Source organism: Hirundo rustica, chromosome 12 (assembly GCF_015227805.2).
Source record: "Hirundo rustica isolate bHirRus1 chromosome 12, bHirRus1.pri.v3, whole genome shotgun sequence".
Taxonomy (NCBI): domain Eukaryota; kingdom Metazoa; phylum Chordata; class Aves; order Passeriformes; family Hirundinidae; genus Hirundo; species Hirundo rustica.
This window is the reverse complement of record NC_053461.1, coordinates 3,084,797-3,351,709: the sequence shown is the minus strand read 5'-3', so window position 1 is coordinate 3,351,709 and position 266,913 is coordinate 3,084,797. Positions and strand designations below refer to the sequence as shown.

Here is a 266,913-nt window from a genome sequence, read left to right as displayed (position 1 = left end):
TGCTTGCTTTGGTGTGTTTTCAAAGGAAAAAAGAAATAACTAATAAATTGTGTGTTGAAACCACCCCTTGCATTCAGACAAGAATTTTTCCCAGTGGTGCATCACAATAAAATTACTTTTGCATGTGGAATTAGTGCATGGAAATGCTGAATATAAAGAGCTTGTGAAAGGGTGATATATTTTGTCAGGTAAGGGTTGGCAAGCTGATGAACAGCTCTCCAATAGATTGTAATAATCTCAAATAATTATTTCAAGACCTCTTGAGTACCAGTTTTCATGACAGGCTCTAAGAGGTTCTTTCAAGACTCTCACGGTCAGCACAACTAGTTCTCATTTTCAGAATTACTACCTCATCTAAAGTTTGCACTTGGTACAAACCATGCGATTTTTCAAAACAATTAAATGTAACAGGCTTTGAGAGCTGCAGTGTAAACAATGCACATATGCACCAACAGCTGAAGGACCACATCTCCTCTTGCTTTTTCCTTCTGGTGTGACGCCTTCCAGAGCTGGCAGGTTGAGCTGGGCTCTGCATTCCCAGAGTGACACAGTGCCTGCCTGCCTGCCCAGCTCCTCTTCTGCCCCTGAGTGCAATCTGTGGCTGCTGACAGCTGGCACAGAGATCAAGGATGGGGAAGTGAAGCTTGCCATGCTGGCCTTTCCCTGTCCCTGTGCGCACCTGGCATTGCTCAGGCAGAGATGGGGCATTTTTAGGAAGCTTGACACTCCCACGACAAAAAAGACTTGTCAGCCAGGAGAACTGAATTCCAGAAGAGCTGAGCCCTCCCACAGGGCAGGTGTGGCCAGAATCCACCATTTACCCTAACAGAAAAAGAGTCAAAACCAGCCGCCATAACATTGCCTCTGTAAAGTGTTTTCACTCTGAGATAGAACTGGCATCTTTTACTGGATTAAGAAAGACTCCGATCAACTCTGTTTTCATGATGGATTGGTTATTTGAATAATCAGGGGGTGGTTACATCTAGGAGGTGACCTGGGTACAGAGGAGAGCGGTGGTGCTCCTGCAGTGCACGGAAAGGGAGCTGAGGCAAAGGCTCTTCCTCCTGCCCTTGGTAGCAAGAGTGTCCACACAGGAGCAGCAAGGGAGTTTAGGCTGAGGGAAGGTCTAGGAGACAAAAGCAGGCATGTCTTTGTGATGTGTTTGTTTGGGAAGCGGACTGTTTGACTGGTAATAACATGGGGATATGTTTGGGCAAGATTCTCCCTTTATATTCTGTTTTGGTGTTTGGTATTTTTTGGACTTGGCCTTAAATTCCAGCTGTATTGGGGAGCTGGCCAAGTAGGCTGTGTAAACTTCTAAGATTTAGCACTTCAGGGCCACTGGGTGATTCATGAGCCTCTGTGACATGAGAGCCAGGCAATGCTGTTGGCTTACAAACAGCTGTTGGGAACGCTTAAGTTAAAATGGTTATTCTTGATCCTTTAGAAAATCCCCCTAATATTGCGTAATATCAGGATTTTTACATTTATCCAGCCTTAGATATTCCCTTTATAGGCTCTTGCCTACTTCATGGTGCTTTAGTGGTCACACTTCTGCAAAGTGCTGTCTGTGGCTTGGTGGCACCAAGCCAACTGCTGAGAGGTTTGAAGGGTAGTAACTATTTGCTTGAGTTTAAACAATTAGAGGTTCACTAAGTGAAATCCACTGTAAGTGGAAGCTACTAACTGAAACACTGACTCTACCAGGAAAACATGACTGCCAGAATAAGAGCACTTTATCAAACACTTTCAGAAAGAAAAAAATAAACGTGTAACAATGAAGATAATTGTACAATTGTAGTTTATTACCATCATGTTAGAAGAACAGAGAGATTTATTAAACTTCCTTCAATCTCCATCTGTCCTTTATAACCTCGGAAAAAAAAAAATCAGAGGAAGATAAAGAAATTGTCTATATTCTGTCTCTTTAAATTGATTTTTCATTTGCATCTCTAGTAAGAATTTAATTATGTTTGCAAAAACATAGTCTGGTATATGGGCTATTTGCAAACTGTTCACTGAGATTATTATTTAAGATTTCTCTTAATTGTAGTTTTAAGCAGCATTGTGCTGGTTTTTGAAATGCTCCCAAAACCATCAAGTGCTCTCCAGAGGATGTGCTAATGAGGCATATAATAGGACATTAGGATGAATTTATTATTTTAATTTATACATTAGAAGGTTATTTTTGATACTTTCGTTACCTGTTTCTCATTATAAATAAGCTAACACTAGAAAATGTTCTCCTTGTAAAATTATCAGAGGCGAATATCTTGCTTATCTGAATAAGGGAATAATAGGCAAAGGGATACAGTAGCAACAGGACTTCTGTTATAATCAGCAAAAAGGTGATAGAGCAAAAAGGCAACTGAAATGTAGATCAGAACAGGGATTTTTGAGGCTTGTGTAGTCTCTTTGGGGCCCATGTTTTTTCTCATATTTCATCTGGAACTGCCTTTGTTTGCATTTCCACTGAGCTTACGCAAGAGAGGAACTTTGCAAATCTATAGAACTTAATTTTTCCAATGGGAAACTGCAGATAAGTTGTGGCTGTCATGGGCTTCACTCATCTGTGTAATGCAGGGGAGCTGTTCCCAGCTTTAGCCTGAATCTGGCTGACTCAGAGTGACCTCGGTGGTGCCTGGTAAGGACTGGTGGCTGGGCTGACCCTTTCAGCAAGTCTTTTGAAGTCAGTCTGGGAATGCTCCCAGTGCTAACACCAGGGGTGTTTAAGGGAGCATCTAAACCTGTTCACTGACTGCTCAGGGGTTGAGGTGTGTGGCTATTTGAAAATGCTCATTTTGTGACCTGTGGCTTGCATCCAGGACCTATTTCAGTCCTAACCTTTGATTTGTATCTTGGTTGCTGGCTTGGGCTCTTGACCTTTGATATTTAGCCTGACTGCTGGCCTTTGGGTGCCAGATCACTTCTTGTCCAAGGCTTGGATTCCAGTTTTGGATATTAGCTCCAACAGCTTCTTGCAGCTTGGCACTTAAATCTTATATGTGCTTTTGAAATTTTCCCTTTAGGACACTAATTGTACTTCTTACATTTCTTTCTCAGCCTTTATGTAAAACTCTTGTAATCAGAACAGCTCGATCCTAAACACATCCCTTCCCTCGTGGGTCATTAAATGGAGGATGCAGAGCTGTTTGGACACTTTTCCAGGAATCCCTGATTCCTGCTCACCGTGGAGAGACTCTTGGTTGCCTTTGTGCTCACGCTCTGTGATGTGCAGCTGGGTGGGTGCCCACCAGCACAGCCTCAGCCCCAGGTGGCCATAGCAAGTCTGCCTTATGGCTGGACATCCAAAAAGCCAAAAGGAGTGCAAGCCTGATAAATCCCAGCATCCCGTTTGCCACAAATCTCTTGCTGAGATACCAACCTGAAAATCTGACCAAATGTTAAAAATTAAAAACTCTCCATAAATTTATATTACGTCAGTTAACTTCCTCCTAACACATGATACATGAAATGACAGCAAAATGATGTCCAAGGAAAACAAACACAACCCCAAGGTCCCTATGGTATTTTCAGTAAAAACATCACAAGGTTCTGTTGCTTTTGGAGGTCAGATGGCAAGCTCCATGTTCACAGTTGTGACTACATGCTCCTGTGAGTTTGTTTCCCTGGCTTTGCAGGGACTGTTCGCGTGAATAACCACTCCTGCAGAGTGAATAAAGGCATTTGCAATCTGGTCCCAGCTGGAAACTTATTTCTGAAGCCAGTTCATTCTCTTCATAAAGCACAGATTCTTTATTTTATCTTGTTTTGTGTTTAGCTCACATCATTTGAAATCTTTAGGTTGATTGCTATGCCATTCCAAATCGCTCCCTACTGGAAGAGATGTGTATTTTATAGCTCTTGATTCTTTCCCAACACATATTTGGAATAGAGATATTCCTGTCTGGGAGGAGAAGGGTAATTGCTGCCTGCCTGGATATCAGTTAATTAGCAGTCTCCTCACCAGTGGACGCCTGGCTTAATTCACTCTTTTGCCGAGTAATTTATTAAATAACTCCAAGATGATTCAGGCAGCTTCTACAGTATTTTATAACAAAGCACTAATTACTTGGTATATTTAATGGCAAAAGAGATGTAAGGAAATACAGGGCATATATTCTCAATTGCTTACCAACCTTTCTCTCGCACCTTTCCCCTGGAACACAGAGCTCAGTGAATTAGATCCAGTCATTCCTCAAGCCAGGATGTGGGCATAATCTTACAGGAGTTATTGACTACCCTTTTCTTCCTCGTTGCGATCTCGGCCTGGTTTGGAACGCAAAATAACATTCCGAGCAGGAATCTGTCATAGCCTTAGCAAGGCTGCTTGGATAGGGAGAATCAGCTCCGCTAAGTGCTGACACTTGTGCAGCGGCTCGGGGAGCGGATGGAGGAAACGCAGGACAAACCCTGTGCTCGGCTGCCCTGTCGCATCTGGCGTGGTGCTGCTGTCCATTAACGTGCCACTGGCTCGGGGACAGCGCTGGCCTCGGCCCGCGTCACTCGGCAGCTGTCGAGTGGATAAGACAAGCTTGCTGGGGAATGCGCTAAGATAATCACAGGAAGGTGAAGTTGAATCTCATATGTGCGCTGCGCTGAGCGCTCCGAGCGACGGAGGTTTTATTCTGCAGCACGGAGACCAGATGGACTCTGTGTCTGTTCTTTGGGTTTCTGGGGGAGAATTCAATGCATACGGTCTGGAATCACCACCTCATTTGTCAGTTCAAGTCACACCATTACACCCTTCCCACCCCCCCTAATCTGTGCGGTTGTTTTACAAACAGAACATCTCCTGGTAGCAGATATGTGTTAAGGCAGCGTTCTGAAATCTGCCAGCTCTTTATCCCTTTCGCCGAACCCCTGCTGGAACCCAAAAGCCCAATCTCTTTTCTTCTCTTTCCTGCAGGGTACAAGCAGCTGTTATTTTGCAAAGAGAGGCTCCGTACCACAGTCATTCTCCTCAGCAATTTGTACAAAAAGCACAGGCTTTTTGTTACTTTTAATGTCTTATCAGATGATTTCTGTTTTGACCTACAAAACATACTACTGTATAAATTGTGAGAATGGAAGGTCGGTAGATCTGATGGTTGACTCTAACTCTGTTTTAAGACCAGTTCTGGCAGCACATCTAAAACACCTTAGTACATAAAAAGTATGCACTGGTATTTCCCAGGTATTACTGAGAGTCAGGTTTAATGCTGAGATTTTCTGAATGGGGAGGAAGCATGCTCCTTTTTTTTGGGTACTCCTTTCCACTATGTGCTTCCTTCAAAACTCAGCACCTTAAAAAATGTTAAAGAGTGTTAAAGCATTATTCTACACAGCATCATAGCTCATCTGTTGTAGCCTTTTTCTTTTTTTTTTTTTTTTCCTTCAGGGAAATCAAGTTTTAACTCCATGTTTTAGTGTACTGAATAGTTTAATGTGCTGCATATCAATTTGATGAGACTTCCATTACAAGCAATTGTAATAAAAATGGGGACCTGGCTTGGTAATTCTAGTTTAAATGTATATAACTGTATTTCAAATTATGGTCATGGAAAAAAATTAAAACCCCTCTATTTTTTATTTTTAAAAATAATTTACATTTTAGTTCCTTATAGAGCTTTTCTGATATATTTTGCATTTTTGTTAAATCGTGAAGCTTTGTTTTCTATGAAATGTGTATGGTACAAAGAAAGAATTTATCATTTTAGATATTCATATTTAATAGGCAGAGACCTAAATGATGTCTGTTTTGATGTCTGTTAGTTCTTCCTCGAATAAACACTTGCCCCTTCTTTAGAGGTGTTTGTGGTAGGGAAGTTTTGCTGTTGTTTCATCCAACAATATGAGAATATTAAAGCAGTAAACAGCACAGAAAAGGAATTTTTCATAATGAAGGCAACTAACTCACACCAGGACCAAAATGTGTTAAGGAACAGGATTGTAGCTGTCATATCAACTGTTGTGGCACTGTCCTCTTGCTACAGACCAGAAGTCTGGGTCTGTAAAAGGGTGTGGGCAGCACAGACCAGATCATCTTTGGGCTTTAGTGAGATGGACCTGGAGTCAGTTCAGAACATTCTTCATACAAACAGCGGAACTGAACTGGTCCTAATGGTAAAGGAGAAGCAGGACCCCATGGTCCCATAAACACATTTTTTAAAATTTATTTAAAGGACTAGTCAGTTTTTGAGGCAGAAGGGGTTAGTAATGGGACTTTAAAATTATAATGATGATTTCTTTCTTACTTTATAAAAATCCCCTTACTAAAATGTTATTAAATGTTGTTTAGAATGCTTTCATTAAAATTAAATGGTTGAACGGAATTAAATAAAGAATTACACTGAATTCAGCAGCCTTTCAAATGGAAGGTCCAGTTTGTTCTTTGGGAAAGTCTGGAGGATTTTTTGTCACTGTTGCAGCTCCTGTACCTCACTGACCGCTGGAGTTGCTATATTTTGGTTTTGCAAAAGAAGCTGAAGTTTTACTTCATCCTGAGTTATTCACGATGACTGGATGCACACTTTCAGGCGTATCAGCAGCATATATAAACATCGTTAGTTTGAGAGAAGCAAGTTTTATGGATTCCTTACGTTTGATATTACACAGGACTTGTACCGTGCATAGTAGATTTTGTAACTCAGTTTTAATTCTGATATTTTAGAAAGCACACCTATAACTTGAGAGATAGAAAAGTCATCGAAGCTTTCTTTGTCCTTTGCTCTCAGGCTTTGACTTCTCCCTTGTATTTCTCATTATTCATTAATACTTACATGCTGAGTGATACATTTTATGATGCACAGACACTCCATATGTATGAGAAAGACCTGTCAAAGCCTAGGAGGCTTTTTTTTCCTCCACTGAATTGATTATCTTCAAAGTCCTGACCCATATCTATTTTTAATTTTTTTTTTTTTAAACAAGATCTTTTTATTTGTCAGGGGATCAAAGATGCCTTTAAACCAGCCTGTTTCCACAGCTGAGGGATCAGCCTTAAGATGGTGTGGGTTTAGGATGTGCTACAGGGTTGGACGTGAGAGGTTTTACAACTGCACTACCTCCACACCGATGGCAGAGGTTAAATTGCCTTTAATCTCCACATATACACTAGTGAATACCCAATTTTTTTCACTTTAGTTCCTATCTACTTCATAGGTCATACACTTAGAACTAATGCAACAACCTTCAGGGAGAAATTAATATAATTTTTCAACCGGGCAAACAATTGCAAAGCTATTGTGAAAAATTCCATTTTGCCTCATCCATTTGTGGACAGGTATCTGTGTTTCAGCCTGACCCAGGAGCACTGGCTCTGCTCTGCCAGTCTCTGTGCACAAGCAGGTGGGATGGCTCCATCCCTGCATTCTGCATGAAACTGCCTCCTTTCCCTCTTGCCGCAGGTGGACTTGGACAGGAACAAAACAGTGGATGCAGCATCCACATCCTGCTGCTGTCACATATCCCTGGATGTGCCAGGCTTTCCCTGCTATGAGTTTGGATGCACTGCAGGAAAAGCCTTTCACCAGAGGACTGGCACCTTGCAGAGCTGAGGATGAGTGTTCTCCGTGACCTTGCTTCCCTCAAATCCCTTTTGCACTGTTTTGAAACTGCACCGAGACCAACCAAGTGGAAGTTCCCACATCATTTCCAGCTCAGGCAGAGAGCATGCTGACCTTGCCCAGACTTCATGCTTGAATGTCTTCTGTTCGCTCAGAATTCCAATCAAAAATCTGGGCTTGGGAGAACAGCGCAGCAATAGGTACTGCATAATTTGACACATGTTTCTGACTGGCTGGAGGTCATTTAAGGCTTTGAAATTAAGGGGAAAAAAAAAAAAAAGGTGATGTGGAAGCTGTCTTTGGAATAAAAGCAACTTTTAGGTGTCTCTAGCAGTTCACAAGAATGACTCTTGTACACAAAAGTATTTGTTTATATCCTTTCAAGAGTGTTACTGTAATGACCTTTTCTGTTAATATCAAATATTGAGTCTAGAAAATGCCCACTGCATTGGCTTTTTAACACCTTTAAACTTCATATTCTATGAATTTGGTATAGGCATTAAAATAGTAGCAACTGTTTCTATTCTCTTTTTTCCTCTCTCCCTGAATATGGATCACAGACACAGGTTGCATGATTTATAAAATATGTGCCTGTGCTGACACATTCCTGAAAGTCAGGACAGCTTCAGTGATTCTATCTTATTTTACTGCTTCTTTGAAAGCTGATAAAATTTAAAATTTCCAGCAAGCTGTGGAAAAAAAGATTTTTTTACTTTTGAAAAATACCTAATTCAAAATCTGTCAAGAAGAATTTGATATGGAAACCATTCAGAATGTTTTAAAAAGGAAGCTGAACACCATAGTTATATTTTTCATTTGGATATTTTTTTCTTGTGCAAACCTTTAGCTTTATGGGCTATAATATTTCAATATTACCGTAAAAATATTTCAACAGCACCTGGCTGATATTCCCAAATGAATCTACAATCTACATTTCACTGAACATTTTGTGGTTTTGATATTTTTTATCCACTAAGAATGGAATTAAACTTCAAAATGCCTGAATTTCCCGGAGGATAGACAATTTATTTCTCTAACTATGTGTGTTTTGCCACACTTCTCCCAGTCTTTATTACACAGCGGGCTTCCTCTTGCAGTCTTGATGATCAAAGCATGAGAGCTGTCAGATGAGAAGAAATGTGTAGCATGTAAGAGCTGTGTATCAGTAACACACTGGTGAAAATCAAAGGAAATCAAGACCAAAAAAATTCATGTTTCTTTTCACCTTAAAACTAAACCAAGCCAGTGTTAATTAATCTTCAGAGACAGTAGTAGCTTCAGAAAACAATGGCTTTTCCAGGATTTTTATCAGCAGAAAACCCTTGGTCTCCAAATACATAGCACAGAACTGTTTTTACAGTTCCAAGGGATTATTTAAAGAAAAAAAGAAGTTGCATCAAGATTTTTAGTCTCACTGAAGTCCATGAGCATTGGATTAGGTCCTCAGATCTGGTTATGTAAACATTTCTGTAACATTTTTAGACTGTAATATTTGGCCTGTTACTATAGAGTGCTGTAGTGCTTTTCATAGCTTCATGCTTTAATACTTACACTTGAAGAGTTTATAATTTATTTTCTACCTGATACATCCACTTCCCATGCTAACATACACACTGGTATTTAAGAGTATCACACTTTCCTTTCTCTACTCACTGAAGTAAGGGAAGCAGCTGCCTGAGGTCTGACAAAAGGTTGCTGGATATCAATGATTTCTCGCAGAAGAGGAGAGGTCATCCCTTGCAATATTTCATATTGCAGCTATTTCCAATTTACCTGTGGGTAAGAACAGGTTTTTACAGTCCACCGTCTTTGCTCCTTGTGCCTAGTGAGGTGATAAATCTAATAAACAAATAAACAAACCAGCCGTGTGAATGCTACTTTGAAGATTTTCAACCTTTTCTCTCCTTTTCTTACTTTTTAAAAGTTTTATCCTTGTATTGCTTTATCTTTGTATAAATCACAAAGTCTATATTAAGCCCCAAAATGCATAACCTTCTGTAAAACCTGGCTTCAGGTGTTGGCTGGTGCTTCAGCGATGTATCTCGCTATTAACTGGGTAGTGTTAGCCAAAGGGAGCAGATTGATTTAAAAAGAGTTAATAATAGATGGCTTGTATCAGGGCTGCTGAAAGATTGCACACTGAACAAAGTGAAACATGGTCATTGTTCCCTCATTCTGCTCTCCTGTGCCATCTGTTATGCCAGTGCAGTGACATGCTAAATCATTGAATCTCAAAAGCATCAGCGTTTTGCACAAAGGCAAAAGACTGAGAATGCTTTTGAATGTGTGACCTGTATCTTATGCAAGCAGTGTGCACTTCCCTGAGAGCACAGGCCAGCAGGAGAGTGGAGCTCCACCTCTTCTCTGTGATAAATGACAATAAATTTTATATTATAACATGAATGCATGAGCTGATATACTTCTGACAGAACCGTGGTTCTTAGGCACCAGCACTGTAAATTACTACAGTGCCTTTTCTACCAAATTAAATTGATGTTGTGTGGGCAGATGTTTGTTTTAACATTGCTTTTAATGCTCAGTTTCTTACAGCCATAAGAGCTCTCCTAAGATAAGCAGAGTGTAGTTTTTATATGCTCAGCAGTAGCACTGCTCTAAGAATGATGCACTAGACTTTTTCAAACACCTGAATATTTATTATGAAGGATGCACAGCTTTCCTCCTTCAAAAGCTGTAGGGAGAACATCACAGTCCAAACCTTCATTTAGGAAGTCAAGGAAGATGTGACCCTAACAAAGTCCGTGGGATTAGGTGACCTATATAGTTATTATCTTACAGTCTTTATTATAACTAATTCTGAACAGGGGAAAGAAGCACGCTCTTTTTTGCCTTATTGGAATTCTTCAAATCCTCATAAAATTTTACTGAGATAATAATAGCAATCATATGTTGTATAGATAGTGCAGTTCATCTCTAAGTGCTTTTTTAAGATAAGATGCATCTTCATTGATGCTGAAACAAAATTTAAAAAGTCTTGTGCTAAGTCCCACAGCAGCAGCTGACAAAGATGGGGGATGATTAAACCATCCAATGCACTAAGCTTGTGCAACTGTAACTTTATCTTTGTTGTTCTTTTAATCAGCCCTGTTAAAAATAATTTTTAAAAAAAGTAACTAATACTGTAATCAGTTTACACAACATTAGCTATCTCTATTACTGCAAGAAGTGGTCCTGAGCCTCTCTGACTCTTAGTTCTGGTCTCAGTTCTTTACTCTGGGTTGTTCTGTATCCACATGTCCACCTGTACCAGGTAGACAAAGGAGATGAGGGGGTGGAATTGAGGGGCAAGTAATTCATGCCAATAATGTAAGGGTTACTACAGGAGTGTAAAAGATCTATTTGGGCCCATGCTTAGTCCTCTTTGTTTCTTGTATTTTTGGCATTTGGACTGTTGGAGCAACAATCTCAGTGCTTAAAGAAGGGAGGGAGGGAGGTACTCCACAGTGCTTGAGAGAATTGCTCATGTTAGTGGCATTTGGTGCCCCAAATGAGTCCAAACAGACATTTTCCTGCAGTCCCAAAGTGAAGTCTGATCTCTTCTGTTCAGATGTAACATTTGTGTATGGTCTGCCTTTTCTTTCTAACTTATTTCCCTTGTACTGCAGCATAAATTTAACTGAAATTACTGTACTAATACTTACCTTCTGAATTCACAGCAGTTTCATAACAATATATGTCACTGAGCCTCCAGTTCAATCCCCTCTCTATGACACCATCTTAATGAGAGAAGAGATGGTTTTCCTAGCTTAATTTTTTGCATCATGCTTTGTAAGATCCTGTTTGTTCCCGCCACGTAAAGGTATTTTAGGATGCTGTCCTTGAAACCTTTGCTTTCCTTTTTGCTGTGTTCTTATTGTGTCTGTCTGGGCTTTAAGTTTTATGCTCTGTCAAATTTTAGCCTAGAGTGACAGCGGAGGAATGAGCATTATAATGAAAGTGCTGACAAACCCTTAGCTGTAATGACGTGAATGGTGCAGCTATCATTTGAGTTTGCTGTGTTCTTTACTTTAAATCTTTAATGCTATTTTCTCCTTTTATCCCGTGTTGAGCAGTGGGATTACTCAAGTGGTTTATGTCTTAGAAGTTGTGCAGTTAAGTGAGTTGTTCAGTGGGGTGGAAGGACTCCTCTCTGGGGGCTACCTTCTTTTTAGAGGTGTGGAAAAGTTTAAGGTCGATACTGCAGCGCCATTCCTGCTCTGCCATCAACTTTGACTGCTGCGATCACTCCCTCTAACTGCACCTTATTTTATACACACTGGCTGAGGTAAGGCCAGGGTCCTCCCAGTTGGGAGAATCAGTGCATTTTGTATTGTAAATGGGACAAGAGTGAAGCCTCAAAGAGAGAAAATTTAGCTCATAGTAAAGAAGTGTTTGTTGACGTTGTACGCATTAATATTTTAGCCTGTAAGTCATTTGGAGCTGTCTGTCTGCATTCCCGTGTGAACAGATGTTGTCCAAAACATTTCTGACATTACACAGAACAAATAATGAATGGACAAGGTACGAATCTGTATGGAAGTGCCCATCCCCTGTCTGCATGTACGTGATGTTGCAGTGGGGGAAATAACAACCCTGTGGAGTTTTCCTTTGATTTCAGTGAAAGCAGAAACAAATTTTTAAGATGCCTTTTTGATTACATCTCTAGCTTTTCTAAAATGGCAGAAGCTGTTTCATCTCGAATAGGCCCTGCTATTTTACACTAGACAAGGACTGGGCTCAGGGAATCGCCTCTGCCTGATTCCAGTCAGCTGCAATTAGCATGAGGAGGATGTGTGGCTCTCTTCTGCCATGTGACCAGCTAATGCTAAAGGAGAGGGAACTCTAATCCCTTTAGCTCCGCCATACATCTTCCCACACTGCCTGAGATTAACTGAGTGGTCATTTGAGCAAAGTAAAAGCAGTATGCATGTATTTAAAAAGGTAAAACAAGATGTACGTGCAGAGGGATTTTAACATCCCACAGACATCCACTGATATGAGCCTCATGAATTCCAGCCCCATTTCCCCGTTGGGGAAATGAAATCTGCATCCTTGGGCATGGGAAAGACTTGGCTGTGCAAGGCCATGAGCATCCTGTCCCAAAATGGTTCCATTCTGAGCAGGGGATCCGACCAGGTGACTTCAGAGGTCCTTTGCAGCTGATATTGTTCTACCAATCTTGTCTATTGAAAGAAAGATCAGCGGTGAAATCATCGTCCTTTCTTTTGTGACTCTGATTCAAATATTGAAGCAGTGTTTGTTTCGATCTGCCTGCAGGGAATGGATAGCTCTGGTAGGATCACTGAGGAAGACCCTTCAAGTGTGTTATACCAGCAACAAATTAACTCATTGCTGTCAGCAAAGTTAGGGTACGAGCTGTCCTTTGATCTCCTGTGTGTCCCTGTCCCTGTGAGATCTGGGTTTCTCTCATCCTTTATTACGATCTTTGAATCAAAATGCTTATGTCTCAAAAATTTCTGCTTTTCACACACAACAACGTTATATCAGGGCCCTTGCACCTACTTCTCAGGCTCCTTGGAGTATTTATGACTCGTGGGGTTCCTGGAACTGTGTTAATAGAAGTGCAGCCCTGGGGAACACCGCTGCAAGCTGCTTTCTTTAAGAAACAGCACAAACTCTTCAGGTCATTTTCTAACTCCCCTTGGTCTTTCAAGATTTCACTACATAAAGAAGGCCCACAGACACATTGTCCCTACAACTGTGTGTAACACTTGATTTCTTGAGCTGACAGCTACCCCCAGTTATTCATTAACAGTCTTTTGAGGGACGATGCTAATAAGAGCGAGAACAGCAGCAGTGGGGGTGATACCATTATTCTCTGAGTCAGGTTTGATTAAAGAAAGTAAAAAATCATCAGGAGACGCTTCTGAGAATCAGAATTGCAAACTAGATGATAACAACCTTCTCTGGGTTATGCCTCACTCTTCAGTTAAAACAGGTTTCTGAGTTCTTCAATGACAACAATTCTGCTGGTCATAAAGCATATGGACAAAAGAAAATTTATGGAAAACTCCCAAGTAATCTCCTTGCTTTATTAGGCTTTATCATCATTGTACTCTGGGGCAGAACACAGCAGATAAAGGAAAGTCAGAAATTTGGGAAGTTTATTCTTGCCCCAGACCTGTGACAACAACGAAACTTGTTTAATCTCTCAATGCCTCATGTTATCTCCATGTAAAATGCAGTGGGTTTGATTCATATTAAAAAGGAGGATTAGAAACCTAATCCATTCTTCTTTGTACATAATTTTGAAACATTTAGAAGAAGACATGGAAGTCCAAAGGTTTGGTGGTTAGCAATGGTAATAAAATCCGAGTGTGGGGTTTTTTAAATGATTTTCTGGACTCTTGTTTTGCAGTGTGACATGAAGAATTCATAAAGAGCCCTTGGCAAAAGTGTATGATTGCAGTTATACAGCACCTCCAGAGCAGATACATGATCTCAGTAACTCTTGAGTTGAGAATACATGCAGGAGACAGATACACTTATTTTCTTGAGTGTACAACCAAAGTTATGCGATGAATAGTATGATTTGAGTGTTAAACATCATTCTGATTTCATTCTGATTGCTCTTTGAGATACAGAAATGAGCTGATATGTAAAATATACTCATTTGTTGAGTGTCTAGTAAATGTTAAGAAAACTTCCAAAAATACCAGCATAGCTATAAGTGTAATAAATTCTAGACATTTTGGCCCTTGTACCACTTTTCCAAATAGCTTATGGGAAGTCCAAAGTGTTAAGTCAAGCAGAAAAGCAAATGTATATATATTTTATTTCCAAGAAGTAATGTAATTTTTCATCCCTGCATACAGAAGCAACATTTTGCAGTAGGAAATTCAGATATTTATGGCAATGTGTAAATCTGTGTTGGTTATACAGACACCAAAATTGTGGCTTAGCCAGACAGCCATGGAAAGAATTGCTCTGCAAGGAGACAGCCAGGTACGTGTCTTTACTCTCAGCCACCTCTGCCCAATGACCTTTTTCTGGCAGCCTCCTTTTCACTGGATGCTGAATCAGAACTACAAATTCATTTTCAGAAGGACTATGGCAAAGACCTGTGTGAGACAACAGTCCCTTCCTCTGCCTCCTCTTCTCAGGGCTCACTTACCAACTTTGATTAACTGCTGCCGAAACTTGTCCCAACTACTTTAGCTCATTTCCCCTTCCCCTCACTTAAATGTATTTGTGAAATCATCAGCAAGTCTGAATTCTATTCTAAGAACTACTTTCCTGCAGGTTTCATGGAGAGCTCTCATGTATCTTGCGGGGAGGAGAGTGTTGATGTCTGACACATTGCATTTTCTTCTATATTTGCTCTTCATTCGTGCACAGCAAGAGGCTAAAAATTGTTGAGAATATTTGTTTCTTGTCACTCTTATTTGTGCATGAACATGCACATACAGCCTTATGCAGGGACATGGAAACTTTGAATTTTAGAACAGCGAGAAAAGATTTTATATCCTTGTTTATCCTCTAGGCACTGTGCTCTCACTTCTCTTTTGATACTGATGGAAAAGAGCTTATTAATGGGCTGCTTCAATAGACTTGTTAAAAGATTTTCTTTATAATAAAAGAAAAAAAACCCAATCTTTTTGAAATTCCATCACTGAATGAAATGACATCACTGATTTAGTCTTTATTTTCTGTATGACTAAGCATTTCATTTTTATGCAGAATAAAAACTCTTGTCAAGAAAAAATTGGTCAGAGTTCAGATGTTTTCTAACAAGACATCAGCTGCATCATTAGTGTGGTTTTCCTCTAAGCTGAGCATCAGCTTATACGAGAAATAAAGGATTTGCTGAGCTCCACATTCTTTCTCCCTCTCCGATCTGCATATTGTGCTCCATTGCTGTGGTACATTAATTCTCTTGTGACCCAGCCATTCATAAATTAGCTCTCTCATCATCACTGCAGAGAGCGCAGGATTGCTAACTTCAGTGAGGGAAAGATCTTGTAGGTCAGCCCACACCATTTCCTCCCCAGCATGAGACTGAGATGTGCTTGTGAAGGAATGAGGGCAACCAGTGGCACTCAAGTTCCAGATTATTCTCGTGGCAGAGGTGGAAACCTGGACAACCACCACGGAGAGAGTTATTTCCCAATCCCTGAAGAGTTTGAGTCTCTTCTGTCTTCCCAGGGAAGACCTAGTATCCATCTGTTTAGAGATTTTTCAGTACAGAACCACAGCAGAAGGATCCTTATTGTTCAGAACATTTAATTCTGAGAAGTATATATCTGACGTGTGAGAAACAAGTTAAATATTTGTTCTGTATAGTTTGAAATTAAATACGTGAGGATTATCTCAAACGTTCTGAAGTTAAATGGAGTTTTGTGGCAAGCGTTGTCTTCAGGATCTCTTTCTGGTCTAAGAATCAGTCTCATAAAAATTCCATTTGTTTAATTTTCGAACCCAGCCCTGCTTACACTTTTTTCCCTGCATAAGGCACTGTGACACAGTGACAGCTCCTGTATTTACAGACACTCACCCTTCTCAGATGATGCAGGCAGATGAAGGTAATTTTGTGATTTTTTAGAGGTAAATCTTCACACAACTATTTGTCTTCTACAATATAATCCCTCTGGTTTTTATGTTTAGAAGGTCGTTTAATAAATTATTTCTTAATCTTTTCTGCTCCTATTAGATCCACTATTAGATCCACTGTTGTACTGTGCACCATATGTGGTGTGCAAGAGTTTGGAATGTTGTGTTGTGTTCACACATGCAATGTGGAAATTTTAGCCCAATTTTGGGGGAATAAACCCACATAATTTTCTTAATGGTGTCATAATTTAATATAAAATTCTTAGTGCTTTATGTTTGAGAAAATGCAGAAGCTTCAGTTCTGGTTATATTAATTACACCTATTTGATAATATTCTGACTGAAAACCCTGCAGAATGTAATGGTTCAGCCTTCAAGTCACTCTTGTGCTCCTGGGCCATAAAAGTGAAAATGTATTTTGACAGTGCCATTCAAGCACTGACTCACAAATGCCAGTTGGCAAACATCTGTTTCATTTTCTCTGTGGAACTGTGCTTTGCTATTGTGTGTTAATGGGTGGCCATGCAAATATATTCTGTGAGAAGCCAAAACCAAAAAAAAATACTATTTTATACTTTTATTTCTTACATGCAGTGAACTTCTCAGTGCCAATGTTCATAATGATGGATTGTGGTCACTCTGCTGCTGAAGTGAGAGTCCGTGTCCTGGCAAATACAATTCCTTAAGAGTTTTGCATTTTCCTGGTTATAAACAACAGCTTTATTCAGGTCAGGCTTTATTTCATCAGCTGAGCTCAACAAGACATCTCAGGGAACATTTTGAGACATCCCTCCAAGGTAGTTAAGAAAAGTTTAATCCAAGCTGCACAGCTTTGCACTTTGTATTTCCATCCCAGAATAATGTGCAGGGTGAGCTCCAAGTCAAATGTCCTTTGGAATTTTAAGTCTAGTTCTCAACCCAGTTCAGGAAGAGGATAAATGGAAATGGCCAGTTCTGAAACCGGCTTCTCTGGTGTCAGAGCTAATCCTAAATTCCTGCATGAAGTCCTAGTCCAGATAAAACCCAGCAGGAACTATACTAAGCAACAACATTTAATTTCTTCAGTAAAGGCTTCTCTTTATGGGCATGAAGCAAACTTCAGAGAACCAAATGGAAGAAATCATTTTCTCGTGGTAACTGAACACCAAAATCACACAAACACACATGCTGAGCTGCCAATTGTAGCTGCTGCTCTGGATGCAGTTTGAGGAGTGACCTAACAAAGAGCAACCATGACTAGAGGGGACTTGAGGGGCAGGAAAAAGGAATAGTTATTCAACTTCTCTGAAATCATTTAATAGCTAAATAAAGTTAATTAATCTATGTGCCTTTATATGAGAGACATTTTTTGGTCGAGATCTGGCTGTATGATAATATGGGTTATTATCTCCCGCACACTCATATCGTCAAATGCACATAAATTGAATGAGAGTCTTGTTTAGTGTGAGAAAGAACAGAAAAAGAGGATGGAAAACACATAGACAACACCTTCTTTAAAAAATGCTCTAAAATTATTAGCTACTCACAATTGATACTAATTAACAGCTGATGGAGAATCCAAAGCCTGCAATTTTGTGTTAATTCCCAGATTTACATAAGCACTGCCGATGGGAAACAACTGATGGTGTATCCAGATGACAGAGATTGCTTGGTGGGATATTCCTGCGTTTGAAAAACATGAAAAACACAACCACAATTCTGAAATTAAAAGCATAGTAGACTGAGCAGCTTCCACTTTGTTAACCCTCTTCATACTGATGGACCCCTTATCATCTGTGAAACTATTTTTTTTTTGAAGAAATGAGTGTTTATGGTGTGAAAAATCACCAGAAAGAAAAAAAAAAAAAGTAGGGAATATTTTAATCATATTTTATTACTCCTGCACGTATTTAACTACTTTCTGTCTAGGTCTGCTTTTAAAGTTTTATTACTTCAGCTTTTCAGTACTTAATAACATTTATGGGAAATGACATGAAGTTCAATAGCCGCTTCTTTTTTTCACAGATTTTTATTGAATTTGTGCAGCAAAAAGCTTTTTCTAAAGGATGCCTTCAGGAAAATGTCTTTTACTTCCTCTGCAAAAGCATATTGCTTTGACCACTAAAATATGAGTTTAGAAATGAGAGTAGGTAGTAGCAGATGAAGTAGCTTTGCTGCTGTTTTGGGAATAGGAAAAAAGCGTGATCACAAAGCAACAATTTGCCACTTTGTGGAAATCAATTCACTATATTCCCTGGCTGTTTCAGGAGTAAAGGGAATTAAACACGTTACACATGGAGAAGCTATTTCTAGTTAGTTTTGCTCTCAGTGTGTGCTCACAATTTTTGTGAAAATTGTATTTGGATATTATTTTAAGAACAGTATAATATGTATAATAAATACATAGTGTGTGATCTTTTAAAAATCAATTTAACCTAGCTCAGCATTAATGTGCGCAGATGTATCAGTTTGTGTCTTCAGCACTGTGATTTAAGTGGCCAATTTAAGCAGATAGAATGTGCCAGCTCGCTGTCATATGACACCTTTCTCTCTCTTTCAGCACTTTTTTCAGCTGTAAATCCCAAATCACAGATGCAGGCAGTCTCCAGCAAAGCCATAATCCACACCTTTAGCTGCAGGCACCTGCAAAATCCAGTTTTTAGTCTGACTTCCAGAACTGGGAACAAATTCTGAGACACCTGCCCCAGGTGAATTAGGCAATCACAATAAACTGAGAAGAGCCTTAAAGAGAGTAGTTTTTTAAAAAAGGAGACAGGGTAAATAAAGCAGCGCAGAGTAGATGCTTTATAAATAAACTGTGCACAAATAAAGTCCAAAACCTGCAAACCTACAAAGGATTTTGTAACAGGCAGCTATTAGGAAGGAAAACTCTCCCAGCTGAGGGATCTGTGCCTTCTAGATGGAAACCTCTCCAACAAAGAGAGAAATACCTTTTCCCAGCAAAGCTCTTATTATCTCCTGACAAATGTAAATGTGCTTTAACCCAACAGAGCACACAGGCACAGGTACTTTGTCGCTTGCAGTCGGGTTTACTCGTGCTAGCGCTCATAATTCTCTGCTTTTTGCCTCTGATGCTTTGTAGCTCTTCTGCTTCCTCCTGGCTTAGGTGAGTCAAACGCTGGCTGGGACCTGGAGTCATGCTGAGAGCTTCCACACACGTGGAAATCACTTCAGGTGGTTTCTTACATTCTTGTGTGCTTGGCTTTTGTAGTGGGTATCTGTTGTTAGAGCAGAGTTCCACGGGCTGAGGGAAATATTTGATTGCTTTGCTGAAATGATTTAATGTAGACATTAAAGAGAAGAACTGACCTCCTTTTTCTCTTGATGTTTTTGAATGTTTTCCATACAATCTCACAAGATCTAGGATTTGTGCTTTATAAGAAGATAAATAGGTCTACTTATAATGAAATATAAGGTTTCTCTTGAGATACTGATGCATTAATATAGATCTATCTGTCACATCTACATCTGTCAGACTTACTGTATTACCTGTACTGGTTTATTTTTTTTTTTTCTCATTTTCCTTCTTAATTTATAAAGTTACTGAGGTTATTTAATTTCTGAAACTCAGAATAAAAACCAATACTTGTTTACTTTAGTGAAGAAACTTGGGTGTTTTTTAGAAAACAACACAATCCTTCCTGCCCACAGATAGCCTTCAATAATAGCATCTGAATGTGTGATACTTGATACATGAACCATTAATTTGTGCCTTGGAGAGGTGGATGAAAGTTGGAAGAATGATCTTCACTTAACAGTGATTCTACATGAGTTTATATAAAATATAGATTTTGAACTTGTGAGAGACTATTGTGACTGTCGATTTTGAACTATGTAATTTTATGAATGAGTCACTGTAGTATGTCTAATGGCTATGACTGAGAGAGAGCTGAGTTTTTAGGAAAACAGTGATGCAAAGTCCTTTGCAGGCCCACAGTTTGCACTTCCTTCACAAGGGACATCAGACAATGTTTAATCCATGGTGGGCTGCACTGATATCATCCTGCCTTAGTTACCAGAAGGACATCTCAAATAGCAGAGAGAAATCGAAATATAATTTTACCAAGACACCTCTTAGTCTCTAAGGGAAAAAGCTGGCAAAGTGGTCTGAAAGATTTATTTCCCATTGCCCTTTGCCAGCTTGTATAAATCATGTTACCTCCTTAGTGTTACTTAAAAACTCCAGTGCTGCCTTTTTTTATTATTTTGCCCAGGATCGCTGTCAGGCTGACAGACATAAAATTACCTCGGTCCTTCCATTCACATTGTTTGGCACGACTTAGCTGTTTTTTTCACTAAAGCTGAATTTTAATACTGAATTCTCCTTCCAAGCTGGGAGACTGCCCTTGGAAAATTTAAAAATAATATCTGATACTGTATTGTTCACATCATGAAACCACAAACATATGTAATTGAGACATTAAAGGCTTTTCTATATAATTAGGCTTTACATCTAAAAGGAAAAACCTGCAGCAGTAAAGAATTACTTAAAATATGATTTTCTTTTGGTAAGGATTAACTTGTGTGTTGTTGGAATTTGAATACTTATTCTCTTGAACTGCTTAATCCAGCACTCAGTGAGCACAGGACGATTTTGCAACACTGGAATTCCTGCACACAGGAGTGCAAGTTGGAGTGATAGCTTGTAATGTTGCATAAAGGTTTACAGTGGTTTATTTAGAGGTCAAATGATGACAAGTTAAAACATCTTGCTAGTTATTAAGTAATTTGCAGAAGCAGATTAGTGCTCATGAGAACTCAAAACCATCACGGGTTGATTATGAATTCAGAAGGTCCTTCAAAAGAGCATTCTGGATTATCAATGTATGCATTGCATTTTTAAATATAAAAGAAGTAAAATACTATTGAGGACTTTTCTGAAGTGGCCACACTCATTCTTTGTTGCAGATGGAAAAAAAAATAAAATTCAAATGTTAATTTTAGTAGTGCTTTGATTAAATATATTGGTGTAGCAAGAGCATCTTTATAGTGAATAGAGACTTTATATGCTATTAAAAAAGAAGAAGGAAAAGCATTACTTAGGAAACTTTAAAAAATGAATATAATGTCCCTTAGAGTTCTCTGTGGAGTTCCAGAGTTACTATTTTAATACTTTACATCACATGCTAAATAGTAGGTGATGATTAAAACTAAGCTCTGATGTATCTCATAGCTTCAACTTCATTGCAGAAGTATCATGATTAGAAGACTGTTTCTCCAATAAAAAGTATTACTTTATTCAACAAAATGTGTTTTCCTGAAGATTGGTGCTTTATCTTTACAAATTTGATGCTACTTCCATGTCCAATTTAATGTCTTTAAATTACTATAAATTACTTCAGTAGATAATTTTTCACTTTTAATCTATCACAGAGGTATTTAACTTTTTCTTTTTCCTTCTCCATGAAAAAATGACTTAATATTAAAATGTGCCATTTTAGTCTCATTAAATAATAAATTTTGACATGATTTATTGTATTTACAATTACTCGTGGTAGTGATTCTATCGAAAATAGCATCAAGGTGTATTTTATAGTGTGTAGAATCTATTATGAGAAATCTTATGGAACATATTCTTTTAATATAAATAAGACTGTTAAAAATACGAAGCTGAATTCCACCTGCGTGTTCACAGCACCGTGACTGAGTTGCTACCTAACATCAGTGAGTTGTCTTTCATTTAATCTTCATTGCGCTGCTGGAATGGCTCCTGCAGCAGAAAATCCTAACACTACTGAAATTAGCAGCATAACTCCCTCTGGTTTCCTTGATTTTTTTTCCTTGATTTTCCTGGCAATTCCATGATTTTATCCGAAATGCATAACCTTTCCCGATGCTGACAAAATCGATGCAAAGCAATGAAAGCTACTGTGGAGGGATGCCCACCAATAATCAGGTTGATTGTAACTTAAATCAGACAATTGCTGCTGTGCTTACGTGGGATGCAAACCTACAGAAACCGTGGTCCTTGGTTCCATAAGCGCATCCAGAAACCTCTGGGCTGCCTGTCATTGCAGGGGGGATTTTGGCCCAGGGAATAGGTGCCTTCAATGGCATTTTTGCCTGCTTGTCCCAGCAAAACACTTGGCTCCAAGCTCTGCACTGCCCGTGATTGCTCTGTGGAGCAATTAGCTAACTAGCCTTGTTCTTCCAGCTACGCTGACATCAGCAGCGGTGCTGGTGGCCAAGGAGCTTTGGCATGGATCTCTTTGTTGTAATGTCATCAAATAGAGCATCTGTAGTAGCTTCAGCACAGCCTGAAACCCAGGAGAGTGGAGGCTCTTAGGGGAAGGTCAGGCAGGAGGTAAGAAGGGTGTCCAGACATTTATATTAGGCAGCAGTCAATGACACAGAGGTGAAAAACTACAAGGTGGTTTGAATGTGCACTCAGAAAACGGGGAATGTGTAGAGAAAAAGAAATGCAGGTTGCATAGTGGTGAGTTTTATTTAGCGTGAAGAACCTGGGCAAAATATTCTGAATCTGATTAAGGGAATGGTTGGATAAAATGCATTTTGCAGCCTTTTTTTTGGCAGTTTGTAGGCTTCAGACGTTACTTCAACAACCTCTTCACAGCAGAAAATGTGTCAATTAGTAAAAGAAGCTATGCAGCGTTACTGCATGCTCAGGTGTGGAGAAGCCAGGAAGGCACTAGCTTCTCTTTTTCTCTGGTTGACTAAGCTACTTACTCGATACTAAGGGTTTAATTAAAGTAACTTCAAGTTAAAAAAAAAAAAAAATTAGTTCTTCTATTTTGTCTGATATCTCATGAATCTAAGGGGGTCAGTGAATTCCTTCCTTCATGCTGCTGAATCTAAGGCCAGTGATCTGATGCAGAATGGGCCAGCTGACCTTTTATACAAAAAGCAAGTAGAATATAAGATAAATACCCTGTTGTGAAGAATTTTCAGCTTCGGGGTTATTTTATGGTGCCAAAATAGGGCTCATGACCCATCCTGAAGTACCCATTTTTTCAGATCTGCCGTCAGATTTTAGTAAGGTTCCCACTGAAAATACAGGTACTGCTGCTCTGCTTTGGTTCTGCCAGCGTAGTGAGCCACCGGTTTCTGTGGAAAAATGACAGAAATCAGTGGAGGATAGCAAACTCTTGCCTCAGTTTGACTTCACTTCAAAGTAAAGTTGGAAAATGAAATTTGAAACGTGCTATATTTGCAAAGGATTGTGAATTGCTATGGAACGCTTTTTATGTCTCCTAATGCCATACCTGTTTAGTGATCCTCTGCTTTAATATCAGTAGGATCAATGGCCACTCAGGTCATAATGAGTCATCTCTGCTTTTCCAGCTCTTTCAAGTCCTGTTTCTGAAGGCTGGAGTAACATTCACTCACTTTTTGTGTTCACCCTGAGTTCTTTCTGCAAAATCACTCTTAAAGGGTCACTGTTGTTTGACATTTTAAGTGTATTTGTTGCAAATAATCTATCATCACAGCTTCCTTTTGTTACTGGTTATTCTAGATGGCACAATATTTTATTGTTCTTAAAATCCTATTTATTCAGTGTCCTCCTCTGCAAGCTGTGTTCTCTTTTCTGCATTTCACTTCTTGTTACTGCAGAGATATTAAATAGAAGAGGGCATTTGCATTTCTTGCTTTATCTTATTGTCTTGTTAACTCCTGCCGTGCACAGGTTCTGTTATAAGCTCAGGAGATGTTTCCCTGTTGATCTTCACATCACTTAAGTATTTTGAGATCCTTTATTGTTTTTCTTTGCAGTCATCTCACTTTGTCAATTCTGCCAGCCTTACACAGTGCTCTTGTTGGGTTTGGGGTGTTTTTTTGCATCCTTTCAGTTCCAGTTCATAATTCTCTTAATCCTCTTCGGATTTCGTGTTCTTATATATGTCATATACCCTCTATTTTTCCTCAAGAGCTCTTTTGACATTCTTAGTCATCCACATCACTCTCATCCCTCTTTTATGTTTAGAATAGCAGATCTTTCTCATGCTCTCGCAATCCCTTGCCCTCCCTTCCTTGCCCCAACTCCTGGTTTATCCATTATTTAGGACTGGATATGGCTGGAATGAAAGAAATACCAGATCTCATGGAAGTCAATGATATTGAGTGTCTGCCTATTTCGGGGAAGCATCGATGTTTGGCTTCAGCGGTTCTGAGTCAGCCTTTGCCCCCAGGCCACTGCTGCACCGCTGGCTCACTCGCGCAGCAGAGGAGGTGGTGCTTGGTGATGCAACAGGCACGGACTGAAAAGATACAGATTCTGCTTGCCAAAAGGTAAATCTGTGTGTAAGCAGGACGCTTGGGCAGAGGTAAAAAAATAAACCGCTGCGTTTTTCAGATGATGTGCTGCATTTCTAGGAAGCCAAACCCCGTCCTTCTGCCGGGTGTGTCAGCTAATGCACTATTGAAAGGTGGCACCTGGTTTTATAGTGGGCACCTCTCCGTCAGAGGCAAGATCAAATCCATTTTCTGTGCACACACTCCAACCCCGAACGTTCGTATTTGAATAGAATTTGATGAAATTGTAACATTGCAATATTTTTTCTGAGAACAAGAGATTTGAAGGATGGAGAAAAAGGATGTCTCACATGGGTTTAAATGCAACCTCATGAAGAGGCTTTCCTTTCTGTTTTTGTATAGCTTTGCTCCTCACGTTTCCTGTGTAGCCAAACAGCTTATTTTTCTAAAAAATATGATCACAACCACCGTTTTTGGAGGTCCCTGTTCCATTTGCTCTCTCCAGAGTTCTGAAGCTCTCCCTCCCAGGCAACACCACGCCTCGCTGCCACAAATGAGGAGCAGCTTAATGCCTCCTTTTAATCAGCTTCTCCCCAACTGGAGCGAGTGTCCATGTGTGGGTGCATGCGAGCCGGGTGTTCCTCAGTCCCTCCTGCAGACCATTCCCAGGTGAAATCCACAGCTCAGGAATAAGGGCAGGGCAGGGGGGAAGGCAGCATTAGCCACCTTTTCTTGTGCCAGGCACTGAAAGCAGTACAAGATCTGCAGTACTCTCCCTTTCTTATATTTTTTAACTTGTTGTCGTCAAAACTGCCTGAAATATTTTTGAGCTCCTTTTTCTCCTTTTCACTCTGAAAGAAAACTTTCAACTACAATATATTCTTCAATTAGGGCTGCTCAGTGGAGACATGGCACAGATGGAGAGAGGCACTTTGTGGATGTCTTCACATTTTGGCAATCCAGGACTACGTCTGGGGGTTGGGCTAATATCTGACATGCTTTAATTTACCTTGGAGTGCATGCCTGACTGCAAGACACTAAGAAATTGCATTGTTAGCCAGGGATCTCCTTGACAAAGGTCACAATCATTTGAATTTCCATGGAGAACACGGTGTACTGAGGGCTAAAGCAGTTCTGAGGTTTCTCCGAGACAGAAAAACTTTCAAAAATAGTGATGCTTGAGACAGTCTTTCCTAGCATTTTTAAAAGAAATGTGTTTTTCTCTTTCACCTTTGTTTATGCTTTGAATTCTTAAATATATTTGTGCTGGAATTCATGAAAGACTGTGTAAGACACAAAGTACAGCTGTAACCTGCCCACCCTGCGTGACTCCAGAATGGGATTCTGTGTGCAAAGGGCACACACATGTGGTTTATATTGCTAAGTACTATATTAGCTATATTAGCTCTCAGGGAGCTAAAAATGCTAAAAATTATTTCACTGTCATCAGGCGTTATTTAACCCACTGTACTGTACACAAACTAGGTCAAAATGTGCTGCAGCTGTGCAGAGCCCTTAAACCTAAATCAACTTATCTAAATTGAACCTTAAAGGGAAATTCACCATTTGGTTTGTTTACAATTTTCTAAATTCTGTATGAGGCAAGAGGAAGCAGTCTGTATCTTTAAAGAATTAAATATGACCATAAATAAGCTCAATCACTTGCCTTTGTAGAGAACAAAACAAAACCCCCTCACCTACTAAATCAGCTAGAAGCTGAAAATAAATTTTGAGACTTTACTCTATTTTTTTTTAACTGTGTATTTATATGGAACAGCAAACACAGATTATGCCTTAGTGATTTTTATGGATTCGTCATCTGTCCCTTGGCTTTTATTCACATATTTTCATAGCCATAATCTCTAGTTTCTTATTTGATGATGCAAGCCTTTCAGATGTAGAAATGGATAAAAATTTTACTGAATCCAGCGAGAGTCATTTTCAGGAAATAATCCCTTTATTAGACCTCTGGAGGGGGGGAAAAAAAAAAAAAAGCAACATGCATATTAACTGACTGAAGATATTAGTGTCCAACATTTCCCTAGCTAGGTTCCTGCACAGAGAAATGCTTGGAGAATTCTCTACAATAACAAACCGGAAAAGCCCCAAGACGTAATCCACCTGATCCTATGTTTTATTTTGCATAAGAGAGCCCTGTTTGAAATTGCAGTGTGCTGACAGGTCTGTCAGCTGTCTCAAGCTGATATCCATGGTGGGACACAACCCCTTCCCTGGGAAGTGGTACCTGCTTTGAGACACCAGCTCCACAGTCATTGAAAGGGGCATTACACGTAAGTTCAAAGCTGTAAGTGAGCTGCATCAACAAGCCAACTGTGTGAGGCAGGTGATTATAAAATATTGAGATTTGGCTGCACTCGCTGATTTTCAATTAGCTTCAAGGGCATGCAGAAGAAAGCAAAAGTGTGACAGAATTTGTTAGTTGTTTTAGAAATATTAATACGATGCAAAGCTGGAATATTTCCATGGAATTAAACACATCACAGCACATCCTCATTTGATGTGCTTGGGCAGTGATGTCTCTGATGACAGAAAAATCCCCAAACCCTCTAAGTGACAAAGAGTATCTCACGAGCCCCTTTTGGTAAATGCACCTGCTAGCTGAAACACATAAAGGGTCTGTAGTGTGCTGAAGGAATTTTGTTATTTGCATCTCCTCTATTACTGATTGAAAGCTCCTCTGTTGCCTTGTCTACTACTAACGTGATCCCTCAGTGCTTTTCTATAGGGATTTGTTTCCCTAGTCTATTAAGCTGGTCTTTGTGCTGTTGAGAGCTCCACAGTACAGTCTTATGATATGAAAGGATATTTACTTTGCTTCCTTATTTTTGCTTTTGTCCTTTCAAGCTCTTTGAACTCCAGTGAAAGCACCGTTGTCAGAGGTTTGACCTAACATGGTCCTGTGTTGAATGTCACCATAAAGCCAGAAGAAAATTTCTTGGTAGGGTAGAAATCTGGACATCCTACAGCATTTGAAGAGACAGGGAAAGGAATTTTTGAATAATACATAACTCATGCATGTGTTTAGCTACTCATAAAAACAAAGATTGATCATTTATTCAAGGTGTTAATGTTAAAGCCAAAGATGGGAACTTTACATGTCAGTCTCTGTTTTACCTGGTGAGGCACTTGAAAAAATATTGTCATATCATTTAGTATTGAGATTATACCACACTTCCTAAATTATTTACGTGCAATCTTTTACTCCTGTGAGTAATGCAGCTCATTGGATCTATTTGTAAGACTGGCGGATTTTAAAGAAAAATTACCTTAAACGCTCACTCTAGATCTGATCTAGACTTATGTTTGTCTTCAGCAGCATTGTATATTTGCCTCCCCCATTCTCTAATGCAGTTACTGTGTTTGTCCTCTCGTTCTATAGGCCTGTGATCTTATCATCATCCTGTTCCTGTTTCAGCGTGCGGTGTCAATGCCAATAAAAACGACTGCATTTTCCCTAGTAGGTACCAGTTAGCACAGAGAGAAAGCTTTCTTCTTACAGTTGTTAATTCCTGCTTTAAAACCAGTTTGTGCCTATTTCTTGACCCGCTCATTGTGAAAGAGGTATGGGCAAATCCCACGTGCTTTTGCAGAAGTAAGAAATTGCCTTCCAACAGAATAAGTTTGAAATACGTTTTGTGTCATGTCCATTGCTGAATACATACATTAATTATCGGTTTGAAAAGATAAATATGAATATTTACCTTTAATTTCTGGCTGCAAGTCTGGCTGTACATGGTGTAGTGCATATTCCTGCAAAAGGCAGGATGGATCATGTGAAACTGTGTCATGACACAGCCCCAGAATGAAGTAGGACATTTCTTGACCTTGGTGTGCTCAACCGTGCAGCTGTAGTCTTCTTATGACAAGGAATGTCTCTCAGAGTAATGTTTAAAATCTGTTTGGGAAAGGTTCTACAGAGAAATTTGCTAAATTTAAGTTTCCTCTATCTACCAAGAGAGAAACATTTTTTTGAAGCCCAGGCAACGCGTGATGTTTAGTAACTGAAGAATTCGGGTAATAACCTGAGAATTTGACTTCACTCTGTGTTCTGCTAAGTGTTAAAGCACGTGATTTTTTTTTTACATATTCCCTAATATCCGTGTCAAGTTCTTTGCCGGAACGAACAAAATAAATTTTACTCCTACCGGCAAAACGGCTTCCAGATAGCACAGCAGAGAGAGAGCTGCTTTAAAAGCGCAAAGCAAGTTTCCATTTGAAAGGCTTCATTTGGGCTTTGCAGGAGAAATCGAAAGGCTTCTTTAGGAAGCGCAGGGGCTCTGCCACGAAGCGTGTGCTCCGCCGGGCAGCAGCGCTCGGGCAGCTCCCACGGGGAGCGCCGGGAGAGGCTCCGGGGCTGGAATTCCCACGGGAGACGGTGGCGCAGCAGCCCGGCTCCTGTCTCCTGCAGGCGCCGGGGGAGAGCCCCCGCACCGATGTGTTTGCTTGTCGAAAGTCTGAGCGGTTTTTAGCAGTCTTCCAGCCTCCGGTGCGGGGTTTTGAAACTCCATCACAAGCCGCCAGCAGAAGGGTCTGAAAAAAACCCTGGAGCGTGGCTCGTATTTATAAAAGTTATTTGTTTGCGTGAGGCACGTGTGCCGAAGCTGTGAGTCACCCATCCATTTTGCTGTGACATTTTCGAGCACAATTATGTGTAGTGGAATTTTTTCTTTTTTTTTTTTTTTTTTTTGGTAGCTGGCTATGTTGCCCATCTGTGAAATCATCATTCTACCGAGCACTAAAAATAGAGATGAAACTCTTGAGAGAAAATTTTGAATCTGCTTAAATGACAGCTTGAAATGTGTTCCTGCAGTCAACAGTCTAAATATTTTCTATCCTAAATATGGATACTCTAAATTTAAGGTGATGTAGTCCTGCTGTCACCACTTCAATTTACCTTGCTAGCACAGTAATAGAGCTGGAAGTAATTTCTGGCTGGAAACCCGGTCTGGTGCCCACCAAAGCCAAATCACTTGGGCCCCAAAGAAGCATGACTGGGATAGGCACGAGAGAGCTCTGGAAGGTGGATAACCCACAGAGTGGAAATATTTATTCATAATAGGGGATCCCTGGAGAAAAAGATGAAGACAGTCCATGGTTGTAGATCAGAGGGGAACAAGGAGAAGATGATTTCTTGATTTTTGTCTACTAGGAAACGAAGCTTTGAGATAAAGAGCAACAGAGTATCCAGCAACTTTTAATTAACTGCATTTTCAGTCGAAGCAAGTTAGTGAAAAGATATACTAAACTGAAAATAGTGGAGAACTGCAAGTAGAAGAGGGAACTGCTGGAAGAATATAAGCTGTGTTGCTGAGTAATAGCATCCTAATTGAAGCCACACAAAGCCAAAGAATCTAATTAGTCAGGAAAACATATTTCATTACTTTCTTAGTAATTTGTTTTGAAAAACTCCAACTGGATTTTACGTTTGACAGGTTTTCATCGTGTTCAGAGCAGATTACACTGTTTATACTTGCATATAGAAACAATGAAAAATATCATTTCAGATATATAAAAGAAAGTGTTTGTTTCAAAGTCATGTTTGCTTGTTGTTCCTTGCTATCTGGGTACCATTCTGAAAAGTTCTGCAGAGAGGATGGAAAAAATAAATTGGACTTTTGTTGTGTTGGTAAGCAGTACTGGAGAGCATCATCCTTTTTTTAATCCACAGCAATCTGAGACACACTTGAAGCTTCAGCTCAGCCAAAAAAATGGAAAGAGCATTGTTCGTGCATCCTGCTGCTTTCCCTCCTTTTTTCCCTTCTTCACCTCTCACTCTCCCTGTCTTTGTACAGGGTTTCACAATGAGATGTTTTTCACAAAATATAGAGCTAAATCTCCAGCTAGACTGAAGTAATGTTACTCACCTCATTTATATTAAGCTTCCAAAATTTTGTATTTTTGGTGAGTTTATATCCAAATGATTACATGGTAAGACCTCAGTGCAGTAGGTTTCTTGCATCTGGAAATTTTTTTTCAGGTGCTAAATAGTAGAGAAGAAAATCAAAATTATGTTTAGTATCAGGATATTTTGCTCATGCAAATTAATACAAAAAATCAATGATGCAAAAACATAAAAGTATTCTTGCAGAGGACATATAAAAATTCAGTGCTATATCCTCTTGAAAGTTCTTTTACCTATTAAATCTCAAGTGTGGATAAGGTCAATAGCATGGACAATTAAGCCTCCCCCTCATAATTTTTATCCTATAGTGGATTAATGTATTTTAAATTCTATTTATGTACCTTTTTATCTGCTTTTGAGATCCAAGTTAATGGGTTTTCAGAAGTCTGTACTTTTTGTACTTGTCTATATAAACTACATCCACAATAACAATGTGCTATTTTGAGTTCTTTAAAGAGTCACCCTTACTCATAGTGACATCAGAAAAGTGATATTCACCGATCTGACATAAAAAAACATATGGACATATTTAAATTTCATCATGGTCTTTTTTAGATAAAAATTCTAACTAGATTTTCAAATTCAAACTGTAGCTCCATCATACTTTAGATGAGTAGAACGAAAGTACAAGTCTTTAGACAAGAAGAGAGCATGCACCTGAAAATACATACAAAATTCAAAGGAAATGCAAAACATGGACAAGAATTAATCCTTCAAATCCTTGTTTGCAACGTAGCCATGTTTCCTTAAAATATTCCTTCCATGAATAAAGATAGTAATAGTTTAGTATATATTAGCATAGTAATAACTTCAGCTGGACTATTAGAATTAATAATGGATTAACCCACATGAGTGAGAATCCCTCCCTTGTTAATGATGAGGCTACTTCTGTAGCTTCCCATTTTTTATAAAATTACGTATTTGTTACGTAAGTTCCTCCCACATGCATTGCAACTGGATTTGTTTTCATTTCCTGCAGAGATCTGCTGCACAGGGTTGCTGTGCTCCATTCCATGAGTTCACAGTGGCTGAAGTTTTGGTTAAGCAGGTTTGTCCTTCTGCACAACCCCCCGAAATTCTTAATGGGCTCTGCTCCTACGATGTTTCCTAAGAGGCAATTTCTCCATCTGCCTCTTTTCCTTACACAGAATAAATCCCTGAGAAGCAGTAAATGTTATCAAGAGGGGAATGATGGCATTTTAGTTGGAAATATGCAATAAATGTATTATAATATTGAATGTATCTACTCCCTGCTCTACCAGTCTATAATATATAAATGGAGCACACTGAGTATGGTGTGGCACAGAGGTATGACAGATGGGAACATCCGTGTCTCTTTCTTCTCTGGACAATGGTTATTTCCATTCAAAATGTCATCACTTGCTATAGTAGCTGGGACTTATTCTATAGCATCCACAGAATGCTGACCATTTCATTCAGGAGTGAGTAACCAATATCAAAGTGACACAAAAGTGAAGCAATTTCAGGGGAAACAAATGGACACCAGCTTCTGGAAGAAGAGAAAACAGCTGTTCAGAGAAGAATTGCTGGCTTCATTAATTAGCGATTTTGTACCTATAGACTATCAGTGTTCCTTGATACTTCCTCAAAAGTTTCTAAACAGACTTTATTTCCTTTTTAACTCTAATTTTGATTTGAAAATATGGGAGGTAATTTGATCTAGTGATAAAGGGACTGTTAGCTTTTGAAATATGCACAACTGTATGCTTCCAAATTTGGACCAACAGTGAATTTTTTTTTCTCTCGGTTGTATGGTTTTATTGGTTTTGAGGAGTATTTGGTAGCTTCCAGTACACATTGCTGTGGTCATTATAAGGACTGTGGGTTAGAAAATAGACATTGGTGAGGCCCAAATCAGGAAATTTACGAAAACATTTGCAAGGGAAACAGCAATTTTTTGGGGAAGGTTTTGGGTTGTCTTATATCCAGGCCTTATCACCTTATCAGATATGACTTTCTCAGTAGTACCTCAGTGCTTTAATGAATAAGCTTAATTAAAAAAAAATAATTAAAAATTTGGATGCTGGAGTCTGGCTTTGCCAAGGGCCTTCTTAGATATTTGGGTTAGGCACAAACTCCTGCTAAGCACATTAGGTGCCTTCTTCAGTTTCTGTAGTGGTTGTTAGGCAACTAATGTTTTTAAGGTACTTTTGAGAATGTACCAAGCATTTTTGACACCTAAATATCTGACTGTTGAGAAGTCCTAGTTAATTTCTGGACATGTAAGGCAAGTATCTAACTACATTCAGTCTCTTTAAACTGGAAACACCTGCACTTTAATGACACCTGTGAAGAGGGAGCGGTGCCTTCCCAAATCAACCAAACCTGCAACAGCTGAGCCAGTCAGGGCAGAAAATTACAAAAGAGGAAGCTCTGAACTCAAGGTCGAGAAGTGTCTGTGGAAAGTTGCTCTCTAAATCAGCCTTGCTGTTGATTTTTTTAAAAATTGTTTATTTTTTTTTAATTATTAATTCTTTAATTAACAAAGGTAAAGCCCAAAAGGATAGGCTCTACCTAATGGAGAGCTTCTTATGCGGCTGCTGGCTGGGCCTTCTTCACTGGATCCCTGGAGAATATCAGCGGTATTAAGGTTTTATTGCTCTTCTTCTAATTACTGTCTGTAGATGTTATTTATTATTAATTAGATGGAGATACTTGTGGATGAAGAATGGATGAAAGAGCGCGTAGGCACGTGAATAGGAAAGTGGCAGAGGAAAGGTGTAGTAGAAATAGTTTAATGGAGAAGTTTTCTTAACAAAATACCACTTTTTGTCAAAGATGAGGGTTCCTGCCCACCGAGTTTGACTGTGGCTTGTTCAAAGGAAATAATGAAATACTCTTTAAAAATATGGGGAAACGTTCATCGCAGAGAAAGCAAACTGTAATTTTGAAGCATCAGTTCCGTTTCAAACTGAAATTTAGGTCTATAATTCTCACCGGACTCCATTAATCGCTTTTTGTAGTGATTGAAACACTGCTTTGCCGTGAGGGACGGTGGCTGTCCCGAGTTTTCTCCGTTGTGGTAACAGCCGATCGTCCCTCCAGCCGCCTGTATCAGTACACGGCATTTCTGTGGTAGCCTCGCCACCGATGAGACAAAACCTAAATGAATGTTTGAGGGTTCTGTAGTGGGAGATAACGCTAAAATTATATATATTTTTTTCAATCAATTCATTTATTTGGATAAACTTTGAACATCCCAGTGTTAGCTTGAAGTCAGAATGACGGCGTTTCAACAGCTCAGCGGAGAGCGCGGGGTTGGGATAACTCGGGAGTTTTCCTGGAGGCGCGGGCAGGGATGGAGCGGCCGGAGAGCCTCGAGCCGCCGAGAGCGGGGACGCGGTGGTGGAGCCGGGGAGAGGGAGACGCTAAAGCCGCTGCCGCCGAGGTCGATGCCGCGGGCGTTGCCGCCGTCCCTGCCCGGGGCAGGGGGCTCGGGCGGGGCCAGGTGCGGCGGTGCCGGGGTTCAGGCGGCGGCGGGCGCGGCTCTGTTCGCGGCGCCGGAGCTCCGGGCGGTGGGAGCGGCTCTGTTCGCGGCGCCGGAGCTCCGGGCGGTGGCAGCGGCTCTGTTCGCGGTGCCGGAGCTCCGGGCGGTGGGAGCGGCTCTGTTCGCGGTGCCGGAGCTCCCGGCGGTGGGAGCGGCCCCGCACGGCCGCAGCAGCAGGTGGCGGTGACGGCGGCGGCAGCAGCAGCAGCAGCGAGGGAGTTAAAGCCCGCGGCGGCGGGAGGAGGGGGACTGAGAGCGGGCGGCGGAGGGAGGAGGAGGGGGCCGAGGCGGAGCAGGCGGCGGAGGGAGGAGGGGGACCGCGGAGCAGGCAGCGGCGCAGGAGGGGACCGAGGAGCCGGCGGCGGCGGCAGCAGCCGGGTTGCTAGGGATGGAGAGATCCCGTGTCACCCGGATGTGAGTGTCATGTTGGCCCAAACTCTGAGGGATTTGGCAGCGGCGAAGCAGCAGCGGCAGGAGGAGGAGGAGCAGCAGCAGCAGCCCCTCGCACGTCTCTAGTCGCTACGATGGGGGTCGGGTAGCGGGTAGCGCAGGGGCAGCGCGCACCTGGCTCGGGGTGGGGTTGGGGGGCGTCTCTGCCCTCTTCTGTTTTTTTTTCATTTTCCTCTGACACGCTGGAGAAAGTGAGAAAAATGCACCAGCAGCAGCAGCCCGAGCAGCACCCTGAAGGTAAGAGCCGGTGCGCCCACCAAGGGCAGCGGCGTGCTTGGGGCTTGAGGGGAGGGAGGGCGCGGGGGAGGATTTAGGAGGGATTTGGGAGTCGGGGATTGGGGGGATTAGGGAAGGGGTCGAGGATGGGCTCGGTTTGGGATGGGAAAAGAATGAGCGGCTGTGTTCGAGGAGGGACCGGGAAGGGCAGGGGATGAGACGAAGGCGGGACAAGGTGCTGCCCTCGGCGTGTGACCAGCGTGCGAGTGGATTTATGCGCGTCTGTCCCTTGTCCTGGGGCCATTAATATCAGCAGCGGGAGGACGCGGCCGGGGCTGCTTTTGCCACATCCGTTGTAACCGGGGCTGAACCTGCCCGGAGCTGCGGCTCCCGGGGGCTGCCCCGCTCCGGGCGCGATGCGCTCGGCCCCTGCCCGGCGGGGCGCACGGGGGCGAGACGCGGGGCTCCGGCGCTGCCACGGCCCCCGCTGTTGTTTATAAATGATTCCTCCCCCCTCTATCAGCAGCAAGTTAGCCATGCCCCCGAGGAACGCAGTCACCCGGGCTTTGTTTCCCTTTCAAGCGTCCATTTAAAAAGACGCTGGCTATATAGATAGATGGGTAGGTGGGTGGTTTATTTGCGCCGAGCCACGTTTCATGGCATCCCGAAGGGCAGGCGGAAGGCGGGGGAGAGATGGCTGTGCCATTGCTTTTATATCTGGGGGAGAAGGGGGAAAAAAAAAAAAAAGAGAGGGGGCGGGAGGGGAAGCAGGCATGCTTTGGGAAAACGTCGGCGGTAGATGTGCCACCTTTGTCCCCGCGGCGGCTCTGCCCCCCGTGTCACCCAGCTGTTGATGCGCCGCCGCTGGCCAGCGCTCGCCGCGCCGGTGCCGCTCCCCGCGGCGGCTCCGTGGGGGCCCCGCCGGGACCCCCCCACTCCCCGCCGCCATCCCGGGGAGCCATCTTAGGGCTCCCGCACCCCCCGAGCGTGCCTTCGGGAGCTCCTGTGCCCCCCGCCTGGAGCGGCAGGGATTGCGCCTTCCCTGCCTCTCCGCTGCTTGACGGGGAGCGGTTTTCCCTCCCCTGCCTTGGGCAGATCCGTTTCACAGTCATCACTCTTGCCAGCCCGGATTCCCAGCACGTATATTGTGCCTTTCCTCCATGTTTTTCCCCCACCCAGGCGTCAAGTTTTGAGTCGCACTCAGGAGCCTCTCCTTCCCACAGGTGCATGTAGGAGTAGACTGTTGCGCCAGTCAAAGAGCTGGCGAGGAAGGATCCTTGCGAGGAGGTGGTGTTTTGCCTCTTTGCTGTCATCTGCATGAAGAGCCCTCGATTGTTATTTGGAAGACGCAGTTTATTTTTTAAATTCTCGTGAAGAAGCAAAACCAAATGCCATCCTTTTAGAGATCCAAAGCTTGTCCTTTTACGATGGATTCCTGGGGCGAAAGATAGCAGAGATTCGTGAACGTGTTTATCGCAGACGGTATTGGATCTTTGCTTGTGGGAGGCATCCACGCATTTTTCTTTGAGAATGCAAAGCAAGGCAAGATTTAACTTGCTTACAGGACTTCCCCCTCTACCTTGCTGCTTATTCTTAATTGAACAATGTGTAAGAATTTTAAACAACTGGTCTTTTGACCAAAATAAATTGGGAGTAGTAAATGGTGCTACAGCAAACTTGATCTTAAAGGGTAGGTATGTTTTACTGAATAAACATGAGGACAGGAAGGCTTCCATCCAGTTAGAAAAAGGCATTGTAAGGGAAAGAATCAAAATGAGAAGGGTTTGTCTCAATACTTACATCAATCCTGAAGTTGTTAAACTGATTCCTGAGCATATTTTCTACTGTCCAATTGCATATACCACAGCACAAGTGTATGCATATATATCTGTGCATGTAATGGAAACATCACTCTGCAATGAAGTCTTAAAACGGTCTTTTTGGATTAGACCCCTTTCTGTGTAAAACAATTATAACCAAGTACTCTTTTCTTTTGTCCCACAGAGGTGAACTATGCAAGTAGCACCAGGATTCCTCTCCCTGGTGACGGACCAGCTATTCAGTCAAACAGTTCAGCACCATCCAAGCAAACTGTTCTATCTTGGCAAGCTGCAATCGATGCTGCTAGACAAGCAAAGGCTGCCCAAAACATGAGTACCACCACAGCCCAGCCTGTAGGATCTCTGTCCCAAAGAAAACGCCAGCAATATGCCAAGAGCAAAAAACAGGGTAATACGTCCAATAGTCGGCCACCCCGTGCCCTCTTCTGTTTATCCCTCAACAATCCAATACGAAGAGCCTGCATTAGTCTAGTAGAATGGAAGTATCCTTTGTTGCAGTTTGCTTTTTTAGTGGTTTTTTTTTTTGCATTTTTGGATCATATAAAGGGGATTGTTTTACAGGATCTCTTGGAGTATCACAACTTACATGTTACATCGCTTGCACGTGTGGGTAACTGTCATTGATGCTAATGGGAGTTAATTAAAGATAGTCTCTTGTGTCATATTGACACAGAATGTCATTTACTGAAGTAGGTAACTCAAAGTCAGAGGAGAGCTCATAGCTGTTTCTTTTTTTCTGGGAGAAGTTGAGGGATCATTTTCAAGCTAACATTATATTCCAACATTGCATTTTTTTTTTTTGCCTTTCCAAATAAGGAAGAATGGATGAGAATGCATTTAACCATCCAGTGTTAGGGAGATGGACAAATGTGTCAAACCTGTATCTTCTATATTGCAGTTTGGGGTATTGCCATTAGGGCAAATGAGTCAGATGAAGAAATCTTTTTAAAGAGATTGTTTTTCCTGGTACTAAAAGTAGGGAAGATTTTTACTTAAGCCAAGGACATATTCTAAGTCCGCACATGTGTCTGAAATGTAGTAATCTTCTGAGCTTGTACAACTTATGGCTACCACCAAACATATTTGGAAGCACATATATCTAGATGGGTGATCAGAGATGCTGCCTTGTGTTCATGATGACCTGTGTGATGGGAAGGGTGGCTTTTCCTTTAGTTCTCTGGCTATGATGTGGAAATATCTCCGTTTCTTTGGCTGAATGGATAGCATGTTGGTTTGGTGTATTATTTAATTACCAAGAAAAGGTTTGAAACAGAAAATAGTTTTGCTGAGGTACAAGGAAAAAAAATGTTAGGCTATTAGCCATGGCAACATCCCTGTAATGGGAAACAGCTGTTCGAGACAGTAGATTACTGAAGTAAAACTCAATTTGTTACTATAAACAGAGCAGCCAACCTGGCAATAAGATCTGTTACTCATTTATAGGGTTGGTGTTTCTCAGTTCTTTGTACAAAATTCAATTGCAAATTAAAGATAGTGAAATGGCTCCTTCTTTCATTTAAACTGGTAGAAGTCCAACTAATTTCAGTAAATTGGCCTCTCCTTGGCTAAGGTCAGGTAAATGAAATTACTATGGATCTGGAGTGGAATAACTCAGCGAGAATTTGTCCCGGCAGCGCCACATCATAAAACAAGGTTGTCAGTCTTGTGATGGTATCAATTGCTCTCTCCAGCTTGGAAAATGCTATTCTAACTTTATTTTGTACACAATGTAGCAGCTGTTGATGTTGATCTGCTTTGTAGACATAAACGTAGCCCTCAAGGTGACAAACTTTTAATAGCTCAGCAAACAAAATTTAACACATTTTATATAGCCTTATATGGGCTTTGTAGGACATTTTCTGTGGTTTGTTTGTTTTTTCCCCCAGAAACTTTTTAAACTGGCAAATATATGCTTTTGAATATATTTAGCACTCTTACCCCAGTATTTTATGGGAGTTACACAGAAACATATCCAGAAGCTGTGCATCAAACGCAGGAAAGGATGCCAAAAATCGTAGCTGAGGTCCAAAGTACTTTTCCAAACTTCCACCGATAGGTACCACCTTCATCTCGGTACCTCCATGTTTCTGGTCACTGAGAATAGTAAAATACCACGTGAAAAAGGAAAAATCAATGATGAATTGAAGGATGAACTTTATATGCATGAATTTTAAGAGAAGGAAGACTTTTTTTTTTTTTTTTTTCTGGAATACAGAAGGTATCTCCAGGTTCCCACTGCTGTTGTCAGTGTAGAAGTCTCTCTTTGTGTGGCTGCCAAGCCAGCCACAATATTCTATTTTGTGGTCAACTCACCTAAACTTTCATGTGTCCTGGCCAAAGCCAGGATCCAGGACTACAGCTGCCAGAGTCACAGAGTAGCTCAGAATTTTCCTGTGTCAATTGTGCAGCTTTCTAGATCTCCTAGAAGAGAATAGTTGTGCTTTTCTGGGAATCTTTCTCATATCTTACTATGAACTGTATTTCCAATGATTTTCCTCCTTTGGACAAATATATATTAATTAATGAGACCTACATATGAACAGCTCCATGATTATTCCTTGCCCGTTATGATGACCCACGTGTTGATTTAAGGGTGAATAATTATATTCATCTTTGGAATTTGATATAAAGTGCTCTGTGACAGCATGAGTAAGAGTTTTCACCCTTTTCAAAAGGAAGAGGATGTTGAAGGATCATTGTGATGGAAAATAATACGGGAGATATATATATATATATATAGTGCTATAACTAAAGGTGATGGAGTGCTTGTCAGAGTTATCAGTCAAAAGATTGCCTTAAAGCAAAGGCTTGTTTTGCCATTGTTGATGCTGAAAGGAGAACTAGACTTAAAAGTTTGTAGCTACTCATAAGTCATGGGTTCCTTAACAAGATTTCCAGACCATTTGACATATTTATACTACTGTCTATTTTTGCCAATTGTGTGGCCTTAGCTGTTTACATCCCATTCCCAGAAGATGATTCTAATTCAACTAATCATAATTTGGTAAGTACTCTGGAATTTTTATTTTATGTTTGTTTACTATGTTTTTAACTTGGTTAACCAGTATTTGAGACTGCATTAAATACAGGTAATTTCAGTGAAAGAAATTGGTATATAGTGATATACAAAATGTGTATGGACTTGCTTTGTGGTTTCCCCCCCGTATTGTGTGTTCAAAATGAGGTTTTTTTAATCAGTAAAATTCTTTGGAGAGAAATTTGCATTGATATTATGCTGTGTGTGTCCATTTATTTGTGTGGCATAAAAACTTTAGTTTGTGTTTCTATTGCTTATATTGATTACATACATTTACTAGCTGTTAATGTTTCTGACACTTGTTTCAGACTTGAAGTTTTACTGCCTTTCCTAGTGTACTTGTCTACTCTGCAGTTTTTAATGGTGTTATCTGGCTGTTTGTTTTACTGGGTATTTTAATTTTTAATGAGAGGTTGGTGGGAAATTTTGCATTAATCCATTTTAAAGTGATAGGAACATCAATGTGAATTTTCAAAGCGGTCACTGCTGGTGTAAATGACCTTTCAAAAAAGGGATGGTATTGCAGTAAATGGTGTGTAGAGATGGATTTCTTTGGTGGAAAATAGTATACTATGGTTGTGCTTGAAAAGGTGAAATGGAAATGAATTTTTTTTTAATTCTCTAAAACTTACAAAGGCTGTCACTCAAGGGTGGTATTGAATTCTATTGCAATGATTTTGCTTATATTAACTCCATCTTGAAATAGTGGAGTTGAGTGGTCTTGTGCATTCATAATCTGCATGTGAGTCTTTGCATGGGAAAGGAAGTTCATGGAATAAAGAACTGGATACCAAGAAGTAGGTAATTTTGGATTCATTTACCTGGAAAATTAGGGTTGATATGAGGTCGTCTGTTTTACAAACGTTTGCATAATTTGTGGTGTGTACATGCTTATTTCTCTAAAAGTAATTATTTTGTGCAGATGACTAATTTTTTTATTTTTTTTAAATTGCAATTAAGTAAATATGGACAATAAAGATTGCTGATTAAAGGCAGAATAATTCAGGTCAGTGTAAAGAAAGCTATGCAGCTGTGTATCCAGCCAACCAACAGATTTTCTTTTTTTCCCCTGAGTAATTCAGGGGAAATTCACCTTGCCATAGCTGTCAATCCACCCTGAGATCTGCTAATAACTAATTTCAGAAAGCATTACATGAAAAGGGTGAAGTTGTTACTTGTGTCAGACAGAGGCTAATCATTTTGAAAAATGTTTCTACCATTAGTTTTGTTAGGTTGTTGTCTGGTGTTTCTTACTCAATTTCAATTTTACAATACGCTAGTATTTAGAAAGACAATGGACATTTTAATTCCTGGTGATTTTTTTTAATCTAATGTGGCCAGGCTAGTCTAAGGAATAATAATTTGTGTATTTTTTTTCTTTTGTAAGATATTCTTAATCCTTATCTATTTTAAGTAGAAGGGTTCTTGAACTCCTCCAATTATATGTATGCGAAGTTTACTTGGCCATTTAAATGATCTCCAATTCTCATTTAAATTTGCATCCTGTTTATCCCAAAGTTGATTAATTTCACTAAGTTTGCTCAAAGAACAGAATTTATAGCGGCAATGTACTTTGAGCTGCTGGGAGAAATTTAAACTCAATAAGGGAGCGCACAGACACATCCTGTGTGTTCAGTCTAATAAAATAAATAGTTCTGGAGTGAGCAGCATTAGCTTTTCTTATGACTGAGGTTCTCCAGCATGAAATGCGTTAACTGGTGGTCTGGGTTCGTGTCTCTCCTCTGGGATTTCGCTGCCAATTTTCTTTGGTTGGTGTGGATTCAACTACACTATGAGGGAATATAGCAGAAGAGCTGAGTTAGAAACCTTCAGGCTTGCTTGGAAACCTGCTGGATTCTGTATTTCCTGCTGCTTGAGGTGCTTGTGTTGGAGAGGGGAGTGTCTTACAGTGGGAGTAGGGATTATTCTGTTAATAATGCTCAGATCTTTCATCTGGTTTGTGAACAGCCCAAATCTTAATCATCACTGAACCTTGCAGGTTTGGCAGGGTTTTGGCTCCTGACGTGCATGACAGGGATGCCTGACCTGAGCCCTGCACTCTGGTCTTGCTAGGAGACTCCCCACTCTGGCTTTAAGTCAAGTTCTGCTTCATAAATTTTAGTTTGCATCTGGATATTATATCGAGCTTGGTTCTCTCAATGTTGCTATATTGAATTGAATAGATGAATTGCTTTCCATCAGCTAGCTGAACTGGCTCATTTCTTTTGGATTTGTAAACAGAAAAATGAAGTATTTATACATGTGGGGTTTTTCTATGAATACAAAATAGACATAATTTGTAATCAGCCTCAGAATGAGGAAGCAATGGTATGAGATCAAAAATTAGTGGAGCACTGGTAAATGGGAACTAGAAATGTAAACTTTTCCATTTTTGGTTGGGCTCATGAGAAGGTACATATGTGAGAATTTGAGCAGTCCAAGTGGTCATCCTTTATGACTTGGAAAGTTTGCATTGGCAACCTCAGTGCAAGGATGTATATGCATGGGCTGCAGTACAGAGTGATGAACTTAAGCCTGAATTCTGCTTCATTAATAATTAATCATTGCATGTACTGACACAAGTGGGCCCTGTTCTTCTCCAGGTCAATGGGGAAACTTACTGAACTGAAAAATTCTCTGTTACAACAGAGCAGGGGCGATATACTTCGGGATGAAATCCTGCTTCATATTTTAAGATAGTTTCTTTCATCTGCCTTCAGAAGTCTCAGGTGATCTGAACTTTCCATGCTTGATTGAGCTCTTCTTTTTGGAAGCCTTTCTTGTCTGAGCTAGATAAGAAGCAGTCTCTAGCAGAAAGGGCTTCCTGTGTATCTATCTTATTTCTGTTTCTGCCCTCATCTGTGGGATATTATTTCCCTTCAAGTCTTTTGTCTTTGACTTCCCACTCATTTTTTTCTTGTTATCTTTTGCCTCTACCCTATGGCTTCCCTCTGTGTTTTCTCTTCTGTGTGTCCTCTTGTGCAGCATGCTTTTCTCTGTCTCCTTCTCCCACCTCAATTTGTCTTCCTGGTGTCATTCTGCTGTCCCATGTTCTGTTCTGTGCTTGCCTCCTGCTGCCTTTCCTATTGCCCTGACTTGCACTGGGCTTCTTTCTTTATCGTGTGCAGGCAGACCAGCACAATGCAAGTCTGGATTTTGGCTGTCAAGACATTGTTGGCTATTCTTTTTCTTTCCTTTTTTTTTTTTCTTTTAATTTAAATAAGTAAACATGAACAATAAGAAGGCATACAATTCATCCAGACTCGCTGAAAATGACACCCCTGAAGTCTGAGTTCGATCTTTGGTTGCACTGCATCTCTTGTGATTAAACCCCCGCGGTTTGTGTGGTGACTCTGTGCTACTTGAGATTGACAGCGGAGTCAGGGGGTAGGAGACCTGGCAGCAATCTGGCAAAGTCCCACCAGTAAAGAGTTTGCCTCTAGCGCACAAAGGGCCCCTACTGTGGAGTAGAATCTCTGTTCCCCTGATAAGAAGGTTCTTCAGGGAACCCTCTGTGCTAAAGGTTCTCCCCAGCCCGGGCAGGGCAGGTGCTGATGCTGCTGCACCTTCTCCATCCCCGGGACTGGGGAACGCTGCTACGGAAAGGTGACGTTTGTGTCCTACTTTCGGGCAAAGATTTCCTCTGTAAGGAGCTTTCCGTGGCTCTTTGAGTCCCTCCAGCAGGAGGAAAGCCAGGGTTGTGCCTCCAATGTAGGGCACAGCAGGAGAGGGCTCTGAGAGGAACCGGCTGAACTCTTGACTTGGAGGTGTCGGGCTTCCTGTCCTTATCTCATTAGCAACTCGATGACTCATTCAGTTCTGGGGCCACGGGACTAATTAATCCAGCCATTGAAAAGGTTGTTGGTTTTCACCTTGCACCCAGCCGTCCTCTATACAGGGATTTTTCTGAAAATATTGTTGTAGAAATCTATGAATTTTCATCTCATTTAGTAAATAATTCTAAAGATTTTTGTTTGACTGCTAAGTGTCCGATGTTGTAGCTTAGAAGGACTTCTGTGTTTTTCTACTGTCTTTGCCATGTTTACTTTTTCGTTTCAAGGGTCTTTAAGGCCTGGCTCTCTTTCCACTCACTAGAAAATATTCCAAACTAAATAACTTTTTGATACTGTGTTTCTGGTATTTTTTTCTATCTTTGGATTCTTAGCTAATGTGCTCTCCTAATGTCTCTGCTAGCTGGCATAAAAGTCACCCAAGTAAACTTTTCAGGAAAGATGCAAGATAATTTGGACTCCACTGAAAATACTTCATTTTGCTTGGGAAAACATGGTGGAGACCTTATCATGACTTGTGTATACTCAGCCAAGCTATCCATACTAAAGATACCAGATTAATTTGTTATAAAAGAAAATATCATTAAGTTTAATTGAAGAAGATTCAAAAATACAGGATCTAATTTTAACTGATATACCATAGGGATTTTACATTGTGTAGTGATTCAAGTCAGTGAAATGTATTTCCATGTTTATATATGAATAGGAGGGGCTTGTGAGAGAGTCATTAGCTCAATTTTGGGGAAAAAATAAATCCCCACACATTAAAATGAGGAGACTTGGGTTAGTGTTTTGTCTATATGCAAACGCTCTGAAGGATAGTTTTGACAATTTTTTTGCTATTTTTCATGCATATTGATACCCTGAAATGTATTTTCTTGTTCAAAAACCCATGAAAGGATTATTTAACTACAAGAACACCATGCTTTGTCTACACCATGCCTTATCTTTCTGAAAATTTTTAATAAAAATGTTTGATGGTTATTAGGTGAGCTGGAATGCATCAGTAAGTAACCTTTGCACACTTGCAAGAATTCCTTAATAGATGACATTTCTGCAAGGGGATTATTAAAAAATATTTTAACTTTGTACTCATTCCTGCCTTCCTATTGCAATTTTTTTTGTTTAATATTACTGTCAGCCCAAAATTTCAGTGACATGCATTAGCTGATCGTTATAGATTACTTTGATTTTTCAATGTAGATTTTGAATTTAGAGAAGTTTTTTTTTTCTGTTGTGTTGTAATGCGCACCTGTGCAAAACAGATGAAAATTCTGGGTTAGTGTTTTAGTCCTGCTTTACCCTGCAGTAAGTTCCTGGGCCTGTACTGTCTGTTCTGCACTACAGTAATATACAACTCTTGAATTTTTCTGGTGAATGTAATTGCATGTGTCAAGTCCATCTCTAGCTGTGAATGAAATAAATTTTATTTCGCTCTCTGGTTTAGGAAGAGAGACATTCCCAAAGGAAAGACATGACCAGGAAAACTGTCAGTTTCCATCTGGTAGAAAGGTTGTTTGCATTTGTAAAGGTTTGGGAATAAAACATTTCCAAAGTCCTTATTCCTCTTTAGTTTGTGCTTCCCAGTATAACTTAATCCATGCTGAAGTAGCTGGATCCTAAAATATCTGTTTGAAGTATAAGGGTATGTGAAGATCTGCAGTTTGGTGTTAGAGGTTTCAGTTAATGACACTATAAAGCCTTTTTTTTTTTTTTTTTAATGCAAGGGAGCTTCTCAGTTGTCCAGACCAGAAAGCCTTGCAAAAAAAGATGTACTTAATAATTCCCATTTGAAAGGAAATGTTTTTTCCATGTTCAAAGTTGCAAGCCTGTTTCTGTGGGGAATTCCTACTAAGGGCTTGTCTCTCCTTAAAGAGATTTGCTGGTAGTGCACTACTGGCAAATTGCCTGGGGAGAGAGAGCACACACCAGAAAGAGTTTTTTCTATTAGAGTCTGAAGTCAGTCTCTCAAACAACACTGGTAGAGAAGAATGTTTTTGTGGATTGGTTTTGGTTTTTTTTCCTGGTTTCTTTATGCTGTGGAGAGCAGTAGTTCCCCACTCACTTTTTCCCTTACTCCCCTGCTTGATGAAGATATGCCTGTGAGACATTTAAGTACAGACTGGTTGCAATAAAAGTAAACCTGTTCATTTAAAGACATAGACAATCCTATTAGTTACTGTATCAGTTTAGTGGTCAGTGGGGAAAGTCGTTACATCTGGCATTAAAGTAGCTGTAGTTGAAATATAAATCGAGTATTTAAGGTGAGTAGGCTAAGTTTGTACTTCATATGCAAGCTGTTGGAACCGAGTGAAAGTAGATCTTGAAATACTCTGAAAAAACCCATGAAAAACCCTGTTGATGAAACCAGTTTACTGACTTTATGTAAATCATGTGAATTGCTTGTTTACTCCAATATTGAGTCTGTAAATCTAACAAAATACTAGTTACGGTTTCATCCCTTGACAATAGCTGCTATACTAAAGGAAGCAAAGAAAGTTGTTTCTGGAAGTTTTACTCAAAAAATGAACGTCATAGACTTGAGAAGCTTTCCATGCTGCCGTGTATCAATGCCACCCCAAATGCAGACTGCCATAAATATTACTTGGATTTTTTTCTCTAAACCTTGTTTTAAAACTCTAGGTTATGCAGAGTATGGGCGTTTACTTTCTTTTAAAAAGATGTTCACCTCAGACGTATATTAGGTTTTGAAAACTGTTGGTTTTTACCATGGTTTGTGTGTGAGTGCTGTGTCTTGAAATGCCACAGGGTTGGGATCTGTGGTTTTTGAAAGTGCTGGTGAAGTCTAGCTTGCTTAATAAGAGCAGAACTGGAATAATTCTTTCTTTTAGAAAGCTGGTCCCTGAGTACTTCAAAAGAGTCATGTAGCTGTTAAATCAACTGAAATCAGTTTCTAATCTGGTGAGCTTTAATGACAAAATGTTTGTGGTCATTGTTAATTGAATGAGTGATTTGGTTTACCATTCATTTTGCAAGAACTCAGATTTGTTTATCCTTCTGTCATGAACCAAACCCTTTCTTTTGCAGGGAAGAATAGGGCCATGAAGAAAGGTTAAATGAATATATAGTGATAGTGGGAGAATATTAATTAGGATGGAAGTGATTTTTTTGGGGTAACTATGTAATGATTTGTGATAACATTTTCATTTAATGAATTGCAAATTGAGTATCACTGTATTTCCCCCCCACTGCCTGCTTCAGAAGAGATTGAGAGTGAGTGTTGTTTCTGATTGTATAAAATTCACTTGGTAAAAACCAATTAGCCACTTGAAATTTGTGATTTTTATTCACGGGTATTTTTATGAAGAAAAGGGCTTTTAGAGTGGTTTTTTTTAAGAATGCCCTGATTAAACAGTGTGGTTTTTCTCAGAAATGTAGGTGCTTGACTTCAGCATTTGAAACAAATTTTAAATAAAGATTTGAAATATATGCTCATAATTCAGTGATTTTCAATGAAGCCAGCAGAGCTGACCATGATACATAATTTGACTTTTCAATGTTTTTAGGGATTGATTGAACATTGAAATGATAGGCAGATTGTTTTGCATGGATTTGTTTAGTTATGAATAAAGACTTTTCCCCTCCTTCCTTAATATTAAAAGTACACTTCTGGTTTAGATGCAAGGCTAGAAGTTTGAGTGGTGTCTAAGTCTGTTTCTGTTACAATTTTTTTTCACACTGGTCATTATTCAAAGGGGTAGAGATCTGTTACCCGTTTGCAATCTTGTAGAATTCTACCTTTGGGTGATGTTATTACTCAGGATTTAAATCTTGCTCTTTGTTAGTGTGGTAAATCACATAACACAAGCTGTGGTCTGTGTTGGCTGGTAAAGGTGAAGGGATCCCAGTAGACAAAGTACCTGCAGAAGCTCAGAATTTAGTCTTCAAATTTATTTTTTTGCAATTTTTCCAGTAATTAAGGTACATCAGATACTGGTTTGAGGGAAATAGTTCAGCCCAGAGATTCATTTGCCCAGTCATTTTAGTCGTCCTTTTCTTCTGTGATACAAACCAGGTGGTATGTTGAATTTAATCCCACCTGACAGCTTCTGTATGTTGTGCTGTACCACCAGAACAGGATTTCAGTAAAATGTGGGAGATCCAGGGGCACAAAGGAGCCCTCAGAGCTGCTTACATTTGTTCAGCACAAAGGAAATCTCTTTACAGTGTAAGAATATGAGCATGAGAAGTGTTTGTTAAGAGGGTTCATTAGTTTGATAATTACACGTTTCTGGGTTGCTGACGGTGGCTGCAGAGTGCAGCAGCCTCCAGCAAGACAACATCTTCTGCAGCTCAGCTAATCAGACAAATGCAGTCCTTCCAAGGAACCGAGTAGCAAATACCCCAAAGCTGTATTATGTTTATCAGACATTTTGTTAGTGCACTTTTCACTCTGTTGGATTTATTATGATGCCATTACTTATTTTTTTCATGTATTCACCCAGAATCCTTTTAGACACATACCAATGATGTGTGGCATAAGTGTTATTCATCGTGAAATGATATTTAAGTGATTATATGCTTATCTTCCTTACAAGAATATTTAGTAGTCTTGAGTTCAAGTAATTTATCTCATAACGTATTTCTTGCTATAGCTAAGAAAAAAGAAAGCGACCTACAAAATTGCGTACCCTTGTATTTTTATTAAAACAAGGTCTCAAAAATCTCTTGGCATGACTGACTTCAGAAAAACAAAATGAGTAAGTCATAAAAAGGACCAATGTTTAACTGAACTACCTACAAGTCTCATAGTATTAAATGATGCTTCCTAATTTGAAAGCTAGAGATGAGCAGTTCCAGGTCCAAAGTCTGTGACTGTCTCTGGTCCTGTTGAGGTCCCTCAGCTGCTCTAATTCTCAAGGCACAGTGGAGACCAGAAAGCTTTTCTCCATTCTAGTACCAAGTTAAACGGTACTTAAAATGTTTTACATTTTTTCTTAGGTATAATTGAGCAGTCTTATTTAAGTGAACGTCAGTAAAACATGTTTTTGGCAAAGGCCAGTGCTGCAGTTGTGTGTTTGTGGGGTCACGGGGTGTTGGTGCAAGCCCACCTTAAGCCGGACATGTGTGCCATCTGTATAATTAATGCCATAAGAAGACCTTAGCCTGAGCTCGGAAACTTGCTGGAGGCTTTGCAATCTTAACACCCCCAGTTAATGCAGATTGAGCCCAGGTAGACTGAGCGTGCACAGACCTGGCCTCTCAGCATGGGTTAGACTTGGGACTTCTGTTAAGGACTTTGTCTCTTGTAGTAAAGACTATTGACTGCTTCCCACGTCTCTGTTTTCCCTAAGCACAGCGTGGCTGAGAGTGTGTATCCATGTGGATGAAAAATGCATGGGCTGCTGATTTAGCTTCAGCTTCTCAGAGCATCTGATTTCAACCAAATAAAGCAGAAACAAACATTTCCAAGTTATTTTGACAATAATTTTCACATTTCTCCATGTTTTTTTGACAACAGGGAGAGGAACTTTGTGTTCCCTCTTTCCCCCACATGCAAGGCCATTTCTCTTCCCAACACTCAAACAATGGCAGGCTGAAGGGGTCAGGCTTTATTGATTTTCATGCTTACAGAACTGGTTGTTTCCTTTAAAAGGAGCACTGAACTATATGGGCTGAGAAAATCAAATAGTTTGGTGCCATAAGGGAAAGGGTAAGAGAACATAAGTAAGACTTTAGCCAAGAACTTCAGGGATGAGCATTGCATAGCTCAGTTTGCCCTGAACTTCTTGGTATTCATGGACAGGTTATTTGTCTTTTTAGAGTTATAGTATCCTGCCTATAAAATAGCTTTCTGCTTTAAAAGGTTGTCAAAAGGAAAAGCAAGTTTGAGGCTCTGAAGGACCCAGATATGGTAAATAGGGTTTGTATAGACAGTGGAATGATGTCAGGGAGTTCTCTTAAAACTGTTACTTTGTCTTTATCTGGAAATGGTTTGGCTGACGTTCTGCTGAATGCTTTCTGGAGAATTGTGTTTTTAGAGGCTGTATTTTAAATTTGAGTATGTAGAGTGTTTTGGCAGCAAATTTTGGCGAAGAAAAAGCAATTGGTAGTGGCAGTATGGGAACAGAAGGAACAGCCACCGTTCCCATAGTGATACAGCAAAGGCAGTGACATTTAGGTAAACAGCAGTAGGACAGGAAATTTGGGGGAGTTAATGTTAGATGTCTCAGAAGATACAGTAATCTTCCATACGGTGTTTCATGTGTATCTGGAAATGCTAATGTTAAGCCTCTGTTATACTGGTGGCAAAAGCATGCTCAATATTTAGTTGGGAAGTTCAGTGATTCCTTGGACAGGTGATCTGTCAATGAAACAAGGAGGCCACACCCCTTTCAGCAGGAATTGCATGTGGCAAAAGAAAGGGTGATATTTTGAGTGTTCACAAATAATGGGAGCTGTCCAGCTGGTGGGAATGGTACCACTGAATTGTAAGATTCTGTTTTCAGAAATGTATTTTAAATTCTGCACTTACCAATAAAAAGATAGAATCACAATCTTAGGTTGGTCTTAAATATTGGCTTAGAAATGGTCTAATCCCAATGCCCCTTGCAGCAGATCAGGTTGCTTAGAGCCCCACCCAGCCTCTCCTTAAACACTTCCAGGAATAAATATTAATGTTATATTCTTTGATATATGACTTGGTAAAATACTACTAAAACTGTGAAATACTTCATTGTTGTATTTCACGTCCATGAAATACTGAAATGGCACTGAATTTGCTTTTACAGAAGTACAAAACTTCTGATGTTCTTAGTCAAAAACTTCAGTTCTAGTAAAGAGCAAAGTTTACCTTCTGGGTAATTCAGTCTTTGGATATGGCATCTTTGGAGTTCAGATTTTTTTTTTTTTTGTGATATGGATATTGTCATGTGAAGAGGATTTATTCTCTAGAAGAGATTATGAAATTTTTCAACCTGCTGCATAAACAACATTTTTGCAGAATGTGGAGGAAAAAGTGTAAACCCACAGAAATCTTACTTAACTCTTCAAACTGTTAAAATGCAAGTGAATGTGTCTATTTTATCCCACAAAATACAAAAGTATTATGTATCAGACTCTTGTTTCCCATATGAAATTTTGAAGAGTTTCTATCTGAGATATATGACCTGTCCTATTATTAGCCAGTAATCTCAGAGTAAGTTCCTGGCAAGTGTGAAGGACAAATTAAGGTGCCGGAGGTGCAGGTACTCAAGCTGTTTTCCACTGAGTTTATTAATTTCCTTCTTCCACTTTTTCTCATTTTTCACAGGAGGAAAGCAGGTAGTGGAAGCCGTAAGTTGATGTTTTTGCATAATAATGTGCTTTTAAACCTTGATAAATAGTGGGAAGCTTATCTGTTCTTCTGAAAACTTGATCTTGAGTGATCTGAACTGAGAGGTCACCTCATCAGCTGTCAAGGAACTTAAAGGATTTGGGTGTCTCTTCATTGTCACTGTGTGCACACTTATCTGTGTAATTACAGAGTAGAATGCTGATGCCTGCTCCTCCCTAAACTATTAGAGAGGTCACTAATAATAGAGATACTCTGGTTTCTTGGGCAAGGGTGGATATGTGGGCTCACATTCGACTGGAGGAGGCATTTCCTCAGCTGACAGGGTCAGCGCTGAGCAGGGACCCTGGGACATGGGCTACTCCTGCGCTGCACAATTTGGAGGAGAGAGAAATCTTAGGGTGTAACAGCACATCCTGTCCTTTCTCCTCGAAGACTTTGGAGGAGTAACCATGAGTAATAAAATCTGAGTTTCAAGTCCATGGTTTACTGTTCACAGAGACAGTTTGGGATGTTCCCTCTCAAACTCTGACTGTGTATTTTAGAAAAGAGTTGCAAAACTGCAAATGCTGCCTTGTTTTTACTTGCTGTGACTTCAGTCATCAATAGTGCATATTAAAGTCCTACTGGAATGAAAGAAAATCCTTGAAGTTGAATCCTTGGATTTGAATGTTACTCTACAAATTTAAGTTTGTGGTGGGATATTTCTTTCTCTGAAAATTAAAAAGGGCTAATTAGAGGCCTTTATCTTGACTTAGAAAGGGAATTTAGAAGGGCTTATCATTATAATTCTATCTAGAAGACAAAACTGATTTTTTTTATCCTAAAATTGTGTGTCCTTATGCAAAGACCAATTTATATTTATTTCTCTTTCTGTATGGACTTGATTAGAAATGACTAGGTGGTGCTCTGAGACAACCCCAACTACAGGGTGAGTCATCTTAATACCACTTTTTCATGGCTGCTCATATTTTAAGCAAATGCATTTTACTTGCAGATAAGAGGTGATAACCATGAACACTGAAAATATAATGACTTAGTTAATGAGTGATAAACATGAAAATACTTGACTCCCATGGAGCAGAGAAGTTTTCAGCTTTCAGATTGTAATTAATTAAATGTTAGAATTGTTATAACTGAGTAGGATGTAGAGTCTCAGGGGATTGTAGGTATTTTTAAGCCAAGCCTAGAGTGTAGATACCATACGTAGGTACTTAGAAAGGCAGGTTCTGCTTTGTAATTTAACTACTGTGCCTGTTTTCTAATAGAAGCAGCTTATCTAATTTATTATGTTGCCATATGTAGTATTAACTCCATTATGGATACTTTTTCTCGCATCTAGTGACCCCTCTCCTAAGGCTAAATGCTGAAGACAAAAGGCTGTGGTTTCCAGAAATTGATTGATTTAAGAATTCACTCGTCTTTGGAAGCGCATAAATGGTACAGCACATTTGTCAAAAAATCAGAGGCAAATATCAGAGTGGATTAATTTTTCATAAATGTCATGACTTCATCATGGAATTTACTCTGTCAGTAGCTGTTAGGTTGCCAAACGTTTATGAGAATTGATTCCCTCATTTGTAAGCTAGCCACGTGTTGCGTGTATCTTCATTCTACCAAAATATTTGGATTCTGGCACATTTTATTCTAAAGCTTTTCCCAATACAGTTTTTCTTCCCATACCAGAAGATTTTTATAAGCAGTGATATTTTGATGACGAAAATAATAACACTTTGAAAGACGTTAAAATTGGTGAATGGTTTCCCACAACCTCAGTAATAGTTGGATGCTGCTCTATTTTCCACTGACACAGGCGATGATTACTTGATAATTTGGTGCTATATCTAGGCAAGCATGCTCTGCGTGAGTTAAGAAAAATAGCACATATTTTAGCTTAGGGTTGCTAGCTGTGGTTTTGTATAAGCTGTAACAAGCAGTAAGATGCGTGCTCTGTGGTTTGCAGTGACCTTTGTTGTTGGATAGATTGCAGAAAAAAAACATAAAAATCAAAGGCATGCTTAGAAGTTGTTTGTTTGGAGGGCTAAATCTGGCCTGTATTCTGCTGTCCTAGTTGTGCATGGTGATTGGAGACCTTTTCAGCTTGGGCAGACACAGACCTTCAAAGGGGACAAGCAAAGCACTCAGGCTTTTTTTCTATTTTACAATATTCTGTGTGTATATATGCCTAAAACAGAGCAACGTGCTCATTCTGAGCTGTAGATTTCTAGTCGGCATATATGGGTTTTATGTAAATTCGAAAAGCGTTCACGCTTCTGAAAATATCTAGAAGGTTATTTTTATCAATAACTTAAGCACTGTAATTATTTGGAAGCTAAATGTCAAGAATTATCTGTGCCCCAAAATTAACTTGGGCGTGCTAGAAGCAACTCTTGTTGTATCAAGATTTTCTTTAGTGTAGGAACAGCAAATTGTGGCAGCTGTACTGATCCTGTAGGATTAACCCCTCACTCCTGGCTCTAATACTGGCCAGTAGAGGATGTCTAGAGAGCAAAGTAAATGCCCAGTGCTCGATCCAGTAATCCTCAGCTCAAGAAGTTTGAGCCAGAGGTAGAGCCTTTGTGGTCAGTGGTTTTAGAAGAGACAGTTCACATTGCACTTATTAATTCACACCATACTTTATTTAAATGTTTTGAGAGAACATAATCTGGTCATTGTGCTTAATTGTTATAATTTTGATTCTAAAGGGGCTTCAGCAGGGACAAGTATTCTAACATCTTGCCTATAAAAAAACCTTCTGATGTGTAGCAGTCTCCGACTCACCCACAATTTTTTCGTTACTCTTTCCGTTTCTTCTTTAACAAGCTATTTTATCCTTTTATATCACCGTAGTAGATACTTTTCTTTTCTCACAGGAAGTAAAACTTAAGGATGCAGTGATTGCTGCAAAACTATTGTTCAGAAATCATGTTTTGAATCAGAGCACATCACAATTCCATGACTTTTTGATTCCTTGGCAAGATGGTCTGAGGTGCTGTCATGTACACTGTGTCACATTGGAGTATTACATCAGATTGAGTCTCACCCAGTATTTACTAAGTAGTGATCTAGGTTACCAGAATGTTGTTGAGCTTTTTTTCCTGCCTGTGAAGCATTTCTAGTCTCGTTTAATGTGTACAGGATTGATACTATTTATTCAAGAACAGATACTGTTTTGATGGAATATTTTCTGTTAGCAGATGCCTTTTAAAAACTGTATTCAATAGTGTTTTGTCTGTGTATTGTAGTGCTTATTTTGGCAAATAAACTTTGAAGTTCAAAGTAGTTGAAGTTTTCTTTGTCAGATGTTAAACAGAAGCCAACAACAAATTTGATCCCTGTACGAATCTCATTTTCCCTCCTCAGCTGTGCCTCCAATTTAAGAGTTATTTTTTGGAGATTACAACTAGCCCCCAACATTTCGTATTTTGTGCTGCTGAGATATTGAATTGTAGTGGTATTTCTTGTGTAATGGAAGGGTTGGTAAGAAAGGTGCACTTCGAGAAAGTGTAGCAGCTGTGATAATTATATATGTGCTTTTGTACCACAAGTAAACCTAATATGCACATGGAACTCGCAGCATCATTTAAGTCTGTGCCAGCTGTGCCTTTCAGATGTTGCACTTCCACAAGTTTCTAATTTTGATTCAAACATTTCATTGTAGAACTTTTGAGTAATTTCTTTGGTAGAAGTTAAAGCCAGCAGGTCTCAGACAGATTCTAGTAATGACTTTAGGTAAATCAGCTTATCTCCAGATATTTAAATATAATTTCTGTTCATTATTGGCAATGATAACACATTACATGTTGCCTACACATAATGCTGGCTCAGAACACTGTTGCTAAGTATACTGTTGCATGCAGTACTGCTCATTAAAGTGTATCACAGTATTATAAATATCTTCCTAGTTTATGTGTTGGTAAATAGAAACGTATTCTGTATCATGCCACCATAAACTTATTCACATTCTCTGGTGTTTTTTGTGAAGAATGTAGCCAGTAGTGATAAAGTGAACTATAGAATATCCACTTTCCTCAAATCAAAATGTGTGGTGGGCACAACAACTATCTCTCGCTTTATTTTCTTATCCCAAGATTTTAGTCTAATTTTGTATCTTAATTGACTGATTTATAGTTTTCTTGAAAACAAATTTCTATTACCAGATTACTGAGTTACCACGTATATACAAAAAATCGATAACATTCTTAGTGGTGAAAGATGGCCAAAGAAGCTGCTGGTTCTAGCTGAAATAGGAGGAAAACAGGGTTGGACTGAAATTGGTCAACCTTAGGCAGCAGCAACATAATCAACTCTTTGCACTGTCTTCATTATTTGATCAATGGTGAATTAGCCAATCAAGTAAGCATGGAAGTATCTAGGAGAAAATAAGACATTGTACTTAAACAGCAGAAAACAAGTTCAATTGAAATTACATAGTGCCAAAATGTGTTTGTTTGTTTTGTTTGGAAAGCTCCCCTTGGTCTTCACTTCTGAAAAATAAAAATCTTTGTAGCGGCCTTAAAGGTAGGAAAGGGACAGTATTTCAATCCTGATTCATGACGCTGTTTTTTTCCCCCTGTCCCGTAAAAGATGATGATGACAACAATAACATCGTGCTTCTGTTTTCCAGTGGGCTTGACTAAAATCTCTTTATGAGGTGCACATTGATGGAGTCTTTATAACTATTCATCAGAAGAGGGTTGGGACCATGTTCACTTATGTTTTTCGTCATTATGATGCTACACTTGCTAGTAGGAGCACGTCAGTAAGGAGGAATGGAAATTCTTCTGAGGAGTAACCTTCATTATCAGGGTCTTCTTTTGGCCTTTGGGCCAAATGTTATCTGTCTGCAGTGTTGCACTGGTTTTAATAAATATCCAAATTCATATCATAAGGTATGAAAAGAGGCATTGTCCTCTAAGTGAATACTGGTGATTCCATTCAAACTCTTCTCCTGGCTTGTCCAGCAGTTGTGCTAGCCTTCAGGCCTCCTAGATGCTGAGAAGGGGTGGAATGTATATTTATTTCTTCTGAGATTTCTCTGTTATGCAGAACCTTTCAGTTAACTGATTGAGAAAGGCAGTTGCAATAAAGCAGGGAAGCTGGATAGCAAGCAAAGGATGCAGTCATCTGAGAGCATGCCTCTGTGAAATTGTTACCTTCAAAGTCTCCCAAACTCTAGGAGCTTAAACCGTGGAATTTTTTTGTTGGTGGTGGTGGTGCACACCTCTATGCATTCTTTCCCTTGCCTTAATTGTTCAGTGTAACTCAAATTTTCAGTGGGAGATTATTTTACTCTCGTGAAAAGGAGCTCTCTTTAGCTGCTGCTGCTGAAGTATGTAGTAATCAGTACAGTAAAGATGAAACTATGTTACAGGAATTTCTTTTTCCATTTAGATGCTTTTGGATCACTGATAAGAACTTCTAAGAGTTCCCAAAGGAGACTCTGTCTCCAAGTGGTGCAGATTCCTAAGTAAGGAGCCGTCTCATGAGCGGCTGCGTTGTTGTCTGAGGTTATCAGGCTCAGTGAGGAGTATCTGTCACAGATTCTGTCAGCTGAGCTTTGTGGCTTTTTCTGTAAATTTACTTGTTTCTAAATGCACACCTCTTGGGAGGCTCGACAGGAGTCAGGGAGCTCATTGGGTCTGTTTGTTGTGCCCACACTGTGAGTGTGCAGGATTTTGGCAAAATAGTATTGGCATGACACAGTTTAAAAGGAGGTTTCTGTGCAGGATGCTGACACATTTCAGTTGCTCCCTTGGGGGTGTCTCTGGGGAAGCCCCCAAAATGAGCTCCCCGTGGGCAGGCTGGGAGCAGCTGGTCGTGGTTTTCCTGCCCTACACAGGTCACAGGCTGATAGTGTGGTGTTCTCCTTCAGCACCCTCTCCCTGATGTAGGGATAAGAAGATTGGGCTCAGCTGTTAAATGGGGTCTAAGGGGACTCTAGACACGTGCTGCATCTGTGCTGGCAGCGATGATGGTGCTTGCTGAGATAAACATTTTGCAAAACAGCTATCAATAACCTTTACAGCAGGATGGACTGTTAGTGATGGGATCTCATTTTCACCAGAAACGGTGAAACTATGGCAGGCAAATTGAACTAGATGGTGTTCAAGGCCCCTTCCAACCCAGCTCATTCTATGATTCTGTGGAGGCACAGGAAAATGAGGCAATACATCCTGGAAGTCATCCACCATTTTTTTGTGGTATAAATTCGTGTGTTTGATAGCACTTCTATATTTCTATTCTGGGTTTTTATGTTTTCTGTCAGCCTCCAAAATGCAGGTTAGTTCAACTTTTGAAGTTTATACTGTAATTTTTGTGTAGTGCAACTTGTTCTCTTTGTTTTGAAATAGAAAGTTATTCTGTGCTGAAGGCCGATGTCTGTAATAGTTTGTGTACTTCTGAGAGGAGCCTTTTTATTTAGCTCATCAGTCAGCTGTACCTCTCTTTTTTATCTTCAGATGGAGACAACATCTGGGAGAGGCATGCTCTGGGTTGCTTTCATTGCTGATAAATGCTTCAAAAATCATTAAAGAGAGGGCTCTTTCATGCTGAGGAAAAGTCCTGCTTTGTTGCCAGTCCTTCCATAAAAGTGTAGAAGGTTTAGTGTGTCTCATTAGCATTAGTTATCTGTTGCAAGTCTGCTGACTACCTCTGGAGGAATAAGGCAGCAGTTGTTAGTGTTATTCTCAGGTACCATAATGTCAATTTATTCCTCGTTCTGCATAGTGAGCTTGGACTCAAACTCTGTGCACGAATCCAGCTCTGTCTGGGGTGTAGAGGGGGAAGGAAATAGCCAAGTCCTTAGTGGATACTTTGCATAGAATTAATATTGAGGTAATATGCACTAAAACCCATGGTGAATATAGAATTCATTTATCTGAAATTGTAGTCTCAAAGTTTTTTTTTCTTTGGACCAGAACACTTTCAAAATTTTAGTTTGGGTCAGAACTTTGGCCCATATGAAGATTTTTCTGGATAGCTTGTAAAGAAATGTCAGGTTTCTGTAGCCAGATATCTGTTTTGTGGTATAACCTGGATTATGGATTTTAAAATCCATTAGAGGCCAGGTTATATGAAGTCAATATGCTTATATGTGTCCTGTGATTCTTTCTTTAGGTCTTTTTCTAAAATTAGATTCTTAATACCACCTTTAATCAACACTAGTGTCACACAGCTTGCTTGCTGCTTCAGTGGCTTTATGGAGTGTTCTTAGGCAAAAATGTCTTGTCATATAATTTTTTTTTTCATATTTTGAACAATGACTACATACAGCAAATTAGGGCAATAATATGCTGACTTCAACACGAGGTTTAGTAATTTGCAAAGGGGAGTGCATGGCTGGAACGTCATAAAGCAAGTGCTTTTATGTTGTAGTCTATTCTAAAATTATTTCAGGATTAAAAATATCACTAGTAAATGAATATTTGAAATACTAGCTTCTGTCTTAGTGGTATAGTCTTCAATTTGCAAGCTGATTTCAGTTACCCAGCTGTGATAAGGATGTGGTTCATCACCCTTCAACAGCTGGAGTGTCAATGACATGCAAGTTTTCACTGGGTTTCGGTACCTGAACCTGCAGCGAGGGTAAGGGGGGATAGAAAGATACCGAAATGGGGATCGTTGACTGACAGTGGAGACAGTGCACGAGAATGGTGGTGTATCATTTTATCTGTCTTTTATTAAGAATGTTGCCAGACTCAAGGTGTAAGTGCTTTCTGATTGCAGTGTTGAATTAGCTAATTGGACTTTTAGGATTTCAGGATCAGGTGTTGAGCTGTGCCACATAAGGCGGATTTGTGTGCATGTGAATTGGGGTCCCAGTTTTTGTTTTACTCACTGGCATTTCTTAACTATTGTTTGAGATTCCATTTCTTCCTGATTGGTGAGATTTATAGAAATTATGGTACTCCTCTCCTAGAATCTGAAACTAGTAATGATTGTTTGGCTGAGAAGCAGTTCACTAGCTGATGCAACAAAGATGTTTTTTGTGTCTTTGGACACTTCTGGCAAAGTGGAGGCTGGGGCTAAGAAGGACCAGCAGGAGAACTCTACTGCCTGCACAGCCAGGGAATCTGATGTGCAGGGCCTCAAGGGCATTAAAAATGATTAAAAATTATTCACATTACGTTTCCTCGCAGAGCAGAAGACAGAGCCTATAAATGGATGATAAGGAATTTAGGGGCGATAGAGGAGAGGCTGACACAAATATTTGTGAATGAATTCAGAGCAAACTGAATGTATTGCTTCCAACCTAACATTCTTACTTGTAGAAATATGCCTCTTCCTGCTGCTGAGGACTCCAGGACGGTGTAGATTAATGTAGACGAGAGATCTCTGAAGTTGGGTTTTGGAAGAAGGGGTTTATTGTATAAGATGGGAGGCCTTGCTCAGAGCCGCCAGGCGCAGCTGAAGCATGGCCTTGGAAGGTGGGGGTAGTGAGAGATAAGGAAATTCCAAGAGCAAGATGCAAGAGGTAAACAAAGAGATAAGAGGAGAGAAGGGACAGAAGAAACAGAGAAGAGGCAGAAGAAGAGAAGAGAAGAAACAGAGAAAACAGAGAGCGGCCCACTCTCGCAGCCCCCTGATAAGGGGTCTCGAGGTGGGCTGTAACAGGGTTGTGCCAATGGGGTTACAGATACTTGATACTTCAGGGGGGTGTTACAAGTGTGGGATAAATCATACATTGGGGGTTGTTTTCCTAGGCATCCAGCAGCTATGACATCTCAAACATCAAAACTTACTTTCAATTCTATCTCAGTTACAGGTTTCACATTCTCAGAATAGAGGCAATCATATTTATAGGGTTTTTTGGCTTCTTCCTTCCCAACATCTCCCCCGTTCTTATTAACAACTAAAACACTAGATACTGTCTTACTCATTAATTTTTGCACACACTGAAGTATGCAGGGAACCGCTACTAAAACTACAATTACTACTATTAAAACAATCAAACCTATCTTACAAAGTTCCTTTAGCCAAGGTGCAAAGCTCATACCATCAAACAAATTGTCTAGCCAAGATGGGTCATCTATTGTAATTTGGCCAGCTAAATCTCTCAATTCTTGCAATTGTTTGTGAATGGAAACAGAGTGATCGGATAAATTCATGCAGCACAAACCTTCAAAATCTTTTGGAAAAGGTACTCAAACTAAACAGGTTTGTCAGGGCTTGTGTCAGATAGACAGATGGTATCAGAGCCTACAGACTTGGCTAAAACAACTCAGACATTCATCTTTGGTTGACTTAGGTAAAGCTTCACTACAAAAACTAAAACAAAAGAACAAAAGTAACATGCAAATAATAAAACTTCAGTCTTTTCTTGGGCTGCTTTTGGCGGATCATCTTCTCTTGATGATTCTGCGCAGCTCAGGTCTGGGTGCTTGCTTCTTGGTTTGCAGCAGTACTGGCTGATGTGGGGGTCTCAGCGGGCTTCGATGCGTGGTACTGCTTCACGTTCTTCACTGGAACCCACTTGAGTCCTCTTTCTGTGGAGGCAAATGCAAACCTCTTTCCCCATGTTACAGGATTATATGGTCTTTCTAACTGTCTTGATTTTAAATTTTTAATTGAAACTGGGGGGTGTACTTTCAGTTTTACCTTTTTAGTGTTCAAGAAATGTCTGTAAATGTGAGGGTGAGGCTCTTTTGCAGAGCTGTTCAGAAAATTATAAACATACTGAGCTTTCTTCAATCTCTTTTGAGGTGTAGCTTGGGCTTTCCCCCTTTTCACTTGACTTAAAATGCGTTTTAGGGTTTGGTGTGTTCTTTCTAGGGTATTTTTCAGCAGTTCTTTAAAATATGGAGAGCAGATGCCACTGTCCTTTATCACTTTTTGCAATTCTTTCATGTCCTGAGATGGGATAGGTGTCCATGTTCTGGGACCTCTGGCTTGCTGGCTGAATATCACAGGCATGGCTAAAGGATTTAGATTTTCTTCTTTGCAAATTTCTCGTGTGACTTCATGCCAGTCTGTCAGTTGAAGGTCATCTGAACATTTCTGGGGACCTTCCAAAATCAGGATTGGTGTTGGTGGATCCTCAGATTTGAGAGAGTTGGCAGCTGCAAGGGCAAAACAGTTCTCTGTCTGTCCTGTATTTGTTAAAGTGGCTGCCACATTCCATCCTCCCCCTTCTCGTTGCATGGTTTGTGCGTCAAGCTGTGGTCTTGTCATGCTTGGGCACGATGCAAGATGCGGCGGCAGAGGCAGGGATGCAGGAGGTAGAGGGCCTGTCAGTGGAGGCATGTGAGAAGAGCTTGAAGCCGCGGAAGGATTCGTCAGGCATGAAGCTGTTACTGCAGCATGTAGGTCCCGTGGTGGAACAGACGGGGAAGGATACATATAAGTCGCTGTAGAATCATGTTGTTGTTGTGGTGTGTGCAGGGTCGTGGACGGCGGAAGGGCTGCTGATGGCTGTAGCATCGGCGGCTGTGCAGGACACTCGGCAGTGTGGACTATTTGCGATGGCACTGTAACAAGTTCCGGCTGAGCGTAGGTTTCAGCATGGGGCGTGCAGGGACTGGCAGGCTGTATCACAGGCGGTGACGCGGCCGGGCGCGTTGGCGCGAAATGCGAATGCGCTGCGTGCACAGGGTCGGCGTAGGAAGTTATCACGGCGGCGGGCTGCATGGGGCGCGCGGGACGCGGCGGAGGCGCAGGGATCGCAGCAGGAACCGTGGGAGGGATCTCTAAGAAGCCTGTGGGCACAGGACACGCCGGAGCCGCGGCTGGGGGCTTCGGAGAGTCATTGTGCGATGGTGACACGTCGGCAGGGGGTCGTGCTGCGAACTCGGCCACAGCCCCGGCCTCCGGTGCAGCCGTCGCTCTGGCAGGGACGGGGGGGCGGGGTGGAACACGCCGCGGAGCGGGGACTGGAACGGGCCGGAGCATCCGCCGCGGTGCGGGGGTGGGGCACTGTGGCAGAACACGCGGGGGGGGTGGTGGGCATCTCCGCGTTAGTGTGCGCAAGGGGAACTGCAGGGACAGCCGGCACCGGCGCCGGTGGCACCGCGGGCACCGACACCGCTGCAGCCGGCACCGCCGGCTCATAGAAGGGCAGCGGCGGCGAGGCAGCGGCTGGCACGGGCGAGAGCGGTGGCACCGCCAGCGCCGCGTCGGCTGCTGCGAGGGGGGCTTGTGCCGCTTGCAGGAGGGTCGCTGCCTGTGTGTGAAGGACGCCGGCAACGGCCGCGGCTACAGCTGCAAAAGCCGTGGCCGGCGGAGCGGCGGGACCCGCGGGGGGGAGGGGGAGTACAGCCCGAGCCGCGGGGTGAGGAGGGTGCGGGGCTGCCGCCGGAACGCTGTCAGTGGGCGGGCTCACAGGGGCAGAAGCAGGGACGGGGCCCGGCACACTGGAGCGAGGGGAGGGGGCCCCGATAAGAGGAATTCCATCCGTGAACGGGACCGAGGGCGCGGTGGGAGGGGCCGCAGGGTCCGGTGGGGGCGTAGGGGCCGAGGGGACGGGTGCCGCGGCCACGAGGGTGGGGGATGGGTCCGCGGCGCTCGGCGGGACCGCGGGTGCCGAAACCGCGTGGCACGGAGGGGGGGAGGGGGGCGGTTTCTGCTGCAGAGCCGCGGCCATGCGGACGGGATCTCCGGGAGCGGGGTGACCAGGTGTCGCGTCTGCAGCGGCATTTTTTGTAGCAAAGAGCTCTACGAGGGCCCTACAAGCTGGAACGAGCTCAGCAACAGCAAAATTCTTTCGTGAAATATCATTAAAGAGTCTGTTTCCAACTGAGTCCCAAAAGTCTCTGGTAAAGACGGCTGAACGGTCAGCATTGGGAAAGTTAACTAGAGTCCATTCTAAAAGGTCTTTCAGCTCTTGCTTATGTAAAGTACTGTTGTTGCAGCGTAAAACATGCTTAAGTTTCTTATAGAGATCTCTATCAAGGGTAGAATGGCAGTGCCCCATTTTTACACCAGTGTAGCTCACCTCGATGTCGCAGAAGCAGGTCCTCACTCAAGATCCGACGTGGGGGTTGGCCAGACACTCCAGTCGGCTCTCAGGACGCTGCGCGGGGTCCCGTTCAAAGCCACGGCTCCAGGCGCTGCTCAGGAACAGCTCCTCCGTGCTCGGGACCCCAACCTCCCCTCGGCGCTTCAGTGCGGGCAGCGCAAAGCAGTGCCCACACGCGCTCAACGCACGTGGCAACGTACCACGGCAAAACTCCCTCCGTGAGCCCCAGTGGCCGCCGCTCAGCAGCAGCCGTCTGTGCTCGAGGGACGCCAGACAAAACCTCCTCAGAGCTCCGAGTGTTTGCTACTTAGTAACGATCCTCGTGCTCAAGGTTTTGTCTTCGGCAACTTTAAAGAGCTCCAGCCTCACGCTGCCCTGCAGCGATATACTGTGCTCACGACACCGATTAGCATACAACTGGTAATTTACCGTCCATGGGGAAGTCTCTCACAGCTTGAAAGGCTGGGTCCGGCGTTTTCCACATTGGGCGCCAATTTGTAGAAATATGCCTCTTCCTGCTGCTGAGGACTCCAGGACGGTGTAGATTAATGTAGACGAGAGATCTCTGAAGTTGGGTTTTGGAAGAAGGGGTTTATTGTATAAGATGGGAGGCCTTGCTCAGAGCCGCCAGGCGCAGCTGAAGCATGGCCTTGGAAGGTGGGGGTAGTGAGAGATAAGGAAATTCCAAGAGCAAGATGCAAGAGGTAAACAAAGAGATAAGAGGAGAGAAGGGACAGAAGAAACAGAGAAGAGGCAGAAGAAGAGAAGAGAAGAAACAGAGAAAACAGAGAGCGGCCCACTCTCGCAGCCCCCTGATAAGGGGTCTCGAGGTGGGCTGTAACAGGGTTGTGCCAATGGGGTTACAGATACTTGATACTTCAGGGGGGTGTTACAAGTGTGGGATAAATCATACATTGGGGGTTGTTTTCCTAGGCATCCAGCAGCTATGACATCTCAAACATCAAAACTTACTTTCAATTCTATCTCAGTTACAGGTTTCACATTCTCAGAATAGAGGCAATCATATTTATAGGGTTTTTTGGCTTCTTCCTTCCCAACACTTACTAAAGCTAAATTTGTGCCTGGATACTTGGTGAGAATTTTGTCTAATATACTTGGGCTTGAAAGTCAAGCATTTAATAAACTTGGATGTTTTGTTTAGTTCCTGGGCAATGTCCCAGTTCATGATGCTGTTGAAATGAAAAGGTTTTTAATGAGTAGTGTTGAAAGGCACAGCAGAGATCTCAATATTGATGGTATTTAAGTATTAATCAGGAACATGGTGTGTAGTGGGAAGTTACTATGTTTTTATATAAACTTTGTTGCTCTAATATGACAAGAGGTTGTTTCTTTTGAAGTTAAGACCTGGATTGATTCCATTTGTAATCATATCATATAAACTAGGAATTTCTTCATGAGATGTCTATATACAAAAATATTTTTCTCTTGTCTGAACTAAGTCATTGTTGGTGTTGGCTTTATTAACCATTGTAATTAAAAGGCCCAGATGTGAGAGCATAAATTTGGGTTATTTTGTGTAAATATCACATTTGTGCTATTAAGCATTTATTTGTGGCAGTGAAGTGACCCTTCTGACTTTCACTGGTTGATGTGAAGTTACTTTAACAGCAAGGAAGTGAAGAGTAAATGAATATTATACCAATAGAGTTTCCATACCTGGATGATTCAGGAATGCAATCTGAAGAGTTTCATAGCTGAGAAACCAGGGATGTGGAAGGATTTTGATTAGCAGTGAGGACTACTTATTAAGTTCCTGGCTTCTGGTTTTGATTTTGGCTAAATGACTATATCTTGGCACACCAATCGGTTTTCTGGGGCTGAGGAGGAAAACACAGAAAGAAAAAAAAACCCTATTAATTTTTGGAAAACTCTAAGCATTTCCAAAACATGTCGAAAAGGTTAGGACTCATTTGCATCATGAATATTATAAATACATATGTTACATAAACCATTTATGACTGCATATTCAGAAGGCCTGTCTTATGGAAGACCTTGCTTTTTTTTCTTAAATCCAAACACTTCTAAAGTTTAATATGAGCTTTAGCTGGAAAAGTAGAATACGTCATCAAAGGTGGGGTAAAGGTCTTTTGTATAAACTCATGGAGAGGTTTTTAGAAACCTGTAAAGACTGATGTTCAGATTTGAAGTCAAGTTTAATTGTACATATGAAATGTTATAAGTAATTTCAAATATATATCGAAATGTATTAAAAACCAGATTCATCATTAGGCTTTGTCTCCTCTTCCCTGCTGGAGGGAACTTGTTCTCATATCTGCCAGGCAAACTGTCACTGTGGTTCTTCCCTACCCTCACATTTCAGTGACTTTAATTGAAATAATTTTAGTAATAAGCCTTATCTTTTTTTCTAAACTAAGCAGTGATGTACAGCTAAGAATAGACTGAATGGGGGGTCTCCTTTCTACTCTGCAGCTGGATTCAGATGTTTGCCCACAGTTTTGTTTCCACATTTGACACAATATTAATGACTGTTCCCCTCTGTGAGGGATTCTGCAACCAGGATCTTCCTCCTTTTGTTGGAATCACAGGAGGAGACTGAGGCTGAGAGCTTTATGATCACACAGAAGCAGCAGGGATTGGAGCAAAGCAGGCAGAAGTACTTGAGCAAGGGACTTGCATGAAATTTCCCATGATGGATTGCAATCTATAATTTTCTAATAAATTTACATTGGCATTTGAATGCTGATCCTTCAGCTGTGGAGTGATGCAATTTCAGAATGAGTGAAGAAAAAGAACTAAAATTCTGGGAATGGAAACGCAGGTTTTCATGTTTGTTTTTGGTTTGCCCTCTGTGGTTTGTTTGTTTTGTGGATAAATGGTACTTACATTAGCACATGGCCAAAATGTTAATTGTACTAGTTCAGGTAATTCAGAATTAATGTCACTTTTTATGCTTCAATGCATTTGCAGAGTAGAAGCCTTAATACATACATGAGCATGCAACATTTGGTAACGAGACATTATTATAAATTTGTTAAATGCACAGATGGTACCTTTAATGCCATACAAGGCATGAAGAGACATGTTGCCAAGTTCTTATTTTAGTTATACTGATTGTGACTATAATTCTGCAGTTCTAGAATTATATCTGGATTTAGTCCTGGCTTTGGAAGAAGAAAACTGAACAGAGCAGCTGAAAAATGTCTTTTTTTCCTTTTTTTTTTTTTTTTCCTAGACCCAATGCACATAGATGATTTAATTATTGAATTTAACTTATCCTGTAGTGAAAAATTTTTGATGCATACATGCAATGAAAGGAGTTAAGTCTGTTCTTTGGGGTTTAATTTTATTTCTGCATTATAAAACATGAGGTTTTCAGTTAGGAGCAGCTTCTTTATCTTGGTATTTTTAAAGGTAAGCTGACAAATGCCGATAACAATCTGCATGCTTCCATGTGACAAGTGGATGTCATTTAAAGCGTGTTGTGTCAAGCTGCTGTTACCTCAAAGAGCAGAGTGCTCTGCCGGTAATTGAGCATCTGCTCTCTGTTGACATTGTCAGAGGTCGAGGTCAGTAATGGTATTATGAACTCCTGTATACTTAGCAAAGAGCAGGGGAAAGCTTTTCTGTCTCTAACGTGCTCTGTGAGCTGTGTTTGCCACCGCTGTCACTGATGTGTCTGATTATAAAAAATTGCTGTTTGTAGTTTCCTCAGGTGAATTTGCACATTGGTTTTACTGCGCTCTCGGAGATCAGAGAGCTCCCAGTATTCCAGTCTGATCATAGAATGTAAAAGGTGTTGTCAGGCACGCTTCTGGTGAGTTTGGGTGTCTTTGATCATCAGGATAACTTTCTCATTTTTGCAGAGTATCTTCTGAAGCTTGGGCCTTAGGAATAGAGATCTGTGCTCACGAAGATTATATCCCAAAGGTGACAGTGTTGGGTATTGCAGAGGAGCAGCTGGAGGAGGGCTTAGATGGTGGCAGAGGGCTACTAAGGGCAGCAGGAAGCTGAGGTACAATTTGGGCAGTCTGAGCACAGCCTCGTGTGCAGCAGAAAGGGGATGTGATGGACACTTGCTGTTCTTGTATTGTTTTAGTAACATTTTGCTGATCCAGCAAAGCTGGGGCCAAAGCAAATCATGGAGCAAAGATGTGCTTTGCTGGTCTTGTTTTGCTGATGCTCCTGGAGGAAAGGAAATGTAAAAGACGTTTCTGTACCAGTGAAAGCATTGCCAGGGATACTGTACCAGAAATTAATGTGTTTTGTATCTTCTATGAAAATCATGAAAAACTAAATTGTCCTTCCTAATGAGAAATTGTCACTAGTCTCTGCTTTGGTCTAACAAAATTCTAAGTGATTTAATAGTAAACCAGAAGAGCTTTTTCAGTCACGGTGTATTTAATTAAACAGGTTTAGGGGAAAATAGGACACAAGTTTTGAGTTTAATTAAAATGTTAATTTGTAATTACAGGAGGCACATATGACCTTAAGTTGTTGGGTAATAATCTGTTTCTTGTCAGATCTTGCTTCTAAATGGTGTAGTAGCAGTAACATTTCTTGTTAGAGTGGGTTTGGTAATCAAAAGCAGCTCCGGTTTGGTACTCTCTGATCAGTAACGCATCTTAAGCATAGTTTCTTTTTAAACTGAATATGAGTGCTCTTCATTAGGCAGCAAGGCACAGCCTCTCTGAAACACCAAAATTTAATTTGTGGTCTTGCAAGCTGATCTGGCCACAGAAACCTCTCCCCTGCCCCCATGGGGAGCTGTAGGTTTTGCTGGTGTGCCCAGAGAGTGGAGGTGTGTGCCCACACAGCATGGGGCACTCGTGGACAGGTAAGCAAGGTGTGCAGGGCTGGAATGTGTTACCAGGGATCTTTTAAATACGTCGTATAATTGGATCTTATTGATTGCTCTTCATGTCCCTCTGTGCTAGGCAAATATTTTGTTATATTTGAAACGTGGATACTGAGGTACTGGGGACGTCAGGCTTTGAGCACTTTGCTGTGTGTTTATGATACTGAAACTTTTGCTGACTGACAAGGCAGGGGCAGTTCTCCCCTGGCACTGTAGAGCTCAGGCTTACGTGGTGTTGCATGTGTGAGCCAGGGGCTGTTTGATGGCTTCTTTTCATTCTAGGATCTGCTTGGGGCCAATTTTACAAGTTTGATTGTGCTTTTAGATCTTGCTCTTTCTTCCCTGGTCTGCAAGCAGTGTAAAACACACCACATATACACTGTATTTTGACGTAAGTTATGTTCCTTGCCCTCCATTACCTTCAAATGGATTTGTCCCACTCCAAACCAGGCATGGCTACCTGCTGTTAGAAACAATTGTTAGAGTTAAACCAAGCAAAAGGAAAGCATCCGGTGGTAGAGACAAGCTTTGGTCCAGACCCAGCACACTGTGTGCAGAGTCTGTGCCCTGTCGTTGGCAATACTGTGTTTAAAGGTCTGTAATTGTCATTGTGACGTGACAGAAAAGTCAAAGTAATCCTGGAAAGTTGGTATATCAGAATAGATTGCAATCATAAGAGTAATTTAAAATTTTTTTTGGTGGTCGCAAACCTGTACAGCTTCTAAAATGTTTCCTCCAAAGAGGTGGTTGTGAGGAGCTGTGTAAGTTGCTTTGGGAGCAGATGCTTTTCCAAAACTCTCATTTATCAGAAACCGTTTGGGACTAACGAGGGGTGTGATGCTCTGAGGAGCACAAGCTTACACACACTTGCAGTAGTTACTGAGTTTACAAATGTACAACGTTCTACCGTGTTTGTTACGTGAATTCTTTTTCTACGAAGAGTTATACTTTAGATGTGCAGTGCCTGTATGTGAACTGCAAAGCAAAGTTTGGAACCAGCTCAGTGAGGTCGTAGCTGTTGCTCCAAGAAGTGCTGTGGGACTTGGCAGGTGATAACACTGGATGCGTTTTTGGGCCAGCGCCTTTGGGGACAGCTATCTTCATGGAGGAAAAAAGGAACTGTGCTTTAAATTGACATGCCGATGCTGTGATAATGCAGGAATGTCTACATGTGGAGGTTGATTAGGGAATGACCCTCATCAAGTGTAGCTTGCGGAAGATAATCTTATTTCTTGCTTTTTGTCTTTGTCCTATTTCCACAGATATTTGGAGGCATATCTTCATGGTCTAATGAATGCTGTTAGGGCTCTCTGAGGAAATATTTTCTACCACAGCAGTGCAAATGCAATGACTAAAACTTTCTAGTTAACTATTTAAATATTAGCTGGGAACAGACTTCTAATATTGTGAAATCTGACAGGTTCAGCCTAGCTGTTCTCACTTTCAGTATGGATTTTAGAGTACCCAGGAGATCCTTGCATAGTCGATGGCTAATATGTGGTGCGGGTACCTGCCCTGATAGTTTTAAGGCAATGACCTTGATTTTCTTCAGAAAAGTCTGATATATAGTTGAATCTTAGGTGATCTCTGATTCCTTACTTGAATATAAAGTTAATTTCAAAGCAGCAGTGTTGAATAATTATAGCTTCCCAAGTGTTGCTGCAATTGTTTTCTAAATTAAAATTGCAAACACAATTTTTAATGTGATAATCAGATTCTTCACCTTATAAAGAAACTAAAATGCTCATAAAATGACAGAAAACAGCAATTTTGGAGTTTACTGCTCAAACAGGATTAATTTTCAGTTCTCTAATGAAAGTCAGAGTACAAGAAATGAAGATGAGAAATAAAACAGGGTTCTTATGTGCAGTTGTGTTTCATTTATCAGGTTCTGTTTACTTATTTCTTAATGTAGTCAGAGGCTTGGATGTCCACATGGAGCAGAACTACACTGAAGACAAAACAAATGTCCTCTCATCTGTTGACTGCCCTTATGATTATTTGCAGGATCAAATACTGTGGTTTTGTCCTTATGAAATATGTTGTACCCACACAGTGTAAGGGCTGCCCCACATGAAAATTCTCACAAAAGAAATGGTTACAGGATTTCTCTCTTCAAGCAAGTCAATTATTTAGCCCTGTTCCTTATCCAGCTGTTCCCTGGCTGGGAGTGGTTCTTGTCTGAACTCAGCCTTGTTCCAGTGTCACAGACAGTAAAAGAATCCAGGCTTGGGAAGAGGCTGCAAAGTCCATTCTCAAAAGTGGTGTCTTTTCTTTAGCAAGAATACTGGCAAAATTGGTTATTTAGATGGACTAATAAAAGTCCATCTTACTGCGCCAGATTAATCAAGAGCACAGAAATGTGGAAACTCTGAAAGTTTGCAGCAAGAAAGAGGAAATCTGTGTGTGTGTGGTGTGCATGACTGCAGACTGAATGAGTACTGAAAAAACTAAAACTGTGAAAATTTTCACAGTTTGAATAAAAATCTCGTGCCCAGTGTTTATAAACGCAGTTCCCTAATTTGTCTTCTATAACCTTACCGGGACTGTAGTTCCCCTCCACAGATGATTTCCATGCTAGTACAGTAACAGGGGGTGAAAATACTGAAATGTTTTAAGATTGGTGGAAAATTTGTCAGTACACTCGTTGCACCTGCTTTATATTGCTGAAGAATTGAGATTCCATTAGATTAGATACCAAATAGATTAATATTTCATATTTTTCAAGAATGCCATAAATTAGCAGCATTATCCTTTAGGATTTTTTTTAAATGCCTATTTACATTTTTAATGAAAAACAAACCAAGTAATTGTTTTGTTCAACTGGGATAAAGTACAGATCAATAAACATGGGTTATAACTAATTATTGCTAAATAGATATGCTAGGCCTGTTTATGCCAGTAGCTCGAGTTCAATTTTAAGTGTAATCCAAAATGACTTGGAAACTAGTGGGTTCCTATCTTTAGAAGCCTGCTGTTGGAATTTCTGTATGAGAAGAAGTAATGAATCATCTTGAACAACTTGTGTTCAAGTAATGTGATCTATACAATTTTTGCTGACTGTGGACAAAGATATTAATATTAAAATGGTTATGCTTTATGAATTTTCACATGCTGTATCTTCTCAGGAGCTGGGAAGTGGTGGCTTTGAGCACTTGGTACACACTCTAACTATAAAGTTCTGTACAATTACAGAAATCACATTAAAAGTAAAGTTGATTAGAGTAGAAAGAGCATCATAGCTGCCTGGCATGGTGATTCACTGCTAGAACACTTTTTTTTTTTAAATTTTAATTTTTTTCTGCTTTAACCTTTTGGTCAGGTTATCTTTTTAAGGATGTGATTTGCACCTCATGTAAGATCACAAACCACTGCAAAAGAGGAGTTCTCTTCTGTGAGACACTAAACTTGTACATGAAAGTGTTACAACTTTATATTTTCGCAAATCTTCTGACATTATTTTCTTACACAAAGCTATGAATTATAAAAACCCAAATAACTTATCACTTCAACTAGAAAAGTAAGTGATCCCTTTCTATTTTCTATTTTGGCCAGGTCTATCAACTCAGTTAATGCTGTGTTTGATATAGGGGTCCAAAGAAGGAATTAGGAAGAACTTAAAAGAAAGCTGAAATTGAATGAAAAAAAATAAATAGCAGTAAGGAAATGATTGTGTTTCTACACAGCATATAAGCATTTCTCAGGGAAGTTTGAGCAGTTCAAAGACAGCAGCTGTTGCCGCAGTTTAGATTGCTCTCAATGGAATGTACTCTTTTAACTGGGTTTTTTGTTTGTTGTGTTGCTGTTGTTGTTTGGGGTTTTGCTTATTTATGGTTTTGCAAATCAGTCACCAGGAATGCAATTATGTAATCCTGGTTTAATTGCGGACTGCGGTAAAATTGAAAGAATATTTTTCATGTGAATCCGAATTGATCTGGCTCATTGGCAAAGACTGGATCCCAGGAAGACTTACAGGTTTTGGTCCATGGAAATATATGGTAGCACAGGTCCCAAAAATGTATAAAACTGTCGTTCCTGCTGCAATAACTTTTCATTATGTAGTCCTTTGGAATGAACTGTTTTCAAGTGTGCTGGGAGAATAAGAAGCATGAATCTCTTGGTTGTGTTCATGCCTGAAAATAAGAATCTCCAAATTTTGGCCCCAAAATGTGTTTATGGGAGAAAACTTATATCTTAAACAGAAATATAATTCCATGTAGGTCCTTATAGGCTTTATGGCATTACTAAGCTTCTGATTAGGAAACTGTGATACAAGTGGCAACTATTAATAATAGTTAATCTAAGAGAAAGAGGATATGTTGCTAACCTAGGAAAAAGGTTATACATGGCACGTGCGTATTTCTTGTTGTGGGACAGAATCCTTTCCTGATTTCTAAATGCACTTGAAAAGCCACATTTTGGGATGCTTTGAGCTTTGTGTTTCTGTGTATATGAAAATGAATAGCTAAGAAATTGCAGGAGCATCACCTAGGTATTTTTTTTAAAGACTCACAGGGATTTATGATTAAAATTGCTTTATCTAGTGACATGGTAAAACAAGGATAGTTTAAATGTATTCTGGTCTGAGTTACTTTGCATTTCTCCTTCAGTAGGTACTGTGCAGAAGTTTGCCTTGTGGAGGATTAGGAGATGAAGACAATGAGTGCCAAAGTCACATGCGCTGGGAACTCGTTAGCTTTCCTGCAATCTTGTAATCAGAGCTCCATATAAAGAAAACTTCCCTTGTGCATGTGCTAATCTAGGAAGCAGGCCCATATTAATTATGTAAGGGGAATTGCTTTAGATTAAGTTTTCAAATGTTATTTTGTTACAGATGACTCTTTGCTCTTGAAGGGTTATTACAGTTACTAATTGCTTAAGAACTCTACGTTCTTCTTAACAAAAATAGGTCACCTGTTTTGTTTTCTTGAAGCAATATATTTTGAAATCTTATTGTACGTTTTTGGTCTAGCCCAGATTAGGGGAAATCTTTGAATTGATCTGCTTACTATCCCTTAGATTTTCAAAGCTACTTTTGTGCTTCCATGTGTATAAAATGTCTGGATTGTAGTCAAATGAATAGGACATATGACCAAATCAGGAATGTGGTAGAAAAAGTACATTTATATTGAATTGTGAAGTAGACATGTATTTTGATAAATACATTACTGATTTAGGAATAATATGTTCTCTATTCAATTGCAAGTTTACTTTTTATTCACCATTTATTGATTCAGAATATTTTGTTAAGTCACAGTTAAAGATACCTGGTTTTATTTACTATACAGTGTTAATTTAAATTTAGGGAAGAGATGGTCAGGGAAAGGTGCTACCCATCTAAGAATTCTCTTCAGCATTGTGTTAACCCATCTTGCAAATAAGCCCCCAAATTTGTAATGTTTGTGCTCAAGTACGCACACTTAACTTTCCTTAACTGCTCTACACTTTATTTTGTAGGCAGCAGCACAGATATCGTAGCAAGAGTTGCACCAAGAAAATTCTGCACCTGGGCTGGCCATTTTTAGTACCTTACCTTGGGCTTTTCTCCATGCTCGAAAACAGTTAAAGCAAGAGTATGGCTATTCCTGCTGGAGAAGAGGTTTAAATATTAACTCATGTGTACGGTATCTATCAAGTTGAGCTGGTAGAGGAACATTATCCTGGCTTTTATCATGATTTGTTTTATGACCCCTACTGTAAATTGCATCTCTGTAGAATAACAAATGCTCCTAATTAGGATTGCTAGAACTGCTTTTATTGAATAAGACAGCTTCTATAGGACTTTGCTTAGTCATCAGATCAAGTGTTCGAATATAAATGGATCCAGAAGAACACAGTGGTGTGCAAATGGATTTCAGCCAGTTTTATTCCAAATACTCAGTTATTGCGGTGCTCATTTAAATTGAGATGTCTGAAAAGCTTTCTGACGTGAATAATGACAGAATATTGATCTAAAGAAACAACAAGAACAGTTTGTCATATAGAGTTCACAACGGTGTAATTGGATCTTGGAACTGGACAGTCTTTTTCATTGACATTTTAAAAAGCCTTTTATAGTAGGGATAGTATAGAGAAAGGGTTTTTCAACTTGTTTACAACTCTTCCAAAAAAATAAAAAGTGCAATACAGTCAAAAATCTTGACTTGTTTTTCAGTTGTACCCAAGATATTTTTTTGCTATTTTTTGTTTGAAGCATTGTGTGTATCAGAATAAGTCAAATAAAACATTTATATATCTGTTGAACCACATGTAAATATTCCATGTCCCTTCCAAATAAGAAAATGCTGATCAGTTTGAAGAAATGAATTTTAAAAAAAAGGATTTATTATAGATATTGTGGGATGCTTTTGGAAATTCAGGGAAGACTTTAATAATGAAATTTTTTACTCATCTTGGCTGTTGTGATAGAGGAGCTTGTTGAAAGCATCCTGGCCTGTTGGACCCTCTCAGCTGCAGCTAGGCTTGTTAAGAGGTCTTAATGCAGAATCCTTAAACTAGATTTTTGTCTAGGAATGTACTCCTAAGGTAGCAGGGATTTGTTCATTAAATATTATGACCAGTGTTTCTGCAAAGGAGAAAAAAAAAATTTAAAGGTGATTGCTGATTTTAAGTATCTGAAATTGAGGCACTACTAATTACATATTAGTCTTCTGAAAATTCAGTTGGAAATCAAAGTGTTACTCATTAAATGTCAGAATTTTTTTTTCCCACTGAGTTATTAAAAGAGAGAGAAAAACATTTTCCTTCTGGTCTTGGGCAGAAGTAAAAGGCAGAGTGACTGCTTAACACGATTCTGTATCTGCCTCAGGTTCCCAGAAAATACTGTTTGGTCTTGTTCTGGTCAATCTGAGGGTTAAAGTTGATCCTTTAAGGGAAGTGTCCAGTTTCTGTCACTGCCTCCAATGGACACGTTCTAACCATATTTTGGGGGCATTTGGTATTACCTGGAGAGGTTTATGGTTTGGAATATTTCTGCTGGCGTTTTTATTCACCAGCCTTGTGCATGAGATACCAGGCTCACAGTCCTATGGACTTGTGAGAGCCAAGGTCAAAAAAAATTTCTCTCCAACCTGCCTTTGCTTGGTTTCCTTCCAAAAGGGAGCAGTACTTGCTCCTGCCAACTTTTCTCAGTCATGATATGCAGCAAATTAGTGGGGATATGTGGGTCCTTTAGCAAAATTTAATTAAGTTCCTGTTGCACACACATTCCAACTTCCTTCCAAAAGTGAGAACCAGTATTTAAAGCCTTGTTGTGATGTGTAGCCCGTGGTAAGTAATGAAATTCTTTCTGCACCCAATGCAACCTTTTAAAACTTTGTGTATGATTCAGCTGTTCGAGCATTAAATAGTACTTACTCAGGGTGGGTGTAATTCTATTTGTTTTGATTATTTGATGGTTATTGTAACACTTGATCAGAATGACTCCACTTTTAATTGGTCTCCAAGAACATGATGACGTGACTCATCTTCATGCTGAACTATTTTTAGTAAATATTTATGTTCTTACGTAGTATTTATGTTCTTCCTTTTCTTACCGAAAGGAAATGGACCCCAGTATGTGACAGAGAAAGGAGTGCTTACTCCTCCTAAAGGTATTCTAAACTTTAGATTAAATAGCATCTTTTTTTTTTTGACGTGACTATCAGGAGATGAGAATTTTCTAGACAGTTCTATTACTGAATGTGATCAGGGATGTGAGAGTTGGACATAAATGTAATCAAACAAATTTCATATCCCTGTTTGGTTTCAGGTACATACTTTTTTTTTTTTTTTTTAATTAATATGGCCACTGCTGATGTCCTTGAGCTTGTTGGTGGTTTTCAGGAATATTTTTATGTATATATATATACATATTTATGTATATTTGCAGAAATATGAGAGGTAACTTCTTAGGATCAGGTTAGGAGATGAAAAAGGTAACAATGCTGAGATAGAGTTACTTTTCTTGAATATGCAGTTTTGGGGTTTTTGTGAACATTGATATCATTCAGTGAAGACTGGCCTCGCATAGCTATTGGCAGGAGTGTATTTCTCTGCACTGCCATTATGCTGATAAAGCACAGGTTTTTGAGGGCTTTTTTCCCACTTTAGTGTTGCAGTAACTTCTATTGGTGTTCTTCAGCCTGCTGAAGCTTTCACTTCTGTCATCAGGCTGTAAATTAAAATTCATATAACAGGTAATGAAAGAATTTTCAGCATTTACCTGCATTCCATTCTGTACAGTTTCTCGTGTAAGATCTTGATCTTAGTATTCCCAAATAAGGTAGTAATATTTCAAAATTGGAAGGAAGTCATGCTGTAAAACATACTCACAGAAATAGTAAAGTTGTCAGCAGCAGCTTCTAAAATACATCCTTGTTAAATATTTTAGGATTTCATCATGTTCTCAATCATTTCCTTAGAAGGGACTGTGATCACAGTGGAGAATGTGTTACTTTTCTTTCAGCAACATGTCTGTAGTCAACAAGAAACAGTTTGAGGCTCATGACCTTGTAAAGTCCTGCCAGAATTCTTGTTAGGGAGTTATTTCATGGCTGTAAGGAGGGATTAAGGACCCTGCTGTATGAGAAGGGAAGCCTCTGGAAGTAGAAGGTGATTTACATGTACCATGATTTTCCTGAAAGGGCTTTGTTAACCTGCTGTATTTTAAGCAACAAGCTTTAAAAAATGTTACAAATAATTTCTGGGGATGGATGATTTCCATATTTTTTGCGGAATTCACTGTTGAGCAAAACCTCCAGAGAATTTCTTTCATATCTATTGGACCAAGCTGTCAGGAAAGTGTTTTGATCACATTTGTGAGCAGATCTTTCTGGTTATTTGTACTCCTATAATGTGTTCATTATAGGAAGAAGAATGAGTATTAGACACTTAGAATTTTACTTGTGCAGAGATGTGAGAGAAATTAATTCTGATCAATTTTGAACTTTATATTTGTGTGTTCACACACAGAGAAAATATCTGCATTAAAAGAATTTTTTAAAAATAATATTGCTAGAAGAACTTCATTAAATTGTACTAAAGAGGAGTGAAATTTAATCTAGTAAACAAAGCACCTGTTTAAATAATATTGAACAAACAAAGCTATATTTTTTCAGCTATTTGACATAAATATTGATGTATTAGTGTAAGCTGTTGAAAGTAAAATGGCTTTGCATTTTTGAACTCTCCCTTTCCAGTCTCCTTAGCATGAATCTAATGAATTTTCAACAGTTTTTGCTAGTTTTAAAAAAATAAGATCAGTACTGTATAACCAAGCTGCAAATGATTTCTCAGGGTTCTAGAAACATAGTTATTTCACCATGCATTTGAAGAAGCTTGTTACAGCAAAATACTCTAGTGCAAAATTTGTTTATAAATAAAATATGCAGCATATGCCACTAGCTGGCTCTTTTGGTGTTCTGTGGTGCAGTTTGGAGTATAGTGAGTATGAAGCAAAGAACTCTGAGCTTGAGTAAAGTGAACTTCTGCTGAGCTCTTCGTGATGAGATTAGAAGGTTGAACAAGGTTACCTCTAGGAATACCTGTAGTAGCAAAGAGAGCCTGAAGGGCTTCTGGGGAAAAGTTGGTCAAAGTCTTGTCTTATTTAACTTTTACTTTCCAGCTGAGCTGTCAAAATTTTTCTTGCCATGTTTTCTAAAAAATACATTTAAAAGTCTTCTTAAAAATGTTCGCTTTCCCCTGTTAAAACCAGGGTTTTTTTAACAAGACTTCCCCTGCAGCTACTGAAACAAGCTGGGTCAATCTCTGCAGTCCCAAAGAAAATCATGAGCTATGAAAGCAATTTGCATGTCTCTTTCCTCTTTGAGCACTCCAGCATTTAATTTCCTTGCAACTGGTGCTAATCCAATTTGTTCCCATTATACTTTAGATCTCGTGATGTTGTCTAGAGCAAATTACTGCCTGCAGAATTATGGTAGGCTCACTCAGTTCTTCCAAACTTACTTCTGTGTGGGCTGACTTAGTTGTGACTACTGTTAACTGTGTTCATTCATTGCATTTTGTTTTGCTAATCAGACTTTTTTTTTTCCTCCCTAGTCTAGTTAGAGATATGTTTGTATCCTCACTAATGTTAGCTGCGTTACCTCTCACTTTATCATGCAGCTCTCTGCTAATCTTGTAATTCCTTCCACTTTTGCTTTTAGGTAGGTTATTGTGTATTCTGTTTTAAAGTTCTGAAGGTCGTGTTAGGATCTGTCAATGCCTGCATATAATAGAACTGAAAGAGCCCTGGTTAGGCCATGAAATGCTTGGGCTGTATTGTCACACTGTTTTTGTCCAAGTCCTAAACCTTTTGGATATAGTGATACTAATATCTTAGTGGAGGATGGTGAAGGTGAAGGAAGTTTGAGGTGTGAGGTGAAAACTTTGAGCAGTAGCACCACCACAGCATGGGAATGGTTACAGGAGATGCTCCGTGTGCATCTGACCAGGCTGCACGTCTGCATGGGATGGTCTTCGCTGCTGAAAGACGGCAGAAGAAAATCCTGCATTATTGGAAACGAAGAAAAGTTTTGTTTAGGGACCAGTCAGAGCTTTTGGCCCAGCTCTTTAGTGAATGACATGAGTCTTTGGTATTCACTCTTAACACTTAAGCACAGTTTCATGTGTTGTTCTTTTCTTCTGACAAGTTTATGTGGGATCTCAGCCAAGAAAGAGCAGATTTGGTCAGAGGCAAGTTTGGAGGGCAAAATGGAGTTACTAAACTTATTAAGGAACATTTATTTATTCATAGATTAATTTCTTTCCTCTAGGTTGCTTGAAGGGTACTGCTTTTTGGCCCTGAGGAAGGGAAAAGATTTTATTGAGTTTAATTGTTCTTGTTTTTATTGCTATAAAGTTAAGTCTGATTATAAAACGTTTTCCTGGGTTGCTTTGGCAGTCATTATTTCAGCCTAGCAGAACCACTCTAGGCTTTTGCTGTGTGCAGTCAGATAATGATGATTTCTGCTTGAGCTTTTAGCCATGTTGCTGTTATTGGTAACTTCCATGATCCCTTCTTCAAATTCCTGGAAGATGAAGTCTGGTATCAAGCTGACTTTGTTTTCTTCTTTTTTCTTTCTGCTGAAGTTACTTAGAGGATCCAGCTCTTGATACTTCTTCAGCAATTTCCCTGATAGATGTGTTAAATATATCTTCTGTTATACTTTCTTAATGTCACTTTATATTTTACACGGACTCTTCTGAAATTCCTTATCTTTGTTTTTATTTTCTTTTTTTCCCCCGAAGGTGGAATATATAAGATTGTACCTTGATGAACAGTTTTCAGTCTCATTGCTTAGTTTGAGCATTACCTTCATCCTCCAGTGCATATTTTTCTGCTTGGACTGTGCTGAAGTAACTGTACACGATGAGGGGAGAGAGATCAATGAACAAATCTGTGTGAAAATGACCCCTCCCCACTGTTCTTAATAAACTTTTTTACTTAACTGCATCCACATACACCCAGTATGTTCTCATACTGTTGAAATGGTTTTGCTTTTCAGAAAAAATGAAAAGGTGGAAGTAAGGAAAAATACTGTGTTTAATCCGGTACCACTGCTGGGAAAAGTGTGTTAGTGTCCTTCCCCACTTTTTTTATCCTGTCATAGGCTGTATGTAAAGTATTGTAAAATGAGGACTTCTGGAAAACTTGGCCTCCAAGTCAAAGTCCAGCAAACAGAATTTGGTTTAGGGGCTGGAAGTGCTAAACCAGAAATGCCATGTGCACATGGTGCAGCATTCCCAACTTGTGCAGACTCATGCAGCTCTTTCAAGTTTGGTAAATGTTTTTTTTTTTTTTCAGTTGATAAACTCCTCAGTGCCACTTCATCCATGGCAGGTATTGCCTCTTTGGCCTGCTAGGGATCTGACATGCTCCAGACATCTAACTTTTTAATAATCTCCATGTTGAATAATTGAAGATACGCATGATCATGTCCATGTCTGATGTGAATTGAATTTTTAGTGCTGTCTGAACTGGCATGGACAGACTGTAAATGGGCAGCCTCAGCCCCCAGATTTTTCTTGGGTTTGGATTCTCTGAGCAGAATTTTACGAGAAGAACATAGGGCCTTATGGCCCACAGCTGATCCACAGATCTCCCAGCTATGGATTTATGGAGCTTGAATAAATGCATGTGAAAATGTTACCAAAATATTCCCCAAACTACAGTAAGAATAATGCTTTTGAGGCATAACTTTTTAATGAATATTTTTGAATCCTTTTTTTCTCCTCTCCCCTGTCTTCAGGTTTTGTAGGCTAATGGCTTTTAATTTGGAACTGATTTTTGGTGTTGGCAGTTTGGTTACAAGTACATTATCATGGCTGCTTCTGTCACTGGAAGCAGAAATATTGTGTGCAGTTGTCAAGTGACTCAAAGTATTGAAATGACTACACGAGTGCTGCAGAGCATTCGGTGTTTAGGCATTGCAATATTTTCGTGTGGGGTAGTTATGAAAATATCGAGGGGAGAGGATTCCAGCTTAACACTTTGGAGGTTTTTTGCTGTGTGATTTTAGAATCAATGCAAGAACATCCGTTCTACAGAAAGTTACAGATGTAGTCTCAGTATACATAGTACTACTGAGGGATGGAATGTCTTAAATGACTTTTTAAAATGTTATCATGGCTTTATGAATATTTTTAAATGCACTTTTTGGTAAGTTGAGGTAAGGTAGCACACAAAAAAGATAGCACAGTTTTTTACAGTGAAACAGTGAAGTAAGTTGTATTTAGGTGTAAGCCCATAATAAATACTCTCTTGCAAATTAAATGCTAAAAAAAAATTAGATTTCTTGCATAGCTGATGAATGAGTAACTGCTTGCTTAAATCTTTCATGTAAGGCCAGTACAGCATTCATCCTGTTGGTATCTAACAATCTGCATTCTTTACAGAAAGTGAATTTATTGTGTGAAGCAGATTGGACTTCCTTATCTACAAAATGATACTATCCAGGCAGTTTTCATGTGAGTCGTCAGATGCTTCATTGTGAGCCTCAAGTACTGTAGTTACTGTTATCTACTAAGAACTTGGTCTGGTTGGGCAAGTGATTGAAGACAGATATAAGGATGGGCTCTGAAGAACTTGACCTAAACTTTATTAAATTGACATTTTCCAAGTAGACACAGTGTGAGGATTACATGATTGCTGCCACGTAATCCAGAATTTAGGGCAGATCTCACTCAGCAAACCAAAAGTATTCAGCTCTTTCCTTGAATTCCTCAGTTATTGTGCTTCATAGAAGAGCACAAAATGGACAGTTAAGATTTACAAAGCTATTTCCTTTTCTAAGTGTAGGTATGATCCTTTATTTCCACTTCAGTTCAAGTTTACTATTTAGTCCTTTAGCTGTGCTGAATCTGGATCTTTGCACACCTACTTGCAGTATCTAAACTGCAGTTTAGATATATTTAGATATATCAGTTTATATATTGGTATTTTAATTTTAGTTCATTTTAATATTTGCTAAGTCGAAAATAACTTCACCCATAACTTCAGTCAGTAGATTGAGGTTGTTGGCTTTTTCACAGTTTCTGCCAAACAGATTGCCCAGCTGTTTGTTTTGCAGACACTCTTGGTAGGATTTGCTGTGAGTGTGGTGGTCGGTTATGCTGGGGCTGCAGAACATCCAAAAAATCCAATTTCAACCCTAATGCACCTAAACTGAGTTTAAACAAATGATTGAAACGTGATAGGATCTATATCCTGTTTTAACCTTCTCTTCACCTATATTTTAAAGTTATAATCCTCGACTAATCTTTTCTTACATAAACTTCCCGTATTTGTGTTCATCCTAAACTGAATACACACAGGATTTTCAGACTTTTTGGCCATTTTTGTGCTGAAAACCAGACTTCATCCAAATCTCTAAGAATAGTGTTAGTGATGCAATTTTAATATTAACAGCATCTGGGGTGGGGAAGACTTATTTTTGCTTTTTAGAGCAAAGATAATATAGTAGAAAGCAAAAATTAAGGAAAAAGATTTTTTTTTTTTAAAGAAATATTGATCAGCATTATGTTGGCCTGGCAAGGCAATGTTCTCTAGATTAATATCAGGGCAGGGATAATTTAGATATAAATAAATATAGTTCTGTATTTTCAATTTCAGTTTCTCACCTCTGCCTGCTTCCTCTGGCTCTGTATGTTAGGGTACAGCAAACATATGCACAAGTTTCTGATGGATGTGTATTTGAAATGTCTTCCTTGCAGTCTGCAGTAGTTGGCCAGCATAAACATGCCAGATAACACAGCCATTGTAGGTCATATTGACCTACTTCATTTTTGAAGGGTTGGGAGAATGCTCTCCTCTTGTACTGTGCTTTAGATGGATTTGGGAACAAGCCCAGCTGAGGGGCTTGGCTTGAAATCTCCCTTTCTCCCCACTTTTCTGCACAGGCTGCTGTGAGGAGTCACTGCTGTTTACAACTGGGAAGTGTTGGGCTTTCCGTCCCGTACCAGTAGTTTGTGCATTGCCTGTATGCAGACTATATTATGTATAAGCAGACTGCGGGCTGTGTGTATGTGTATTCCATAATATACAGGCTATATATTATGGTATTTTTGAATATAAAATATTCAAAATATTAAATATGTTTAATATAAAATATTAACGCAAACGAGATGCATGTAGAATTGGCACAGATTGCCTTTTAGCTGGCCCAGCTCCAGAAAGTGGTGTTGGGCTGGATTCCTGCTCTCGTTTACCGTGGCTGATCCCATCCTTGCCATGTATGCAGTGGTGGAGTTTGTGTTTCTGCATACAATCCTTGGGTGCTGGAATAGAGACCCGGGGCAGCCAGAACGCTGCCATGGATCGGACTGCTTGGTTTGACAGCCAATACCAGCTTTTATGGAGCTGTCAAACTGCTGGGTCCAGCTGGTTCTCTGCAACTAGAGGTTTAATTGCAGAATACACCGGGTGGACTAAAAGTGCTCTGGCTTGGGCATGAAGATCAGTGCAGCTGCAGAGTCAGTGACTTCCCTCTCAGGTTGGAGAGGGTTATCAGCCCATGCTGGTGTCTTGCTCCTACCATTTTAAGGCTATTTCTCAGCTAGATCCATTTGATACTACTCAACCTTTTTATCTTACGGTCACTTTGCTATTAATAAGATAAATACATCTGCATGCATCTGTCCCTGATGCATTTTATATTCTACATTTGTATTAATTACTTTTGACTCCGTTGAACCAATTAACAAACGTGATCAAAACTTAATGGGAGTTTAGCTCCCATTACCTGTTGTCATAGACAGCCTGAAGTAATGTCACACCAAGTGAGCACAAAGTATTATTCCCTACCTTAGAGCAGGCACACTCAAGAATGTGTATAAGCAATTATGGTGTGTTTTTTTTTTTTTTCCTTTTTGCAAGCATGCTTTGCATTGATGCTTTGTGGAGTTTGGTGAAACTTGTAGGTGAAGGGAAACAAAAGCTTAGTATAAGTTTGTCTTCAGTTTTCTGTCCTGAGCATGGCAAGTGAATTTCCTTGTGCCATTACTGTACTTATATTTGCTGCCTGAGTTCAGACTTGGCTTGTGGTGCCTCAGGTCCTCCAAGGCAGGAGAGTACTTCTTGGCCAGGGGTGGGGGCTTTGGTCTGAAAAATACCCTGGGTCACTCAGAAGCTAAACTAACCTGTATTGGCCTTGAGATATTTTATGCTTTTCCAGAATGGAAGAATAAGTGGTGTCTGAACATGTAAATCTTCAGAATTAAAATATGCCCTGTAATTTAATTTTATTTGATAACACCATGTGTACTGCACTTTCTTATGTAATGAACCAAAACCTAATTGAGGCATGAAATGTCATTAGTACTCCAGTATTCCTGTTTAGCAGATGGAATAATAGTTGTAATAATTGATGGTCTTACTTTCAAAATACGTACCTTCACCTGGGCTAAGTATTATCAGAATGATTCTGTCTGAAGCAGGCTTATTATTTTTGGGAAAGAATTAAGGTGAAAGGGTACACATTCAAGAGACAGGGAAAGAACAAGTGACAGCATTTTAACTGACCTGTGCCCATACATGCAGTAAAACCCAGAAAAATAAACAGCAACAGAGCATAGCCCCAGATTAATCATACTTTTAGAAGACTGCAAGTAAAGGTTAAGAAAATTATTGTTTCTTTCAATGTAAAGTGTTTTTTACAGAAATGTCAAGTCTTTAATAATCACAGGAACTGATTGCCTGGCTAACTTCTCTCTGCTCCTCTCACTGTTTGTTGCTGTCACAGAATCTAAATGACAAAGTGTGTAGCCCGAAGACCTAATCCAACCATATTTTGTAACACTAGTAAAAAGGCTTTATGTTTGTCCAGCATATTTCATCTGAAGAAAACATTACTACAACTGGATGCTCTCCAGATTCTGGGTTCAGGCCTGCTCGTTTTGACTTAAAAGACAGTGCTGTTTAACTCTGGACACAATAAATACTTGACAGCACAGACATGAAGTCTCATGTAACAAGGGAAAAGACAACTTGACGCAAACCTACTGAAATAATCTTTTTCTGCACAATAAATGTGATGTCTTTTAAGCGTTCCTATGGAAAGGGCTCCCCACATTTGAAATGTTAAGAAGCTCAATGTGCTTTTATAGAAATAATAACTAATTAAGGTGTTCTACTGAAATAGGAGTCTGGGGAGCTTCAAAAACAAGTGTAATAGATTCCAGTCAGATGTGATTGTAGAAACTAGTGTTGATTCTTTGATGGAGTTCAAGTGGTGACAATTTTGACCCCAAAGTCAAAATTTGAAGTTATGGAGGTTAAAGAGATTCACAGAAACAGACTTAAAGTTGCAGAACAGGTTTATGCGCATTCTTTGTCACAGTGTGGAAATTGCCTCCTGACAGAGGGTAAATTAATCATCCTCTTGTGGATCAATTCAAATAAATAGGTGCAGAGGAAGGATAATAGGATGACTGTGTAAAATAGACCTATTTCATAAGAGGGAACTAACAACATGACATTTTTCGGCTTGGAAGAATGAGAGAGAATTTCAGTGGGGGAACATGAGGGGGAGAGGAAAGCTGCTCTAGCTAAAGGGTAGTGTTGGCACAAGAACAGCTGGGTATCAACTAGCTGTGGGTAAAGTTACATGAGTGATTAGAAGAGGCTTTCTAAATGCCAGAGGGGTGAGATATGGCAACAGACTTCCAGTAGGAGTGAACAGGACATTCATTCTGGCAGGATTTGGCCCCACAACTTCACATCTCAGTTCTGTCAAATCTTCTGGAGTGCAGCAAAGAACAAAGAAATAAAGTAGGAAAAAGGGGCAAATTTGAATTCCCTGGCATATTGTCTTGATTTACCCCAATCCTAATAAAGTATTAGACTGCATACTCCTTGTGAAACTGTTGTACAAAAATGAGCTTTAGAATATCTGCAAAACCACGTTCACAGTTTGGGCAGACTGGTTAATTAGTGTTGCTGCTTTGTTTCACCAAAACCTTTGAAATTAGTGATTGATAACTTATTGAAGTACATAAAGAGTCTTAAGCAAATAATAGACCTGCTTTGAGTAGCTGTATGTCATAGGACTCAATAGGAGTGCGTGTTTTAGTATCTAAATGTATTTTTACTTTTGGACTTACTCTTCATAGAATAGGAAAGAGTAATTTCTAAAGCACAAGCCATTTCCCTAGTTAGAAAAGCCCATAGTTATTTAATTATGTATGCTTTTTGTGGTGCTGAGGTATTAATGGCAATGGTGATTTATTGAAATATATTTTCACTATGACTTTTGAGCTGCTACTTTCTTAAGTGATAATATATTGGAAAAATATAGATTAATGATTACCTTTGAAATTAGGACTAAGTGAGATACTTAAGTAGAATTGCTGAAATGCCTTTCTACAAAGAAACTGATGAATTATAATGGAGTTAAGGTGGAGATGGGGAAATACTTTAAATGCAAGTCATATTTTTATCCTTAGTGATGATGCATTTGGTACAACGAGCACCATCAAGGCTGTTGTAGATACTGGTGCAGGACAGACATTATGCCAGTGTGGTAATAATGAAACATGAAGTGCTTACCTGTGTGGAAGCAAAACCTGGATTTATTTCGGAGCAGTGTTGAGTGATGTTGCTGAAAATGTCACAGTTAACATTAATTACAGTTAAGAAGAATAAATCTAATATGACTTTTATTGCAGTGATGTCACGCATTTGTTGTTTTGGTGTTTCAAGTCATTCAGCAAACTTTTACTGCAGGGCTCACAGCAATGTTTTGTGTATCTCTACACCAAATGCTACTGTAGGAAATTGCACAGTTGCTGGATGCCTCACTAAAATTACAGGACATTGTCAGACAACAGAAAAATTGGTCTCTGAAAGAATCAATTTTATTTATGTCTGAAGAGTTGTGTTCTGTGATAGCGAATGTGGAGTCTTTCAACATTGATTCTTCAGAAGTTCATGCCTGCATCTAATTTAATTGGTTTCAGTAGCCTTATTTTTGAGTTATGCCAGAGGAAATCAAACAACTGATTTTCTTGTGGAGTTATGATCAATTTCAAATAATTGTAACTTTAAGGCTAATCTGCCTTTCAAAAAATAACATTATTCCAAGCTATTATAGAAGTGAATCTGTGCTCCTATTTTTATATTGTTCACTTCTTTAATACAAAATTCTTAGAGTCATCAGTGAAACTTTTTATCATTATCATCAGTTGTTGTTGTGAGTAAATGAAAATTTATATTTTGTGTTGCCTGTGATCTGTTAGAAAACCCCCAAACCCTAAGCTTTTAATTTTGAGTTAAGATACCACTTAATTTTTCAAGAAGAAAACACAGATTCTTGATTGACCCAACCAAAACAAAACTAAGAAACTTAGATCATTGTTTGGCCAACAAGCACATTTTACTCTTGGCAGTGTGTTTTTACATTACACTTCTGCTTCAGCATCTTTTGTTTTTAACTATAATTCAGGATGAACTAAGCAGGCAGATTAAAAGCTTTCCACTCTCTGTACACTGTGTTAATTATGGAGTGCACATGCATTCAGAGCTTTGAAGGGCCTTCTTTGGGTGTGTAGCTTTGTTAAATAGGGATCAAAAGATTTAGACTTACATGCTATAACCCCCAAATAACTGGTTAATATTTAAAAAGGAAATGGTGTCCTAGTTGAATTACCAGGTTTGAAATATACACTCATGTTGAGAATGGAGGTTCGTTCCCTGGCATGTCAGTATGGAATTTAAATGTTCCAAAGTAAGTACATGGTTTCTGTGCGGCTTTATGATTCCTCAATCATAATATATGTAATTATTAGGAAGAAATTAATGCATGTAGTCCAGGGGGTCATTATGGAGTGTGTTGTGTTTTACTTGCTGTTTTAGAATATGGCCTGTATCTATTCGTAATTAAGAACTATTTTTGTTTCCAGAATAGACAGATTTTAGGTCACAATTTTTAGTAATCTGTAAGATTTTTTGGAGATCAGGGCAATTATAATTATTGTTACATACTTTTCTGTGAGTTGACTTTATCACCATGCACAAGGCAGAATTTGTTGCTGGTATTTTTGCCCGTTTTTTAGCTTAAAAAACCGATAAACCCAAACCACAAAACCAGCCAAACATAAAAAAGTTCAGATCCTTAAAAAGGATGTGAACTAAGCCATGTGATATGGCTGAATTTCCCTGGAGGAGGAGGAAGGTGTCAGTTACGATTAATGTGAACAACATTTATGGCCCTGGAGATGTGACCTCTCGTTACAGTAAATGTGACAGCATGAATTACTTTCAATTACAGTGAGCTACATTCAGCTACATTAGTTCTGACACACCTCACTAGGAGAATGCTGCTGTGGTAGCTTTAACCAAAGGAAAAAAAAGGCAAAAACTTCTGAGTGCAAATGTGTGCGTCACTTGGGCAGAGCCATTGGGTTCAGCCTGTGACGTATTATTGCTTCAGGTTTTACACACTTCTGTTGCATAATTTTTTATTTCCACTGGCACTTTCAGGTTTATGCCTTGGGTGCTGAAAAATATGAAAACCACCTTTTAATTATGCTGTGTATAATAAATGCAAATGCAGATTTTTTTTTTTAAAATTAGATGTATTAGCCTTTTTTACTTTCATCAGATAATAACCTGCACCACTACTTGGAATGGTAAATGGGGTCTATTATCTGTCAGCATGTCCAACATGTCCCATTTTGTATGGCATAACTACCTTTTAATCTTTAACACTATGGATTTATTAGTACAAATTAGATATATCGTATCACAGGATATTTATCACTTGACAGAAGTAGTTCTTATAATGTCACTACTATTTCCTTCAAGCTTCTGTTACCACGCTTCAGTTTCTACCTCTAAGCTTTCACAAAAAATGAAAGATGCCCAGGGCAGAAGTCAACCTTTCACTTTTGCTACAGAGGAGATGCCATCTATTTCACGCTGTGCTAAGTATTCCATCGAAACACGAGTAAAACAGTGCCTTTGGCAAGTCATAAATTAGAAATAGCACTAAGCAAAGGAAAGAGCTTTAATTAAAGCCTTTTGTTGCACTTTGAGGACTTGATTTGTAGAATATTGGGCTTTTTTTTCCTGCAGAGATGAAGACCCTCTTTTCAAATTCGAGGGATTGGTGTCAGAGTAGAAAACTTGACGTCAAATTGTCACTTCACAAAAGGAAGCAAAAAATGGTGGTTGCTGACTTCAAAGTGATTCTGAATTAAGCCTGGGGAGTGTAAGTTCCTGCTAGTCTTCCTCCAGTGTTAGAGACTAATTTTCAACCTTCATTTTTCCAATATTTTTACTGGCTGTTCAATGTGTAGTATTGAATTGTGAAAATATTTGTAAGTTTATTTCAGTGCTCATTTTAAAAACCAATATACACTATAAACTGAATTTCATATGTCATCAACTCCCAGGCCATTAGGTGCAAAGATTTGTATTTTAGTTACACTCACTGAAATAGAATCAAATAATTTTTAGAGCTGTCTTCAAATCACTAAAACAGTGGGAGACTAATGGAATTTTCAGTTCAACTCTTCTGGCTGTGAAATATCTTTACTTAGACAATCAAATTACCTTGAATCCTGTGTCTGGTTTTGGGGCCCTCATTTCAAAAGGAGATTGAGGTGTCCAAGTGTGTCCAAAGAAAGGCAGTGAAGATGTGGAAGGGTCCAGAAAGTTCTACAAGGAGCAGCTGAATTTGTTTAGTCTGGAGAAAAGGAGGTTTGGGGGTCCTTATCAGTCTGTACAACTCCCTTAGAAGAGATTGTTGTCCTCTACTGAATCTCGAGAGAAAGGACAAGATGAAATGGCCATTTAATTGTGTCAGGAAAGGTTCAGATTAGATATTAGGGGAAAAAAAAAACCCAAACAAAACATTGAAAGAGTGGTTAGGCTTTGGAACAGGCCGCTCAGGGAGGTGGTGGAGTCACCATCTCTCAAACTGTTCAAGAGGCATCTGGAAGTGGCACTTGGGGATCTTGGGGATATGGTTCAGGGGTGATTATGGTGGTGGTGGGTTGATATTTGAACCAGGTGAACTCGAACCAACCTTGATGATTCTGTGACCTTCAGTAAATGCATGGCTTTTAAATTCTGTACATATAGCTGAAAGAGAAAAAAAAAAGTGGTTTTAGCCCTTGGTCTCTGGGATTGAAATAATATTTTTTTTTCTTGCCAGCTTGAGGATGGTAGTGACTTTGGTTCTTTAGGGGCGAAATCCCAGTTTTTCCAGAAGGGAGCTAATGGCTTTTGTTTCATGTAATTACTTTGAAGAACACTGTTTCTAAATGTGCTTTAGGGGCTATTCCACTGAATAGATGGGAGAAAAAATTGCAGGGACTATGGCATTCTGTATCAGCTGGAAAGCAGTTTTATAGGTGAAAGAAAAGCAGGTGTTGGTGTACTCAAACTGTCTTATAGTCACAACAGAAGTGAACTTGAAACAATGACAGAGCACTTAGGAATATATTATTGTGGACAGTGAGTTCTCTGGAAATCAAAACTGATATTCCAGAAAGGGGAATAAATTAAATAAATTAAAACAGGCTTAGATGCAGTTCAGATGGGAATAATAACAGAATAATCTTGATCAAGTGTTCTGTGTGAAGGAGTGGAAAATGAAATAAGACATTCAAAACCTAACTATGTCTCCTGGGATGCCAAATGGTATGGGAATGAAAGGAAGAAAGTGATTTTGCATTGTAACTTAGAGATTACAGAGATGCACTTCGAAGCATTTGCAGAATCTGGAGTTGTAATGGTAGCAGGCACTGGAGGGACCCTAAATTATGTTAGCAACATTCCACAAGATAGAGGGAAAACTGATTCATCCATAAAGAAGCAAAAAATGTGGCTTTAGGGCAGACAGACTCATATTTTCCTTTCTGTCAGGAGCTGAAGATTTTTATCACTAAGGTTTGATCTGCAGATCAGAGGAAATGGATGAAAATGTTTTCAGCTTTATTCAGGTTCAGTTGTTTCTACTGTGGCAAGTTTTCCTGATAGCTTAGCAGTGGATATCAGTAGTGTTCCACAGCTTTCTTTATTTCAATATTGGTACATTTGGGGTTACTTTGAGCACTTTTCTACCATGGTTAGAATGAAGAAAACAGGAAAGCTTCATAGTGACCATGCTAAATGTTCGCATTTTTAATGAATTTTCATAACAGTGGTTCACTGTACCTGAGCACTGCTGAAATTAAAGCAGGTATATCATGGGCTTTCTTTGTGGACTGGATTATAAATTGTTGGTTTAGCTGTGCTATTTTTACATTTTTTTTCTTGCAACCCCTCTCTATTTATGGAGAGCCATTCCACCTTTCTCCTCCATGAGCTCTATGTTTTGCAGTGGAGCAAAGGGCTGATGTGGAACACTGTCAGGGCAAAGGAGCACGTTTCCCTTGTATTTTCTCTACAGATCCTCATTTTCTTTGTTATGGAACAGCCAGAGCAATCTAGCCCTCAGACGTGCAATGAAAATGTTTCTATGTTTATTTAGCCTCGTGTTTGAGCTGAAAGAACATGGAGGGCTCTTCTTTCATAATTATCCAAATACTTAGTGGATACACAAAATGGGACTCTTCCTGCATTTTGTTGTTTCAGGGAAATACCGTTTTACAGCCGCATTATATTTCACATATCTGGAATTTACTATGAGATATTCTTTCAAAATAAAGTCTTTTATTAGGGCACTATTTGATTTTTTACTATTAAATAAAATTTTTATTAAATAGATACCTCAAGCATTTGGCTCAAAAACTACCACAGGAGAAGAAAACTGCAAACTTGTTAAGCAAACTGAGACAATCAAGGATAAAGTTGTGCTTTAACATTTTCATGGCTACTGCAGACCATTCTCCTGTCATTTTGGATAAATGCATTTTTTTGCTTCCTTACATTGTTTTTCTGGGCAGCACCTACCAGGAATATTCTGTCCTGCCTTCTCTTTTAGGGGAAAATGTATTTCATCAGCAACATTGCTGTTGACATATCCGTAGTTTATAACTTTTAGTGCTCTGGCAGCTTGTGTGCTCATAAATAATAGAGTCTTTCTAGAATTGTTGGAGTGGTTTTTAGTGCAGTACTTTGTTTTACCTGTTAGCAAATACATAGATTAAATTAAAGTGCATCTAAGGAGTCAGGAATCAAGTCATTCTCTAAAAGAAAAGAATTGTAAAAAGGTAATAGAGTGTGTAGCACGTAGTTCTCAGAAGGGCATTAGATATTTCACACTGGAACTTATTTAGCAATCATACCTTCCTCTCAGTATGGAACCATCATATCCACGTCATGTATTGCATTCAGGGTCTTCTGTATGACATTCTAGTGCTGAGCTGATGTTAGGATGTATTAAAAAAAATACATCTTTTTATACAAGAAATAGAGATTTCTCTGAAGAAATTTCTTAACGTTGTTATACCAATGTAAGGGATTCACATTCTCTAGTACTTTTTAAAGCCCTTGAAATAATATTTTTAAAATATTTTAATTCTGTAGCCAGTCCTGATACAGATACCCAATCCTGGTCCTGGAAGTTGACTGCTCTCCAAAAGCAGAGGGTTGAAGAAATTATCCTTGATGCTGCTGGTTTGCAAGGGGCAATAGTAGAGCACAAGACCATATAGCTCCCAGATTGACAACTGGTCTGGGGCTCTTCCATTTGAAATTGGAGCAGGATAGTTCGAAAAATTCCGATGAAGTAACAGGCCTAACCACGTCCTCCCTTTGTATTCACCTCAAAGTCAAACCATTTCCACTGTTACCAAAACCAATCAACAAAGAAACCCCCCAAAGCAAACAAATGAAACAAACTCAAACCAAACCCCACCAAACTAAATTATTAAGCCTTACATAATACAAATTTCTACTAATAATTCTGTAGATTTAAACTGACAAAGAGCTAATGGAGTCATATATCTGACAGATTAATGAGTACAGCATCGTGATGAAACCGATTTATCAGTTTTGTCCAGTTCTTTTGTAATGAAAGTGAAAATTAGATTTGCAATCAGATGAATAAATCAAGGAAAAAAACACCTACTCAAGGATGTCATTGTTCTGTTTCTTGGCTGACACTATCAGTGCAAAACAGAACTACACACCCCATCTGTTCTCCATATTGTTTTAATTTATTTATTTTTTTTTAATAGAAAGTCCTTGACATTCTTAAAACACATCACTGGGTTGTTGCAGAGCTGTGAATGAATAGTTAACACAGAGAAACCCTTATGTGTTTGGTCTTCTCCCTTTCTCTTCATTTGGGATGCCATATTCCTTCAAAGCCAGTCGTGGAATTGTCGGTCTGTTGGGACGGACTTTTGCTTTGGCGAGCTCACCTACAGGAAAGCTGAGTGCAGAACTGGTGTGAGAGCCACTCCTGTGCATTTCAGGGTTGTGTTGGTCAAAGAGGGAAGTACATGGTTTGGAAACCAGGGAAAAAATGGATGTTGTTAGCGGGTGGGTTTAAATTCAGGCTATTGCAACATCACCAGAGTGATTAAGTTTTTATGACAGCATTTTAAGAAACATATGAGTGATCTCAGTGTATGTTTTTGAAGTATGATTAGTAAAAAAATAGAGCAAGAGCTCACACAAGAGTATTTTAAAAGCAGATTTTCCCATCTGTTTCATTGTGAAATGCCAAAATAATTACATTTTGGCGAGATTTTTGGTCTGTAGTTTCTCTCTTTTAAGGAAAAACAACTTCTTTTAGCTTTTGTAGTTTTTTGGGTTTTTCTGTTTGCTTTGTTTTTTTAACCTACCTTTATTTAAATACGATAGTTAATACTGTCAGTTCTCCTGTCTGTTTTCTACTTGTGGGTTTCTGCGCAGTCAGAATGAATTTATAAGTATTACAAAATGTTCTTGATTTTTAAATCTTCAGAATTTGAATACGTTCACTAAGTTATCGGAGACCTACTAATATTCTAATAGCCTGGTTTCTGGCCAAAGCCTGATCTTTGTTTATTTCTTATAAAGAAATAAATAAAATTGATAGTAGGTATCAAAATATATTTAACCTTAATGTTGTTTTATGACTAGATGTAGCCTTAATTCATCTCTTGTCACTGATTCTGTTCAACTATGTAAGGAAAATTATTAGATCATGTGCCCATATACACAAATATTCTCTTCCACTTACTGTGCTGGCCTTGTTTTCCTGAATATCATCAGTTAGATGGGGCAGAACGACACCCAAGTAAATTGGATTTTATTCCAGGTATATTCTTTGTTGCTTAGTTGGCCTGCTTTCATTTGTGCAATTCTTTGGAATACTGTGCTGAATCTTCAAGTGGATTTAGGACTGAAGCTCACGTGTCACTGTCTGCTGGCATTTCTACAACCTGCCTTTCACACCTTGCAAGGATGCAGTCATTGCCAAGTGATTGCTTTGTGGGCCCTTTCTTGGTCATTTTTTTAGTAGGTGGTCAATTTGCAGGAGTTCACTTTTGCTTTTAGCTATTTATGATCAAATTTTCAAGATCACACCGTTCACCTCGTTTCTTCAGAACAAGGTGAAGCAGAAGGGTTCTCTGTGCCCCTATGAGGGTGTGCAAGGCAGAGCCAATAGTGAATTTAATAATGTACACACAGAGTGGATGTCTGTTGTTTTTCCCAGCTGTTGCTCAGCAAAGCTCTGCATTATCTGTCCCAGAGCGGAGCTCTGCCTAAATATAACAGAGGAAAAAGCAGATAAAGAGGTTGGGGTTTTTTCTATTTATGAACAGAAAATACTTACTTAATGTGTACTAAATAGAACTTTTACATGGATAAAACCAGTCTGGCTCCACACAGGTGCCTGTCATCTGTATGAAGAATTGCAATTTGGATGCAATGTTTTTCTCTGAGTGAAAATTCTTATTTACAGAACAGAGGTGTTTACATCTCCATTATTGTGTTACAACGTAAAGTGCAAAATACACAATTAAGGAATGAGAAGCAGTCACATTCAAAGATGAAATACAGGTCTACAGTGCATTTAGAGGAAGTGATTGCAGGAAATAATGAAAAAGGTAATAAGTGCTAAATATGCTCTGCTTATTCATCTACCTCTGGCTGCCAGAACCTGTCAGATGAAAGTAAAGCTAAAGCTGTCTTTGAACTTGAGGTGTTATTTCAGTGATGTAAGTTATTTAAATGCTCCTTCAGGCTACATTGATACAAAGGAACTTTAAGAAACTTAATTGCAGTTAATTTTAATCACACCTCAGCGTATATCTTGTGCACCTATTTTGTTCCTTTGCTGTGCTGAGTATTTGAGATGTTCCTACTGCACATTCTGTTCCTGCAAACACAAATGCCTGCTTGAGATATGGAGGGTGCAACTGTTGTCAGTTGTGACCAGACCACGGATCGTGAATCCTCAGTTCAAAAAAGATGAAAGGATTTTGTGTTCTCTTTGCAAACAGCAAAAAACGTTGCGAGTGAGATTTGTTGCTTGGCAGTGGTACTGGGAGTGTGAAATCTCGTTCATTTGATGTTGAACTGGTGTGAGAATGCTCACACTGTGTAACACCTACTTACTTCTGTTCCTAAGAATGGAGTTTGTACTCGGGGCTGACTTTCAGCTATCAGCTTTGCCATCAGATGTTCCAGCCCGAAAGGCCAGAGCATCTGGATCTGCAGTAGTGTGATGGTGTCCTGCAAAGCCCCTCAAATGACTGGAGATGTTTCTGGGCCCAATGCCAAATTCCTGCCCAGTCTTGCCCTGGATTTTGCATGTATTCAATGTATTCAAACATAAAAGGTCTCATGTACGTGAGATGTACACTTCAAGTATGGAAATGATGTCTGTTGCCCGGGTCTGTATTAAAGGAGTATAATTTTGTGTACGTAATTATATTTTTCTAAAGTTGCTGCAGAGCACTGTCTAAAGCAAAGCTGCACTTACAAGGACAGTAATGCAGACATCTGACAAAGTAGAGAGCAGTGGTGGTATTCCCTCCAGTGGGTCAGGGATGATGAGGATGGTGAAACGTGATTTAATTGGATTAATCAGAACGTGAATCCTTAAAATGTTTTTCAGACTTGCTCTCCTTGTTTGCTGTTATGTATCTAAAGCCACAGTTAAAAACAGTTTTCAGCAAATTGTTGAATGATAAATAATTCCAGTTCTTCTAATAAACAGAGAGCAATTTTCATGCTAATCTTGGTAGTATGTTGCTTTGTTGCTGCTTTTAAAGTGGATGAAATAAAGGCAAATATATAGATTTATTTTTGCCAGGTGTATGGATTCCATTGGTGTTTCATTTTTTGTATTGGGGAACTGCTCTAACATTTTTTCACTTGTAGGAATAAATAAGTTTACTTTCCAATTTTTTAACTGTTACTGTGCTGCATGTCACTGATGATTTTCAGGGGAATACAGGTATACAAAGTGAAAAATTGTATCATTATATTTTAAAATTCAAAACTCAAGTTACTTTTTTATCTTATAAATGGAGATTTTTTCCCAGTGCCAGAACTTGAAAAAAGATTGTCAAAAAGAGAAATGTCAAATCATCAGTCACACAACTTATTAAACAGCACGTGATTTTTTTTTTTTTGTTCTGTTTTTGATCTCTAAATCAATAATGTTTAAAGTATCTTGCGTCTAAACTACAGAAAGTTGATCAGTCTGCTTAACTTGCTTAAATTGAGTCACTTTATCTGCTAAGTAATTTTTTACTCTGGTGCATGTTTGTTAGTCTGGATGCAAAAATGCATTTCTTCAGTTAAGAAATAATTCCCATCTCTGATGCTAAAATAGAAATTTTAATGTAGTAAGACTAAATTACCTAGCATTATAGGTTAAGGTTTTGCAAATTAATGACTTACTATTTTGAAACAGTTATCTAGTGAAACATCTTAACGTATATGCAGAATTTTGGTGTGTCACCTTCTGACATGTAAGAGTAACTTTGCATATTTCTTTGAGAGATTTTGAAAATATGAAGATAATAAATGATGACTAATGTATACCATCTGGCTAGAGTGGGGGGAAAAAAGATTTCCTGAGCAACAGGGTTTCTGCTAAGCTGATTTACTTAAAGTAAGAAAGCAAATGCTTGCTTTTCTTTTTTTCTTTTTTTTTCTTTCTTTTTTTTTTTTTTTTTTTTTGAGAAAATGAAATTCTTATGATTCCACCTGAACTCATAGGGTAAAGGTAGCCTTTGTTTTGTGTTCCATGGTCAATATCAAACGCAAACTTCACGGATTCCATGAGAAAAGCAGTTTATCTTGTCAGTCCTGTTGCATTATATATTCAGGAAAAGATTGCTGAGACTTGAAGATTTCGAGGAGCATTAATGAATGTGTCAGACAGCCTTGCTGGAATCAGCTGCCTGTAAGGAGAGATGACCTAGCTTTATCAAATCAGTGAACAAACAAGCATTAATCTATACAGCCTCAGGATTAGATCCTTCAGAACGCAGACATATTGTTGTGCTTCGTAGCTTCTTTACGTTCACAGCTGTCGCTTTTTTCTGCTAGTTTTATGATGCAATGTAGAACAAAATGCAATAATAGATGTTGTAAATTATGTGCAAATTCTGCTTTAATCTCTGCAGTTTCTTAGAACCAAAACTGCCTTGTTTTGTTTTAATAGAGATTTTCTTTTGCAAGCACTCAATACGTACTCTTAGGTATTTCCTTGTTATTTTGTTTACTTGTCTTCTTTTTTTTTAGTGTTTTCCTACTTCCATTTTGAATGAAATTAAGTGTTCGTTTAAAGGAATCAACTAATTTGAACAAAATATGATTTCTCCACTGTGGAGAAAAGAGAGCAGATAAATCTATGCATCATATCCTGCTAAAACTGCAGTTTTGAGTCTGTATTTTGAATTTATCTCTTTTTTAGTTTTATTTTCCCAAATGAACCCTGCCTCTACAACTCTTCCATTAATACTGAAAATTAAATGTTTACTCTTGAGTGTTGGTTGCTTAAGCTCTGGACATACAAAGTGATGTATCAGAGTTGCAGGGTCAAAAATTTATGTCCATAGTGACCAGGAAGGAATTGCCCAAGTATGAGGAGAGACCTCCAGATCCCTCCTGAGGGTTAGCAGGTTGTTAACTCTGCAGTTTGTGTGAAAACATCTGTTGGCTACCTAGTTGTTAAAGAGCTAAACAGTCTGTAAAGAAAGCACAGCCTGTACTTTGAATATTGTCGGCTATGGGGCCAAGTCATTCATCTGGCCTCCGTGGAAGACACAGGTTGTGATTTAAAAATAAATAAATATGTTGAGTGTGTGAGAGCATGAAAGGGGAGGAAAAATGAAACAGTGAAGATATGGAATTTGATTTAAATGAGCACATATTTAACTTAGGGCCCACTGTGACTTCCAGGTCCTTTCTTGGCCCATATAGGTGTGGGATTATTTAACCCAAGGTGCAACACTTCACATTTTTCCTTGCTGAGATTCACGTGGCTTCTGTTGGTGCAGCTGTCAAGGTTTCTTATGGTCCATCTGCAAAGAGACACACACTGACCTTAAGCCCACTGGTGGGTTTAAAAATGAGATTACTCTCATTTTTCCATATGAGGAACCATTATTCCATATGGCTCTAATGGAATGTTTGCAAAACTGTTTAGGAAATAAGAAACACTCCTGCTTCCATAAGCGAAATGGGATAAGCAGGAATGAGACCAATATTTTTCAAAGATGGATGGTAAACCATAAGGTGGAGTTGACCAGATTTCAATTGTTTGTTCAAATTTGAACAATCCCATTAAAATGAGCTGCAGGGGTATGTGACCATTAACAAAGTTGTGTACCTTTGGCACTGGTGCTGGTGTTTAGGCCAGAGAGCATTGGAATATTTTTTGAGGGGGAGCAGTGAAGGACAAAGGTGGGTTTTAGGATGGAACTGGTATGTTAATGGATGGAGGTCAATAACATGGTTGCCTATAAAACTGGAGGGTGGACATAGGGACCCGTGAGCTTATTTCAGCTCAGAAGGTCACACCCAGTCCTGGATTCTGTGTTCCTTTTAAGTAAGGAAGCTGTTGAAATTTGGCATATATGAAATGTACATATCTAGTCTCACTATTTCTTTCACTAAGATGATTTTGATATATGTTTTGCTGATGGCAAATGACAACCATAATATTTTTGTCTTCCTTATGTTTTCCTACATCATTTATCTTCCTATAACCAAGCTGCAAATTTAGTTGTATGCAGGGTGACAGAAATAGCTGTTATTGTGGAATGCGTGTGTGGTAGGATTTCCTCTATTTAAGCATTTCTGAGTGTGTTTCTCAGGAATGCTGATAATTCATATTATTGTAAATTCTGTGGTGCTCTCTGGCTGAAGAGATCTGATGTATTTTGGTGCATAAGACATTCACATTTCTTGCGTGAGGCCACTTCACTCTTGTTGTCTAGCAGCTGTCCCCGTTGATGGGTGATAAATTGATTGGTAAGTGAAAGGGACAATCTTGAAAGAAGTCTTAGTAAGTTCGAGGAGAAGGAGGATGTCCATTGGTTTCACTGGGCTGGAAGATCTCACCCAAAATGGAAAGTAGTTGAGGATGAAGCTCCACAGGGTTTATGAAGTGTACTCAAAAGAAGGGGAAAAAAGCAGGGGTATAGGACGGAGATGAGATCCAGGAATCCTTGCTTTGCAGAAGAGAACCTTACCTGCCACTGTGATCCCGGGGTGGTGCTTGTTGCAGGTTAAGTCCTGGAGAGGAGTTTATTGATAAGCCTTTGCCTCTATTAAATCGCCAGTGTCAGATTTGTAACTGGATATACCCTGTCATATACATTACCATCCTAAATGGCCTTTTTGGCAGGAAAAGAAGTCTAGCTGCTCAGATTCACGCATAAGAATATCGAGATCTTCATTTAAGTTGCAAATGATTAACATTTGGTTTTTCCTTTGGTTGTGTCTGAAAGTGCCAAGCTGTGTGACTGTCGGAGTCCAGGGCATTCCTTTGGTTGCCCTGGAGGGTCTGAGACCTGGACAGGGCGGGTCTGGGACCCTGGCACAGAGCCCAGGGAGACACTGACTTTGATCCCAGTCCATGGGAGAGGCTTCCTGCACTGCAAGATGAATTACAGGCCACAAGAGTGTGAAAGACAGTAGTTTAGCTCGTCACAGGGTGAAAAATCGTAGTTTGGGGTTTTTAGTATGGAAGTAAATGGGAGCAAGATGAAAGATTTTGGGCGTTGTCTCTTCTTCTGTCTTCTTCCCTCACTCCATTTTCTGCAGTGACGGTGGCACAAAGTAGTTTAAGGAGATTGGGTCAGAGCAGAGATGACCTGTTTAGTATAGGTGATAGGCATTGGCAAATAATGATAAATAAAGAACACGTAACAATTAGTGTAAGTGGCAGTGAGAGTCATCAGATGCCCGAGCAGCTGCACAGACCTTTGTTGGGCACTGAGAAAATTGTAAGATAAGAAACAATAAACAAAGCGCGCAACCTTGAAAATCAGAACCTGAAGACTCCGTCTCTTTCTTGCATCCGGCTCAGGGCTTTGCAGAAGGCAAAAAAGACTCTAAAACCACCTGAATCTTGGAAGAAAACCCAAGAAGTGACAAATAAGGAATGCGTATTTTTGTGTGTAACAAGTACAGATAATGTATTTCTGTGTGTGATGTGTATAATGTTGGTGTTCTATTTGAGTAACGATAGTAGAAGATTGTGATCCTGACTGAGCAGTTACAGTCATGTAATTAACCTTGTGTGTGACAAATGAGCAGCATCACGTGTTCCTGAACAAGTTAAAAAAAATGAATCATAGTCTTTGTGCCTTTTATTCTTGGCTGTATTATTTGAGTAGCAACAGATAAGTAAACAAAATGTTATAGAAAATAATGAAGTGATCTTGTCTGAAGGTAAAATAACAGAGATGTAAACTGTTCTGTTTTCATAGTGGTAAATTCTACAATTTACCAAATCAAGCATGCTAATAATATTCTTGGGGGTTTCTCCCTGAAGTACCTAGTTAGCTAGGAAAAGATATTCAGTATATAGCTCTGAAAAAAGAATTTTGGTGAAATGCAGAAACTAATAACATTTAAAAAAAAGACTTAAATCTGATGTTGGAGCTTCAATGATATGAGGTGGTGGAACAGTACCTTAAAATGGCTTCAAACATAGTAGGGTATTTTACAGAAATTCTGGTGATGTGGGAGGGAGAATAAGTCAATGCAAATTTCCATACCAAGATTAAAAATTTGCAAGGTAGTGTAAAACTAAATATTACACAATTGAAACTTCTTGAATAGTGAAAGGAAGTATACCACTGCTTACCTTCCAAGGATATTTCCAGGGCTCTGTTCTACAGCATTTTCTGCTTATAATGAATGCATAGAATCCCGTTGACTTGGATGGGACTTTTACTTAAGCAAAGGTATAATATGCTTCCATGTTTGCAGAAACAGCTTTTTTTTTTCCTCTCACAGAATGTGAAAACAAGAAAACCTGGTGCAATTATGCAGTTATAACCTTTTCAGTACATTTATCATTATGTGTTATGCAAGTAAAGCCTGTGAAATAAACTGCCATGAAGGTATTTCCTTAGCCCTGAGCAGTACCCACTTGTTGCAAATTGTCAATAATAAAAAGAGCTGGTACATTTGTTGTCTTTCATTGTCCTTTTTTTTTTTTTGTCTTCCACAGGAAAAAGTAGAATATGCCTTCCTGATAATTTTTACAGTTGAAACATTTTTGAAGATTATAGCATATGGATTATTATTACACCCCAATGCATATGTTAGAAATGGATGGAATTTATTGGATTTTGTAATAGTAATAGTAGGGTAAGTAGCTTATCTTCCATTATACAAATATTTAAAATTTTCTTTACAGTGAGATAGGCATAGGTCTGTGTGGCTGTGCGTAGCAGCCTATGCTGGATTTCTGCTTCTTTGGAGTAAAAGAATGAACAGAGTGAAAAAAAATTAAAAAGTCCTAAAATATCCATTGCTATCTGTGGCTGTAGACTGTATTGCATTTATAGTAGAAGTTCCCAGGGAATTCTGAGTCCTGCTGGAGATTTCCAGAGTTATTTTTCAGAAACTTTTCCGTCTGACTTTTTCAAGGTAAACTCCTGGTGTCTTTCCTTGTGTTGATCCCTTAAGGGCCACACATTATTATTTATTTGTTTAACCTTTCACTGAAGTTATGTGGACTTAATTTGTTTCACAAAGATCTCTTTGAAACGTGTTTCAAAGTGGAGAAGAGCAGTTGGGGGGACAGAATTAACAGCGATACCTTGGTATTCCCAAAATATTAATAAAATTGGGTGTTGCATATCAGGCCCCAGACACAGATATGATTTTAATTTGCCTGGGGTAGAATGTACTTTAAAAATGCCTTTTTTTCTTTACGCTGTGCTGTACCAGGAAACCTTGGGGAGTTTGTTCTTTGACCCAGAGAAGGGACTGCTTGGGCCTTATGCAGGTTCAGAAGAGTGGAACTTACATGATGCTCCTACTTATTGATAAACTATTTTTGTGTCAGCAGCTCTGTCAGAGGTTGTGCTACTTCATTAGATCCTACCTTTAACTATCTAGGGAATTAATCTTGAGGTGTATATTCACCGATTTCCTAAATGCTGTGGAGATTATGCTAAAAAACTGTTTAACCAGTAATGTAAAATTTGTTTGCTGAAAGTATGTATTATCTAGAACACGGAGAGCATTATCCATGTATAACTTTGTATGTTGTAGCAAACTTGTCTTGCAGTGTGCAATTCTAATTTCATTTTCAAATTCAAACCATATCAAGGGTTGCCTGTGATTAAAAAGGCTCAGAAATTAGGGTGTGTGCTGCTTTTAAGTTGTCACTGCATTAAGGGAAAGAAAGGGATGCTAAGTAAAGGGATTTGTGGTAAAGCATTGTTGAATTTTGGGAAGTACTGCGAATATAAGAATGCCTGATTTGTAATTATTCGATTATGAGATACTAAATGTTACCGAAAAGGTTGTATTTGGGCCAATCCTTTGGCATGCAGGCATTTGTTGGTCCAGGTCTAAAATTTTTGTATAAATAGATCCTTCATCAGGTCAGGTCATTCTCAACAGATTGGTCTCTGTGCCTGAAGGGGAAGCTTGGTGGGCAGGTTGGAGACTGTCACACACGAGCTCTGTTCCCTTGCCAAGCAGTCACTTGAATAGACGTCTTCCCTTTTGTCAAGTGACCACGGAGTTACAGTAACCCTGGAGCAGTCTAATTAACATGACCTCTATCTTTGGCTGTGTCCTAAATACATGATAACTAAAAAATTTTCCACTAATTCCTAAAACGCTCATTATTGGAGGCTAAATGTAGTTAGGTCAAATGCTCACACTGAATTTGTTGAAAATACCAATAAAAAAGGACTATATCTTATCAAATGCCTAAAATACCACACTGGGATTAAGTTGTAATTCAAATCCAGAATTTTGGAATATAAACTCCTGTGCAGGTTGTCACCAGCCTACCTGTAAGACAAGGTGAACTTTTCCTAATGTGTCACACACTGACAAAACTGAGAGCAACGTTTTTGTTCTGTCAGTAAGAACACAACCTGCATGATTAAGCAAGCATGAGTCCCATTTATTTAATTAATACATAAAAGCCCAGTGAAAAATTGATTTTCATATATAATCCAAGGTGGATATGGAATCCCTTCTGGACCTGATTCTATGTGACTAACTTCAGTGGGAAATTTCATTAGCTTTTCATTTCAATAGCTTTGAAAGAGCTGCCATAACATCCTATATTGAAGGTATTGAAATTTGCTTTCTCAGCAGAAACTGTAGCAGTCCAATTGCATTAATCTTAATTATACCTAAAGAAGTCTCTGCAAGCAAAAGGGAAACACATACAGAGATGCTTGTAAAATCAAATCTTAATTAAACTTGTAAACTTTGATAAACTGTATGTGAATATGAATGTAAACTTCAATAAAAAAGATCAATAATTTTATACCTTAATGGCTTTTTAGGAATGGCATGTGTCCTGGTTTCAGCTGGAAAATACAAAATGACAGAGCTGTGAATGTGATGCTTTTTACTCTTTGTCACGTCTCTCTGTAACCCATCAGAGTAGGGATTACTTCAAGTAGACTGCTTACCTGCATGGTCTCTCACGTAATTTCCATTCATTACTCTGAAAGAATAAGGTCCTGGTAGAGAAAACTTTCATAGCACCTGCCTATGGCCTTTAATTTTCTGAATGTTGTATGAACTGACAGGCTGAAAGGTTCTCTGAATTCAGGACTTGATTCAGAAGCCTTTTTAATAATGTCTGTCTTTATATAATTTCAAGAGTAACAAATATTCACTCATGCAATCGTTGAAGTGCTGGTTTTCCTGCAGTTGTGCTTCTATTAAATTCTAGGGCTGAATCAGGACCTGATATTCAATGTCTGGATTTGGTCTGACAGTGTGTGGGCTCCTGTTGTTCCTTGTCACATCTGTAGGGTCTTAGGGGCTGAGTTTTTCTCTGGAGCAGAACGAAGCAGTCTAGGGATGGGTATTGACTGATGTGGGTCAAATGCTTACTGGGGGAGGGTAAAGCCTTCAATAATCTAATTTAGGCAACCTATTAAATAATATATGATTTCAGCAACTATCCAGTGTGACAGAGTTCTTAACCAGAGTTGTGAAAACTTTTCAAGACCAAACTAAAACCCTGCACATTTCAGGCATCCTTTACAAGTGTGAAACATTTTTCATGATTGCAAAACTCTAACTTGATAATCCTTTCAGAAGTACAGCACTGCAACTATTGAACTGCAGACTCTGTGCAAAGGATAACACAGTTTGTGTGGTCTAGTGACAGTCTAGAAACCCGTGCATATGAGGTGGAGCTCCAAACGAAAATAAACTCAAGGTTAACTTGGATTTTGAGAACATGCATCACTTTAAATTGCTGCCAAAAGTGGGAAAGCAAAATAAATGTCTTGCCTTGCAAACTGTTCTAATGAGTGACTAATTCATTTCTGCAGGGGAAAAAAATACAATATAATAAATGAGCCATCTGGGAATATATTTTTCCTCAGAGATATTATGTGTAAGAAACAAATCTTTTTGGTGTTATTAAATGGTGAACTCTAATTATTTTTAAAATATTCAGTTTCTACTGACTGTGTATAGAATATTGTACTGTTGTGCCACTTGGAGTTCATATATTACAGCAAAATTAAGCCAGATGGTTTATTAGTTATATATTTTGTTATTATCTGTTTCTTCTTCTAAAGGGAAGATTAATTCTTTGAATGTTAAAGCTAAAATATTTGAACAAAAGTGGCAAAGTAGCTTCATTTATTTAAAAATAGCAAACTGTAACTAAGCTGAATGCTAAATTATTGGAAACAGTGGGATCCTCATTCTCTAGAGGGATTATAAAGTCTTGCACTTCGTAGCTCTGTCTGTCATGATTTAATGTGTAAATATGCCTCTCAATTTGACATCTGAACAGCTTTGCGGAATGATCTGCAGTTCAACTAATTTCCAAAGTAATATCTCTCACTGCGTGGTAAATGGATAGTGGTGACCTTACCTTTCATCTCGTTTTCTAGATTATTTAGTGTAATATTGGAACAATTAACCAAAGAAACAGATGGTGGCGGCCACTCAGGTGGCAAACCTGGTGGCTTTGATGTCAAAGCCCTAAGAGCCTTTCGTGTATTGCGACCTCTCCGACTTGTATCAGGAGTGCCCAGTAAGCTCTGCTCTCTTTATCTCCATTGCAATCAGGAATGTGACTGCTCTGATTATTGAACTGTCTTCCTCCAGACACCACACAAATGAGATGGGATAAAGCGGAGTTTTTGTTATCTGGCTATGTATGTAAAGAGAATTTCAAGAAGAATGATACCCTGTCTCAAGTTGAACAGTGGATTGTGAATTCAGTCAGTGTATGATCTCCTTACACAGTTCAATAAGCAGACAGGGGAATACACTTCCTTTTTTAGCAGCTTTATGTAAAAATAAATTACTTGTAAAAATGCAAATACACCAGATTTTTTTATTATTATTATTTTATTCTAAAAAATAAAGTAATGCATCTGAAAGTGTAGGTGGTCCTAAAACAGTTTATATGTTGGTAAGTGTATGCCAGGGCACATTACACGTTTAGTGTTTCCTGCCCCCCTCCAATGCACATGAATGGTTTCTGTTTATCTCAGCAGACCTAACACATAAATTAGGAAACTTAAAAAGTAGAACAATATTGTTTAAGAAAGCAATTGAATTTTCTGATATTTCCTGTTTTCTTTTAATGCTTTAATAATTATTGGAGCTATTTGGGCTACATAAGGTTCATGGTTTCCAGTTCAGCTCTTTGCAAGGCATTCAAAGGAAAAAGATAATTCTGTGTTTATACTATTGCAGGCTGTTACATGGAAGTTATTGATTTTTGGCAAAAGGGCTTCAGTGAGGAGAGAAGCAGTCCTATGAAATGTCAGAGAGGAAGTCCATCAAGTTAAAAAAGAGGCATATTCTCATTGGTACTGTGGCAGCTTCTTCAGTCTGGGATTAGCTCATTGTGATAAAGCCAAAAGTTGGAGAAATATTTAATTGAAAAAAAGAAAATACAATATTTTTGAAAGGGATAAATGATGAAAGAATAAGTTTGTTCAGATTAAAAATGTTTTCCTTATTTTTCTTCCCAGAGTAAGAAGACAGCTCTGCAATTGGCTGAGTGCACATTTTCTCAGAACTTGCCACAAAGTTTTTGTTTTAGCACAGAACATCTTAAAGGTCATGTAAAATGACCTTCAGGCACACACCCGTTATGTGCCCTTTCTTTATAAAAGCACCCACAGATTCTTGTGACACATTTCATGCACTGACTTCTATGATATGAACTTTATTAACAAAGGAACGAATTAGACAGAGTTTTAGATTCTTACAAGGATTTTTATGTTACAAGAACATTTTGTGGTTCTGGGTAGTAGATTTTTTTTTTTTTTTTTTTTAAATCTGGTTATCTCTGCATGTCTGTATCAAGTCCTAATAATGTGTAATTATATAAAATTTGTTAGAGCACGACATAGGAATGTGGTTCATATCTTGTATGCTCTCTTTTTTTTTTTAGGTTTACAAGTTGTCCTGAACTCCATTATAAAAGCCATGGTCCCCCTCCTCCATATTGCCCTTTTGGTATTGTTTGTAATCATAATCTATGCTATTATAGGATTGGAACTTTTTATTGGAAAAATGCACAAATCTTGTTTTCTTATTGATTCAGGTAAGTCATTAAACTTGTTGATTAAGATAAGGGTTTGATGATGTTTCCTTTCAAATCTGTGGGACTTCAGTTTGAAATAGAACTAGGGGCAAAGCACTAAAGCTTTTAGGTACAGTGCGTTAAATGGAAAAATCCCCAATACTAAAGTCACATAAAAAATCAAACCAATTAGAGACTAGACCATGCTCTGAATAGGTTTTAGTTTCTGATATGTGTAGCTGAAATATCAGTAATGAAATAAATAAGGATGACTACCTGTAAGGGACAAATCCAAATCCAGATGGTGGCTCTGTGGTGAGGAATGCAGTTCTGAAATGAGTGAGGAAGGAAAACAGTGTTCTGTCCAGTTGAAATAATGCAATGGAAGTGTGTATTGTGGGATAACTTTGAAAGAGTGAAACTGTCTTACCTGGTGGCTAAAGATGCTTTTCTTTTAGCTAAGTAATGAAGATGACTCTGTATAGGAATTAGATCCATTTTTCCTTGGTGGTCCATGTGTTGGTGTGAGGTGCCGTGAAGTGAAGTAGCAGCAGTAAAGAAAAAAATCAGCATGAGGCGCTTCTAAGAAATAATGTGTAATTACATTGTGCTTCTTTCCACTGCTTTATTATTTTTATTAACCTATTCTTGAGGTTGTAAGGCCCAGATCTGAGAGAGAATAAAAGCACCAAAGCTCTGGTGTGTTGCCTTTCTCAGCTTGAAATCTGGATTTATCTCACAACAACGTTGATATTTCCTCACATGAAGGGGTAACTCATGAAAATTGAGGACTCAGAGTTCTGATTTTTTTTGGTCCCTTTGCAGATATACTAGTCGAAGACGATCCAGCACCTTGTGCATTCTCAGGGAACGGCCGTCAGTGCGTCATGAACGGCACCGAATGTAAGGGTGGATGGGTTGGACCGAACGGAGGCATAACCAACTTTGATAACTTTGCATTTGCAATGCTGACTGTGTTCCAGTGCATAACCATGGAAGGATGGACTGATGTGTTGTACTGGGTAAGTTCATCAGTCACTCACCTTTGCTCGAGCGGGGATTGAGCTGTGTTTCACGGTACCATCAACAGGAAATCTTGGCGAGTTTTGCAGGACACAAGCTCTCGGCTGCATACTTGTTTCAGTCACAGCCTGTTACTGGATTCCTCAGGCTAAAAGGACATTTTAGAAACAAATTTATTCATTGCTTATTTTAGGCTTTTTTTTGCCTGTTCCATTTGGATAAATGTAAAACTATATTTATGTCCTTTGGACTAGCATTTGTTTTGTGTGAGCCTACAGATATTAAGTGTGTCTTCACTGATTAGGCTTAAAAGCTCTCTTTTTGCAGTATTTGTGCAGAATTTTTCACAATGTTAACATAAATTAGAACAAAGCAAACCCTCAACTGACATTGCTTGCCATGGGGACTGAAAATCATGCTAACCATTTGGAAACTACAAATTTACAGGAGCTGTGGCCCTGACATCATTTCCATGGAAGCAACAAGAGGTTTTAAAAAACCTAATTATGTAAAACCTCACCTTTAAATGCTCCTTTGGTGTAAGGTATGGTGCTTCAGAGTCTTGCAACATCAACAGTCAGCTGGACACAGACTGGGAAACTGAAGAACGGAGGAAAATGAGCACACAGATTTTTAAAGGGATAGAGTAACCTAAACCCACAGATAGACGTTTCTACGCTTAACCCCATTCCACTCGAAGTGCCATGACATTGTTTTGTCAGTCTTGGAGTATCCCAATATCTGATGTGAGTGATTTGTCCAAGGTCATTCAAGAAGTCTGTGACAGAGCCTCCCACAGGTGCTGAACATCAGTAAGAATATTCTGTACTCCTTGGTACTCAGCAGTAAGTCTTTGCGGCAATTAGAACCCTATTAAAGAACACAATCCTAACAGTCCAAACGTTAGAAAATGTGTATGGAAGAGGAAAAGTGATCACTGGTAAGGATCACTGTTAGCAAGCTGTTAAACAGGGATGAGTTCTCTCAAGGGGTATCTTAGTGGAACTTCAGGTTTTGTTGCTGAGAGCAGCTCACTGTGAGTTTTTTCAAGTTTGTCTGGCCAAGTGGGATTATTTACTAATGCTACATCTGTTGTGGGGTACTGGATACATTTAGGAATTTGGTATTACCCAGTGAATGACCACATGATTTTATGTGGTCGTTTGCTGCGAATCACGGTGAAATAAGCTGCTGCTAAAACATAAACACAGAGTGTTAGCACAGGGTCTCAGATAAAATCTGAGATACTGAAGTATAGAATATGGACATGTTTTTAAAAGGATATCACTGTTAAAGATAATTAAGATGGTAAAGTGGCACTCTTTTAGGATTGAAAGACAAGGAAAAAAGACAACTATGAATATCTTCTTCCACTGTCTGTCAGTTGCAAAAGTGGCTAGAAACACACAAACCATCAACACTAATGAGTAACAATCATGTATGGCCACATATAGGCTATTGCATGATTTCCCATTGTAAAGGTTTTTCATTTCCTTGGAGTTTGCACTCTAATTCTCCCTAATTTTCTAGGAGACTGTGTGAATGTAGAATTAGTATGTGCTTTATGGTTTATGTTCATGGTGATGGCAATTATTTTAATTCTTCTTGGAAAAGGACGGTGTGCCGTGGTTATCTAGAAAAAAAATTACACCCTTGGTATCTTTTGAGGTAAAAGTATACCCACACTTCAGGAGCTGATAATTCTCCCAACTTTTTTCAAAGAAAATTAATATAAAAGCTTTAGAGATTTGCTGTATTTAGAATACAGCTGTTACAAAACATATAGAAACTATTTGAGTGTCCCAGAATTAAACATTTTTTCCCCTGGGATTTGATGCCCTAGTTAATCTGCTGGCCTTTAGAAACCTTTGCAGAGCCTCCAATGACAGCAGAAAAAACTGGAATAATTAAAATAGGATGTTGAATGTTTTCATGCTCTGGCAAAATGCAAATTATAAGAAAATTATAAACAATTGAAAACTACATGAGTTGTTTTTACTTCTTTCTCTATAAGGAGTTTCTAATGTAGAATTTACAGGTATACAGGTGTCATTTTTCTTTTTAATACAAATTATACTGGGATTATTAGACAATGAAGCAAATATTTATTGACCTAGTGAAATATAATCAAAATCAGATATTCAGGTGGCTTTGGAATTTATCTTAACTGTTGCTTATATAATTAAATTACAGATTCAGATTCTTTCTGTCTTGTAGACCAACAAGTATAATCAAACTGAAATTACCTGCTGAGAACAAGAAGAATGACAATTTATGTGTTTTAATTTTCTCACTGGATCAAGTTGAGGTAGATTTAGCTAAAAATTGGAAAAGATTTCATTTCATTTGAAAATTGCAAAAGCATCAGGCGATACCAGATTGTAATAAAAGAATCTGAGGAAGCCATTTTAGCTCGATGTGCATGGGGTTTTTGCGCTGCTTTTTACCTAAAACTCTGTTATTAGTGCACAGACTGGGTGAGTTTTATACAAAAAAAACCCCAAATCCACAAATATCAGAAACTGCACAAAATTCTCATTTTTCATTTGGTCACTGTGTAAACAGTGAAATAAATTTATGTAGGCTTCTCTTGCTTAGCAGGTGTAATGTGAGTGGGTGAAATCTGTGCAATATTTTGCACGGTGATAAGTGGGGTTCTGTCAGCAAGGATGACAGCTGAAAAGGACAGCTTCCAACAGCACTCACTGGCACAGCTCGTTATCACCTGGTTAATGACAGCAAACTTGCTTTGAAATAACGACTGCGCCAATAATGGTTTTTCTCTCGTGTATCTATTGTGAGTCGAGGCCTTGATTCTGCTGCTGCTGGGCACCCTTCAGACTCCCATGGGCGTCTTTCTGCTCACCAGTTTGTATCCCAATCCCGTATGTCCTGCTGGGTTTTAGTGTCTTCATCTGGCCTCTTTCTCTCTAACTTACCTGTAACTCAAGCAGAGAGCAGGCATAACGTGGTTTATCCACAAAAAGTGTGATCCCTTAGTGCCAAAGGTTTGAATTGAGAGGTTAAGGGGTGTTGTTCTTGTTCTTAGCAGCCAGTGCAGCACATGTGCTCCCACACTGGGTTTGTGGCTGCATCTCTGTGTGTGCTCCATTTATATTGGGACTGTTTATTCCCAGTCATGGTCCTTTCTGCTTGCTCTGGAGCCCTCACTGGAGGCTCATGCTTTTAGTTTTGGATTCTGGCGCAGTCCTTGTTATCAGCCAAGTAGCAGCCTCTCTGTGCCCAAGTTTTTAAAGCTCTGGCTCACACTCTAAAGCTGAGAGCATAGTACTCCCTGCCTCATTTCCAATTTATGCTAGCAAGCTCTCAGGAATGGCAGAACTTGAGTCTGTATTTGCATATCTGGCTCCAGATTTTTTCCCAGGCCTTTGAAACATCTCGATGTATAATCTATTAATGGCAAACACGTATTTTGTAAATTGCTTTTTATTTTTAGCTGCTTCGCTTGACACATGGGAACAGAGATAACAAGCAGTGATACTTGCCAGCAAAACCCCCAATTTTCCCATGAGCACCATAATGATCACATTAAATTCTTCTTGTTTTCACCATAGTAAGTTATCTTGACTTGCTACACTTGAATAATCCAACTGTAGCTTGAAGGACAGGTGGTCAGGGCCTCTGAGAAACAAAGTACTTCATGGGATGGGTTGCCAGCACAGTTGCTTAAGAGATGGGACAAATTTATTAGTGGCTACTGAATTTTACTAGGTCAGTTTTATGGTCAGATGCTGCATTACTAACTCTAATTTTAAAAGCTCCCCAGTTCTCTAATACCTGTCTAGCGTGGCCAGATTGATCTGGAGATTTCTGAGATTGAAGCACTCGAGCTAAAATTGCTGAATGATGATACACTGATGTCTTACATGGTTTTGCTTATTAATAGACCTGCTGATATGCTAACAAGATATTCTCTAAATGATTCTTGTTTTAAGTACTCAGATCATTACTTGAAATGTTTAGGCAATCTAAAATATACCTGAAACTCATAAGGTTTAAGGAAGGGGATAGCAAGTTTGGTTTTTTTTTTTAATATACCTTTTACTGATGTGTCAACTTTTAAAAACTGTTACTACTTTTTGCTAATAACATATATTATCATCAAAGAAGTTTTTCATTCATTATTTCTCTGCTTTTATAACAAAAAAGGGTGCATTTAGGAACCTGTCTCCTGTTTAAGAAATTATGCTTTATATGCCCCAATATACTCCTTGAGGCATCTTAGAACATCTGAAAAAAATTCATCATTTCTGTAACACAGACTGTTCAGGCTGCACTGCACTCTTGTGTACATCTATATGCCCTTTTTTTGCATAGGTTTCTGCACAGCAAGTGTATTAATGTCGGTCAGGTCAGAAGCTCAATCTCTACTCCTGACACCTTTTAGAATTCTCCTATTCAAGGATATTTAAGGGTAGACTCAGATACAATGTTCTTGAAACCAGCTGATGTGCAGCCAAAGGTATTTCCTAAACACAAGCAAATGTTTTACAAATACATATCACACAAGAAAACCCCTTGGCTCTTGCACAAAATGTATTATTAGGCTGTAAACAAAAAAATGCAAAATATGTTTGAAGTATTATCAAAACTGTCATCAGAGTGCTGACAAGGAGTCTCCTAAAAATACCTTTCCAAAAATGTGACCAATAGTCAAATAAGCAATTATAGTCTAGAACTTTTAATTGAATTATTAATAAACTGGTGGGAGTCAACTACTTTGGGTGATTTAAGCCATGTTCGTCCCATTCCACCTGCAGAAAGGGAAGGCATGTTCCTGCATCCAAGCAATACTTGTCAGCAATGAATTTCAGCTTACTGTCTGAGAGAAGTTCACAGCTTTTTTTTCCCTTTGTGAATCTGTTGCAAATATTCAGCGATGTTAAAAACTGTGAGGAAACGGGCCTGAAAATCCTTATAAAATACTTATTCCTGCCTTTTCCTCTTATGTGCCTAGGGGAAGCTTAGTGCTGTTCTGCCTAGCATTGCTCAGCACCACTCACAGGTCATCTGAGGGAGGCTCTGGAGTGACACAAGTCAGCTCATCCCCAAAGGCATCCATGTGCTGTATGCACAGAGCTCCCAGCCTCCCATGACTACATAGGCAGAAAGTTAACACATGATGTACAGCTGGAGAAAGAGTGATAAAAGTTTTGGATGACGGCAGTAATATACTGCAGAAATCTCCCTAAAGAGCCAGAGATTGCAGGCAAAATTTTGAGTGTTAACTACTTGAATCTGGTTTCATGTTAAAATCGAGGTTAATCAGCCCCCTGCCTTTTACATAATGATTTGGACTAATTGCCTTTTTATATTCACTTGTTATTAAAAGATATGATCATCCAGTTTTGGATTGCAAAGAGACAGAACTTAATTTCAGAAAGAGAAAAAAGAGAATGATCAAATTCAGACATGCAAACAGAGCTACCAAGCCAAGGAATGTACAGATTAAAAGTTTCCTTTAGGATCAAAAAAGATGTGATACATATATATATATAAAATTTCAGGATATAAGATTATAGTATAATTTTTTTAGTATCTTGGCACAAAGACCCTACTCAAGGAGGATTTTAAACTAACTCACAGGGAAATATCTTTTCCATGAGGTGAACTTGATTGACTTTGACAAGGTATCTGGTATCTCAGCCTCAGCTGACTGCTGACCTGTACTGCGGTCAAAGCATGGAACTAATTTCTTGTCACAGATCATTGCAAATACTAAGAACCTATTATTTCTCCCCAGAAATTTTAAATAAAACTGGTTTGAAACTGGATTTGAAATAGAGACTAAACTTGGGAATAGTGCTAAGAACACCACTAATCCATCAGCTAGAGTTTCTTCCAAAATCTTTGCAACAAGAAGCCAAAAATTATTTTGTAACAATTCTTCTTGCCGGCCTGTCCCAGGACAACAATTTAGTAGATAAATTTAGATCTTCCTGAATATTGAGGCTTTACTTGTTGGTGCTACATAAACTAAGGTAACAATTGCATGTCATCTATCTGAATAGTAAATGTATTGTATTTTTTTGTATCTGGTATGTGTGAAATATTGAACACATCCAATTTTTGTATAATGTATGGTACATATATAGGTGGAATAGCAGAATCCAAAAGAAGGAAGGTATTTAGTACGGAACACCTGTGTGGATATTATAACTTATCATTTTCATACAAGATAGCTAACTATTTTAAAAAAAAACCACATTGTTGATCACATTAGTTACTTAATTTAAGTAGCTTCTCGAGCACTTAGATTTAACAAGCCAAATCTATGCACAGGCTTTATAAATTTTTGTGAAATTAGTTTGGGCAAAACAGACAAAAAATATTGGTAATAATTACCCAAAAATAGGTAAAAGCATTTATAAATTGTTAATCTGAAATTACCATGCTGCTATTCATGAGAGGAGTCAAACACTTGCACTTTGTTATATCTGGAATACAGATTTTGTTCAGCCTGGTAGTGCTCAACAGCAAAGCTTCTCTGGGTTACTCTTTTGTAGAGGCAGTGCTTTTCATTTTGTTATGGTTCTGTCCATCTGCTCTGCAGATTAAGCAGGGATGCGTAATTACCTGAAAAAGATAAAACAATTGCTTAACACTCACGTTTGGCTTCTTGCTTTCCTTGGAACAATTACTTGATTTCCGCCTAGCTCCTCCTCCCACTTAAAGACAGTAAGCTGATTAATGGAATGCCACTAACAGGAATTAGCTAAAATGCTGTTAGATACAATACAGTGTCTGAATGAAAAGGAAAGACCTGAATCTAAATTCATTTCTAAACAATCATAGTAAAAAAATTATAAACAATCATATTTTGAAGAGTAAATGCTTTATGGGAATACCAAAATTCATTTGCTAAGAATGTATAAAGCCTACAGAAGGAAGAAAATGAGGTCTGTTCAGCTTGATCAAAGCAAATGCATTAAGCTGAAGCAAATTCCAAGCTGAGATTTAACTTGAGAGGATCACTCATATGTCTCCCGTATGCAATTGCACAGCACAGTTTACGTACAGAAGACAGAGGCCAAATTTAAGAGGTGATTAAGCAATTTTGAGACTCTTTAGGTCCAGTGACAATTTTACGCTTCTCAATGGAATCGCTTTCTCTTTAGGGCTACCTTGGTGCCTGAGCCATGGAACTCTCATTTTTCCAGGTGTTGCTGAGCTGAAATGCTTAACAAAGGGTGGTGTCAGTGCACACCCCACCAGTGCATCCCCATATTCAGTGTCAGATCAGAACAGCTGCGTCTGTCCAACCAGGACAGTGTCAGGGAAACCTGTGCTTTGACTCCAGAACACGAATATGAAATTCTATGCTTTTATAAATCAACCTGGATGGTGCCGTGCTTCAAGCACAGCCTGTTTTAAGTCAGCTTAAAATTAACTCCAGTTCAGCCAAGAATATCTCAGGACAAAACCTTTGAAGCCAGGCAGCTTTGAAAAGCTCTCTGGTGTGCTCTTCACTGAGTAGAATAAATAGCCTGATCTGGGGTTTTGTGAACCTCCCTTCCATGCTTCCAAGAATGCAGGGATAGTCCCACATCACAAAATACTGATGTCTGCAGAATTTTTACACCTGTCAAGAGGCTGAGTTTGTCAGCCTGAACAAATTTTAAGATGATGAGGCAGATTACAGGTAGCACTAAGTAATCCACCAGATATATGTCTGTTGGCATGTTATGAAAAGAGGAAGGTAAAATTAAAACCTAAGGAAGCCAAGAAATTCAACATGTTTAAGAGGGTTTGAAACACTGTGGAAAAGCAAAAATAGGTTCATGCATCAGCACATTGAATCTATAATGGCGGAAATGCAGAATTAGAGGTTTTGTTTTATCATTGATCCCAGGCAGAGCTTGTATTGATTGCAAATTGAGTTTGCAAGAATTTTAATAAAAGAATACCAGATGTACAGGAAAGTTAAGACCTTGATTTGCATGCAATTGCACACGAGGATTTTACTCACAATTACTATAGATAGAGATAAATTAGATTTTAATGATGTTAATAAATTATATTTTAGGTTGAAGTTTGCCATCTGCTGCTGTGTAATACTAAGAGATATATCTGCAGTAAGCTTGACTTTTTCCCCTGTTTCACTTCAGTCTTGGTCTCTGATAATTTATGCTGTGTTGTAATGATAGTTGTCTCCAACTGCAGCACAGCTCACAAGATAATTCATCCAAATGCCACTTGAGGCAGTTTCTGACTGTATCAAGTTTGTCCAGTCAGTTCAAGATAATTCTTCAAGACTGCAGACTCACCAACACATCTGTGTAAACATAAAGAGCCAAATACATAATGTGTAGTGCACATCTTCTGTTATGGTGGAACAGAATGAAGGGGTTTGAAGAAACCGTTGTCCTTCATATTGTCCATGATCTCATCTGCCCTCTGGTTGATGTGATGGAAAAACAGTGGAGAAATGACTTTCAAAGAGTAAGACTAGAGCTTTAAAAAGACAAAGGGCAATAAGGATGGCGCTTTGGGGTGTCCTTGCCATAGGCCTTTTGAAGGCTAAAAGTCATGGTCTCAAGAAGATAGAACAAGTCAGTTAGGAGCCATTAAACAGGACGCCTCCTTTGGCACAGTGCATCCCTGAGCCATTGGGCAGGAGACTCTTGCAAGACATTTTGCTGAGGGTTTCAGAAGTGAGATCTCCTTGAATTCCTGGTGTCGCTTTAGCGCATCTGGAATTTGCGACTTTAAGTCCTTTTTCTGCATTTTGGGTGAGAAGTCGGCATTAATCCCTTCAAATGAATGTATTTTGGTTTTCAGGATGGAGGGTTTTCTGTTCTGATATATTAACCAAGCTCTGTCTCTGTTTTTAATCAGAAGGCAAATCAATTCCTTTAATCTTTCTTTAATTGGAAGTTATGGAAAATTCCATTTGACATGCATGAAATGAGAAGCAAAGTTTTCGAAAAGGAAAGGGCTTCTTTTTGTACTTTGATCTCTGGTATTAATGCAATCTGAAATATAACTTCATGAATAGAAATTACAAAGCATTACTTGATTAGAGTTTAATTGTATCTAGAATTAAGTGGTAAAGTTGTTGAGTAGTTTTTAGGAATTCAATCTTAGATTAGTTCCAAGGTTTTCTGCTAGGTTCAGGTGTTCTTGAGTTTATGGAATGCTTTTGAAATAGTTCAGCATTTCTCCAAATGAAGCATTTCTTCTAGTACTGGTTAGTTGCAGTTGCTAATTTTTGCTTCACAAAGCATTAGTCCTAGATAGACTAGCCTAAAACATTGGTCTTAAAATCCAGCTGCATAAATGAGATTTTTTTTTCTTTTAATATGTTGCACATTAAAAAGTGAATGCAAATCAACAGCTGCTCATACCAACAGAGCCTTTGTGACAGGGCATGAGAATTTTAGCTTTGCTCCTGTGTAACTTAGTTAGCAGAGTGCCTGGCTGCCTGAAAATGTTCTCTTCATGAGCAAAAGCAGAGCATGGAGTTGTATTGCAGCGACTGCCAGAGCTCTGTTTTTTGAGCTCTGCTCAAAGTAAAATTGCAAATATTAATCTCTCAGATTTTTCAAAATGATACATAGCAGAAACGTGTTGGCACCAATACCAGATGAATTTATATCTTCACTCTGAACTCTGGTGACTTGGAAACAACTGTCTGCTAATTGGTATAGTTGTTAGATGCAAAATGCATTCATATGTATTTGAAATTTAATTAAAATGTTTGCTCTATCAGTTATTATTAGAAAAACAGTTGGCCTGTATGGTATGAGTCAGGTCTATGAAGCAAACTCATTTCTAAAGTAATAAAATAATTATGAATATACTTTTAAAAAAAGTATACTTTTAAAAAAATCGAGTAAATATTATTCTTAAAACATAAGGCCGTGTGCCTGTGCTTGAAAGAAGATGCAAAGGGCAGCATCCACTGCGATGAGGCAGAAATTCAGTCTGGGCAATGAGACGTTCTAACTCATAAACTTCGGGGCTTCGTTGCTAAAATTTCTCAGTTGCAGGGGACTCTTTCTGACAGGATGAATATGGGTGATAAAACCCAAAACTTCCCAGCCACTCTCCTTAGCAGAAGCTGCTGACATGCTGAGGGTTGTTGAAAGCTCTGCCCAGGAGACTGAGCAGGTATAATGGCAGCATTGTGAAAGACTTTCCCATATGAATATTGCAGAACTGAACATGAAAGCTTAGGAAATCTTGAAATTGAAGGTAATTATCCCAGTCTTGATGAATGATTATAACCCTTTTTTATTTTAACTTTTCCATAATACAGTTTTATAGGAAGAGGAAAAAGATCCAAATCAAATACATATTTTCAAGTTTTCTTTCTTTTTTGGTAGCAAGCGTAATTTTAAGAGACTTTTCAGTATGTCAGTTCAATTAAAAAGGCATTTTTAAAGATGATACATGGACTCTTTTATAAAAGGTGCATGAAGAAGCTATGTAAACTCATCTGGTTTTATTATTTGGGAGGTTTTTTACTTTAGTAAGAATAAACTGGTGCTATCACAGATCACCATGGAAGAAAAGTGCCTTTGGGCCTTAACCTGCAAAGACTTAATGCTTCTGTCTAACCATCCATAGATTCCCTTGCAGAAACTGAGATTATGATATTTCATTAAAAAAAGGGGAAAAATAGAAGAATTATCTTTGAAAAATGTTTGTTCCCTTGTTTAGTAGGTTTATTCCTACAGAGATGTTAAGGAGAGGTGTCAAACTTGACTGTCAGTAGAGCTCAAAGCCTAATCACAAATTTCAGATATAACAAACACAATGGCATTCACAGAAGAGAAAACAGATTTGCAATTAGATTGTTCAACCATATCATATGAATTTTATTGTCTGCTGAATTTTCATGACTATAAAACATCTTAAGAAGAATCCAATGTAAAATTCAGAATAACTCCTCTTCAAGAAGAACCATTTCCAAGAAGCTTCACATCAGAACTCTTGTGACTTATCAAAATGTCTTTTTGCACCTGAATCCTACACACAAGACCAAATTTCCCTGGTTTAAAATATCTGTTTTTCTGAATAGGGCTTTTTAGATCTTCATGGGTATGTTTCACTAGTCCATCATTTGATAGGTATGATGAGCTGGCCAAGGATAGCAATTGGAAGAAATTATTATAGAAAACCTTGTGTCTATAAGGAGTGTATTGAAAGCTCAGTGACTTTGACCTTACTTTAAAAAAAAAAAAAAATCAGCAACAACTTATTAAATTTCATTCAACCTTGATCTGGATGTGACTTATGTTCAGAAGTTTTCCTGGAATGCTTCCATGTTTCCATTGTGTTTCTAAAATTATTTTTCAAATTTTCATTTTCCTAAAATTGTGTTCATCCTTTTTACAGAGATTCATTTTCGTTTATTTCTTTTTGAATTGATTTAAAATGTCTGCATTTTAAAATGACTGCATTTGACTGCTTTATTTCAGGAAAAACTGTGGGAATTCCATGTTACAAAAAGTAACACTGCTTGTACAGTTGAGATACGCACTGCTGTTTATTTTCCCAAATGATCATTCATGTAGATAGGATATACATGAACTAAAAGTCCTAATATTTCAGTATACTTTGTGATCATCATCTTAATTGAAGGTCTGAAATTTAGTTCACGTTCTCAGCATTAAAGAACAGAGCTTTTGCAGTGCTCCATTTATGTTTGATAATATTTCTGATCCAAATGCCAGGTTCACTCGGCATTTTGTTTTAGGGTTTGTGTTGGAAATGCAAAGTGAATGTGGCCAGTGCCTTCTTGCTCTCATTGTTCTTCTTTGATTTCTGAAGGAATGCATAGAATGTTATCTAACCTGAATGATCAAATTCTCCTTTCTCTGAGTCTTCATTGTTAATATAGTGATCTACTCTATAAGATCATCTTATTTCTTGCAGATGAATGATGCAATGGGATTTGAATTGCCATGGGTGTATTTTGTCAGTCTCGTCATCTTTGGGTCATTTTTCGTACTAAATCTTGTTCTTGGTGTATTGAGCGGGTAAGCATACACCTTTTTCATCACGAAGGCAGAGTCCTGAATTCAGTTGCCATGAACACACAGGTTATCTCATACAGGTGAGACTTCAGCTGGGATGACATCTTTTAAGAGACCTCTATTGCTTCCTCCTCTAATTAGAACACAATTTTCTTGTAGCTCTCCTATATATAACATACAAACACCAAAATCGGAGCTCAGACCTATCAGTACATACTCTTCAAGTCCTTTTGGCAAAGTTATAAAATAAGATTAACAATTCTCACCCACTCACTTAGATGTTATTTCAATTAATTGTCTAAAGCCTCGCATCTACAACAAAATTTGGGTAAGTAAATTTAAACAATTATTCATTCACTTTTTAAAGATCTGAATAAGCCATGAACTTTGTGTCGAACCTATGTGATCTGGCAGCTGCAAAAAGGACTCTGCTGTTTAATGAATGACTGAATCATAACTTATTTCCTTGCGTTTTACAGGTAAATGATGCAATAGGATGTGAGTGGCCATGGATCTATTTTGTTAGTCTTATCATCCTTGGCTCATTTTTCGTACTTAACCTGGTTCTTGGTGTACTTAGTGGGTAAGCCCTTGAGTTAACATTGTGTATGCTACTGCTACTTGTAAGATGGCCTCTGCATTTACTCCAGCTTCTCAGCAATGGCTTTTTTGCATGCACTTGAGATTCTTATGTCATCCTACCAGTGTTTGCTCTTTGGACCAAACTGTGTGATTCAAGTGCTTGTATCTGTCTTGACATCACGTTCACCATGCTTGCAAAAATGTTCATTCAGTGAGTCGCTAATCTCCTTATTCTATAATATTCCTGCAAGGACAAAGATTTTGTGCATAGAGATCGGTGGTGCACCTGTAGAAATATTCTCCCCTGTTCTTATATACAAGTGTCTTTTTCTGAAAGACCAACTTTTGCTTTTCTTCAAATAGTCACAGTGCAATTGGAGTGTTGTTTATGTTCACCAGTCATATATTTTGCTCAAAATATGGCAAAATATTTTTAATAAGTGCTTTAAGACTTCGTTAAGTGTGACTGCACTACCCCGACACAGTGTTCAGTGGTTCCTGGGATGCAGAGCTGTGAACTGCTGTGACAACTTGCACCAGGAACTGATAAATTTATCAATGATAATAAATCAATTTAATATAGCTGTCAGTGGGAGATTGTCACAGCTTTTTGTTGGTTTGTGCACTCCAGGCTCCAACCAAGAACTAAAGCCATGTCAGTTCTAGCTGTATTATAATGTGCTTTAAAACTGTAGTTATGGCAAGTGTTTGCCAGATTTTCTTTTTACAAAGTCCCATTGTGTGAAGTTACAACCCTATTTCCTTTGCCATTTCCTGATTGCTAACACTCTTGAGCTTGGGAAACTCCAGTTTATGGTAAAGATATTTTTTGATAAATATATAAAAGATCCAGCTACCATTTGAATGCTGAAAAGAAAGTTGTTATGTTTGTATGCATTAGTTTTCAATTATACAGCAAACTATATTGTTCTGGCAATCTCAGGGAAGTTGTGCAATCCTTGTTGGCCAACAGGAAAATTTCCCTTGTGTGGAAAGCAGCCTGACAGTGCAGTTGATGGTGTCATCAGGATTCTGATAGTGTGTGCATCCCTATTCATGGTTTTGCCACAGTGGATCCATTGTCTCTGAAAGAAATGATAAGGCATTATTATATTCCTGGAAATCAGATAAGCAAACAAGATTTCCAGGTGTTGATGTAGCTTCATTACAAGAGCACTTTTATTCCATGAGTGGTTTTCAATGTGCTTTTTAAAATATTTAGTCATTTATCTATGATAGGTTACTGTTGCACACAGGAAACCAGGGAAAGCACAGTTTTACTTTACTGTCAGACTTGCTTTATAAAGCTGATGTTTAAAAGAAAAATGGTAGTGCTAAAACGACACTGCTGAATTTTAGATTTAATCTCATCCTTTTCAGATTTATGCAGTCATGTCAGCTTTGTTTTATCCAAGGACAAATGTGTAAATTGTTGCAAAACTAAGGGCCCGGCTTTCAGCCACGCTGGAAAATGAAATAAGGAGAAAGACAGATAAATGAGGGTAGTTACAGTGTAATTTATTTCATCTGTTGTTGCTGTTACTTAACGTTGCTATGTGACTGGACTTTCCACTGAAGTCCTTACAGGTCTAGGCTCTCACAGCTCCTTCTCTGGCCCTTAAGAACATCACAAGCACCAATCAGTTTTCTTTCTGTGCTGCAAAGGTGTCTGGTAACAGGAAATGAATATTCCTATTTTTCTTTCCATGATTTGAATTGTTCTTGGTTTCAGATTCTTCTGTTTTTCTAAAAAAAATTTGCAGGGAAAGTGACACTAAATTTGGTGTTTTGTTGCATGGGTTAATTTCTTTTCCTTAAGTCATGGAAATTTAGAGATACTCTCATGAATCAGCTTAGCATTTGATTTAATACATATAAAATACTATGTGAAGTTTTCAACATAATGATACATACATTTTTTTGGAATATAAAGTTGTTTTTTAGCTGTCATTCCAATACAGGGAAGAGGTGTCTCCTTGTCCTTGAGTTCAAGAAACCACCACTGATTTTTAGGTTTTGTGTGATCCATAGAGCTCTAAGAGTTCCTCACAACCCTTGCCAGCTTCCCTTGGATTTTCAGTGCACAGAAATGGCAGTGAAAAGTGGGATGTGAACTGTCCTTATATTTGCCAAGCCATTAATTGCTAAATTTATTTTTCTGCCATGTCGTCAGCCAGGGTCAATTGAATGCTCAGGGTGCTTGATGAATTGTCTAAATCTATGTTTGCCCTAAATACATGAAAGAGCCTTCCTAAAACTCCCATTTTTTGCTTTCTTGCTGAAGACAATGACGCTGGAGAGCTGAGACATGTGATGTATAAATATCACCAAGGTCTGACATTGAAAGTGCAAGGAGAAAGTCAAAGGAGATACTCCTAAAAGACACCTATCCATAGCAAACTGATGTTTGGTACAGAAATTAAGAGAATGTCCTGGCATACTTGTTTGAAACTCTGACAAACAAGGACCAGTGTGGAATTCTGTTACCCTGATTTATTTTGATCAGTATATGAAAGTTGTACATAAATAATTTTCCCCATACTTTCTGTTTAGCGCTAGTAGTCTAGTATAAATTTTATGGATAAATGTGATGTCCTAGTAAAATCCAGTGGAGGTTTTTGTGTTTCTTAGTTGAAAGATATTTTTCATTCTGAGCCAAGCATTGAATATTTAACACTTTTTTTTGTTTGTTTCATTTAAAAGTTATGAGATTTTATGTCTTATATTCTTCAAACCATAACACGAAAACTTGGTTAATGATAAATCTACAGATGAATTTAAATTTTACTAAACCAATCAAATACCAAGAATGAAAAATTAAACCAACTTACTTGAAAAGCATGGCTTTGCATACAGATTTTGAAAGTGGAATCTGAATGCCTAATACCTTTTCTGTATGAAAGTGTCACTTCCTTTATATCAGGTTATGCCGTGCACATTTAAATCTGTTTGCTGTTTTCAATCTGTCTGTTGTTTTAAAATGCTCAGTTGTTCTCTTTGCACTCCTTTGTTATTCTGTGACCATCTGCCCCTTTGTATTTCTGTAATGCCTCTTGTGCACTGCATGTTTGATGTATTTAGATACTGTAAAATGGATGAGAATGATGATTTGGCAGATCTTTTGTTTTACATCTAGCTCTTTCTGAAGGTGAGTATTTCCTGGTGATCCATGTCAGTCTTGCCTGCAGAAGGTGACATTCTTAAAAGTACAGTTCATATTTTTAATATCAGTAGTGTAAGTGAATAGAAGCAATGCGTGTATGGAATCTGCATGTGGTAAATATTGTGATTTCTGCATGGAAGCTGACTGTGGAGATTATTTCCTAAGTAATTCCCTTGAATAACAAGGATGGAGAGAATTCATAGGCTTGAGTTAATTCAGCTTTTTCAAAAAACTAAAAACCTCTTTTTACTCTGTAGTAGACACTAGAAGTATTCACATTACTCTAAAAGTGAATTTTCTGAAGGCATGAAATTCTAGGCGCAGAAACTGAGAGCTCAGGACAGGTCTCCTCCAAATGTTCCAGTGTAAAAGACCAGAGCATATCATGGCTGTTGGTGCAAAAGAGTGAGCTGAAAGTTAGAAATTATAAGGTTAAGATTACAAGAAAGTTAAGAAATAAAGATCAGAATGGAGATACTTCATCCATTCTGAAAGTGTAAAAAGTTTAAAAAAAAAGTTAAAATAGGCATGTTAGTAATTCAGCATGTATTAAACTAGTTTGCTATGAACAGAGGAAATAAATTATAAAACTTCAAAACTTATTTATCAAGAGGCATGGCTTTTAATGATACATGATAATCTATTCTTGAGGATCGTCCCTACCATTAGGAGGTTCTGCTGATGACATTTTCTGCTCAAGGCATTAGTATTTGTTTGGGTAGCCATGGGAACAAATAAAACCTTTCAAACACACATTAATAAATCCATAAGTTGAATTTATTGCCTCGCAAAAGGACACCAAAAAATAAGCTTTGACACATCCTCCTACATATGATGTTGAGGGTTACTAAGTGAATGCTAATTTTTTCAATTTTTTTTCCCCTCAGTTATATTTCCAATGTATGTACATAGTGATTCTAAAAGCTAAGAGTGTGTACTCACCCACCCCAATCTCCCAGCAATATCTGTCAATTAATGCCATGTAAAATATGTTGGTGCAGATTAGCTTATACACCTAAGAACTATTGTCTACAGTATAAATGGGAAAAAAATCATAGAAAAACATATTTGAATAATGATGCACCAAATAGAAAACGGCAGTAAACTGTCATCCATAGCTTTTCAACAAAAGGAAAATGAACTGGGTTTGACAATGTTCTTTTTCACTGCAGCGGGAAGGCCCAGTGAAAACTATAAATTAATGCTGAAAATCTAACTCCTTCCCATAGATAAACTGAACATATTGAAAACAAGGAGAGGGATTCCAGCTGTAGATCTCAGGAAGTCATAAGCTGGAGCAGGCTCATTTGATTTCTGTATCCTGGTGAAAGTAAAACTCACATAAATAGGAAATGTTATATTTGGTCAATCAATTGAATACACTAAAGATAATTGATCAGCAAATACTTTCAGCTGTGTACAGCAGTAAATAACTTGATTGCTTTAGAGAGAAACCACTAAAGTCAGTGTGGACAGTTCTGTACTCTTGAATATGAACTTAGAGGGAACTGATTTTATTTCAGTCCTGTTTGAACTCACCACCCCAAGATTTTTTAGGGATTGGTCCTGTGGGATGCTTGCTGGTGAGCCCCTGGTGGGGAACAAACCATGGTAGTTTCAGAAACTCCTTGGAGAGGGCACTGACGGTCCTGATGAGGGTCCTGATGTCAGGTGATGGCAGCGTTTGGTCCTGTGCTCGGAGCTGCCCCTTCTTCTTCCAAGAAATCCAGAGCGTTCTGAGCCAAATGGGTCCTGACTCAGAAGAGAAGGAGCACATCTTAATGTGCAGATCTAATTAACAGTGGGCTGAAACATCAGAGCTCAGTTTTGTTGCTCTATCAGATGGGTCCCTACCTGTCTGTTCCTACCGATGACCCCACAGCATTCGTGGGCGCTCTGGCACAGTAAGGCTGTACAGGCCCTTGCTCCACAGATCTGCTGCTGGAGCTGTTGAATGCACATTTTGTTAATTGCTAAGGAGCTGCATAGAGATAGCCGTGGGTAGGTAGTACCAGCTTGCATTTCCCCACCAAGAGCCCAGTGCTCCTTGCTCAAGGAAAATTCCTGCTAGGATTTGTTTGGTTTCATCCTACAGTAATAATTCTAGTGTTCAGCCTGTGAATTTTTCTTTCCCCTAAACGAAGGCGTGGCAGATACAAATCCCCTATAGTTAAAGATGTGATGTTACTTAACCTTTTATGTCTCTCCACATCTGTTACACTTTACACCCAGCTGTGAGCTGCTGTCTGTGCTTAGCTGTACACTTGAAGCAGTTTTAGTTCTCTGACTTGATTCTGCTAATTTGTTGGTTGGTATGGTTACCGCTGTGTGAAACCTCTCCTGCAAGTCTGGTGGCCAACGCTGTACTCCTGTGAGTGCATTTTTGTTATTATGTGGCTGTTCTCTGTGAATAAATGAGTCTGAGATGTCTGGGTGGCAGTTCTACATATAGAATTAGCTTAACACTTTCCACATACCAGACCTCGTGTGCAGTGAGCTCTGTACTGCAGGAGATTCACTCTCCCTCCCACTGCATTTGCAGTGACACGAAGGGGCAGCAATACAGCCAGTGAAGGATTTGTGTCCTGCTTTATGCGTAGATATCAAAAGCACCTGTTTGTTTCATATCATCAATGCCTAGAGATGCACAGGAGCCTCAGCAACACTCGTGGTGCTGCACAGGCCCCCTGATGAAATGTCCCTGGCCTTTAGCATGGGGAAGCTTTCAGCTGATAAGAGGCCGGGATAGGTGTCTCTAGTTATTATATCTGTGAATATACAGAGGGAAGGGAGAGTGTACCAAAAGCATTTCAACAAATTGCCCTAGGACTTCTGGTTAATGTGATCCTGCCTGTAATTTACGGTGTGAGATCCAGGGAGGTGTAATCGAGTCCCAGCAGGCATTCCTTGCTGCCACTTCCACCTTGTTGCACCAAGCCATTCCCAACTGATGCGTACCAGCAGGGGTTATTTCACTCTGCTGAAGAAAGAAAAGTCTGGCATGATTACCCCAGACTATTGAAGCGTGAATTCAAGCCCTGCATTTTATATGCTTCTGCCTCAACAGCCATTGACGATGATGGTGTTGTGCCTGAACAGAGAAATGAGATCATCTTTCTGCCAGGAGACAAGGAATTTTTTGGGCAAGAGAAATAAACCCTGAATTTTATATAGGAGGTTAGTTATCACTAAAAGTAAATGAGGTGATGTAAATTAGTCTCCATTAAATGCTTTATTTTGCAAGTGATGTCTCTATTGTGCTGCAGATGCAGCACCCCCTGCCCAAAATATTTTCAAATATCGGATCCAGATCGTTTTATCAAACCAGAATGAAATAAGCATTTAAAAGTTAGCTCTTAGCACAGGCATTTGTGAAACTAAATATTTACAGAGCTGAAGTCCACTTACTGCAATTAATGTGCATTTTTTTGAGCCTGTCATCTTCAGAGGCTGCTGGCCTGAGTGCTGGGTTGATGACAGGGAGGCCAGTTCAGGCCACCAGTCCGACCTCGTCTGTCCCTGTGTTGCCTACAGAGCCAAAAGCTTTTCTTTTCTGCCCTGGACCCACCCTTCCCACTCCACAGCCATGAAATGCTGCACATGCAGCTGTCTTGGTCCTCCTTCCAGGAGATCAGCCAATGTCTGTGTATCTTTAGCTAAATACTCAAGTATCTTTTCGTCCAAATGTCTCTGTCAGAAGCTTTAATGAGCCAACATCTCTCCCTCTTCTCATCCCCATCAACTTTTTGTCTTTCAAATTACTTATTTCTTGGCCAAAAAAAGAGAGATGCTTTTGTTGTGTCAACAGGAAACTCATTGCTTTCCAATTCTATTAAATTCTCCCTTCTTATTCATGGCATTTCACTAAAAGATGTCTATATGTGTCTGAGGGATGTCCCTTCATTGTGGATGTGATAGAAAAAAAATATCATAGAGCCAGATTCTTCCCTTCCCTGAAGAAAACTCTCTTCTCACATTTAATAGTTCCTTATAAGCGGTCAAGTTTTAAAAATAAAATTAAATTTTTTTAATATTGTGGAAATAAGCACCCTTGCATCTCCCCCTACTGATAAATCTCAGCAGCCTATATCAAGGCAGCATCTGGCTTCTGTGCAGTATTAAAGGGAAAGGTCAGAATCAGCTATGTATATAAAAAATAGGTTTAATTTTTTTGCATGCGGCTGTTTTAATGTGAAGTCAGAATTAGAGATTGGTTCAGCCATGGGTGAGATGCTGTTCAAATTATCACCCTTGCCAGCTGATTAATTAAAAATTTATTTCATTCACTTCATTCTATATAATAACAGCAACTTCTCTTTTACTTCACTCTCATGCATCACACCTCTTTTGAATTAAAGAGAAATACCTGAAGAAATTCAAATGAAAATGACATGAATACTTAGTAAAAGCCAGCAAGGCTTATTACTTCTCATTTCCTACTCTGCCACGACAGCTCTTTCTCTAAAGATACTGCCAGTGGGAAGTGAGTCACGAGTACGTTGCCTCAATCAGGTATAAAGGAAAGTCTCTAATCCTCTGAGAGAAGCTTAAACCCCAGCATTCCTTAACCCAAACAGTTTCTTATTGACTTGTGAGATTACTCTATTTTGGTTTTTTTTTTTTTTTTTTTTTTTAGCAATTACCTTTCAGAGAGATCTTTAGAGCTCTCTCTTTCACTGGTATTTTTGTGAGGAGATGGCTTCTTGCAGAATCTCGTCCTTGGATGGCAGGTGAAGGATAGCAAATGCAAAGTGAGCACTGTCATTCTTCAGCTTCATTACAGTGCCATCAGATGGAACAGGATGATCCCTGTGTGCCAGGCTGAGATGCTGTTGAATTAAGTCCTCAGCTGCAAAAGATGCAGTGCCTGCCTCTTAGTATTTGCAGCAGAAAGCTGTGTAATTTCTGCAACATCTCATTAAAGAAACCTCCAGCACCTCTATTTTTACATGTAAACAGCTTAACACTTAAATTTACTGATGTCCTCTCGACACTGCATCTTTGCTCTGACATGTTTAAAGACTAAAAAGGCTAATAAAAATGAATAAGAAACCCCTTGGAGAGATTATGTCTTTGCAATTCTAAGTAAATAGTGTATATCACCAAACTGAAATATTATATTGAAATATGGAGACTTTCTGTTATTCTGTTCTGTTCTCTTAGGGCAGCATTTTTATTGCCAATTGTTTTGCCTTCTTAAAAGATTTTTCTGTCTTATGTTAACTTTATAATATTTTTGACTTGAAAAAGTTGAGTAGTTAATTAAATTTCCCCTTAAGAGTGTATTAATTAGGGAATATTGTCAAGTGAAATTTCCCAATAAATAAAGGAGTTGCAAATTCGAAGTAAGCTAAATTTTTCTGGCCTTTTAGTCCTATTGTAAGATTAATGTGAGTAGCAATAGGACAAGGGGTAAACAGCTTAAAACTGAATGAAGGCAGTTTAGATCAGTATTAGGAAGAAATTCCTCCCTGTGAGGGTGGTGTGGCCCTGGCACAGGGTGTCCAGAGAAGCTGTGGCTGCCACATCCCTGGAAGTGTCCAAGGCCAGGTGGGATAGTGGAAGGTGTCCCTGCCCACAGCAGGAACGTGGAATGGGATGAGCTCTGAGATCTCTCCCAGCCCAAACCTGATTAACACGTTAGTCAGAACAAGCTTAACTTTAAATACTGGGCTGTATGTACAGTCCCAAAGAGCCTTGCCTGCCCCTAACGCTACATACTGATGCTCAGATAGCTGGAATGTGTTGATCCTTGAAGCAAAAGGTGTTACTCATTTGGAGCTGTGGATCGCATCAAAAGTTGTAATGACGTTGGCATGTGAGATGTTGTGGGGGAAGATTATACTTGTTAATTGTCTTGAGTTATATGTCATTCAGGGAATCTTAGATTTATGGGGTAATTCAGGTTGAAAAAGATCTTAGGAGGCCATTTTATCCAATTCCCTTGTCAAAGAGCGTGATTTTGTTCTTTTTATTATCATTCCATGATAATTCAGGGGTTGATTCTTGAACTAAACTGGATAGACAGTCCAATACACCGTCATGAGATTGGGGCAATGAGATAGAGGATTAAGTTCCTGTTTCTGATCTGTGAGAACAGGACTTCTAGGTTATGTTGCAGGGAACAAATTTCCAACAGCACAGGAGTCTGTGTGTGATACAGTTAAGGGAGAACCCAGTATTGGAGGTCTGGAATACAGTATGTTTGGACATGGCTGGTGAACTGTGGCTGGGAGAGGAAGGATTTTAGAACTGGCTACCAGAATTTCCTTTTCACTGAAACTTAATACTTAAATGTGAAATTGCTTCATTATTGCAAGTTAGCTTCTCTTTGTAGATAAAAGCAATTTTAAAATCTGTATAGAGGAGCAGTAATTAGAGAGCAGACTGTTCCCTTATGGGAAGTGTCAAAAATACCGCTTAATTTTTGATTAAATCATGAAAGCTCTGAAAGTTGAGATGTAGTCTGGTAGGGATTTGCCATGACTTCTTTGCACCTCTACCTTGTTTTCAAAGCAGTGCTCAAATCTTCCGTGTATTTTCTATGTCAGTGTGTTAATCTGCAGTGTCAAGACTTTGAGTGAAATGCCAGCAAGTTTGTCAATCAGTGGTTTCTTTCTGCTTTATCTGCATTTGATAGAGAATTTTCTAAAGAAAGAGAAAAAGCCAAGGCCCGAGGGGACTTTCAGAAGCTACGTGAGAAACAACAGCTTGAAGAAGATCTGAAGGGATATTTAGACTGGATTACCCAGGCAGAAGACATTGACCCCGAGAACGATGAAGAGGCTGATGAAGAAGGCAAGAGGAACAGTACGTATTCTTTCCTCTCTACTTTTGTGGGGTCAGTTTGACTCCTCCTGGGGGTGTTGCTCTGCAGGGAACGCAGCCTGTCCAGTGCTTTCCCTTTCCCAGTTTGCAGAGGTGTTGGTTAGCAGAGCAGTTGTTGGTTAATATGGAGATGCTGAGTCTTGGAATATAATTTGGAATCTTACAACAAAATTCTGCTTGGGGTGTCCATGTGTAAATCAGTGTCTGCAGTCAGGCACTACTGAGACTTATGAACTTTGCTTTATTTGTGTTCTGGAAAGAGTTAGTGCAGAGAAGCCACATGCCACCAAGTGTCATAGTAAATCCTTAGAATGTGTTTTCATGTGGGTGTATGCAAGGGAAATAATAATGATATAAAGAGCTTAAAAATATGACCAAAGCTACCGTCAAGAAATAACCTCCTGGTAATACTGAGGATTTTTTGCTGTTGTTGTTGAAGTAGGATAATGACATTCTGGGTCTTTCTTTTTGATATTCAGAATACAATGTAAAATATTTTTTATTACTTGTATTAACTGGGTGTGCAATAAATGAAATCTTGTGGGATTTTTGCTTGACACTAAGAAATAGAATTTATATTGCATTTATTTGACAGTAGGATATTATAAACAGGTAATTTATCCTGTAGTGACCCTCTGTGCTTTTAATCTGAGTTCTAAGGTATAAGAGAAGTTAATTTCATGATACTATAAAAACTGTTAAAGTTATAATTGATTTCTGTATATCTGAAAATTCTAGCAATGGCAGTACTTTAATGTCATAATTTAGCAGAGGTTATTTCAGCCTCTTTGTCATGTTTGCAGAGCAGTAGTTAAAATTTTCATGAGAAGTTTTAGAGCAGTGCATAAATGAGCGCACAGATTCAAGACGTGGTTACTGATTTAACACTGAATCTAAAGTCCAAATTTCAGTATATATTCTAATGCTACATAGTACCTCGTTATTAATGTTATACTCTGGAAAGTCATGGTATGTGGTCAATTAGATACCATAAATCATTTATAAGGGTAAATAATTTGTCAAAGACAGCCTGGAATAATATTTTCTGTGTTGAAATGATACATTTTTACCATTGCTTTTCTTCTAGTGTGGCTAATTTATTGTGAACTGTTCCTTTAAGTCACAGTACTTTTCAGGTGCAGTAAGTGACAAAAATGATGTGGTTTGATATTGAGGTATCTGTTTTTAAACTTGTATCTTTATTGGCAAGATAATAGTAGCTTTTCAAATCCTTTGAATTTCAGAATTTTATTAGTCCTTTTGTTCACAATAAGAGCAGAGTAAGGGAATATGGAACTGGCAGGAAGGACACTGATTTTATGAGAGGCTGCAAGGCAACCTGTGGGTTAGTGTTGATTCCAGCATTACTGGAAAGGAATAACTTATATCTATTAGAAAATGTGTTGCACAAAGAGAATTTTTATCTAGAACAGAGCAAAAACCCCAGAGTTCACTCTACTTAGTTATTGCTGCTAATGTGTGGAAGGAGTACATGACCTGTAGGTTTGAGTACCGGTATGAAATCCCAAGCCTGAGATGTAAAAGTTGCCATATTTTATGGAGTAAATACACTTTGTACAAGGCTGCTGTGCAGAACTGTAGGTGATGCTGAGTTTGCGTGGAGTGTTGGATGACTGAGTGGTCAGCTGTGGTGCCAGTGGACTGGGTTTACAGGTGAAATCCTGGGAACCTTTCTTTGTCCTGTTCAAATTGGATGTTTGTTAATAGGCTGCAAAAAATCCCATTTCCTCTGGCATTCCTTAAACAGCTTTGAGATAAAAAAACACTTTGCATAGTTACAGAGTTTGAAAGAACTTTTTAAGTCTAAACTGTTAATTTAGGCATAATTTTAAGGCAAACTAAAGATTGTAGAAGACTTGCAGAGTGAAAATAGAAGTAAAATAATTTAAAAAGCTTGAAGAGAAATGCCAAGAATTTAATTTCAGGCAGACGTATGCTTTTGTGTGGAAATTTCCAGTGAATAGGCAATCTCCTAGCACTCCTGGATTTATGTACATGTCCTTAAATATGTGGCTTGGTATTTCATTTTTAATATTGACTGCAACAGCCTGTAAAGGAGGAAGGCTTGCCAAGTTGCTCTACCTCCTTGCGTTTCTGATATTATTAGAAAATAAATTTAGTTGAAATATACTGGTGATATTTTTTCTTGAGCCATTTTGGAAGCAGGAAGTGGAGCTGGGTCCCAAGACAGAATAATAACTTTCAGGCTTGTAGGCAACTCTGTCCCTGCTTTGAATATCTAAACCTCTGGGAGATCCAGATTGCTGCTGGTTTATGGTGATGGAAGATCACCACAGTGCTCCTCAACGATGTAGAAGAGCTCTGGGTTTAAAATACAGAAGATCTCTATGGCAGGCAAAGGCAGAGATTTTAAAGATGGTTAAGTCAGTGATGAATAGTTTCTCATGTAATTGTTTAAAATTGCAATTGAGGTTCCTGCAATGCCCCCCCCAGCATTTGGAAATTTCTAATCAGAGAAGTCATTAAGTCATTTGTTTATGAATCCTATGTATTTGTACATCTCTGTTGTTGATAATGGGTAGGGATTCAATGATATTGAATAATGGAATTCCTTTTAATTACTAGAATTGTAAACGTGCCTTTAGTGAATGTTAGAAGTCTTTATTATGAACCAATAGCCGATAATCCCAAAGTCAATGAAAAAAACCTTCCGTTGCCTTCAAAGCACTGCGAATTTAGCTCAAAATGCAAGGATCCGTGAAAGGTGAGGGGTTTAGCTGTGACCAGTTGTGCTGCTGGTGATTTCAGTTTGTTTGCCTAACCTTGCCTGTGTTGTGTGTACGGACACGTTTTTGTTTTTTGCGTTGCGACTGCTGCCACCTCCCGCGTCACTGCTGGGATTACATGTGCTTCCCCAGGGCTTACACTGGCTGACTTAATGGAAGACAAGAAGAAAAGCAGACTTAGCTGCTTTGGCCGTTCTTCCAATAAACATGGTAAAACGTGTTCGGATTTGCAGTTGAGCTTTTCTTTTGTGCCAATACTGCATTGGATGTGGTAGCTTTCGGGAGCACAGATTGTTTGCATTTCTGTAACCAAGGCACCATCCTCTGGAGCATGGAACCCCTCGTGCATGCAGACCTTCCTGCTGGTTGAAGTGCATGTTTGACATAGAGGTGCTGCTCTACTCCCTAAAGCAGAGAGTTTAATCCGTTCAGAGTTCCACTTAACTGTCTTTGTGGCTTTTCTTGAAGAATAGGGGTTTTTTTGGTTTTTTTTTTCAGAAGTCGGGTAAACCAGACTAAAACGTATTTTAAATTTAAATGCTTAGAACAGCATGATGATATTTACTGTTTACTTTTGATACTTATGATGTAGAATCTAACCAAACACAAGTTTTACTGTATCTCCTTTTGTTATTGATGGTTTTATTTCTGGAATTTGTTTTATTCGCTTTTCCTCACCCACACTGGAGATGGACGGGAGTTTCAGAGTATGAAAGTTATTTTCAAATCTGCTTGTTTTAATGCTGGCAAATGTCCTGTTTTGACATGAGCATAATTGCAGTAGCTGGGAGATCTAGTTTTCATCCTATCTGCAAATAAGTTATGTGAGCGGCTGGTTTTCTTGCTGTCCTAACAGTCACTACTGTGGCCTAGAGTAAGGCTGAAAACTCATCCAGTTGCTTTAGAGAATGCAGAATTCTAAGTCAGAAATTGCTGCGACCCGATAGACTCATTTTGTACAAACACCGAGTGCTTGAAATCGTTTGTGCAACTGTTACATATCTTGTCTGATAGCTCAAGCAGCTCCATGTGCTGAAATAGTTTTTCTGTAAAAATTGAGAGAAGGCAGTTACAATTTTACTTTGAACTGTGTATTTCAACACAGCCCTTAAACGAGGAGGTTCAGGTTCTGATGTTTGTCAGGACTGGCACTGGCTGCCAGTGTCTGTCACTGTCACCTGCTGGTGCTGGCTGCTGTGTCACGACTGGTGCCCGACCTTGCAAGTCAACGGCGTCCCAAACTCATGGGCACTGACTTGGATTCTTCTGCTCTGCAGGGCCAGGTGCACCTTTTGTGAGTAGGGTTTTTCCAAAGTTCAAATTAATGGCCTAAGTTTATTTCTTTCTGAGTTAATGAGATGATTATGCTGATCTGAGCAGTTGAAGCTTAGACTGTCTCTGGATTAGAAACACCACATTAAATATTTTTTTTTTTATTCCCTCTACCCCATATTTTCATTAAAAGCAACATGTGTGTAGAATATGCACCATTCCCAAGGTTCACAGTGTCATTCTTCAGGGTACAAGTTGGTTGGTTCAGTGATGGTACTGTAACAAAACCTGTTTAATTTGCTCTCCTTCCATTGCTGTGCAGCCAACCTTATATTGCTTTTCCATGGGCTGCCTATAAAAAGAGAGAGCCATTAAATCTGCACTATGAAAAGAGATATCTTGCTACACTATCACGGAGAGCATCTTCCAAGCAGACTCTCCTTGAACCGAATTTACCCTGAGAAGCTTCACAGTCAGAAGAGATAGTGCCACTTCTTTCTGAAGTGTTTTCTTGGCATACAGCAGACTTAGGAAAATTTGAGATGAATTTGCAATGATAATGTTGCCACGTTGGGGATTTTTTTTTTTCCCACTCTGTTTTCCTGTTTCACTACCTCAAAGATTTGGTGAAAAGGATTCAGAAAATCCATGTACTAATTTGAGAAAGAATTAGGAAAAATTTGGAGTTCAAGGAATTTGTTGGCTGTTACTAGCAAACAGAAGATGATATTTTTTGTAAGACTGATCTAAAATTTTGCCAGTTTAAAATAACGCCAAGATTCTCTGCAGTAGCCAATACTGATGAGCTATGCAGATCACTCCACTTCTGCAGCACTTTTCCCTCAGCACATGTAACCACAACGCTGCTCAACATGCACCGGTGTGAAAGTGACATCAGCCTATGGATTGAAGTTGAAATAGGTTAAAAATTTAATCATTTACATTAGAGAGGAAAACGTTTCTAACAATAATTCTTGACACCACAATTCAGTAATTCAGGTTGTAATTTAGCCTGCTTCTGGATTGTACAGTGACATTGAATTGTTGTATTTCAGGATTATGGAATTTATTTCTTCTAACTCCACCTGACAAGGGCACATCGCTGCTGATAGACAGTGGCTTGCTCTTCACTGTGCATTAGTTATGGTACATCCTGGAGTGGAGTTTGAAATCCCTGCTCCAAAGTATGAAAACTCCATAGAGTAACTCGTGAATACAATGGATTGTTTTTCTCATGTTGTACTCCTATCCACAGAAGCAAAATGTAGTAGTTGATGTATTTGACCTGTTTTCTATCCACTCAGGAAAGTATTAAGCTGCATGCTTGTATGAGTTGCTTATATTGTCTAATGCAAGCATTCTTTTCTTGGAAACCATTTAGCTTAATTGAAGAGATTATTAGAGCTAGAAATCTAGATAATCTTTCCAGAAGAATGCCAGTAAAAAAAGGGCAAAAGGTGAATACAAAAAAGAAAATTTGGCATCTTCCTTTCAATAATGAGGTGCCAGTTTACAGATCTCAGAGCTGACCCTGCTGAGATCAGTCTCTCAAAAGTCTCTCAAAATTGTGTGCCACGTTTGCCTCATGGACACCACCTGCCCTTATGGAGCTGTGGCCATGGAACTGAGTTATTTTGAGACCTGACAGATTGCTTGCATTAGCAGAGTGGATGTGGACATGCAGTGCTGCTGTTTTCTTCTGGCTAAAGACCTGATGACTTGCTGGCATTGCTGGAGCTGGACTTCCACACGGTGCCTTTCTCAGTGCTTCTGTCAAGTTTCAATTTTGACTTATAAATTACTGTCTAATGGCAGCTGAGTTTCTAATGTGAATTGGTTCTTTTTCTTCCCTCTTCTGTTTGTAACACAGTACCTGCAAGTCACTGATAGAGATGGAGCAATAGCCCTGTGGTGCCTGAAACGCAGTAACATTCTGAAGTATTTAATAATTAGCAGAACTGACACTCATTACAATAGGGACAAAGATATTTTTACTTCACATAATCCTGTTCAAAAGGGGCTGGCATTTCTTACTGTGGGCTAACACATAAAGTCAGCATAGACTTGAGTTAAAATTACAGTACTTCACTTTTACCTGCATTTCCATTGCTTACATTAAATGTAGTTTTTTTGCCACTCAGTGGAGTGACACTTTATGAAGAATCAGATTCTAGGTATGGGGTTTTTTTTGTTTTTTTTTTTTTTCAGGAGATAGAAGGGTAGATAAATTTGAAATACAAGTGTGGGGGATGTTGCACATATGCAATAATTGTGGAAGTAGGCCTAGCTGTGTTTTCCTGGCAGCTCTTAATAGTGTGTGAAACAAGACTTCTGCACTCTTTTTTTGCAGTTGCCCATCACAAGTGTTGAAATGTTAATTGTTAGGTGACTATAACGTATTTTCTAGCAGCAGTCAAGTCACCTGGCACAAGGCAATCTGTTCAGTTCTTTACCAGACAGGTAAAGCCCTTATACTTATTTCAAAAGACACTGATATTTTAAAATAAATTTTAAAATAAAAATTCTAAGTTCTGAAGCCCTGAGACTATGATTGAAATAATTTTGTGATTTTTTTTTCTTTACTTTTTAGTGAAATTTCTTTTGAACTCTGACTGTTCAGAGTTCAAAAGCTGTGAAGTTCTTACAGAACTAGCAAAATCCATTATTTTAACACTGATTTATAAAGGGAAGCATGCTATTAGAATTGAGACACTTGCAGGTGCTAACCAGAGACTTTTAGTATATAAAGTCATTACAGTAATATTTTAAAAGAATCATCAGAACAGAAGAACCTTGTGAGAGAAGGTTTTGCTGTGCTTACTGCCTGAAGCGCTTTGTTTATTCAGACACCTGCATGGACATTTTGTTATGCCTCTCTGTTTAACATTCCGTATAACAGTGACCTGCTTATGGGGACAGGTTCTCAGCTGCTGCACACAGTAGCTGAGCACCTGGCCTGCACAGACCTGTCAGTCTCCAGCTCTGATGGGATTGATGAGCACAGAAACCAAACCAGCACTTCCCACTCCCCTCTATCTTCATGTCGGTGTTGAGGCGATTTAGAGGCTGCAGAGAGACTGGTTCTAACAGTTATCGATTTGTACACAAATCAGAAAATTCAGGGTCCGAGTCTTCAATCTCATATCATCCTTTAGGTTACCAAAATAGTGAGATTTCCCTATCAGAAGTTGGCAGTGTGGCTGTTCTGCCTTCAGTACTCTCAGTCCACAGACATTGGCTTAAACCCTACACAACAAACCAAACCAAACGAAATAAACCAACCAAACAAACCATCAAAATAGTGGAAGGTACACACCAGAATGCCTTTAGAATGCTCTGTTATTTTACTTTTGTTCTCGCTCTTTTATAGTCATTTCAGTGTATCTTGCACCTCTCTTATGTTTGCTACTTCAAATGGTATTTCTACTGTATAGACCAGCAACACTAATTTACACTTCTGCTGTTCCTGAGGCTTTCCTTTCATTGCTTTGCAGACATGGAAGCAGCGCTCTCTCCTAGGAAGTACTGAGAACTTTGGCTGTTCATAATTTGCTAACACTTTTTGACATAAGGCGACCTCCCTCTGTATTTCAGTTTGTTTTGAAGACAAATGGTGATGACCTAGCTGAAAATGAGTTCTGGCTAAAAAACCATCAGCTACAATTGCTAACCACTCAGTAACGATCCTCTATATGTGCAGCAATTCATTCTGTGGCAAATGTAATTGTCCCCTTTTTATTAGCGGTAATTCTCATCATGCTTTGAAGGACCATTCTCCCATTCCCTGTGCTCCTGGCTGCTGCTCACTCAGTATTTGCAGGCACATTTACGTTCTGGCATCGTGCCTCGATAATTCATAATGTCAGTAAAAGCAAAGAGTGGTCAGTGTGACCACAGTGTGATTGTTCCTACTTTCAGAAGTTTGATGATGCTTGGAATCAGCAAGCTTGATACCAGCACTTCAATTGAAAAACACCTCCAGGGTGTCGACAGGACACTTCTCAAAGTGAAAAGTTTCAGAATCTAGCTCAGGTTAACTTCTCTGCTGGGGTAGCACACTCTGTACAAACCTCGTCTAACTTTATATTCTGCGGTGAATTGTAAGCAATTTCCTTGAATCACTAAAAACAAACAAACAAACCAAGTGCCACAATTCACTGTGGAATTCTGTGTGCTTCCTTTTGGTGGGAGAGGAGGACTGATGAAGTGCCTGACTTCATCTACAACTCCTCACCTCTTCCAAGCTCTCAGCAGAGCTGGAGGCATTCTTGCCACAGGCCAGGAGGTCCCAGCTGTGCAAAGCCTTGCTTGGTGCTGGCTCTGAGGCAGTTTTGTGTCCCCACAGCGAGCATGCCCACCAGCGAGACCGAGTCCGTGAACACGGAGAACATCAGCGGGGAAGGGGAGAGCCCGGCGTGCTGTGGGAGTCTGTGGTGAGTGCCCACCTCATCTTCTTGGCGTTTAAAGGATCCTTCTTCCCCCACTCTTTGTTCAGCCAAAAGTGCCTTGATCCGGCCAGGCTTTGTATGGCGCTTGCAGGAGTTTGGTATTAGGCAGATTATTAGAGTATTAAAGCGTTCCTAAAAATTTTCAGGTTAAGGAGATATAAAACAATTCAACTCAGCTTGCAGCGGAATCGTGATTTCCTGGAAGCTTTTATAAAATACGATTATTGTCCAAACTTATAAGAAAAGAATGGACGTTTCTAATGACAAAACCAAATATTCTCTGTTAAATTGTGCATGACCAGGAGAATATATATTTTTTTAGACAATAACTGAATGTATAGGAGTATTTCTGTAGCCCATGGTGTTCAGTATTTATTTGTTCAGATTTTCATGACTTCCAGGCAGTTTCTATGTGTTTATTCCAAGGTTTATTTACTCAGTTTTAAAGATTTCCTTTCTTTCACTAAGAAAATTAGTAAGGCTTTAGAAATGGTATTTCAGAAAATAAATAACATAAAAAAGAGTGTCAGCATTCATGATGCATTTTGTTAAAAGTTTGTTTAATGTATATGTAATGCCAATGCAAAATTCTAAAAAAAGTGAAATTGTTAATTATTTTTTCCCCGTTCTTAAAAATGTGTTCTCCTTTTCTTCTAGTCAAACCATCTCAAAATCCAAGTTCAGGTCAGTATTTTCCTCTTATAATCACATTTTAAGGTAAATGCAAAATCTTGGTCCAGTTCTCACTCTTCTGGGCTGATCCTCGCTCCAGCTTCTGGAATGTTACTCTGCAGTGCCAGTACACTGTGTTTGAGCACAAAGTAAGTCAGGCCATAACTTATCAAGGATATTGTTTTGACCATAATGTCAAAATGCCTTTGGATCAAAATAGAAAATGCTTTTCCTTGCAAGCTCGCCTACCTGCTGCACTACAAATTAAAAGAGAAGTTAATCTTTGGGACCATGCTTTTACTTGTATCGATCTAATGGAGAAATTTACTGCTGTTCTCCTTTCTGAATTTTTGTTTTATTTCTGTAGTCTCTTTATGTATGCCTACGTTATTCATGCATATTCATATATGTACCAGTTAGCTATACTTTATTGTCACTGGTTACACACATCTTTTTGAGGAAAACAAAATAATAGCCCCATTGGCTTCAGAAAGCTCGGAGTTATAGAGTTTGAGCCTGCTTGTGAGTCTCGTAAGTAGAGATATCCCACCATTATTATTCTTGTCTCATGGACTTCAATGATAGGATGTTCTGTAAGTGCAAAAAAAGTCAGTTTAACCTAGCCAAGGAGAGAAGCATCCTGCTGATGGCCGTGGACATAGCTCTTATAGCAGGGGATTGGCAAGATAAGAATGTTCTTGAATACCACATTGATTTAGGTCAGGACAGGATATTTTTCCTTTATATGGTTAGAATACTGCAAATGCTTGAAAGCCTTTTGTACTGATATCTGAAACCAGTATTAATTTCCATTACTACAAGTACAAATTTAAGGTTCATAAAGATAACTTAGTTAATGCTTGAACAGGGTTCTCAGAAGTGAAGCAGAGAATTCTAATTTTATGAGTCCAAAGACACATCCTCATCTGTGAATCCAACTCACATCTAGGCACAGCCTTGTCACTCTTATTTATTTCACAGACATTTGCCCACTGACACAATTTCAGGGCACATCAGTAGAAATCTCTAGGAGTTGCTGAAGAAGATTTCTGCTGTTTTAGGGCAGACTTCTAAAAGGTGACCTCAGCATTCCTATTCTGTTTAATCCTGCCAGAATTCTCTTTGTGGTTTAGCTCAAAGCCTACATTTTTAGACTGAATTTAATTTGAATTCTAAGTTGATTCATTGACTTTTCTTTATTGCTATTAAGTGTATGGGGCCTTGGAGAGATAGATATATTTTGTTACCCAATGAAATGTTAAATGCAGCTTAATCTAATTATGTCACAGGCAATTGGAGTCTCTGAATGTTGTGCTTTACATTTAGAAATCTATAAGGAAATATAGAAAAAGGAATAACACGTTAGCAGTTGCTAATCTGCAACAGGTAATAATTTACATAGCTATTGAAGTATTATACATCTATTTATGAAAAGACACCAGCTCACTCATACACAATTGTACTTGTTCTCTACACAGAAGAAACTCTCCTTAAGTTCATGAGTGTTTTCCATATAATAATAAATTTATTTTTATTTGAATTTTCAGTCGACGCTGGCGTCGCTGGAACCGCTTTAACAGAAGAAAATGTAGGGCTGCAGTAAAATCTGTCACATTTTATTGGCTTGTTATTGTCTTGGTCTTTTTGAACACGTTAACTATCTCATCAGAGCATTACAATCAACCTGACTGGCTGACCCAGATCCAAGGTACAGTCAAAAATTATTTGTCCTGGTCTTGACTATGGATAATTGTGTTCTCAGTGGCTACTCTTGTACTTTGCCATTTTGTTGTTTGCTGTCTGAAAGATATTCAGCCCAGCCAGAGGGAGATAAAAGAAATGACTGAATGTGGTCTTTGATTCCCACAGCTGTAACACAGCTTAGTAACGCAGCAGCACAGACCTGACGATGCTAAATTGTAAATACCTGTACTTTTATCATGAAACTGTGCTTGAAAGATGAGGAGGAAGTGGGAACTGGCACAGAAGAACTTGCTGTGGGCTGGTTGCTTAAAGTTACAGTGTGGACTCAAGCTGTGAGCTGAGGAACCGTGAACTGCACAACAGATTGGAAAGATGAATAGTTTATAACTGGCAGGAAGCTTTGCATCCTTGTGTAACTTTTGCCACTTAAGCATCAACTACAGTCCAACATGAAAAAGCAGTACTTCCTTTTAAAGCAAAAAGCTGCAAACTCATGTAGAAAGTATAGTACTAATATGTTTAAATAAAAATAGAATCTATGAGGCAATTCAGAAATTTTTTTCTTTAATATTTTGTTCCAGATATCGCAAATAAAGTTCTTCTGGCTTTATTCACCTGTGAAATGTTAGTAAAGATGTACAGCTTGGGCCTACAGGCCTATTTTGTTTCTCTCTTTAACCGCTTTGATTGCTTCGTTGTTTGTGGTGGCATTGTTGAAACCATTTTGGTGGAGTTGGAAATTATGTCACCCCTTGGAATTTCAGTGTTTCGCTGTGTTCGTCTCCTGCGTATTTTTAAAGTAACAAGGTAAGATTATCTAATACTGCTAATTCTAAGGATAGTTGAAGAGTGATCAGCAATTGTTTTGTAATACTTCATCATGCACTGCTCTTTTACTGTTTTGTTTGAGGTTTTTTTTGGTGTGTGTTAACACACGCATTTTAATTTATAGGCACTGGGCATCCCTGAGCAACTTGGTAGCATCCTTGTTAAACTCAATGAAGTCCATTGCTTCACTGTTGCTTCTGCTTTTCCTCTTCATCATAATCTTCTCGTTGCTTGGAATGCAGCTGTTTGGAGGCAAATTTAATTTTGATGAAACTCAAACAAAACGGAGCACCTTCGATAATTTTCCACAAGCCCTTTTAACTGTATTCCAGGTAACTTTCTTTCATCCCGTATGAGACATTTTACCTTTGATCAACAAAACTGTTTAAGTGATCATGTTGCCTGAAAATAAAATCATGAGTACTATTTATTCAGTTTACTTTAAGTAGCATTCTGCTCATTAAATTCAGTACTCTGGTAACTTTGCACCATTTGTACCATTTGTTTCATACCTTCTTTGATCTATCTGTGCGACATAGCCGTCATGTTACTGCACGGAGTTAAATCTCCTTTGTCCATCAAACACATCACTAGGAAAAGAGGTGGAGTGTTATATTTATTTTGATCAAATTATTTTCTTTAGCTTCATTAGCTGTGTAGCATTGCAGCTGTTCTCAAGCAAGAAAAAAAATACTAAACCTTTGAAGAGTGCATATTTACATAGGAGTCATATGACTATAACATAAAAACAAGCATTAATTTCTTTAGAGACCAGGTTTTATTAAAATCTTAAGGCAAACTTCTCTGTTATTTGTGAAATGGTAGGACATACTTAGAGTTTACTTTTCGCTTATTTGTGTGCTTTTTTTAAAATTTATTTTTCCCATTTTGGATACTGGAATTAGGCTATTTGGTTTCATCTTGCTCACCATTTTCACACTTGGCTGTGTACATTACCACAATATTTGGTTTCAGCCATTGTAGGTGAGAGTTAAAAGCTGACCCTGCAGGATTCACCTTGGTGTCAATTCCTGTCTCTTTGGTGGAAGTCTCATCTGGCAGCTGCTCCGAGCAAGAGAAAATCTTTCTGTTTAATTTCAAGAGAAGGAAATATTGATGAGAAATTTCCTTGTGGGGAAAAGCGTTCACATTTGACCTGACATCGCCCCTACAAAAACTTAAGGCTTTACTCTCCAATTCAGCTGAGTTAGATTTTTTCAGACTTTAGATTTTAGGCTGTCTCATTTTCAACGAAATGGATATTCCTTCAGTTTTAGAAGACACTCAGGAGCAACCAATCTGTTGCATGTTCCCCAGCAATGAAAATTAGCTAGACAGGTTTAGCTCTCCAAAAATGGATTTCAGAAAATGGCCTGCATTTAATTTTCTTAAACAACCATTTAACCGCTTAGAAGGAGAGTATTAAATGTTTTCTCAGGATGGAACTGATAATTTTTAAGAAGTTACTTAGAAATATATGAAGTGCCCCTAAAGCCTGCATTGCAATACTCAGAATTTTTATCATAGCACAGATCTGTGGTCAGTATTTAAAAAAAGGAACCTTAAAACATATTCTTACTTGATTTTTAAGTGATGGACAATTGTTGGCATTGCTACATATGTGGCATTACTGAAAACCAGGGCTCTTATTTGGCAGGAGGAGTTAAACCCAAGCTCTCAGAAGATGTTTTTTTAAATGGGAATTTTAAAGCAATGCATGAAAAGAACATGGTATTGCTTTATGCATACAGAAGGTTAACTGTGTAGTGTGGTCTGAGGAAATGGGATTCTCTGTTCACTTTTAGTGTTGGGTTACTACTAATCTCCTAATATCTGCTCCTTAGATCCTAACAGGTGAAGACTGGAATGCTGTCATGTATGATGGCATAATGGCGTACGGTGGTCCCTCATCCTCAGGCATGATTGTCTGTATATATTTCATTATCCTCTTCATCTGTGGTAACTGTATCCTTTACACTGGCTGGAAACATCTCTGAGTGGGGCCGTGTGCCAGGGACATGGATAAAATCCCTCTGAGAGGGGTAAAGGGCCACGGCCAAGCGCTCTCTGCTTGTGCCGAGTCCTTTAAATAGACTTTTCCTTGTGCCCCATTCCCTGAGGAATGAGAGTCAGTGATCTCCAGGCCATCTCCAGGCACGGCAGAAAGCAGAGAATGTTTTCTTTCTTCCTTCCTTGGGAGCAGGGCCTTTCCCTGCCTGCTGTGTGTCACCGCTGGCAGTGCAGGGCTGGAGCCTGGTCCGTGGGGCAGCGGTGCTCCGCTGGTCCCCAGCGCTCCGACACGGGCTGGGAGTGCATCCAGGGCAGGGACCAGGGCACAGACACTGAGGCAGCTGGGATAAACCCTGCTGGAACATTCCCCTTCCCTGCCTTTAGTGATCTGGAGCTGCTTCTTTGGCCCCATGTGGAAACAAACTACAGGCGTTCTCAGAAGTTCTTAAAAGGTCAGGGGGTGATGAAAGGGCAACAACATTGTATTTTCTGCACTGTATGGTATTTGTTTCAGTATTTGAGATTGACTGATAGGGACTGAGGAATCGAATTTGATATAGATTGTTGTAGACATGAGACAGTGCATTATAAAAATCAATTTTTCAAAATGCCTTTCAAAACAGTCTTCTCATATAATAGACAATTTCATATTTGAAATTGCTCAAGCTAGCACGAAGTTAAATTTCATTTATTTAAAAAAAAAATACCTCAAGCATTCTGCTATTTTAAAACCCGTGACCCTAATGGATCTCTGCTCACTTTACAGTCAGTATCAGTCTCGTCCATTAAATGGGTGTTATTTGCACTACACTCCAGCATCACAAACCTCCACGCTGTAGGTTGGGAACATGTGTTTTATATCTCTCACATTGTCAGTGTTTATGCTGATAATAAACCACACAAGTATGGTAAGGCATAGTGTCCTTAAAATGATTTGAAATAGATATCTTGCTAAATGTCTTCTTGGCCATTGCTGTGGATAACTTGGCAGATGCTGAAAGTCTAAATACAGCTCAGAAGGAAGAAGCTGAAGAAAAGGAAAGAAAAAAGAATGCGAGGTAAAATAGGCAGGCGTGTTGAACCAGCAGGAGAGGGAAGGAGGAGGGTGCTGAATTCTCCCAAGGAATTTTTTGTATTAATGTTTTTATCATCTTCAAAATGTGCTGGACTCAGGCAAAAAATAAGAGTGTTTGTCTAGACACTAAAATAATAGACAAACAGTATGATTTTAGATGCAAGTTAGGTAGTAATTGGGGTGAATTAAGAATGTAATGATAAACCAACTGATATTTAAACATCGTAACAGTAGGATTTATTGTGCAATTAGCACAAGAATTTATCTGTTGTTGCCAGTGCACAGCTCCCTGTGGAATCAGTTCTCGAAGCCTTATATAGACAAGTAGAAAACCTTCTTTTGAAATCACTGCAAGCCTGTTGAAGTCAATGAAAATTGTTTGTATGAGTCCAAGGGCACAGTTTATCCCTCTAGAAAGGAGTAATGGTCATGCATTGAATGTTTTAGGGATTAGCCTCTGGAATTATATTCAAAATCATAATCTTTTAAATGGATCATTGCATTTGAGTGCAGTAGATTTTATTACTCTGACACCTGCAGCTTTGCAAAATGTTTAAAATATTTTATTATAAGGCTTTCAGCATTTCATAGAATTGGTATAGTTAACTTAAGATTGTCTGTCTGTACATCGCGTGCTTTGTAATTACTATTGTATTGTTTTTATAGAAAGGAGAGTCTGGAAAATAAAAAAAGTGAGAAGTCAGAAGGTGACCAAAAGAAGCCCAAGGACAGTAAGGTGTTTATCCTGAAACTTGTCTCTTTTCTAAGAAGGAATTTTACTGATTTTGCTAGGGAGTACTTTGTATTGTGCGTTGTACAATTTCTTTTATAAGCCCATCATCCCTACATTTTTTTCCAGGCAAAGGAAACTTAGTTCTGATTCTTTGCATCCTCACAGTATCTCTTAAACTAGAAAAATCCTTTTGGTTCTAGGATATCCTGCAAGGGGAAGCTCTTAGAGAACAAAATAGTTAACGTTAGAAAATTGTGATTTTTTTTTTTTTTTTTGGATCCCTGTAGGTATTTTTCTTGATAAATCCAATGAGATCAGTGAGTGATAAACTCTTAGTATAATGTTCAAACATTCTTGGTAGCTGTTATCAAAATGTGTTGGTTCTGTTCTTATTGTGATTTGCACAGCCAGAAAAATGTGGATAATAACGAAAAATAAATTTGAAAAATAAATAATAAAATGTCAGCTCTCCTGTGTTCTCAGAGTTACTCTCCTTCAGAAAACTCACTTCTCTCACTTTAAGGGGTTATTATTTGGTTTGCTTTTTGTGGGCTTTGTACTCTGTATTAAAATTTCTTTTTCCTCCTGTGCATCCCTTTCATTGCTGTAGGTGACAATTGGCGAATATGGAGAAGGAGAAGATGAGGATAAAGATCCCTATCCGCCCTGTGATGTACCAGGTATGTAAATACCACCTAGACATATTAAGTTTGTTTGCTAAAATATCCTGAACTTGCTCTTGGTGAGCATTGAATCAATTCCTTTGAAGTCTGTGAAGTTGTGCTCTCTTATCAGTGGACAAATGGCCCAAGCATTATCTTTTTCTGCAGCTTCCTAGCGAGTACAAGCAGCATTTGAGAGTTAAAACTGTGAGCCTCAGGACTGTTTTGGTAACGCTATCTGTATGGGAGAGCAAGTTCTAAACTTCCCTGAAACATTTGGCAAAAGAGGACATTCCAGGGCTGATGATGTTTGGTCAATTTTTTCTTGGCCCAGTGAACATACTTATCTAAAAATCAGTTCTTCTTCATTGTCTGGATGCACGACACAGAAATCTGTCCTGAATTTTGAGCACACGGTGCCCAGAGCTCAGCACTCAGCTCTGGACAGGCTGTCAGGGGCTGAGCTCAACTGGGACTCCAGAGGTGTCCTCAGGTGAGGCTGCTCAGGACCAGCAGAGCCTGTTCATGCACTCGTGCACACACCCCCGTGTGCACAACAGCCTGTCTGAGAGCTTGTGACAACATCTGGACGTTCACATGCGGGTTTATAGACTTTGAGAGTCGTGCTACAAATACGTATTTCCTGTAAGCCATGTGTATTCTCATACGAGCCGTGCTCTTGTAGTGTTATGAACAAAATCTTGATTTTTTTTTTTTGGTTTATAGTAAAAAGAATGTTTAATTTAAAGTAGGTGAAGATGAAGAGGATGAGGAGGATGAACCAGAGGTACCAGCAGGCCCACGTCCCCGTAGAATATCAGAACTCAACATGAAGGAGAAGATAACACCGATCCCTGAAGGGAGCGCCTTCTTCATTTTCAGCAGCACCAATCCGTAAATATAATTTTGAAAAATACTGGTTTAGACATCAAGGTTTAGCAGTGAAGTAACAGACCTCCTTCCAGGGAGATCAGGAGTAGAAATCTAGTGTCTTCAACAGAAAAAAGATTGGCTTCCCTCCTAAAATTTTCTGATTGACTTGGTAAATGAGAAGAATTTGAAAAATATATTATTTTTCTTCCCACTGTTGAAGATAATAGCATTTTGTACATATAGTCTGAGTTCTCACATGTCTGGAAAGCATCCTTTAAGGTGTATTATCTATGTAGTCTGTTAGTCACTGGATGTCAAAAATCTGAACATCTTCTGCGTGAGACAGAATTTCTAGTAACCCTAGTAACCTTTGAGGAGGAGAAACCAGAAAAAGAGAAAAGTAGGAGAAAGGTTATATATATTCCTCTTAGTGTAACAGCATTTCCGAGATTCAAGCAAGTATCAAGGAGAAAGATAAATTATTTCAAAAAATCCGTAATAGTTGGATTTTGGGGAGGTGGTGGAGTCTTTCACCACTTAGCCTAACTCCAGAGCATTTGGAGTTCTACACTGGTGATGACAAGAAGCTTGACTAGTCAGTAGAAGTCCTTACTTAATATTTATTTGGCATGGGAGAATGCTGCCTTTCAGTGGTAGATGCCATCAAGTTTAGAAGATGATCAAGATAAAATGTTTTGGATGTAAAATCATAAAGGTTGTTGAACATTTCAAATTGCTTTCAGCTTCAACTAACACTATATATTCTTGGTTACGGAATTACCAATTTGCTTAACAAAGATACACCACACTCCAATCATCTACTTAATAACAGGAGAAAAGAATTTTAGCCAAGAACCTTCTGAGTCTTCAGCAGAATTTAGACAACTTCAGTGTTGGTCAGTTATGAACCTGATCCTGCCTTTTTGTCTGCTTAATCCCAGACCTGCTCTTTTTTTGTGATTACCTTGGGCTCTCTGTGACTCTGAGCATATGCACAGTTATACTTCATGTCATGTGGCTAAAGCCTGACAGCTCTGGAGCCTTCAACACCCACTTGTCCTGTAAATCTATAAGAAAATCTTCCTGGAGAGTCTGATTGGAGTCCTAAATAGCACAAAGAGATCTGCAGCCAAAGCTGGATCTCTCATCTGGTGAGACCGGATGAGTAATTTTGACAACTTCAGTAAGAATCAAATCGAATTGGGGACCTGGAAGGATTTATTATCTAGCCCTGGTCTTTCTGACCTGTGACTGTACGTGCACAGTGGTACAAGCACTGGAACCTGTGGTGTTCACAGCCCAGTGGAAACCAATCCCTCCCAGATTGCTTTAAGTGCATCTTCACCACGTGTGAATTAGATTTTGAATTTATTTACCTTCTGAGGGATCAGACCAATGGCTTCAGCAGTTTCATTGCTTCTAACTGCTGATTGTTGCTCTGTTCCATCGGTGTTGGCAGAGTAACACAAAACGTGCTGTGTATTAACCGTCCGCTGAATTCCGTGTGCAAAAATGGTGTATTTTTGTATCTCCTCTCTAGAATTCGAGTGGGATGCCACAGACTTATCAATCACCACATCTTTACCAATCTCATCCTTGTCTTCATCATGCTGAGCAGTGTTTCCTTAGCAGCAGAAGATCCAATTCGCAGCCACTCTTTTCGAAATAATGTAAGCCTTTCATTTTTATGTCTGAAGATAAATACACCCTCACAAGAGACAGTCCTTTGGGCCTGGTTTTTAATTTTCATGTTAAAAAACATTCCCCTTTTTCAAGCTATACATTTATATTCCTTTTGCTCTAAGAAGCATAAATCTTTAAAGACAATTACCTTTGTTGATGGAACATCATCAGTATTAGAAGTGTTTATTATTTACATAATGCTTTTTCCTATGACTATAAATACATCAGGATAAAATATTCTCAAGCTGAATATAATATCTATAATTTTGGTATTTTTTCCTGCTTTGCAGCTGGAGTGCCTGATGTGCAATTCCTGAATGACTCTTACTGCCTCACAGTGTTTGATGCTGATTTAAAAATGCCAGTTAAAATTATCACTGTTTATCATGTTTGGAACAGACTCTGATGTGTCCTCTCTTGTGGTTGTGTGGTCTTGGAGTGTCCCTCTGCCAGTGAGTGTAGGGATTCATGGGCGTGTTCCCTCCTCTCTCAGAGAAGCTCCTGTGGCCACTCTGAGGGGTTTGAGTTGGGGTTTGAGTTACCCCCACTTTAGACTTGAAGATATTTGGATTCCTGATTGGCCTCATCAAAAACGAAACACATCTCACTTTTTTCTAAACTTGTGTGTAAGAGGAGGATCAGAGCATGCCCAGCTCTTGCCTTGATTCAGAGAAAAATGCCATTTCAGTAATGTCTCTATTACTCAATAAAGTTGTATGTGGGGACTAAACACTTCTGTTCTCCCAAAACAAATTCCTGAATGCCACATATTAAGTGCTTAATCTAGTGGAAGACTTAACTGCTACTCAAATGCACAATTATTAGACAGAGAAACAAAATAAATCCACTCTTGTGACCACAGATTTTTTAGTCCTGTTGCACTTGTAGCAGCTGTGTAGCAGGACTCACATTCTCGTGAGCTGGGTTTGCTTTAGATTAGGTGGGAAATAGCTGAGATGGTGCAGCTCGGTAGTGCTCCATGGGGACTTTGGGGATGCTTCGACAGAACTTTCAGCCCTCTCCTGCTTTAGATACAAAATGATCTGTAGAGGTTGTCACGGAGTTAGAGAAACTCTTCTACATCCTGCCGGAAATGTGGGGATGCTGAGGCTGTAGAGGTTACATCTCTCTAGCTCTTGCTGATTTTGGTGCGACCTCTGAAAGTCTTCTGTTGGCTGTTTGCGTTCTCTGGACATTTTTCCAGTAAGTTTAGTAAAACCCAAAAAGCTAAAACTTTCTCCGGAGGTAAAAAAAAGCACAAAGACACTCTTCATGCACTATTCAACAGAGCAGTGTACTTCCCATATCTATAAAGCTGGACCAATGTAGTCCTATAAATAAATCACACTAATGGGTAGGAAAAAGAGAGAGCTGGTGGAGAATACTGAAATTGCTATTATAGAAATGGCTTCAAGGGCTGATAATTGTATTTGTAACTAGAGGAGCATTAGGAAGATGTAAGTGGAGAGTGGTAGGTAGCTGAAAAGATTATTTCTGTTTGGGACACAGACAAAATGTGTGAGGGATTTCAGGAAGGTGTCTCACAAGCCGCAGGCCTGCATCATTTTCTTTTTACTGCCTTGAGGGGTCACATTCCTTCCATCAGCCAGGTCAGCAACAGAATGAAAGAGTACAAACTGTAATGCCTTTAAATACTTTATTTTAAGTCTAGAGTGAATTGGTTCTGATTAATCTTTATTGAATGCCTTTAATATTTGCCTATGTTTTCAGCCACACCAAGGGACAGAAGGATGGGATATTCAACAGAATACGGGGAAAAAATTATTTCTTTTTATTTGATCTAGTATGACTGATTTCTTTCTGTGTCGTCTCTGGATTTTACTTCTCCATCCCACTTGGTTAGTTGCTGAAGCCCAGGAAAGAAGCTTCTGTGCACAATTAGGTGGATTGCTGGATCCTGGAGACTAAATTCTCAGCCTCCTGCAGTTCACTGATTTAGGTGTTAATGATGTGGCCACAGCCCTGGGTGGTTCTGAAATGCCTGTTCACGTGCCCGTCGACAGCAGTGAGGTCAATCCCACAGCCACAATATCACTGTGCAACTCTTGTGGGTTCTTTCAGATTTCCCACAAATAAATAAATCACTGCTGTATCTTCCTGCTTCAAGGAAAAAAGTGTTGTGGTGTTGATTTTAAGTGATCAGTTATTCATTAATTTGCTTTTTGACACTCTAGACAAGGCTATACAGGAACAGTGTAATGTAGCAGAATGTGGGATGGTCTGCACTCTAGAAGCAGCCACTGAAGTTTTATTTTGTGATGCAATACTTTGGTAAAAACCACAGACATTATTAATAAGTATTTACTCTTTGTTAAAGATTCTGTATCTTTCCTAAAGCCTGAAGAAAGTGTCTGTGAAAGCTGGTAGAGGAGAGTCTGAATTGAAAGAATTTGTTGCCTCTTGGGTCCTGTCAATTATTGAGATCTAGTACCTGAGCACAGTGGCATCTGTTAAAATTTTAAACAAATAAAAATGGTTGCACAGTAGCTGGAATTTTAAACTACTTTGTCTAAATTCTTCATCTATCTACTTAGATTAATTTAGGTGTTGTGTATGTGGTCTAAGATGTAAAAGCTATTAAGAGATGGATTTCTTACTGTGGCACGTGTTGTACCTTGCAGATACTTGGTTACTTTGACTATGCTTTCACAGCCATCTTTACTGTTGAAATCCTGTTAAAGGTAATGCATTGTTAATTGATCCTTGTTAGCTCAAAAACAGCTTTAGCAATAATGTTTGTAACTTTTTGTTTACCTTCCAGATCCTAGGGTATGCAGATTATGTCTTCACTAGTATGTTTACATTTGAGATCATTTTGAAGGTAACAGGTTTTTAAAGGAAGCTTGTTTAAAAGGATTTTCCTTGTGTGTCACCTGCCAAGAAAAGGCACTTGAAGTGTTCTTCGCCTTTTCTCTAAGCGATCAAAGCTAAACTTTTTTAAACTAGAGGATTTTTTTATTTGACAGTTCCTCATAGTTTTGATTGGTTATTTTTTTACCATTGGGTGCATGAAGAAGCTGACCTTTTATCATTACATCAGTTTAATACTTCTTTTTTTTTACCCCTTTTAAACTTGGAGTTGTCAGAAAAGGGAAAAATAAATCATTGCGCATGAGCTTTTCCTTCTCCTTGCTCTGGCATTTCTGAAAGAGATAATCAGTCTTATAAGGAGGGAGCATGTAATTTCTCATTTATTTTGCTGAACTATATCCACAGAGCTAAAATAGTAGATGGCTATTTTCTTGCAATAGGACTTGCAAGATATCTTGCATTTATCTATCTATACACTAAGATACTTTGCATTTATCTTGGGCATACATTTAAATTCACAGACAGGCATAATTATGCTTGCTTAAATGTATTACCCATGCATGAGCCAAAAATTGGCATTTTAATGTATAGTTTGTGTACTGATTATTAAGAATATCTGTTGGGGTTACGCAGATTTTCAATGTGCAAGACTTACTCTGGTAAAGAAGATAAATAACCAAAAGTTGCATTCACACAAAACATAATGCTGAATAAGGAAAATAAAATTTTTCATTGGAAATTGGCAAAATGTTTTTTCGAAGATTTGCACATGATTCATAAATGTTTCATGCTGTGCTTATTCTCGCCACATGTTTTTGGTGGAGTAGCTCTGATTTCTGCACTAAAAAATTGCTGGCACACTAAGAATCTGTACATAAACTATGCATTTCCAGTTGAGGATTAAGCTTAACAAAATCTCTTCTCCCAGCTTTTGCTCATATTGCTGTGCATACTCTTCCCAATGCAATTTGATTAATACTAATTGGTGCAATATTTGGGCTGTTTACAAGATAAGATGTACTGTAAGTAATAGGCTGTTTTTATGCTTGTGAATTTTCTCCCAGGCTTAATGTTTATCCCCTTGTTTCACGTTTTCAGCGGTGAGAAGCTTGCTATAGAATTGATTATTCTTATTTGTTGCACACTTAAATAAATATCCGGGGGTTTTGCTGCTCGAGGAAGGCCAAACTAAAGGAGAGAACAAAACATTGAAAAGAACTCTAGCATTAAATAAGACTAGTTCCCACCTCTGAATTTGAGAAGCCATAAAAATATGTTACCATTGTATCTGTGGCAGAATAGAGTCAGTAAACTTCCATGTGCTCTGAGCAACAGGTTCTCCAGCTCCTGCAGTTCAATTTGTGTTTTTCTAGGAGGCAGAGGCATTATAAAAAACAGGATGAAGAGGCATAACTGGATGCCTTAAGAAAAGCAACATTCCTGCAAACTGCACAAGATTTTGGCACTGAGGAATTTATGAGTTATCCAAGAGAAGCAGGAAAATCTAGAGCTTGGGCTCCTGAAATCTGGAATTGTAAAAATTACAAGGAAGCGAGAAGCTACGTCGCAGCCAGAAACACTGATGCTTCTGACTCTGGTTTCTCCAGGAAGCTCTATAGTGCTTTCACACGTAAAGGAAAATAAACTGTACCATACAAATGTAGTGGACAGTCAGGGCCTGACAGAGACACAGTGCCTGCTTTACTAACATGTCTCAGACTCTGGCTTTGCTTGCTTATGGCTGGGGCCCTCCATGTCCTCTGCTGTGCTTCTCACAGTATCCCAGTTGTACAGGAGGAATGTGTTCTGCAAGGAGAAAATTCAAAACTAGACTGGCAGTAGCAGTATTATTCCTTAATTTCCAGGTAAAAAAAGATATGAAACTGAAATTAGGATAAGCAGAGGCAATATTATCATCTGTACTGGAGAAACTTGGACAAAAAGAGGCATTAAACCAGAATAACTCTCAGCATGTAGGGGCTCTCCCTGTGCTGTTACTGATCTCAAACAAGGATTCCCACATTGCACAGTGCTGTGGGTATGAATGAGGATGTGAGTAAGAGAAGAGCTGCAACATAACTTTAAAGCGTTCGAGAATTCTCATCTGTAATCCCTGCATGACATTGAAATTCAGTTTATCATCCTGTCTGGACAACTTGGGAAAGGTGAAAACATCAGAGCAAGGGTCAGGTTAGGGATTTGTGCTTTCTACTTCCCCGTACTTGTGCTGATCCCACATCATTTATACTTACTAGAGAGTTCCAGCCAAAGCTTCCACTGGGATTTGTGGTGGTTGAAGTATGAGTCTCCGTGTGAAGATAGGGAGATATGTACCTCACTTCTACTTTAGTGTCAATTATTGACCTGATTTTTGTGGGAGTCGTTACACGAAACTTTGTGTGCTGCTCATATCATACACAATGTCAATGGGTAGCTGTAGATAGGTGTCAGTTTGGCACTCAGGGTTATTTTAGTGTTCAACTCCCACTGATCTTGATGAGTTTAGAGCTAATTTAATGGAAATTTTATAGAATAACTATGTTATATGTCTCATGCCTTAGCATAGGTTAGAGTTTTAGCATTTTTACTCTTCTAGCTTTTTGGAATATTTAGTATCTTGATCACAAAAAAGAGGCCTTGACAACAGAATAAGGAGATTAATTAATTTTTGCATCCAAAAAATTACATCTTTCCCTTGCAGAGGTACAGCCTTTACTGGTCGTGGTGATTTGCCATGCAGAAATGTCTGCACACTGAATTGGGGTGCAGTGCACTGAGATGCCCATTGCCTGTAGCTCTGTGCTACGCTGGGGAACAGTCTTGAAAGCTGTAGTAATCTGCTGTGAGGGGAAGTGAAATAAAATCTCTTCCTTACTCCTTGAGGAGCAGAATAGAAAGTAAAGGGATTAAAATGCACAGTCAGTATGGGATGTTCTCTAGATGGCATCAAATTTGTTATCTGTGGAAAACAAGGAATAGCTCAGTGTTCAGGCTCTGTAAGAGGATCTTGAGGCTGAAGAAATTAGAATTCTCGTGACTGAGCTGACTGGGAGGTATTTTTCAGAGGTATCCTGATTTTTGTTACGAGCCTTTAGTTTCAGTGGTTCAGACTTAATCCATAACTATGGAAAGACTTATGCAGTATTCTCTTCAGCTGGTGAGTCTGTGCATCTAATAGTTTAATTGGATTGCTCTGTGCATTTTTTAACTGGTTGTTGCTTACAGTTATGGTAGAATGTCTAAGGCATGGGTTTAGGAGTCAAATTGAGCTTTTTGATACCCAAAACCATCTACCCAGGTGCTGGCAGCCATAATTAATAGAGCCTCTATCACTGGCTCCTAATGAAACCTGCAAATGATGCATACAAGGTCCACTTTGTAAGCTTTTTTTCATTTAAATTTAGGGACAGAAAGAAAAATAAAATTAGAGAAAGTCTAAAAGGAAGAGCAACATTTGATATTCCCCATAGAACAGCAAAATTTAGGGACCTCTAATTACACAGAATACAAAACATCTATTGGTTCTTCTAGGTTATTCCAAGATACCCACTCATGTCTCCAATAAGCCAAAACTACATGGTTTTGTAATGCTGCCTTAGGGCAGCCTTGTCCTGCTTCTGTACCAGCTTTGACTCTCAAGTGTTTGCAGTCCATTTTCAGCTCCTTCAGTTCTTAAGATAGTACGAATAATTAGGAGTCAGAATTTGGACCCTACAGTTTAGTAAACATGGAAATCTCAGGCTTTTTTTGTAGCAATTTTTCTAACAAAGGCTAAATAAATCTAGGGTAGTTATCTCAGCCTCATCTGTTCTTACACAAAATAAAACATTTGCTGACATCAGAAACAATTAGCATATTTGTTTGATGTTGCTTGAGCAGAATTTTTCTGATTCAAATGAAAGATATAACGATCGTGGAGGGATTGTTTTATATCTCAAAGGATTTTAGAAAGTGAGATAGTATTGTATGCATTCACACTCTAGGCAAGTGTCTTGTAAACAGCCTAAATGCGAATTTTAATAAATTGAAATATAGACTAAGCGTGTAAAAATTCTATTTTTAGATGACAGCTTTTGGAGCATTCCTTCATAAAGGATCCTTCTGCAGGAATTATTTTAATTTGCTGGATTTGCTGGTTGTGGGCGTTTCTCTGGTATCATTTGGGATTCAGTAAGTACTATACTTCCAGCGTGAATGATCTATTTTTGCTCTGGGGTTTTATACTGAGATCAGTGTCTCAGCTCCCTTTGTTCCCCCACGGTGTGTGGGTGTGCAGCCTCGGTGCTCAGGGATGGGGCTGGCAAGAGGGAGTGCTTTTAATGGAGAGGGTTGTAATTCATTATTAATACGGGTTGGAAACAAATTACTACTTCCACAATTACCAAGAGAACGAGGAGGAGCACCACGGCACTGTATGGTACAGCAGGTATTCCCTGGAGCTTCGGGAGGTTTAAATCCCATCTCTGGAGCTATTGTCACATCTGCAATCTAATTTTATGAGCTTGGTTTTTCCAGTATCGACCTGTGGGGATATGGAACTAGACAGTGTTTGAGGGGGGGAGAAGGTGTACCTCAATCAGGACTGTAAGTGGTAGTAGAGAGGGGTTTTTATATTTTGTTTGGTCAGACTAAACGCAGTAAGAGAGTCTAAATGTGCTTCTCGATTCATGGAGTGGTTTTCCCATATTAAAAACAATCTCTGAAAGCCCTAGTGACTTAAAGGGAGCAGGGGAGGGTGTCAGGCAGCTGCACAAGCTTTCAGTTTCACAGGGTGTTCTTTAAAACACTGTGCACTCTTGCTTCGTCAAAATGCAGTCCTAGCTACTTAAACAGAGAGAATCAAAGTCATTTGAGATATTTTAATCTCAGGTTAGCTGGAAATTGAAGGACTCGTTGATTTACAGGATTTACACAGTGTCTTCAAAAGAGGTTGTCAACTCTGAAAAATACTTTGGGGACTATTTTGTTCCATTATAGTCTTAGGTGAGCTTCTGAGCTGTTAATTCAAAATTTGTTCCGGAAATCAAAATGATTATTATGGTATTTAATGAGATCAATACTATTTTCTAATAATAGAGAATCAATAAAGAATAAAAAACCCCCTTGTATACATATCATGAGAGTTCTAGTGGAAGGGTTTTTTTTCAAATTTCGCATTTCAGGAAATTGCAAGGATATTGTTATTCTGTAATACAATCAGTTACCTTAACAGTAACAGCATATTTTTGTTTTTCTTCTAGATCAAGTGCTATCTCAGTCGTGAAGATTCTCAGAGTTTTAAGAGTCTTGAGGCCTCTAAGGGCAATAAACAGAGCGAAAGGACTTAAGGTGTCTATTTTTTTAAGTTACGTTCCTGTTGGCCTGATCCTTGCTCAAGAGAAATTATTTACAGAAGTCCACAGAGCAAGGACAAAAATCAATTCCTGGTTCTTGAACGCATCTGGTGTTAACCATCCCAGGCTCTGCCCACGGATACAGCAGCCTGTGCGTGGAGGAGCTGCCACTGAGAGCACATTTGGGCTGTGCTGAACCAACATCCAGTGCATTTCGGTTGTTTATCCACAGTGCCTCTGTAATTTCTAGCCAGTTGATGTTGATGGCTCTGTGTCAACAAACTAATGGACAAATTTAGAAAACAAGTCAAATGTCGGGGTTAGGTATAATGCTGGCAACAGAAAAAATATTTCAAAAAAGAACACAGAAATTACTTTTATGGTATGTAGTCTGTGACAAATTGTATTGAAAAATATTTTTTCTTTCTTTCCAGCACGTTGTTCAGTGTGTCTTTGTGGCTATTAGAACTATTGGTAATATCATGATTGTTACAACTCTGCTGCAGTTCATGTTTGCCTGTATTGGAGTGCAGCTGTTCAAGGTAAGGCACTCTCAGAACTCATCAAGGAAAGAAAAGAAAAAGCGAATTGAATTCTTGGTGGTTTGCTGCTGGAACTGGGCTGGTCCCATCCTAAACCAGTCATAGTATAAAAGCATGTATTTTGCATATTCTGCACTTTGTCATTGCTCTTTTGTTTTTATGTGTAGGGAAAATTCTACAAGTGCACTGATGAGGCAAAGCAGAACCCCGAGGAATGCCGGTGAGGAGATCTTTGGTCTGAGAATGTGACACATTATGTTCTGAATAACTTAAACTGTGTGTGGGCAGGCATGTGTCAGGCCATTTAGGGTTGTGTAAATTGGAATTGCCATCTTAATCCCACCAGAAAACGCAGGTTAGCGAGGCAATAAAACCAAACGTGAGCAGGCAATATAAGAAACAGCTCTGAGCAGTGCACTGAGGAACTCTGAGGTCAGCTCAGTATTTCACTAATGGCACTTTCTTTCCCACAGAGGGATTTACATCGTTTATAAGGACGGAGATGTCGACAGTCCCATGGTCAAAGAGAGGGTCTGGCAAAACAGTGATTTCAACTTTGATAACGTTCTGTCAGCTATGATGGCCCTTTTCACAGTCTCCACCTTTGAAGGCTGGCCAGCGTGAGTGGCTCCTCCATGCGTGCACTGTGTTGTAATGAGAGTTGCATGTTCCAGAACAATTCATTATCATTTACCAGATGTTTTTGGGCAATAGAGCAGCTTTAAGTGGTGGTGTAAAAAGGGAGGAAATAAAGAAACCTATTATCCTGAATCTGGACACATATCCCATATTTCAGGAAAAGTAAGAAAAGGTGAACTTTTTAATATTGTTTGATTCCCCATCTGGCCACATTTGCTATAAGGAAGTGCTCCTCAGCTCTAATGGAAGTAACAATTTTAGATGGTTATCCATCAATGGCCCTTAAATAAAGTTAATTTGAAAGTTTTAGGCCTTCAAGAAAACCTTTTACTAAAAAAATCAGACAGCAGTACACTCATAGAGAAACCTGGAAAGAGCTAACTGCCACTAACTGTTTCCCTAAAAGAGAAAATTTTATTTGGGGGAATAAATAAATGAATGAAAATGACAACCTTTGGGTCATTAAGTTAATTATTTCAGAAAAAAAAAATATAAAAATATGTGCTGATTCTTCTGGTTTCTGTAGTCTTTCAAGCACTGTCAGTAAATAGAAGATAACAGTGAATATCAGAGCATTTTTGAAACCTGCCCTCTGAGTCTGCATATTTTAGTATTTTCTCATTTTAATGGTAGTAAAGGTAACATTTTGTTTGTTTTTCAGGCTACTATACAAAGCCATCGATTCAAATGGCGAGAATGTAGGACCTGTATACAACTATAGAGTGGAGATCTCCATTTTTTTCATCATCTATATCATCATTATTGCTTTCTTTATGATGAACATATTTGTTGGTTTCGTGATTGTTACATTCCAAGAACAGGGAGAACAAGAGTACAAGAACTGCGAGCTGGACAAAAATCAGGTTAAAATAAGTAATGAATTCTTAAGTTTTGAAAGTAGCCTTTTTTGTTTATGCATCAAGAGCTTCCTTTCTGCTTTGGGGCAGAAGAGGGCACCAAACACATAGCGTTGTATTTATTAATTTGATTTTTTTTTACTATCTGGGTATTTACTTAACTGGGTATTCAGGTGGTTGTACCTGTTGTTCTGTGAGCCCAGTTTGTCAGTGCTTTTGTTGTAAAAGGTGTCCACTAAGCTTGTTGGCTTCTTAGCATCTCACTTTTTGGTGTCACATTAATAAGAATACATCCAGGTTATCCTGATGCAGAGATAGGTTTTACACTAAGAACTGGAAAATAGTCTTTGTGTTCCTAATAGTCTGAAAGCGTCCAAAGTTCAAGTGTTCAAAATATTTCACTTCTCACACCCACTTATTCAGAAAGTCACAGGTGATATTCAGATTAAAATTACAAAAATCTGTCCCCCATTTACTGTTTCATCTTTTCACTGAGAAACTCCTAAGTCACAACTTGTCAGGTATTTTTGGCTGACTGTAACACACTTCATTTCAAGAAAGACAAGCATGAGGCTGCAGCCAGGATTCTTTCTGCACCCTGTGCCCCATTAGTCAGGGCCTGTAAGAACAAGTAGGAGGCCCAGCCCTGAAGATTTTGGGCACTAATAGGTTCTGAGATGGATCCATGATGTTCCTACATATGTGATTTTTCTGGGCAACCTAACTGAGCTATTAGAAGTAACACCTCTGCAGTATTTATTTTTGCTGACTCTAGGGTTTTATGCTATGCAGACCCCTTGGTGGTCGAAAAGGGAGTAAAGACAAAATATGGTTTATAGATGACTTAATAGTCCTGCTATGTACTATACCCATACATACTGGAATATCTCGGTGTTTAAAGGCAAAACCCTCCAGAATTTCTGTGAGCATTATTTGATTTTTACACGTGGCTGAGTAGTGGACATGGTTAGATAGAGTTATAAATAATCAAGTAAGGATTGGTGAGCTCCTTGTATTCCTTAAAAATAAAGAGCCCTAAATCAAGTAGACAGACTGAGTTTGAGAGTTTTATTTAACAGTTTTCACTTAATCATTGTATTGCCAGTTGGTTAACTGCTAAGTTATATCTGACAGTTTTTGCTGTATTTGCTTTTCAGCGTCAGTGTGTAGAGTATGCCTTGAAGGCTCGTCCTCTCCGTAGATATATTCCAAAAAATCCTTACCAGTACAAGTTCTGGTATGTGGTGAATTCTACTGGATTTGAATACATCATGTTTGTCCTCATCATGCTGAACACCCTTTGCTTGGCCATGCAGGTAGGAAAAGCAGAAACTCTCTTGAAGCTGTTGGCATAAATCGAGGGGAAGGATATGGGTGATATAATGCCTTTAAATTATGGCAGCCTGTAATTTTTTATGAAGTAGAATTTTAAAGGAAGCACTTCTGATCACAGCACTTTTCTGTGGCATGTTCTAGTTGTCTCTTTATTTCCCTAGTATTTCGGGTTTTGTTAAGAAAAAGCATGGTTTGAATCCAGTTTACAAAACCATTCTGCTTTTTTCAGTAAAGTTCCATACACCGTCTTCTTAAAAATATACCTCCTACACATTGTGTTATTTTGTGACTACCATACTTCAGGCTTTCTAAGCAGGTGTGACACAAGCCGGTGTAATTTTAAAACCTTGCATATTAAAAACTTGGGAAAATGCTGTTATCTGATACTCCTCTTTTGAGGGAACAATTCTCTTTCTGGAGATTCCCTTAGGATGTTGAGGAATGACAGTTTTGTTCTGCTCAGTGCCGAAACAGACTAGATTTAAACGGTCCTGTGCTTGACCAGAGATACTCAGCTGATTTTCCACATATATAAATGTGCTTTATAATTTTTACTAGAAAATGTTTTCCTGTGCTGTGTTTTTGTCCACTTTGCCTTAGGCTGCCTTGCTTTCACTTAATATTTTAAAGCTTTTACTTTTGTAAGTATTTTATTTTTCATTCACAGCATTATGGACAGTCTAAGCTATTTAATGATGCGATGGACATTATGAATATGGTTTTCACAGGAGTGTTCACTGTTGAAATGGTTTTGAAACTGATTGCATTCAAACCCAAGGTAAGTTTAAGATATGCTTTAATTAGGTCATCACCACAGGAATTAAGTATAATGAGTTACACACTTGTCTATTATTCAAAGAATGACAAGAACCAACATTTCCCATCTTTATCTATCAGAGAAATTATAGTAGAATTATAAGTCCAGTAAATGAAATGCAGATATCAGAAAAAAGTCTTACAAAGTGGTTGATGAGATCTGGAATATTTTGAGGTAATGAAGATGCCCATTTCTAAATCAGATAAATAATTTCCTGTTACAAGCATTACCACGTCTCCTGTTCTGGGTACTACATTCATTACTTGACACTAATTTAATCTCCAGTAAAGACCTGTATCCTGTATAATTTTGTATTCTAAAATGCAAAATAATTTCTTTACTTTATAAAATATAGCCAAATATTGCAAACATGCACATAAATAATTTACATATGCAATAGCCTTTTTGGATTTTTATGTTTTCAGTTATGTATACATAATATTTGGTAGAAGGCCCCACACTGAGTGGTTGATTCCTTGTTTTAAAGGGACACTGTCAATATGAATGACGCAGACACATTTTCAAAAGTAGATTTGCAAGGGAAACTGGTAGCTGTAATTGAAAAAAGGATAAAACTATCCTGTGGCAGCTAATGCAGCCCTTTTGTTTAGACCCCATACTGCATTTATGCAGTGCAGAAGTTAATGATTAAAAAAACAGACTAAATCTGTTCTTGGTACAATGAAATTAATTTTTATTCTGGGCTATGAAAATCAGCAAAATGTGTTCACTTGCTACACTTGGAATTTGGAAACAGCCAGATGAGCCATTTGAAGTTTATTGCTCTCAATGTCCAAGAGTGGTACTTTTAATTTTCCATTGCCCTTCTTTTAAAGCAGCCAGGGTATCTGCCAGTGGGGCTGGCAGTGAGCTGTGCCCTGGCTCTGTGGGCAGCCCCATCCCTGCTCTGACCTGGGCAGTTCTGTGCTCACAGCACGGCCCAGAGCTCAGCCTGCAGCAGGTGGACAACATTTCCAGACTTTTAAAACTCTTTATTCAGCTTGCATTTAGTACTGAGCTTGGCTGCACAGACTGAGCTACCTGGTTTAAAGCCAGCTCGTATTTGCCTGCAGAAGTGAAGAAATTATCCATCCCTTGAGATCTGGTGTTGAGATGTGAACTGTGGAGCTGGGGGTGAATGTTTACCCGCTCTCCCGTGGTCTCGCCCCGCACTGTCCAGTCCATTGTACATTTTTAATGAATTTATTTGTATTTTTGTGTCAGCTATCTTATTTAAATGCTAAGGGTTTCGCATTAAAAATAGCACAATATGAGGCCCCGGAGGAGATAGCTCAGCCGTGTGGACCACAGTGTCATGAGTATGCTGGTTGTGTTTCCTGATCTGTATTTCCTGTTCTATATCCTTGTTTTGCACAGAGGACTCTGCTGCATTTTATCATCTGCTTTTTGAAAGAAGATTGTGAATCCTTGTATGGTTCTCCATGCACTTGTGACTGTAGTCAGAAATAGCAGCTAATGCCAAACACAGTGGTCTGATCATGAGTGTACAAATCACAGTGCTCCATTTGTACTGTGGGCTTCCTACTCGTTAGCAAATGCAATGTCTTAAAACTGGTCTCTAAGACTCTGTACAATTTGAGCTTTAATTCTGTTGCGACATGCTTTCTATTTGACTGGATGCTTTCACTGTGAGACATCCCTGGATCTGAACCCTGAGAGTTTGAAGGGCAGACGCTGCCATTCATTTCCTGAATTTCAGTCCCCCACAGATGCAGAACGCCCTCAGCTTTTTAATTGGCAGGACAAAGTTTAAAGACCATGATAATAATCAGACTTTTGGAAGATACTAATTAGCAGGAAGGGAATAAAGCATATTTAAGGTTGTTCCTGTTATTCTTTGGAGATGGTAACCTTTTAAATTATCAGATACTCTTTAACAAAACCTTTTGGCAACACGCATTACACAGTTCATTAATAATCACAAATCAGCTAGCAGCCTTAAGCAGAATTTTAATGTCTTTAATCTAAATTTCAAAATAGATGCATGTTTAAAACAACAATTAACTGCTTTAACTCTTATTAAGGTTTAATAATAGTAGGAACAATCTGAAACCAAACTTAATGCTTTGCTTTAAGGGTCCATGAGAGAAGACTGATAAATTTCTTCTATGTCTTTGTCACTGGTGGGTGGGTCTCTTAGCCTAGTCTGACAGAATAAAGTTTTATTTATTAATTTTGTGCATTTAAAAAGTTATTACAGAGATGTTCAAAGCATCAAATAAAAACTCCATTTAACTCTGTAAAAATAAGAATAGATAAAAACCTGTTAGCTTTTATCTCATCTGCTTGACAGTGTCCCCTTAATATGTTGACAAAAGTCCTGTGAAAAACGGTGATCTTTTGGTTTTGCTGGTCATATAAACTTAAAGCTACTATAAATTATTGAAACTCTTCCTATGATATTGTGTTGTGTGAAACCAACAAACCAACAACTGCAGGCTGCCTTCCAGCTCTGAAATACATAAAACCTGGAGAGGTACTCAATAGTAAAGGTGCTGCTGAGTGTCTGGAACACTTGCCTGGGAGATTGGATCACACAAGGCTTTGCAGAACGAGGCCCTAAATTTTCCAAGAGAGTACTAAAAAAACCTTAAAATATTTATGTGGTAGATGTATGGAAGCATATTTTGTTGCTAATTCTCTATGCCTACATATTCCCCAGGATTTGTGATTTTTGTCCTTCAGCATTTCTCAATGAGCAAATTTTTCATAATATAAGCTAAAAGAACAGGTCTTTTTCTTCACGTTTGCTAAAATCCGTTACTCAGCAAGGTTCAGTGCTGTTCAAAACAAAATGCAGCTATGGAATCAAAAATAATCCATCTACACATACCTTATGTACAGCCTCCTGGTAGCCAGTTGTTGCTTAAACTTGTAATGATTTTCCGTGTCGTTTTACATCAGATTTTTGTAAGAAAAAAGGAAAGATGGCTAGTAAGTGAATTGATCTTGGGTCCTTGCAGTGGTGAAAACAACTTATTTGCATGATGTTTATTTGCTGTGACTTGTCCATTCCTCCCTTTTCCAAAACCATCTTTATTTTCTCTTAGTTTTTTTGTTTATTTGTATGCTTTTGCTTTACATATTAGTTTGAACAATATTTGTCTATACTGATGGAAAAGGTTTCATAAATAAAAAAATAAATGTGTAAATCATTTTAGCTGTAAAGTGTTTTAGCTGTATTGAATCAAAGTGTGATTTTTTTATTTCAGTGCTTTAGCTTGTAGCATGTCTAGTAAAGTAACTTTTTCTGCAGCTGAAATGTTCCTTTTTTTGGAGGATCCTTTTTGGTTCCCATTGTAGAGGAAGAAAGCACAGCTCAGAATTGTGCTGACCATGTGTTTACTGTTTGCCAATAGTCTCTTACTTTGTGTATATACAGATAAAAAAATTGCTATTCTAAAGTCAAAGAAGATACTTAGAAATAAGGAATGTGAATGATCAGGAAGAAAATGATGAGGGCAGCTCTCTTTAGTTGGTTGGCAGCTGCTCATGTCATTAGGATTATACATTTCAGTATTGTTGAGGTGGTCAATGGGATTCTTAGTAAAACTTTGGGAATGGCTTGTTCCCATGAGCAGGATGAGTAAGGAGGGAGCAGCAGGGAATTGTGCAAGAGCCCTTTGGAGTGGAGGCATCTCTTCAGGAGGCCAAATCCATGAGCATTGGCTTTTGCCCCAAAACTGGAATTGATGGTTAGTCCCAGAGAAGCGGAGTAGTACAAAGGCTTGTAGAGATAACGATACTTTGATCTGTTTTCCTATTACAACCTCTTCCTTAGGCAAAGGAATTACTGTAGCAATTTGTGCTTTAAAAGAGTAGCATTAGAAATTTAATGGGCCTTTGCTGACCCTGCTTCCTCTCCAAGAATGAAATGTAGAGCTGTTGTCTACTCCAGCAGCTCTCTCAGTCTCCAAGAGCAAATTTGCACTCAAAATAAGATTTTTTAAAAAATATTAATGCACTGAGGCGCTTTACTTTAAACTGTGAAATTATTAGAAATTCTACCAGTTTAAAACTGTGAGAAAAATATCTGTCCAATTCTAAAATCCTTTTTTCTATGCTGACAACTCATGTAATAACTTAAGCTACTCAGCTAAAACATTATCTTAGAGCAAACAGTGTAATAAAAAGTGTAACTAGATACAAGGTTAGATTAACATGTTTGTAATTTTAAACTTCTTGCTAAATGTATTATTTTAGAGCTTCAGTAGTGGCTGAAAAGTTAGTATTTTAAAATTAATTACCCAGAGATGTACATGTACAAAATGTACATTTCAGCTTTTCTCATGTAATGCACATTCCTTAGTCGTGGTAGACAAATGCTTTAATATATCTGAATGAGACAAAGGGCAAGTTCAGTAATTTCTGCAGTTCTGGATTTCTATAATAACTAGGAAAAAGCCACATATTGTAGAAAACTCTGGTCTCCGTAGTTATCTTAACAATTGTAGTACACCTTGATTTGTTCCACACTGGAACCTACCTAGAGGATTCTTCTGAAGCACCTCTTTGCTCAAACATGCAGTTTTATGCCCGCAGAAGTGAAGAAATTATCCATCTGATTGACTGATGGCTCTTTATAACCCTCTGCGGCCGTGTCCCAGTAACACACACGTGGGGAACGTACTTAAAGGCTTAAAACATCACAAGGGTGATGAAGCAATTTATGAGTTTTCAGACACTGGACTGGCTGCACCAACCAAAAGCATTAAAAAATTATTCAGGTTGCAATGGCTGCAGAATCAGCCTCTGACTGCAAATGTAGGATGAGTTCCTATATTAGACCTAGTTTATGGAAAGAAGATTAAGTCAATTCTCTAATCTTTATGCACAGTTTCACGTTGATAACGGTGCATGTTTAGCCAGTGATGAGACTTGTCCCTTTGAATATTTTTACCAATCACTCAGATAAGACTATCAGAAAATCCATGATGTTAAGGAGATTTCGATTGGCTTGGTGGTCTTGCAGAAATATAATGAAAGGGGTCTTGTTGTCCTCTCAGGGTATATATGTTAGAATTTTTCAGCCTTGCTAGAAGCCCAAAACCGATTTTGGATGATGGCTTGCTTGCCAACATTGTGCTTACCTGATGGTGTGTTCTGCATGTGTAGAGTGTGTGTGTGTCTGTGTGTGTGTGTCTGTACATGTATATATATAATTATATATATACACACACATGCACATATATGTTGCTTTTCCTTCAGTAGGCAATATTGTTTGGTTTTGTTTTGTTTTCTCATTAGACCACAGGTTTTGTTGAACTAATTTCTGTTTATGCAAAACTAAACAGAAGTATGCAAATATTTGACATTTCATGTGTAATCACAAACGTTTGCACCCTGCCTGCTCTGTTCAGGGCTATTTTAGTGATGCCTGGAATACGTTTGACTCCCTCATCGTTATTGGCAGCATAGTAGACGTCGTTCTCAGTGAAGCTGATGTGAGTATATCCCAGCTTACTTTCCCCAGTCCCTACTTCTCTTTCTCTGTCTCCCCACTATTTCCATCATCTGGACAAGTCACAGATTTTGATCTGATGTTTCTAAAGTTTTGAGTACAGACCAGTCATAGGTCAATTATGTTGATATGGGAAATAAATAGCCTTTTTTTTTCTACCAATTTCTTTTAGCTATGAAAGGGAAAGTTTAGATTGTATAGTGGTACATCAGAGAAGCCTAGAGTGTTTCTGTGTTATAACACTGTCCTTTTCTTCTCTTTTTCTGTTTGTGTTTCTCTCTTGCTCTCTTTCTGCTGAATGCTTGTCCTAACAGCACTATTTCACTGATGCATGGAACACTTTTGATGCCTTAATTGTTGTTGGTAGCGTCGTTGATATTGCTATAACAGAAGTTAATGTAAGTAGCAACTGTTCATGCATTAAAAAGTAATTGCTGTCATCAAGAAATACAGAAAATGTAAACTTAATCCCCAAAAAAGTCCTTTTTTAGAAAAGTATGTTTAATCCTGGAATCAAAGACCAAAACACTGATACAGATGTTTGTACAAGCTGCTGTTATTTATTTATATACTTGTATAGTTGCACATGCACACAGCACAGTGAGACAATAAAAGTTGTTTTCTATATATGCACAGGAAACATTAAAAAAAAAAGGAATCGAGCTTATGTTACTATCTTACTTGAAGCCTGTTGCTTTTCTAGGTAACTTGACCAAGATAATTCAAGATTCTGTAAGTTTTCAGTGGCTTGGTTTAACAAATGATAATTTCTTTTTCTGCTAGATGTTTGGGTTTGGAGGGGTGCTGGCAGTCGTATCTCATGAGGAAGCAGAAGGGCACATAGAAAGTCAGGCTTTCCATGTTGAGGAAAATAGAATGGTTTTTGGGTTTTTTTTTCCCCGTCTTTTTGCTTTTCATATCCTGCAGTAAGTTTGGAAGTTTGAATTACTCTTAAAGTACTTGGAAAACTCCATAGCTTACCAGAATTTTGTCTGATGGCAGTTGCACGTAATAGGTGTTTGGGCAACAGATTCACCTGGAAATTTCTTCCTGGTCTTGTGTTATGCTGTGAGAATCTCATGACTGACTGAATTTCTGGAAAGAAAATGGAGGAATGATGAAAGAACATGGGAGCAAAAGAACTTTATCCTGACCTTTAGATTTCAGACTGATTTTTCTCAGTTCTGTAAGGATGGATCTTCCTGTGAACTGAAGGAACTTGAGGTGTTAGGGAGGGTCAGTCAGCCCAGAACTGCAGTGTCCCCTTGAGACTTTTCTTAAAATATAATTATTCTTGATGGAGCATGTTTTTAAAAGCTGCCTCTGATTTATTTTCAATAGTTTTTTTTTTTTTTTTCCTCAGTTTTGTTCTGTTTAGGTTTTTTTTTTTTCTCCCAGAAAACTTTTGCATTTAGACTTACAGCTCAAGTATTGGCAATATACCCATGATTTCCGTTCACAGTAGTACTGATGTAGGTGAGCACAGTATTTGAGGAGAGTAAAAAGACCAATAGTTTAGAATAGCTTTCCCTCATAACTGCAAAAGGTATTTGATTGTGAAGAGATGGAAAGATAGCTCAGAGGTGCTTCCATGACCAAAGCAGATGTGTCTGTGCTCAGCAGTGTATGGGCAGTGTTAATTGGACAGCATTACTTGTGGCTGGGGAGAACACTGTGATTTAGCAATTCTCACAGTTGTCTTGAAATTATTCTGGAGACCAAGTAATGATCTCCCAGATAGGAACACGCAACAGTCAACAACCAGCACTGCCATTTCTTAGTTTTCATGTTATTCTCACAAGAGAAAAAATGCTTATCTTCGATTTCATCTAGTTTTGCACAGCAGACTCTTTGTGTACTAAGCATTGTCTGTTTCTGGTCTTGCCACTTTTCTGTGCTTTGTTTGTGCAAGTCAAGAATGTATTATGGTTTCAATATATTTCTGACCTTGATTTCCCATTTTCAACATGAAGCATTTAATGTTGAAGAGCGTCCAGGGAAATTTCTTAGATTTTTACTTTTATTGTTTTGATTCTACTGAATTATTCCTGCTTGATTAGTTTAGTGTAAATTTCTGTCCTCCAAATCCAGTATTTCGGAATCTTTTCCTCAGTATTTTTTCAGCATTCTGAGTTGGGCCATTCAACCTGTACTTGTTATCTAACCCTGGCAGTGATGCTGGGAAATCTAAATCTCTGCTGAGATGCTAATGAGACTTTGTTTCCAATGAGATTTCAAGCATGATTTTAATAGCCCCTGTGAAAATTCCCACTACAGAAACTTCTTAAGCTGAGGAAGCTCAGCCTTGTTTGAGGGCTGATGTGTGGGGAGGATAAATCACCTGCACTGACAAAAAAATCAGGTCTTGTCCTGATCGCAGGGGCACAACCATCTTGGTCGAGCAGTGCAAAGGAGACATGAGTGTGAGTACATCATGTCCTCAGTGTGAACAAAACATTCCTACAGGATTACAGATGTGATTGCCCCATGCTGTGGAGACAGCTCAGCATCATTCTGACAGTGTAGCTGGGGATGCTTAGATCCAGTGAGTTCTTCTAGCAAACAACAAGTTTGCATCTGACCCAGTTTTTGCAGGAGAATAAATTGGGCTGTCTAGGTACACACTGCCTTGATTTTACTGTTAAATACTGGAAATTAAATGTCATCTCTTTTATTTTGTTGTTAATTTTTAAAAACATTTTATAAGAATATATATGCTTCCCTGAGGCTGATTCTTCTGATCCAGTAACCTCCCATTCTCACATAATCCAGGAAATTAATGTGGTTTGAATATTTTTCATGCTGTGGAAGTCAGTCTTTAATGTATTAAGCAATTTAAAGGATTGCTCAGCATTCTCAAGGACTGGATCTGTGACCAGCACCAGAAATGAACCACCTCAGAGCAACATATATTTTTGAAATAAAAAAAATTTCTGTGATTATCTTTTTAATTTACTCTTTCATTTAATATCCCTTCCTTCAACCTCCTTCTTTTATGAACCTAATTGGTTTTCATGTTCGTTTTATTTTTAGAGATTATTAGAGGCAAATATATATAAGTAAATATACATGTGGTATAGCGATAAAAAAAAATTAAAACCACTACTAAAACCTATAATTACTTCTGGGTTCTGTGGCCTTTTGTTTTCAGAAACTTTCACATGACATGTAAGATCTTGTGTGGTCATAACAATGGTTCTTTTTCAATTAAAAAAGCAGAGTAATAATGATTGGCAGACACAAAGTGTGGTCAGTCCAGTCTGTGAGAGGGACATATATAACTTATGAGAAAGAAATAAATTGGAAATGAAATATGTATAAATAAGTTGTTAAAAGGAAATAACATACAAGTTTCAATTTGGCCTGACTGTGTAGAAATGCTCTTATTTGTCAGCTCAGAAGCCATTTGGATGACCAACACTGAATGACTTAGAAGCATGATCACATTGGTTGCAGTAGTGGTTGTGAAGGTTTTAATTCACTTTTTTAATTTAAGTTTCTTTTACCATTCATGTGCTGCCAAAATGTTGAGAAAATAATGGAGAGTTCTCTTTCCTCATCTTTTATGTAAATTATTAATGCCACCTCTGTGGGACTGGTTTTATTTTTGACATTAAAAAGCCTTCAGGTTTTCTGCTGAAGTAGGGCTTAAAGGAACAGGATTTATGTTTTTCTCCTGAGCCCCTCAGGAAAACCCATCTGTCTTGAATCTTGATCTTGTGCTTGTGTGGAGGAGTGGAGTAAAGCCTCACGTCTACCTCCTGTGAGAGATTCTGGATTCAACTTTGAACAAGAGCAGTCCAATTCAGTTTGAGTACCACTTTATGCACCCCTATCATGTGTCAGAATTTAGGTGTTGGTGCTATTTTTGAATACTGTTGATATATTTTGTAAACTTTTGCAAACATCTCTCTTTAGGCTTAAGGGAAGGTTAGAAAACTGCCTTCTCATACAGCTTTGCTGTCATCAGTTTGAAATCTTAGTGCAATATCAAATTTCTACAGTGTTGCGATACCTAATTTGGAGCCAGAAATAAATTCCTGAGCTGCTTTCATCGTGTTAATGACAAAATAATTTATTTACTTTATTGTACAACAGAATATATATTAGTTATCATATAATACCAACACATTAATTGTGAATTTAGAGCTTAAATGCATCTTTTACAGGGGAAGAAGCCCTTATAAAAAGTTCTCAGGGGTTTCTCACATTGACTTAAAATTTTAATTAGTTGATGTCTACGGGCATTTGATTCACGTTGAACAGGGAATATACTGGGCATTGGTAAGACTGTGAAGAAAATTTCTTGCTCAGATCTGAATTGCAGTAACAATTCTCTGAACAAATTGTTTGTGTTTATGCACAGGGACTTACAGCATGCATTTCTGGAGATATTTTGGCAACCTGAATGCTATTGTCATCATGTGTTTGTCATTCAGATGCTTCCTTCTTTAATTATGGTGATGAGGACATTATCATCATGTGTCATTTGTTCTGACATACTCTTGGACCCTTTGGCACAATATGTAAAAAAGAAGCTTTTGACAAACACCGTTTACTAACATCACTGGTTTTCACCACGTTTATTTTTTGTTTAAGCACAGTTTGCTTCCAATGCACGATCCAATCTGTTTCACACCGTTCACAGTTTTGACACTGAAGTTCTCTTTAGTCAGGATGTTTATTTTGAACATTTGTTGCAATATGAAGAGTGTAACAAGGAGTTCCTGTTTAGGAAATGTGCTAAATTTTTCATAAGCAGCACTGGTACTTGACCAAAATTGGTAGCAGGTGGCAAACATTTTAATCAGTGAGTCAGAAATTTAAGTTGATCATTGGTTATATTTTTTTGATGATGGGGATTGCTTGAGGAAGAAAACTGTTCTGTCGCACTTCAATTAAGTTAAGAAAGAAACATCATTTAAGGAATATTTAAGGACTGGCTCAAAATCAGATGGTTATGAAGCGCTTTGCTGCCCTGGGCTCTGAGTGTAACTGGTCTGTGGCTGACAGAAGAGGCAGAACAATGAGGGCAGTGTCTGTGCTCATTCCCCTCATTGCAGCGCGTCTGTCAGCCAAGCAGGGAAAGCAGAAGCTGTCCATTTATCCCAGCTGTGACCATTACCAGACTTGTGGCAGACAGAAACACACTGCTAGGAATCACACAGCCCCAGCTTTTGGGGGCAAAATTGTCCTAATAATGACCAGCCAGTCCCAAAGCGTTTGGGACCAAGCAGCATTGGAATGATTGGTGGAAAACGTGGGGAAAGAGGAGGCTGGAGTAGATTGTCTGACCACAGGTAATATTTTTATTTGCCTTTTGTCAACAGATATCATCCCTCTGCTCAGCCTGTCCCCTTCAGTCTCAAATCTATTCTAATACTTCCCTACACGTTCAAAATCAAAATGTGCCACCTTCTTTCGTGTGTATGTGCACGTAATGTCACTGGTGCTGCAGATGAGGTTGTGTGCTTGGGGAGTGTCTGGTGTTTCCTTACCTGTAGGAAGCAGATGCTCTGTTTTTGTCAATCTGTTACTGCTGCTGAAGACTTTCTGGTCTTTATCTCAGTTTAACAGATCTGAGCATTGCTTCACGCTGGATGGACACACATAACCATTAACTAACTTTGTCTCCCAGATGAGCGTTTACTGTATAAATAAGTATGAATAATGTTTTCTTTTGTGGTTTATCACTACATTAGCCTCATTCAAATTGGTATTAGGAAAATAAACATAACTGCTGTATTATCAGAGGGAAATGCCAAAGGGGGTAAAAAATTAGATACACTCTAAAATGTCAACCCCAAAACACTTGCCCAGTGATTAATATTCTCAGCTTCAGTAGGAGAAACTCCTCTTGTATCAGGAGTTCATTTTCATACTTTGTTTCTAGCATTTACCTCCAACCTGGCATTATTGCACAAATTGCTTTTTGTGAACAGAGTGTTTTTATTTTTCATTATTGGTCTGCACTTTCCAGTGTCCATAATTTGTAATTTCTTGCGTATGACATCCTAACACTCCCCAGCAGCATCAATCAGCCATCAGAACTTCTTTGTCCAAAGAAGCTGAGAAAGAGGGATTTGTGAGGGGAGTGTGCATTGGGCAGCCTTGGGCTTACACCACTGTGCAAACACAAATACCTTCAGGGACCTCCTGACAAAAAATAAAATGAGGGGTCATCATTCCAGAGCAGCTCCAGTAGAACTGATCACATAGTTTGGGTTATCTGACCTCTGCATTTTTTAAAAGTGAAAATTAAGTAATTTACTAAGAGAGTTATATGTAGAAAATGTTGTTTTTAATGACTTTTCCTTTTTTTTTCCTCATAACCAAATCATAATGCAAACTCATTAATTTTTCATTTGGAAAAGTGATTAAATAAAAATATGGAGGACCAGAGTATTCTGTTTCTGGTATTATCTATCCCATTACATACTGGCAGCCTAATACTGATGGTGACTTATTTGGGGCCCCATCCTGCTCCCTTAAAACAGAGTGGGAAAAATTCCTAAATCCCAACCCTGAAATTTTATTCCTTTTTTTTTTTTTTTTTTTTTTTGTCAATTTGTGATGGTACTGTAATTAAATCTGATCTCATTTTTTGATCATACAAAAGACCAAAGCAAATTAAGTAATTCACTCACTATTTAAAAGAGTATCAAGCTTAACCTGAGTCAGTCACCAGAGATTAATATGACATTTCAGGCCTCATCTGCAGAAGGTGTAATTAAACCTTTTTTCTTTAAAGCTTCAGATTAAAAGGATTTTTTTTCTGTGCTAAAAAGTCAGTAGCAGTTGGGGTCTCTCTGCACCGGTGCAGGTTTGGGATTGATTTAGGTAGGCAGATTTGCAAGATTGCTTCCATGATCTGTGATATTTTGACATTTATGGTGTTTGTGATAATAAATTTTTCCTTAATTATATTTGGATGATTTTATTTCAAATTGTTGAAATACACAGGGAATTTCTAATGAGGAAGTTGTCTTCCCTTCACAGCAGATTTTCTGTCTGTTATTATATATAAGTTCTTGGAAAGTTTAGGTGTTACAGCCATTTTTACAAATACTCTGCTTGCTGAAGTTTAATAAGGAGATCTGAGTTTTGGTTAATTTTATGCATAAATTTAGTAATAATCCCTTATACAGTTAAAAAGTCTTTGTTTTGGAATATATTGATATCATGGCAGGGCAATAATGTAGCCATACGTAACTTGCACATAGTTGAGCAAACTGTTATTTTTACCTCATTTTCCCCTGGTGATGCCTTTATATCAAATATATTTTGAAAAAAATTAATAGAGAACACAATTAGTACTTTAATAATGGTCTCATTTTTAAAAAGTACTACCCCTTGTTGCTTTTCTTTACCATAATATGTTTGCAGAATATATTTTCAACAGAATCAGCTCCTTTCTTTTCCCTTCCTTCTCAATTTTTATCTTGAGTACCAGCAGCGTGTGAGATTTGAGTAGGTGAGGTGTGGCCCTGAGTGTGGCTGGGAGCAGCTCTGGGGTGGCATCGTGTTCATTGCTGCTCTGTGTGTCAGGAATTGTTCAAAGCTGCCCCTTTCAAAGGAGGGTATTTTAGGCAAGAGGGTAAGACTCATCACTGGGATCTAACATACAGAGTCCCGTTTTTTCTAGTGCTATAAATGTTTTTTAAAGGCACTGCAGTTTTGGAAGAAGCTGCTGCAAGTTCGTCGTTGCACAAGCAAGCACAGAACATTGGTCCTTTAAGCTTTGCTGCCTGCTCCGCAAAGTGCGTGGCCATTTAGGCTCTCAGGAAAGTTTCTTCAAAACCAGACAGAGAGAATTAAAAGCAGAAAAGTGAGATGTTCCTCACACCACACGGAGTTTGGCCCTGAGAACAAGAAGTCCTGTGTGCCTCTCTGCTCCCTGTAGCTCCTGAGGGCTGCACAGATCCCAAAGGATCAATCAAATCCCGATCCCTTTCTCTGTGCCTGATCCTGATAGCTCAGCTCAGGTGTGGTGAGAAGTTGCGGTGCACCCCCACACTTTAGCAGGTGTTTCCATGGTAGAAAAGAGTTAAAGTTTCACCCCTGAAACTTTTACGGCAGAAGAACCAGAAACATCTGTGCTCTTCTCACCGTAATTGGTCCAGTGCCAGGACAAAAGCACCAGTTGGATCCTTAAGCTGTTCCTCAAGAAATGTAGCTATTTTCTACTGGCCAGCATGCCAAAAAACCCTCCTAGATGGTTCAATACTTAAGGTGTCTTAGCAGGTGCAAGGGACCTCCTTGCCCTGTGCACGACTTTTACTCTTTTGTTCTATATAATTTGTCATGTTTGCTTTCATTAAAACCTTTTTGACCTCCGGTCACGCCATCTCACTGATTATCCTTAAGCCATTTCTGAGAGGCTGCTGGCCACCCTCAGAGCTTGATACACCTTCATGGGGCTCATAACAGGCTGGCCTCATGCAGAACTGCATCAGTGAGAGAATCCAAGTGTAGTCTCCTCTGTGCCCTGCTGGGCCAGCATTCAGGGCGTGGGGCTAAGAACATTTATCTGTCTCTCTGGCAGAGGCAAAACCCATCCTTGTCGAGCACTGCAGCACCCAGTGCTCATCGCTGAGTTACCTCAAGCGGATTAACTTCGCTGTAAGGAAGCTCCTGGTGTGATATAAAAGACAATTATTTGGTTGTGGTTAAATTCCGGTGATGGAGTAATCAATCTTTGAAAAGGGCGGAGCAGAAAAGGATCTTGAAAAGCTAGTTTGGCCCCAAAGCTTTGTTCCTGGGTTTTAGCTGGGCTTCCTGCTATGATTTCATACAACCTGTGGAAATTGATGGCTAACTTTTTTTGGCCTACATGGGAACAGATGTTTTATTTTGTATTTACTTTCCATTGAATATTTTAAACATGTTTTATACTAGCAGATTTTACTATGAGTCAGCCAGAAGCATTTTAGCATGAGTTAGCCAATATGGAATGATAAGAGAATGGTTTAATAAGGGAATTAATGTTTTGTTCAGAACATATATTGAGTCAAAAGATGTTAATTTACATTTAGAAATCAAAATGTTCTTAATTTTGCTTATGGTTAAGATAACTTTTTTTTAATCTTTTATTTGATTTTAATATTTAATGTTCTTAATTTCTTAAAGCCAAAGCCAACTGAAACAGTCACAACTGATGAGTCTGGGGTAAGATCAGTAAAGTGACCCCAGTGGTTTTACTTATACTTGAGTTTATTCTTTTTACCATGTCTTTTTTCCACCAAGTTTTTCTGTATTTTTCATTCCTGTCTGACTGCAAAGGTGTTATACAGTGGTTTGCATTCATTGTCAGTGTTCTACTGAAGTCTATTACAAAAAAAACCCAACGCGATCCTATTAACAAACCAGAAAACTTGGAAATGCATGTGCTGTGTGAAGCATTTCTCCAGGTCCTGTGTTTTCAGCATGTAACTTTTCCTTTCATATCATGATTATCAAGGTGAACAGGCCCTCAAGATACATTTCCAAATCTTACCTCTTCCACCTTTGCATTTTATGTTGTTTTTCTGGAAGTGTTGCATGTTTGGGTTTGTATTTGGTTTGACTTCTCTGTGATGCTCTTCAGAACTCTGAGGACAGCGCTCGGATCTCCATCACTTTTTTCCGTCTCTTCCGTGTGATGAGGTTGGTGAAGCTGCTGAGCAGAGGGGAAGGAATCCGAACATTACTCTGGACATTTATCAAGTCATTTCAGGTCAGCACAATTTATTTAAATTTGCTTTATAATTACAAGTGTTTATACACAGATTTTATGAAGCAGTAGCCTGTAGAATACAAAAATATATTTTTAAGTTAGTTAATTTAAGTTATCAATAATGGCATATTTAAATATATTTGCATACTAATGCCAAAATTAATTTCACCAATTAGTTCTGTGAGTCTGAGGGTCATTCTTTGTAATTTAATATTAGCTGAGGTTTCTCTGGCAATTCTGGAAAAAATATTTGGCATATTTAAAAGAGATGGGATAGATTTGACATACATAGATCTCATGCTTCCACATGATTATATTAGATGACTAGAGAATAAGAATTTAACATATATTTTACATAAAACCGGTTTCATAAGTGAAATAGATAATTGAATCATTGCTCCTGAAAACTGATGAATGTGAAGTTAATGAAACTCTGGAATGTATAGAACAAAGTATCTTTGTTGTCAGAATCAGTAATGAAAATAAAAATAAAACCACTAAAGGTGTTCCTTCCCTCTGGATTGCTGGAAGGAGTAATTTAAAATACAGTGATGTTGGTATTCATTGCATGCAGCAAAGTATAAAGAGGGACAGGTAATAACATTTTATGCACTTGCGTAGGAAGCAAAACTTTGGAAAAGTCTGTGTTGAACAGAGAAATTACTTTTGCAAATGGAAATAGAAATGATAGTGTGAAATTATTAAAAGACAATGCATCTGTCCATTTCTAGGCTCTGCCTTATGTTGCCCTTCTGATAGCCATGCTGTTCTTCATCTATGCTGTCATTGGAATGCAGGTAATGAGAGAACTTTTTAGCATAAACAACAGAACAGATTTGCCTGAGTCTCGTTTCTTAAGTTGCTTATTGAAGCATTCCTTCGATAGTGGCGCTATGTATAAAGCAGCGCTTTCAGAGTAATGGAAAAATCTTTATTTGGCTCTGATTTTCTTGATCAAAAAATTCCAAAAGATGCACGAGAGGAACTTGGTGTGCTGCTTTTTTCCCCCTTCCTTGTATGTGTGATATATTTACTGTGCTTACATGACTATCATGAAGAATCTAAAGTGTAATGAAAGTGTTTTTGTGAAAGTTCATGCATCCTGAAGGACGTTTTAGTTTGCAAGACCTACAGCCTCTGACAGCACAGGTCACTGGAATGAGAGTCAAAATTCTGGTTTATTCTAGGTATTTGGAAAAGTGGCTATGAGGGACAACAATCAAATAAACAGAAACAACAACTTTCAGACTTTCCCCCAAGCTGTGCTTCTTCTCTTCAGGTGAGTAAACCTCAACTCTCACGCAGTGCATCCCATTTCACCGATCTATGAAAAATGTGCAAAGCGTGTTTGCAAGGGAGAATCAATTCGGCTCAGCAAGCACCTCCTGTTTGTGGCTGTGTGCTGAGTGTCCCTGGGCACAGCAGGTTCTAATGAGGTGATACAGACCCAAACTCCTCACAGCTCTTGTGAAGCTCCTCTGGCTTCAGGCAGAGCCGAGTCAGCCCAGATATCAATCTGTCTGAGCATTGGGAAAGCTGCAAAAGGCTCTGCCCTTACTGATATCTTTAGGATTGCAACCTGTGGGATAATTTGAAGAGATCAAGTCATTGCAGATGAGCCACAGGAGAAACTTCCTGATGGTGGAAGCATGGATTTAGTAATCTTCACAGGGGTGGGAAGGTGGATTATGGGATTTCCAATATACTGGAGAATTTAAGAAGGCGGTAAACATTTGCCAGGAGTGCTTCAAAATGTCCTGGAACAAGGAGGGGATGTCACGGGACAGGATTGCCTCTAAAGGTGACAGCCTTGAGCGGTCTCTTGCCTGAGATGCTGTAATTCAGCTCCTGTGCATTGGTACTCACCTGGCTGGAAAAACTGGCAGGACTTTCCTTTTCTGGTACCAAAGGCATCCCCCACTGAGATCTAAGGGACTTTATGCCTTTGACACCACGTAATGAACACAGCTAAAGATGTCATAATTATGTAATTGTCTTTTAAAAATTTGAGATTGTGGGACTGTACACAGGCTTTATGCAACTGTGGGAAAAAAATGTAGTAGCAGAAATTAAGAGACAGGTGTTTCTTCAGCCACAGAGGAAGGTTCATCTTTTACAAATATGTACTTCCAAATTTTATGACAGATTTTCATACACGAGACTGCTTTTGTACACAGTAACTCCACTACAATAAGTATTTAACTTGTAAATCACAGTTTGGGGTTACAGTTTTTACATGCAAGCCTTAGTGTATTACTCTACCTTATAAAATGTGTCTGCAATGTCAGATTATGCTTGTCAGTTCTAAAACTTTGCACTTTTCTTTAATTAATTCCTGCTCTGAAATGTTCATAGTCTGTCTTCACATTGGTGCTTGTACAGTATTTTCTCAGAATGTAACGAATGAACACATTTTTAATCCATCTTGATCAAATAATGCTGAATTTATCTTTGTGGTGTTATAAAGGTGTGCTACTGGAGAAGCCTGGCAGGAAATCATGCTGGCATGTTTGCCTGGAAAGCGCTGTGACCCAGAATCTGATTATAATCCTGGGGAAGAATACACGTGTGGAAGCAATTTTGCCATCATTTATTTTATCAGTTTTTACATGCTCTGTGCTTTTTTGGTGAGTTTAGCTTGTGCTTATTAACAACAATGAGCTTTGGCATTTTGGCTTTCTTCTGAATGAAGAGTAGTGAGTTGAGAGAATGACTGAAAATCCCATCTCCAAAATATTTTGACAAGGTTATGTTTTTCCATACAGAGTCCTAAATCCTATATTTTCTACCAATTTTTACAGTGGGAGTGGTGAAACACTGGCGCAGGTTGCCCAGAGGGGTGATGGATGACTCCCACCCCCGGGAATATCCAAAGTTAGGTTGGGCAGAGCCCTGAGCAGCCTGATTCAGCTGAAGATGTACTTGCTTATTGCAGGGAATTGGTGAGGGTGACCTTTAGAGGTCCTTACCAACCCAAACTATTTTTTGAAAGCTGAGTCAGCAGTCTTTTTATCGCTGTAATTTCATGTATTTCTCAATGGTACTATTAGACATTCATTAACAGTGGAGCTGCAATGCCCCTGACTAAGTAGTAATTTTGGGGTTTGGGGTTTTTTTGGTTTAAACTTAGCAGAATTTGGATTTGTGTTTGGATAAGTGTCCTTACATGTGGCACAGGAGAAGTGAACAATAACCTTTCACTCTAATCTGGGGCAGAAATGGATTATTTGCTCTGAGACAATCATTTAAATATGTTTTTCCTCATTGCGGGTGTCTGGTATAAGCTGATTGGTTTGTTCTATTCACAGTAATTGCTTCCTTGCAAAAAGAGGGTGGTCCAACAAAAACTCTGTGAACTGATGTAAACATATGTTCTGTTGCTCTTTATTACCTGCTGTGTCAACAAAATGTATTGTCATGAAGTTGAATCCTATTCCGGAGATACACACTGTGCCATAATGTGTGCATTGGCTTCATTCTTCAATTTGATGTAGTGGGATCTTTTAAATCGAGGAAGAGAAAAAAAACCCATGTTTTAGCCTATGTCAAAAAATTGAGTACTCTAAAATAGAACCATGTTCTTGTCATGTCATTATTTGGTCGACTTCCAGTTAGTTAAATGCAAATATTTTCAGTGATACTTGATGGTGTTTGCCAAAAACTATTGATTTACTTGAGTTCTTAAACTACTACATGTTGAATTGATAAAAAATTCAAAATAATTAAGGGAGGTTGCTCTTAATTACTTTTTTTTTTTTTTTTTAGATTATAAACTTATTTGTGGCTGTCATTATGGATAATTTTGATTATTTGACACGTGACTGGTCTATTCTGGGCCCCCATCATTTGGATGAGTTCAAAAGAATATGGTCAGAATACGACCCTGAAGCAAAGTGAGTTAGATCATTATTTCTGATATCATTTATTTGGTAAAAACAATAAGCAGAACGGGGTGTGGTTTTGGGGAGTATTTTGGGTTTGTTAACTGGTGCGTGTTGGTTCTAGGGGAAGGATAAAGCACCTCGACGTGGTGACGTTGCTGAGACGGATTCAGCCCCCGCTGGGTTTTGGCAAGTTGTGCCCTCACCGAGTGGCCTGCAAGGTGGGTTTCACCTGATTTTGTCTGACTGCAAGGTGCTAAACCAGGCTGGAGTGAGCAACCGTGTGTAACAATGTGTAGCAGCAAGTGAGAAGACAGAAGATAGTTGGGAATTTAAAATGTTATAGAATCTGTCAGGCAAAATGTGCAATTTTGATTAATGGCATTTTTATGTAAAAGATGAAAAGCAATACAAGGGAGCTGAATTACTGTTACATTATTTGATAACTTCAGAATTACAGATATTGAGATTTTAGCAATTTCACTGGGAACAAGATCAAGCCTGTTAACTGAAGGATTGTTACAATACCGTCATTTGGATTCCTTGTACATCTGTTTTATGAATAGGTAAAACTGACATGTAAACATCCGGGCTGGAATTCAATGTCACAAGGCATACTTAAAGCAAACCTCTATCTATCCATATGCTAACATCAATTATTCATTGAGTAATGCTTTTAAACTAGAATGGAAGAAAATCCAAGCCAGACGTCAGGAAAATATTTTGATAGATGAAATCGTGTCCTTTTGGCAGACAGGGTCACAGCAGTGCTGCTCTAGAAGAACTCTGATGCATAAGGACTGAGCCAAAGAGAAAAGCCCCTTTCACAGCAGTTCAGTGTAGCTGGCATAAGAGACTCACAACACCACAGAAGAGTTACCTGAGGAATGAATGGGCTGAGACAGTGGTGCTCTGGTTCTTTATGGAGCATGAGGAACCCCTGGGAAACCTGGGACACGACTGCAGCTGGAGTGCACGCTCTCAAATGACTGCTTCTGTCCTTAGTACTGGCTCAGTCAAAAACTGGGCTTCAGTGTTTGAAAGTTAGCTCATTAAATAGCTCAAGAAATCTTCTGTGCAGTTTTAACTTGTGTATAAGCGTACATGTCCTTAATGTGAAAAAGAAGCAACATTGTTCTTAATTACTGCATATTATACACAGCTAGGATGGAAAACTCAACTTTGTTTTGGAGAAATTACATCATTTATATTCCTCTCAGCAATACTCTTCTTTGAATGTGTCTGCTTTTCAAAAATTAACATTACAGGAGGTTTTTTTGAAGAAAGCAGCATCAAAATTTGTCTTCCTTTTCTCCTTTTCAGAGGTTAGTAGCCATGAATATGCCGCTAAACAGTGATGGGACCGTCATGTTCAATGCTACTTTATTTGCTTTGGTTAGGACTGCTCTAAAGATAAAAACAGAAGGTAAGCTTCTTCACTGTAAAGCCTTTACTGCCCTTGTCAGAAAGCACAATGAGGAAAAGTTATCATTTATTACTTTTGTTGGATGTGAGGAGGGCTGCCTTGGTGTCACTGGATCTGGTTTGCTTTTGGGTCATGGATTGTATTCACTGTTGCTAGGAATGATTTGCTAGAAAACAAAAAGAGAGGGAGAGTGAGGCCAGAGCCAAAGATACCTCAGAAATTATCCTGTGTTTTCATCTGGTCAGAAAAAAACGTGCAGCACTGGCATAGCAGAATTTCTACTGCAAGAAATGAATGAATTTTGCTTCCTGCCTAAACAAGGTTCTCCTTCCTCACTACCTTTTAGCTCAGTGCCTTAGATCCCACAGTGGTGCTCCTGCAACTTTTGCACACTTAAAGGCAACATTCCCAGTGTGGTTGAGGCCAGTTCTGACTGGGTTGAATACATTTCTCTCATTTACATGGAAGAGGGAAAGGTTTTTAAAGATAGTGGGATGTTTCAAAGATCTTTTTATTTTTACAGGTTTTTCAGATTTTTTTGCCATCTTGTACTACTTTACCGTTTCTTCTGCTGTTCTCAGGAGAATTTGGTTTCTGCTGGCAATAACAAACTTAGATTAAGGCCCCTCAGGCGTTGCTGTATAAGCAGTGCAGGAGATGAAAAACTGCTCAGTACTCAGTTGATCGAAGTTTCAAGCCTGTACATTTGAGTAATTACTGTGATTAAGTAAATAAAGGCTCAGCTTTGCTTCAGGGAAGAAGTGGTTCGTAAAGAAAAAGTCATCACTTTCTGGACAATTTAAGCAGAAAGAGTGACAGAGTGAGGCCGAGGTCTGGAAGTCTCCTTTGACCTCTGCAGTGCTCCAGAGCTGGATTTGAAAGCACCAGGAATTTGCTGTCTTACGCCCTTTTTTTCCCTTTAGTTGTGGCATTGTCTGCTACATCACATAGCATGGGCTTGCCCCAAAGGAACTCTATCACAGTCTTTAATTGTACACAGCTAATTAATATCCAAAGGATCATTCACTGCAGCTGGTTGAAGCGTAATTGCCGTCCTCTGCTTTGCCATTTCCTTGCCACAGGTAACCTGGAGCAAGCCAATGAAGAACTTAGAGCAGTCATAAAGAAAATATGGAAGAAAACGAGCATGAAATTACTCGACCAAGTCGTGCCTCCCGCTGGCGGTCAGTGTGATAAACTCTGCCATGTGCTGTTCTCTGTGCATGTTGGTCTTTCTAGAGTGTCAGGAACCAAAGAAATAAAACCGCTACATTTTGCAATCATAATACGATTTAAGGGCAACAAACAATAGCAAAATACATACTGAGAAAATGGTATCCTATTACAACTGACGATACATAGAGGACTGATATCTGAAACGTAGATCAAAATGAGAGAGAGAAGAAAATGTTATCCTTATTTTCTTGCTTGAAAAAAATACCTCATTAGACCTAAATATAGCCTTGATTTCAAATCATTCAGCAAAATAAACTGGCTTGATTTCAATGCATTGGGCAAAACACCATGTTTTGTACTATGCTACATTATAGCTTATTTGCCTGTATATGCTGAATACTTTTGGGAGGAAACAAAGTTAATTGCCAGCTTAAATCTTTTTTTGCTAAATTAATAAAGCAAGAAGCTGAATAATCTAGTTACTGTAGGTTAAACCAGAGCCATTCCACAAATGATGGAAATGGTTCAGATTTATGCTGATAAGACTGAGATATGAATGTGGCCCATTTAAAGAGATATCTGAATTCTAATGACACCAAACATTTGTGAGACCTACAAGGCTCATTTATTAAATGTTCTTAGGTGCCTTAAAACGACGTGTCAGTATCTCTCTTTGTAAATATATATATATTCTGATATATATATTTAGCTTTTTTCAATATATACATTTTTATTAATACGCTGTAGTCGAGGTTTAGGTGACTCTTTTTTACTTGCTTTTTTGAGTTTTAAAGGTGCAGGATCTGTCTCGCTGTCACTCGTGCCCAGGGTATATTTACCCAGACATCCAATTCGCAGATCCATTGTAATTCCCTGGTGTTTCTTGTAGTTTATTCTACCTTCACAGCATTATGGCAGCTCCCAGGACTGCTCAGACTCCAGCCCCTGGCCCTGGCAGGGGATGCTCAGTGCCAGGAGGAGGAGCACTGCCTGCACTGCTCTTGGCATCGCCCAGGAGCAGCAGCAGCTCTGTGGCTGGAGGAGCCTCTTGCTGTTGGTGGGGTGGCTGCTGGAGAATAGTGGGGATGAAGCCAAAAATCTGGCTGAACTGACTCTCCAAGGGGGAACTGATACTGCACATTTAAAACAACTTTTTTTGTGTTCTACTCTGTTGTTTTTAGCCTTACACCTGAGTGCTTGCATGGCATAGATGAATCGCTTTGTTATTGTTGTAACTATGTGCTTGAGCTTTTTCTGCAGCCTCTGTTCCTTTCAACTATGAGTCTTTCCGAATATTCTGAAGCAATTCTGTTTTAGGGTGGTGGCATGGAATTAGTGTTGCCTCTTGCCGACTTTATTCCCCTACATTTTTATTGAAATAGAGATGCATGCTTCAGAATAGCGAGCTCTGCCTGCCTAAATCAATCTGACAAAGAACCTGTACAGATTACATTCCTAGAACTAATCTCACGTAGTAATTCACTCTTAACTTCAGCTTCATTTCATTGCTGAGTATAAGCTGTGTATTTATGTTCAGCTATACTAAAATTCATTGCTAATGTTTATTCTGCAAATGTAGCTCTTCAGTGTAGCTGGAAGGCTGAAAACCTGGATGTGCTCAATTGATAGGAAGTAAGATGCCTTTGGCAACCCAGGATAAATGGGAATGTGTTGGGAAGTCCTGCGGATTTATGAATTTTCAATTCCAGTTTACTTTGTTCCTCTGTGGACCTTATTATTTACCTGAAAAATGAAAATATTGTAAATCACCTAGGAAAAAAGGAGGAATACAGCTATTTTACATTCATATGCCATAGGAGTGTAAAATAGCTTAGTGTACAGTGGAAATTAGTTTTGATGTTTAATATTAAATGGAAAATTGCCTATGAATTAACACCAGTGATGGCTGATAATAACAATTTCCCAAGAGGTGGAAAATTCTCTTCAATATAAATCAACAAAACATTCAAATTCAGTAAGTTAAAATTACTTGTGCTTGAAATTATTGAGAGGTGCAGTTTATAGTAGCTTGCTCCAGTACTACTTGTGCTGATATTACTGAATGCTGGGTCCTTTATGTGTCATGGCTATGTCTCCAGAACACTTATTTGGAGAGCAGAATGAGGATAATCAGTGTAGCAGGGTTTTTCCCTCCCCTTGGATTATAAATAGATGCGCTAGAGATAAACAGTTAATTCTTGGTACTGATTAAGTAACTTCTTATTGTAACTGAGTGAGACTGTTAATAGTTAGCAACACATTTTCAGTATAGAAAGGTGAAACTGCTTTACAAAAACAGAGAATGTCATTCAAATGTCTGATGAATGAATGAGACCAGAAAGTAAGAGAAATGCATAAAACTCACTAAGGGCTCACCTGTACTCTCTAAACTTCCCAGTCTCCACCTGCAAATCCATTTAATCCTGCCCAGTACTTTTTGCCTCTTCCAAGAGCTTCCTTTCGAAATGATTCCTATTGCCATCACTGATTGCAATTAGCGATTTGTCTGTTCTGTGGTCAGTTATGCTTAGCTGCCTTCCTATACCTGTCTGTATCTGGCTCTGTGTGTGCTCCTCAGAAAACAGTCAAGGATGGCTCCCCTTGGCCAGGCATCAGTTCCTGTCTGTGTTCCATCTGTGCCCGTGTCTGCAGCACGCCTGGCTGTGCCTGCGACAAGCACAAGCACCGCGGGGACGCAGACGGGCTCTGGCACACACGGTGCAGCAAACTGGCAGTGCGCTTGTCTGATGTGCTTGTGAAAAGTCGGTGCATGTCCAGAGTGATCAACAAGGGCCCTTCATTTCTGCATCCTGGTGTTTCACAGGTGTTGTCATCGGAGGCACAGTCAGTGGTTGGTGCAGTGTCATGCGTGCTCTGAGTGCAGCCCATAGCAGTGTTTGTTCTATCCAGTCTGTCACTTCTGTGTGCCTGTTCCTTCTGGGAGCCATTTGCTAGCTCACTTCCTTAAAAGTTCTCCTCAAATACTTGAAATGAGATAGTATGAAGGATGGGGAAAGGCTGATCTGGGGAGTTAAACCAGAGCTGTGTTGCAGATCTAAACTAGGGAAGGCAAGTTTGCATTACGTGCTGTGTAAGAGATCTCATCCTAACACAGTGCATCAGTTAGTCTCCTGGAGAGCTGCAAAGGAAGATTGCAGGGGAACATCAAACCAAATGTTCACACAGAGTTTATTAATGAGATCCATGGAGTCAATAAAGAATCTTTTTTATTGCTGAGGTGGAATCCATAGACTGGTGAGCTTTTCCTGTGAGCTGTTCCTGATATTTCTTGCTAGTTCCTCCTTTCCCAGCAGGAACTGGGGGGTTCTGACCCTTGAGGAGCTGTCAGAGTTTGGCAGAGCAGGCTCTTTAATATGCTAAGGTATTTCCTGCAACAGACTGGTCTCCCAACCAGTATCTCTTGAAGCAATTGTTATAACTATTTTTTGTTTGATCTATCTAAACACAAACTATTGAGAGAAGACATTCTGGGTGCATTTTCACTGTAGTTAAAGCCTGTTGTACTTTCTCACGTGCATACAGCCCATTTCAGACATGAGAGAGCTGCTTTTGCATGACAGAGGTTTCATTTTGAGATGAATTCTATCAGAGATGTAAAAATGGATTTTAAAAGTGTTGTCCATGGAATGGATTCTCCACTCTCATTGATGAGAACAAGTCACTAAAAGAAGAAAGTTAAATCAGTTAATTTAAATTAGAAAAACCAGTCGTTACAGGTAAAAATAGAGCTACAAATACTATCCTTAGTGAGATACATTTGCACATATTATTGATAAGATACACAGACACTCTATTTTAATCAAACATTTAAAAAAGCCCATAATTTTTAACAGAGGCGTGTTAAAATGTGCCTGGGCTTGTTAGATTTTCATGCTCAGTCAGGTCATGACTGGACAGAACAACAGTTGATGCCTAAGCCACACTGGCCCCTCTTTATGTGCAGAGGGAGCCAGAAATCCTCTTGCCACAATCTGCCTCTAGATACTGAAAAACATGGGGAGACTGAAGAGTACAGCAGGAAGGGAAATGGAACTTCCTGTCAGATAACTCTAGGGAAAAAAAAAAAGTATGACAACAAAAGCAATGTTTTTGAATAGAAAACTATTTCTAGTTTTCTGGCAAGCATTAGTCACTGGGAGATGAAACTTGCCCAGCTGAGTGATTCGATGGACTCGTGAACAGGCCCATTCATTCTTAACCTGCTGTGAACTGGGTGATTTTGGTGTCCTCATACGGTTCCTGCCTTTGGAAACTTTCAAATTTGGATTTTATTCACAACAGTGACTCTGTAAAAATGCTACGTTTTACAGCCCTGGCTGTTTGCCTGTTGTTGGAATTGTACTAAATTCACTGGTGGAAGTTATTTTCGTTGCTTTCAGCATTACAGAACTGACACAGTGCACGCACTGTGACAGGCAGATTTGGTTCAGCACTGAACAAAAAAAGGCAGAGTCACTCTTATGAGCATCAGCGTATGTGAAACACCGTAGATTTTATTTAATCTATTTACCCCAAGTAACTAAAGCCAGTACTTCAGCCCCTGTGTGTATACAAACATGCTGATGGTTTTGGTAGAAACTTAGAAGTACAGGAGTCTTGGTAAAGTATTGTGTTTTCTTTTTTATTAGGGTGAGTTCACTTAACTGACTGAACCCAACCCGCTTGCTGAAACATTGCTTTTGAGCCCCTTACAGGCTCCATTGCTGTAAGCTGGAAGCATAGTACCTGTGGCACCCATCACATTTTCCCCCAAATCAGATGTGAGTGTACAGGCTATTGATAAATGTGCTGACTTGGGAGAGATCTGTCTGGTCTGTTCATTTAGATGATGAGGTAACCGTGGGGAAGTTCTATGCCACCTTCCTGATACAGGACTACTTTAGGAAATTCAAGAAACGCAAAGAACAAGGACTGGTGGGGAAACATCCTGCGAAGAACACCACGATTGCTCTGCAGGTGATTTTTCTGTTTTTAACTAACCATTTTGTGAGCTTACTTGAAATAGCAGGTAGATGAATATTGATGATTGTGCAATGCTGCCAGGATTTTATTTAGCTGGGACAATTTTGGCCCTTACTCATCAGAAAAGTAAAAGCTAATCCTGCTATTCTGTCTATAACAAGGTAAGTGCAAAAACTTATTCTCTATGGAATACTCAAACAGTAGCAATAGTTATGAAATTTCTTAGCAAGTCCAGCAGATAAATCACAATCTAAAGTTGCTGATTGGATATTGGATAAATAAAGCTCTGAATTGTCATCTGTCTTCTTTGTTTTGTTTTAACTGTTCAATTTCTTGCGTACCTAAAAATGCTACAAGCCAATTCTCAGGGAACTATCTACTGTGCATTACATCATAGAAAAGAGGTTTTTATACAGTGTCATTTTTCTTAATTCTCATTTTTCTTTTTCTTTCCCACTTAAGATATGGTGAAATATTTTCCTATTTTTTTAATTATTATTTGTGAATTCTGAATTTTGCATCCATGAATTTCTTTCGCAGGAAGTATTAGCATACTGCGTTAGTGTCACAAACTTGTGTCTACCTCTTAAAACCAGCTATCACATGGAAACCAGGACAATAGATTTGGCCTTCTTTCTCTCAACAGGCCTGCAGCAAGCAGTCCATAGAGTACATGTGATCTAAAGAGCAAATTCTGACAACTTCTTTCCACTGGTACCTTTGTAGAATGAACTTGAAACAGGCAAATGGAAAGCTGTTCTCAAATAATTCCAGACATCATACACTGCACCATTTTTATTGGACTGGGACTTTGTGAATTTCAGTTGATGTTTAGCAGTTTGCTGCAAACTCTAAATATATTTGCTTCTGTTAGTTTTTTATTCTGATGCCAGAATTCAGGAATATGTTTTGAAAATCCCTTTCTGTAGGAGGAGAACTTTGTTCACTTGATTCAGCACCTGTTGGTTAAAAACCTGATGGTTTGTGCTTCAGTTTAACAAAATTATCTTTGCTGTGTTAAGTGGGTAATTTGTTTCATTCCCATTTCCTAAGAGTGTGTCTGCTGGCAGCTCTGACTCCCATTGTGTTCCAAATCACCACAAGCATGAGAGGTGCAACAAGAGGGGAAGATGGAGCACAGTCCTTGCTCTTTGTGCCCGCATGGCTTGCCAGGGCCCTATGAACGGTACTTGTATGCATGAAAGAAGAGAAAATTATTGGCAGTGGAACTGATAAAAAGGCTGCAAACAGTTGAGAAGGCAGTGAAAGATGTTGGATTTCTAGGAAGGACTTTTCAGACTTCTTTATCGCAGAAGCGTTTGAGCATGAGGAGGTCAGAGTTGGGTTTGAGCCTCAGTATTTCTGGTTTTCACTTGTGCTTTTGAAGTTGCACCCGTGACAATGTAGAGAACCACTGAGTTCTCAAATGTGAGTGTGCTCTCTTGTTTATTATCACACTCTACTACCTGTTCAATGACAAAGACAGAGGACAAGATGGAATTGGAAAGACTCAGCTCTTCCTCTCTCTCTCCTTAGGCAAATATTTTTCAATTTTAAAAAAATGTCCGTGAGTCTGTACTGGAAATGTGCAAAGGCCTATGGGATTTGAGACATGCAACTTTTTTTTTCTGATTAAAGCAATGCCCCTGTGGTATTAAAATGAGCCAGGCCAAGTAGATTGGAAGAATATTGCTTTCTTTTTTCCCCATCTTCATCTTTTCTGCTTTTCTTTCTAACAAAGCAGTAGGAACCCAATTTGATTGACCAAATAAAAATGGAAATACTGTTTCAAAGAGACCTGAAACTTGTGGTTGGAAAAAGAAGCCCAGTCCAGCTTAAAAATGAGTATTATAATTTTAAACCAGAAGCTACTGCATGTCAAATTCAAAGTCATAACACTGTGTTTGTTAGAACATATAATTATATGAGGATACAGCTTTAAAACAGAGCTGGAGATATTTTACTTCAAAAAGATGTTCTACTTCATTTCTTATGGTCAGTGACCCCTACTTCAAAATTATGTTCTACTTCATTTCCTATGGTCAGTGACCCTGGGAATAGTCCTGTGGGATGTGTTACAGGGAGTTTAGTATAAATGAACACAGAGAATCTTTTTGGCCTTATAATGTATAAAAATTGGGTGCATCCATTTTCAGCCTCTTCATTCCAGGCTTTGTCAAAAGCTTAAATACTTGTAAACCTTCAAAGTTTTCAAATGCCTTTGTTCTTATCAACCATTTTTGGCAGCATAATTTAGGGGTATATGATCCAGCTTGTGTCTTAAGTATGGAAATCTTGTTAGATGACCCATGAAAACCTTGTAACTATGGAAATACTATTTCGGTTCTTGGAGAGCTAATAGCAACTGTTTTTTTCATTTATTCTCTCAAACACTCTAGGCAAACTAATGTTTGCATATCTCTCTGCAAAGCAGTATACTAAGAAAAGCAGAAACATGCAGTATCACTCTGTTACCCAGTTTTTCAGGGAAGTTGTGATGATTGTTGTGTCACTGTAGCAGAGCTGCTCCAGCATTTATTAATCAAACACGCTGCACATCCAGTATTGCAGCGCCTGACTTGGTTACGAAGACATGAGTGGAAAAGTTCATAACAACAACAGAAAACCAATTTGTCAGCCTTCTCTCCTCTCTGGAAGAGATAATTATCCTCAGCTACACCTGAGTTCCTGACACTGGAATCTAACAGCAAATACTTGACCTATTTTTATTTTTGGCTGTGTATACCTTTTCTATTGAGAATTTTTTTTTTTTTTAATTAGCAGCTTCCTATAATCAGGGCGGGCATGTTACTTCAGCAGCAGCTTTTATTAAGTTTCTCTGGACTAGGTAAGATTTGACAGTGTCTGGTAGGCATGATCATATCACTGCAAACAGCCCCTTCTTTCTGAACTGCTGGAGATGAGAGCAGCAGAAGCTGGCCTACATCTGGCTGTGATTTCTTTTCAACTCTGTCATTCAGAACCTTTCTATACTAGGAATTGCTTCCTTAGAGCTTTAAAGAAGATGAGTACAGTTTTACCAGGCTAATAAGAAAAGGCTTTCTAGCCTTCTGATTCTTCTATTTGTAAAGAACAAGAGCAACTGTATTTTCATGTTGTAGTTCACATCTCTCCCCATTTCAGACCGGTTGTCATACTGCAAAATCCTCAAGCAAATCAGCAGATGAAAGCAATGTCACCTGTTCCAATTTGTGTCAAAAGCCATGGGAGCCATAAATGCTCTTGTGCTTTTGCTGACACCTGTGACTTTCTCTTGGGGTGAATGAACTAGTTAAATTGTGAGGAAGATGGTTCCTAAGGATCTAAAAAACCCTGCAGTTCCTTCATTATCTAGCCTGGCTTTCCTTATCTCTTGCAAGAGAGGAAGAAAACAACCTGCTATCAGGATTTACAGTCCCCTCCTAACCTTTGAGTGGAGCAAGAGGTGAGTTACAGCTTTCTAATCCTGCTGATCCTTACAGCTGGCTGTGTCACACTTCCCTGCCTCCAGAGGATCAACAGCCCCTGTGACACAGAAGGCTCCTTGTGACAGAATCCATTGTTTTAATTCAAAGGACAATTGTTGGGAAAAAGAATTAATGGATGTTGCCATTTTCCCTGTTTTATGAGACTGAAACAGCCTTTTTGTAAACATAGGTAATTCCTTTGCTCTCTTTTATTCCTCATGCTCAGGAGGCTGGGTTTTGTAATTCTATTTTCATTCAGTACTTTGGAAGACACTGAAGGGAAAGAAACCCTGTAACTGTCAAATGGCCTAAGGTCCTGTTTTTCCAAGGGAATTGCACTTTTTTTTTTTAAACTGGTCCTTTAGTTGTAATTTAGGTTGTTAAATTGGATGCCTTGCACTTAGCTAAAACATTTAAAAACATATACTTCTTATGCTGCTGTCTCTGATAGGATGACTTAACATAGGCAGAAAAGTGATGCGGAATAATTTAAGAATTTTACATCCGAGATAAAAAACGTTTTTAGAACTGCAAAACAAAATCTCCACAATATTACAACTAGAGTTCAAGGTCATAAAAAGGAGTGTTTCCAGCAAGAAAAGCACTTCCAGAAAAAATAAAGTATGAAATATAGTGAGCTATCCACGCTGTCTTTAGTTAGATGAAGAGAATTGCATAACACAGAGTAAAATTCTGTGAGCTCAGAAAATCCAGTGAGGCTTTCTGGTGGCTTACAGTAGTTGTTTTAATAAGTTCTGTTTCACCAGGTGTGGGAATAAATCTTCCCTTGGAAGCTAAAGATCCACTCTGGGCACTCAGGAAGGCAAACTGACAGAGGAGCATGTGTGAAAATACTGTTCTTGGAGGATGTTTTCTTCAGAGAGACACACACAGCATTTAATTTCAGGGTGAATGCACACTAGAATATACAGAATAAGGGTTTTAGTCATTAAGACGTAGGCATTTGAACACAGGAAACTGAAACTTGCATCCTTTGCCTGAGTTTTGTTTGGTTATATGAACACAAAACCTGTTAGCTGTGTCACGAGAATGTCCCTGGCAGCCCCCTCATGTTTAGGGGCCAGAACCTCCACCCAGTTCCAATAGGGGAGAAGCTTCTTCTGCCACAGCTTCTTCTGGATTTGAGGTGTGTTTGGTGCAGGAGAAGAAACAATGGAAGTTTGGGTTGAGTTAGAAAATTAGAGCAGAGCTCCCTGCAAAACTCGATTTGCTTTGTGTGTGCCAGAGCGTGCAGCGGGCGGGAATTCGTCTTCTTACTCCACAGTAACGTCATTCAGGGTGATTTTTATTCTGCAGAGCTCAGGTTTTCCTCAAGGGTGTTGTATCTGCTGTTGGCCTAATCCAGGTTAGTGTTTGGGTAATGTCAGACAGGAGGCAGCAGCCTAGAAAGGGAAGAGGGATTGATGATCTGCTCAAGGAAGTCTGTCTGCCATGAAGTTTCAAATTCCTCCTTCCTCAGAAAAGGCCACTTCAAACGATAACCAACCACAGTTTGTTTAAACTTGCATACTGTCACCAAAACCATCTTCAGAGCTGCAATAACAACATCACTGGGAACCCCACAGTTTATCTTCTGCAGACCCAGGGGAATTCACACCCTTACGAAGGCAAGAGGACAAGAGGCTCTGAAATGATGGGTGACCAGTTTGAGTCAACTGTTCATGCCATTTTTGTGGTGTTTCACCTGCCCTGAGGTCACCAACACAATGGGCTTCCCTTGCCTCTCCTGTGCTCTTGACTTTTTGATGACAACAAATATATTTTCTGGGTCAGAAAGGGATGTCTTTGTGTAATGATGGAAACTTGTATTGAGCCAGACAGTGGTCACATTGCTAGTAAAATAGATGTTAAGTGAAGCATGAACAATTTTAATTACTTTCATCTAGCACAAAGAGGGAATGAACTAATTATACACTATTCTTCCTACGGAAAACACTTACTGTAAACTATGCAACACATCTATATTTCATATTTATTTGTACATAACCCTCTTTGTTAACACACAGACACACAAATAAAGGACATTTTCTTTCACATCACAGGTACATAAAATCACTGATTTACTGACCTGAGCCTGATTTTGGAAACGTGTTTCAGATAAAACTAATTATGCTTTTTTTCTCTCCGCAAGTGTTACAACTATTATTAACCCTGCAGTAAGCGGTAGTAGAAAAAGGAAAAAGCCAAACCCCGCTGGTAGGCGTCAGCTGAGGGGTTAATTTGTTGCCCAGGTCCCACTGAGTTGTGCTGGCATGTTCCTGTGGTGTTCACAGAAGGGCTCAGCTCTGGCAGCCTGGGCTGGCGCGAGCTCAGAGCTTCTGTGCGGTTCCAGCGCTCTCAGAGCTGGGCTCGGCCGGGATGGAGAACTCTGGGCCATCAAGGCTTGACCACTACCTCTCTTATGTCCACTGCTATAGCGTAGGTTATTTTTCTGCATGCTTATTTCCTTTTTAAAGTAGTTCTGTCATTGTATTCTGTTGGTCCTAACCTCAGTTTATTTTTATGTTAAAGTGTCAGTGTAGCTCTGAGGGTTTTTTTTCCTCTTTGTAGTTTTCTTTGCTCTAAAATAAGCAGGTAGTAAAAACATGTTCTTTACTTATAAATCTAATGGTTTACAGGAATGTTTTTAGAGTCATAGGCTTTCAGGATTGTGAAGCTCTGAAAATCTAAGCATTTAGAATTAATGCTTGTGCTTTATTCCAGTTAAAGTGGGTTTATATAGCAATATACATAATATATATTATTGTTGTAAAGTCTGTGAAGGAAAGCTTGCTAGTGTCTTCCAGTTCCTGGTATCATATCACTCTTAAGATGTCTCAAAAGAGGAACCACTGGGCATTTTACTGACTGGAAATAGTGCAGGTGACAATGATATTATTTAAATAAAGGTAGTTTGCTTGTACTTCTTAAACTAAGCTTGAACTGCATCTATAGGTAGGTTGGATCATACCTTAAAATGGCTGTGGACTGACTTTAGGTATATAGGGAAAATGATCTTTTTGTAGTTCCAGTATTTATAAGCATTTGAGTTTTTTACTGAAAGTCACGACTCGAGTCTTGCATTATACGCAGATTTCTTATTATAAGACCTATATTTAAGATGATGTTACTCTTTTATGCCTACTGTAGGAAGCTGATTTAAAATCTGTTTGGCATTTGTTAAAAGCAGTCTTTTCAAAACGTTGACATGTTTAACTTCAGAATGTTTTGATGTTTTGTTGTTAGGTGCCTTTCAAGCCTCTTAAGGCATATCTGTAAATTACCTGTCTAGGGGCACAGTTATTGGTCATACGATATATTTTCTCACTGAGGATGAGGGACTCCTATGTTTCTGGTATTTCTGCTTTTGAAAACACATCTGTATCATCTCAGTGGCGTATCAGAGACAGAGGCATCAGTCATTGTCTCTTGAGATGCTGTTTAGGACCCAGCACTGGTGTATCAGTGCCTTGTGCCATCCAGAAAACGTTGCAGGTGCTGTTGTGCCTCCAGAGCACAGCTGCACAGAATTACCACGTTCATCTGAAGCCATTCTGGGCATTTATGGGAAAGCCTAATTAAAGACACGCTTGGGTTTCTCATGTAATTATGTTGTTCAGCACTCTGTGTGTCACTGCTTTGTTAAGTAACCCGTGGATGGATACCTCCCATCTTTCTCTCATCTACAAGGAAAAAAGATGAGGCAAGGAAGGAATCAAAAATTAAATTTGGGATAAAAAATGTGTCTGAACAAGAAATAACTTCTTTTGCAAACTTCCAGAGAAATCTGTAGAACAGAGTTAGAGCCGTGGTCAAGGACTGTGAGGAAGTAATTCCTCTATAATGCTCAAATTTGACTTCTTAGAAAAGTAATTATAACATAATGCTTCAGGAATGTGGCACATCTTGAATCTCTGTATGTGATGAAAGTCTTATGAAGTTCTGCTTAGGGTAGTAACCACCCCTAAGAACTTTAGCAGTCTTAATGAAAAAAGAGACAAGCACAGCTCTGGCAAGGCTAGACAATTCACTATCCAGGCTCTCTTTTTTTGAAAAGCCCCATCTGATCAGCTTTTGTTTTTATCTCTGATTTAAACATAGCAGGTTTCAGAATCTCACAAATGGAGGACGAGGTGTCTCCCATTGCTCTATTGTGTGTCACCAGGGTTCTTGCTGGGTAGACTAAAATGTGCAATATTATCTAGGGAATGTGTATCTGAAGGATGCTTCTTCTCTGTAAACTGCAGGAGAGATGTGGGGAAGGCTGATATGATATTTGTGTGCATTCTTTTGTTTAAGAGATCTTTGGTTTTGAGGTGCTTGAAAGTAAAGTCAAAAGTTGATCAGTCCATGCCGCCTCTTCAGTCTTCGCAGAGACTTTAAACGTGGTTCAAAGAAGGGATTTCCTACTGATATGAAAGTACCAATTCCTGTGTTTTTATGTCAGTCCCACTTTAGTGGTGGCTGACTAATCTAATGAAGAATTGTCTTATCAGTGAGAGCTCAGCATGAGCATTAGTATCATTTTGTGGTTCTCCCTGTCATAAAAAAGTTTCTTAGATTATTTAGAAAGCTGTTGGATTGCACCAGGTAAAATGAGACAAGTGAGTAATAGTTCTAAGGAGAGGGTTCACAAAATTGTTGCAGGTCATTCATTAGAGCACATAAATGGAGGAATATTTCAGTTCTGTAGGCTGGTGTTGCTTGAGAGATTCAGTGCTGGCTGTGCGTGAATAAATCTGCTGGGTTTAGTATAATGAACACAGACCTGGCGATCCAGGTTCCTTTCTTCCACTGCTGATTGTAAATGCAAGGGGTCTATTACTTGGAAATGAGTATTACTGGAGAGGAATGAGATGATAAAGGCTACCTGCTTTCTCTTGGGTAAAGGAGGGGTAATTTACCAAGAAGTAAGCCAGAAGGCAGTTGAAAATGTAATCAAAATTAAATTACTATTCAGTGTGTTGCTGTCAAACACGTGGCTTCTCTCACCTTCCAGGCATCTATTTGTGGGGCTTTGTCACAATTTGGCAGACAGGAGTACGAGCTAGTAGATTTTGTTAGTTAAATTGTGTCTGTTGCTGCTCTCTGACAGTGCTGTGTTCGGAGAGGGGCTCAGCCTGGTCTGGCTGCAAGCTCAGAGCTCTTGTGCAGTTGTTGAGAAACACAGCCAGAGTTGAGAGGTAGGCTCCTCCAGCACGAGTATAACTCTGGAAAATCAAGACTTTGCTGTGTCTCTTATGTTCAGTGCTGTAGTGTAGGTCTATTCTGGTATTTTTCTGGATGCTAATTTCCTTATTTAAGCAGTTTTCAAATTGTATTCTGCTCGTACTAAGCTCAGTTTATTTTTATGTTAAAGTGCCTGTTGAGGTTTTTCGTTCTTTTTAGTTCTCAATGCTCTAAAGTTAGCAGGTAGTGAGTGTGAAATGCAAGTGATTATCTTAGCTAATGGTCAGATAACCAAAATATAATAGCAGTCCTCTAGTGAGTAAATACTGCCTTTGTCTCTGCTAAATAAACAGAAGCCTGTGGACTTCCACTTGAATAGCTGTACCTTTAAGAGTTAATTTTGCTTCCCTTTAGCACCTTGCAAAATGATGACATTAGCAACCTTGCTGAGGTTTTGACTGTGCAATTAGCATAAGAAGTGGGAGAAAGCACAATGCATTCATGAAACGAGTATTGCATATTAACTCACTAGTAAATGATTTTTAGAGCCCTGTTCAATTGTAGCACAGCTGTCAAAGTCCATCCCTGAGGAAAAAAATTGAATTGCCAAATAGAGGTAGATAATATGATTAGTCAGGCACCTTTTTCAAGAAGGGAAATGCTGCAGTGAGTGAAACCTAAAGTGGAGCCTGTAGTGAATCTACACCATGAAGGTTCAAAGCTTTTTGGTTCATTCCTTTCCAGGTTCTGATTGCCCACACTGCATAAATGCCATTTTCTCAGCAAAGCAGCTGTTTCTGTTTTGAGCAGAACTTTTGAGTGTGCTCCTGGGAATGTGGGAGGAAACAGCATGAATGAGACCAAGCCACTTTTGGGGTCCTTCAGGGTCTCTCAGCTCCTTCTGCAGCTCTGAAACACACAGAATTCTCTACACATCATCGTGCTACCCCAGGGCAAGTAACATGCCGTGTCAGTGTTTTGCTGGGACAGCCCTTGCGTCTCCTTCAAACAAAATAAATCAGGTTTTTTGATCATAATCAAAAATTGAGCCAAGTGCTATGTGGAATTTTTAGTAGTGTAAGTGTAGTGGTAGTAAAGGGTAGTAAAAACACACACATCTTGGATTTCTTCTGAACCTGGGGAGATAAAAGAAGTTGCTGGGAAGAACAAGATTGTGTTTCTTGCTTTGGACCATAACAGCCAGAGTTAAATGAGGAGAAATGTCTCCTTTTTGAAGTAAGACCTGTACAAAGCACTGAGTTCTTGGCATGGGTATGACATCTCTTTTGTCCCTGATGTACAGGTTTGTCCTGGACAGTTTCAGCATTTTCCCTTTTCTTAAATGTTGCTTGCGGTAGCAAACTTGAGAGGAATATGAACTGATATACACTGAGCCTCTGCTGCTGTAACTCAATGGTTTTCTGTCCTAAACTAAAGTTTTAACCAAATATCTGCAAATCGCAGTGCAGTGCAGTGCAGATGAGCTGGAATTATTTCACCGCTTTCTTTTCCATCTGAGCTCTGCTAAAATTGCTGCTGCTATAGCAAAGTTCTCCTTGCCTTTTCTTCGTTGACACAGGCTTCAAACATGTTTTGAACATTAAATGTACATCTCATTGAAATGCATTTTATTATAGTTCTTGCTGATTACTTATACCTTTTAATAAGATTTATTTTTCTTCTATAGGGGTCCAAAAACATCAGTGATGTTTTAGTCAGTATCTACACTGTGATAATAAAGACATGGTCACCTCAACAGGGTGCTACTGGAATATATAAACCTTTTATTAATAACAGTAAAGGAATTTACAGCAGGATCCATCCTCTGTGGATGTCAGGATACAAAAGCTGTTAATTGTCCTTTAAAATAAATTTAACACCTGTAATTAAAGAGCAAAAAAAGAATTTGCATTCCTAATGTGTTATGGTATTGTCATTGATTTAGGCAGGACTAAGGACACTTCATGATATTGGCCCAGAAATACGCCGAGCTATATCCTGTGACTTGCAAGATGATGAACCTGAGGAAAACAATCCAGAGGAGGAGGAAGATGTGTATAAAGTAATGTCAGAACACAACCATGTGAATTGTCTGTTGTATAATATGAGAGTAAAGAGTGACCTTATCCTTGAATATGAAATAATATAATAGTAGTAATACTTTTAAACCCCTCAAATTAGAAAATATAAATATTGTATAAATAAGTATATTTTACGTATAAATCTATAAAAATGCTTTTTGTATGAGAGTAAAGAATGACCTTATTCTTGAATATGAAATAATATAATAGTAGTAGTACTTTCAAACCCCTCAAATTAGAAAATATAAATATTATATAAATAAGTATATTTTATGTATAAATCTATAAAAATGGTAGTATCAGGACCCTTGCATTTCTTCATAAATTTAGGAAGCAGTTCCTGCAGGTCCTCCTGCCCGTAATTCTTTCTCATTAATTCTTATTTTTTCTTAAGCAAATCTTATCTAAGGGTATGAACCTTACCGTCTCAAATTTTGATAGTGGTGAGGTTGAAACTGGTTTTAACCCCTGCAGTGGTAGATAGGAAGAAAAGAATGAAAGTGTATGCAAGCAAACCACAACAGACACAGAGCTTCGTATTTTAAAACAAGTGCATGGGCTTATGTAGAGGTCAACTAAATATAAATCAGAAAAAAAGATTAGGTTTTCTCTTTATGCTGTTTAGTCCTAGATGGTGAACATGTAAATTTGGTATTATAATCAGAGGCAGTCTGCAAACTATTTGTCAGCCAGCAAGAAAAAAACTTCTTTTTTCACAAGCATTTCAGAAGAAGCAGATGTAAAACCAAGCTTCTGCAGGAATTTCAGCAGAAGCCCCATAGCTTGCTACTGTCCTTTGCAAAAAGGAGGATGTGGCACTGGGGGCAGTGCCTCAGCTGCCATCAGTAGATGCATTTCTCTGCCAACCATCATTACCTCCTGTCTTCTCTAGATTGAGCTGCAACTCAGACTGCTGTCCTCCAGGACCCACCCCTGGCTAGACAGGGAGGCTCCCTAACCTGGGTCAGGTGTCCTAGAGAGCTGCATGTCACAGTCATAACGTAGCACCTCATCCTCTCCTTCACCATCCATTACACTCCCAGGGCTGATGAACAGAAACTACTCTTTCTTGTGCCTCTGTGAGAAGAAAGAATGGAAGCACTGGAGCTGAATGTTCCCTACCTGGGATTTGCTTGCAGGCTGTTGCATGGCGCTCCATCCTGTCCGAGTGACGCCTGCTGCCAGCGGGTGCTCCGGGACAGAGCTCCACCAAAGCCTTCCCAAAAATTAAGCAGACGTGTCTCTTTCCGAGGAAGCTGCTGCATGTTCATGTGTGGGAATCTAGGTTTCTCCCGCGTAATAAAATGTGGAGAAAGCTGGCTGTGTCACTTTTAGTTGTGTGGAAAAGAATAATGATCACAGCATACTGTTGGTTTGATTTTGAAGTACGATATTGTCATCACCACAGTCACATCTCTGTCACTTAAGGAGATCCCATCTGAAGCATCGTAAAATTAGAAAGAAAAATCACAGGTTACTTGAATTGCTCCTTTTCTATGCATGTAGGAGAGAAAAGTAAGTTGTCACTGTCAGGAGTATGTTCTGTTAAGGTATCTGATATAATTTTTTCTCTCTCTTCCCCTAAAACAGAGGAATGGTGCCCTCTTTGGCAATCACATAAACCACATTAGCAGTGACAGACGAGATTCATTTCAGCAAATCAACACCACACACCGTCCCTTACACGTCCAGCGGCCTTCAATTCCCTCTGCAAGTGATACTGAGAAAAACATGTATCACCAGACAGGAAACTCTGTGTACCACAATCATCATCATCATCACAACTCTGTAGGAAAGCACGTTCCAAACTCAACAAATGCCAATCTCAATAATGCCAACGTGTCCAAAGTCCATGGGAAACACACAGGTTTTGGAAATCGTGAGCACAGATCTGAAAACAGTTACCGTCCACACTCCAGGACTGACCACGAGAAGCGTAGAAGGCCAAGCAGTAGGAGGTAAGCCTAAATATGTCTTTGTTTTTAAATAAATTCATAAATACTCTGTAGGAAACTTAAGCTAAGTGGAATTAATTTGAATCTTCATTTCTGTTGCCTACCAATGTATGAGCTGCATTGAAAATCTTGCTCTGATGAATGGGAAATTCATAAAGCTTCACTGGACTTTGAAAGTTGGAAAGTTTTCTTTAAAGTGAAATCATTAATTACAGCACAGACATCGTAATCACCAAAGAATTTCTCTAAATGATTTGTTCTTAAAATATTTTTCTCATTTTCATGGCCTACCTGGATAGAACACGCTACTATGAAACATATATTAGGTGAGTTGATATTGTTCTGACATAATTGAACAGGACAGGGAGTTTCTCTCTTTTTTTTTTTTTTTTTCTCCTTTCCTGTTTCTTTTCTAAATTAACTGTATAACAATGCGTATGCTCAGCAACTTAAGTGACAATTTTTAAGTCACTTAATTTTTATACTGCCTGTTCTAAAAGGACAAACTTCTGGTAAAGTTCAAAATTATTCAAGCCCTTTTGAAAGTCCAGGCAGGTTTCTGCAGTTTTCAGCAGGCTAAAGATCACACCTGATTGTAGCCCTTGTTAAAAATTGACTTACCCAGACTAGAAAAACCACTGGTGTTAGCTTTGATAAATGTTAATGTGTACAGTTCCTTTTATAGGGGACCCAAAATCTTCCCTGGTCTTTGGTCTGAATGTTTTCTAAGACACTTCTTAAAATATAGGATCTATTGTTTTAATTGAAGTGCATTGGTAAATGGATGCTCAGTGGCGGTTTTAATGTCTAGATTTGCATATCCATTTTGGATTTCTTTTTGAATACCTCAGTGAGAACTTCTTGGTATTTGAGCCATTTGGCCAACTTCAGGCTTTGGAGAGAAGCTGTGTTTTTTCCATATGACAATGTACATCACATAAAAATGTCTTGAATGTATTTGATTTCACTAAGCATCCTTTTATCATTTTTCTATTGTACCACAAGGATATAAAGGAGGGCAATCTTTAAGAAACAGATACATCATTCATGTTCTGAACTGCATTGTTATAACACTGTTATATTCTGAACTAGGGAGTTGTTAGTGCTTGTATTTTTTTTTTTTTCTCTTTGAAACACATTAAAAGAACTGTGTATACAATAAACAATACATAATTGATATAGATAGAAAAAAAATTCACTATTTGGTCGCTGCTTACAGGTCTGACACTGGTGATGGGCGCCGACCTACCATTCGCCGGGAAGAACACGAAGTCCAAGATTATTGCAATGATGATCATTATTTGGGAGAGCAGGAGTATTACAGTGGAGAAGAATATTATGAAGATGACAGTATGTTGTCAGGAAACAGGTGAGGATGTTCATTAAATAAAATGTTGTTAAAGAAAAATGTTTGTTAAATAGTGTGAAAAAAAAAAATCAGTATTTTAGGTATATAAATGTAAAGGCTTCGCTAAGCACACTCACTCTGTAAATTCTCTAGTGAAATTAACACTCCACAACTGCTGAAATGGGAAATGATGAGGAGGAAAGGAGAATATTCCAAAGATGGAACGTTTTCCCTTTACTGGATACATGCAGTAGCATCTCAAAAATAATCTCTACTTCTGTCCACTTTTTCTAAATTTTCAAGTCCAGCCCTGAAGTACAGAAATTTATTGCCATTTTATCTTAGATCCATAAGTGCATATGCTCAAGTGCCAGACATGCTTAATTCTCCTTCTTCTTCTCCTGCTATGTGGACTACATTTACCAGCCGAATTCTGGCAAGATTGGCACCCTAATCTGCATTGCCTTGGTTTGCATAAAAGCTGAGATTTGCATGAAAGCTAAATTTTACAGGATTCTCAGGTCACTATTTTTTTTTGTATGATAGTTAGTATCAAGTAACACCCTTCCAAGATGTGATTTTAAACATATCCTGAATGTAAGAGGCTTAAACCCATTCTGAGCTTCTGTTCTCCTGCACCTTACCCAGGGTTCTCAAGAGAGAATGGCAGGGGTGGAAGAGAGTATTTATTTTGGTTTTTAAGCAGTGTATGACTGACATCTTACATTTTTGCCTGTACTGGTAAGAATAAATTAATTGAAAACAAATATGACTAAAAATTTAACATGGGAATTGACCATGTAGCTGTACGAGTACAAATGTATATGCCCTCTCCCAAAATGCTACAGAAACTGGATTTAAAATCTGAGTTGTGCAATTATAGAATGCAGTGTTTAATTATCTTGCTGGAGAAAGAGTAGACTTGAAAATCTTTTAGAAGGAAACTAATTTTGTAACTGTTTTAAAGAAACACACTGAAAGAATATTTTCTTAATTTACTTTTTTTTTTTTTAATGCAGGCATAGATATGATTACCACTGTAGATATCACTGCCATGACTCAGATTTTGAGAGACCAAAAGGTTACCATCACCCACATGGTTTTTTTGAGGAAGATGATTCACAGATCTGTTATGATACAAAAAGATCTCCTAGGAGACGGCTGCTACCTCCAACACCACCACGTAAGTACATTAAGGACAATTTGTTTGCAAATCTGAAATAATTCAAATGCATTCAGACAGATTCCAGTTTAAAAGGCTTTTTTTTTAAAAAAAATTTGGATTTTAAGCATCTTATTTCAGATTGACATTGGTACTTTATTCTGCTCTCTCAGGAACAGTACTTAAAATTCTGAGTTTCTTCTGAGGGAGATGTTTCAATTTATAGATAGAATCAGCATTGGCAACAGATGTTTTATCCTGTTTCTTTAATTTTCATTTCTTCTCTTCCTTATATCTCTGTCCCTTGGTTTCTCCTTATCTCAAGAGCAATACTGCTTTATCTTCATTTTTACAAGACGTTATGCTTCTTGTCTTGCAATTCTGTGTTTGTATGTTCCAGGCCGTGCTGCACGGATTAGCAGTGCTAATCCTCTGCTGAAACTAGGCACAGACTCAAAATTCTTGGCCTTGCTCTTTGGCCTCTGACACCTTGCAGGAAGTGAGGAAGTTCTTGGGGCAGTGCTAGAAGATCAAAAGCAACCTCTTTTTAAGGCTTTTTCTTGTCTCAGAGATTCTCAAGTCTATTGAGATAATTTCATATCTGAGGTACAGTTTTAGACTGTTTAAAGCTATAAAAAGCTGTGGTCAAAGGCAGCAGCAAAATATATTTTTATGTAATGGAGGTAGCACTCTCCAGCAATAGTGCCAGTACTGGATTCACACTCAACTCCTTGTGACAAGACTGACAATCTCTCTGCTGTTTGTCCTTCTGCCCTTGAAGGGCACAGGGGCAGAATGAGTCTCACACCACAGGAAGTAAATAATCAGCTGAGCAATAGTGAAGGGTACAGAAAGCTGATGTCTTTCAATAGCAGATGGGAAATATGTCAGATGAATGAGAGACTGTGAGAGGAGATCCCTGTACATCTTTCTACAAGCTTTTCTGACAGAGGAATTTTAAGCCAAAGAAACAGATAGATGCTTTGTATATCCATTCCACAGGTTGCAGGAGGAAAACTCTCATATAAAAATTGTCCTGAGTCTGCCCATGAAAGTGTTTCGAGTAGAGAGCTGAAGGTTTCCTCTAACTGCAGTCTTGGAGATAAAGTTTTAATAACAGTGTTTGGCAGTCATTTATTTAGAGGAAGTTATGCTTTTTATCTCATCTACAGAGGACTAGGTTAAGGTACTAGATAAGAGTATTTGATATCTTAAGATAAGATAGTTCTGATCAAAGGTGCATAAAGGTAATTTAGGAAGTCCTTGACTTTAACCAATCTAATGTCATAAGGACAATCAGTGTCAGACCTTCTATCATAACCATTTATTTAATATTCTGGAAAAGAATTGAGAGATTTTAGCAGCTCAGTATCTGAGCAGATTTAAAAAGAATCTCAAATCTATTATTTGCAACTAGTGTATGGGCTATTTGGCCTGGTGTGCTTCATCCTCCCCAACAGCCTGGGGAGGAAGCCTTGATAGTCTCACATAAATTAAAAAAAAAAGAAAAGAAAAGAAAAAAAAAAAAGGACATTCACATTGCACTACACAGTTCCTGCTAGCATTTGGTTCAGTCCAAGTGAACAAAAACGTCCAATGCCTTGGCTGAGTACTGCAGTCAGTAAACTGAGCTCCATGTCAAGCTTTTTGGATGTTTCTATTCCAAACTCATCACCACAGTATTTGCGCAGCTTCCAGCAGTGTACTGAGGAACGACTGAGATTTTATTTCAGCTTCTTCTCTGCAGAGAATCATATGCAGAGAAGTGTGCCTTGTTCTGGATGATGGGACTTTTTGGGTTGCTTATTATACATTTTGGTATTGGGACCTTTAGCATATTGGGATCAGGAGCTAAGGCTTACATTCCTCTATTTGGGTTTCCCATAGAGATAAGGGAGAGAGACAAAGTTTAATTTAGTTGGACAGAATCACCTTGTGGAGGGGCCTATTTTAGTTCAGTGGCTCTTTGATTGTTAGTGTCTGCATGAAGTATCTGATGACAACTGCGGGGTGCCATAACTCCGTGGCACTTAGCTTGGTACCCCCAGGTTCTCTCCAGTGTCCCACTCCAGTGCTTGGAGCTGTGAGGATGGATCTGGATTCCAGCTGCAGTTCAGCATCCAGGCTTTCTGTGCATTGAAGCTGGCACAGGGGAATGACACCCACGTGCTTCCCACCATTCTGCAGGCTTTCAACAAGATCAGCTAAAACATCAGCGAAACATCTTGATTAAGTTCAGATTTCTAATTTTTCTTTTCTATCATGAAAGTGCACATAGCAGCAGAGACCATGGATGGCTGCTGTCTTAAGCAATAGAATAAACATCAGGAATTGACAACCAGAGTTGACTTGAATATGGTTTTGCATATTGCATAATGCTTCCAAGGAACTCAAGATTTCATATTTCCTTTGGGAATAGAATCAAGAGTTTGAAGCTGTGGGGAGGAAAGAAGAAAGTGACAGCAGTTTATTGCAAAACTTTGCAGTTGAGTGTCTGAGCCAGTCAGCTGCATCAGACAAGCTTGTTTTCTCAAACAGCTGCTTCCAATGTTAGGTTGCTTCTGTCATTTCTACGTGGGACTGCTTTTGCTTATGTGATTAATTTGTCCTTTATCTTATACCCAGCCACTTGCCTCTATTAGCACAACTTGTTTCTTACTGGAGGATCTGTTTTTATTCGTATCATAGTTCACTCACCCTGAAATTCTGGAAATAACAGCCTTTGAAGGAAAATACTTGGTTTTTCTAATGAATTATGCTTTCCCTGTAGCACATAGACGATCTTCCTTTAATTTCGAATGCCTCCGCCGACAAAATAGCCAAGACGAGATCCCGCTCTCTCCTAATTTTCACCATCGCACGGCTTTGCCGCTTCACTTAATGCAACAGCAGGTAAACTCAAACTCTTCCTTAATGAATGTGAATTACATCTTTCCAGCCTCTACATTGCACTCCTGACATTCCCTGTTGTTTGAAGCAGTACTGGTGTATTTGCTGCTAGACACAAGGCTTCTCAAACATGGACCTTGTACAAAAAAAAGAATGAGTAGCCTCCCCCTTTGACTCTGAGTGTTCACAGAGAGTCACCACGTCCTAAATTTTGACCAGGACTGCATAACACAGCAGCTGTCTATTAATCTTTGCCTATCCCAAATCCATTTGTGACAGTTTGCAAGTACAAGATCGATGCCTTCTGAGGCTCAGTGCCCAAGTTTGGAAAATGCTGACAGCGTCCTGTCCTATCCTGGATAGAAGGCATATTTCTGTACTTTGTTTTAATATATTCTTTTAAGCAAATATATTTTGTGGTATGAGTAAAATGGAAAAATACCATTGTGTTGTGTCAATTTACCAATTTCAGTCCTGTTCCTCTCTTACATGGCTACTACCTATCAGGAGCTGTAAACTTTGTGTAGCTGCTGCCTGAGAAATTGGTTTGAGCTAACTGCTGAAGTGACGAATGAGTGACCGAGTATTGGAAACCACTAACTTATGAAATTCTTCCCTTTACCAGGTGATGGCTGTGGCAGGTCTGGACTCCAGCAAAGCCCATAAACATTCACCGAGTCGTTCAACGCGCTCCTGGGCCACCCCACCTGCCACGCCTCCCAACAGGGAGCGCTCCCCCTATTACACCCCTCTGATCCAGGTGGACAGGGCTGACTCCACAGAGCACATGAACGGCAGCCTGCCTTCCTTGCACAGGAGCTCCTGGTACACGGACGACCCCGACATTTCCTACCGGACATTCACACCAGCCAGCCTGACCGTCCCCAACGACTTCAGGCACAAACACAGCGACAAGCAGAGGAGTGCAGACAGCCTGGTGGAAGCGGTGAGTGCTGCAGGAACCTCCGGAGGGGCCAAGAGAGCCTGTCTGTGCGGTTTTGGGGTTAACTTTTAAAAGCACGTAATTAAATTCACGTCAGCTCTCTGAAAATGGATTTTTAGGTTTGCAGCCACGAACTGGTTTTAGGTAAAGAGGGGAATTTATTCATGACTGGTGTGTAGAAAAGGATTTCTACTGAATCCGGATTTTCACATTAGCAAGAGATTAATCAGAGAACTAAAGGTAACTCAAAATTTTGAAATTTAAGTTTTCTAGATGAGCGTCAGTTCTGAAGTATCCTTCCACAATGGCAGTGGGGAAGAGATGATGTATATACCTGTTCTCTCTGTTGTTTCTATAGAAATAAATCCCCATTTTTGCAGCAATCCAAATAAAAGATCAAAAACTCCATGAATCAGTGTACTAAATGCAGAGAGGAGAATAACAATGGCAAGGATTGATTTGTAGGTGTGCTAAAGAATACTAAGAATTCCCTTTTATACTATAAAAGATTTGAAGATAGTGTGTGTGCAGCATTTCTGAATCATAGTTAATGTTGTCGCTTCCATCCGTCACTTCCGTTCCAATGCTATGAACTAAACAACACATTTTGTTGTTTTTGCAAACAGGAATTCAACGTCTTTTTTCCATGTAAAGTACTGAGAACATATAAAATTCTATATTTCAGACAGTTGTTCTAACTGCACCATCTGAGATGTAGTAACTGTTGTCTTTAGTGCACCATCCTGAAGTTTGTTTAGCAAAGCCTACTGCCAGATCTCTGAGGAGAGGTGTCAGATGTACTGCAGCACCACTTGCACATCACAGTGTGCTTTGGAGACTTTTCATTGTTGAGTTAATCGTTATTTACCCGTACAGTCTGGCTGTGGATTTACTCCAGTGATTCAGCATGGGGTTTCTAGGGCTTCCCATCAATGAGCAATGTTATGATCTGTCTGTTTTTCTGTAATTCCGCTGAATTTCTCACTCTCTCCCCTCCCTCTGCCAGGTACTTATATCTGAAGGCCTAGGAAGGTATGCAAAGGACCCTAAATTTGTTTCGGCTACAAAACACGAGATTGCTGATGCATGTGACATGACTATTGACGAGATGGAGAGCGCAGCAAGTAACCTTCTCAATGGAAACATCAGCAATGGGGCCAATGGGGATATGTTTCCAATTTTAAGCAGACAAGATTACGAACTTCAAGATTTTGGTCCTGGCTATAGCGACGAAGAGCCGGAAACGGGACGATATGAAGAAGACTTAGCTGATGAAATGATATGTATTACAAGCTTATAGTATTTAGCAAGGAAAACCTTCTAATAACAGAAAAAGTGCCTCATAGTTTCAAGATGCTAGGCACTAGTTGGAATGAATAACCAATCCAAGTTTTGTACGAGTGATGTCACGCCTCAAGGAAGCCATAACTAATAAATTTATTATCTCCAGGTTGCCGAAATGTGAACAGAGCTGCAGTAGGTCAAGTCTCCCCCCACAGAATCTTCGCTTCCTCTGTAGGAATAAGGTTATTTTGAAACCAAGCAGATTGTGACAATCAGTTTTTAGAGGGCTAGAGCAGGATTCTGAGGTGTAATATCTTGCCTGAGTTTCAACCTTGTGCTGCTGTCCTTCCTAGCAGAGCAGGATTCTGTCAGCGACGATGTTTGTAGAGGTCTGGCACAAGACTGCGGGAAGCAGCAGCATGAGCGATGACAACCGATAATGTCATTACCTCAGTGCTCAAAGCATATCAGATACCCATTGCATATCCATTCTAACATGGTTTTCAAACTCGCCTCCTGATTTCTTTTCTTAATGCTCTTCTAAAATACAATTTGTCATGCTCTACCTGTTAGAGATCTTTGGAAAGAGAAGTTATATAAAGAATAATCCTTCATATGTAACATCAGTTTACATAGGGAAATATCATTCAGATGGTCTGTTTTATGACTATCATGTTAAGGGCAAAATATACTGGAATAATTGCATTCTTACTAATGCACTTGCAACCAGGTTACAGTAGAATTAGATAAGATAGTTTGCTAAAAATTATATAGTAGAAAATATTGTAAAATAATTGTAATATACAATGATTTGTATTTGTAAAGAGATGTTCTATATTTTGTAATTATTGTACCGTAATTGAACTGCAGCAATATTTATGGACCCTAATTATTGTAACTCTCCACAGAATTCTAGATAGAAGTATTTTTACTTGGAATATATAGATCTATAGCTTAAATATTTAAATAGAGCCACCTCTCAACATAAATCTCTTTTTGGGATAAAGTGTCAAGTTTGAACTTGGCGACAGATCAGATTTTTTTTTTTTTTTTTAAATAATTGAGTCCAAATAATCTCTCTGCAAAAGGGATACACAGTTGATTACTCAGTCTTATACTTGGAAAGGTAAAAAATATAAAGTAATTTCAACCTTTTTTTCTGACTGAAAAGTAACTTCTAATTTTATTTTTGTAATAACCCCATGCAAAGAAAAAAAACCCCACCCCAAAATCCTTGGCAAGTTCATGCCAGGGTATTGCTGGTCATGAGGCAATTAGTTTTGACTAAATGTAATACCTACATACCCTAAACTGACGCAGGAAATATCTGAGGCAGAAAATACTTCACAAGTAAATGAAAATGTTTTGCTTCAGTACTTTCTCCGCTTGGAAGGAGAGGAAATGTGATAGTATGATTCTAGAACCAAAAACCTTGGTATAAAAAAGATATTATTTTATTGCCTCTACCTTTCTGTTGTTCTATGTGTACTATTTCAAAGATTTATTTTTATGCAATCAAGAGAGGGCTTCAATATTGTTCACAATGCAGTAAAACCCTGAAATGTCTTTGAGGCTGAAACGACCTTGGAGGATAATTAAAACACCCTGAAAGCTACTGTCTACTTTGTTAGCACTGGATAACAATGACTTGTTCTGACAAGTTATCTTATCAGGTTTTACCTGTAGTTCCTATGCTAGATAGCAATCCAGTTCACATTTTTACAAATGTGATGTTTAAAACATGTCAATAAACATTTTGTATATAATAACAGTTTCCTATGAATAGCTTACAGACTTCCTCTGAAATCATTCTTATTTCAAATGCCAGGATAAGAACTTAAAGGTTTGTAAATTATTTCTTGACCTACATCATTTTGTATTAAAACAAATGCAAAATGTTCTCCAAATAAAACTGTGTAATAATTTTATTATACTTGGGAGTCCTTTTACTAATAATTTTTCACTAAGAAGTTCCAAAGGTTAAATTCAATTTGCATTGTTATAAGAATGGGAGGGAATGTGTGAAATAGAGTATCAGCCTGCAGCATGCACATCTTTTATGAATGGTTGCTGTTAACCACAAAGAAATAAAGAAATTAGAGTATTCATGTGCAAAAGGGATCACTACTTCCCTAGAGACAGACCTGTGGAAATTATTAGGAAAATTTGACTAAAATACCCTGAAGCCTCTCAATGAATTTTCTGTGCTGTCTTGGGAAGCTCTTGGGTAGGTTACCCAGAAATACTCTATTACACTTTCCCAGCTTACAGAAACAAAATCTGGGGGGCCAAAATGGAGCAATCTGTGAAATAACAATGAGGAGATTTCAAAGTTCTACCTACTGTGGTAAACTCACTTCTGATAACCACCCTAAGACAAATGAAGTAAAACTTAAAAAAAAGGCTTGTATTTTGCCCAGCATGGACGTTTGATAGCTCATCAGGTTTGGCAGATTGAGCAGAGTGATGGAATTTTTAATCAGTGATTTCTCCAAGGAGACACAAAACAATATGCTGACCTTACTGTATTTTCGTGCTCTTTGTCCTCAGCCTTTAACAGTGTGATGAGAGACTCTTTAAGTTAGATAAGAAGTTTTATGAGAGAACTGTTTGCAAAAATAAACCATGAGGGAAATTTATTTGCAGACTATGCAGTTATTGGCTTAGGGGACGTCGTTTGTATAGATTCAAAGAACACTTATTTGGTTTCACTAGAGAAATTTGTAGCAACAAGTAATCAATATATGCATAATTACATGGTAATTGGCACCCTTAGAAAATTACCAACATAGTAATTAATACAAAAAATCTAGAATCTCTCAACAATTAAATAATCACATATGAGACTCCAGATTTGTTTATATGTATACTGAAAAGAAGAAAGAATTAAACACTGGTAAGTATTCTACAGTGAAGTAAATTCACTGAAAAAATGAATCTATAAAATATATTCATATCTGAACAGTGCTTTACGGAGCTTGGCTGACAGAAAATTGAGACTAACAATTATAGTAGTGTAATAAGATGTGCTTGTGTTCTCCCTCCTCATTTTAACTATAATATAAAAAGTATTTAATTACTTTTATTATTATTTGCTGATATATGATATATCTATATTTTATATTATTTAATATATTTATGCTTTTATTTTTCCTCAAAATCTGTTTCTATGCTTATTTTATAGAAAATGCTTATTCCAAGCCCACTTTTCCAGTGGGCTTTTCATATAGCTGCCTAATTTGCTTGCAGACTAATTGAAAGCAGACACTTGGTAAGGATTTTAAGGTTGTGGTGTACAAAATCTTACATAAATTAAATACAATGCAATTTTACCAATATTGCTATATTCTGCTGCTTTTAAAAGCACTTCTCATACTGAAACAACTTAGAGCTGAAATGTGTGTACAAAAGAATTTGTTTTGGTCACTTTTCTTTTTTAATCTCATTGTCCCCAGCCAGAGACCTCCAGCTGCCTGGAGCACCTGCAGCAAGCCATTTCCATGGAGATGCTGGGGTTCTCTCTTGCAGAACCATTGCTGGTCCAAGCCATGCTGGCAGGTCTAGTAATGCTTGAATCAACCAGCTTTTACAGTTTGGCTGGTTTTGGAACCATAATGTATTATCTGGATATTTATAGAATTTATATCTGAGAAGAATTGGGAATAACCACACTGTATTATTTTGTTAAATAGGTAAAAATGTGGAATTGCATCCTGTGTTCTGCAGTCCAATAAGGCGTAAAAGATGGTTAATTTTAGCTGTGAGACTGCCAGTGCTCCACAGGATGTGTTAAAATAACCTCAACCTCTTCTAAGGACACTTTAGCAGACTTGACTCTGCTGGAAGCCAGAAAAAATTTTTAACAGGAATCCAATATCAGCAAGCACATACAACACAGGAGAAACTAATGGTAAAGTGATGCTACTTCAAGATTTCCCCAGGGGAACAAACTCTTCAGCACTGCATCACAGGAATGTCACAAAGGAACCTCAATATTCTCCAGTAGTGAGGCTGGAGTTAATAAAGCATTGCAGTTCACAGCAATGAAAATGTTTGAGTGTTTAGATGGGGAGGAATCTGCAAGACGTCTGTGGATGCCTAGAACTGCAAGAAAAGATGATGATGTTTCAGAAGAAATGATTATCTGATTTCTCAGTGCAGAAATGTCTCCTGAAGATAAGGCACATGGATACCCACCTTTGCTATTTACTCCTCTTTTTAGAGCTTGGCATTACAGCAGAGGAGAGGTCTGTGCATGTTCAGTGGTAAATTATGTAAGCCAGTGGCTAGTTAATCCTCTGCAGTTGCATAATAACAATTCCCATCGTGCATGCCTGGAGTGGAAACCCACGTTCTGTGCAAATGCAGGAACTTCAGAATCTCATCTTGCCAAATTGCCTCCCTTCTCAACTGCACAGGACTGTGGTAAGTGTCCCCCGTGTATATAACCTAAAATATCCTTATTGTATTCCAAATGACAAATGACTAGAACTTACTGAATGCCTTTAAAGAAAAGGCTCACAAGCCTAAGTGCTGAGAAAGGATTATTTGCCCTTAGGAAGAGCAGAATATACAGTCCATGTTTTTCTCAAACAGTTGCACCAGATGTGAATTGCCTCCTTAACTCAGCTAATCAATCACCTACGGCATGAAATATTCTCCCTCTTCCCGTCATTTCAAAAGAATGCATCACATGCATAGAAAGGGTTTTACCTGCCTCCCTTTGGAGCAGAGTTCACTGCTATCATCTTCCATCTTCAGTGGTTTTGTTTGTGTTTATGCAGGTGCTCTAAGGAATTCAGTCCTTTCCTTCAGCAGAGCTTCCAGTCAGTGCCAGCAGCACCAGGTACAAGTATCTGCCTTAAACATCTGCAGTTGTCCCTCCAGCCAACATCTGAGTCAGCAAGGTTTTCTACAGTCTGTTAAAATGGTATAAAGTTCCATTTATTTTTCTGAAAAAAGAAAGTTTATTCTCTTTGCCACAAGTCCTGAGCAATCTTAGGCTACAGAAGCTTTTACTTTATGATTTGACATCTGCTTAGTCAGAAGGTACTTTGGAATACTTAATAAATGCAAAATAATTAATGGAATCGATTTCTTTCAGTGAGTTCAATTTCTGTAGGGTTGTTTTTTTTTTTTTAATCAATACCTGAAAGTTAGTTTGACACCAGAAACAGCCCAAGTATCTTAACTTACACATCTGAAAATTAAAAAAGCAAAGATTTAAGTCCTAACTAGAATATAGCATTGATTCACTGAATTCACATATTTGTCTTCCGATTTAAAAAGGCCTCTTCCCAGATATCATCAATATCTGATCTTATACAGTTATTTTGAGTAAATTTCATTTTAAGTATAGGTTGGTTGTAATTTTTCTAAATAAAATTTGAGCAATAGCAAGGCACCATTCAGAATATTTACTGATAAACATATTTTGCAAACAAACATCTGAGCAAAGACTGGTCACTTTAAGGATGTTATAAGAAGTGCAGATCTCTTACTGCTAGTGGTACAGCTCAGAATTTTACTAAGCTCTTTGTGAAAAAACAAACAAACAAAAACTCCACAAAGAAAACCCCAAAACCAAACCAAAACAACAACAACAAAAAACAAACAAACCACAACCCAGAACTTTTCAGTAGAATTTTATAAATATCAACTCCAGTTCTGCATTTTTTAGAAAAATAAGTTTCTGATAAATACACCGTATGTCTTCTCCCTGAATGCTGTACTGTTAGAGGCTGCTGAGCTTAGTGAAATCTAACATTGAGTGAGGATTTGTAAACTGTGCATTCCTTTAATAAAAACAGTGTTTGACAAACTCTGAGCACATGCAGGTTCCTCCCATTCCTAGGAATTCTGATGCAAACTAATTCAGCTCTTGAATATGAAATTGCATAATTTGCTTGACCATTCTTTGCAGGATGTGGTGATCACTGATTATTTGTTATCCTGAGTAACGTTCTCAGAGCAGTTAAAATTCTTCAAATAACAATCATTTTCAAAATAGCACACATTAATCTCTTCCATTCCTCATGCAATTGCAGGGTATTTCTGGCTGATGTGTACAACCATTGTGTCATTTAGAAACAGCTTCTCTTCCACAGAAAATTTGAATTTACCTCAAAAGGTCGTATTTAACTAAATTTGTGATTCTTGGACTGTCCTGCACAGGGTCAGGAGTTGGACTCAATGATCCTGATTGGTCTCTTCCAGCATTTTCTATGATTCTAAAATACACAACTTAAGCCAGCTGATTAAAAACACCGTAGGTAGTCTAATACCAAAAAAATTATTCAATTTAATAGTTATTTTAATAGGATATGTAGTTTTGCATGATATTTATCATGTTGGCATATTCAGTGTGAGATACCAACATGCTGATGAAAGCCTTAATAGCAAATTATATGGAAGGATGATAATATTTATTTATCTCTGGGTTTCCAAGGTCTTGGGCTTATATACAGGAACATTTTTCTCCTGAAGTGATGGGAGACCCTTAATTATATCTGCAGCTTTCTCTGCTATCATGATAGTTGGGGCATTCAGGTTTCCAGTGACAACACTGGGCATTATTGAAGCATCAACTACTCTCAAGTTTTCAACACCAATTACTTTTGTCTGGGGATCCACCACAGCAGTGCTGTCTGAAGGCTGACCCATTTTACAGGTGCAGGAAGGATGGTAAGCACTATCAGCCTTCTGCCTCACAAAAGCATCTATTTCTTTGTCAGATTGAACATGATCTCCCGGTCGAATTTCAGGCCCACGAAATTTTTCAAAAGCTTTCTGAGCAAAGATCTCTCTGGTCAACTTGACACACTGGCGGAACTCCCAAATATCTCTTTCTGTATAGAGAGAAAATATGAAAAATTGTAAGTACACATTCAATTTACTGGTATATACAGAATGCAAAACAGAAACAAGCAGCATTGCAGGGAAAAAAAAAGGCTGGAAGGAAAGTCTCTCACTTCTTGCCGAAAGCCATAATAATGCAGAATATTTTTCAAAGTCACAGATATTTACATTCACTGTGAACAAAACTGTCGCTTACATTGCACAACCTGAAAAGGGAAGACATGAACTACGAGGAATTGCACTTTATCTTGCTGTACCCACTGTCTAGGAAAAGGAGAATAGTCTTAACACAAAGAAGCAAAAAAAAAAAAAATCATTCCTTCACAAGCACAGGTGGTGATGAAACAAACAACAGCACACAGCAGATACTGAGAATTCTGAATTTATCCCCAACAGGGAATTCTTTCTGGTTTATACAGTGCTTTGCACAATCACCTCTTTTCACACTAGTTGATTTTTAATGAGAAATAAGTAACAATGTACCAACCAGCACTTCTGAATTGGTGTTTAGTAGGCACAAAAATCAGCTACTGAAACAGGAGGGAAGTGAGCTGACATCAGAGCAAGGAGAGGCTGCATTTACCTGTTGACAGGTAGTTGGGCTCAATGATGGGGTGGTCGTTTGGGTCTGAACTCTTCAGCTTCAGCCAGCCCACACTTGTGCTCCTCATGGGTCCCACGTGGACCTGCAACACCCACACTGCGCTCAGGACACAATCCCACCAGATCTGCTTCCAAATTCAGCCTTTTTTTTTTTTTTTTGACAGACTTTACAAATTCAGCAAACGTAAACATTAACCAGAGATGGCAAACACCATTGAACACTTTTCCACTTTACATAATTTCTTTTCTAAATATGTCATTCCATTGCAGGGAGGAAATACGCCTGTCACATCAACTCACAGCTGTTCTTTTCATTTGAAATGCAACCATTCCAATTTAGTAGTATTGGAGCACTCTAATTTAAACAGCAACTGGACCAAATTATTATGTCTCTGAAGGAAAGAGATCAACAAGGAAAAACATGTATATTCAGTGACAGTTCCCCAGAATTAGCATTCAGAATTTTGGGTCAAAATGATAGCCTAAAAAGGATTTGTGCCAGTGAATAAATGAGTGTTTCTTTATATTTTTCACTTAAACCTTTGTCTAAACTGCAGTGGAACAGGGAACAACTTGTTCCACTGCAAAATTGTGTCCTAGCCCACAGCACTAGGGCACTAAAGTAGAGTGAATACTTAATACAATACTTGCCTTCTTTCCCAGAGATAAAAACTAATATAAGTTTGGTGGCAATATCAACTAACAAGACTGTGGGTTTTTTTTCCCATAGAGGAGGTTAAGCAGTCTATTTCATATTATACTGAACAAAGTATTTTTCTGTATATAACCAAATTTATCAACATCCATGTAATGGAGCGTAAACCTCCTTGCCAATGTCTACAAAACCTTCCTGGGACATCCTCTTCAACTCACCTGGTAAGCTTCTGTTGTGGAAGCAACCCGACCATGGTCAATCACCTGAGATGGGAGAAAGTGGAACTGAATGTCAGGGTGAGGAACCCCCGGTTCACTTCGGATGAAACCACCAGATTCTAAATGGGCAGTGGCTCCCTCACCTAGAGAGTTTAAGGAGAGATAAAATGCCATTAATTTATAATATATATGTCCATGGTCAATTGCAAGGAATGCAAATCCGTTATGAACTGCTCATAGATTAAGCAGTGTGCATCACTTTCATCTGCTTTTTAATTCCTGGATAAATGTAAATATGTGTAATTTTGGAAATCCCACTGATGTGAGAATGGGATGTTACAGTTATCTCACTGTAAGTGGCAGGCCAAGGGTCTGACTCCAGAAGCAGGTTTGGATCCTAAGAGGTTCAGAGGATACTGGCTGCACATCCTGATATTCCTGCAGTGCTCTCGCCATGACGTGCACTCCGTTATCCCATCAGTCACATGGAATAGGCAGAGCCACCCACAGTGCCTGAAGGGAAAGATGAAAGCCCTGCAATGTGCCTTACGTTATTTTCATTTCTGTTTAAAACTGTGAGTTAGGCCTCAATACTTACTTGCATGGTAAAAAGCCACGTATACCCAGAAGAAGTTGCCAAATAATAACATAATTCAGCAAGTGATGTGGAGCTCAACTTTGGCCAAGCTATTTAACTGACACCAAGGATTCTATTTACAAATCCTTTTAAAGGTTCAACTTATGACTGGGGTACTGTAAAATGCATGTGTCATTTTAAGGCAAGTCAATTCACATTTACCTGCAGGTCAAAATGATTCTGATCAGAGCAACAAACAAATTCTTTTGAGACAATTTTACAGAAAACTTAAGTCAGTTCAACAATATGTTTTTACTGGCATCACATTGATTTAAAATAGAATATTTTCTCCATCTTTTTAGCAATAGCTTTTCTTAGTAGCAATGATTTTTTAAATATATAATTTTTCTATGCATGAGATATAGGAATGTTAAAAGTGGTGTATAATAACCTCCTTCATTACCTAAGACATAAAAACTTTAAAATACTCTAGTATAGAAGAAAATAAATAGTTCAAATCCATTTGCAAGTTCCAGTTATTTCCCAGAACATGAAAAAGATTACATATTAAGGCTCCCCGACTATAAAACTCACAGATAACAGGCTGTCATAATTCTAAATCAGTCAGTGGTAGAATGATTGCATACTTTGCTTCATACCTGTAAATTTCCAAAGCCATTCGAGACCAATCCTCACCATGTTAAGTGGCTTTTGTGCACTATATAGAGTAATAGGTTTGGTGCACTTTTGCTGCACATACACTTCTAAATGATCTTGAAGGTTCTGGCCTACTCCTGCAGGGGGTAGAGAGGAGGGAGGGAGAAGAAAGAGGGAGGAAAAAAAGGTTATTTCACACTAAACAATTACCCACCATGTTTCAAGCAGAGAACATCTGAAGTGGGAACTAAACCAACCTCTTACAAGGGCAGTGATGCCACAGACCAAGGCCATGAGTCACATCAGCCTTTTGCTCACGTCAGAATAAGGTTTTACATAAACATAGCATAACTAGGATGAAATTAGAAAGTTAAATGGCAGATATATCAGTTGTTCGAAATTTGCCACTGTGCTTACTTCTTTAGCTTTAAGGAAAACTTCATGTTATTTCTTCTATATTTGAATATTTATGACAGTGGGAGTTTATACAATCTGTTGTGGATCAAAACTAAACCAAAACTCTTAATGACAAGTGTGCTGCTTAACTATGAAGATATGCCTTCAGAAAGGGATTTTTCACTGTCAAATGTGATGAAGAAAGAGAAGGAGTTTGTTGCTTAGTTCTGAGATCAATGCATGTTTCCACTGATTTACATAAAATCAATACATCTTTCCACTGATTTGTAACAAACAAGTTTTCAACATGTGTTGTCTTGACATGAAAACTCAATTTCATGATTAATCTAGTTTAATGATTGTTCAGTTGCATCCATAAGAAGATGAAAGAAGAAAGAAAAAAAAAATTACCTGGAAGATGGCAAACAACAGGGATCCCCAGTTTTTTTAGATCATCTGCATTTCCTATTCCAGACAACATAAGAAGCTGCGGGGAATTTATGGCACCTCCACTTAAAATAACTTCCTTATTGGCAAAAACCTAAAAGGAAATGAGCACAAAAGCCCTAAGGTTATTAAGCCTGAGCTGAATGCAAGCAGCGTCAGGGACTGCTCTTTGGACGTGCTGATCCAGATTAGACACCCTTCCCTCACATTTTCCTCATTTAAATGTATTCCTGTCTTGTCAGAATTTTCCACAGAGAGAAGTAATCAAGCTTTTACTTTGATCATTCTTGTATTTATTCCCATCTTTACAATCCACTCAAACTGTATGGCACAGAAATATTCAGCCCAGCTCCTATCCTACTTGCCAGGGGAAGAGTACCTGTGGCACTCGGATCAAGCAGCTAAGCTTCTCTGCCATTTTCAGTATCTCTTTATGAATTAAAACTGAAATTCCTACGGAAGATTTGGAATTCACAGACATGGTAGCTCAAAAATTCTCAAGAGCTTTTTTTTTTTTTTTTTTTTTTTTTTTTGGTGTTTTTTTAATTCAAACGAGGCTAAAGTTTGATTTCTTAGCTCATGGTAGTCCTCAAAAGCCCTCCCACCCACTAAAGCACTACTGATAAAATTGACTGCAGGCATAGAAGGAATTTTCTTTTGCTGACTGACTTTTCATCAAATGGTTTGGTCTGAACCCTGAGCTGGTCACGGTACAGGCTGCTAAATTATTCTCTGCATTTGGCTCAGTTTTACCAGGTTAGTATGGAATGCATATTAACTTGTAACCCTGTCCTTTTTGAATGGCACCTCAGCTACACAGAATGATGGCAAATGAGATGGTTGCTACAGTAGCATCCAAGTGTAATAATAATAAAAAGCATTTTCACACTATTTATCCAACATGGTGAACAGATGGCCAGTGCTGTTATCTTTTGTTTATTGTTTGCTCTGGGCAATCGTTAGCATGTTAAGACTAATAAACACCATATTAGAGCCTGTTGAATCAATACTTAGAGCTGTATTTTGCATTTATACAAACTTATTTAACTTTTGTTACATTTTCTGTGGTACACACAGAACTGGTACCAGTTCAGAGCAGTGTTCAAATGATGCTTGCTCAGTCTAAACCCACTGCAAAGTCAGCACTGTATTTTTTCTTGGCCCACACAAAGTTTTTCATAATATCACAGCTAACATGCTGAGAGGAAAAAGTGACTGATGCACTTTTGTTTGGGTTAGTCTATAATACATTTAAAAATTAATCCTTTATATGAAATATAAAGTATAAATATACTTTTCTGCTTGATTTGGAACTTAAAAACTCCATGAATGTTCAGTCTACCTTTCCTACTTTTGTCAGAAGGCTTACTGAAGCCCTGGGAGATCTCTAAGACTTCAGTGTTAGACAAATAACAAGTCACTGCCTGGTGAATAGGTTCTGAATAATTTTTGAATCAGGTCTTGGTGATCTTTTCACTTTGCTGATGACTGACGTAAAAGAGATTCTATCTAAAACACACTGTACACACAAAAACACTTTAATGTAGTCAATTGCTTCATGTTGATGTTCATAATGGAATAAAATTGTTAGTTCTTCCATCCTGACAGGTATAAATTTTCCCAGAAATTAAAAGCAGACTAATCCTGGAGTTTTGATGCTGGGGGAGAAGAGGGAGGGGGAGAGAAGGAAGGGAAATATTTTGAAGTTGCTATTCTGTACAATACATGATAGATATATATGTTATTCACTATGTAGATTTCATACATATATTAGTATGTATGAAAATTCATAGCAATTGAAGAATTTCACAATTAAATGGTTCAGTGTTCAGAAAGTCTTTGGTCATGTGTAATTGGGTTTCAAAGACTTGCTTCAACAAAATTGATCTTGATAATGGTGTTAGAACAGCAATTAGAAGTACTGTTTTCACAGAAATTTAATAGCTTATTAAATCAGTTACAGGTTCTGCAACTTTTTTTTTTTTTTTTTCCATATCATTTGCAATCCATTTAGAAAGCAGCAGATTTGATCTGTGCTTTAGAAAATCAAAGAACAGATTATTTATACTGCATTTTAACTTCTGGCAGGTGCTCAGTCACAGATCTCGTCTGCTGAGTTTTATAAAGATTACTGAACACAAACCACCAGGATTTGTTCTCACCTCTCTCTAGGATATTATTATTACACTATTACACTTCTTAATGGTTTTATAATCGTTTGTGACTAAATGTCTTTGGTTATTAGCATACAAACCCCTTTTAGGCAATATCCTAGTTACAGGCTAGTCCATAATCAGCTGTTAAGGCAAGTGAGGATGGTTTAGGTCTTCTAGAAGTTAATGGATTGAAAGAGACATAAAATGAACCAATTATCCAAAGAATTTTGTAATGACAATTCGAGCTTCCTTCCACACAATCACATTTTCAGCCGAAGTTGGACTGAAACTAAGAAATGTTCATTCCACAGCTGACCATAAGGCAACATTTGACATTTATCCCTTGAGCCATTCAGATTTCAGCATCCGGCTTTTACAGATTTTCCTCTACCAGAATTGTTTTTCAGAAACATCCCCATTGCAGGTCAGTGTGCTGGGACAGGGCATGGTTGCACCACAGGCTCCAGTCAGACATCTTACACAACACTCTGTGTAACATCAAGTTATGGCTTGTGCCCTCAGCACTGGGAGATGGATATGTGATGATGAAGTTAATCTCTAAATCAATACAACTGTAAAATAACTGACAAGGATACTGGAAGAAACAACATCACTGCTAAAAAATGAACATTTTGCACAGTGCCATTTTTAACAGACATTTTTAAAAGAAATATATAATTTAGCTTTGAATCGTACTTTTCATAGTGGAAATTGAAAATCTCTTACCTTTTTCTTTTGCCCATTTTTCACATACTCAACACCAATGCATTTTGTTCCTTGGAACAAGATTTTTGTTACAAGTGTCTTCTCTGCAACTGAGAAATTTGGGCGTGATATGGCTGGGCGAAGATAAGCACTAGCTGTGCTCCATCTTTGACCTACAATGTATATTTACGTTAAACATCAAAATAGTCATGCTCAGTATGCTTCAGATTTTGGCCTATAACCACCAGGATGCCTACAGGGGGAAAGTCTTCATAGAGGTCAAAGAAAATGCGACTTCATATAATAATTAAAGATATTAATTTAACATAGATTTCGCAATGACGTAATTTAACTGTGAATCAGGACTTTCCTACCAATGCAACTTACAATGAAATGCACAGTACTCTGATAGCAAGCTGCTGAGAAATGAATAGTGTGATATATGTCCTAAAGTTAATTCGTGTTAAAAGATGTAAGATGTAATTCAACCCCTATAAATATAAGTTTTGTTTCTAATCCAGTATACCAAGAGTTAGCTCAGATGAAAGCTGCCCAGAGAAGGGTGCAGGAATTTCTTTTGCCAGAAAAGACATAAGAGGGACACGAGGAAACTATGATAGGAATTACCCGAAAAAGGGACATGAGGATACCTCTGCTGGGAATCGTTAAAGGGAGAACAAAGACAACGGAAAAAGGAGATGGAAGCCCTGAGAACCAGATGATTACAACAGATCGATATCTCATCCTTCTCCTCCTGAAATTAACATCTCCACACCACACCTGGACACGACGATTAAGGGCATTGTCTTCTCGAGCAACTCTATTCAGAACCCCAGAACTGGAACATGAATGTCTAATGAGGCTGCCTCAGAAGGAGGAACCTCAGAGTCCCGAGTTTCTCTCAGCGATCCAGTGTATAAAAAGAGACTGCTCCAAGCCAGAAATGTGAACTTGGGGGGTGACATACTAGCTAAGTGCGTTGCCGCATTCACCCAGCGCCGATCCCGGGCTCGACGCTGTCCTTTTAATTGTGGCTGTCCGAGACTGTCATTTTGTCTCTCAATAAAATTCCAAAATTTTGATTTATCGAATTTGGTGAATCGTATTTATTACAATAGGGTATAAATACAGAGTGCCATGGCTGGGCAGTAACCTAAACCCTCAAGTGGCATTCAGCGCAGATTATACGTCAACATTTTAAAATTATTTTTGGGTCAGAAACTACTCGAGGAGCCCTTTGTGGTTTACCTCGGTGTATGGTCATGTCCATCCAGCCAAAGCCCTCCTGCTGGTAGCCGTTCATGTCATCTGTGAAGGGATATCCCGCCTGCTGGGCTGCCTCCAGGAACGCCTGGTGAAGAGGATGCTTCGTTTTCCCTCTCGACACGTGCAGGGGGCCATTCCCACCTCGGTACTGATCCGGCCCCAGCTCGTGCGTCTGTGCCTTCTTAAAATAGGGCAGGCAATGCTCATAGTCCCAGCCCGGAGCCCCCTGGCTGCTCCAGCGGTTGTAATCCTCGGCGTGGCCGCGGATGTAGACCATGGCATTGAGGGAGGAGGAGCCGCCCCACACCCTGCCCCGGGGCCAGTACATCACTCGGTTATCCATGTGCCTCTGGGGCGTGGTGTGGTAGTACCAGTTGTATTTCTCATCGCAGAGGTTGTAGGTTAATGCAGCGGGCATGTGAATCTTCCACATCAGCCTTTTACTGCCCAGCAGGGTGTCTTTAGGGCCCGCTTCCAAAAGCAGCACGGTGCTCTGCGGGTCTTCTGTCAGCCTGTTGGCCAGCACACAGCCCGCTGATCCAGCTCCTACGATGATGTAATTATAAGAGTTTGCCTTTTCAGAGCTCAGCTGAGATGATGCACGTGAAATTTTGAATTGTCGTTCATTGATGCCTAGCGTGTTCCTTAATGTGTGTACTTTAAACAGGCTTCCTGCTACTTTGCACATCGCAGGGCTGTGACATTTGAATCCTTTCATTAAATATGACATCTTTACTGATAGTTTGTCACTTGCAGAATTTCTGACAAAACCCCAATGGTTTACCCTAGAAAAAACCACAAAGATACTAATTAAGATGTAAGCATTACTACCTCTAAAATGTCAGTAATTTTCAGGTGACAGGGGTATACTTTACCCATTTTCACTCCCCAAATAGTTAACAATGGCAATAAACCAGTAAACATTTACTGTCTTATTATTCTTTTAATGCAGTCTATGCAGCAGTCAAATGTACTGTCTTATATTATATGCAGTCTGATTTTGATTTGCTTCTGGTTCCTGAGACAGATGAACCTCTTCAAGTATTTGCCAAACCCATAAGAGGTGGAAACTGTTGCATTCCTTGTAGTCTCTCTTTATCCATCTCTAATAGGCAAGAATTTAAGAACAACAATTTCAAAAACTTCTCTCTAAGTCTGACAGAATGCAATTCACAATGGAAATGATGAGTATGCTTGCTGCACATTCTGCCAGAGTGTCTCCACAAAACAGGTAGCAAACTCATTTCCAGCTATCCCCAAGGCGAAAACTGCTGGATTTGCAGATGTGTCTCCTAACACAGGGAAAGGCAAAATCTATTCATCTGTGCATTTCTACCTTGCTGCTAAACCCCAGATCCTGCAAGGGTGCTCCAAGAAGTCACAATCTAACACCACCAGATCCTTAGGCTGAGTAAGAATGGAAAGGTGTTCTTTTTTTTTTTTTTCTTTTTTTTTTGTTTGTTTGTTTGTTTTGTTTTGTTTTTGTTTTCTTTCTTTAAGAGAAGCCTATGAGCTTTAACCACAGGTTTAGCTCTGTGTTGCACTGATTTGGGCTCAGGGACTCAGTGCCAGATTTTCTGTATGTCACAGGCACTGATCCTGCTGGCCAGCCTGAAGGGTTTCTCCTGCTCTCTCCCTTGTAACCATTCCTTTTGGTCTAAGCAATTAGTGAAATGGGGTATCCTTGGGCTGTAAATAATATTTCTCCCTGGCCCATGACTTCTGTCTAAGCTGTTGGTATGTATTCTAGAAACAGTGACTTATCCAGGGTCCATTACACCTATCTCTTCCAGCACTGCCCAGCTGAAAGAGATAAGCAAGCATTCTCATGATACAAGTTGAATCTTCTGTAAAAAAAGCTGGGGTTATGTCTGAGCCTGAAGTTCATACAGCTGATTCTCATCACACAGATAATTCAAAATTGTTCCCAGCTGATGTCCTGGATTATGCAATCTCAAAATGTGTATTCTATTTCATCTGTTGAAGGCTGTGTTTTGGGAGATGTTTTGTCCTTCTCTTGCCCCTCAAGGGGGGAGGGGGGCAGATGCCTCCTGATAATGGCCCGGCCATTAAACCCAGGTGGGGCAGTGCTTGTTATCTCTTTCACCACCCCTCCAGGAGGACATCTTCTGATAATGGGCCATTAGTGCCCACCAATGACACATTCTATCATCCCATTGTGAGATGCTCCACACAGTGGGGAGGAGCCAGCTGTTCCCAGCTAGATAAGGACACAAGCACACAAGGGATCCGGTTTTTCCACTGGGTTCCTGGAGGAAGACCACGGACCTATCTCACCACCACTGGATTTTCTACAGGACCATTTCTTCTCCACAGAACCTCATCTGTTACTCCAGGAGGACTTATTTGGACTGCTTCCAACACCCTGATCACCAGGGTGCCAGGTCCGTATCCCTGACTCTCTCAGGATTTTTTCCAGGACTTTTTTTTTTTTTTAATATTCCTAGTAAAGAACTGTTACTCCTATTTGCCATATCTTTGCCTGAGAGCCCCTAATTACAAAATTGTAATAATTTGGAGGGAAGGGGGCTTACATTCTCTATTCCAAGGGGGGTTCTAACTTTCCCTGGCAGACAACTGTCTTTCAAACCCAAGACAGCCGAAGATGGAGGCTGTGTTGGGGTTTAGGTTGTGGTGTTTTGGTTGTGGTGTGTGTTTTCTGGGGTTTTGTTTGTGTGTGGGTTTTTTTGCAGGTGAAGTCTATTAAAGGATTTTTTATTTTTTTTTTTGAACAAAAATATTTATCAGCTTCTTGTGATGCTGTAGAGGATGCAAAGAGAGAGGTTTTTACTTATTTTGGTTGTGAAGAAGAGGGTTATGGAAGAGGTAAACCTGTGTTTAACCTGCAGAACCGGTAGGCCACAGGACTTTATTGATCCAGGAGCAGCAGATTGGTGAGGGGTTGGTAGAATATGGGCACGGGCCCTAATAATCTGGGAGAGATACTCTGTTCCAGCAGGGAACTATATTTTTATGGCCAGCTCCTCTATATGTTACAGTGGCTGTGCCAAAAGGAAAGAGGTAGAAATAGGGAAGTTTATACACTGTGGTCCTACTGGTATACTCTGTACTCACTACCAAAAACAACAAAAAAATCTTTTGGACCTTACCGGATTTTACTGCGTGTCTTTATTTGGGTTCCTCCCACAACCTCTTTATGAGCTTGCAGTAAAATGTTCCTCAGTAATCAGTGAGCAGACGTGCAGAAATGCATATGACAGCAACATAAAATACATTCCCTGCATTGCATTAGAGCTTCAAAATCTGGAGCTTGTTTTAAAATAGAAGTTTGTACTTACAAAGCTGCTATTCAGCAGGGCCTATGGGTGGTGGGGCATTTCAGCAGGAAAATTCTGTTGCTACAATATAATAGTACAGTTAATCGTGCACTGGTTAGCTAGAGGCGGGCAGTGGAACTCTGAAACCAGGTGTTAGGGCTTCTTGAATCATTGTAACACGTTTCTGAATACGGTATCAGGCTGATGTAATCCATGGGTACCTACAGTTGCAACTTTATCTGGCGTCATACGTGAAAAGAGACTTCTCTAAGGGACTCGGAACAGGGCACCCTCTGCCCGGGCGAGAGGGCTGAACTGCCAGCCAAGAAAACTAAATGTAATGTTCCTTTTAAGTAACTTAAGTAATATATTTTAAATCTTCTTCCATATGTTTTTCAGCTATGTAGTTAGATGTTATTTCATGGTTTTCTTTGCATTTTGTCGTTGTTTTACTTCAAATGGAACAGGTCTGGCAGAATAACATCTGAAAGAATTTTTATCTTGCAAAGAGAGCTGGGAGTGAAGTCAGTCAGCAGTGTCCTGGCCATAACAGTCAAGTGACTTTGACAGTCAGGGTGTAGATGATTCACTAATCTCGGTACTTTTGAGTCCTAAAGTGCAGAGGTCAAAAATCAAGTCACTCTGATTTAATTAAAATCTAGCACACGTGTTTTGATTGAATGGATTAAAACATTAGTTTCAATGGACTAAATGTTAGTTTCAATGCACAATTCTTTTTGCCACAGTGATTCACATCCATTCTCCTCTTTCAGTGGTCCCTCAGCACGAGCACTATCCCACCCCATTTCTTCTAAACTGATCCTGAAACAAAAAGGAGAGGGTCATTGGGCCTGAAATACTTACTCCCTGCTCTGTTGACAAAAGAGACACAAGAACATCCTCTTTGGCAGATGTAAAACATGACCCCCTCCCAGAAGATGTCCACAGCATAGACAACACATTATGTAGTGGAGCAACGGCGCTTTGTCAGGGCATTAACCCTTCATGTTACCACCAAATGCTGTGGGGCCTGACTGTGTAAAGTGCAGGAGGAAGAACTCCTCAGGCTAAAGCGATCTTGATTTTTGTTCGCTTGTTTTTCCCTGCTGCAGCCTGTGTAACTGGTTTAAAAGTATTTGCCGCAGAATGTTTTGGACTAACGTCCCCTTCAGTCCTGTTACGGAGAAAGCTCATTCACTTTCAAAAACTTTGTGGTGAGTTTCATTTCCAGGGCTGAAAGTGTTCAAGCCGACTTACCCCGCCGCTTCCTCCTCTGTGCACAAGCGCGTCCGTGAGCTCCGGCAGCTCCGGGGCTGCTCCGGAACCGGACCGGCACCGCGGCCGCTGCCGCCCGAGCAGGGGGGAGATGGGTCTGTCCCGGTCCCCTCCGCAGGACGGGACACCCACCGGGCCGCGGCTCTCTCAGCCCAGGCCGGGGAGACCGCTCGTGTGCGGGGGCTGCCGCCGACCCTCGGCAGCCGCCGCCCGGCCCAGCCCGGCGGGCGGAGCGCGGCTTGGTCCCCGGGAACGGGGGCCGCCGGCGGGAGGGCGCGGAGGCGGCTGCGGGCTGCGGGAAGGAGCGCGGCTGGGACTTCCCCCCCGGAACGCACCCTTTGGCCGCTGTGCAGGATGTGCCAGAGCGGCTTCGCACCGTTTCGAAAGCGCCCAGAGGGGCAGCGGCCGAAGTCCTCAGCCTTCCGCGCCCGTCCCACCGGAGTCCCCGGGCGGCTGCGCTCTGCGCTGCCCCGCCGCTGCGGCACCCCGCCGGGACGGGGCTGCCGGCTCCGCCGGTGCCACCGGGACAGGGCTTTCAACTCCGCCACGGAACTCCGAGGCGCGGGACAGACCCGGAGCGCTCCAACTTCTTCGCCCCGCTTTTAGTGGGGCGGAAAAAACAAAATGTTTCCCCCAGCCTCGGCTGCGAAAACTCTCCAGTGGGAGCACTGGGAGCTGCAGCGCGGCTGGGGATGAAACCCCAGGGGTCCCCGCTCCGTGCCCGCCGTGCCCCTGCCTCGCTGTCCCCGGCACTGGCGGGAGGTATCTCTGTATGTATGAGCGCTGGGAGCAGTGCTCGGAGGCAGTCCCTGAAAGTTGAGCTGGAACTCGCAGTTGAAGGCTTTAATCGCGATCCTTACCTGTGCAGTGCGTGTTTCCAGGAGAAAGCCTGGGTCTGGCAGTGACAGGAGCGAGCGCGCTGTCCCGCCGGGCCTGTCCGTGCTGGCCGTCACCTCAGCAGTGACGATTCTCGGGTGTGTCTGTATCACTGGTGTGTGCTCAATCATAACTCTGAACAGGTTCCCGCTGGGTAGGCAGAAGAACTAATAATTCCACAATATAACCTAGATAAGTTACTTTCTGTATTGACTTTGTCCTTTGAATATCTTCAGTATATGCAAATGTAGTGCGTGCTCGTTGTAGACTAAACTGCATTAAAACGTGCGGGTGGTGAAAGCATCTCATAAAATTCCCTGAGAAATGGCCAGGGATTGGTATTGTGTGAAGAGTCTTGGAGGGTAAACCCAGGAGTCTTGTTTGCCCTTTCAGAGTGCTCATGGCAGAACAAAACTGATGTTATGAAGACAGACCAATATTGTTGTGACATCTTGTACTTCTTTTCTGATGTTATCTAAGGACAATGGCCTCTGCAGCAATATCGTTGATGTTGCTTGTAGATGGTGGGGGTTTTTTTCCAAGTCCTTCCTTATCACTCTTCTCAGAATGTATTTAATCATTAGTAATTTTCTAGCTTAATTACTTGTTAATGTTTTTGTTCTTAATCGGGTAAAGAAGATAACTGGACAGTCTCTGGGTGGTTGGTTGTTCACACTTGAGCACCACACTCCAAATTCCTGAATAATTATTCATTAATGGAAAAGAGTAATTGTTCCCTGTGGAACTATGAGTAAATGTCTACTTGATATAAGTGGTCCTTAATCTTTGCAGTGATTAAGAATGCTTGAAACCAAACTGATGTGTGTTTGCAGTGTTGAAATATTTTTGTACACTTTCAATGCTGTTACTCAGTAAGCAAATAAAACATTTATAGAAAATATGCACTAAGTATGTATAAGAGTATAGAAGTTCCACAAAGTAACAGGGTAAATCTGGCAGTTAAGTAGGGGTAGAGGCAGAGCACAAATCTCAAAGCATGTTCATCGTTTGGAATGTGAAAAAATAGAGGTGTTTCTGCTTCATTGTAAGAGCTCTTGCAGGTGTCCAGTATTTCATGGGTTTGTGGACTAGAAATTCCCGATGATATCTTATCCCTTTTTACCAACTGTATCATACACAAGGCCTTTAAACAGAAATTTTGAGAATACTGTGCAGTGAATTTGCTATTTTTTAATGCGTGGATACTTGAGTATTTATTATTCTCAAGTCAGTATTCATTGCAAACTAAGCTGAAACTACTCATTGTTTTCTGTTGCAATATTTATCAGGTATATTCAGCAGATTTTCCCCTGGATGCTTGCAAAAATCTGGAAAAAGAAGTGTTTTAGTTATACGGATGTTCGAATGTTAAAATCCCATTAAGATGCAGATGATTTCAGTCTTAGGTGACTTAGTCTATACTGGCTTTGGCAAATTTTGCCTTTCACCTTCCTTCTCTTAAGTTTTATACCTATTAGTGGAATACTGCACTTCAGGAACTAGTTATTTTTTAGCCCTTGCTCAGGGTAAAACTCTAAACAAAAAGGAATAGAGGAGATGAGATGATGGCTGAGGAGACATCAGGTTGCAGGGGGAGCTGAATTCCAGTAACATGGGAGGAATTGGCAGGGGCTGGATTCAGACTGAAATGACTTGTTTCTTTCAAAGTAGGGAAGAAAATAAAATAATTTAAGTAAAGTAATCAACAACTCCAGTATTGACAATTGTTTTACATTGCTTTTTAGCACACCTTCTATGGTGTATGGACATTGAAAATGATAATTTCAATAATTCTGTGTGCATTTTCTCTAAATCCTATTAAAATACACAAAAAAATTCCTTAAATATAATCTATTGATAAATATTATTATGACAACTGATGATAGCTTTTAGAGACTTGTTTCAAAGTGATTTTTTTTTTCTCTTTTAGAGCTCCTCACAATCAATTCAGTTGGAGGATGTGATTGTTTTCTTGCTGCTCTGCTCGTGACTGTCTCATTGCTGTGGCAGCATGTGCCATCTCAGACTGAGGTAAGGGTTCTCATCTTCTTGAGCTTTTGTATTCTGTAGAGTTTTGCTGCAAGTATCTTTTTAGATAAGGTCACGTAAAAGAGGCTACCTTCTAGGTATTGTTGCAATAGGAATGCTCTCAAGTTTGTTCAGGAAGCTCCTGCTTCAGTATTTCAGTTCAAATCAGTCCTGTGCTTTTGAAGGCAGCTGCCTGACCAAGCCAGGTTTGGTTGGTGTTGCAGGGCAGTTGAGGAGTGCAGCCTCACTGCCCTCAGGTGGAATGAAACTGGAAGATGTGCTGGCTGTATAAAATTGCAGCTAGGTCTTTTGGGTGTATTATACTGATTTTTGTAAAATAGGGATAAAAGTGGACTCTAGAATGGATAATGAAAAGTTAACAAGAGGTTTTGATGATAAGTACAGCAAGAAAAAAAAAACAACACTCCACTTCCAAATTCTTTGTCTTTCCACTGAATAAAATAATTTATTACATAAGTAAAATATAAACAGTAACTGTAGTTTTAGTTCTTCATTTCACTTTTACCCTAATGATCACTTATATAACAGCCTCATCTCCTGGTAGCATTAGAGTAGCAATCAGAATATTACATTAAACTCACAGCTGCATTCCTCAGCTGTTGCTTCTGTGTACATGTTTCTGGAATGAATCTTGGCTTACAACTGTCACATAATATTTTATACCTTAAGTTCCTACATTGTGCAACTTCAATATACATAACCTGTACAATATAAATACAGTTGCTTTGGAGATGACAGTGGAACTCTGTATGCAGAATTCAATGCATACAATTCAAAAGATGACAGCTAGCTGAAGTCAAGTGAATTCAGTAAGTTTTTTGGGTTTTTTTTACAACGCTTCCACAAAAATCTCAGGTGAAGTTAATATTAATAAAATACAAAAAATATATATCAGCAGAAGAATAATTTGTGTGCAGTGGGAAAAAAGGGCATTTGGGGAAAGGAATTTTCAGTGAAGCTCCTGCAGGTTCCTCTGTAACCACCTCCATTACCACACAAACGCTGCTCGCTCCCGTAACATCCTGACACCAAAACGCTGCCACTCCCTCTGGTATATCCACAGCTCCTGAGTTGTGTCCAGACAGGCCAAAACTGCACCTCCTTTCCAGGCAATTAAACGTGGATCCATATCCTAAATTCAAAACACAGATTGCACACAATCTTTGCTCTCATTTTGCATAGGTCTCCAAAGCTGTATCCTATTTTTTTCCAACAGCCTACACCAGTTAGAATCTGGTGGGGTAGGTGAGAAGAAAAGTTTTTCAGTATTATCCAGGAAAAATTAGTGAGATAAAATATTTGATTGATATGCAAGATGCTTCGAGAAGTCACTTTTTGTTTTAAGATGCTTTCTAAGCACATCATGAAAATCTAGCCTTCAGTAATGGAGGCTCTGAAATAGATGGAAATATACTTACAAGTTTTGCCTGATTAATGCCAAATGAAAATTAATCTCAGTGACTGTTTTTCTATTATCTTGATAGCACTAAAAAATAAAGAAAAATCATGATTTCTTGTTGAGGAGACAGGTTATCCTCATGGGCCAGTACAAACTGCTTCTTTAAGAATAGGGCCTTGAGCTAATACACACTTCAGTGATCTGAACCAGTTCCCATGTCTCTAACCAGGCAGTGCTATGTTACAGGCTGAAAGCTCCCTTAAATCTCAGACATTCAACTGCTCTGGGATTTTGAAAGATTTTTTTTCTTTTCATCTTTCAAAAGATTTCAACCAATCATAGTTTGCTAATTAGTTAGCTATCAGTTAACAGTTACCTTAGGCCTTGTGATGACCTCAACATTTTCAACAACTCTTCTGAAAGAAGGTGGCATTTTGTTGAGAATTCGGTGTTGAAGAAACTCCTGAGCTTTATGAAACATAAGGCCTCCTCCCACTACTAAGATGGAGCTGTACATCTTCTTTTTTGTATCATCAGATGCTGGAATGAATGAAAATATAGAGATAGATCTGTTTTTTAAACTTAATATGGCTTGTATTACAATTAATTTATTGCAAGTCAAACCAGATAGAAACTGACATTTGTGTTTAAAATTCTTTTTCTATTCCTTGGACACGTACCTCAAGAAACATCAACAAAGATGCAAGTGCAAGAAACAGTGTATACTCTCCAGGTGATAAAACCTAGACACATCTTTCTTTGGTGAGATACAGGAGTTACATAAATCCACCCTGAGCTCTACTTTACAGAGGTGTACAAATGTAATTCTTACCACAGCAGTCGATACTATGAAGGATGGCTTTGTCCAGGCCCAAGGCTTTGCCTTCAAACTGAGAAATAGCAGTTTTCCTGGACATGTGTGCCGTTAAAGGTTCCTCTGAATCATTGCCAGGTATCATACAGTCACCCTGGGAAGATCCCAGTTCCACTTCTTGTGGGTAGATCCTCTCTGAAATGTCTGAGGATTGGCCTCTCAATTCTCCCTCAAATGCACCGGGCTTTGACATAGATTTTCTGTCAGCTGTAGCTTTTGCAGACTTAAAAATGAGAACACAAGTTGAAATATGAAAAATGCAAAAAGGTCATAGCAGGTTACAGGACAGTACAAAGACTTTAACAAGCACCATCGTACTTCCCTTCACCTTTTTGCACAGCAAGGTTAAGCCCTGCTCTATTACCTCATCTAATTTTAATCATGTTGTAAGCAAGAGCTTATTTTGAACTCCATCAGATTGATCAATCCCATAATACGAAGCCTTCTTAGACTTTAAAAATGCACGCGTCTAATTTAAAGAATTGTTTTGGCATCTGTAACTACTTACTTTAAATTTATTCTTTAATACTTCTGACCAAGGTAACAAACTGTGGTTCCTGAGATGAGCTAATGAGTCCTCATTTTATTCCCCAATTAAATGATAGTTAATGAAAAATAAAAACAGCAATCACACACCTGCTCCTGTTTACTTTGTGTGGCCAGCAGATAATGCTCATCATGAGGATCCTCAGGGTCACCTTGTGACCTGTGCTGCAAAATTGTCATTTTTTGTCCAACAATTCCAAAAGTTGCAGGATAAAACAGAGCCATGGGTGCCTAAAGAGAGATTTGGCATGGTTTTACTACAGTATTCCTTCTTTTGGCATTTACTACAGGTAAAAGAAAAGTCTTGTTCTATTTTTCTCACAATTCAAAATTAAATAGAGGGGTTTTATTTCCAGATAGTTTGTAAAATACCAAAGTGCCTTCTGTTTTTTATAATTTAAAAAAATCCCAACAAATACACAAGTTTCTTTACAGATTTAGCATTGTATGATAAATATTCAAATGTAGTTTGTTATAAAATTAGAAAACTCAATGGTGAGCTGAAAAACCCGCAAAATTAACAGTAATGCTTTGCACTTGAAGGATAAAGCTACTTAGAAAGTCTTGTGCATCCACCAGTTCTACATTAGGCCCACTCATCCATTTAGGAATTTATCTACAAGCATAGTTTTAGAACAATCCATAAATCACATGGGCTTAGTAGCACTGGACTGATACAAATTGAAGCTCTGAGTCTGAATGCTCAATATACTTGTAATTTAATTTAAAAATCACCTGTAATTTTTCATCCCCTAATCGGAACTGGTACAATAAAGCCGGAGAATCCGGATGCCGAATTTGGAACTCGTGATCTTGTAATCCAGAAATATCCTAAGGTCAGAAACAATGGAAACAACAAAAAGTATCTTTTATATTTCTCAAGCTGCATAATCTGTTTAACTACAGAAAACAACAAAAAGTACAAAACTCTACTCTAACTGTGGATTTTATTTACCTATTCTTGAGTTTTTTAAAGTCTCTTCCATGTTGTATGATGTGCCAGACAGCTTTCTACGTTCCTAAGCCTGCACAATGAGCATTTCACAGGAAGGAGAGACCTGCTGGCAGATCTTACAGAACTGAAGTTGAAAACCAGCTTGTATACAAGTGTCAGCCTCTTTCAGCAATAAGAACAAAGAAATTATCTTTCTAAGGGTTGGAATTCCTTTCAGCTGGAAGAAAGATAAACCAACTTACAAACATTTCAACTCTAAAGCTTCTACAGCTTTTGCCAGTATTCCCCTGACTAAACTATTTACAATTAACTTGGACTCACAAAAAGGCCCTCCAGAGTAATATTCTGTAAAGGAAAAAAATTTACTTGGATAACACACCATTTGCCCCCTCTCACCTGATCTAAATGACAAAATGTCTCCTTCAGGTGCTGAAGCAGCAGGCAATCCAACTTATTAGCTAACTGGCAGTCTCTGTATGGGAATCCTGCTCGTTGCATGAGCCAATAAAAACACCTTGACACATCAGATCCTCCATATGCAAGGCACAGCCTAAAGCACAGAGAAGAAAAAGATCTTTTTATGTAGTTGCTGAAATACTGGCTGACTGCAGTGATGGGGAGAGGAATGCGAGGAAGATTTTAGATATGCTGGGATCAGGATTTGCAGAGTTTGCAGAACACAGTACTAGTTCTGATCAGTTCTGCCTGTTTCCATCTTTTAAAGATAATTCTTTAAGGGTCATAGTATAGCAGTTAACTGTTAAATGCCTCAGAGTAAGAAAACTCCTATATTTATAGAAATTTTGTCTCCTTTTAAAAGTCAAATCTTTGGTAAGCATGATTACAATAATCCTTCACACTCTAAGGTACCTGGTGTTACGATGGGAAACACCATCTTCTACACAGCAAACACTTGTCTTCTGATCTCCCACATCTACAATACATGCACTGCTTAAACCACTTCCAAAGGTAGCACAGACAGACTCCTGGTGTACAATAATTCCTAGCAATATGAGAAAAAAATTGTATTAAATTCATGCAGAACTTTACAGTCATGTTGCTGACATTTAAAGGACATTTTAATGTCTTTTTAAGATCTACAAATAGCCTGACTCTGCACTGAAAGCCTGTATATTTAGTTAAGATGGGGTGGGGCGTAATTAGAGATTTTTTTTGTTGGATAAGGCTTTAAAAACCCTGAAAAAAGTTAAGAGCATGGTCAAATGATCCACTTTCTAGAAGATTAAAGGTATTGTCTCCAAATTTTAACTATTTTTTTTTAAAATCTGTTAGTGCAGAGTATTGGCTACCAGATGTACATGAAGTGTTTTCCTAATTTTCTTCTGGCTTTAATCAAATAGCATTATTATTAGCATTTCAGATAAGGTCTTTAAGTAGTTATAAAATAAGGTGCAATTTCACCCTCTGTTTTCCTTTCAGTCCACCTTTACAGAGTACATTTGTATCTTAACCCATATTTAAACCTGGGAATTACCAGAGGTTCCAGTCTGTCGTTCCAGACAATCATGCATTTCAGAAATACTTAAGAAATCAGACTCGCTACTTTTACTTCAGCTGAATGAGAAGCCCACAGCTGGGATGCATAACAGCAAACCAAAACACTTGTTTCAATGTTAGCCAACCCTTTTGCCTCTTTAAAAGAGACAGTTATGTGATTGGCAAAAGATGAAGGTGCTAGTCCCAGCTAACTTTGTACTAAAGCAAAAATATGCCCTAAAAAAGAATCTTTATGCAATTAATCACAAAGTACTTGCTTCATTATGGTTTTTACCTGAGAAGCCCATCTTCATTAGGATCATATTCACCAGTTCTTTCACATGTTGTTTATTATAGATGTCTGGAATTAGTAAAATGCATCTGTAGTACTGAATACAAGAACAGTAAATTAAAACCACCTCTCAAAGTTTGATGTACAACTTATTAAAAAAAAAAAAAAATTAGGAAAGGGGAAGGTTTTTAGTACTTTAAAAATTGTGTCCAAAGTAAGCGCCAAGAGTCTATAGCCATTAAAATGTTTAAAAGTACACCAGGCATGAGACACACACCTACTTTGCAAGGATAAGTAACAATACAAGTATTAGGCAACCATTCCCCAGCTGCCTCCTTTATAGTCAACAAAAAAACCCCCAAACTAAGACTATGAAATGTCTATCATGGGATTTCTAAACATCCTTGATAGAAGTTCTATCAACAGCTTTTGTCTTAAGGACGTGGACAAAATTCCAGATGAAGTGGTGGGAACCCAGCTCCCCAGCAGACAGAAGGTCTTTATTAAGAAAAGCACTGGTAAGAAGCTACCAATAACAGCAAGTTGCTTCTCTTTTACAACAACACTTAGAGAAGTGGATACAGCCCCCACCACATAAAGGTGCTGTTCAGAGCTCACCTTTAGGTCTTTCAGTGGTATTTCCAGGTATTTTTGTATTGCATGAGACCATATAACTTCCAGGTCTGCCAGTACTGCAGTGAGGGAACCACCAGGTCCTGCATGGAGATTCAGCTGCCCTCTTCTAATGGGCCAGTGGATATTATAACAATCTAAGGGATTAACATACAGTGCCTGAAAAGAAGAGATTACATTCTGGGCATTGCTTTTCCCCAGAAAAATAGTAACAAAATGAGTAACAACTGGGGAGAAAAGTATTTCAGGAGCAGATACAAAAAGACATTGCAGAGCTCAGAGTATTATAACAGCAATACAGCGGATTTCTTTGTAAGAGGGCTTGATTATAAACCATTAAAAAAAAAGACAGCAAGGACATAGTTTAAATTGTTTGAATGTTCTTACCCACAGACATCTAGAGAGCACAAAGGTATATTTTTCCATGACCACATATTAGAAACGAAAATAAACACTTTGAAACCCACAAATACCAAGTTACTCAGCAGCAGTTCCATGTAGTGATACTTTTATCAGTTTCTTGCCTTTTCTCTGAATTATGCCATATGGGTCAAGTTCTCACCTACTCTCTGCAAAAACCCCGATTTATAGCAGCAAGGGGCCCAAGATATTTGTTAAGCAAATGGGGGAAACCCTCTTGTCTTGCTGAATGATGACAAATACTCAGTTACTCCACAGTAGAGTTTCACAGTTTTGCTTTGTTAGCTTTACACATCTTGCAGTACATACTAGCATATAGCAGACTGCAACCGATCAATGGTTGCATTAAAACACATGAAGCCTCATTCAGCAGGAAAATCAATCTTACCTCTTCTCCTACCAAAAATTCAGGATGATTTGATGTGTTTGTCCACTTGGCCCCAGAGCTGTGATCCAAAATGGCAGGCCTCATCTGTCTGTTGTAAGACCTGGCCTGAAATGTAACCAAACCAAATCTCGTTGATAAATATTTTACTGGTCACTTTTTATGCATGGAAGAAAAATGGAAGACCCCTTTGAACCCAGCCCTTGAGGAAATACTTATAATCTTAATTTTCTTACATTTTCAGAGTTAGGTAACACAATAGCACTTATCTATATTTGGCCTATAATGGGTATCTATTCTTGTCCACTGAAGCATAGCATCACACCCAAGGGTTGTATGAATGAACAATTTAATAAGACCTTTAGAATGAGTTACCTGATCAGGTGACACTGGTATGCGCCTTGCTCCGTTCGACATCTTTTTGGACCATATTGCTTGGTCCACCATTTTAAGGCCATTTTGTCTCTGCTCAGTACTTTCAGGTTTCTAAGGAAAACCCCAAATATGCAATGTAAATACTTTCAAACCATGTCTGTATACTGGTAATACTGAAGCTATTAGGAAACAATGAAATCATTACTGTGGTTGATAAACTGTAGAAAGGGCAGATATTTGTATGATGCAAAATGGACTTATGCTCATTTTTAAAGAAACTGGTTTTTATATTAGAGTTCCCAACACCTATTCAAGTCAACTTGAATCTTTTGACCGCTTTCGGTGGCTGCCGGACTTAATCTCTAGTGGTGTGCTCAGGTCATTATCTACTTAACTACACGCATACGAAGTAGGAGCAAAAATGTTTAAATAGATCTCAATTGTTTAAAGGGGAGGTTTAATATTAGAGAGGTTAATTTGATTTTTACAGATTCAGACTACGAATAAGATGAATACATACGTTTTTTGACTAGGCTGGACTAAAATTACTTGCTGTGTTATCCAAGTCACAAATTAACTAGTAACCAACCCATTCACAAACGGAGAAGTCAGATTCTAACCCTACAATTAGTATTCTGTCAGAAGAAATACTGAGTGTGGTACCAAACCATAGTACGGGCAAATCAACACGTACAAACCCTCAGCTTATCAAGTTTTTTGATTTAGTTCATTGTAAACAAATCAAATGAAACGCAAACACAGACTGGTGCAAGCCTACTGGCTTCAGTAGGTGGCATCCACAGCCCTTAAAAAAGTTTGACCGGAGACGTATCGTCCTCTCGAAAACCAGGAAGGATGAGGGGGGACATATGCACGGCCCAACAAACCAAACCGCCGCGGCACAGGCCCTGGCGATGCGCTTACACTGAGGCCGTCCCTGAGGAGCCAGCTGTCCCTGTAGGCCGCCTGGCCCTGCTGCTTGTGCCGCCGCGCGATGACGTGCGGGATGCCCGCGGGCAGCGTGTCCGTGGCCCGCCCGAGCCGCAGGGTGGTCGAGCCGGGGTGGATCACCACGATGAAGTTGCTCTGTATTTGCTGAAAGCGGCACAACGTGCGGGGAGTCAGAGGAGTCCCCAGGATCGCCCGGAGCCCTCCCGGCGCTTCCACACCCCCCTCCGCAGGCCTTTAAAAGGCCGAGCCCGGGCCGGGCCCGCCCCAGCGGGGAGGGAGCAGCGCCCGAGCGGCCGCCGCTGGGCTCCGGGCCTCACCTCCTGCAGGGACTCGGGCACGGCGGCGGGGACGATGGGCCGCTTCACGCCGCGCTGCTCGCGCTCCCGGTCGCGCTCCTTGTCCTTGCCGTTCTCCGCCTCGCCTTTCTCCGCCTGGGTCATGCTGGGGCCGGGCGGAAGCCGCGTCTGCCGGGCCCGAGCGGCGCCCAGCCGGGAGCAGGGCGGAAGCGGGCGGGCCCCGGCCCGGCACCGCCCCTCGAGCAGGTACCGGCAGCGGGCTCGAAGGGAGCTCGGCGGCTCCTAGGCGTTGCTCGGGATGATTCCGTGGTAGAGGAGTGCGGGGCTCCTGCCGCGGCGCTGAGGAGCCCAGCAGCGGTACGGGGAGCCGCTGCCGCGGGTCTGGTGTCAGCTGGGCTGGTACTGCTGCTGGGGCTGCAAGAGGGGGGATGCGGCCCTCCAACAGTCTAAAATACTCCTCTATGCAAAGGCCGTCGTACAGCTGCTGTACGTGGTACAGCTGTAAAGGGCTAACGATGACCAGCCTCCCTGTTTGTGGGCAGCGAGTTCCTTTATAAACTGTGCAGGTAGGATGTTTGACTGGAGCGGGCGGAGATGTGGTTTTTAAAGGCTGAAAGTTGCTGTTACACAGCCAAGTCTGCATTCAGTGCAGGCAGGCCAGGGTGCAGCTGCACTTGGAGCTGCTCGTTGAGCTCGGGGTGGGGGCAGGAGCCCCAGGTGAGAGGTGTGATCTGCCGGCCTTTTGCACAGCCGAGGGCCCCTGGAATCGCGGCACAGCCAGGGGAGGGAACCCAGAGGTTCCTTTGTTCGGGGTCCCTCCTCAGAGGCACCACTTGTTGCTTATGTATAGCACCAGGATTAAATTATTTTAAGGATATGGACAACTGAGACTCTGCTTTGGGAAACCTGGTCTGACTGTGAATGTGGTGTGTGTAGGGAGTCAAGAGGGGCAAGTTTTGATCTAAGCTTACAGGGTGTGGATGTAACTGCCAGAGAGGCGCCTGGATGGTCAGACAGGAACATTTCCTTAACAAGAAATGACTAAGGAGGCCTAAGTAAAAAAATTGCAGTGGCACTATGTAGAAAATAATTTAATCTGAATTCTTGTCAGCTAGTTTTTTTTTCTCAAGGAGATGCAGACCTCTTCAAGCAAAAATCCCCCAAAACCAACAAACCCCAAATGAACTCCAACAACAGAGAGAAATTCACACCCTGAAAAGGGTAATATTAGAGTTACTATTTGAAACAAAATAACTATTCTGGGATACTTGTCAGTATTTGAATTCACCTCTTTTTTTCTTCATGTAATAAACCCAACACTTAGTTTTATTGTAAATAACTCCCCAAATTTGTATATTTGTAAATTGGTTGATACATTTCAGCAAGTTTATAGTGGAGAATGAGGGTGTTTCAAGATGTGTTTCTGTTACAAAACCCATTATGGGCCTTAGTGAAGCAAGGGTTGTAAAACAAAGTAATTTGTTAACTGCATTTTTTAAGTGTTTTTCGAGTATCATTAATATGATGAAAATACAGCAAAGTACAGAATGTTTGTCCCGAGTGAGTGAATACAAAACCTCTTAGGAAGTGCTGCTTTGACTCGTGAGGGACCGTCTGTATCAACTATAATTATGTATTTTTCCTCATCTGAATACCAGAAGGCTTACTGTACTTCAGATTTTTCCAGTTTTTAAAAATGATGCGAAAATCAGTCTTGTGACAAGCCAAATATAATTTACTTATTACTTTGCAACTACAGTAAAATGTTCAGAAACTATACAAAGACTTTAGACAGTAAACATGTATTTAATGAAACTGTGGTTCAGTTACACTGGATCCTTGAAGAAGGAGTTCCCAGTACAACTTCATTAATCTGCTTCTATCACAGAACAGTTTCCCGTCAGGCATACACATCCCCATTTGGTCCACCACTAAACTCTTCCTCTTTTCATCTGGCAGATGTGTATGCTTGTGCCTGCCTCTTCAGCAGGCGTTTACCTAAAAGATAAAGTAGTAACGGTACATTTAAAGAGGCCTTTCTTTGTGAGATAAAATTAAATAATGTTGTTTTTAATTTAGCTAAATGCGACATGCTAAAGACTTGCTAACTTTATTTCTGAGCAGGATACAGTGTTGTGGTTACCCAAAAGCCATCTCTACAGTCTTTGCGGGCTCTGTGGCTACTCAACAACAAAAAAAACCCCACCACAGTGTCCTGGGGTTTTTCTCCCACTTGGAAGAAGCTCATCCTTGTCGTAGTGAACTGAAAATATTGGTGTATGTGTTTCCTGGTGTATGAACTTTTTCCTACAAGGTTTACCGGTATTAACCACCCGCATGGGGAATTTTTTTCCTTGTAACTTTTATTATAGTAACGATGGGAATGACTGATGAAAAACCAGGACTGTTTACTTAAGTCTTAAAGTAAATTACACCATATTGTAAATACACTCGCTGTCAGCTGTAACTCCCAGCAGCCAAACTAATTATTAAACAGAATTAAGTGATCAGGCAGCTGTAAGAAATTTAAAACTTCTTTTACCTCTATTTTTAAGCAAATCTGATTTTTACACTTCACTGGAATTCAAGATTAGTATGGCTGCATCATTGTACCAGGGGAAATAAACCCATTTTTACTGTCTTGTAACAACTTTATTTTTTTTCTTTCTTTTCTGTTGAGAAATATCAACTTTAACCAAACCCCCTCATATGTCATACTAGAAGTGCAAAAAAAAAGCTTAATTTTCTAACAATCTAATCTTTAAGTTAGCAACCAAAAAAGATGAGATGCTGTGAACAACTTATCAGCTGTGCTCAAAAATATCTGCCACACTTTGTCAATCAACTTCTGTGCAATTAGAAGTCCACCATTCCTAAAGCAAAATCCTTTTTAACATCCTTTCTCCCTGCCTTTTTCCCCCTTTACTGGAAATATCTTTAATTCATTGATACGTGAATAATTTTGATTATTTTCCTGTTTTGGTAACTTCTGCAGCAAGAGGACAAAACACTCCATATTCTACCTTAACCCTGAAATAACACTGCTATTAAAACAAACAAACAAAACAACCCAGACTCTTCAAAGCAGGATACAGCATATTTGGAATTACCTTCCTCATCCACCTCCAGCCATTGGTGGTGGACTGGGGCCTCCACCCCAGTGATTTATTCGGCCCATCCTACGGCGAGGATTTGCTGGAGGCCTGAAAAGAAAGGAATTTTATTGTCAGTAAACTTTTCAAGTAGATATACAATAACACTGTCTTTTAATGTCAGCAATAAGAAAGTCTGAACAACTGAAAAAGTTGAGTTTCATCTGAAAAAGTGGTAAGAAAACCCCAACCCCACTTTCATGAAAATCCTCTCCTGTTTCATTACTGCTGAGATGTGAGGAGGCTACAGATTACTGATGCTTTTAACACAGTCCTACAAAACACTTAGGCTGTAGTGTTCATAGAAATTACACCCCTATAACAGTATTTTGCTTCATCTGTAGGTAATGTAGTACAAGAAATGACTGCACTAATGCAAGTCAAATGCTGAGTATAAACATGTCTAAGAAAAGAAGATTTTTAACAAAGATATATAATCTTATTTCCTAGGCAGGCTTCAAAAATATTTTCAGAGTGTTAGTCTCTGCAATTGCAGCTGTCCAAAGCTATGTATTGTCACCAACAACAGTGCAGATAACCATTTTAGCCTTCCTGCACAGCCCAATTCAATGCAAATCACAACTGTAATCTACTGAGATTCACATCACTTCACCAAGATAGGGGAAAAAACTGGTGTGAATATGAAAAAAAATACCCTCTTCCATCATGGTATCCTGCATAGGAGGAAGATGTGTAGCCTCTTCTTCTCAAATCTGGTTGAATAATGCTCTGGAAACTGAAAAATTAAAACAACGGGTTAGGTGAATTGTTAGCTAGATATAGTTTTTGAATTTTTTGATTGGAAGACAAGAAATGGCCTGGAAAACAGTATTCAGGAATGGAGAGTGTATCTTCTCATAACCACTGTTGTTTAAATCTTGGCAATTTGTCTCCTAAATATGAAACTAAAACCTGAAATCACTCCAAATTACAGTGAAGCCTAGAGTATAAAACCTAGTTTTCTTGTTAATATGAAAGAAATACATAATGTATAAACTTGTGACTGAAATCACTGAGAACTGTTGAATACATCACATGAACTTTGTGTTTGATAACTGGCTTTGGTCTGGGCCCACAAATTTGTGTTTACTGCTGTTTGATTACTTTTACATAGTTAGAATCTATTGTGACCGGTAGAAATTCTCCAAAAAGCTTAATTATTTTATCAGCTAATAGATGCTTTTAAACAAAAGTGTATATTTTCTATTTGCAGTATCAAAATAGATGAAATGGAAGAAACCCATCTGAACTGCCAGTAAGTTAGTGTCACTTTTCATGCACTTTTCATTAAGTATACCGTGCTTAATAAAACCATGTAGATGTAGTAAAGCATTTATACATATGGAATGCTAGAGAGCAAACTTCCACCTATGTCAAATCTAAAATGAAGCTCACTGAAAGAATTAACTTCTACTTACAACAGAACCACAAAATCTGCTATTGACCAGAAGAAATCTGTTATAGATGACAAACTCCAGGGAGCCCGACTCTGGTTATCCAAAACTTGTCCTGCAACATATCCAGATACAAAACATCCAGTGATGTTCAGCGTCTGACACTGCACAGTGCATTACACAAAACCAGATCTGCTAAGTCCAGAGTTTGCAGCTGGGACGGTGAAACTGCACTTCACGGCAGCGAGTTTCATTTTCTGCCGGTTATCGCCCAAGTACCTGAACTAAAGGGGTCAGCACAGCCACAGGGAAGTCAAGGAGACGTCAGTGCAGTGTCTGATTTCCCGTAAGCGGTTCAAGTGCTGCACTGTGACGCTGCCGCTGTTTGCAGCACGCCCTCGGACTCGCCAAAGCCCCTAAATCCGCTTTAGAAGCGGACAAGGCTCGGGCACAGGCCGCAGGGCAGCGCGGGGTGACGCGACACCGGCAGCGGGCGGATCCCGCCGGGCCGTCCCGGCAGCGGCCGCGCTCCGCTCAGCGCGGGCCCGGTGTCCCCCCGCTCGGTGCCCGGCCCCCGGCCCCCGGCCCGGCCCCTCCCCGCCGGACACCGCCGCACCCCGCGGCCCCTCACCGTTGGAGATGTACACCATGGCTGCCCGCCGGCCCGGCCCGGGCCCGCCCCTGCGCCTGCGCGGCCCGCCGCGCGCATGGGCCGCGCGCCGGTGAGGGCGGAGCGGGCGCGGGGCGGCGCTGGGCGGCGCCGGGCTCCCCGTTCCCTCCCCACACGGAAAGGCCCCGCGGAGGTCCCGCTCAGGACCGCCGGCCACCGAGGGGTTCCTGTCAGCAGCCCCGTTACTGACGAGTTTGCCCTCGGCATCCCGGTTGAGGCGGGATCCCGCTCTGCGGCGCGGGTAACGAGGGGTCCCCCTGAGCAGCCGCGGCGGGGCCGGCCTGAGGCGGGCAGTGCTCAGCGGGACGGCTCCTCCTTCCCAGCGGGCGGATCTGGTTCTCCCTAAAACGGATTGGTTTATTTTATTGGTTCCCGTGCTGTCGGAGCTTCCCCGCCGCGTTTAGCTATAGTAACGGGAGTTGGAATAGTCTGTCAGGGTTTAATAAAAACTGTGTTCCTAGTCGCCTTCTGCAGTAATGATAGAAATACGACCAAGTGCGGAGATGAGTTAACACTTCTCTCCAAAGGGAACTTTTGTTCTCTGTATTTAATGATAAGTATGTGGCTGCATATATTCACATTCTGTTTGTGGGAATGTTCAACCATAAGTCGGGCATTTAAAAAAAAAAAAAATTATAAAAACCTTGCCCTGCAAATAATGGCTAGCATTCAATTTCTAGGATGCTAGTAAAATTAGGGGTAACTATATAGCTTTATTAGCAAATTTCATATAATACCTTCTCTCTCTTAGTTTTTAAGCTAACTTAATAGAGAAGGGACGTTTAGTTCTGATGTGAACCAGTGGTAAAAAAGTTTTTGTAAAAAACACTTAAATACTTCCTTTGCAACAGCTGTATTTTCCTAATGATGATGGGATAAAGTTCTTTGTTAATAGGGGCACAAGAGAAGAGTGTTTTCTGAAGCTGAAATTGTAATACAGTGTTGCTGACAGTGCAGCCGTCCCCCAGTAAAGAAATTGATTGCAACTGACAGGTGTTTATAAATGTTCAGTGTTTATAAATAAACTGTTGCAAACAACTGAAAGCAACTGTGAGAAAAAAGTACCTGTAACACAGTGTCTATAATAAATGTTTATCATTATTATAAGAGCTGGATAATCTGTGACTCAATAAATGGTGCTGTATGAAAGCATTTAGAAAATAGTGCTGCACAGTGCAAAATGTGCATAAACACAGGCAGTCCGTTAAAATAATCCGGGGACACCACTTGCCTACTTATGCACTTTCTGCTTTCCAAATGACAGAAAAATCCCCCAACAACAAAGAAGATGATTAGTGAGTTCTTCACGTGCTATTGTGTTGTTTTTGGGTTTTTTTTGTTTGTTTTTTTGGGGGGAGGGTTTAAGTAAAATAAAATGTGAGCTAGTGTCTTGGTTTTGAAAGACAGTTGTCTGCCAAGGAAATCTAGAGCCTCCCTTGGAATGGAGAATGTAAACCCTCTTCCCTCCAAATTATTATAATTTTGCAATTAGGGGCTCTCAGGCAAAGATATGGGAAATAGGAGTAACAGTTCTTTACTAGGAATATTAAAAAAAAAGGAAAATACAAATGTAGTAGTACGAAAAAACAAGCAAGGAAGCAAACAAAAATCTTGAAAAAAACCCTGACAGTCAGGGATACGACCAGGCACCCTGTTGGTCAGGGTGTTGGAAGCTGTCCAAATAAGTCCTCCTGGAGTAACAGATGAGGTTCTGTGGAGTAGAGATGGTCCTGTGGAAAATCCAGTGGTGACGAGATGGGTCCAGTCTTCCTCCGGGAATCCAGTGGAAAAACCGGATCCCTTGTGTCCTTGTGTCCTTATCTAGCTGGGAACAGCTGGCTCCTCCCCACTGTGTGGAGCATCTCAAATGGGATGATAGAATGTGTCATTGGTGGGCACTAATGGCCCATTATCAGAAGATGTCCCCTGGAGGACGGAGGGGTGGTGAAAGAGATAAGAAACACTGCCCCACCTGGGGGGCTGGGCCATTATCAGAAGGCATCTGCCCCTCTCCCTCCTGGAGTAAGAAGAATAAAACATCTCCCAAAAAACCAGCTTTCAACAGATGAAATAGAATACACATTTTTAGGTTACATAATCAGCTAGTCTTGGGTTTTTAAATAATAAGAAATTATAAATAATAAATGATAAATAATAAATGATAAATAATGTTTCGGTGCCCTAAGATTATATAAACAGAATGTAAACTTTCTCTGTGAAATGCACTTTTGGTGAATGAAACTGAAGAACTTTTTAAAAATCATTTTTAAATTGAGGGTACTGGTGTGTATGTCTATTCGTAACCATTTTATTTTTCCAAGAAGGGATGTCCAGGTGCTTAACAATGGCAAAATAACCAATTATTGTATGAAATGATACATGCAAATGTCAGTGTTTGTAGCTTATGAAAACAAGACTCAGAAGCTGAGAGCAAAATGGATCAGTTTATTGCAGTGTTAAGACAGCTTTAAGACTTCCACACTTAATGTGTTTTATGTTACCGTCCTGTGTTGGAGACAGACACACAGGACTCACGAAGATCATGCGAGAAAACAGCCCAGATTTATTATGGCCGCTCCCTTTTATAGGGGGTTCAAATTCCCATTCCTGAGCACCTGATTGTTCGGGATCTCAGCTCCCTGGCCAGTGATACATCTGCATTCGGGGCTGGGTAGGATTGGCTGGGGTCCCTGTTTGGGTTCAAATCCATCCTGTCACTGCTCACCCAGGGACTTGTTCACTTCTTTTCTGTGTCAAACTAGGCTAGCCTAGCTTCTTATTTATGGCCAAATTTATCTGTCCAGCTACAGACCAGCTGTGCTGTGACAAGTGTGGGAATCTTTCTTCAGTCCTTTGCACACAAGCCAGTTGCAGGCCTGTAATAAATCTGTCGGCCTGACAGTTTGTTACTTTTCTCAAGATTTGCAGGCTTTGAAGAAACAGGACGCCTTTCCTCTTCTTAGATAGTGTATAATTAAGTTCTTCCATACTCCACAGGAGTTTTTTGCAGCGTCAGGCTTTGCTGTTTTCTTACAAGCGCTTATGACTGTTTTAAAGCACTAGCATATACATTATTTATTAATTTATTTCCACGTTTAACTTCTAGATGTGAAAATGTGCCATTTGTGAGGTTGGCATTGCATTATCAACCTGATTCTCTCTCAGCCTGTCCTTGGGTCAGGAGCTGAGTAGAGAGGAGGAATGGGAAGAGCTCTCCCTGTGCAGCTGCAGTTTGGGGTGCTCATGCAGGTGTGGCATGAGCTGTGCTGGAGCCTCATTCCTGGGAATGCCGTGCCCCTGGTGTCCCACTCAGCCCCACCTTGGCTTCCACCTTGGGGGCTGACAAGTTCAGAGGATCAAGGGGCTGTGCACCTGTGCTTAATGAACCGTAACAGAGGCATTTTGAGAGTCGGCAGCAGAAACGCAAACCAGCTGGATATCCTTATGAAAGCGGGTGCTGTGAGCAGGTGTGTGTAAGATCTAAAAGTTACCAGCAGTGCTCTTTGGAAGATGGGGATTTGTGATTATTTGACAACAGACCAAGGAAACATTCGTGCAATGCCATGAAGAGTAGCGTGGGCCATGCATTAGGATAAGCAATTGAAAAAGACTGTTGTTTTTTACGTCCACTTTTTTAATGCCTTCTGAACTCTCAATGGTATGCCTTCTGCTTTAAGACGATTTGGGGTTTTTTTGGGCTCTGTTCTGGGTGTAGATGAACTTGTGAGCTGTATTTCATACCAATAACTAAGTACCCATGTCTGAGCAACATACCACTGTGCTTTAGCAATGTTTTATATTTTTTCTTGAAAAGAAGTAACAAAACTGTGGGTCAGCTATTCTGATAACATTTTCTATACGGAGGGAGGGCCTTTTAGTAGTGGTGCAAGAGAACCTGAAAATGGTGTGTATAGAGAAGTGGAGATACAGCATGAACAGTGCTTGTACTCTAAAATTTATGCTATGTGCAACTGTAGACTTTTTAAGAGAAAATAATTCTGAATTGGAAGCTAAACAAAGGAAAATTTGCCCTGGCCTGAGGAGGAGTTGCAATATACTGATCACATTTAATAGCAGAAATAGAAAAGGCACTTTTTTCCCCCCTTGCTGGTCTATAGTTATTTCACATAGTGATTATCATGTTGCACCAGCACACAAATAAAATGGAAGCATTCAAAGCTTAATTTGGACTTAAATTATTCATAAAACAGCTGATTGTTATGTTGTATTTGTTTTATGTACACAAAATTATTACTGTATGCCTTAGAAAGTCTTCTAAATTAGAAATGCAGAATGTTTATTGCGACATAAACTTAGCACTCAGTGGAAATTTCACAGGATTCTATTTTTTAACTGCTTTTATAAGAAAAATTTAAATAACTTGCTGTTTGTAGAAGAGCTGATACTTCTTGGGACTAAAGTGTGTTGATTTAGTAGCAGAGTTTAAAATAGAATTTACCTGTTCAAGTAACTTCAACTTTTGAATAATTGATTGAAGACCTAATTTTTTTATTCTTTGGTGCTCCAGATAGAGATAGCTTTAACTGAGTGCCCACAATACATTAATATATCTTGTGCAGATTTCAACTGGATGATATATTTTGCAAAATCAGCAGCGCTGATCCAGGCATAAAATCAGGTCAAGTGCATAAGCACATAATGCTGTGAACATCTTTTCCCTTGGCTGGGACTGACACTAGATGTTCTACCAGCAGAATTTGTCTGCAAATTGTTTGTTTATACAATTTCTTGAGATCTGAATAACAAACACGGAGAAGCTTTACTTCAAAATTATTACAGTTAGGAGTTTGAAAGCACATGCATGCTGGAGGGATGCCAAAGGACTGCTTTGTGCTTTTATATTTCTTTAGATAACAGCATATCCTTGCATACAGGAAGCCATATCTGTCTGTATGTGTTACATATCCTTGTCAACAGCAAAGACTTTACCCTTCACTAGAATGAAATTGGTGGTCATACAATTTAAAGATGTATGAGGGTCTGCTAGGAAACCTCCCCACTCTAGGCAGAGCGAGTAGTGCTGCATTTATTGTTCGGGCAGAGAAAGAGCAAGTTCAGTACCTGGTGGAAGTATCTGAGTGAGGAAATCCCCGGGTTTCAGGGATGGGGATACTTGGAATGTCGATGGGCTGGCAGCACATGTGTGAAAGATCGTGACCTGCCTTTTTAACCTCACTGCAAACATTCTGTGCCTTCAGCAGAGCACAGCTGGATCCTCCTTTGTAGAAAAATCCTTACTCCACTGCCACTGGACACTTTGTAAGGCATGAACGCCGACTTCTTCCTGGCGTTGGCTGCACAGATTTAAGAGTGTGTTAGAAGTTTCATATAGGCAGAGTTTTGGGTAAAGTGGGAGAGATGCTTGTATGTTTACATATCATTATTTTATTGATGGGAATTCCCCCAGTTAGTGGAATAGCAGACTTCCTACTTTGTTAGTGGGACTTTTTTTTTTTTTTTTTTTTTTTTTTTTTTTTTAATAATTGGGGAAAGAGTGAACATAAATGAATGCAATCATGACCTTTTGCAATATTTCAGGTAGGAAAAATAATGATCGTGACGTGGGTCAACTGAAAATAAAAATCAAGTCCTCAAACCTATGTGGTAAGTTAATGGCAAAGCCTGAAATAGAACTGCCCTGCTTATTCTCCTACTTATGTAATTTCTGAGGATATACTTGCATCTGTCAGGTAGGGGAAGCAAAAGCAGTCTCAGACTCTGACAGTGTTTTCATTTAAGGCAAATATCCTTTGCCTAGTTTTGCTTTCTGCTAATGCTTGAGAATTTGATTTCTCATGTACCTGATGAGTCAAGATTGTGAATGTGTGCACACAAACAGTACCTACTTTGGCAGGTTTTCCTTCTTTATTTTCTGAATTCTTTAAAAATATTTGACTTTCTGTCTAAGGAAAAGTAAAATTTAATACAATGAAATTTGAAGAACAAGTGTTCCCGTTAGGGATTATCCCTTTTCACTACTGTTCCTATATTTTAAAATCCTCTTTGTAAAGGTAGCTTGTAAGCACACCTACGGATTTCACACGTTATTGCCTCCTCCTAGATATTACTTTGGTAACAGCAATGATGTCACTATGCTGTTGTGGTATTTTTAGAAATTAAAAGTAATGATTAACCAGGGAAGTTGATTTGTCAAGACATATGTGAATGTTGCCTTTTTTGCCAGACTGTTTAGCCCGCAGACCAGGGCAGTACATCAGCTGCAGGTGACCGTGTGGTCCAGCTGATGTCACAGTCTTCTGCTGTGTAATTTTGGTCTATCTGCGCACAATTGCTTGTTCTGGTTTGTTCAGCACAGTAGTACTAGAAAATCAGGGAGAGATGCTCTAAGGACTGGGAAAAGATAAATATTTTAAGGGGAAGATGGCATCTCAGAGTGCTGAAGAGTGGTTTGAATGCCAGACATTATCATAGCTAAGCAAACCTGGTCTCCTTCAAAAGGTTTTACATTGAACGTGTTCTCTGGAGCCTGCAATAGCATACAGAGTGCTTCTGTTATCTGTAAAAACTGGCTTAATTGTTTGGCATACGTTAGACTGTCTGTTTTTGGTGATAGCTTGGTTGTGGATACACTCAAAAGAGGGAAATAAAGCTTTAGCTCACTGATGCTGTGGAGCTGCTTGTAGATAGCTCAACATTCTTATCAGCCACCTGGTGGGAGAGGTATGCGCTGTTTGACTGAGAAAATTCCTCCATGAAAAGTGGGAAAGGAAGCTGGGAAGCCTTGCATTCCAACAACGTGCTACAGTTTGTAATTTATCTTTATTTTCGTGTCTGAGGCAACTACAACACAAAATAGGTACTGGAATCCTCTGGCCTCACTGATGTGATATCCCTGAAAATATGTGCAGCTGGGATATCCCAGTGCTGTTTCCTGCTGGATGTGCGTGGGCACTGATGACTGAGTAGAAGCGTTTCTTATTTGCTTTGCTGTGTGTTTGGAACTTTGTGTCTGCATTTGGAGCCTTTCAATGGGCACTGGAACACGCCGTTGCCGTGCCAGGAGCGGATTCCCCCTGATGAGGCAAGGCTGAGATTGCACAGCAGCTGGAGCTCTCCTGCAGCGTGGGCATGGAGTGATCAGCTCAGTTCACGTGCTGTGCACACTGAGGACTGGCAGCTGCCAAAGATGCCGTGTGGATAAGCAGTTCTGGAATCAACAGTTTTCAGCAAATGAAACCCTGTTTTTTCCCCTCTCTGCAGCAGTAATGGCCAGCAATTTCCTAATGGCCAGCAGTTTCTTTGTCAGTAGAAACTGTATAAAGTTCAGTATAAAACTGTGTCTGAAAAGATTAACATAAATTTTGAGAATTTCACTCACTGTATTGGAAAGGGTGATGCCAATAAGGTGACAAATGGAACAAGGCTCTAGCTGTTGCTAGAGGCGTCTCTGATACTCGATATACCCTTTTAGCTGTTAAACTTTCTTCAACAACGTCAGACTTAACAGCCAAGGTAAAAATAACACCTAGGTTACTTGGCAGAAGTAGGTGGATGAAACCAACTCCATAATCTATTTGGTGAATAAAATGCTGATGTGAAAACTGGAACATTGTTCTAAAGAGCTTTTACGGTTCTGTTGTTGCATTAATATCAAATTTTTGTCTTCTGAAAATTTATTACTTTAACAGAATTTGTTTGTGCAATCAAAACACCTTTGAATGGGTACAAATTGTATATTTTAAAAGCATGTAGTTGTTGAAGGTGGGGTGGGCTCACATTAGAAAAGTTCACGTAGGACTGTATCCCCTGTGAGGGACCCCAGGCTGGAGGAGGGAACAACTCCCTGAGCAGCAGCTGAAACAAGCTATGATGGACTAACCATCAGCCCTGTTCCCTGGCTCCCTGTGCTGCACAGGAGAGGAGACAGAGCTTGGGAAGGAGAGAGGAGTAGGAGGAAGGTAGATTTATTTTATATCTTCTTATCCTACTCTGATTTTGTAAGTGATCAATTCAGTTAATATCCCCAATTCAAGTCTATTTTGCCTGTGATGGTGTTCGGTGTGCAATCTCTCTCCTGGACCTTAACCCATGAAACTTTCATTACATGTTCTCACCTCTGTCCATTTGTGAAGGGGGGGGATGAAGTGGCTTGGGTGGGTGCCTGGTGTCCAACCCACCACACGGAGTTAATTGGAGAAGTGTCGTGTAATATCTGGTTGTGGACCACACACCTCCTCCCAGGTTTAGCTTTTATGTGAAAGTCACATTTGCTTCTGTCATTATCACATGACAGAGGACCCAAAAGATTCTGATTTTAAAATACAGATGACACTCTTTACTATTCTATTTACTGCATTTTTCATTTTTTTTCTCATTTAATGCAATCCACTGCATTATACCTCATAATCTAGAACATAATGTACATGGGCTCTGTGCTATCAGAAGCAGAACTAGCCCCTAGTAAGAAATCGAATATAAGCTTGAACATTCTTGTTCATTTTCATCAGACTGGATGAAAAAAATCATGGTTTCAGTTCTTTACAGTCATATTGTCATGACTTTAAATATTTTTTCCTTTTATGTCTGACTTAAATAGGTTTTAAATTCAGAAGGAACAAATTCAGAAGAATTTCCAGTAACCTCTTTATGTTGAAAATTAATTTCATTTGAATTATCATGTGTTTTGTGCTTAAGGAAGCAGAAAATCCTACCTGTAAGAATTCTGAAGTGCTAACTTTATTCATCAATAACTAGGGCAGAAATTAAGGTTCTTCAGCAATCCAGCCAGTGTGAAGCTAATCTTCAGTGGTAGAGAAAAAGAGTGCAAGGCAGACTAAGTAATGACATGATAAAATTTCTTGTTGAGTTCTTCTATAAAGTAATGTTGAATTCTAATTACTGCATCAAAATTTAAGACATTATAGTGGTATTGAAGAAGATTGTAAAAGTTAATTTCATGTAGAAGCAAAGACAGTAAGAGATAGGTGGTATCTGAAAAAATAAATGACAGAGTTGAAATATATAAACATGTAAATGGATTAAGCAGCAGAAAGTTATTAATTTTCTTTAATAACAGAAACATTTAATGACAGTGAAAATTAGTGGGTGGTAGCAGGTATTTTTATGGTCTCTTGACAGAAAAGCACTTCTATGCTGAAGGATGTTGTTCTTCCCACAAAACCCCCCACCAAAACCTGCACAGTCAGACTGTTTTTCTTGAAAAAGACATTGGAATCAAGCATTGTAGATTTTATGCTTTCATAGTAATATTCTCACGTTCTAGGCTCCTGTCAAAATCAAATTTCTTTTTGGAAGAGGTAGAGGTGAGTTTAAGGAAACACAGTTTTTCCTTGGGCATTGGATTCCTTCATTCTTCTTGCCCTTAGACCAAAAAAAAAAAAAAAGAAAAAAGAAATCTGTGAGAATTGAAAGGAGTTGGATACTTTTGACTAAGAATAGTGTTTAAGTTTGTGCTTTAAAACCAGTCAGGGATATAACCACTCACCTCTGAGTCTCCAAACAGTAGGAATTAAACTGAGATATTTGACAAGGTAGCTTATTCTCATATTTATCTCAACTGGTATCTCTTGAGCTTTTCTTTGAAGTGTTTGACAGCAGGTACTGGAAAGAGCAACAGCAAAGCATGTGGTGCCTGGAACTCCTTTCAGAGACTTTCCAGTCATCCTTGCTGCCTCCTGCTTACCCTCCTGCTGTGAATCTGCAGCATTTCCATGGATCTTAGAAGCAGTCATTGTGCTGCAAGATTTGCTTCCCTCCGTTTGTGTGCCAGCTTCATGCCTCCCATCATCAGCAGAGGTTTTTTCACAGTCTGTCTCGGCAGTGTTTGTCTAATTCATTTCCAAGGCAGGATAATCCCGTCCTGCACTGTCCCACTGTGTGACAGCCTTGCGGAGAACTGCTGAGCACCAGCTCATTGTGAGGATGAGGCCAGGCACCAGCATGAAAACAAGGGTTTTAACAAGCAGGTCTCACGGCTGGATTCCTTATGAAGGACATACCCCAATCCCACTTATTGCAGCCCAAGTGCTTTGGCAGCATTTATCTCCTGTAGCACACTAAGTTATGTCGGACATCACTTGTGGAATGCTTTAGGTGGGTGTGACTCGTGGAGAAGCTGCTTCTGAGCATTTCCCACATGCACCATGACCCCGTGGGCTGGCATTTGCTGCTGACCCAGCCCAGGTCACGGGGGAGAGGGGCTCCGTGCCCAGCTCTTCAGGTGGCTGCCAGAGCAAAGGACAAGTGTGCCAGGCTCGAGGCAACTGCTTCTGTTTGTCGTGCAGAAAATCTGCAGCTGTGTGGCAGCAAGGCAAGCAGGAGACAGTTGGTGATGAAGTTCTGTGTTTAATTGGCTATTTTCTTCTCTTGAAGACCCATCCTGCACCCTTTAAACCTTTCATAATTTTTAGTCATTAAGGAGAGAGAAAGGGTAAAGATTGTTTCTCTGGGTTGATACTTTCACCCTGTAACATAATGCTTTATGTTGCAGGGCTTTCTTCCAGGCTGTTAGCCAGGTACACGAATTACTGTAGCCTTAATCAAAGAAATGACAGCTAAAATGGTGTGAGAGAAGCTTCCAAAAAAATAGAACTCACAGTAGACTACAATGCTTTATTAGGCTAATAGACTTTAGAAAGTACTTGTTTCCAGATTCCCCTCTTGGAGATGTTCAAAACATGCTCCTGAGAGCAAGCTGGAAAAAAAAAAAATAATCAATAGAGAGGGGTTTTGGCTAACACTTGCTTTTCTGCTGCAATGTGACTGATCCCATCAGAGTTCACTTGTTTAATGCTGAGAGGCAGAATGCAGGTTCTGGAACCACGAGCTGTATTTTGTCAGGTTGCTTTCTTTTGTCAATTACAGCTGTTTTGAAGACACAGAAACTTCACTAATAGCCTAAAGTTCCTTCTGTTACTTTGGCTTAGTAGCTTTCCATGCATGGAAAACTGACACTTCAAATTTAAGCTGTGTTTCATTGCTTGGCAGCATCATGTGGTGATTTTGAGATTTTTTTTTTTTCCCCCCTCCCATGTCTTATTTTCTAAATCTCTTTTTCAGATGACACCTGACTATGCTAATATATTTTTTAAAATAAAAATTTAATAGTAGCTTATGTATCCTATGCTTTTGCACGGAAATGGCATAATTGGACAGTAAGTTACCTAATTTGCGTAGAAGTCATAAATTCTTGATAAACTACTGAAAACGTGTCGTTTGGGAACACAAATGTAGAGATTGCTTCTGAGTGCTTTCTTACCAACAATACAAAATGTGGGAGTCTCTCCCAATGGGTAAATTGCTTATATGGTTCTGTGTCTTCCTCGAACCTTTGCTTCAGCCGTTTCTGATCCATTTACAAATGCTGCGGTGATAACATATCCAGTGAGTGAATATATTCAGTGTTTGGGTACCCAGAAATTGATGTGTCTGCAAAGCGATTAAGCACAGAGGAATGATTCATATTAAACTTATATAAAAGAAAAACTGAAGACAACTTATTCCTTTTAGTCTCTGAAGCCGTTATTCGAATGTCTTAATGTTAATATCTCAGTTTTTTTCAAGTCATTCTTTCTTTTTGATGGACTTGAGGCAACTCTTAAAATTTTTACAGACAGAAGCAGGGAGAGTGTGCAGACTTGAAGATGTAAGTGCATTTCAAGATCTGAGTTTTTGATCACAGCATTCTTCACTCCCTTTCCGTTAACTTTCTGATTAGGTCTACATTACAATTTTCATTAGTGCTTTCATTGAAATGCCTATAGTCAGCTCAAGCTATGTACAAAATAAAGACAGAATATTTAACTACACTGCATATTTCATTTTAGGCATGAAACTGAATAAACGTCATACTTCTGGCAAAACCAGTTCCCTTAATAAGAATAATCAATTACATTTTCCTTTCTGTCACATGGCCAGACATGCAGAGCAATTCTTTCCACCTGGGTTCCTCATGTCATTTGAAAAGCCAGAATTAAAAGGGACAGAACGGGGATTGCATCTCCCTCCATGTCATTGCATAAACTTTCCCTCTGTGCAGCTGCTCCACTGAAAACAAAACTGCTTCAGAATAGACTCAACAGATCTTAACTGTGAGAACAAAAGAACTTTAATTATATATTGTGATTTTTGTCCTAGAGAATTAGTAGTAATGTTATTGTGGGGACCCATAATCACCTCAGTACATCAATGTAAAATGCACCTATGTCTTTCTGTAAGTTTTCTGTTGTTTTTCCCCTCCCTCTTGCTGCCTGCCATCCCCTGGCTGGGAAGTGTAGATCTCCTTTTTGCAGTATGTGATCTGTAGTGAGAAAACTCCTGAAATTTAAGTGCTTACCCTCATCTCAGCAATTAATTCCTTCCGTATTTTATGGCATCTGTACAGCCAGTGGTAAGTTCAAAATAGTTGGGATAAGCAGAAATTAGAGGACGTATATAAATAAGCAATTTAATATAGAAACAGGGGAGAAAAGTATTTTCTGTGCAAGCGGGTTTTTATGTATGAGCTGCAGCTGCTGGTCTCCTTGCTGAGAAAACTCAGATCATCTTCAGAGGTCTGAAGAGCCTCCCTAGGAGGGAAAGAGGGAAATGTCTCTGTGGCTCTTTCTGTAGCACTGTGTTGTGGCTCCTACCAGCCAGAGCAAGAGAGAAGTGTCTCTCTCTCGGCTCAAGAGGTTACTGCGTGTGTTGTATACGAAGGGTTTTCACAACCGATATTCTTTTATTTTACACATTCATAAATCTTCATGCATAGTTTTTACACAGCCTCTTAAGCTTGGTCAGCCCTTTAGCAGAATTTATTTTATTTGAAATCATCAGGGTCTTTGAGGTCCTAGGCCTGCTGTGACTCTGCAAAATTCCTCCAGATTGTTGTTGATTTTTTGCAGGAGCTTTCCTGTCCTTTGCATATTGATACACTGTGCTCGTCTCTCATATAACTAGTGCAGCATTTTGTTGTAAAATGTTGTTGTAAATCACTTTTATGTTTTAAAATGTCTTTGCAAGGTGGTGGAATGACTTAGCAGAAAATACTGCAGTTGCTGACAGCAGATCCTTTCCCTTAAGAGATAATGCTTGCAAAAAAAAAAAAAAAAAAAAAAAAAGATAGTGTAAGCAGAAAAAAAATCTGGAAGTCTCATTGTTCACTTTGGTTCCATGACCTTGGATGTAATTAGAAGACTTCTTAGCTTCGTTGCTCAAGCAATGTGTAGATAGTCCTATACACAAACTTGACTGATTTTATGAAAGAGGAAAAATTATCTAATCTAGGAGCTTGAAATGAAAGGTAACTGAATTGATTTTCTTTTCCTAAGAATTTTTTATTAAAAATTGACCTCTCTGAGATCTGAGGAAACACAGACTCTTAATTTTTTATGTTAGTTCCATCTACTAAGGAAAAAAGAAAATCAGGTTTTTGATTTTTGTGGGTTTTTTTCCCCTGAAAACCTTTATCTAACTAAAAAGGTATGAGTATTACCTTTATTCTGTAAGGTTATTTGATTAATTATATTATGTATTTCACTGGTGAGTATAATCTTTAGACACTTTGGAATAAAAATAGGACTTTTTAATCTGACTGTATTAATTGTATTATGGGAAATCCTATTCCAGTTCTTTATCTTTCTCTTCTGTTGATGATCCTATTTTAAATATCTGATGTCTGTGATAGCAATTGTGTTATGCGAATTCTGATTTTTGTAATACACATCCTATTTTACATATCTTTATTTTATTATTGTTAACCAATCAGACCAATGGTATGTTTTGTAGCACCTTGACTTAGTTCATGTCTTTCTTGCCATATTTTTCTTTTCTACTGATTATGCAGAAGTGAAGAAGAGAGTGCAACAGTGTTGTGTATCTATTTATTTATCTCTTCTTTAGTCTACTCATTTTTTTTGGTTTTGGACATCTGGAGGAATGACAGGAACTCTCATGCATTGCTAGCCCATTGTGAGGGAGCAATGTCTGAGGCTCAACGAATGAATTGATATACTTAGGCTGAGACTGTAGGAAAAAACGCCCCCAGCTCAGCCCAGACTGTTCAGGTGACTGTGGGCAGCATGAGACTGCAGTGGCACTTGGACTGCTCCAGGAGCACGGTGCAGCTACTCTTCATCACCTCGAAACTTCACATGAAAAAGGGCTCTGTCAACTTCCCAGACTCCTGACCACGGCAGACCTGAGGTTGCTTTAGGGGGAATGGCTGTTGGTGCTTTCTGAAAAGTCCAGTTCCTTCCTGGTGGGTTTTTTCTTTATTTTAGGAAAGTGAAGAGTACACATACTTAAATCTGGGTGCCAATCCTCTTAGGGCAGTAGCACCAGATGACATTCTCTCTCCTCTTCTCACCATTTTATCCTCAAACCAGTAATAGTCTTTGACAAGCATTTCTGTGATTAAGTAAAGAGACAGATTGCCTTGTTAAAGGTACTTCACAGAGTAGGAAAAAAGTACTTTGAAGACTGCTTAGATTAATAATTCATAGTTAGTTGATGTAGCAGGACAAACAAAGTACACTCAAAGTTCCATTTACCTGGAGATCATGAATGTCACTCCATCCTTAACATAATGGACAAGATGCTGCTTCAGGACTTCCAGGGACAATGTATTCATTGTTCTCTGCTTTGTCCAACGTGGCAATTAATGTGATTAAGCTAGTGCCAAATCTGTCCTAAATACTATTGCACTGGGTCGTTAACTTTAACACTGTCATCCTGTTCTCCCTAGTGCATTTGCCTTATTTAAGGAAGGTACTAATGCTTAGCATTCGCTTGAATCAAGAAGAATATATTAATGCTTCTCTAGTTCTCAAGATATTACTCAGTGTTGGTGTATTAGGAATTACACTGGACTAACAGGGGGAAAAAGTCAGCCCTATATCCCTGAGCCACTTGAAACTCCCACTGGCATAGTGACAAGTGTCTTTATACCTACAGTTTTCAAACCTATTGTTGTTTAGCCAGTTGTGTGTGGGGTTTTTTTATCTTTCTATCTTTAATCTTCAAGGCTGTGTAGAATAAAAGAAAACTGGAGCTGTTCATAGGTCCTATAAAGGATGTGATGCAGTGTAGCTAAGATGAATTAGCACGTAGTTCTCAAGCAGTTCCTTTTATTCAGACAATCCATCAAGCCATGCTGGGTTTGTTTTTTTGGATTGGCTGGCCACTGCTTCAAGAGCTGCCTGAGGATGTGGGCAGTAGGTCTAGACACCAGTGAAGTGGCTTTTAGAAATAACTTTCAATAGAGGCACAAACTGCCTGTAAAGCTGGTCGGGTTTGGAAAATTGACTTGCATTTAAAAGAGTCCTAGTGATCAGAGTGAAGTGAAATGCATACTGCAGAGACTTGGGTGTCAGTTATACAGCCACGAACCCACAGAAACACTTATGCAGGCAGCAATTGCTGCAGAAGGCTTCTAGTCTTTTCCTGAAATTCCTCATATACTTGAAACAATGAAGTGATTTAATGTTTAATATAACAGTATCTCTGTGCTAGAAACTTCTTGTAACAAAAGAAGAAAAAAGAATGCATTGTTTTTTTATTAAAGGTATCAGTCTGTCACTGCTCTCATTGTTCACAAGTGGGAACAAGGGTAAGAAAAATGTCTAAAATAAATTCTTATTATATATTTTGCATGTAATTTACTTTAGGAGAATGAGTCCTTGGCCTTCAGCTTAAAGTGAAATGCACTCATGTGGGTCTATGAAAAAGTTCCTAGAGAAGCATTGAATAAGCATGTGCATCTGCTAGCGATTTTCAGACATGCTCTTCAAATGTTCATGTTGCTCTACCTGGGAGTTTTAAAAGTAATCAGATGTTAAATTGCAAACATGTTGGGTTCACTAAGATTTGAAAGTGTTATGTGAGTCTGTTACTCAGTTCCAGTAAGATGAGAATACATTCACAACTTAGGGTGCACAGTTCCATGTGCAGAAAAGCACGTAGGTGTCCAAGGGCTAGCATACCTAGGAACAATCACTGAATTAAGGTAACTTTACTGAATAAAGCTAAGACCTCCATAAGTGAGATTTGTACCACATTAAATACAAGTGGGGCTCTTATCAGAGTGTGAATGTGAAAACATTTATTTTTACTTTTGTGACTACTTTTTAAAGAGGTGTAACCTTCTCTGAAACACGTAAAGCACTCAGAGATCTCTCTGGAACAGGCAATGCTGTATTTTTATGAACCAATTTATAAGAACAGCTACATGTCCATAATTACGCTTATTTTTAACATCTTCTTTGATTTTAACAGCTTCTTTGATTATTTTTTTTCTTCCGAGTTCTTGTAGTTTTCAAAACAACTCTCTATGTTTTGCAGTTTGTCCTGAAAGTTCAGAATTAAATGTATAGAAACCTGCTTCTATAGAGCTGGTGAAAAATGTAGTGGACGACATCTCCCCTGTGTATGGCAGGAGCTGTGTTGTGTTAACTCTTTCCATAGTTGCATCATTTCCTAAAAACTTCTGGAGAGCTGGCTGTGGCTGTGGATAGAAGTTAACTTCTTCACTTTCAGCCCTGGTACATACCATAAACGGAATTACCTTTAATAAGTCTTCTGTTTGAAAATTGTTAATTTTTTGTCTCAGCAGCTTTTGAAAGCATATGTCTGCAGCAGTTTGTACTTAAAATAAACTGAAGGAACTTTCACACTACTGTAGAATCATCTGACTTGATAAGTATCAAGGAAGATGGAGTTTCTCTTTCTGGCCAGATGGATCCCACAGATTCCATACTGCACAGTCTGGTCTTGGCAATAGTCAGTTTCTAATGAACACTGAGCGTCATTGTTTAATTTGTGATTACCTTCACGTCATTAGTCAATGATTTTAAAGTGTGTAATCCATGTACTTCTAGAAATTGCCCAATAGACCAAGAGAGTCTTTTAGTGTTTTATGTTTTTAGAGGGGTTGTGGTTGGGAGGATAACTTCTTACTTCTTGGACATTTTCAAACTTTTTTACAAAACTGGGGTTGTGAATGCATAATTCTTAAGAAAATTTCCTTTTAATTGCCTAGTTCACTTCCTTGTGAGGAAATTGGACCTCCTCTGTGCAAAATCCTACACAAAATATAGTTTTGGGCAGAGTAGGTATACCTGCACTTCCATCTTTTGCATCTTCCTCAAATACTGGTTACTTTTTCTCTTTTTAAAATTATAAAACCCAGTGAATGTTCTTTGGGCATTTCCTTTCCCAAGTACTTGGGAAGGAATGTGCCTGTTTTTCAGATGTTTTATGCGTGTATTGCTCCTGCCCAGTTCCCCAGAGGATTGGCTAACTCAACCTCACACTCTTATTATGGTGTGTGCCTGTCAGGAGTAACTTAGGGGGCAGGTGGGAGGTGAGAAGATGCTTCTCTAAATAAGAGACCCTGTGAAATCCTCCCCTGAGACAGAAGAAAGACAGACTTGCGTGAAGGCACCTTGGGATTAGTTTATGGATGAAAAGAGGGGAATTGTTTCACAATGTATCCCTCCAAGATAAAGCGGTGGCAGCTTGTTTTTGACTGCATTCCAAAGGACTTGCGGCACATTAAATCAATTCAGGGAAGTGAGAGGGAAGCCACGAGCCTTAGGTGTTATTTCATGTAGGCCCATGTAAAAAAATTCCAAGCTTTGTGTGTGTATTTTTTCCATTTATGATGAGCTCATTAGTTCCTTAGAGAACACAGAGCTATCTGAGGATAAGAAATGTTAGGTCCCAGACTAGTGTAAAATAACTCCCAGGATGAATTTTTAAATCCTTTCAGATGAAAATCATGCAAAATTAAAAACAAAAAAGCGCATTTCAAGGTTAAGAGATTATTGCAATGAGATGCTTTTACAAAAGCATGCATAAATTGTGCCTACTTTATGAAGTCTTTTAAGCTATTATTCTTACTAGTGTTGCATTCAGTATTTGTAATATAGAATCTAAGGAATTCTGCCTGATGCCTGTATTTAGATGAAGGTGGAGTAGTTTATAAGCAGAATAAAATGCTCTGTGGTTCATATTAACAACAAGTAAAACAAAATATCTGCCATTAAAGGGGATGAAAGAGCTATAAAGTCTAAATTATGCACCTTCATTGGGAAGGTCATTTCTCCTTAGGGGTTTGCTTAGTTCACAGCAATTGCCAGCACTTTGAACTGCAATTTGACTTTGGTACAAAATATGTTGGACTATTTGGAGATTAGTGACCATGTCATGTAAAACCTACATTCAGTAAATGGCATGCAAGGACAGTATAAATATCAGTGTGTATGTATAGATAGCTAACACATAATTATGAGTAAGCTGTCATCATGAATACAAAATTATGGTGATTACAAGAACAGAAAATAACTACCTTTCTGCCTCTCTTTTTAATACCTAGTACATATTCTCATGTCAAAAGCAAAGTTCTTTTCCAGGTCAGTTTTTTGTGTGTGCTGTTCCTTCCTGTGAAAAGCTTGAGAAAAAGAATTCTGGAAAATGGAGGTTTTTCAAGCCCTCTTGGGCTATCCATATTTGACATTTTCCAGCAAGTTAATCTCCTTTGCAAAGCAAATTCCTTATTGATCAGATAGTTTTAGGCATAAAACACAGTAAAACCAGTGCAGAATCTACAATAGATTTCCAGCAAATTATCAAGACTGGGGTAGCATGAAACAAACCAAGTACACCTTGTGATACTTTCTTGCTTTTCAAAAGAACAAAGATTTTTTTTTTTCACGCAGTAATGGAAAATTCTCCCATAGCATGGCTTGTCTAGCGTGTGTTTCCAGATGGTATCATTACAGAAAATGGACTTTGGTTTGCCCCTCCTTGGGATGACAGAGATCTGTAGAGCTCCAGATTTGATTGCATCCTTGAAAAGTTCATGATAGAGGCCATATCAATACTGTCAAAAGACCCAAGCAAACAAAACCCACAACAAGCGGTAAAAGGCAAAGTGCGTTTGTGTAAGAGATGCTGAACTTCAGGATTACATCTGGAAAAAAGCCTTGTCTGCTGCTCGTGGGCTATAATGCAGAACAACAGTTACAGAGAAACTGCAGAATGATCAGTAAGGCAAAATTCTCAGCCCTTGGTGTTATTTGAACATTTAACGATGCTCTTTCATGGGAGTTGAAGATGTAATGTGAGGCACTTGTGGATGTTGGATATACATTACAAACATGAATATCCTCTTTCTTGTCTACTCTGAAATGACCTTTCACGCTATCCTGCTCTCATCAGTCTTTTTGCAGGATTTGCAGGATTTGAATTTTGAAGGATTTGCAGCTCGCGCATCTCTGTATTCCAGACCGTGGTCAGTTTGTATTCCCTGCTTCGGCAGGAGCAGGTGCAGTTCCTGGTCTCAAGGACAGTGATGCAGTTGTGTGCTAAATGTGCAGGTCAGCTGTGGCATCTCTCATCCAGCTGGGTCCTGGCAGATTCTGTACAGCAGGTTTTCATTGCAGAGATCATCTGCGAATTAGTGATGGAAAATTTGTGTATGGTACACGCCGTAATATAATGTTCCATTGTAATATCTACTGCAGAAGGAGCTCCAGTCGGTTTCAGGTTTTTGGCACAGAAGAGCTGCAAAGCTGTATGTGGTTCTCACCATGGAATTAGGCTGTGGAACCCTTCTACCGTGTTGTGGGTTCTATGCAAATTCGAAAGTGGCTATGCAAAGCTGTGAAAGTAAAATTCTTGAAGGATAGGGAAGCACAAATATATCAGCTTTGGGTCAAGACGTCTAAGGTGCAAGCTGGTGGAAGTTGTGGGAATATACTTTAGGGTTATCATTCCAAGTTTGGGGCTTTTTAATTTTTTTTTTTTTTTTTTCCCCTTTACATTTACACTTGGTATCTTTTGGAGCTGGAGCACTGAGTTGGCTGGCTGGCTTAATGCAGAGATTCTTATAAATTATTAAACTCTTTAAGGTTTTTTTCACTTGAAAAAATTATTTAGCAACAGTCTTTTGCAAAAGTCTTAAGGGTGCCTCAGGCCATCTCAGATAGGGGGGAGCTGGTGACCACCTCCAAACTGAGGTTAAATATATTTGTGTCTTCTTGAAGCGAATTCTCTTTGTTGCTGTCTCCCTGATGGCTGTGCCTTCTAGGGTTCCAGCAGCAAGCTTAGGATACCTGATTAAAATTGATGTTCCTCTGTTTTTAAGGTGATGAGTGGTGGCTGAGTTACTGCCCTGGTGTGGAATGGGAAGTAACATGAATAATTCACTGTATAATGTAGAAAAACCAAGTAATTGTAACACAGATGGAATTCAACTGTATCATTCCATCTCCTTCCCTGTAGGTGCTTGGACTTGTCTCAGCATATTGCCTGGTTTCACCAGAGAAACAAATCCAAAAAACTGTCAGGTTTCCATTATCACCATGTCTTTGGCACATGAGGTAGATTTTAAATGGATGATTCATGAGAATACGTTGTTGGAAAGGGCTGTGCTAAAATGTGTGTGACAGATGTCAAAGGAATATTGCTGATATATTTTAAGTGCTGCTCCCAGCTGAGGCATTCCTGAAAGTGTAAATATCCTGTAGCAATAAGGGAAAAAAAAAAAAAAATCCTCTGTACTCATCAGGAAGTGCTTTGTATATGGTTTTCTGGAGCCAGGCTGAACATTTACGATGTTGACAATAGACAGATACGGAACAACAATATTAAAGTCATCCTTCAGGACAGAGTTCTGGGACACACAGCTGTGCTCCCATGCTATTCTCCAGCTTTTGTGTAAAGGTCGGGGCTCTTCCTTTTGTCATTTCTTAGCGCTGTAAATGGAACACGTATTCTTCAGCTTGCAAAAAAGTTTGTGCAAAATGCACAAAAACTCACGAGTGCCTTGTAAATCCCAGTTAAAATATGCAAGGAAGTCAACCGAATTTCCCTGTATGCATGTGTGTGAGCAGGACCAGCTTGGGAGAGTTGTTCAGGGGGAAAATTTGCCACAGATGCAAGAGTGTTTAAACCATATAAATAACTAGTTACATGTCTTGTGCATTAAAGTATCGCTATGATGGAGGTTCTTAAAAATTGAGACAAAACTAAAAAATAATTGAAATAATTTAGAAATAATTTGAAAAAAACCAAATAGTTTAGAAATTCCAGACAGGAGGATAACTCAGAAAAAACCAGTCCACCTAGATGAGAGTGAAGCGGAGCTCATGCCAAGCTTAGGACAAGGACGCTCTTGCTCTTGTGGCTGCTAAGAACCATGAGAGGAAAAAGCTGAAATTAATAATTTTGACCAGAAAGAGGCAAATGGCTGTGAGACCACAGCTGCTGGCCAGGATGTTCCCAGGAAATCTAACAGCACCTAAGGGAAGTGCCAATAAAAGGGAAAGAGCCACCAAAACTCTGCCAAGACTTTGTGACTCCGTGAACTGAGTGCGTTCAGTTTCTGTTTTTATTGGAAGACATCCTTGCAAGTTAACAGGTCTGGAATTTCCTTATACTTAACAATATTTACCAGCCATTATGGCCGTAAATGACACTGAAATTAAACTTTTGTTTTGTGTTCTTTTGTTTTCTGAGTCCAATAAAGTTCCTGGAGCTTTAGTGGACTGAAATACACAACAGTACTTTCAACTGTGGTGACCAAGGAGCAAATATGAATAAAGATATATTAAAGTGAAAATAAATGTAATAACCCGATAGTAAATATATATATATATATGTATATACAGGTAAATCACAATTTAGATTTTAAAAAGTATTTTTTCCTGATCATAATTTATGTTAACAACTTGAGATCTTTATTCTGTGCTACAGAATCAGGTTTGTTTCAGGACAAAAAGCAAATGAAAAATCTCTGTAGATAAGGTGTGCTAGTCCCCTTCCTAAGGCACAGGGAAATCAGAAAGGTGGCTTTGTCATCTGAAATTCTTCTCTTCTGCACAAAATTCTAAATGATATAAAGAAACCTACGCTTTAAGCACAAGGAACTTAAGCATACACTACCAGCAGAATCAATGATTTCTGCCTAGAGAAGTGACCTTTTCTACAGCAGCCGGCGTTGTGGTTTATGAATATTTGATGAAGCTCTTTAGGGTGGGTTTGTTGTTAGCGGAGGAGATAAGTGGGGGTGAGCGTGCTGTGCCTGCCGTGGGCTCGCAGGGCAGCGCTGTCCGCACCAGCTCCCTGCTGGCCCTTCCAAGGGGCCCTGTGAGGCTGGCAATTTGGGAATTTGGCTCACACACCTTGCTGTAGCAGTAAAATAACAAGTGAAATACAAATGTGTGCCTCTGTGTGGGCGTCTACTCCCATTCACAAGCCCTAATTCCGGCTCTGTGTCTGGCTCTATAACGATGGAGTTAAAAATCCGTTTCTGTCTTTGCATCCAGCGTAGGCCGTGCTCCAAGCAATGGCCGCAGGAATGGTCGCGCCTCTTGGTTTCTGTCTGCGAGTTCAAATGAATTCCACGATGTGATACTGTCAGCTGGTTTTGTGCTTTCATGTGCTTGCTGCGAAAGAAGCGCGCTTTTGATGTTGTTCTACTTACGTCTCATCAAAGGTTTCGCGGCAGCTGCATTTCATGGTTCTGTGCAAAACCACCTGGAAAACATCCGTCGTCTGAAAGTGATATTCTTAAGAGCGCCTCGCAGACTCAGATTTGCAGGTTGCTGAATGCTGGCAAATTGAAAACGACCCCGTTTGAAAGGAGATGGAGGCCGTCAATCCTTTAAGAATATCAAAAGCTACGGTACAAACAGCTCGCAAAATGTAATGGGTGTCTAGAGATCCAGCTGTAAAGCTGCGGCGTAGTGCAATCTGTTGAATTTTAGTCGTATAGAGCAAGATTTTGCATATCTCTCCTAAAATGATTTTATAGTGAGTGGCTATTTTAAACATTTACTGAATACATGATTACCTGTGCTTATTGAAAGAGACAAGACTTGCATTTAGAGGAATTGTAGTTAAATTCTCCTGTTACCTTCATGTCTTCCCCTATCAAGCTGTCAAAGAGAGAAGCACGTGCTTTATGTCTGCTTATCCCAAAGTAAATGCATTTAAAGGTCATAGAGAAGGGATCATTGCTGCAGTTCCGAAATGGTTAGAAGAGTATTTGAAATACTATTTTTAAAAGAGAGAAATGAGGAATAAATTATGCATGCTCATGATGAAGTTACTCTTAAGGTCCTCAAGGAACTGTTTGTGTACTTGTGCTGGTTTATATATTCTATATACGCATAAATTATTAATAAAAAAGGTAAACAGTACTATCAACGACAAATTTTGTTTCCACAATGATCTTAAAGAGTGACAGCTTAATCGGACTGTAGAGAGGTTGAGAAGGATCTTTTAGAATTGTATGATGTAGTAATATGATAATAATTTTTTTAAAAAATGAAAGGTAGTAAGCAGAGGCAGTCCTACTATAATTCTACAGTGATCTCTAAATTTGCTATAGTTATTCAGAGGAAAAAAAAATCTCAGAGATATTATTGATGGTTCTTTAAGAATGTCAGCTGAAGTTTTATTCCAAGAGGCTTTAGAAAATACTCATTTTAATGAAAATTCTATGCTTTTTTAAGCAAATCCATTTAGAAAAAAAAAAAAAATCTTTATTAAAAGTGTTCTCATGTCCACCTTGTCCCTTTAAAGTAGATCAGTCAGATGAAATTAAGATCCTTCA

At 39.2% G+C, this 266,913-nt stretch overlaps 4 protein-coding genes and 2 long non-coding RNA genes across 14 annotated transcripts; 2 read left to right on the top strand and 4 right to left on the bottom strand.

Moving 5' to 3' along the window:
• The first annotated feature begins 34,053 nt into the window (after positions 1–34,053).
• On the top strand, positions 34,054–209,365 carry CACNA1D (calcium voltage-gated channel subunit alpha1 D). Of its 6 annotated transcripts, XM_058422314.1 has the most exons (50): positions 34,054–34,443; positions 36,427–36,745; positions 39,162–39,267; positions 100,247–100,386; positions 104,136–104,278; positions 105,656–105,808; positions 106,613–106,809; positions 119,295–119,398; positions 129,201–129,370; positions 132,289–132,366; positions 137,774–137,861; positions 138,534–138,560; positions 140,096–140,256; positions 140,834–141,059; positions 141,205–141,412; positions 142,925–143,045; positions 144,034–144,148; positions 144,832–144,901; positions 145,509–145,578; positions 146,310–146,454; positions 147,974–148,103; positions 150,899–150,958; positions 155,012–155,118; positions 156,189–156,276; positions 156,716–156,823; positions 156,991–157,043; positions 157,297–157,443; positions 158,124–158,325; positions 159,477–159,635; positions 160,322–160,432; positions 165,853–165,936; positions 166,268–166,351; positions 175,083–175,121; positions 175,540–175,668; positions 176,400–176,465; positions 176,856–176,947; positions 178,136–178,295; positions 179,434–179,561; positions 179,674–179,770; positions 180,873–180,975; positions 182,058–182,159; positions 186,998–187,128; positions 197,716–197,832; positions 199,442–199,809; positions 200,106–200,132; positions 201,026–201,175; positions 202,174–202,337; positions 205,087–205,208; positions 205,831–206,151; positions 207,155–209,365. In XM_058422314.1, the coding sequence occupies exons 1-50, from the start codon at positions 34,407–34,409 to the stop codon at positions 207,446–207,448; spliced, it is 6,621 nt and encodes a 2,206-aa protein (XP_058278297.1). In that variant the 5' UTR covers positions 34,054–34,406; the 3' UTR covers positions 207,449–209,365. The 6 variants fall into 6 exon arrangements, with proteins under 6 accessions (XP_058278297.1, XP_039931767.1, XP_039931768.1 ...); XM_040075833.2 differs by lacking the exons at positions 132,289–132,366; positions 165,853–165,936; XM_040075834.2 differs by lacking the exons at positions 132,289–132,366; positions 150,899–150,958; positions 165,853–165,936 and adding an exon at positions 150,759–150,818.
• LOC120758056 (uncharacterized) lies at positions 166,555–212,270 on the bottom strand. Of its 2 annotated transcripts, none has more exons than XR_005702761.2 (4): positions 212,146–212,270; positions 198,974–199,289; positions 175,450–175,611; positions 166,555–167,048 (listed from the first exon to the last, which is right to left on the bottom strand). It is a non-coding gene; the product is annotated as an uncharacterized LOC120758056 (long non-coding RNA). The 2 variants fall into 2 exon arrangements; XR_005702762.2 differs by having other exon boundaries at positions 175,450–175,608.
• Positions 212,271–212,671: 401 nt separating this feature from the next.
• On the bottom strand, positions 212,672–227,515 carry CHDH (choline dehydrogenase). Of its 2 annotated transcripts, none has more exons than XM_040076344.2 (8): positions 227,405–227,515; positions 221,953–222,755; positions 220,726–220,877; positions 217,808–217,937; positions 217,003–217,137; positions 215,767–215,909; positions 214,874–214,976; positions 212,672–214,280 (listed from the first exon to the last, which is right to left on the bottom strand). In XM_040076344.2, exons 2-8 carry the CDS (start codon positions 222,698–222,700, stop codon positions 213,862–213,864), a joined length of 1,830 nt encoding a protein of 609 aa, XP_039932278.1. In that variant the 5' UTR covers positions 222,701–222,755; positions 227,405–227,515; the 3' UTR covers positions 212,672–213,861. The 2 variants fall into 2 exon arrangements, with proteins under 2 accessions (XP_039932278.1, XP_039932277.1); XM_040076343.2 differs by lacking the exon at positions 227,405–227,515 and adding an exon at positions 226,527–226,642.
• A 2,382-nt stretch (positions 227,516–229,897) lies between these two features.
• On the bottom strand, positions 229,898–238,253 carry ACTR8 (actin related protein 8). Its single transcript, XM_040076711.2, has 13 exons — positions 238,114–238,253; positions 237,770–237,940; positions 236,846–236,956; positions 236,474–236,578; positions 235,651–235,824; positions 235,036–235,129; positions 234,114–234,246; positions 233,640–233,793; positions 233,024–233,119; positions 232,379–232,519; positions 231,701–231,965; positions 231,245–231,408; positions 229,898–230,601 (listed from the first exon to the last, which is right to left on the bottom strand). The coding sequence occupies exons 1-13, from the start codon at positions 238,234–238,236 to the stop codon at positions 230,458–230,460; spliced, it is 1,875 nt and encodes a 624-aa protein (XP_039932645.1). The 5' UTR covers positions 238,237–238,253; the 3' UTR covers positions 229,898–230,457.
• A 1,551-nt stretch (positions 238,254–239,804) lies between these two features.
• SELENOK (selenoprotein K) lies at positions 239,805–243,329 on the bottom strand. 2 transcript variants are annotated; one of them, XM_040076793.2, is made up of 5 exons: positions 243,270–243,329; positions 242,663–242,753; positions 241,900–241,980; positions 241,203–241,295; positions 239,805–240,090 (listed from the first exon to the last, which is right to left on the bottom strand). In XM_040076793.2, the coding sequence occupies exons 1-4, from the start codon at positions 243,286–243,288 to the stop codon at positions 241,208–241,210; spliced, it is 279 nt and encodes a 92-aa protein (XP_039932727.1). In that variant the 5' UTR covers positions 243,289–243,329; the 3' UTR covers positions 239,805–240,090; positions 241,203–241,207. The 2 variants fall into 2 exon arrangements, with proteins under 2 accessions (XP_039932727.1, XP_039932726.1); XM_040076792.2 differs by lacking the exon at positions 239,805–240,090 and having other exon boundaries at positions 241,199–241,295.
• Positions 243,330–246,805: 3,476 nt separating this feature from the next.
• LOC120758317 (uncharacterized) lies at positions 246,806–266,534 on the top strand. The gene is made up of 3 exons (XR_005702855.1): positions 246,806–246,966; positions 248,868–248,933; positions 265,622–266,534. It is a non-coding gene; the product is annotated as an uncharacterized LOC120758317 (long non-coding RNA).
• Positions 266,535–266,913: the final 379 nt, after the last annotated feature.

What these genes read in the sequence shown, in the direction of transcription:
- SELENOK (XM_040076793.2), bottom strand. An exon ending in GCAGATTTTGTGGTTCTGTT is followed by an intron (nt 241,981 to 242,662) that starts GTAAGTAGAAGT and finishes TTAATTTTTCAG; the next exon opens with TTTCCAGAGCATTATTCAAC. An exon ending in GGATACCATGATGGAAGAGG is followed by an intron (nt 241,296 to 241,899) that starts GTATTTTTTTTC and finishes CTTTCTTTTCAG; the next exon opens with GCCTCCAGCAAATCCTCGCC.
- CACNA1D (XM_058422314.1), top strand. Translation starts at nt 34,407, where the DNA reads ATGCACCAGCAGCAGCAGCCCGAGCAGCACCCTGAAG. An exon ending in CTGGCTGACCCAGATCCAAG is followed by an intron (nt 140,257 to 140,833) that starts GTACAGTCAAAA and finishes ATTTTGTTCCAG; the next exon opens with ATATCGCAAATAAAGTTCTT. An exon ending in CAGAACCCCGAGGAATGCCG is followed by an intron (nt 157,044 to 157,296) that starts GTGAGGAGATCT and finishes TCTTTCCCACAG; the next exon opens with AGGGATTTACATCGTTTATA.
- ACTR8 (XM_040076711.2), bottom strand. Translation starts at nt 238,236, where the DNA reads ATGACCCAGGCGGAGAAAGGCGAGGCGGAGAACGGCAAGGACAAGGAG. An exon ending in AATGAAGATGGGCTTCTCAG is followed by an intron (nt 234,247 to 235,035) that starts GTAAAAACCATA and finishes TCATATTGCTAG; the next exon opens with GAATTATTGTACACCAGGAG. An exon ending in TAGGGGATGAAAAATTACAG is followed by an intron (nt 232,520 to 233,023) that starts GTGATTTTTAAA and finishes ATCTCTCTTTAG; the next exon opens with GCACCCATGGCTCTGTTTTA.
- CHDH (XM_040076344.2), bottom strand. Translation starts at nt 222,700, where the DNA reads ATGTCATATTTAATGAAAGGATTCAAATGTCACAGCCCTGCGATGTGC. An exon ending in GGACATGACCATACACCGAG is followed by an intron (nt 220,878 to 221,952) that starts GTAAACCACAAA and finishes TATACATTGTAG; the next exon opens with GTCAAAGATGGAGCACAGCT. An exon ending in CCACAACAGAAGCTTACCAG is followed by an intron (nt 214,977 to 215,766) that starts GTGAGTTGAAGA and finishes TGGGTGTTGCAG; the next exon opens with GTCCACGTGGGACCCATGAG.